The 266023-nt window shown below is 45.6% G+C and overlaps 79 protein-coding genes across 79 annotated transcripts; 29 read left to right on the top strand and 50 right to left on the bottom strand.

The window, feature by feature from the left end:
- Window positions 1-29789: 29789 nt before the first annotated feature.
- Window positions 29790-30620, bottom strand: PKS5_3 (polyketide synthase; the record flags this gene model as incomplete). Its single annotated transcript, XM_066096707.1, has 1 exon — window positions 29790-30620. The coding sequence occupies one exon, from the start codon at window positions 30618-30620 to the stop codon at window positions 29790-29792; it is 831 nt and encodes a 276-aa protein (XP_065953402.1).
- Window positions 30621-30672: 52 nt separating this feature from the next.
- PKS5_2 (polyketide synthase) lies at window positions 30673-37339 on the bottom strand (the record flags this gene model as incomplete). The annotated part of the gene is made up of 3 exons (XM_066096706.1): window positions 30673-35710; window positions 35854-37153; window positions 37285-37339. 3 exons carry the CDS (start codon window positions 37337-37339, stop codon window positions 30673-30675), a joined length of 6393 nt encoding a protein of 2130 aa, XP_065953401.1.
- A 167-nt stretch (window positions 37340-37506) lies between these two features.
- PKS5_1 (polyketide synthase) lies at window positions 37507-37791 on the bottom strand (the record flags this gene model as incomplete). Its single annotated transcript, XM_066096705.1, has 1 exon — window positions 37507-37791. The coding sequence occupies one exon, from the start codon at window positions 37789-37791 to the stop codon at window positions 37507-37509; it is 285 nt and encodes a 94-aa protein (XP_065953400.1).
- Window positions 37792-38838: 1047 nt separating this feature from the next.
- ABL1 (Tyrosine-protein kinase abl1) lies at window positions 38839-41467 on the bottom strand (the record flags this gene model as incomplete). Its single annotated transcript, XM_066096704.1, has 6 exons — window positions 40592-41467; window positions 40481-40544; window positions 40184-40417; window positions 39669-40116; window positions 39375-39437; window positions 38839-38957 (listed from the first exon to the last, which is right to left on the bottom strand). The coding sequence occupies exons 1-6, from the start codon at window positions 41410-41412 to the stop codon at window positions 38839-38841; spliced, it is 1749 nt and encodes a 582-aa protein (XP_065953399.1). The 5' UTR covers window positions 41413-41467.
- A 454-nt stretch (window positions 41468-41921) lies between these two features.
- On the top strand, window positions 41922-43348 carry ABL3 (Alpha-ionylideneethane synthase abl3; the record flags this gene model as incomplete). Its single annotated transcript, XM_003842968.2, has 3 exons — window positions 41922-41987; window positions 42037-42422; window positions 42502-43348. Coding segments are annotated over 3 exons (1299 nt in total), but the record flags the coding sequence as incomplete, so codon positions are not given.
- A 32656-nt stretch (window positions 43349-76004) lies between these two features.
- Window positions 76005-78092, top strand: ABL7 (Abscisic acid cluster transcription factor abl7; the record flags this gene model as incomplete). The annotated part of the gene is made up of 6 exons (XM_066096703.1): window positions 76005-76035; window positions 76328-76619; window positions 76684-77227; window positions 77303-77613; window positions 77692-77797; window positions 77883-78092. The coding sequence occupies 6 exons, from the start codon at window positions 76005-76007 to the stop codon at window positions 78090-78092; spliced, it is 1494 nt and encodes a 497-aa protein (XP_065953398.1).
- A 463-nt stretch (window positions 78093-78555) lies between these two features.
- IAQ61_005202 (uncharacterized protein) lies at window positions 78556-78938 on the top strand (the record flags this gene model as incomplete). Its single annotated transcript, XM_066096702.1, has 2 exons — window positions 78556-78688; window positions 78739-78938. Coding segments are annotated over 2 exons (333 nt in total), but the record flags the coding sequence as incomplete, so codon positions are not given.
- Window positions 78939-79186: 248 nt separating this feature from the next.
- On the bottom strand, window positions 79187-79718 carry IAQ61_005201 (uncharacterized protein; the record flags this gene model as incomplete). Its single annotated transcript, XM_066096701.1, has 2 exons — window positions 79187-79414; window positions 79521-79718. The coding sequence occupies 2 exons, from the start codon at window positions 79716-79718 to the stop codon at window positions 79187-79189; spliced, it is 426 nt and encodes a 141-aa protein (XP_065953396.1).
- A 284-nt stretch (window positions 79719-80002) lies between these two features.
- On the top strand, window positions 80003-81352 carry IAQ61_005200 (uncharacterized protein; the record flags this gene model as incomplete). Its single annotated transcript, XM_066096700.1, has 2 exons — window positions 80003-80070; window positions 80146-81352. 2 exons carry the CDS (start codon window positions 80003-80005, stop codon window positions 81350-81352), a joined length of 1275 nt encoding a protein of 424 aa, XP_065953395.1.
- A 2955-nt stretch (window positions 81353-84307) lies between these two features.
- On the bottom strand, window positions 84308-86176 carry IAQ61_005199 (uncharacterized protein; the record flags this gene model as incomplete). The annotated part of the gene is made up of 3 exons (XM_066096699.1): window positions 84308-84326; window positions 84447-86061; window positions 86134-86176. 3 exons carry the CDS (start codon window positions 86174-86176, stop codon window positions 84308-84310), a joined length of 1677 nt encoding a protein of 558 aa, XP_065953394.1.
- Window positions 86177-87262: 1086 nt separating this feature from the next.
- On the bottom strand, window positions 87263-89491 carry IAQ61_005198 (uncharacterized protein; the record flags this gene model as incomplete). Its single annotated transcript, XM_066096698.1, has 4 exons — window positions 88950-89491; window positions 88806-88870; window positions 88685-88717; window positions 87263-88630 (listed from the first exon to the last, which is right to left on the bottom strand). The coding sequence occupies exons 1-4, from the start codon at window positions 89293-89295 to the stop codon at window positions 87263-87265; spliced, it is 1812 nt and encodes a 603-aa protein (XP_065953393.1). The 5' UTR covers window positions 89296-89491.
- Window positions 89492-90546: 1055 nt separating this feature from the next.
- Window positions 90547-91770, top strand: IAQ61_005197 (uncharacterized protein; the record flags this gene model as incomplete). Its single annotated transcript, XM_003842976.1, has 1 exon — window positions 90547-91770. The coding sequence occupies one exon, from the start codon at window positions 90547-90549 to the stop codon at window positions 91768-91770; it is 1224 nt and encodes a 407-aa protein (XP_003843024.1).
- Window positions 91771-92414: 644 nt separating this feature from the next.
- Window positions 92415-93878, bottom strand: IAQ61_005196 (uncharacterized protein; the record flags this gene model as incomplete). Its single annotated transcript, XM_066096697.1, has 3 exons — window positions 92415-92875; window positions 92946-93520; window positions 93844-93878. The coding sequence occupies 3 exons, from the start codon at window positions 93876-93878 to the stop codon at window positions 92415-92417; spliced, it is 1071 nt and encodes a 356-aa protein (XP_065953392.1).
- Window positions 93879-99021: 5143 nt separating this feature from the next.
- On the bottom strand, window positions 99022-100280 carry IAQ61_005195 (uncharacterized protein; the record flags this gene model as incomplete). The annotated part of the gene is made up of 3 exons (XM_003842980.2): window positions 99022-99107; window positions 99158-99427; window positions 99479-100280. The coding sequence occupies 3 exons, from the start codon at window positions 100278-100280 to the stop codon at window positions 99022-99024; spliced, it is 1158 nt and encodes a 385-aa protein (XP_003843028.2).
- A 3152-nt stretch (window positions 100281-103432) lies between these two features.
- IAQ61_005194 (uncharacterized protein) lies at window positions 103433-104213 on the bottom strand (the record flags this gene model as incomplete). The annotated part of the gene is made up of 3 exons (XM_003842982.2): window positions 103433-103667; window positions 103760-103874; window positions 103955-104213. Coding segments are annotated over 3 exons (609 nt in total), but the record flags the coding sequence as incomplete, so codon positions are not given.
- Window positions 104214-104961: 748 nt separating this feature from the next.
- On the bottom strand, window positions 104962-106038 carry IAQ61_005193 (uncharacterized protein; the record flags this gene model as incomplete). The annotated part of the gene is made up of 1 exon (XM_066096696.1): window positions 104962-106038. The coding sequence occupies one exon, from the start codon at window positions 106036-106038 to the stop codon at window positions 104962-104964; it is 1077 nt and encodes a 358-aa protein (XP_065953391.1).
- A 67-nt stretch (window positions 106039-106105) lies between these two features.
- On the top strand, window positions 106106-107842 carry IAQ61_005192 (uncharacterized protein; the record flags this gene model as incomplete). The annotated part of the gene is made up of 4 exons (XM_003842984.2): window positions 106106-106314; window positions 106389-106578; window positions 106766-107503; window positions 107556-107842. Exons 1-4 carry the CDS (start codon window positions 106285-106287, stop codon window positions 107840-107842), a joined length of 1245 nt encoding a protein of 414 aa, XP_003843032.1. The 5' UTR covers window positions 106106-106284.
- Window positions 107843-109069: 1227 nt separating this feature from the next.
- Window positions 109070-110941, top strand: IAQ61_005191 (uncharacterized protein; the record flags this gene model as incomplete). The annotated part of the gene is made up of 1 exon (XM_003842985.2): window positions 109070-110941. The coding sequence occupies one exon, from the start codon at window positions 109070-109072 to the stop codon at window positions 110939-110941; it is 1872 nt and encodes a 623-aa protein (XP_003843033.2).
- Window positions 110942-114235: 3294 nt separating this feature from the next.
- On the bottom strand, window positions 114236-115267 carry IAQ61_005190 (uncharacterized protein; the record flags this gene model as incomplete). Its single annotated transcript, XM_003842986.2, has 1 exon — window positions 114236-115267. The coding sequence occupies one exon, from the start codon at window positions 115265-115267 to the stop codon at window positions 114236-114238; it is 1032 nt and encodes a 343-aa protein (XP_003843034.2).
- A 765-nt stretch (window positions 115268-116032) lies between these two features.
- On the bottom strand, window positions 116033-117519 carry IAQ61_005189 (uncharacterized protein). Its single transcript, XM_003842987.2, has 2 exons — window positions 117148-117519; window positions 116033-117037 (listed from the first exon to the last, which is right to left on the bottom strand). The coding sequence occupies exons 1-2, from the start codon at window positions 117381-117383 to the stop codon at window positions 116068-116070; spliced, it is 1206 nt and encodes a 401-aa protein (XP_003843035.1). The 5' UTR covers window positions 117384-117519; the 3' UTR covers window positions 116033-116067.
- A 443-nt stretch (window positions 117520-117962) lies between these two features.
- On the bottom strand, window positions 117963-120119 carry IAQ61_005188 (uncharacterized protein; the record flags this gene model as incomplete). Its single annotated transcript, XM_066096695.1, has 2 exons — window positions 117963-119544; window positions 119609-120119. 2 exons carry the CDS (start codon window positions 120117-120119, stop codon window positions 118238-118240), a joined length of 1818 nt encoding a protein of 605 aa, XP_065953390.1. The 3' UTR covers window positions 117963-118237.
- A 475-nt stretch (window positions 120120-120594) lies between these two features.
- On the bottom strand, window positions 120595-121017 carry IAQ61_005187 (uncharacterized protein; the record flags this gene model as incomplete). Its single annotated transcript, XM_066096694.1, has 1 exon — window positions 120595-121017. One exon carries the CDS (start codon window positions 121015-121017, stop codon window positions 120595-120597), a length of 423 nt encoding a protein of 140 aa, XP_065953389.1.
- A 295-nt stretch (window positions 121018-121312) lies between these two features.
- IAQ61_005186 (uncharacterized protein) lies at window positions 121313-121732 on the bottom strand (the record flags this gene model as incomplete). The annotated part of the gene is made up of 1 exon (XM_003842989.2): window positions 121313-121732. The coding sequence occupies one exon, from the start codon at window positions 121730-121732 to the stop codon at window positions 121313-121315; it is 420 nt and encodes a 139-aa protein (XP_003843037.2).
- A 514-nt stretch (window positions 121733-122246) lies between these two features.
- Window positions 122247-125594, top strand: IAQ61_005185 (uncharacterized protein; the record flags this gene model as incomplete). Its single annotated transcript, XM_003842990.2, has 6 exons — window positions 122247-122794; window positions 122863-122946; window positions 123002-123128; window positions 123182-123374; window positions 123430-124035; window positions 124081-125594. Coding segments are annotated over 6 exons (3072 nt in total), but the record flags the coding sequence as incomplete, so codon positions are not given.
- A 1656-nt stretch (window positions 125595-127250) lies between these two features.
- Window positions 127251-128849, top strand: IAQ61_005184 (uncharacterized protein; the record flags this gene model as incomplete). The annotated part of the gene is made up of 1 exon (XM_003842991.2): window positions 127251-128849. One exon carries the CDS (start codon window positions 127251-127253, stop codon window positions 128847-128849), a length of 1599 nt encoding a protein of 532 aa, XP_003843039.2.
- A 1060-nt stretch (window positions 128850-129909) lies between these two features.
- Window positions 129910-131157, bottom strand: IAQ61_005183 (uncharacterized protein; the record flags this gene model as incomplete). The annotated part of the gene is made up of 4 exons (XM_003842992.1): window positions 129910-130398; window positions 130463-130804; window positions 130863-131019; window positions 131096-131157. 4 exons carry the CDS (start codon window positions 131155-131157, stop codon window positions 129910-129912), a joined length of 1050 nt encoding a protein of 349 aa, XP_003843040.1.
- A 600-nt stretch (window positions 131158-131757) lies between these two features.
- On the bottom strand, window positions 131758-134966 carry PAN3 (PAB-dependent poly(A)-specific ribonuclease subunit 3; the record flags this gene model as incomplete). Its single annotated transcript, XM_066096693.1, has 7 exons — window positions 131758-133302; window positions 133415-133512; window positions 133565-133759; window positions 133809-133868; window positions 133924-134511; window positions 134707-134732; window positions 134932-134966. 7 exons carry the CDS (start codon window positions 134964-134966, stop codon window positions 131758-131760), a joined length of 2547 nt encoding a protein of 848 aa, XP_065953388.1.
- Window positions 134967-135602: 636 nt separating this feature from the next.
- Window positions 135603-136678, top strand: IAQ61_005181 (uncharacterized protein; the record flags this gene model as incomplete). Its single annotated transcript, XM_003842994.2, has 2 exons — window positions 135603-136009; window positions 136066-136678. Coding segments are annotated over 2 exons (1020 nt in total), but the record flags the coding sequence as incomplete, so codon positions are not given.
- A 382-nt stretch (window positions 136679-137060) lies between these two features.
- IAQ61_005180 (uncharacterized protein) lies at window positions 137061-138455 on the bottom strand (the record flags this gene model as incomplete). The annotated part of the gene is made up of 3 exons (XM_003842995.2): window positions 137061-138056; window positions 138115-138279; window positions 138331-138455. 3 exons carry the CDS (start codon window positions 138453-138455, stop codon window positions 137402-137404), a joined length of 945 nt encoding a protein of 314 aa, XP_003843043.2. The 3' UTR covers window positions 137061-137401.
- A 1318-nt stretch (window positions 138456-139773) lies between these two features.
- On the bottom strand, window positions 139774-139968 carry IAQ61_005179 (uncharacterized protein; the record flags this gene model as incomplete). Its single annotated transcript, XM_066096692.1, has 1 exon — window positions 139774-139968. One exon carries the CDS (start codon window positions 139966-139968, stop codon window positions 139774-139776), a length of 195 nt encoding a protein of 64 aa, XP_065953387.1.
- A 312-nt stretch (window positions 139969-140280) lies between these two features.
- IAQ61_005178 (uncharacterized protein) lies at window positions 140281-141398 on the bottom strand (the record flags this gene model as incomplete). The annotated part of the gene is made up of 2 exons (XM_003842996.1): window positions 140281-140424; window positions 140475-141398. The coding sequence occupies 2 exons, from the start codon at window positions 141396-141398 to the stop codon at window positions 140281-140283; spliced, it is 1068 nt and encodes a 355-aa protein (XP_003843044.1).
- Window positions 141399-141634: 236 nt separating this feature from the next.
- Window positions 141635-142039, top strand: IAQ61_005177 (uncharacterized protein; the record flags this gene model as incomplete). The annotated part of the gene is made up of 1 exon (XM_066096691.1): window positions 141635-142039. The coding sequence occupies one exon, from the start codon at window positions 141635-141637 to the stop codon at window positions 142037-142039; it is 405 nt and encodes a 134-aa protein (XP_065953386.1).
- A 5-nt stretch (window positions 142040-142044) lies between these two features.
- Window positions 142045-142290, bottom strand: IAQ61_005176 (uncharacterized protein; the record flags this gene model as incomplete). The annotated part of the gene is made up of 1 exon (XM_003842997.2): window positions 142045-142290. The coding sequence occupies one exon, from the start codon at window positions 142288-142290 to the stop codon at window positions 142045-142047; it is 246 nt and encodes an 81-aa protein (XP_003843045.2).
- Window positions 142291-142443: 153 nt separating this feature from the next.
- Window positions 142444-145096, bottom strand: IAQ61_005175 (uncharacterized protein; the record flags this gene model as incomplete). Its single annotated transcript, XM_003842998.2, has 3 exons — window positions 142444-144090; window positions 144145-144966; window positions 145018-145096. The coding sequence occupies 3 exons, from the start codon at window positions 145094-145096 to the stop codon at window positions 143330-143332; spliced, it is 1662 nt and encodes a 553-aa protein (XP_003843046.1). The 3' UTR covers window positions 142444-143329.
- Window positions 145097-145982: 886 nt separating this feature from the next.
- On the bottom strand, window positions 145983-147074 carry IAQ61_005174 (uncharacterized protein; the record flags this gene model as incomplete). Its single annotated transcript, XM_003842999.1, has 1 exon — window positions 145983-147074. The coding sequence occupies one exon, from the start codon at window positions 147072-147074 to the stop codon at window positions 145983-145985; it is 1092 nt and encodes a 363-aa protein (XP_003843047.1).
- An 867-nt stretch (window positions 147075-147941) lies between these two features.
- Window positions 147942-149626, bottom strand: IAQ61_005173 (uncharacterized protein; the record flags this gene model as incomplete). Its single annotated transcript, XM_066096690.1, has 2 exons — window positions 147942-148962; window positions 149043-149626. 2 exons carry the CDS (start codon window positions 149624-149626, stop codon window positions 147942-147944), a joined length of 1605 nt encoding a protein of 534 aa, XP_065953385.1.
- A 633-nt stretch (window positions 149627-150259) lies between these two features.
- Window positions 150260-151690, bottom strand: IAQ61_005172 (uncharacterized protein; the record flags this gene model as incomplete). Its single annotated transcript, XM_003843002.1, has 1 exon — window positions 150260-151690. The coding sequence occupies one exon, from the start codon at window positions 151688-151690 to the stop codon at window positions 150260-150262; it is 1431 nt and encodes a 476-aa protein (XP_003843050.1).
- Window positions 151691-152016: 326 nt separating this feature from the next.
- IAQ61_005171 (uncharacterized protein) lies at window positions 152017-153376 on the bottom strand (the record flags this gene model as incomplete). Its single annotated transcript, XM_003843003.2, has 6 exons — window positions 152017-152252; window positions 152303-152930; window positions 152986-153081; window positions 153132-153218; window positions 153273-153292; window positions 153346-153376. 6 exons carry the CDS (start codon window positions 153374-153376, stop codon window positions 152017-152019), a joined length of 1098 nt encoding a protein of 365 aa, XP_003843051.1.
- Window positions 153377-156464: 3088 nt separating this feature from the next.
- On the top strand, window positions 156465-157745 carry IAQ61_005170 (uncharacterized protein; the record flags this gene model as incomplete). Its single annotated transcript, XM_003843006.1, has 1 exon — window positions 156465-157745. One exon carries the CDS (start codon window positions 156465-156467, stop codon window positions 157743-157745), a length of 1281 nt encoding a protein of 426 aa, XP_003843054.1.
- Window positions 157746-158073: 328 nt separating this feature from the next.
- Window positions 158074-158439, top strand: IAQ61_005169 (uncharacterized protein; the record flags this gene model as incomplete). The annotated part of the gene is made up of 1 exon (XM_066096689.1): window positions 158074-158439. The coding sequence occupies one exon, from the start codon at window positions 158074-158076 to the stop codon at window positions 158437-158439; it is 366 nt and encodes a 121-aa protein (XP_065953384.1).
- Window positions 158440-158749: 310 nt separating this feature from the next.
- On the top strand, window positions 158750-160080 carry IAQ61_005168 (uncharacterized protein; the record flags this gene model as incomplete). Its single annotated transcript, XM_003843007.2, has 2 exons — window positions 158750-158948; window positions 159019-160080. The coding sequence occupies 2 exons, from the start codon at window positions 158750-158752 to the stop codon at window positions 159807-159809; spliced, it is 990 nt and encodes a 329-aa protein (XP_003843055.1). The 3' UTR covers window positions 159810-160080.
- Window positions 160081-160866: 786 nt separating this feature from the next.
- On the bottom strand, window positions 160867-162557 carry IAQ61_005167 (uncharacterized protein; the record flags this gene model as incomplete). Its single annotated transcript, XM_003843008.2, has 3 exons — window positions 160867-161755; window positions 161817-162079; window positions 162126-162557. 3 exons carry the CDS (start codon window positions 162555-162557, stop codon window positions 160867-160869), a joined length of 1584 nt encoding a protein of 527 aa, XP_003843056.2.
- Window positions 162558-163057: 500 nt separating this feature from the next.
- Window positions 163058-163345, bottom strand: IAQ61_005166 (uncharacterized protein; the record flags this gene model as incomplete). Its single annotated transcript, XM_066096688.1, has 1 exon — window positions 163058-163345. The coding sequence occupies one exon, from the start codon at window positions 163343-163345 to the stop codon at window positions 163058-163060; it is 288 nt and encodes a 95-aa protein (XP_065953383.1).
- A 1034-nt stretch (window positions 163346-164379) lies between these two features.
- IAQ61_005165 (uncharacterized protein) lies at window positions 164380-165591 on the bottom strand (the record flags this gene model as incomplete). Its single annotated transcript, XM_003843009.2, has 1 exon — window positions 164380-165591. The coding sequence occupies one exon, from the start codon at window positions 165589-165591 to the stop codon at window positions 164380-164382; it is 1212 nt and encodes a 403-aa protein (XP_003843057.2).
- A 5097-nt stretch (window positions 165592-170688) lies between these two features.
- IAQ61_005164 (uncharacterized protein) lies at window positions 170689-173145 on the bottom strand. Its single transcript, XM_003843012.2, has 2 exons — window positions 172081-173145; window positions 170689-172023 (listed from the first exon to the last, which is right to left on the bottom strand). The coding sequence occupies exons 1-2, from the start codon at window positions 172553-172555 to the stop codon at window positions 170867-170869; spliced, it is 1632 nt and encodes a 543-aa protein (XP_003843060.1). The 5' UTR covers window positions 172556-173145; the 3' UTR covers window positions 170689-170866.
- Window positions 173146-173204: 59 nt separating this feature from the next.
- IAQ61_005163 (uncharacterized protein) lies at window positions 173205-175471 on the top strand. The gene is made up of 2 exons (XM_003843014.2): window positions 173205-173459; window positions 173528-175471. The coding sequence occupies exons 1-2, from the start codon at window positions 173387-173389 to the stop codon at window positions 174343-174345; spliced, it is 891 nt and encodes a 296-aa protein (XP_003843062.1). The 5' UTR covers window positions 173205-173386; the 3' UTR covers window positions 174346-175471.
- A 556-nt stretch (window positions 175472-176027) lies between these two features.
- On the bottom strand, window positions 176028-176804 carry IAQ61_005162 (uncharacterized protein; the record flags this gene model as incomplete). Its single annotated transcript, XM_003843016.1, has 1 exon — window positions 176028-176804. The coding sequence occupies one exon, from the start codon at window positions 176802-176804 to the stop codon at window positions 176028-176030; it is 777 nt and encodes a 258-aa protein (XP_003843064.1).
- A 960-nt stretch (window positions 176805-177764) lies between these two features.
- RPS18 (40S ribosomal uS13 domain-containing protein) lies at window positions 177765-178862 on the bottom strand (the record flags this gene model as incomplete). Its single annotated transcript, XM_003843017.2, has 4 exons — window positions 177765-177997; window positions 178049-178254; window positions 178577-178601; window positions 178751-178862. 4 exons carry the CDS (start codon window positions 178860-178862, stop codon window positions 177765-177767), a joined length of 576 nt encoding a protein of 191 aa, XP_003843065.2.
- A 1193-nt stretch (window positions 178863-180055) lies between these two features.
- IAQ61_005160 (uncharacterized protein) lies at window positions 180056-181519 on the top strand (the record flags this gene model as incomplete). The annotated part of the gene is made up of 1 exon (XM_003843018.1): window positions 180056-181519. The coding sequence occupies one exon, from the start codon at window positions 180056-180058 to the stop codon at window positions 181517-181519; it is 1464 nt and encodes a 487-aa protein (XP_003843066.1).
- An 863-nt stretch (window positions 181520-182382) lies between these two features.
- IAQ61_005159 (uncharacterized protein) lies at window positions 182383-183156 on the top strand (the record flags this gene model as incomplete). Its single annotated transcript, XM_003843019.1, has 1 exon — window positions 182383-183156. One exon carries the CDS (start codon window positions 182383-182385, stop codon window positions 183154-183156), a length of 774 nt encoding a protein of 257 aa, XP_003843067.1.
- Window positions 183157-183564: 408 nt separating this feature from the next.
- On the bottom strand, window positions 183565-184929 carry IAQ61_005158 (uncharacterized protein; the record flags this gene model as incomplete). The annotated part of the gene is made up of 3 exons (XM_066096687.1): window positions 183565-184085; window positions 184154-184615; window positions 184695-184929. The coding sequence occupies 3 exons, from the start codon at window positions 184927-184929 to the stop codon at window positions 183565-183567; spliced, it is 1218 nt and encodes a 405-aa protein (XP_065953382.1).
- A 1166-nt stretch (window positions 184930-186095) lies between these two features.
- Window positions 186096-189477, bottom strand: IAQ61_005157 (uncharacterized protein; the record flags this gene model as incomplete). Its single annotated transcript, XM_066096686.1, has 3 exons — window positions 186096-187485; window positions 187572-188481; window positions 189156-189477. The coding sequence occupies 3 exons, from the start codon at window positions 189475-189477 to the stop codon at window positions 186096-186098; spliced, it is 2622 nt and encodes an 873-aa protein (XP_065953381.1).
- A 668-nt stretch (window positions 189478-190145) lies between these two features.
- IAQ61_005156 (uncharacterized protein) lies at window positions 190146-192337 on the bottom strand (the record flags this gene model as incomplete). The annotated part of the gene is made up of 4 exons (XM_066096685.1): window positions 190146-190268; window positions 190322-191587; window positions 191637-191980; window positions 192055-192337. 4 exons carry the CDS (start codon window positions 192335-192337, stop codon window positions 190146-190148), a joined length of 2016 nt encoding a protein of 671 aa, XP_065953380.1.
- A 368-nt stretch (window positions 192338-192705) lies between these two features.
- Window positions 192706-194139, top strand: IAQ61_005155 (uncharacterized protein; the record flags this gene model as incomplete). Its single annotated transcript, XM_003843022.1, has 1 exon — window positions 192706-194139. One exon carries the CDS (start codon window positions 192706-192708, stop codon window positions 194137-194139), a length of 1434 nt encoding a protein of 477 aa, XP_003843070.1.
- Window positions 194140-195050: 911 nt separating this feature from the next.
- IAQ61_005154 (uncharacterized protein) lies at window positions 195051-196468 on the bottom strand (the record flags this gene model as incomplete). Its single annotated transcript, XM_003843023.1, has 2 exons — window positions 195051-195710; window positions 195776-196468. The coding sequence occupies 2 exons, from the start codon at window positions 196466-196468 to the stop codon at window positions 195051-195053; spliced, it is 1353 nt and encodes a 450-aa protein (XP_003843071.1).
- Window positions 196469-197112: 644 nt separating this feature from the next.
- IAQ61_005153 (uncharacterized protein) lies at window positions 197113-199046 on the top strand (the record flags this gene model as incomplete). The annotated part of the gene is made up of 3 exons (XM_003843024.2): window positions 197113-197293; window positions 197363-198805; window positions 198919-199046. 3 exons carry the CDS (start codon window positions 197113-197115, stop codon window positions 199044-199046), a joined length of 1752 nt encoding a protein of 583 aa, XP_003843072.1.
- A 1079-nt stretch (window positions 199047-200125) lies between these two features.
- Window positions 200126-200416, bottom strand: IAQ61_005152 (uncharacterized protein; the record flags this gene model as incomplete). The annotated part of the gene is made up of 1 exon (XM_003843026.1): window positions 200126-200416. The coding sequence occupies one exon, from the start codon at window positions 200414-200416 to the stop codon at window positions 200126-200128; it is 291 nt and encodes a 96-aa protein (XP_003843074.1).
- Window positions 200417-201760: 1344 nt separating this feature from the next.
- Window positions 201761-203103, bottom strand: IAQ61_005151 (uncharacterized protein; the record flags this gene model as incomplete). The annotated part of the gene is made up of 3 exons (XM_003843028.2): window positions 201761-202523; window positions 202576-202781; window positions 202834-203103. The coding sequence occupies 3 exons, from the start codon at window positions 203101-203103 to the stop codon at window positions 201761-201763; spliced, it is 1239 nt and encodes a 412-aa protein (XP_003843076.2).
- Window positions 203104-203563: 460 nt separating this feature from the next.
- Window positions 203564-205840, top strand: IAQ61_005150 (uncharacterized protein). The gene is made up of 6 exons (XM_003843029.2): window positions 203564-203678; window positions 203732-203788; window positions 203842-204036; window positions 204179-204500; window positions 204561-205093; window positions 205155-205840. The coding sequence occupies exons 1-6, from the start codon at window positions 203619-203621 to the stop codon at window positions 205485-205487; spliced, it is 1500 nt and encodes a 499-aa protein (XP_003843077.2). The 5' UTR covers window positions 203564-203618; the 3' UTR covers window positions 205488-205840.
- Window positions 205841-206176: 336 nt separating this feature from the next.
- On the top strand, window positions 206177-207729 carry IAQ61_005149 (uncharacterized protein; the record flags this gene model as incomplete). The annotated part of the gene is made up of 4 exons (XM_066096684.1): window positions 206177-206259; window positions 206312-206553; window positions 206611-206767; window positions 206835-207729. The coding sequence occupies 4 exons, from the start codon at window positions 206177-206179 to the stop codon at window positions 207727-207729; spliced, it is 1377 nt and encodes a 458-aa protein (XP_065953379.1).
- A 1718-nt stretch (window positions 207730-209447) lies between these two features.
- Window positions 209448-210425, top strand: IAQ61_005148 (uncharacterized protein; the record flags this gene model as incomplete). The annotated part of the gene is made up of 1 exon (XM_003843032.1): window positions 209448-210425. One exon carries the CDS (start codon window positions 209448-209450, stop codon window positions 210423-210425), a length of 978 nt encoding a protein of 325 aa, XP_003843080.1.
- A 444-nt stretch (window positions 210426-210869) lies between these two features.
- Window positions 210870-212660, top strand: IAQ61_005147 (uncharacterized protein; the record flags this gene model as incomplete). Its single annotated transcript, XM_003843033.1, has 1 exon — window positions 210870-212660. One exon carries the CDS (start codon window positions 210870-210872, stop codon window positions 212658-212660), a length of 1791 nt encoding a protein of 596 aa, XP_003843081.1.
- A 2516-nt stretch (window positions 212661-215176) lies between these two features.
- IAQ61_005146 (uncharacterized protein) lies at window positions 215177-215401 on the top strand (the record flags this gene model as incomplete). The annotated part of the gene is made up of 1 exon (XM_066096683.1): window positions 215177-215401. The coding sequence occupies one exon, from the start codon at window positions 215177-215179 to the stop codon at window positions 215399-215401; it is 225 nt and encodes a 74-aa protein (XP_065953378.1).
- Window positions 215402-217171: 1770 nt separating this feature from the next.
- On the top strand, window positions 217172-217799 carry ISC1 (phospholipase C type enzyme; the record flags this gene model as incomplete). Its single annotated transcript, XM_003843036.1, has 2 exons — window positions 217172-217450; window positions 217503-217799. The coding sequence occupies 2 exons, from the start codon at window positions 217172-217174 to the stop codon at window positions 217797-217799; spliced, it is 576 nt and encodes a 191-aa protein (XP_003843084.1).
- A 127-nt stretch (window positions 217800-217926) lies between these two features.
- Window positions 217927-219054, bottom strand: IAQ61_005144 (uncharacterized protein; the record flags this gene model as incomplete). The annotated part of the gene is made up of 1 exon (XM_066096682.1): window positions 217927-219054. The coding sequence occupies one exon, from the start codon at window positions 219052-219054 to the stop codon at window positions 217927-217929; it is 1128 nt and encodes a 375-aa protein (XP_065953377.1).
- A 17356-nt stretch (window positions 219055-236410) lies between these two features.
- On the top strand, window positions 236411-237208 carry IAQ61_005143 (uncharacterized protein; the record flags this gene model as incomplete). The annotated part of the gene is made up of 1 exon (XM_066096681.1): window positions 236411-237208. The coding sequence occupies one exon, from the start codon at window positions 236411-236413 to the stop codon at window positions 237206-237208; it is 798 nt and encodes a 265-aa protein (XP_065953376.1).
- A 51-nt stretch (window positions 237209-237259) lies between these two features.
- IAQ61_005142 (uncharacterized protein) lies at window positions 237260-239609 on the bottom strand (the record flags this gene model as incomplete). Its single annotated transcript, XM_066096680.1, has 4 exons — window positions 237260-238456; window positions 238507-239230; window positions 239283-239441; window positions 239497-239609. The coding sequence occupies 4 exons, from the start codon at window positions 239607-239609 to the stop codon at window positions 237260-237262; spliced, it is 2193 nt and encodes a 730-aa protein (XP_065953375.1).
- Window positions 239610-240972: 1363 nt separating this feature from the next.
- On the bottom strand, window positions 240973-241293 carry IAQ61_005141 (uncharacterized protein; the record flags this gene model as incomplete). Its single annotated transcript, XM_066096679.1, has 1 exon — window positions 240973-241293. One exon carries the CDS (start codon window positions 241291-241293, stop codon window positions 240973-240975), a length of 321 nt encoding a protein of 106 aa, XP_065953374.1.
- Window positions 241294-241454: 161 nt separating this feature from the next.
- On the top strand, window positions 241455-241901 carry IAQ61_005140 (uncharacterized protein; the record flags this gene model as incomplete). Its single annotated transcript, XM_066096678.1, has 1 exon — window positions 241455-241901. The coding sequence occupies one exon, from the start codon at window positions 241455-241457 to the stop codon at window positions 241899-241901; it is 447 nt and encodes a 148-aa protein (XP_065953373.1).
- A 402-nt stretch (window positions 241902-242303) lies between these two features.
- IAQ61_005139 (uncharacterized protein) lies at window positions 242304-243213 on the top strand (the record flags this gene model as incomplete). The annotated part of the gene is made up of 2 exons (XM_066096677.1): window positions 242304-242664; window positions 243086-243213. The coding sequence occupies 2 exons, from the start codon at window positions 242304-242306 to the stop codon at window positions 243211-243213; spliced, it is 489 nt and encodes a 162-aa protein (XP_065953372.1).
- Window positions 243214-243253: 40 nt separating this feature from the next.
- IAQ61_005138 (uncharacterized protein) lies at window positions 243254-243490 on the bottom strand (the record flags this gene model as incomplete). Its single annotated transcript, XM_066096676.1, has 1 exon — window positions 243254-243490. The coding sequence occupies one exon, from the start codon at window positions 243488-243490 to the stop codon at window positions 243254-243256; it is 237 nt and encodes a 78-aa protein (XP_065953371.1).
- Window positions 243491-244291: 801 nt separating this feature from the next.
- On the bottom strand, window positions 244292-244531 carry IAQ61_005137 (uncharacterized protein; the record flags this gene model as incomplete). Its single annotated transcript, XM_003843041.2, has 1 exon — window positions 244292-244531. One exon carries the CDS (start codon window positions 244529-244531, stop codon window positions 244292-244294), a length of 240 nt encoding a protein of 79 aa, XP_003843089.2.
- A 1322-nt stretch (window positions 244532-245853) lies between these two features.
- On the bottom strand, window positions 245854-247494 carry IAQ61_005136 (uncharacterized protein; the record flags this gene model as incomplete). The annotated part of the gene is made up of 1 exon (XM_003843042.1): window positions 245854-247494. One exon carries the CDS (start codon window positions 247492-247494, stop codon window positions 245854-245856), a length of 1641 nt encoding a protein of 546 aa, XP_003843090.1.
- Window positions 247495-247713: 219 nt separating this feature from the next.
- On the bottom strand, window positions 247714-248049 carry IAQ61_005135 (uncharacterized protein; the record flags this gene model as incomplete). The annotated part of the gene is made up of 1 exon (XM_066096675.1): window positions 247714-248049. One exon carries the CDS (start codon window positions 248047-248049, stop codon window positions 247714-247716), a length of 336 nt encoding a protein of 111 aa, XP_065953370.1.
- Window positions 248050-248563: 514 nt separating this feature from the next.
- Window positions 248564-249562, top strand: IAQ61_005134 (uncharacterized protein; the record flags this gene model as incomplete). Its single annotated transcript, XM_003843043.1, has 1 exon — window positions 248564-249562. The coding sequence occupies one exon, from the start codon at window positions 248564-248566 to the stop codon at window positions 249560-249562; it is 999 nt and encodes a 332-aa protein (XP_003843091.1).
- A 123-nt stretch (window positions 249563-249685) lies between these two features.
- On the bottom strand, window positions 249686-250948 carry RPS5 (ribosomal protein S5; the record flags this gene model as incomplete). Its single annotated transcript, XM_066096674.1, has 4 exons — window positions 249686-250349; window positions 250440-250623; window positions 250755-250795; window positions 250850-250948. The coding sequence occupies 4 exons, from the start codon at window positions 250946-250948 to the stop codon at window positions 250032-250034; spliced, it is 642 nt and encodes a 213-aa protein (XP_065953369.1). The 3' UTR covers window positions 249686-250031.
- A 211-nt stretch (window positions 250949-251159) lies between these two features.
- On the bottom strand, window positions 251160-253943 carry IAQ61_005132 (uncharacterized protein; the record flags this gene model as incomplete). The annotated part of the gene is made up of 2 exons (XM_003843045.2): window positions 251160-253083; window positions 253131-253943. Coding segments are annotated over 2 exons (2334 nt in total), but the record flags the coding sequence as incomplete, so codon positions are not given.
- Window positions 253944-254336: 393 nt separating this feature from the next.
- IAQ61_005131 (uncharacterized protein) lies at window positions 254337-257279 on the bottom strand. Its single transcript, XM_003843046.2, has 2 exons — window positions 256415-257279; window positions 254337-256348 (listed from the first exon to the last, which is right to left on the bottom strand). Exons 1-2 carry the CDS (start codon window positions 256704-256706, stop codon window positions 254766-254768), a joined length of 1875 nt encoding a protein of 624 aa, XP_003843094.1. The 5' UTR covers window positions 256707-257279; the 3' UTR covers window positions 254337-254765.
- A 630-nt stretch (window positions 257280-257909) lies between these two features.
- Window positions 257910-260756, bottom strand: IAQ61_005130 (uncharacterized protein). Its single transcript, XM_066096673.1, has 3 exons — window positions 259599-260756; window positions 259347-259544; window positions 257910-259290 (listed from the first exon to the last, which is right to left on the bottom strand). Exons 1-3 carry the CDS (start codon window positions 260545-260547, stop codon window positions 258059-258061), a joined length of 2379 nt encoding a protein of 792 aa, XP_065953368.1. The 5' UTR covers window positions 260548-260756; the 3' UTR covers window positions 257910-258058.
- Between the last annotated feature and the right edge of the window lie 5267 nt (window positions 260757-266023).

Below are 266023 nucleotides of genomic sequence, written 5' to 3'. Positions count from 1 at the left end.
TAACACTAGTAAGATTATAGTATAAAGCTTATCTTACTAAAGTAAAGATAAGTACCTAAGATACTAATTATTAGTAGAAGGAGTAGACAATCCTATACACGCAAGCTAAGGTATATAATATTCCTAATATTAAAGGATAGCTTATAGTATAGGACTATCCTAAAGCTCTATTTACTAGGATCTTACTAGATTAGGGTTAAACTATGTTTTAAAGGATTATTAAAAAGTTACTAATAGGAGAGCTAACTTATAACCTTCTATAGGTCGCTAAGATCTACTTGTTACTACTCTAAGAAAATAATATAAGATTAAGCTCTAAAGGTCCTAGAGTGTTTGTAACAATAGGCGCTCTACCTTCTAATAATTAATCTAAGAAGGGGTTAGGATTATACCTATATAGTAGATCCTACTAATAGAAACCTACTAAATATAGACACGTTATTAAAGCTTAGACTAATATAGGTAATAAGCTTACTACTACTTAATAATTAGAGATTAAGAAAAAGATTACTAGGAATTAAAGGTTTAAAGAGATTAGAAAGGCTCTAAGCAAGTCCTATCCTAGTAATTAAGATAATAGTAGTAAGGCAAAAGATAAGAATGTGTTGCAGGAGGAATATCAACTGGATCACGGAGCATCTTGATCCCGATCAATCCCGATCAATCCTGGTCAATACCCCTGTATAACCCACTATCTGATCAACTGCCAGCTTACTACCAAGTGCCTAACAAAAAGCAGGAGCTCTAGTAAGGAAGGTTTACTAATTATTCACCTTCTAGTAAGGGTAGCTAAAGCTCTATATATATAAGTACGATCGTAGTAGATACAATCTAATAATCTATCTCCTAAATTATTCCTAACCTTAGTAATCTAAATTTCTATAGTTATAAGCCTAGTTCGCGCTTTACCTTATTAAAGATCGTCCTATCTATTTAAGCGTATTGTTTAACTTAGACACTAAGCTAGCAAGCTTTACTCTTTATACTATTTCTTAAGCAAAAGCTTACTTATTACTCTTCTACTATAAGTGACTAAATCCTAAAGGGGGATATCCTACTTACTAGATTAACTAACTGGCCTACCTAGTATATTTAATTTAGATACCATGCCCTAACTAAAGGGATCTAGGCAGAGGTAGACCCTAAGGCTCTAGATGCTAAAAACTACTTTAAGAATAAACCTATTAAGCCTAACATGCTAATAGATATCGCGCTATCTAATATAACAAGCGAGCAGTACAAGCTCTAAATAGCTTAGTACTAAGCCTGCTTATTAGATTAGGTATTAAAGTTATTAGTAATCTAGAACCTCTTTATATAGGTTAATAATATAGTAGATTAAGGGATCCTTACCCTAGCCTATATAAAGCTTATTAATTAAGGAAGAGTAACCCTCTAAGCACTAATCTAAGTGCTCTGCAATAACCTAGCGCTAATAGACTTAAGCGCTGCAATACTAGCGAGATTATAGTATAAAGCTTATCTTGCTAAGGCAAAGATAAGTAGCTAAGACACTAATTACTAGTAGAAGGAGTAGATAATCCTATATGCGCAAGCTAAGGTATACAACGTTCCTAATATTAAAGGATAGCTTGCAGTATAGGATTATCTTAAAGCTCTATCTACTAGGATCTTACTAGATTAGGGTTAAAACATGTTTTAAAGGATTATTAAAAAGTTAGTAATAGGAGAGCTAACTTATAACCTCCCACAGGTTACTAAGATCTATTTATTACTACTCTAAGAGAACAACATAAGATTAAGCTCTAAGGGTCCTGGAGTGTTTGTAACAATAGGAGCTCCACCTTCTAACTAACCTAAGAAGGAGTCTTTATGCCTATATAGTAGATCTTACCTATAGAAACCTCCTAAATACAAAAACGTTATTAAAGCTTAGACTAATACAAGTAACAAGCTTACTACTACTTAACAATTAGAGATTAAGAAAAAGATTAATAGGAATCCAAAATTTAAAGAGTTAAGAAAAGCTCTAATTAAGTCCTATCCTATTAATTAAGATTATAGTAGTAAGGCAATCACAATTACCTATCTAGGTAGTATCTAGGCGGTATTAATTAACCCTATGTTAATAGCGGAGAAAATAAACAGGATCTATTTAACTATAGACTTTAAAGCTCACGCTCTATTAAAGAGCACTATCTTTAACAATAGGGGTGTAGTGCACCTAGTTAATAATATAAGCTACCTAGAAGAAAGCTTGTTTAGATTAGTTAAATATAAGATAGTTAAAGTAGGAACTTAAGCTTTTCTAATCTTAGGTAGAGGCACTAGAGTAATCCCTAATACTCTTAATAGACCAAGAGGTCCAAAAACAGAAGATTTGGTGCTTACTAATATAGTATTAGTAGAAGGTTTTTATATAAATATTATATTAGAAGCTTAATTACTTAAAGCAGGAGTTTAGTTCCTTAGGCTAGATACCACCTTGCAGTTTAGATTATTAGAAAAGAGCGTTGTATTAGCCAAGTTACTGCGCAAGTTTAACTTAACTTTCCTAGAATATAAGCCCTCTACTCCTTATCTAATAATCTAAAGCATAGTGCCTAAATAACCCTAGTAATCCTAGATAACTTACCTAAGACACGATAGTAAGGAGCTTTAGCACTAATAATTAGGCTATTTAGGACCTAAGGCGCTTAAAGCTCTAGTTAAGTTAGCAATAAACGTTAGGATTAAAGGAACTCCTAGGAGCAAATACAAGCACTACGCTATTACATATGCCTAATAGGTTATATTAAGATAACTAAGGGAAAGATTACTACGTCTATACTACTAGGTATTATAGGATCTATTTAACATGCTAACAGGTATAGCTTACAAGCAATGGATCTTAGTATTAAAGTGCGACTACTTAGGAAAGCTTTATACCTATCTACTATAAGCTAAAAACCTTAATAAGATTATATAGGTGTTTAAAAATTTTAAGAGCTTAATACTTAACTAATATAAGCTTAGCATAGTTAAGATTATACAAGATAACAACATTACAACGCTCCCTTAGCGTGGCAAATCTTACTTTTAGATCTAGGTAGCTAATAATAGTATTAAAATTAAGAGCTTACCTATATATACCTATAAACCTAATAGAGGAGCAGAAAGAGTAGGGCAGGAGATTATAACAAAATTAATTAAAATAAGGATTAGTGCTAACCTACTAACAAAGCTCTAGCCTAAAATTGTTAAAGCAGCAACTTAGCTCTATAATATAAGCCTGTCCTATGCTTATAATATAATATTACCTAACAAAGTGCTAGATTGTTAGTTTACTAGATACTTTAGGTAGTGGTAACTAGAGTAGATAAGGGAGGCAACTGCTAATCTCTACCCTAATTAGAGCAGAATATACGCCTATAGCTATTAAGCTTACCCCGTTAATAGAGATTAAGTAGCTAGGCGTCACAAGAGCGTTTTTAAGGTAAACCCTTAGGGTTATATTAGATATCTAGTAGGATATAGAGCATCTAATATATATAGGATATAGATCCCCTTACTTAATTAGATTATTATAACGCGGAACGTTACCTTTAATAAGAATCTTTTCTACAAAGAGAAAGATTAAGAGTAGCTTTAATAGTTAGAGGCTTAAAAGATAGTTAACGTTATTAGCAAAGATAAGATCTATAATATAGGAGAAGCATATAAAGAGCTTAATATCTTTAATTAGCTTTGTATTATAGTAGAGCAATATAAGAAGTCTAGTAAGCAAGGAGGACTAAACCTAGTGTAGGAGCTAGGGGGTAGGGTAGAGCTAGAGGAGGTAGATAATTAGGCTAGCTAGCCTAGTAATTCACAACCCCCTAAGTAGACACCTCTAGCGTGGGTACTAAGCACAGCTAGCTTAGCACAAAGGATCTATACAAAGTCCCCTAAGCTAATAGGGCTCTAAACTCCTAAACTAACACTAGAACTAAACTTTAGTATAGGAGATAGAGGATCTATATAGGTTATAGATTAGGGTCTTACTACCTAAGATAGTAGTAATCTAACTTACTTTAACACTATAATAGGTAGCTCCTAGGAAAGACCTAGAGGGGAGAGTGCTATTAGTAGGTTACTCTATAAGAGCATAGAGATAGGTAAGGGCACCCTATCTAGCTCTTATAGGGGTGGTAAGCAGAGCTCCTACCTACCTACTTTAGGACTAGATTCTATATCTCCTGCAGATCCCTTATAAGCGGCATCTAGAGCTCCTAGAAGAAGTAGAAAACTGCAAGTTAAAGGACTACTACTAACGCATGTTAGTAAGCAAGCTTAGGGATAGGACCCTAATAAACCACTAGGAGGATCCACAAGTATAGGGATATACATAGTAATAGATCTATTAGATATAGATCTAATTAGAAATCCCTTACACAATCTTTTAGTATATCCTAAACTAAACGCTATAATCTATGCTATAATTATAGTAGTAGTAGGGAGCAAATCTCCTAAAAACCCTAAAAGGAATACGCACTAGGACGCTCTACAAAAAGAGCTAAAATAATAAAAGGATCTCTATAACTACTAAATAGGACAGTAATTTAGAGACGCAGCATATAAAGAAATTAATACTCTACTAAAAGCTAGTACCTAGGAGGAGATTAATAGGCTAACTAAAGGAGAGCATCTACTCCTACTTAAATAGGTGTTTACATACAAGCTTAATTAGGATAGTTACCTAATTAAGTGCAAAGCAAGGATAGTAGTAAGAGGAGATCTATAGCTTACTAACTTAATTTATTTAACCTACGTAGCTACCCTAGTAGCTTGAACCTTTAGGACTGTAATAGCTATTAGAGCTAAGTTTAACCTTAAGATATATTAATATAACGTTGTTAGAGCTTTCCTTAACGCCTTAAGGGATTAACACCCTATAGTTATCTATAAGCTACCTAAAGGATATTAAATACCTAGGAAGTGCGTTAAGCTTAAACAAGCTCTATATAGATTAAAAGACTTACTATTATTATAGTATAACAAGCTCTTAACTACACTTTAAGAAAATAAGCTTATTACTTCTAAAGAGAAGCTATACCTATTCTTTAATAGAGATTGCAGTATCTTATTAATATTCTATGTAGACAATATCCTATCGCTCTATTACTAAAACTACGCAAGCTAAGCTTACAAAGTTATCTAAGCTCTAAAGCAAAGATATACTATAGAAGAGAAGGGACCTGTAAGCTAGTTTCTAGGGGTAAGAGTAATCTAGGATAGAAAGAGATAGACAATAACGCTTGTTTATAATAAATACATTAACAAGATTATAAAGAAATTTAATCTAGTAGAGATAGGAAAATTCCCTACTATACTACTATTAAGTAAAGATATTAAAAAGAGTATAGGAGAAGCCACTAAAAAAGAGATTAAGGACTATTAGGAGCGCGTTAGATTAATCCTTTACACCTTAATTATAGTGCGCCCTAATATTACCTATATAGCCTCCTAGCTCTCCTAATACCTTACTAACCTATCTAAACAACACTTTAATGCGGTTAATTAAGTAATTATCTATCTATACTAAACTTAATACTAATTAATCTAATATAGGAATAGGGATCCTAATAAGCTTATAATATATAGTAATGCGTTATTTGCTAATAATATTGTTGAATTTTGGATCACTAAGGTTAGGAATAATTTAGGAGATAGATTATTAGATTATATCTACTACGATCGTACTTATATATATAGAGCTTTAGCTACCCTTACTAGAAGGTAAATAATTAGTAAACCTTCCTTACTAGAGCTCCTACTTTTTATTAGGCACTTAGTAGTAAGCTAGCAGTTAATTAGATAGTGGGTTATACAGGGGTATTAATTAGGATTAATTAGGATTAATTAGGATTAAGATACTCTATAATCTAGTTAATATCCCTCCTATAACACACCCCCTAGGTATAGGTAGATCTTTTATTATTATAGTTATGCTTATAGTTAGTAGGTAGTATAGCTAATTAGAGCGTTATATATCTAAAGGGTTAAATTAGCTTACCCTTTAGATACTAACTAGCGCGCCTTCCTTGTTTAGCCTGCGCTTGCGCATATAGATATTGTCTAGACAGAGCTCTATAACTCTATCTACCTAATTATAATCTTTTACTATAGCTTAAGTTATAAGATTATATAACCCTAAAAATCTAAACTATACTTATATCCCTACTAACCTATATCTTAGTTAAAGTTAAAACCTACTACTTACGCTTACTCTACCTACGCTGCCCTTATTACCTCCTATATAGCTAAAGCTATAGTCGCTAAAGCTACTACTACTAAAGAAGAGCGCGCTACTACTAAGCATAAGGCTATTATAGAGTATATAGTAGCTAAGCGTATAGCTACTACTACTATAGCTAAGATTATAAAGCTAAGGTAAGGCGCTCCTACTCTAGCTCCTACTACTCTAGCTCTAACTCTAGCTCCTGCTCCCCCCTAGACCCCGCCTAAGGCCCCTGCTCCTGCGCCTACTCCCTCTCTAGCTCCTAAGGAGACCCTAAGATCCTCCTACTATAGAGAGCCTAGTATTTATTATGCTAAAACTTATCTAAATTATCTACGCTTAGCGCTCTTTAATAAGTCTAATAGTAAGTGCTATAACTCTTCTAGTAGGGGGACTTAGTGCTAGTAGTGCTCCTCTAGGTATAGCTATATCCTAATATATATAATCTATATAAGAATTTTTCCTTTATAACACTTTTAGTAAGATCTTATACTAATAAACTAATAGCCCTAAGCTTGCCTAACACTTTATACTATCCTTCCTAGCAAGGAAGTAGGTAGGTAAGAGCTAAGACCTTCTTAAGAATAAGAAGCAAAGGGTCTTAGTGCTCCTTAAGGAGAGCAAGGCTAAACAGTAGGAGCTAGTAAAAGCTGCTGCTACTGCTACTAAGCTTGCGCGTAAGGCTACTTCTATAGCTAAGGGCGCCTAGAGCTCCTTATTAGAAGATAAGGACTCTAGCTCCTCTAAGGTTCCCCCTATAGATCCTAGGGTAGGGTAACCTAGGTAGCTCCCTATAGACTCTAAGGCACGCTTTACGCGCGTAATAGAGCTCCTTAGGGAAGCTACCTAGTTAATAATAGAGAGGTAGGCTATAGTTAGTTATTTTTATATTATATATTAATAGATCTTATATACTACCTTACTTTAATTAACGCTATATAATATATACTCTACTATTATATAACTTTAGGTGCTCCCTAAACCTTATAAATTATTATATAGTTAGGTTTTTAGTAAGCCTATTAGCTAGTATATTACTAGTAGGTAGGTAGGTAATATAGAAAGATCCCTTTATATACTCTTACCTAAGCTATATATTTTAAATATCTACATAGCGTAGCTTAGTAGTAATCCTTTTATTATTACCTACTACTAACCTAATAGTTTATTAATTATTATAATTAATTGTCTAGGTAGTATCTAAAGTAAGGTGTATTTTAGTTAAAAAGCGTTTTAACGCTATTACTTCTTTGCTTACTTGCTTAAGCGCAAGGAGCTCTGCCTTAGTAGTTAAAGTGGTAATAGTTAATTGTTAAGCTGCCTTCTAAATAATAGGTCCTCTAAAGAGCGTGATTAGGTATCTATATAATAATCACTAAGTATCAATATTATTAGCAAATAACGCATTACTACATATTATAAGCTTATTAGGATCCCTATTCCTATATTAGATTAATTAGTATTAAGTTTAGTATAGATAGATAATCACTTAATTAACTGCATTAAAGTGTTGTTTAGATAAGTTAGTAAGGTATTAGGAGAGCTAGGAGGCTGCATAGGTAATATTAGGGCGCACTATAATTAAGGTGTAAAGGATTAATCTAACGCGCTCCTAATAGTCCTTAATCTCCTTTTTAGTGGCTTCTCTAGTGCTCTTTTTAATATCTTTACTTAATAGTAGTATAGTAGGGAATTTTCCTATCTCTACTAGATTAAATTTCTTTGCAATCTTGTTAATGTATTTATTATAAATAAGCGTTATTATCTGTCTCTTTCTATCCTAGATTACTCTTACCCCTAGAAACTAGCTTACAGGTCCCTTCTCTTCTATAGTATATCTTTGCTTTAGAGCTTAGATAACCTTGTAAGCTTAGCTTGCGTAGTTTTAGTAATAGAGCAATAGGATATTGTCTATATAGAATATTAACAAGATACTATAATCTCTATTAAAGAATAGGCATAGCTCCTCTTTAGAAGCAATAAGCTTATTTTCTTAGAGTATAGTTAAGAGCTTGTTATACTATAATAATAGTAAGTCTTTTAATCTATATAGAGCTCGTTTAAGCTTAACGCACTTCCTAGGTATTTAATATCCTTTAGGTAGCTTGCAGATAACTATAGGGTGTTAATCCCTTAAGGCGTTAAGGAAAGCTCTAACAACGTTATATTAATATATCTTAAGGTTAAACTTAGCTCTAATAGCTATTACAGTCCTAAAGGTTTAAGCTACTAGGGTAGCTGCGTAGGTTAAATGAATTAAGTTAGTAAGCTATAGATCTCCTCTTACTACTATCCTTGCTTTGCACTTAATTAGGTAACTATCCTAATTAAGCTTGTATATAAACACCTATTTAAGTAGGAGTAGATGCTCTCCTTTAGTTAGCCTATTAATCTCCTCCTAGGTACTAGCTTTTAGCAGAGTATTAATTTCTTTATATGCTGCGTCTCTAAATTACTGTCCTATTTAGTAGTTATAGAGATCCTTCTATTATTTTAGCTCTTTTTGTAGAGCGTCCTAGTGCGTATTCCTTTTAGAGTTTTTAGGAGATTTACTCCCTATTGCTACTATAATTATAGTATAGATTATAGTATTTAGTTTAGGATATACTAAAAGATTATATAAGGGATTTCTAATTAGATCTATATCTAATAGATCTATTACTATGTATATCCCCGCACTTATAGAGCCTCCTAGTAGTTTATTAGGGTCCTATCCCTAAGCTTGCTTACTAATACGTGTTAGTAGTAGTCCTTTAACTCGCAGTTTTCTGCTTTTTCTAGGAGCTCTAGGTGCCGCTTGTAAGGGATCTGCAGGAGATACAGAATCTAGTCCTAAAGTAGGTAGGTAGGAGCTCTGCTTACCACCCCTATAAGAGCTAGATAGGGTGCCCTTACTTATCTCTGTGCTCTTATAGAGTGACCTACTAATAGCACTCTCCCCTCTAGGTCTTTCCTAGGAGCTACCTATTATAGCGTTAAAGTAAGTTAGATTACTACTATCTTAGGTAGTATAACCCTAATTTATAACCTATATAGATCCTTTATCTCCTATACTAAAGTTTAGTTCTAGTATTAGTTTAGGAGTTTAGAGCCCTATTAGCTTAGGGGACTTTGCATAGATCCTTTGTGCTAAGCTAGCTGTGCTTAGTACCCACGCTAGAGGTGTCTACTTAGGGGGTTGTGAATTACTAGGCTAGCTAGCCTAATTATCTACCTCCTCTAGCTCTACCCTACCCCCTAGCTCCTACACTAGGTTTAGTCCTCCTTGCTTACTAGACTCCTTATATTACTCTACTGCAATACAAAGCTAATTAAAGATATTAAGCTCTTTATATGCTTCTTCTATATCGTAGATCTTATCTTTGCTAATAACGTTAACTATCTTTTAAGCCTCTAACTATTAAAGCTACTCTAGATCTTTCTCTTTGTAGAAAAGATCCTTATTAAAGGTAACGTTCCGCGTTATAATAATCTAATTAAGCAAGGGGATCTATATCCTATATATATTAGATGCTCTATATCCTACTAGATATCTAATATAACCCTAAGGGTTTACCTTAAAAACCCTCTTGTAACGCCTAGCTGCTTAATCTCTATTAAGGGGGTAAGCTTAATAGCTATAGGCGTATATTCTGCTCTAATTAGGGCAGAGATTAGTAGTTACCTCCCTTATCTGCTCTAGTTGCTACCACCTAAAGTATCTAGTAAACTAACAATCTAGCACTTTATTAGGTAATATTATATTATAAGTATAGGACAGGCTTATATTATAGAGCTAAGTTACTGCTTTAATAATTTTAGGCTAGAGCTTTGTTAGTAGGTTAGCACTAATCCTTATTTTAATTAATTTCGTTATAATCTCCTGCCCTACTCTTTCTACTCCTCTATTAGGTTTATAGGTATATACAGGTGAGCTCTTAATTTTAATACTATTATTAGCTACCTAGATCTAAAAGTAAGATTTGCCAGGCTAGGGGAGCGTTGCAACGTTGTTATCTTGCATAATCTTAACTATGCTAAGCTTGTATTAGTTAAGTATTAAGCTCTTAAAATTTTTAAACACCTATATAATCTTATTAAGGTTTTTAGCTTATAGTAGATAGGTATAAAGCTTTCCTAAGTAGTCGCACTTTAATACTAAGATCTATTACTTATAAGCTATACCTGTTAGCATGTTAAATAGATCCTATAATACCTAGTAGTATAGACGTAGTAAACTTTCCCTTAGTTGTCTTAATATAACCTGTTAGGCATGTGTAATAGCGTAGTGCTCGCATTTGCTCCTAGGAGTTCCTTTAATCCTAACGTTTATAGCTAACTTAACTAGAGCTTTAAGCGCCTTAGGTCCTAAATAGCCTAATTATTAGTGCTAAAGCTCCTTACTATCGTGTCTTAGGTAAGTTATCTAGGATCGCTAGGGTTATTTAGGCACCATGCTTTAGATTATTAGATAAGGAGGAGAGGGCTTGTATTCTAGGAAAGTTAAGTTAAACTTGCGCAGTAACTTGGCTAATATAACGCTCTTTTCTAATAATCTAAACTATAAGGTAGCATCTAGCCTAAGGAACTAAACTCCTGCTTTAAGTAATTAAGCTTCTAATATAATATTTACATAAAAACCTTCTACTAATACTATATTAGTAAGCACTAAATCTTCTATTTTTAGACCTCTTAGTCTATTAAGAGTATTAGGGATTACTCTAGTGCCTCTACCTAAGATTAGAAAAGCTTAAGTTCCTACTTTAACTATCTTATATTTAACTAATCTAAACAAGCTTTCTTCTAGGTAGCTTATATTATTAACTAGGTGCACTACACCCCTGTTATTAAAGATAGTGCTCTTTAATAGAGCGTAAGCTTTAAAGTCTATAGTTAAATAGATCCTGTTTGTTTTCTCCGCTATTAACATAGGGTTAATTAGTGCCACCTAGATACTGCCTAGATAGGTGATTGTGCTTGCCTCACCACTATAATCTTGATTAATAGGATAGGACTTAATTAGAGCTTTTCTTAACTCTTTGAATTTTAGATTCCTATTAATCTTTTTCTTAATCTCTAATTGTTAAGTAGTAGTAAGCTTGTTACTTGTATTAGTCTAAGCTTTAATAACGTTTTTGCATTTAGGAGGTTTCTATAGGTAAGATCTACTATATAGGCATAAAGACTCCTTCTTAGGTTAGTTAGAAGGTGGAGCTCCTATTGTTACAAACACTCCAGGACCCTTAGAGCTTAATCTTATATTGTTCTCTTAGAGTAGTAATAAATAGATCTTAGTAACCTGTGGGAGGTTATAAGTTAGCTCTCCTATTACTAACTTTTTAATAATCCTTTAAAACATGTTTTAACCCTAATCTAGTAAGATCCTAGTAGATAGAGCTTTAAGATAATCCTATACTATAAGCTATCCTTTAATATTAGGAACGTTGTATACCTTAGCTTGTGCATATAGGATTGTCTACTCCTTCTATTAGTAATTAGCGTCTTAGCTACTTATCTTTGCCTTAGCAAGATAAGCTTTGTACTATAATCTCGCTAGTGTTGCAGCGCTTAAGTTAGTTAGCGCTAGGTTATTGCGGAGCACTTAGATAAGTGCTTAGAGGGTTACTCTTCCTTAATTAACAAGCTCTATATAGGCTAGGGTAAGGATCCCTTAATCTACTATGTTGTTAACCTATGTAAAGAGGTTCTAGATTGCTAATAACTTTAATGCCTAATCTAATAAGCGGGCTTAGTACTAAGCTATTTAGAGCTTGTACTGCTTGCTTGTTGTGTTAGATAGCGTGATATCTGTTAGCATGTTAGGCTTAATAGGTTTATTTTTAAAGTGGTTTTTAGTATCTAGAGCCTTAGGGTTTACCTCTACCTAGATCCCTTTAGTTAGGGCATGGTATCTAAATTGAATGTACCAGGTGGGCTAATTGGTTAATCTAGTGAGTAGGATATCCCCTTTTAGGATTTAGTCGCTTATAGTGGAAGAGTAATAAGTAAGCTTCTGCTTAAGAAATAGTATAAAGAGTGAAGCTTACTAGCTTAGTGTCTAAGTTAAATAATACGCTTAAATAGATAGGACGATCTTTAATAAGGTAAAGCGCGAACTAGGCTTATAACTGTTAAATTTTGGATTACTAAGGTTAGGAATGATTTAGGAGATAGATTATTAGATTGTATCTACTACGATTGTACTTATATATATAGAGCTTTAGCTACCCTTACTAGAAGGTGAATAATTAGTAAACCTTCCTTACTAGAGCTCCTGCTTTTTGTTAGGCACTTGGCTGTAAGCTAGCAGTTGATCAGATAGTGGGTTATATAGGGGTATTAATCGGGATTAATTAGGATTAATCGGGTTCAAGATGCTCTATGATCTAGTTAATATCCCTCCTGCAACAAATATTAATACTTAGCGATTATTACATAGATACCTAATCACGCTCTTTAGAGGACCTATTATTTAGAAGGCAGCTTAATAATTAACTATTACTACTTTAACTACTAAGGCAGAGCTCCTTGCGCTTAAGCAAGTAAGCAAAGAAGCAATAGCGTTAAAACACTTTTTAACTAAAATACACCTTACTTTAGATACTACCTAGATAATTAATTGTAATAATTAACAAACTATTAGGTTAGTAGTAGGCAATAACAAAAGGATTACTACTAAGCTGCGCTATGTAGATATTTAAAACATGTAGCTTAGGCAAGAGTATATAAAGGGATCTTTCTATATTACCTACCTACTAACTAGTAATATACTAGCTAATAGGCTTACTAAAAACCTAATAGCATAATAATTTATAAGGTTTAGGGAGCACCTAAAGTTATATAATAGTAGAGTATATATTATATAGCGTTAATTAAAGTAAGGTAATATATAAGATCTATTAATATATAATATAAAAATAACTAACTATAGCCTACCTCTCTATTATTAACTAGGTAGCTTCTCTAAGGAGCTCTATCACGCGCGCAAAGCGTGCCTTAGAGTCTATAGGGAGCTACCTAGGTTGCCCTATCCTAGGATCTATAGGGGGAACCTTAGAGGAGCTAGAGTCCTTATCTTCTAATAAGGAGCTCTAGGCGCCCTTAGCTATAGAAGTAGCCTTACGCGCAAGCTTAGTAGCAGTAGCAGCAGCTTTTACTAGCTCCTACTGTTTAGCCTTGCTCTCCTTAAGGAGCACTAAGACCCTTTGCTTCTTATCCTTAAGAAGGTCTTAGCTCTTACCTACCTACTTCCTTACTAGGAAGGATAGCGTAGAATATTAGGCAAGCTTAGGGCTATTAGTTAGTTTATTAGTATAAGATCTTACTAAGTATTATAAAGGAAAAATTCTTATATAGATTATATATATTAGGATATAGCTATGCCTAGAGAAGTACTACTAGTACTAAGTCCCCCTACTAGAAGAGTTATAGCACTTGCTATTAGACTTATTAAAGAGCGCTAAGCGTAGATAATTTAGACAAGTTTTAGCATAATAAATGCTAGGCTCTCTATAGTAGGAGGATCTTAGGGTCTCCTTAGGAGCTAGAGAGGGAGTAGGGGCAGGAGTAGGGGCCTTAGGCAGGGTCTAGGGGGGAGCAGGAGCTAGAGTTAGAGCTAGAGTAGTAGGAGCTAGAGCAGGAGCGCCTTGCCTTAGCTTTATAATCTTAGCTATAGTAGTAGTAGCTATACACTTAGCTACTACACACTCTATAATAGCCTTACGCTTAGTAGTAGCGCGCTCTTCTTTAGTAGTAGTAGCTTTAGTAACTATAGCTTTAGCTACGTAGGAGGTAATAAGGGTAGTGTAGGTAGAGTAAGCGTAAGTAGTAGGTTTTAACTTTAACTAAGATATAGGTTAGTAGGGATATAAGTATAGTTTAGATCTTTAGGGTTATATAATCTTATAACTTAAGCTATAGTAAAAGATTATAGTTAGGTAGATAGAGTTATAGAGCTCTGTCTAGATAATATCTACGCGCGCAAGCGCAGGCTAAATAAGGAAGGCGCGCTAGTTAGTATCTAAAGGGTAAGCTAATTTAACCCTTTAGATATACAACGCTCTAATTAGCTACACTACCTACTAACTATAAGCGCAACTATAATAACAAAAGATCTACCTACACCTAGGGGGTGTGTTACAGGAGGAATATTAACTAGATTACAGAGTATCTTGATCCTAATTAATCCTAATTAATCCTAGTTAATACCCCTATATAACCCACTATCTAATTAACTGCTAGCTTACTGCTAAGTGCCTAATAAAAAGCAGGAGCTCTAGTAAGGAAGGTTTACTAATTATTTACCTTCTAGTAAGGGTAGCTAAAGCTCTATATATATAAGTCCGATCGTAGTAGATATAATCTAATAATCTATCTCCCAAATTATTCCTAACCTTAGTGATCTAAATTTCCACAGAATGTAATTACGTATCTAGGTAGTATCTAGGGAGCACTAATTAACCCTATATTAATAGTAGAGAAAATACATAGGATCTATTTAACTATAGATTTTAAAGCTTAGGCTCTATTAAAGAGCACTATCTTTAATAATAGAGGTATAATATACCTAGTTAATAATATAAGCTACCTAGAAGAAAGCTTGTTAAAATTAGTTAAATATAAGATAGTTAAAGCAGGAACTTAAGCTTTTCTAATCTTAGGTAGAGGGACTAGAGTAATCTCTAATACTCTTAATAGACTAAGAGGTACAAAAATAGAAGATTTAGTACTTACTAACGTAGTGTTAGTTAAAGGTTTTTATATAAATATTATATTAGAAGCTTAATTACTTAAAGCAGGGGTTTAGTTCCTTAGGCTAGATACTACCTTACGCTTTAGATTAATAGAAAAGAGGGTTATATTAGCTAAGTTACTACGCAAGTTTAACTTAACCTTCCTAGAATATAAGCCCTTTACTCCTTATCTAATAATCTAAAGTATAGTGCCTAAGTAACCCTAGTAATCCTAGATAACTTACCTAAGATATAATAGTAAGGAGCTTTAGCACTAAAGATTAGGCTATTTAGGACCTAAGGCGCTTAGAGCTCTAATTAAGTTAGTAATAAATATTAGGATTAAAGGAACTCCTAGGAGTAAATATAAGCACTACGCTATTATATATACCTAATAGGCTATATTAAGAAAATAAGGGAAAGATTACTATATCTATACTACTAGGTATTATAGGATCTATTTAATATACTAATAGGTATAGTATATAAGTTATAGATCTTAGTATTAAAGTAGAACTATTTAGGAAAGCTTTATACCTATCTACTATAAGCTAAAAACCTTAATAAGATTATATAGGTGTTTAAAAATTTTAAGAGCTTAATACTTAACTAATATAGGCTTAGTATAGTTAAGATTATATAAGATAATAATATTGCAACGCTCCCTTAGTAAGGTAAATCTTCCTTTTAGATCTAGGTAGCTAATAATAGTATAAAGATTAAGAGCTTACCTATATATACCTCTAAACCTAATAGAGTAGTAGAAAGAGTAGGGTAAGAGATTATAACAAAATTAATTAAAATAAGGATTAGAGCTAACCTACTAATAAAGCTCTAGCCTAAAATTATTAAAGCAGCAACTTAGGTCTATAGTATAAGCCTATCCTATGCTTATAATATAATATTACCTAATAAAGTGCTAGATTATTAGTTTACTAGATACTTTAGGTAGTGGTAACTAGAGTAGATAAGGGAGGCAACTGCTAATCTCTGCCCTAATTAGAGCGGAATATACGCCTATAGCTATTAAGCTTACCCCCTTAATAGAGATTAAGTAGCTAGGCGTTATAAGAGGGTTTTTAAGGTAGGCCCTTAGGGTTATATTAGATATCTAGTAGGATATAGAGTATTTAATATATATAGGATATAGATCCCCTTACTTAATTAGATTATTATAACGCGGAATATTACCTTTAATAAGGATCTTTTCTATAAGGAGAAAGATCTAGAGTAGCTTTAATAGTTAGAAGCTTAAAAGATAGTTAATATTATTAGTAAAGATAAGATCTATAATATAGGAGAAGTATATAAAGAGCTTAATATCTTTAATTAGCTTTATATTACGGCAGAGTAATATAAGGAGTCTAGTAAGCAAAGAAGACTAAACCTAGCGTAGGAGCTAGGGGGTAGAGTAAAGCTAGAGGAGGTAGATAATTAGGCTAGCTAGCCTAGTGATTTACAACCCCCTAAGCAGACACCTCTAGCGTAGGTACTAAGCATAGCTAGCTTAGCACAAAGGATCTATATAAAGTCCCCTAAGCTAATAGGGCTCTAAACTCCTAAACTAATACTAGAACTAAACTTTAGTATAGGAGATAGAGGATCTATATAGGTTATAGATTAGGGTCTTACTACCTAAGATAGTAGTAATCTAACTTACTTTAACACTATAATAGGTAGCTCCTAGGAAAGACCTAGAGGGGAGAGTGCTATTAGTAGGTTACTCTATAAGAGCATAGAGATAGGTAAGGGCACCCTATCTAGCTCTTATAGGGGTGGTAAGTAGAGCTCCTACCTACCTACTTTAGGACTAGATTCTATATCTCCTGCAGATCCCTTATAAGCGGCATCTAGAGCTCCTAGAAGAAGTAGAAAACTGCAAGTTAAAGGACTACTACTAACGCATGTTAGTAAGCAAGCTTAGGGATAGGACCCTAATAAACTACTAGGAGGCTCTATAAGTATAGGGATATATATAGTAATAGATCTATTAGATATAGATCTAATTAGAAATCCCTTATATAATCTTTTAGTATATCCTAAACTAAACGCTATAATCTACGCTATAATTATAGTAGTAATAGGGAGTAAATCTCCCTAAAACCCTAAAAGGAATATATACTAGGACGCTCTATAAAAAGAGCTATAATAATAGAAGAATCTCTATAACTACTAAATAGGATAGTAATTTAGAGACGTAGCATATAAAGAAATTAATACTCTACTAAAAGCTAGTACCTAGGAGGAGATTAATAGGCTAACTAAAGGAGAGCGTCTACTCCTACTTAAATAGGTGTTTACATACAAGCTTAATTAGGATAGTTACCTAATTAAGTGCAAAGCAAGGATAGTAGTAAGAGGAGATCTATAGCTTACTAACTTAATTTATTTAACCTACGCAGCTACCCTAGTAGCTTAAACCTTTAGGACTATAATAGCTATTAGAGCTAAGTTTAACCTTAAGATATATTAATATAATATTATTAGAGCTTTCCTTAACGCCTTAAGGGATTAACACCCTATAGTTATCTGTAAGCTACCTAAAGGATATTAAATACCTAGGAAGTACGTTAAGCTTAAACAAGCTCTATATAGACTAAAAGACTTACTATTATTATAGTATAATAAGCTCTTAACTACACTCTAAGAAAATAAGCTTATTACTTCTAAAGAGGAGCTATACCTATTCTTTAACAGAGATCGCAGTATCTTGTTAATATTCTATGTGGACAATATCCTATTGCTCTATTACTAAAACTACGCAAGCTAAGCTTATAAAGTTATCTAAGCTCTAAAGCAAAGATATACTATAGAAGAAAAGGGACCTATAAGCTAGTTTCTAGGGGTAAGAGTAATCTAGGATAGAAAGAGATAGATAATAACGCTTATTTATAATAAATATATTAATAAGATTACAAAGAAATTTAATCTAGTAAAGATAGGAAAATTCCCTGCTACACTACTATTAAGTAAAGATATTAAAAAGAGCATAGGAGAAGCCACTAAAAAAGAGATTAAGGACTATTAGGAGCGCGTTAGATTAATCCTTTACACCTTAATTATAGTGCGCCCTAATATTACCTATATAGCCTCCTAGCTCTCCTAATACCTTACTAACCTATCTAAATAACACTTTAATGCAGTTAATTAAGTAATTATCTATCTATACTAAACTTAATACTAATTAATCTAATATAGGAATAGGGATCCTAATAAGCTTATAATATGTAGTAATGCGTTATTTACTAATAATATTAATACTTAGCAATTATTATATAGATACCTAATTACGCTCTTTAGAGGACCTATTATTTAGAAGGCAGCTTAATAAGTAACTATTACTACTTTAACTACTAAGGTAGAGCTCCTTACGCTTAAGCAAGTAAGCAAAGAAGCAATAGCGTTAAAACGCTTTTTAACTAAAATACACCTTACTTTAGATACTACCTAGATAATTAATTATAATAATTAATAAACTATTAGGTTAGTAGTAAGTAATAATAAAAGGATTACTACTAAGCTGCACTATATAAATATACAAAACATATAGCTAAGATAAGAGTATATAAAGGGATCTTTCTATATTACCTACCTACCTACTAGTAATATACTAGCTAATAGGCTTACTAAAAACCTAACTATATAATAATTTATAAGGTTTAGGGAGCACCTAAAGTTATATAATAGTAGAGTATATATTATATAATATTAATTAAAGTAAGGTAGTATATAAGATCTATTAATATATAATATAAGAATAACTAACTATAGCCTACCTCTTTATTATTAACTAGGTAGCTTCCCTAAGAAGCTCTATTACGCGCGTAAAGCGTGCCTTAGAGTCTATAGGGAGCTGCCTAGGTTACCCTAACCTAGGATCTATAGGGGGAACCTTAGAGGAGCTAGAGTCCTTATCTTCTAATAAGGAGCTCTAGGCGCTCTTAGCTACAGTAGTAGCCTTGCGCGCAAGCTTAGCGGCAGTAGCAGTAGCTTTTACTAGCTCCTGCTGCTTAGCCTTACTCTCCTTAAGGAGCACTAAGACCCTCTACTTCTTATCCTTAAGAAGGTGTGGAAATTTACATTACTAAGGTTAGGAATAATTTAGGAGATAGATTATTAGATTATATCTACTACGATCGTACTTATATATATAGAGCTTTAGCTACCCTTACTAGAAGGTAAATAATTAGTAAACCTTCCTTACTAGAGCTCCTGCTTTTTGTTAGGCACTTAGTAGTAAGCTAGTAGTTAATTAGATAGTAGGTTATATAGGGGTATTAATTAGGGTTAATTAGATTAAGATACTCTATAATCTAGTTAATATCCCTCCTATAACACACCCCCTAGGTATAGGTAGATCTTTTATTATTATAGTTACGCTTATAGTTAGTAGGTAGTGTAGCTAATTAGAGCGTTATATATCTAAAGGGCTAAATTAGCTTACCCTTTAGATACTAACTAGCGCGCCTTCCTTATTTAGCCTACGCTTGCGCATATAGATATTATCTAGATTAAGCTCTATAACTCTATCTACCTAACTATAATCTTTACTATAGCTTAAATTATAAGATTATATAACCCTAAAGATCTAAACTATACCTATATCCCTACTAACCTATATCTTAGTTAAAGTTAAAAACTACTACTTACGCTTACTCTACCTATACTACCCTTATTACCTCCTACGCTACTAAAGCTACTATTACTAAAGCTACTACTACTAAAGAAGAGCGCACTACTACTAAGCATAAGGCTATTACAGAGCGTGTAGTAGCTAAGCATATAGCTACTGCTACTACGGTTAAGATTGCAAAGCTAAGGAAGGGCACTCCTACTCTAGCTCCTACTACTCTAGCTCTAACTCTAGCTCCTACTCCTCCCTAGACCCTACCCTATATCCCCGCTCCTACTCCCTCTCTAGCTCCTAAGGAGACCCTAAGATCCTCCTACTATAGAGAGCCTAGTATTTGTTATGCTAAAACTTATCTAAATTGTCTGCGCTTAGCGCTCTTTAATAAGTCTAATAGCAAGTGCTATAACTCTTCTAGTAGGGGGACTTAGTGCTAGTAGTGCTCCTTTAGGTATAGCTATATCCTAATATATATAATCTATATAAGAATTTTTCCTTTATAACGCTTTTAGTAAGATCTTATACTAATAAACTAATTAATAGCCCTAAGCTTGCCTAACGCTCTACGCTATCCTTTCTAGCAAGGAAGCAGGCAGGTAAGAGCTAAGACCTTCTTAAGGATAAGAAGCAAAGGGTCTTAGTGCTCCTTAAGGAGAGCGAGGCTAAATAGCAGGAGCTAGTAAAAGCTGCTACTGCTACTGCTAAGCTTACGCGCAAGGCTGCTACTGCAGCTAAGGGCGCCTAGAGCTCCTTATTAGAAAATAAGGACTCTAGCTCCTCTAAGGTTCCCCCTATAGATCCTAGGTTAGGGTAACCTAGGCAGCTCCCTATAGACTCTAAGGCACGCTTTACGCGCGTAATAGAGCTTCTTAGGGAAGCTACCTAGTTAATAATAGAGAGGTAGGCTATAGTTAGTTATTCTTATATTATATATTAATAGATCTTATATACTACCTTACTTTAATTAATATTATATAATATATACTCTACTATTATATAACTTTAGGTGCTCCCTAAACCTTATAAATTATTATATAGTTAGGTTTTTAGTAAGCCTATTAGCTAGTATATTACTAGTAGGTAGGTAGGTAATATAGAAAGATCCCTTTATATACTCTTATCTTAGCTATATGTTTTGTATATTTATATAGTGCAGCTTAGTAGTAATCCTTTTATTATTACTTACTACTAACCTAATAGTTTATTAATTATTATAATTAATTATCTAGGTAGTATCTAAAGTAAGGTGTATTTTAGTTAAAAAGCGTTTTAACGCTATTGCTTCTTTGCTTACTTGCTTAAGCGTAAGGAGCTCTACCTTAGTAGTTAAAGTAGTAATAGTTGCTTATTAAGCTGCCTTCTAAATAATAGGTCCTCTAAAGAGCGTAATTAGGTATCTATATAATAATTGCTAAGTATTAATATTATTAGTAAATAACGTATTACTATATATTATAAGCTTATTAGGATCCCTATTCCTATATTAGATTAATTAGTATTAAGTTTAGTATAGATAGATAATTACTTAATTAACTATATTAAAGTGTTATTTAGATAGGTTAGTAAGGTATTAGGAGAGCTAGGAGGCTATATAGGTAATATTAGGGCGCACTATAATTAAGGTGTAAAGGATTAATCTAACGCGCTCCTAATAGTCCTTAATCTCTTTTTTAGTGGCTTCTCCTATACTCTTTTTAATATCTTTACTTAATAGTAGTATAGTAAGGAATTTTCCTATCTTTACTAGATTAAATTTCTTTATAATCTTATTAATATATTTATTATAAATAAGCGTTATTATCTATCTCTTTCTATCCTAGATTACTCTTACCCCTAGAAAATAGCTTATAGGTCCCTTTTCTTCTATAGTATATCTTTGCTTTAGAGCTTAGATAACTTTATAAGCTTAGCTTGCGTAGTTTTAGTAATAGAGCAATAGGATATTGTCTACATAGAATATTAACAAGATACTGCGATCTCTATTAAAGAATAGGTATAGCTCCTCTTTAGAAGTAATAAGCTTATTTTCTTAGAGTGTAGTTAAGAGCTTATTATACTATAATAATAGTAAGTCTTTTAGTCTATATAGAGCTTGTTTAAGCTTAACGTACTTCCTAGGTATTTAATATCCTTTAGGTAGCTTACAGATAACTATAGGGTGTTAATCCCTTAAGGCGTTAAGGAAAGCTCTAATAATATTATATTAATATATCTTAAGGTTAAACTTAGCTCTAATAGCTATTATAGTCCTAAAGGTTTAAGCTACTAGGGTAGCTGCGTAGGTTAAATAAATTAAGTTAGTAAGCTGTAGATCTCCTCTTACTACTATCCTTGCTTTGCACTTAATTAGGTAACTATCCTAATTAAGCTTGTATGTAAACACCTATTTAAGTAGGAGTAGACGCTCTCCTTTAGTTAGCCTATTAATCTCCTCCTAGGTACTAGCTTTTAGTAGAGTATTAATTTCTTTATATGCTACGTCTCTGAATTACTATCCTATTTAGTAGTTATAGAGATTCTTCTATTATTATAGCTCTTTTTATAGAGCGTCCTAGTATATATTCCTTTTAGGGTTTTAGGGAGATTTACTCCCTATTACTACTATAATTATAGCGTAGATTATAGCGTTTAGTTTAGGATATACTAAAAGATTATATAAGGGATTTCTAATTAGATCTATATCTAATAGATCTATTACTATATATATCCCTATACTTATAGAGCCTCCTAGTAGTTTATTAGGGTCCTATCCCTAAGCTTGCTTACTAACATGCGTTAGTAGTAGTCCTTTAACTTGCAGTTTTCTACTTCTTCTAGGAGCTCTAGATGCCGCTTATAAGGGATCTGCAGGAGATATAGAATCTAGTCCTAAAGTAGGTAGGTAGGAGCTCTACTTACCACCCCTATAAGAGCTAGATAGGGTGCCCTTACCTATCTCTATGCTCTTATAGAGTAACCTACTAATAGCACTCTCCCCTCTAGGTCTTTCCTAGGAGCTACCTATTATAGTGTTAAAGTAAGTTAGATTACTACTATCTTAGGTAGTAAGACCCTAATCTATAACCTATATAGATCCTCTATCTCCTATACTAAAGTTTAGTTCTAGTATTAGTTTAGGAGTTTAGAGCTCTATTAGCTTAGGGGACTTTATATAGATCCTTTGTGCTAAGCTAGCTATGCTTAGTACCTACGCTAGAGGTGTCTGCTTAGGGGGTTGTAAATCACTAGGCTAGCTAGCCTAATTATCTACCTCCTCTAGCTTTACTCTACCCCCTAGCTCCTACGCTAGGTTTAGTCTTCTTTGCTTACTAGACTCCTTATATTACTCTACCGCAATATAAAGCTAATTAAAGATATTAAGCTCTTTATATACTTCTCCTATATTATAGATCTTATCTTTACTAATAATATTAACTATCTTTTAAGCTTCTAACTATTAAAGCTACTCTAGATCTTTCTCCTTATAGAAAAGATCCTTATTAAAGGTAATATTCCGCGTTATAATAATCTAATTAAGTAAGGGGATCTATATCCTATATATATTAAATACTCTATATCCTACTAGATATCTAATATAACCCTAAGGGCCTACCTTAAAAACCCTCTTATAACGCCTAGCTACTTAATCTCTATTAAGGGGGTAAGCTTAATAGCTATAGGCGTATATTCCGCTCTAATTAGGGCAGAGATTAGCAGTTGCCTCCCTTATCTACTCTAGTTACCACTACCTAAAGTATCTAGTAAACTAACAATCTAGCACTTTATTAGGTAATATTATATTATAAGCATAGGATAGGCTTATACTATAGACCTAAGTTGCTGCTTTAATAATTTTAGGCTAGAGCTTTATTAGTAGGTTAGCTCTAATCCTTATTTTAATTAATTTTGTTATAATCTCTTACCCTACTCTTTCTACTACTCTATTAGGTTTAGAGGTATATATAGGTAAGCTCTTAATCTTTATACTATTATTAGCTACCTAGATCTAAAAGGAAGATTTACCTTACTAAGGGAGCGTTGCAATATTATTATCTTATATAATCTTAACTATACTAAGCCTATATTAGTTAAGTATTAAGCTCTTAAAATTTTTAAACACCTATATAATCTTATTAAGGTTTTTAGCTTATAGTAGATAGGTATAAAGCTTTCCTAAATAGTTCTACTTTAATACTAAGATCTATAACTTATATACTATACCTATTAGTATATTAAATAGATCCTATAATACCTAGTAGTATAGATATAGTAATCTTTCCCTTATTTTCTTAATATAGCCTATTAGGTATATATAATAGCGTAGTGCTTATATTTACTCCTAGGAGTTCCTTTAATCCTAATATTTATTACTAACTTAATTAGAGCTCTAAGCGCCTTAGGTCCTAAATAGCCTAATCTTTAGTGCTAAAGCTCCTTACTATTATATCTTAGGTAAGTTATCTAGGATTACTAGGGTTACTTAGGCACTATACTTTAGATTATTAGATAAGGAGTAAAGGGCTTATATTCTAGGAAGGTTAAGTTAAACTTGCGTAGTAACTTAGCTAATATAACCCTCTTTTCTATTAATCTAAAGCGTAAGGTAGTATCTAGCCTAAGGAACTAAACCCCTGCTTTAAGTAATTAAGCTTCTAATATAATATTTATATAAAAACCTTTAACTAACACTACGTTAGTAAGTACTAAATCTTCTATTTTTGTACCTCTTAGTCTATTAAGAGTATTAGAGATTACTCTAGTCCCTCTACCTAAGATTAGAAAAGCTTAAGTTCCTGCTTTAACTATCTTATATTTAACTAATTTTAACAAGCTTTCTTCTAGGTAGCTTATATTATTAACTAGGTATATTATACCTCTATTATTAAAGATAGTGCTCTTTAATAGAGCCTAAGCTTTAAAATCTATAGTTAAATAGATCCTATGTATTTTCTCTACTATTAATATAGGGTTAATTAGTGCTCCCTAGATACTACCTAGATACGTAATTACATTCTTATCTTTTGCCTTACTACTATTATCTTAATTACTAGGATAGGACTTGCTTAGAGCCTTTCTAATCTCTTTAAACCTTTAATTCCTAGTAATCTTTTTCTTAATCTCTAATTATTAAGTAGTAGTAAGCTTATTACCTATATTAGTCTAAGCTTTAATAACGTGTCTATATTTAGTAGGTTTCTATTAGTAGGATCTACTATATAGGTATAATCCTAACCCCTTCTTAGATTAATTATTAGAAGGTAGAGCGCCTATTGTTACAAACACTCTAGGACCTTTAGAGCTTAATCTTATATTATTTTCTTAGAGTAGTAACAAGTAGATCTTAGCGACCTATAGAAGGTTATAAGTTAGCTCTCCTATTAGTAACTTTTTAATAATCCTTTAAAACATAGTTTAACGCTAATCTAGTAAGATCCTAGTAAATAGAGCTTTAGGATAGTCCTATACTATAAGCTATCCTTTAATATTAGGAATATTATATACCTTAGCTTGCGTGTATAGGATTGTCTACTCCTTCTACTAATAATTAGTATCTTAGGTACTTATCTTTACTTTAGTAAGATAAGCTTTATACTATAATCTTACTAGTGTTATAGCCCTTAATTTAGTTAGCGCTAGGTTATTATAGAACACTTAGATTAGTGCTTAAAAGGTTACTTATCCTTAATTAATAAGCCCTATATAGGCTAGGGTAAGGATCTCTTAATCTACTATATTATTAACCTATATAAAAAGATTCTAGATTACTAATAACTTTAATACCTAATCTAATAAGCAAGCTTAGTACTAGGCTATTTAGAGCTTGTACTGCTTGCTTGTTGTATTAGATACTATAATACCTATTAGCATACTAGGCTTAATAGGTCTATTCTTAAAGTAGTTTTTAGTATCTAGAGTATTAGGGTCTACCTCTATCTAGATCCCTTTAGTTAGGGCATGGTATCTAAATTAAATATACTAGGTAGGCTAGTTAGTTAATCTAGTAAGCAGGATATCCCCCTTTAGGATTTAGTTACTTATAGTAGAAGAGTAATAAGTAAGCCTCTACTTAAGAAATAGTATAGAAAGATAGAACTTGCTAGCTTAGTAATTAAGTTAAGTAGTACACTTAAATAGATAGGACAATCTTTAATAAGGTAAAACGCGACCTAGGCTTATAACTATAGAAATTTAGATTACTAAGGTTAGGAATAATTTAGGAGATAGATTATTAGATTATCTCTACTAGAATTAGACTTATATATATAGAGCTTTAGCTACCCTTACTAGAAGGTGTATAATTAGTAAACCTTCCTTACTAGAGCTCCTGCTTTTATTAGGTACTTAGTAGTAAGCTAGCAGTTAATTAGATAGTGGGTTATACAGGGGTATTAATGCGGATTAATTGGCATTGATTGGGATTGATCAGATCAAGATGCTCCGTGATCCGGTTGTTATCCCTCCTGCAACACCTACTATAGGGCGCGACCCATACTATGCGACTATTATATAATATACTTATCTACTTAGTTTACTAAGGCAATCTAAGTAGACTAATTAGACTTATATATAATACTTATAATACCTAGTTACTTAGTTACTTCGTATTCTTAGTTAAACTAACTATATAAAAACTATAAGATACCCTTATAGTAGATTATATTTAACGTAAATAATAAGTATAGTAATATACTTAGTTATTTATAGAATTCCTGATTTATCTCTTACTTATTCTTAAGAACTAACCCTTATAGTCGAATACTAGCTACTTTATATTATAGCTACTTAGATCTATACACTTTAAATAACTCTAATATATGTAAATTTAGTAAAAATAAGAATAACTCTACTTAGCTATACACCTATACTAAAGTAGTAAAACCTAAGTTCTGCTATATATAGTAAAACAACTTTAAGAATAGTTCTTATAAGTTAACTTATACTATAACTATAAAGTAGCTAATATTAAAGATACTAATTATATTTATTACATAGTTACTATTACAGAATAGATATTAACTAGATTATAGAGCATCTTGATCTAATTAACTAAACTAACCCCTAATGAATATCTTTAGCTAATCCACTATCTAATCTACTACTAGCTTACCGCTAAGTGCCTAATAGAAAATAGAGCTCTAGTAAGCAATGTTTACTAATTATACACCTTCTAGTTAGGGTAGCTAAAGTTCTATTTATATAAGTCATATTATAGTAGATATAATATAATAATCCATCTCCTAAATTATTCTTAAGCTTAGTAATTACCTAATTTAATATTCTTCTGTAATAATTATTTAAAATATATCTATAACCTAAACATAACCTAGTACCTAACCTAGTATACACTAACCTATCCTATCTAGCCTACTTTAGCTAGCCTAAGCTGCCTAGCAATTAGAAGACTATAAATCTTTATACATTAGGTAAAATGTATAGATAAATTAGACTTACAGGAGTTGTACTTCCACGCTAGCTGTGCACAATATTATTATCCTCCAAGACAAGATTTAGAACGCGTTATGTAATATAGAGAACAAGAGAGAGAAGAGGGAGGGAGAGATCTTAGAACGTGTTTCTAATGTATTTATATAAATTAGATTGTATGTGTACTTCTAGAGTGGCTCGCGCTATTAAAAGTATCTCAAGAAAACGAACAGGTCGCCGAGAGCTATTTTGCTTTTTTTGTATTTCAAGCAATCGTGGTCATGCAATGCTAGCTACTCTGCTCTCACTTCCGGTTTATAGAACTTATTTCCCCAACGTAGCTCAAGACTCTTTGAGTAGACTACCCAAATTTCGCATAACATGTTTTATTAGCATTGTGCCTATGCTATTAACCAAATGGTACTTATTGATCACAAGCACTAAATCATTATATCTATTTAAGCATCTAATATGCCACAAATATAGATCTAATTAAATACACGATCAAAACAATTAAGGACCATGGCGAAAGGGAAGTTTTTACGCATTCAAAAGTTATAAACCAGTTCAACATACCACTAGATAACCTAATTTGAAGAACATTAAGGCACATAGGCTTCGCAGGTATCTAAGGGATGCAGCTAACCAAGTCTTCCCCTACAAAGAGAATTAGAGCCCTTAAAGCTATTATAAAGCTCGCCAAGAGAAGGCTACCGCATAAAGAGAATGTTAACTGCAGTTCTGCGTCTAGTTATATTGTATTGCAATCTAGGATAGGAAGACCACAGCCGCCAACGTGTTAATTTTGAGCTCAAATGTAGCTTATGATATTACATCTTCCACAATAATATACAGGAGTATCAACTCAATAAAAGAGGTATATATAAATTAAAGAAGAATTGCTCTCTGACTGGTATGGCCAATGAATCAAAACGGGCATTCTATAACTCAGTGTTAAAGAATAAGAGGCTAGATTTGCTTTTTAATATGGTAATTGGGAATGAATGACTGGTATAGCTAGTATCTACGCAGATAAAACTGCCTTACCAGCAAGTATCATGTACTAGAGCAACTAAAGGAGCATTCAATCTGGCTAGGCAGCGAAGGTAAGAGAAAAGCAACACTCAGTCTAAATTCCGCTATGATCCCTGGCTGAACGAATACCAACAACCCGTATTTTTCATAACGTCTTACTAGCTTCCTAAACTGCAGAATCACTCCTGTCGCCTACTTGAATTTCACGACCATAGGCTCTTAAGTTTTGCGACTAGGAAAGCATTATCTTAGCCAAATATTTGCTCTAGTCATCCTATAGTATTCGGACACTAATTGTAGTGTCATTCAAATCATTATTAACCACGTACCTGATGACCAAGCTGACTTAGTTCACTGCAGCGAAGGACTCCTATTAGCATATGATGGACGTCTTGTTGCTATTCTGGACAGTCTGGATCATCTCTCTTTGGATGTATACTATCTAAAGAGCCCTCTTGTTAGTACGGAACTAGTCCGAAAACAAAATAAGGTGGTACTAAGGAAGGTTCTAAACCAATTGTCAGTGCCAGGCGACTTTAACGCGCGCTTATCTTAAGGATATACCAGGAAATACTAGTTAAAAAGAAGAATCTAGTCTAGTATATAGATCGCAATGGAAGGATAATGCGTAATAATAACAAGTTAAGGAACACTACAGTACAAAACCGGTTTACAGTAGCTATATTTATCTAAAGTAGACCAAGAAGTGGTTTAGGTAGAAGAAGTAAACCTAAATAGGGTTTATTATACCATGTATTCCACAAAAGTAAACTACTTTTATTTCTACTTCTATTAATCTACTAGTATTAGTAATAACTAGTTTCCTACTAACTATTTAAGTATTTTACCCCTCCTTTCTTTAATCTTCTTTACCACCTCTATCACCACCTCTACCACCTCTACCACCTCCACTACCTCCACTACCTCCACCACCTCTATCACCACCTCTATCACCACCTCTATCACCACCTCTACCACCTCCACTACCTCCACTACCTCCACCACCTCTATCACCACCTCTATCACTACTACCTCCACTACCTCCACTACATCCACCACCTCTACTACCTCTACCACCACCTCTATTATCACCACCTCCTATTAGTAAAAATATTATGACTCATTATTATGTCATATGTGCGTATAGCGTGAAGCTAATCTTCTCTACCCTATTTAGTCTTAGTTAGGTATTATAGCGTATAATAGATATAAAACTACTTTTTATACTTAATTTAAACCACCTATAATAAAAGTAAACTACCACTTTAAACCTATTTACAGGTATACACGAGGTCAGTTTACACCTATATAGTAAACCCCTAGCGTACCATTCTACAGTAAACAATTTTTTACCGTAGTCGAATGCCTTTTTATTAGAGCGAATAGATCATACCTACTCTATGTATTCTATTAAAGTAATTTTTAATCCCTATCCTAAGTAGATGTTCCTCTATCAAATACCTTTAGGTGCTAGAAGTGTTTGCTATATAAACAACAAGACTTTCGCAAATATTTTGATAGCCTCTATATATTGCTGTTGTACTTTTCACTAAATTTGCACCATACCACATTATGTCGTTAAAACTGTGATGTCCACCCATAAATGCCACTAACTAGTTTCGAGTTTAGATGTAATACCTGGACCTTCACACATCAGTAATAATGTATATGACCTAATAGTAGCACTTGTTCTTGCACTCCTATTGCATCGAAGTATTCTTTGTAGCCAAATTCTACCTAACCCATCATAGGAAGCTAACTAAACAAGGGAAGATTTCCATAGTCTACTTTACACACAACTAGTAATTAGACTGCTTCTAGATGCAACCAGTGCAGCAAAGTCAGTAAGAGAAGGAGACTGCAGAATCTCAAAAATCGCGACTCTGGCCTTGACCTCACTGATGAGCCAGTTCCTGACCCGTACAGCCACCAACGAATCCACACCGTGATGCGTCAAAGGCATCCCAGGGTCGATATCGTTCGGGTCGATGCTGAATAACTCGCTAAGTTCTTCTGTAATCAACTCACTAACCAGCTTCCTCGCTGCAGATTCTCCAGTCGATCGACCGTTACTGACCAACTCCTGTGTCAGCTCGTTCACTCTACTGGCTGACAGCCCATTGCCACCAGTAGATGCTACACCCTCGTCACCCAGCCTCAATGTTCCAAAACGTTTGTCATCTTTGACTCCCTGGTTGTCAGGCAGGGCTTCATATCGGGGGAAACACGTTATGATCTGGCTCTTATCGCCAGTTTTCTTCAGCGGATCGATGATGCCTCCCTCGATCAGCTGCATGACATGGTTAACCGATAGACTCATGGATGTGACAGCCTTATCCACTCTCTTTAACACATCTTCTCCTTGCTCAGCTACATACCCCACATCATCAACTGGGCCAAGATTGATGGAAATCGCGGGTTCGCCATGCAAGGTTCGGTGTCGTGCCAAAGTGTCCTGAAAGGTGTTACCTGCAGCGTAGTTTGCCTGCGATACGTTGCCGGTAATCGCAGTACCAGAAGACAGCATAATAAAGTAGCGAAGGCCCGGCAAATTGTTATGCAAGTTCAGGGTTCCAGCGACCTTGGGCCGGACCGCTGTCTGCCATTGCTCGTAGCTCATGCGTTCCAGCACCGTATCCTGCCATTTTCCAGTTAGCCACCACCCGAGGACATCAAAAAATCACGATGGGTTGTTGGAAGAAGCTCACATCTAGGACCATGGCAGCCTGTAGAACCCCGCCAATAGGTGGCATATGTAAGTCCCCCAGACTTCCCACGATCTCAACCAATTCTTCTGCGCTGCTGATGTCACAGTCACGGATGACGAGTTTGCAGCCGTGCTGATCTGCAGTTTTCTGCAGTTCCAACCTGTTGGGATGCGAGCTTGCGTTGCGAGAGATTGCAAGGACATTTCTAGCGCCCTTCTCAATCATTCTCAGAGCAATAGCGTGGCCAACACCCCTTAGTCCTCCCACGATTAGATGAGTGACGTTCATATTAGCCAAGTCCAGAGAAGTTATCCGAGGAGATACGTTGACAACAGCGGTTGGTTCAATCGTAAGGACGATCTTACCCATGTGTGTCCCTGATTGCATATGCTTCATGGCCGCTCCCATATCGGAAATGTTGAAGCGTGTGATTGGACGAAGAGATCTGAGGTGGCCAGAACGGTACAACTTCATGAGGGCCACGAGCGCATTGTGGATTACCATCCCTCTCAACTCACTGTAAGCCACGAGATCCACCCCAGCCATGGTAATATTCCGTCCGAAAGGCGTCATGTCGAGACGTTTTGCTGCATGGAGATCAACCTTGCCAATCTCCACGAAACGACCGAAATCAGCCAAGCAGCCCCAGCTGGCTTTCAGAAGAGGGCCACCGAGAGAATTGAGGACGACGTCGACACCTTGTTCGCCCGTCCTGTCGATGATCTCGGAAGCGAAGCAAGCATCTCGACTCGAAAAAATGTGGTCTGCAGAAATGTTGTACGTATCCATCAGAAACTGGCGCTTGGTTTCGGTGCCGCACGTTGCAAAGATCTCAGCCCCTACGTGTTGTGCCCACATAATAGCAGCCTGCCCGACGCCGCCTGCAGCAGAGTGAATCAGAATTCGTTCCTCTTTCTGCAGTCTCGCGACATGATCAAGCCCAACATGAACCGTGAGATAGGCCACTGAGAAAGCTGCAGCCTCTTCCCATGACATCTCATCAGGAATTTTAACAATATTCGTCCACCAGGCCATGCTCGTACTGGCGAAGCTTCCACGGAATGCGCCGCAGATGCGATCGCCAATCCTTAGTCCGCTTCGCTCAGTACCAGGCCCAAGACGCTTCACGAATCCAGCGCCTTCATGTGTGAGAGTAAGGACATCTTTAACGAAGCCCAAAGCGAGCATGAGATCCTGAAAATTTAGACCGAAAGCTTTGGTCTCAATCTCGACCATGCCGAACGGAACGTCGTCGACAAGTCTGGGCACCTCCAGGAATTCAATCTTGTTCAAGAGATCACCGGATCCCTCAGGAACCTGGTATTGTAGATCTCTTTCATCGTCGTACCAAAGTCGGTGCTCGGGCATGGGCTTGATTCCGCTACAACGCATGTCCAGCTCAACGTCCGGGTAGTATCTCAGTACATGGAGCTCCGAGTTTTTGACGGCGTACTCCCAGTCCATATTGCTATTCTCTAGCGAGTAATCAAAACCTTCTTCGAAAACGTGCATGATGTGGTTGGTGGTCTCGGCATTCCACAGATCTTTAGAAACATCGAAGTCGAGATGAACGCACCGCTTGTTCATATCTTCGCGACGGAAGGTTCTCAACAGGCCGGGTGTCAAACCCCAGAGCGGCTTCTGCGAATCGATCAAGCCTCCACCACTGACCCAGAATATGCCCATGCTACTGACAAGAAGATGTCTCAGCTTCTCAAAGGTCACCTGATTCATTGAGCTCACCAGATCGTACTCCAGCTCTATGGCAACGAGGTACAATGTAGTTTCATCAGGACACACATCCTTTAGAGTCTCGTGTCGCGGAGCTGTGCCAGTCTTGGCAGCAATAGCTGTCGCAAGCTCTTTGCGCCAGGCCAATGGAGCATTCCGCCCCCATATGATAGATATGGATGATGGATAAGATGGCTCAGCAGCAGCAGTAGCAATGAGGACACTGCTGACCTGTACTTCTGGCTGCTCGCAGTTTCCGATGTTCATGTCAACGCCGCTGAACCCGCTGGATTTCAAAAATCTGTCCCAGGTTGGTACATCGGCAATTGCACTCATTTGCCTTTCAGGCTCTTCGCCCAACCACCAGCCTGGTAGCGTTCCAAAGATGAGCTCGAGATCGATACTGTGCTGGGTCCCTTCGAGAAATATTAACTTTCCCTTCGGCTTCAGAAGCTTTCTGACATTCGACAAAGTATTGGCGAGGCTGACCGTAGCATGCAAGACTTGCGAAGCGATGATCAAGTCGTAGCTGCCAGCAGTGAATCCTTGTTGAATAGGATCGATCTCAATGTTGAGTCTAGCAAAGTTCATTCGCCCTTCCCAGCTGGCGAACTTTTTTTTCGCCTCTGGGAAGAAATCAGCTGAAACATCAGTATAGTCGTAGTGTCCCAGGAGTGTTTTCGACGAATTGGTCTCGTCCATCGCGGCGAATGCTTGCAGAGCATGCAGTGTGGCGCCTCCAGTGCCAGCTCCAACCTCGAGAATCTTGGCTCCCGGCTCCTTTATCGCATAGTGTTCAAGGACCTTTCGAAGCTGCTGATAGGTATTGTTGAACTGCGGTAGCTCAGTATAATATCGTTGTAAAAGCCCATTTTCCATCATCAGCTCCAATGGCGTAATATCACCACGAATAATCTGTGTTAAGTGACGGCCAATCTTAACGAGCAGTTCTCCGCCAGCGTTCATCGCAGCGACCTTCTCCAGTATGCTTCTTTTTGCTGCTTCACTCCTGTCCAGCCATTCGTGAGCTTCTAGGGCAGCTGCATGCGCGAGTTGTCCTGTTTCCACCGATTTAACGATAGTCTGCAACCAGTGATGATATCTTTTGTGGAAGGGTTGCCATCCCTTGGATTCTTCGTGTTGAAGCTGCGCAAGACACTCAAACATCAAGTGGTACGCTGCCTCACGGAAGTCTTTCTCGTCAGAGAGTCCGGAGTCGCTCAATACAATCTGCATTGAAGCTTTTGTCTTTGCCGGCACATCGTGAAGGATGTCAGGTTCCCATCGACCTTGGGAGTGGACGCGGAACAATTTCCCTGCATTATCATCTTCTGCTTGTATCTTCTGCAGCCGCAAATTATGCATCAGTAATGGCACATCGGCTTCTTCGCTCATTTTAGCCTGCACAACAGTGCCTTTGAATGCAGCATCACGGCTGGTACAATGCAACAGTCTTACCCTCGATTGCAGCTTATTGTCATTCTGTCTGCCGAAATCCCGGGGCACGGTCAATGAGCCTATGCTCTTGGGAACCATCATAGCCCTATCTTGGGCCTCCTCTGGAAGAGAGAAGTAGCAAGTCTGGAAGATAGAGTCCAATGTAGTAGGGTGAAGGACATACTCCTCATCCTTGGCAAGAGCCTTCGGGGAGAGCATGAAGCTGGTGTCTGAGCTGGATCCTGTAATCTTGCTCCCAATTAGATTTTGGAATGCCGGGCCATGGTAAATGCCCGTTTTTCTTAAACCAGCAAACATAGCATCGGGCCGGACATGCCTTACACGGTCCGCAACTGCGACGCGTTCCACATCAGAGCTTAGAGCTCTAGTCGCTTTCAAATTCTTGGAAGAATCCTCGGCAGAGACATAGCCCGTACAGTGTCGAATCCACGCATCGCTCGGGCTAATAGAAAAAAGTTCAAATTCATACCATCCCCGGTAGTCCAGCTCTTTGTCACTGCAATCGCGCAGCGTGAAGACAACTTCAGTTCCAGACTGCCCGGAAGATATAAGGAGAGCGGTCATGAAATCGATGTCCCGTAGCCGATACGATGTGGGCTCCTCCCTAGCTCCAGAAGACAATTTGAGGCGTCGAACCGCCTCAATCGCCATCGAGATGTACCCAGCTGCTGGAAAGACGATCTTAGATTCAAGTTGGTGGTCGGCCAGCCACTCTAAGTCCTGAACCCGCAGAAAGTTGCGCCAGGTTGGAGTCAGACTGCTTGCACCTGGTACTGAACTGCCCAATAGCTCGTGAGAGGGGAATCGTCGGTATCGATTCTGCCGTGAGGCTCGAGGCTCGACCAAGTAACTAGTACTGTGATCCCAGGCGTACGTAGGAAGATCATGCACAAAGTTCAGTTCTTGTCCTTCTAGAAAGTTCACCCCAGCCAAAGACACCGGATAACCGCGGACCAACAAATCGCAGGCAACATCTTGCATGGTACTGACAGCATCGATATTACGCCTCAGGCAGCTCAAATATGGCAGCTGAGCATTGCCAAGCGTCTCCCTGACTGCGCCGGAGAGTGTGCTGTGGGCTCCGACCTCGATGAGAATGTCGACATTCATGGATTGTGTGCCAGATGAAGAGTGTCGGTCCACGTTTTTTGAACCAAAGACCATGCTCTCTAGAGCTTCCGAAAATAGTACAGGACTAACAAGATTTTTTACCCAGTGCTTTGAGTCCAACGTTTCACCATGACTGACCAACTCACCCGTAACAGGAGAGGCCACGAGAATTTTCGGGACTTTTCCTGTATCCAGGAGGACATCTAGACGGTTCTGATAGCTTTTGGCGATGGGATTCATGTGGTGAGAATGATAGGCCAAAGGAACGTTCAACTTCCTTGCGGGCACCGCATCATCTTCGAGCATCGATGCCAATTCAGTAAGTGCATCGATATCTCCTGAGAGAGTCACGCTGGAGGGGCTGTTGACGCAAGCAATCACCACCTTACCCGATGAAGTACTCTTGATGTAGCCTTGTACATCATCAACGCTTAATCTGACTGCCATCATCCCACCCTGTAATGCATCACCCGTGCAATGCGCAGCAAGGAGGAAGCCACGATAGTAAGCGACACCAAGTGCCTCTTTGAACGAAAGGATGCCCGCTGCATAAGCGGCGGCAATTTCACCACTTGAGTGACTTACAACGGCTGTCGGCATAACATTCCATGATGTGAGCAGATCAACCAAGCAGAGTTGAATAGCAACATTTGCTGGTTGACTGATTTCCGCATCGTGGATACGTGACGATGCTTCATCACGACTAAGTTCCTCTATTTGCGGTTAATGGCGCATCCTTTCGGAAGTCAGGTTTATTGGTACTCACCATAAAGAGACCAGGGCGCTTGATATATTTGCGTCAGAATGTGATCGCAGTGTCGCACTGCAGATTGAAAGACAGGGTACCGGGCTAGAAGCTCTCTTCCCATGGCATACCATTGGGCACCTTGGCCATTAAAGATGAAACCGAGGCGAGGTATTGTTGTTGCACGAATAGGCTTTCGAAGGGTCTCTTCCAATTTGTCTGCTAGCTCTTCGATGCTCGTAGCCTTTACCACGGTCGTCCAAGCAAAACGGGTCCTGCGTTCGGCTAAAGTGTACGCTAGATCAATTGCCCGAGGTTTCTGATCCCGCATTATTGAGTCCCGGATGTGCAGTGCAAGACTTTCACCCATCTCAAGCCCTCCCGCTGAATGCCGTGAGCTAATGATGTAGACATAAGAGGGTGACGCTTCAGTAGGTCCTATCTGTTGTGACTCAACCTCGTTGATCGTATTGAATTCACTCGTGTGCAATGTTTTTGCTGTTGAAACCGGAGCTGCTTCCATGATGACGTGCACATTGGTACCTCCGTAACCAAAGTTATTAACAGATGCTCGCAGAGGCGCACCTTCAGGCCATCCAATTAGTGAAAGTGGCAGTTTCAGATTCCAGTCCTGCAAAGGAATGGCTGGGTTGGACTTCTCATAGTTGAGATGTGGCGGGATTTGTTGGTGCTGTAGTACAAGTGCTGTCTTGATGATAGATGCGAGACCACTGACAGGTTCTGTATGACCGATGTTTGCCTTTATTGAACCAACATAAACACTATCGCCCGCGGCTCGGGCTGCGCCAAATGTTTTGGCAAGTGACTCCGCCTCAATCGGATCACCCGTGGGAGTGCCAGTCATATGAGCTTCGATGTAGGCTGTCTCAGACAGGCTCAGCCCCGCGCGAGAGTAGCAGTCACGTATAAGCGTCTGCTGGGCTTCTTTCGCAGGAGTTGTGATAGTGCTTGTTTTCCCGTCCTGGTTCATCGCAGATTCGCGGATAACTGAATGTATATGGTCACCATCCTTCAAAGCCAGATCGAGGCGCTTCAAAATCACGACTGCCATGCCCTCCCCACGGCCATAGCCATTGGCACGGTGATCCCAGGGTAAACATTTGCCCTGAGGGCTCAGAACGCCAAGGTTGGATAAGGCGATGTATAGGTCTGGATTCATCATGAATTGAGCCACTGCCACGATGGACATATCTGACTCTCCAGTTCGAATGGTCTGGGCAGCTAAGTGTAGGGCAGCCATACTGCCCGAACAGCCTGTGTCGGTGGTAACGCTTTGGCCTTTGAGGTCGAAAAAATGGGATATCCTGTTGGAGTACATTGCGGCTCCATTGCCTGTGAAATAAGAAGGGGGCAAAGTCTCTGGATCTTTCACTAGACGATCTGTGTAATCCCTACCAAAGGTTCCAGAAAACACGGAAGTATTCGTTCCAGCAATTTTGCCAAGAGGTATACCAGCTGGGTCGGCGTCAGCCGAAGGGCGCCATGATGTTGTATGCGGGAACAGAGCTTACCATTCTCAAGCGCTTCAAAAACTCCCTCCATTGACAGCCTCAGTTGAGGATCCATGGACTGTATATGATCAGAATGTAGTAAATATATTTGCTTCTGATGGCATAATACGCACGCTCGCTGCCTCAGCCGAGAGATTGAAGAAAGGAGCATCAAATCTTGTGACATCTCCATCTAGAAAGTATCCACCTTGAATGTGATGCTACAAGTTGAGTGACGACAGGTTAGATTGGCCTTTTTTGCTGTGGAGGAAACCCTACCCTATCTGTCCTCTGCTGATCCGGATGATACAACGATGAGGCATCAAACCGGTCCGTAGGGACCGGAGACCATGCGTCTTTGCCCTCAGAAAGAAGACCCCACAAATTTGAGGGACTAGTGGCCCCTCCCGCAAACCGACAACTCATTCCGACGATGGCTATGGGCGTTGATAGAGGCCTCTGAGTCCCCCTTTGGCCCTCATCTCCGTTTCCGCGGTTCCGAACACCATTGGCAAATTTTACCACCATTTTTGGTAGCTGTACAGGTAAAGTAGTTTCAAAAAGCTGACAAGACGTTACGATACTGAGGTGATGGATGCTAGTTAAAGAAGGTCGAAGTATGGAGAATGTCACAAGGAGCTACGTCGGGTGGCTACTTTAACAAAGTAAGTTGTATTGCATATGAGCAACTGGCCCAAATATCTAATTTCCCGATATAATGGAAGTATTAGGAAGATTTATTTAATATTCGATGCACTAGGTGGGAAGGTTGATATCGGGTCTTCAAAGCCCGTCGTCAATCTGTAAAGAAAGAGATGTTACTGGCCGCTAGTTCCTTAAAGTTAGATAGAGTAGTGAGATTTCATACTGTAGGAAATCAATACAAAATAATTTGTGCAACAGCTGCGCTAAATCTCCGCATGAACTAATCATAGGATTCACTGGACTACCAGTATTGCGATGTTACTAGCGATGCTTCTCCCAGCATTTCTCCAGATAGTTCGGGAAAATTTGAAATTGGCTCATTCACAATCCGTATTTGCTCCACAAAGGTGGGGTATCTACTTAACATTAATGCTCCGTCGCGCAACTTGGACTTCCAGTCACAGATTAGGGAACTCCGGCATAGGAATTTCAGATTGCGTTACTTACAGTTCGTAGATAGGGTGTCGTAATGAAGGAATGCTGTTCTAGCAACAATAGGCGAGCCGGCCATATACCAAGATCGACCAGGATAATCTTTCTTTGCATTTTAATTGTATTGTATAGCAATTTAGATTTTATCGCAATAAAATAGTTTCCAGAAAAGTTTCAATACAATTAGAGTTTTAATTTAACGAAACGTCACTCGTCTCTTGAAAAAAGAAATGGACTTTTCAAGACATGCTATTGTTTAGCCTTGTTGCTAATACTAAACCCGCCTTTCTTAGAGGTTTTTAAGCTTGCTCCCTTAGTAGTTCCAAGCTTCCATTCCTCTTACCGATAATTTCTTCTGTAGAAGCTATTTTCAATATACGTCATCTTCACTCTTAGTAGTTCAGTAATCTAATTCTACGGGAACACTAGATCATTCGCTCAATATTTTATGTTGAAGGTAAAACTATTGGCATACGGATGAAGTTGCTTCCGCTGGGCACATTGAGCATATGGGTCTTGAGGTGGGTACGGTATTGAGGCGGGTATCGATAGCATGGCTGTCAACATCGAAGCTATGATTACCAGGGCTGATAATACGCCTGATCAGTGTTGAAATTGCGGATGTTTCCAAAAACTTGCTCTTCAAAATGACATTGTTTGATTAACTAATCTTCTCTTATCACAGGTAGTCTTCAAGAAGCTTAACGTCTTTCACGTAGCCTACTCACATTAATACCTCTACTCATATCTAATTAACTATATTAGCATAGCTGCTACTGAAATACGGTTATGAGCATGTGAGTGGTAAAGCATTAGCTAAATCATCTAAGGTAGTAAGCTGTGGTAGAAAGCGATATTCATCTATGTAAATTCTATGTTAGAACCGCACTGCCTCAGCTGTTGGACGAAGTCACGTATTAGTAGGCCTTATTTTGCGTCGTGCTAAAATGTTTTGTCTGAACTTCTTCTCATACCTGTTACACGTGATATCATTGAGAGATCAGAGGATTTTGCTGGAGGCTTAGCAATGAGGCCGGCTTTTCAGTGTTTAGGTATTTCGTTATCGGTCTAAACATCTACGTTGAGTAAGAGTAATGACCTGCCTTTAGAGCATTACTGAATCTATAGCGTGGCTTCTGTGGCGCCTAACGCATCCTTGCTACCCTAATGCTCATCACTATCTCTATTTTCTTTTACAGCCTTTGTAGTAACGCATCTCTCCGAAGCCTCTGAGATCCGGATTAGAAGATCTGATTCTAAGAACACACCATAACTCTCCACCTCACAGGGCTTCAGAGGGCTGTGCAATTGCATATCGAACGCGCGGAAAAACTGGCAGTGCTTCTTGTTAGCAAAGTAATACCACGAATTAGTGTCAAACGAGATTACTCTTACCTCAAAAACGACCTTGTTCAGTTCCATGAAAGCGATAGTCTTGCCGGCGCACATCCATTGTCCATGACCAAAGGCAAGCTCCACATTCCGTTCCATCTCTTCGCGTCTTTCTTTGCTCAATTCCATGAACCTTCCTGGATTGTACAGATCAGCATCGGCACCAAATAAGGATTTTGAGCGTAGCAAGGATGAGCCGTTGGTGCATATGGATGTCCCTGCTGGTATGAACTGTCCATGGAAGGTTTCGCCGGGTTCAGGGACAACCTTTGGGAACAGTCCGAGCAATGGTGGACGCATGCGGATTCCCTCATAAATTACAGCCTACAGAACTAGTGAGTGACCGGAGAACACAATTCTGGGGGGGTGCTAGTCGACAAGGTTGACAGACCTGAAGGTAAGGAAGCCGTTTTGCTTCCGCTAATTGAATAGGATACGAAATACCTCTTCCCTGACAAGTTGAATCAATCTCTTGCTTGAGCTTTGCATACACCGATGGGGCTGTTATAACATGCACTAGTATCTGGCGTATTGCGCAAGCTGTACTTTCCGTCCCGGAGAGCAACAGGAACAACCCTTCAATCTCGCATTCTTGTCGGGTAAATCCTCGTTTCATAAGAGATTCCTAGAAAAGATTGATCATGTTAACTATGGATCCAAAGCTAGCTGCTTTGCGGGAAGAACATACGAGCATGTCGTGTTTTCTCTCCTCGCCCGAATCAAAACGACGATCTACATGCTGTTTCGCTGCTCTACAAAGATTTCAGTCCTGAACTCGCAAGCAATGTGGTTTACTAACCCCATAAGAGCTCCAAAGCCCTTCTTGTCTGTGTGTTTCGGTCCCAGAAACCTCAAGACAGGCCTGGAAAATAGGATATTGCGAATCCATGGGACATCAGCAGATGTTGACATTTGCGGCCAAAGCTTGCGCACCGAACCGAGGAAATTGTAATGGTCTTTCTCGTCCTGGAGGTATCCCACTTGATGGCCAAATGCCAGATGCGTAATCACATCCATAGTAAAGTAGTTCGAGATCAAGCCCAAGTCCACTAGTGGTGGATCTTGTCCCGGCAGTACAGCCAGATATCTCCTTTGAAGGATACTTATTAGCTGTTTGACTTTATCATTGATGATGACTTCGAGACCTGGTGTGTCCCTTCCGAGATATGCAGGCATGGATCGAGTCTTCGCTTTTTTATGCGCGAAAGGATCGAGGATGGTGAAAAGGTTGTCGTGGTAAGGATTGAATCTTCCAGTCAAATACCAGGTGCCTCTGCTGTATGTGCTGCCTGATGATGCGATCTTCTTGAGAATTTCGGGATCATCCGTGGTGATCTCGTTTGGCCCAATGCGGACCAAGGGGCCATGTTGTCTGTGCAGGTCCCGGTGTATCCAGTACTGTTTCCCGCTGTAGGTGGTTCGGGCAAGCCAGATGTAGGAGACCGCAGCGAAGATTGAGGGACTTGGAATATGTCGTAGTCGTATATATTGTGTGACGGCAATTTTTATCCGCCAGAAAACCAAAGAAGTAACACACACGAGACAAATCGAGCTCCAGCTCGAACCAGATAATTGTGCCAATGAGAGCAGCCTGCTCATGAAGAATGAATCGCAGTACATGATGTGACAAGTCACCGTTAATTCCTCGATGTGTCTGATTTGATATACACTGAATCTAGGTAAATGTATAGAATCATTGTTACAATAGGTGACTCTTTGGGATGAGATACCTCGCCGATCTAATCGTTGCGAGGCGGTCTTCACTCTTCTCGGCTTATCTCCATCAGCGCTAGTCTTACACTCCGTTCCCTTGTGTCTGAATTTATTTATTTGTCCGAAAACATTATTTGTCTCTGTATTAAGGAAATTATTTTAACTCAACGGAATGAAGATTATTGTTATGGGCTACGGGCAAATAGATGCACCAGTGGAACTTCCGTATTGCGCAGTCGGTTGGCGTATTGATTAGGTTACTCGCACGATCAAAGGCTCAGTTCTTGCAAAAGATATCCCGATATGCCGTGAATGCTTGGAAGATCGGCCATCATAATCTCATGCTGTTTTGTTCCAATGTCATTTTCTTACTTTAATATACCTACACCACCTGCATCTGTGTGCAACAGAACTAGATTCGAAAGCTTTTATTCATGTTGCTCTATAACTCCTTTACTGAGGGATTGAAGTTTACCAAGACAGTGAGTTTCAGCCTTTTCTGCTCAAAGTTCAAGATGATTGATGCTGCAGAAGATTCTTCTTAGGTATTACGCTTCAGCACTCATCGATGTCCCCAGAGACGACGTCATCGAGGATGCTGGCGTCAGCAAGTCGCAGGCAATGCAAAATATACGTGACCGATGGTACTATCCCCCTGATCTCGCCAATGACCTTCAGGATCTCGACATGCCGAAGGCAATGAAGCAAGAAATATTTGCCTGTGCTTGGGAGTACACTCGATGCGTAATCCCGCAGTATACAAATTGGCCACGCTATGTTGCATTTATGCGAATCATCATTATTGGGATCGTGGCGGAGTTCCGCGGCAACCTTGTAGATGTGACAGCTGGAGACGATATGATGGGCTACAACCTTAGTACTGTCCTCGATGCACTTTTCCTAGGTACAGCGGATCGGTATGAAACCCTTGAGCGTATCTAGAACTTTCCCCAACCCAATTCTGAGAGACTGATGCTAACATGGATGATTTCACAGTGAAAATATGTGCCGCGAATACCGATCGTTCTTGCTCATCACAGCGGACAAGTCGAGTGAGAGAAGAAACGGAGAGCTATTCCGTCGGTATGTCAACGCCCTTGCCCATTCGCCACGGCAGTGGTTTCGGATGCGAGACGCCGATGCACTTGCCCGCTTTACGATAGCAGCATCATTAGCCTGCAACGACCTTGACGATCTAAAATTCTCAAATATGGAGTATGAGATACTGACCGAGATCGGGGACACGCTATACGATGCTGTGGCATTCTTCAAGCACCGCTCTGAAGGCGAGACGAACAGTACTTTTGCATACATGCCTCCGGATATGCGCGTTGAAGCTTTTCACCAGGCTCGAGAGGTGCTTTGGGCGATGGATGTAGCTTTGGCGCCGAAGACCACTCTCCAGGGGGTTATAAACTTTGTACGGTTCTTTGGCGGCCCTATACATATGATGATGAGGCGATATCGCTTCGTGGAAGAGCATCTGACGATTGGGCAGGTGGAGACTGAGAAGGTCGTCGACCAAACACGCAAGAACTTCAAACTTTGGAATCGTTTAGATGCTAAAGACGCTAAAGCAGGCGACGAAAAGCGCTACAAGGATATCGTTTCTAACAACAGCGGTGAAGTCATGTTTCCGGGCTTGGTCGAGTTTTTGGAAAACGAAGATAACTGTCCAGACTGCTGCTTTCGAGAGTCGTACGGCGCTGAAACTAAGCATCAATTTGGAGGAGTTCAGATCTGCTCTGCTTGTAGGGAGGAATGGGGGAGATATATGAAGTCCTTGCCCGACCGGGCAGTAAAGGCCTTTCCAGAACTAGCATATGTTCTCTCTATACCATGATAGCAAAGCTTAATGATTGTATATATAATGGCTATATGATTATTTTCCCTCTTTATCTTGATTTTAGTATGTATTTTATAATGTTCCTTAATTCTATATAGAGCTTCCTAAAAAACTATTACAGCGATAGAACGAGAGCCTAAATAGGAGTACTACCTATTATCTCTATATCACCTTTAGTGATTACCTTATACCGGGGGTGGTGACTGCCGTCCACCATTGGCGACTCCCTCGTCCCGGGTCGTCTCGATGACGCCCGTTTTAGTGCTAGTGGATGTCTATATTTAGCCACTTTGCCTATATTTATAGATTCTTCTTTAATTTATACTTTTATTATATTAGGTTATAAGCCTAGCTTATGTACTAATATACTTAGCTTTATTTACTAGTACCTACTTGTATTAATTACTTTACTTATATCTACTTCTTTTAGAGGTATACTTTATTAATATCCTAATATTTTTATAGCTTTATACTTTAACCTATTTAATATATCACATCTAATATTACTATCTCTAACTATAGCTTAGTACTACCCCTAATACCAATTATATTTATAAAACTAGCTTTTAACTTCTATCTAGACCTATTCTTAATATTTAAGGAAGTTTTCTAAAGTACGAACTACTTAGAATAAAGGTTAGCCTAGATTATTAAATTTACATATATAGGTATTTAGCCTATTTTTACTAGAAAATAAATATAACAATTATTTCGTCCTAATATAAAAGACTAGAATAAATAGGATAATAAGGCCTTGGGTATACTACTAATATTAGTATACAATTACGTAATAATAATTATAGTAAGCTATAATACCCCTTTAGAAGCTTACAAGTATTTTACTAACTACTTTAATACGCATATAGGTACTCTATTCATTTTACTATTTTAGTCCTTTAGAAACATCTACTAGTATAATAGTAATAACTTTAAACTATATATTAATAAATTATATTTATACTAGATATCTATAGCTTAATGTTATAAAATATCTATATAACCTATTATAGTAGTAATACGTAATATATTTAACTTAGACTATATTAAGGGTTTATTTTTTCTTACTACTCTACCTTAGATACTAGATAATATTACTAATAACTTATATACTAAAGATATAACTACTTTTAAAGATAAGAAGCCTAAAATTATAGATATCTGTAAGAAGCACTTATTAGATATTAGTAACTCCTTAGCTACTTATATAGTTAGATACATAGCATTTAGATAACTAGATACTAAAGTACTGTGCCGTGGCACGGGGTGTATAGGAGAAAAACGAGGCTTAGCCTAAAAAGTTAGGCGGGTTAAATAGTATAAAGGTAAGAAGGATTAGAGGATAGAATAGTATTACTCCTAGAGACTTTACTTTAACTCTATAATATTAACTTTTCTCTTATAATCCTGTATTAAATTTATATCCTCTACTATAGGATTACTACTATTAAACCTTACCCCTTCTACTTCTCCTTATTTAAATAGGTTACTCTCCCTAATAGTTTAAATAGTAAAGCCTAAGAGGAACTTATCTTATCTTAGTAAAGGGGAGGGCCTACTAGCATATAACTAAGAGGACGTTTCTTCTAGTATAAGGGGGGCAGAGCAAAATTAGAAAATAAGTAGTGTTAATAATTAATATTATTAAGGCAAAAATAGTAGGCCTATATTAGGACGTAGCTAACGCGTGTTAGTAGGAATAGAGTAATAACACTAAGAGGCTAACTAGAAAACATCAGAAACACTAGAACAACCAGAACAACTAGAACTAGAATAACTAGAACTAGAACAACTAGAACTAGAATAACTAGAACTAGAACAACTAGAACTAGAATAACTAGAACTAGAATAACTAGAATAACTAGAACTAGAATAACTATAACTAGAATAACTAGAACTAGAACTATTAGAATAATTAGAACTACAAGAAGCATTAGCAATACTAGAAGTGCTATAACACCTAGAATATTGCTACTAATAAAAAGGCTATAGCAAAGGCTATAGGATAGTATATACTATTAGTAGAAAAATAGGGCTAGGCTAATATTACTAATATAATAAGAACCTACTAAAAATAAATATAAGTACTAGCACTATTTAGGAAGGGTATTAGGGATATAGCTACTAAGGAAGAGGAGGTAGTCTATAAAAGTAAGAGATAGAAGAGGAAGGAAGTAATATAAGTAAGTAAATACTAACTTATCTAATAATTTTAATTAATATTACTAGTTTATATACCTCCTTTAATATTTATAGAAGCCTACTACCTTAGCTAAGCCTATCCTTTTTACTAGGAATAATACCTAGAGAAAGTAATATTACCCTAGGATTAACTAAAATAGAATCCTCTAGACCCCTAAGAAAAGTCCTAGTCCTAATAAGGCCTAGGAAAACTAACTTTTAGTTCTAGGGGAGGAAGGTTATAAAGTTCTTAGATAACTATAATTACTAAGTAGAAAATAGGGGGCTAGATAAAGTAGACTAACTAAAAATTCTGCTAGACTTCTATAATACTATATGCAGAATATTTATAAAGAAGCTTAGACCCTACTAGAAGCAAGACTAGGAGGAGCTATAGGAAGCTATAAAGGAGCACTAGAGGGACTAGGATATAGCCTAAAGGATAGGTACCTAAACCTTCCTAGATACGTATATATAAGAGGCCTCTAGAAACTTCCTAGGTCTCTTAGACTACTATACTAATTTTATTATATATAGTAATGCCTGCCTAGTATCTAAATAGCTATATAAAAGCAAAGTTAGGTTCTTCTTCTTTAGGGGGTTACCCTAGGTAGATAAAGAGCTAGTCTTGCTTAGTATACTAGGAGGGCCTAATAGTAATAAGGTAGTAAGCTATAGGCTAGAGAAGATTTATACCTATATTAAATAAATCTATTAGTAAAGAGAAGGAATAAAATATATATTAGCTAGCTAAATAAAGGAAGATACTTAGTAGGTATATTAGATATTAGAGTTAGCAAAAGCTATACCTATAAAGGAGGAAATTATAAAGGTAGTAAACTGTCAGGGAGAGTAACCTATTCAAACGAGGAGAAGTGGGAGGGGCAAGGTTCAATAGTAGTGGTGCTATGGTAGAGGATATAGTTTAATGCGGGAACATAAGTAAAAAGATGATATTGTAAGGTTAAAGTAAAGTCTCTCTAAGTTTTTTTTCGCTCTCCTATCCTCTAATCCTTTATACCTTTATACTATTTAATCTACCTAACCTTTTAGGCTAAGCCTTGTTTTTCTCCTATATATCCCTTACTACGGCACAAACCTCCCCCTCCTTTAAGCTTGGCCCTATTAAGCTTAGACCTTACTCTCCTCCTTCTAGTCTGTAACCCTAGTTCCTAGCTTGTTAAGCTTTAGGTAAGGGAGTAGGAGTATCTAGGGTCTCTAATCTTAAACCTAAACTTAATAAGATAGTTCTCCTCTACGCCCTAGCTAGACTTCCTAGATAGCCTAGCCCTAGGCGCCTAGATCCCTCCACCTTCTATTCCTCCTTAATAGCTCCTAGATGCTTTTTAATAGTATCTAGAGTCTCTAATTGCTTAATCTATCTATTATACCTCTACTACTCTCCTGCCTTAGTAGGCTGTACTCCCTTTATACTAAAGTAGGATTAGTCTAGTACCCTAGCGTCCTTATCCTTACTAAATATAAGCTTCTTATTCTTAATATAGATAGCCTAATTCTTCTTTAACTCTTTTACTATCTTAACCTAACTCTTCCTAATCTATGCTCTTATCTTTTCTTTATTTAAATCTCCTATTAGGTACTTCTAGATCTCTACCTTTACTAAAGGGTTATCCTATTAAACCTAACATATAATTACCTTTAAGATCTAGGTTAGGTAGGTAGCCTAGACGTCCCTAGGAAACTGCTATTAGACTCTACTATATTTAACTAGGTGCCCTAATAGAGTCTTTAGGGCCATACTTATCTATAAGTAGGCTAGTGCGATCTCTATATATATCCCTATCTCTAGCACCTCTATTATTATTATATTATCCTATACTTTTATATACTATAGCAGAACTATACGCTATATTTAAGTAGTAGGTCTAGTAGATCTATATAGTATTACTAGGCTTATAATCCTTGCCTATCCTTTTTAGTAGATCTCCTTCTCCTATTTTACTATAGGGCACTTCTCCCTTAGCTCTTTAGGCTAGTGCACCCTATCTTCCTATACTTAGATATAGGCCCTCTTGTTCCTCCTTAATCCTCTATCTATCTAATTTACCTAATTCTTCTATACTTCTTTAAACCTAATTAGAAGCTTAGTATAGTTATCTTAGTCCTTGTTATTAAAAGAAACTAAGCCTTAGATTATCTTAAGCCCTTGTCCTAACTGCGCTGCCTTAGAAAGGTTCACGTCTATGTAATAAAAGAAGGTCTAGTCTCCTGCCTAGGCGTACTTAGTGTAGTATAGGTATAAGATTAGGTTTATAGTTTCCTAGATTATAGTATATTAGAGCTAGTATCCTATATCCCCTTACACTAGCTATTAAATAATAGAGTAGTATATAGTCCTGCACTACCCTAAATTAGCTACCTACTTTATCTCCCTTAAGTGCTATTTATATATCTTAAAGTACTTATCTACTATCCTTACTAGTTCTAGGTCTTTATAGATCTATATAAAGGTGTCTAGGGTTATACTTCCTTTTTATAAGAAGCCTTAGTAACTCTACTTAAATCTTATTACCTATTGTAGTTAAGCCTAGTTAATTATTAGTGCTATCTTCTTTAGCTAGTAGTAATAAGCTTATAGATCCTTAGAGGTGTAATCTTAGTTAAATAGCTTAGTAAAAGCTACTATAGTAACTAGGTTAGCTTATAAATTTCCCTATTCTCTAGGCTTATAGTATAGCACGTTTAGCTATCTATTACTTGCCTCTGCATTTAGAGTCTAAATGTAGAGCCCTATCTTACTAGTAATAAACTTTAAGTAGCTAAAGCATACCTAATTTAAATCCTGCACTATCCTCCCCTTAGCGTCCTAGATAGTGCTATAATTAGTAACTTTGTAGTACTATGCTTTAACTAGCTTCCTTTGCTTAGTGTTATTAAGTGCGCTACTCCTAATCCTAGTAGTAATTAATTGTAGTGCGGAGCGTTAGTTTTTACACTAATAGGGCGCTTTATTCTTAACTATAGCATACTTATCTTTAGTAATACCCTCTTCTTCTAGTATTATTATCTTAGTGTCTAGAGTCTTATTAAGTTCCTTAAGCAGTCTAGGTAAAGAGTTACGTAATTTATTTATTACCTCTATATTAGTATCCTATAGTTATAGGCCTACTACTATATATTAGCTAATAATACTAAACTCCTAGTAAACATTCTCTCCTATCCTTTTTAAGAGCTAGGCAGCGTGTCTTCCTTATGCTCTTATTATCCTTTGTATAGGCAATTCTGCTAGAGATTCTTCCTCTAAGATACAGGTGGCTAATTTAATTTCTCCTAAGGTAGTATCTAGTATATCCTCTATCCTCTTCTTGTAACTCTATAACTCCCTTGCTATACTTCCTAACCTTAATAGTCCTCTATTCTAGACTATACTCCTGTCTAGTAGTATAGTCTAGGCGCGTCTAGCGTAGGATATAGTCCTAGGTAGCTAGTTATAACCTAGATTCTTAATCTCTTATATTACCCTCTCCTCCTCTACTTTCTTTTTAGCTACTTCTCTGCTTCCTTGTAGAGAGCTAGCTAGAATATCTTTAATTTCTTTTAGCACTAGTATCCTATAGTTTGTTAATAGCTTTATACCCTCTTTCTATATCTATTTACTAGGGGGGATTATACTAAGTAGTACCCCTACCTAGTTCTTTAACTTCCTATACTATTATAGTACTAGGCGCTAAATCCTAGCGTAAGTACTATCCTCCTCTCTATAGCGTATGTTAAAGTTGCGTAGGTTACTTATACCTTTAAGTATTAGTCTAGGTAGGGTATGTAGGCCTATTATATAGTAATAAATAATTGCCCTAACACGTTATAAGAAATAGTCCTCTAGTTCCTCCTTAGCCTTTAAGATAGTATCTACCTTTCCTATTAGCTTAGCAATTATAACCTAGACCCTATGCTAGTTAGTAATATTAATAAAATTGTCTTTTAACTAGTTTTAACCCTATATTCTATAGTATACCTCTAAGTTTAGGAAGCTAGCAAGCTAGTCTAGACCTATATAATATAGGAGGTACCTTACGTCTATATATCCTTAGTGTGTCTAACCTACTTATAGGGTAAACTAGCTTAGGTATTTCTAACTAAATTTAGCGTAATTAGCGTAGATATACTATATTACTAAGCGTATTTTATTAAGCCGCTTCTTATATATATTACGCGCTTCCTTTATAAATAGGTACTATAGCCTAAAATTAGCTACACTACTATATAACTATATAAGTACTAGGCTAGACTCTATAAAGCTCCCTACTACTATTATTAATCCTAAAGTTTTATTAAAGTGCTCCCCTAGTGCTCCTATAAAGTTATCTATAATATTCCTCTATTGCGTAATAGTACTTACACGTATCTTATTAATCTAGCTACCTATAGTTATACCTCCTTTCTATAGAAGAGGGATACCTTTGTAAAGTGCCTAGGTCTGCGCGTTAAACTCTTTAGGCTAAACTAAGTCTAACCTTTTAATAGCTAAAAGACTTCTCTATTGTAATGTATGCTAATAGTCTAGTGCGAAACTTCTAGGTGTTATAGGCTATAGCTATAACCCTCTAGGTTATAGGCTTAACCTTAGGGGCTGCAGGGAACCTGTTAATATTAGGGATCCTAGTAAACTTAGCTTAACTACTAGCTATTTTCCTTTCTAGACTTCTAATAACTATTTAGGGCTTGTTATTTTATTTAAGATCTTCTAGTAGTAGCTTTATTAGATACTTGTAGCTTTGTTAGATATCTAAAGTTTTTAGTATAGCTTATTATAGTAGTAGCGGCGTAGGTAGAATATATGCAGGAACACGCGTGCCTTCCTATTGTACTTGTGCCTTCCTATTATTCTCCTACCTTTACTTTGTTCTACCTTTACTTATTTATTGCCCTTCTACCTTTACTTATTTATTATCCTTCTACCTTTACTTTCTTATTATCCTTATTGTAATTACTTATCTACGCGCAGGTAGGTAGTTAGTGTAGCTAATTAGAGCGTTGTATATCTAAAGGGTTAAATTAGCGCACCCTTTGGATACCTATTTAGGACTAGCGCGCTTCCTACCTTCCCCTACTAATCTTGCGCCCATCCTATAGCGTATATTTTTCCTAAGTTTTAACACTAAAGTATTAATACTATTAACTCTTTAATTATTAATTATCCTCCTCTTAATTACTTTTGCTAGAATCTAAGATATTAAAATATTAGTATTCTGCTTGTTCTTTATCTAGGAGCGTCCTAGGCCTAATCTTAAGAGTAGGACTACCTATATCTAGTTGCAGGATTTCCTAGTCCTAATTCTCTAATTTAGCTTCCTTATTTTCTTCTCTTCCCTCTATACCTAACTTATTAAACTACGCAGGCGGCGCTTAGAAGATGTGCCTATTTTCCTATAGTGCCCTATCCTATAACTTTATAAGTCCTTAGTCTTCCTAGTTTACCTTATCCTAGCTTCTCTAGTAGAAGATCTTTACCCTCTAGCCTAGCGTTATATGTGCGAACTTAGCTTTATCTAAATCTTTTAGCTAATACGTCCCTAACTCTAGAAAGCTCTACGCTACTAGGTATAGACCTAGCTATTTATTACTAAGTTTCCTATCTCTAGATATATCTATCTAGCGGGCCAAATCCTATAGTAGTACTAATAAGCTAGGGCTAATTTCCTCTCTTTAAATTTCCTTATAGTTGTCCTAATATTCTTTCTTCTATAAGCGCAGCCTCTTAATTCTTAATACTATATCTTTAAGAAACTAATCTCTTAGGTTAACCTAGGTGGCCCTTACTACTAGTAGCTAAGCCCTATCTATTATCTACCTAAAGGGAAGCGTCTACTATATTAGAAGAGCTAGTTTAATTAGGAGTACTAGGTTCTAACTAGTAACTAGCTAGTATGCAGAGTATCTAGTATTTTCTTAAATAGATATTTAGTTAGCTAGGAGTACTATTAGTAGATTAGAGACCTAGCTCCCCTAGAGCTTTGCAAGTGCGTTGATAATTAGTTTATGCCCTCCTTTAATTTTTCTATTAGCCTAAGGGTTATAGGCGGAGATCTAAACCCTATATATGCTATAGATAGTGGCTAAATTATAAATAACTTTTTAGAAGTTAGGCCCCCTATTAACTATAATCCTTTGCGCTATACTCTATCTATATAGGATATCTTTGTATATAAATTTAGCAATAGTTTTTAATCTATTATTTAGTAATGCTTGTGCTTTAGGCTACCTGCTTAAATAGTCCTAGGCTATTACTAGGAATTATTTCCTAGAATTATAAGGCATGTAGACTATATTAATAGCTACCATCTCCTATAGCATATAGGAGTAGGTGTTAGTAAGTATGTTAACCTTCTTCTTGCTACTTCTTTTCTAACACTTATAATATATACGTAGAGTAAGCCTTACTATCTTATATATCCTTTCCTACTAATATTGCTAAGCTATTATTAAGTAGATAGTATTTACCCTATAATAACTAATAAGGTAATATATTTCCTATATAGCAGCAATCCTAACGTCTTTATTATTAACTACTTATCTTACTACTATATTTTAAGATATCTTATAGAAGAGGAACCTATCTCTTATAAAGAAGTTTAATGCTCGTTTCTTCTATGCTCTTAACTCCTTCTATAGAACGTCTAGGATTTTAAACCTAACTAGAAACTAGGCAATTCCTTCTAATTTAGCGCTATATTTAGGATATAGTACTTTGTCCTTTATTAGATTATATAACTTAACGTTAGCAATTATATGCTTAATAAAGTCTTTAACGTTATCTTTAGTTTTATCTAGGGGTTCCTATCTATCCTCTTTTAGATATTGTAATAGAGTATCTATAACCATATTCCTCTTGCCTAGAATATGTTAAATTTTAAAGTCCCACGCTAAAATAGCAGCAAGCCACCTATTTATTACTCCCCTTAGTATTTTACTTAAGGACTAATTAAGCTAAGTAATTAAGGTTTAAGCGTCTGTCTTAATAATAAATAGTGTTCTATAGAGCTAAACTCTAAACTTTTTTAGGGCCTATAGCACTACTCTATACTCTAGCTTAGTAGAGTGCTACTTTACTTTAGACTTTAACTATATAGTACTTTTAAACTAGTATAGATGTTGCCTTCTATCTAGCCCTATTTATTCTAGGGAAGCTCCTGCACCTTCCCTACTAGCGTCCACTATAAGGTAGATAGTCCCTCTAGTCTTATAATTAATAGTTATTAGGGCTAGTGCTATAGTAATAAAATACTTAAGCTCTTTTATTACTACTCTCTATAGTTCTTCCTATATCTACCTAGTATCGCCTCGCAGGAGTATAAACAATAGCTTTGCTTAGATAGCAAAGCTAGGAACCTATATCTAGTAGTAGATATAGATCCTAATAAATATCTAGACTTCCCTTATATTTCTATATTCTAGCTATTTTATAATCTTTTCTACCTTTATATAGTTAGGGTATCTTCCTTTAAAGCTAACTTTATAGCCTACAACGCTAAGATAAGCTATACCCTAATAATATTTCTTTCCTAAAACTATACCCCCCGCTTACTTAATATCTACTAGGACTTAGTTAAGCTGCTGCACATGCTTAAGCACAAATCTCTAGACCCTAGGAAGCGCCTCTTCGCCCCTATAGTTAGTCTTAGGCCCCCCTATAGTTATATTATCTATAAATAGTATTGTATAAGGGGAATAATTGCGTAGTATTTTTATTATAATTCTCTAAAAGGCCGCTACTAAGTTTGTTACTCCTTATACTATAGTGCAGGATTGTAGCAGGCTAATAGGGGTGTGTATAGTAGTTATATCTCTACTATTTAGGTGTAGGGTAATCTAGTTGTATCCTAAAAACATATCTATTAGGGATAATATCTTACACCTAGCAAATTTCTTAGAGAATTTATCTATAGTTAGAGGTAGGTTAGCGTCCCTCTAGCTAACCTTGTTTATATAGATAGCATTCTAGACTAGATAGTGCTTCCTATCTTTCTTTACTACTAAGAAATATAGGTTCTAGTATAGGCTATTGCACCTCTTAAGTGTTCCTTAATCTAGACGCTCTTCTAATATCTAAACAAATTCTTCTTCTACTACCTTAGCTACTAGGAAACTGCGTATTTGCTATGCCTTATGCGGGATTATCTTTATTTAGTAAGGTAGGCTAACGTCTTAAGTAATACGTCTACTTTCTCTAAAGTTAAAGGCAATAGCTACTTCTCTATTAAGAATTATTTCTTAAAATAGAGTCCTTTCTACTACTAATAAGTCTAGACTAAATTTCTATTCTTGCATCCTCTTAGTAGTTAGCCTAGACCCTCTTAGAAATAATGTATATCTTTTCTTAAAAAGATAGTTAAAAGGGCTAAGGTTAACTCTTTCGCGAATACTAAGCTTTAGTAGTTAGTTTTCCTTAGCTACTATTTTCTAGTCCTCCCTTCTAAACTCTATATCCTTATCCTTCTCTTTTAGTTTGTCTACTAGTTAGATTTTCTTGCTAACTTTTTTATACTTAGTGCTTACCTTAGCAACTATTTACGCTACTTTTTGCTATGCACCTTAATTTAGCTTACACATTACTAATATTAGGTTTAGCTCTTAGATAGCCTATAGGTCTTTGCTTGCCCCTATACTATATCCTATAGTTTATACTACCTATTTTTCTAGCATCTTTTTATCTTCTAAGGTAAATAGTTATCTATATTTACTAAATCCCGCTTATAGCTCTATATAGTCTACCTCTTGCAGAAATTTTAAATATGCTATATATTCTGCTATGCAGTATTTATCTCCTAGGTATTAATTTTGTAGGATCTCTTTCCTAAGCAAGGGTCCTGCTATTAGTTTTCTAACTTGTCTTCCTCTTCTATTTTATCTCTATCTTCTAGCTTTAGATCTAAGGCTATAAAGACTGTATTCCTTTCCCTATCTAAGGATAGCACCTAGTAGGTAACCCTCCTGTAGATATTATACTAAATAGCTAGCCTAGCAGAGGTACACTATAGACCCCCTAATATAGCTAAGCAGGTTAGGTTTATAATTACCCTAAAATAAGTTAGGGTCTCTACCTCCCCTATACGTACTAGCACATTCTACGCGGTTCTAATAAATAGGTCCATCCTGCTATTAGCTGTGACTACCCCCTGCGTATACCCTAGGGTCTAGGTTAGTGTCTTAATAGGTACCTATAACGCCTGCGCAGCACTTAATCTTAAGAGATTTATTTATGCCCCTATATTAATTAGGCAGTTTACTATATTCCCCCTTATACTAGTCTAGCAGGTTAGTAGTTCTGCGTAGAGAGTTGTCTAATTTAATTCCTAGTTAGCGCAAGACTTGTCTTTCTCTTCTTATATAACTAAATCTTTTCTATACCTATCTAAGTTTTGTCTAAATTAGAGCCTTACTTAGGTATTAAGTACTTCTAGCATCGCGCGTATATTGCGCTAACCTAGCGCAGGGTCCTTTACCTCTAGCTCCTCTAATTAGTTAACATATCTAAAGGGTGAAATTAGCGCACCCTTTAGATACCTATTTAGGACTAGCGTACTTTCTAGGCCCCCTAGCTCTACTATATTTACCCTGCTAAAGTTATTATCTAGCAGGACTTAAGTCTAGGGTTCCTGTAATAACGTCTTGTTGCAGGAGGGATATCAACTAGATCACGGAGCATCTTGATCCCGATCAATCCCAATCAATCCCGATCAATACCCCTGTATAACCCACTATCTAATCAACTGCCAGCTTACTGCCAAGTGCCTAATAAAAAGCAGGAGCTCTAGTAAGGAAGGTTTACTAATTATTCACCTTCTAGTAAGGGTAGCTAAAGCTCTATATATATAAGTACGATCGTAGTAGATATAATCTAATAATCTATCTCCTAAATTATTCCTAACCTTAGTAATCTAAATTTCCACAGTTATAAGCCTAGTTCGCGCTTTACCTTATTAAAGATCGTCCTATCTATTTAAGCGTATTATTTAACTTAGACACTAAGCTAGCAAGCTTTACTCTTTATACTATTTCTTAAGCAGAAGCTTACTTATTACTCTTCTACTATAAGCGACTAAATCCTAAAGGGGGATATCCTACTTACTAGATTAACTAATTAGCCTACCTAGTACATTTAATTTAGATACTATGCCCTAACTAAAGGGATCTAGGTAGAGGTAGACCCTAAGGCTCTAGATACTAAAAACCACTTTAAGAATAAACCTATTAAGCCTAACATGCTAATAGATATCGCGCTATCTAATATAACAAGCAAGCAGTACAAACTCTAAATAGCATAGTACTAAGCTTGCTTATTAGACTAGGCATTAAAGTTATTAGTAATCTAGAACCTCTTTACATAGGTTAACAACATAGTAGATTAAGGGATCCTTACCCTAGCCTATATAGAGCTTGTTAATCAAGGAAGAGTAACCCTCTAAGCACTAATCTAAGTGCTCCGCAATAACCTAGCGCTAACTAACTTAAGCGCTGTAATACTAGCGAGATTGTAGTATAAAGCTTATCTTACTAAGGCAAAGATAAGTAGCTAAGACGCTAATTACTAGTAGAAGGAGTAGATAATCCTATATACGCAAGCTAAGGTATATAACGTTCCTAATGTTAAAGGATAGCTTATAGTACAGGATTATCTTAAAGCTCTATCTGCTAGGATCTTACTAGATTAGGGTTAAAACATGTTTTAAAGGATTATTAAAAAGTTAGTAATAGGAGAGCTAACTTATAACCTCCTACAGGTTGCTAAGATCTATTTATTACTGCTCTAAGAGAACAACATAAGATTAAGCTCTAAGGGTCCTAGAGTATTTGTAATAATAGGAGCTCCACCTTCTAACTAACCTAAGAAGGAGTCTTTATATCTATATAGTAGATCTTACTTATAGAAACCTCTTAAATATAAAAATGTTATTAAAGCTTAGATTAATACAGGTAACAAGCTTACTACTACTTAACAATTAGAGATTAAGAAAAAGATTAATAGGAATCTAAAATTTAAAGAGTTAAGAAAAACTCTAATTAAGTCCTATCCTATTAATCAAGATTATAGTGGTGAGGCAAGCACAATCACCTATCTAGGCAGTATCTAGGTGGCACTAATTAACCCTATGTTAATAGCGGAGAAAACAAACAGGATCTATTTAACTATAGACTTTAAAGCTTACGCTCTATTAAAGAGCACTATCTTTAATAATAGGGGTGCAGTGCACCTAGTTAATAATATAAGCTACCTAGAAGAAAGCTTGTTTAGATTAGTTAAATATAAGATAGTTAAAGCAGGAACTTAAGCTTTTCTAATCTTAGGCAGAGGGACTAGAGTAATCCCTAATACTCTTAATAGACCAAGAGGTCTAAAAATAGAAGATTTGGTGCTTACTAACGTAGTGTTAGTAGAAGGTTTTTATGTAAATATTATATTAGAAGCTTGATTGCTTAAAGTAGGAGTTTAGTTCCTTAGGCTAGATGCTACCTTACAGTTTAGATTATTAGAAAAGAGCGTTGTATTAGCTAAGTTACTACGCAAGTTTAACTTAACTTTCCTAGAATACAAGCCCTCTACCCCTTATTAAATAATCTAAAGTATAGTGCCTAAACAACCCTAACAATCCTAGACAACTTACCTAAGACACAATAGTGAGGAGCTTTAGCACTAACAATTAGGCTATTTAGGACCTAAGGCGCTTAAAGCTCTAGTTAAGTTAGTAATAAACGTTAGGATTAAAGGAACTCCTAGGAGCAAATGCGAGCACTACGCTATTATACATGCCTAACAGGTTATATTAAGATAACTAAGGGAAAGATCACTACGTCTATACTACTAGGTATTATAGGATCTATTTAATATGCTAACAGGTATAGCTTATAAGTAATAGATCTTAGTATTAAAGTGCGACTACTTAGGAAAGCTTTATACCTATCTACTATAAGCTAAAAACCTTAATAAGATTATATAGGTGTTTAAAAATTTTAAGAGCTTAATACTTAACTAATACAAGCTTAGCATAGTTAAGATTATGCAAGACAACGACGTTACAACGCTCCCCTAGCGTGGCAAATCTTGCTTTTAGATCTAGGCAGCTAATAATAGTATTAAAATTAAGAGCTTACCTATATATACCTATAAACCTAATAGAGGAGCAGAAAGAGTAGGGCAGGAGATTATAACGAAATTAATTAAAATAAGGATTAGTGCTAACCTACTAATAAAGCTCTAGCCTAAAATTGTTAAAGCAGCGACTTAGCTCTACAATATAAGCCTGTCCTATGCTTACAATATAATATTACCTAACAAAGTGCTAGATTGTTAGTTTACTAGATACTTTAGGTGGTGGCAACTAGAGTAGATAAGGGAGGCAACTACTAATCTCCGCCCTAATTAGAGCAGAATATACGCCTATGGCTATTAAGCTTACCCCCTTAACTAAGATTAAGTAGCTAGGCGTTACAAGAGGGTTTTTAAGGTAAACCCTTAGGGTTATATTAGATATCTAGTAGGATACAGAGCATCTAATATATATAGGATATAGATCCCCTTACTTAATTAAATTATTATAACGCAGAACATTACCTTTAATAAGGATCCTTTCTATAAAGAGAAAGATCTAGAGCAGCTTTAATAGTTAGAGGCTTAAAAGATAGTTAACGTTATTAGCAAAGATAAGATCTGTAATATAGGAGAAGCATATAAAAAGCTTAATATCTTTAATTAGCTTTGTATTGCGGCAGAGCAACATAAGGAGTCTAGTAAGCAAGGAGGACTAAACCTAGCGCAGGAGCTAGGGGGTAGGGTAGAGCTAGAGGAGGTAGATAATTAGGCTAGCTAGCCTAGTGATTCACAACCCCCTAAGCAGACACCTCTAGCGTGGGTACTAAGTATAGCTAGCTTAGCACAAAGGATCTATATAAAGTCCCCTAAGCTAATAGGGCTCTAAACTCCTAAACTAATACTAGAACTAAACTTTAGTATAGGAGACAAAGGACCTATACAGGTTATAGATTAGGGTCTTACTACCTAAGATAGTAGTAATCTAACTTACTTTAACGCCACGATAGGTAGCTCCTAGGAAAGACCTAGAGGGGAGAGTACTATTAGTAGGTCACTCTATAAGAGCACAGAGATAGGTAAGGGTACCCTATCTAGCTCTTATAGGGGTAGTAAGCAGAGCTCCTACCTACCTGCTTTAGGACTAGATTCTGTATCTCCTGCAGATCCCTTATAAGCGGTACCTAGAGCTCCTAGAAAAAGCAGAAAACTATAAGTTAAAGGACTACCACTAACGCGTATTAGTAAGCAAGCTTAGGGACAGGACCCTAATAAACTACTAGGAGGCTCCATAAGTGCAGGGATATATATAGTAATAGATCTATTAGATATAGATCTAATTAGAAATCCCTTATATAATCTTTTAGTATATCCTAAACTAAATACTACAATCCACGCTGTAATCGCAGTAGTAATAGGGAGCAAATCTCCTAAAAACCCTAAAAGGAATACGCACTAGGACGCTCTACAAAAAGAGCTAAAATAATAGAAGGATCTCTATAACCACTAAATAGGACAGTAATTTAGAGACGCAGCACATAAAGAAATTAATACTCTACTAAAAGCTAGTACCTAGGAGGAGATTAATAGGCTAACTAAAGGAGAGCGTCTACTCCTACTTAAATAGGTGTTTATATACAAGCTTAATTAGGATAGTTACCTAATTAAGTGCAAAGCAAGGATAGTAGTAAGAGGAGATCTATAGCTTACTAACTTAATTTATTTAACCTACACAGCTACCCTAGCAGCTTGAACCTTTAGGACTACAATAGCTATTAGAGCTAAGTTTAACCTTAAGATATATTAATATAATGTTGTTAGAGCTTTCCTTAACGCCTTAAGGGATTAACACCCTATAGTTATCTGCAAGCTACCTAAAGGATATTAAATACCTAGGAAGTGCGTTAAGCTTAAACAAGCTCTATATAGATTAAAAGACTTACTATTATTATAGTATAATAAGCTCTTAACTACACTCTAAGAAAATAAGCTTATTGCTTCTAAAGAGGAGCTATACCTGTTCTTTAATAGAGATCGCAGTATCTTGTTAATATTCTATGTAGATAATATCCTATCACTCTATCACTAAAACTACGCAAGCTAAGCTCACAAAGTTATCCAAGCTCTAAAGCAAAGATATACTATAGAAGAGAAGGGACCTGTAAGCTAGTTTCTAGGGGTAAGAGTAATCTAGGATAGAAAGAGATAGACAATAACGCTTATTTATAATAAATACATTAACAAGATTGCAAAGAAATTTAATCTAGTAGAGATAGGAAAATTCCCTACTACACTACTATTAAGTAAAGATATTAAAAAGAGCACTAGAGAAGCCACTAAAAAGGAGATTAAGGACTATTAGGAGCGCGTTAGATTAATCCTTTACACCTTAATTATAGTGCGCCCTAATATTGCCTATGCAGCCTCCTAGCTCTCCTAATACCTTACTAACCTATCTAAATAACACTTTGATGCGGTTAATTAAGTGATTGTCTATCTATACTAAACTTAATACTAATTAATCTAATATAGGAATAGGGATCCTAATAAGCTTATAATATATAGTAATACGTTATTTGCTAATAATATTAATACTTAGCAATTATTATATAGATACCTAATTACACTCTTTAGAGGACCTATTATTTAGAAGGTAGCTTAACAATTAACTATTACTACTTTAACTACTAAGGTAGAGCTCCTTGCGCTTAAGCAAGTAAGCAAAGAAGCAATAGCGTTAAAACACTTTTTAACTAAAATACACCTTACTTTAGATACTACCTAGATAATTAATTATAATAATTAACAAACTATTAGGTTAGTAGTAGGCAATAATAAAAGGATTACTACTAAGCTACGCTATATAGATATTTAAAATATATAGCTTAGGTAAGAGTATATAAAGGGATCTTTCTATATTACCTACCTACCTACTAGCAATATACTAGCTAATAGGCTTACTAAAAACCTAACTATATAATAATTTATAAGGTTTAGGGAGTACTTAAAGTTATATAATAGCAGAGTATATATTATATAGTGTTAATTAAAGTAAGGTAGTATATAAGATCTATTAATATATAATATAAAAATAACTAACTATAGCCTACCTCTCTATTATTAACTAGGTAGCTTTCCTAAGGAGCTCTATTACGCGCGCAAAGCGTGCCTTAGAGTCTATAGGGAGCCGCCTAGGTTGCTCTATCCTAGGATCTATAGGGGGAACCTTAGAGGAGCTAGAGTCCTTATCTTCTAATAAGGAGCTCTAGGCGCCCTTAGCTATAGAAGTAGCCTTACGCGCAAGCTTAGCGGTAGTAGTAGCAGCTTTTACTAGCTCCTGCTGTTTAGCCTTACTCTCCTTAAGGAGCACTAAGACCCTTCGCTTCTTATCCTTAAGAAGGTCTTAGCTCTTACCTACCTACTTCCTTACTAGGAAGGACAGCGTAGAGTATTAGGCAAGCTTAGGGCTATTAGTTTATTAGTATAAGATCTTGCTAAAAGCATTATAAAGGAAAAATTCTTATATAGATTATATATATTAGGATATAGCTATACCTAGAGGAGTACTACTAGTACTAAGTCCCTCTACTAGAAGAGTTATAGCACTTGCTATTAGACTTATTAAAGAGCGCTAAGCGCAGACAATTTAGACAAGTTTTAGCATAATAAATACTAGACTCTCTATAGTAGGAGGATCTTAGGGTCTCCTTAGGAGCTAGAGAGGGAATAGGTGTAGGAGCGGGGGCCTTAGGCGGGGTCTAGGGGGGAGCAGGAGCTAGAGTTAGAGCTAGAGTAGTAGGAGCTAGAGTAGGAGCGCCTTGCCTTAGCTTTATAATCTTAGCTATAGTAGTAGTAGCTACGCGCTTAGCTACTGCACACTCTATAATAGCCTTACGCTTAGTAGTAGTGCGCTCTTCTTTAGTAGTGGCAGCTTTAGTAACTATAGCTTTAGCTACGCAGGAGGTAATAAGGGCAGTGTAGGTAGAGTAAGTATAAGTAGTAGGTTTTAACTTTAACTAAGATATAGGTTAGTAGGGATATAAGTATAGTTTAGATCTTTAGGGTTATATAATCTTATAACTTAAGCTATAGTAAAAGATTATAGTTAGGTAGATAGAGTTATAGAGCTCTATCTAGATAATATCTACGCGCGTAAGCGCAGGCTAAACAAGGAAGGCGCGCTAGTTAGTATCTAAAGGGTAAGCTAATTTAACCCTTTAGATATACAACGCTCTAATTAGCTACACTACCTACTAACTACAAGCGCAACTATAATAACAAAAGATCCCCCTATACCTAGGAGGTGTGTTATAGGAGGGATATTAACTAGATTACAGAGTATCTTAATCCTAATTAATCCTAATTAATCCTAATTAATACCCCTGTATAACCCACTATCTAATTAACTGCTAGCTTACTACTAAGTGCCTAATAAAAAGCAGGAGCTCTAGTAAGGAAGGTTTACTAATTATTCACCTTCTAGTAAGGGTAGCTAAAGCTCTATATATATAAGTACAATTGTAGTAGATACAATCTAATAATCTATCTCCTAAATCATTCCTAACCTTAGTAATCCAAATTTCCACACGTCTTGATTTGTTCCTGTAGATAATCTTGCCCTAGTAGGTTAGCTACTGCAATTCCCTAGACTTCCTGTCTAAGAAAAGTAGCTATTATTTAGTTTAGGCTTAGGCGTATTATCCCCTTAAGCTCCTTATTCTTTACTTCTTTAAACTGTACTTTTCTTCTTGTTACTAGCAGGTCCTAGTTAGGCCCTAAATTCGTATAGCCTTTACCTATATTGTCTAGTAGCTAGATTATCGCGAAGGGGTCTGTATAGGCCTAAGCTAGGTATAGAATCTCTAGGGTCTCTTTAAGTTCTATCTCCTTACTTGCCCCCTCTTCTTAGTTTACTAGGTTTTGTGTTAGTCTTCCTTGCCTGCGCTTCTAGATTAATCCTATCCTTACTTCCTCTAAGACTTAGTCCCTTCGCTTTTCTTTCTCCCTTGTAGAGGCGTGGATCCTAGGTATATTCTTATCTGCTAATCTTAGAATAATATATCTTAAGTCTATATAATCTAGCGTTATTACTACTAGGTCTTCCTTATTAGGTTATAGTATTTAATAGTTTAAGAACTACTTATATTCTTTTTAAGTATCTCCTAGTTCTAATCCTTAATTCTAGGAAGATATTGCGTTAGCTCCCGCTCTTTTTACCGCTAGGTAGTCTAGTCCTTAAGTCTGCCTCTACTGCTAGCCTCTTAAATCTATTCTATTAAATAGTTCTAGCTTAACCTGTAATGCTAGCTAGCTAAGGATATCCTTAGTAACTTTATAGTATTTATACAACTTTTTCTTTATCTAGTAAAGAGCAAGGTTCTATAGTGCTAGCTTAGTAACCTGCCCTAGTCTTTTATATAATAGTCTATAGTAAAATATCCTAGTCCTTGTTTCTAGATTCTAGGAAGTGCTTACCTACCCTAGCGCTATAAGTTCTAACTAGGGGGGGTAGTCCCTTGCTAGGTAGGTTTCTAATCTATATATATTATAGGTGGGTAGTTTCTTGTTATACCCCCTGTAACTCTATAGCCCTAGCTAAGTAGTTGTTATTTGCGTAGGGCCCTAGGTTCTTAGCTAGTTTATTAGTAACCCCCTAATTACTGTAGTATTCTAACGTATTCCTTACTCTATCCTAGCGTTAGTTATATATAAAATAAAGTAGAGCTAGTTTGCTAGGCTTTTTAGTAGTAGGCCTATTACGTAGTATTCCTGTAGCCTATTAGCCTTAGCTAAACTTATCTTTATTTTTCCTAGTGCCCTAATTAACTAGTCTATTTCTAGGTTAACGTTTAGTAGTAGTTAGGTAGTAGCTTGCTCCTTTCTAACGCCTTTTGCTGCCTCTATAATATCCTCCTTTATAGGCGTAGCTTTTACTAATTCTAATATCTAATATACCTACTAAGTATCTTCCTCTATTTAGCTAGCTAATATATATTTTATTCCTTCTCTTTACTAATAGATTCTTTTAACGTAGGCATAGATCTTCTCTAGCTTATAGCTTGCTACCTTATTACTATTAGGCCCTCCTAGCATACTAAGCAAGACTAGCTCTTTATCTACCTAGGGTAACCCTCTAAAGAAGAAGAATCTAACCTTGCTTTTGTGTAGCTATTTAGATACTAGGCAGGTATTACTATATACTATAAAATTAGTATAGTAGTCTAAGAGACCTAGGAAGTTCCTAGAGGCTTCTTATATATACGTATCTAGGAAGGTTTAGGTACCTATCCTTTAGGCTATATCCTAGTCCCTCTAGTGCTCCTTTATAGCTTCCTACAGCTCCTCCTAGTCTTACTTCTAGTAAGGTCTAAGCTTCTTTATAAATATTCTGCATATAGCATTACAAAAGTCTAGTAGAATTTTTAGCTAATCTACTTTATCTAGCCCCCTATTCTCTACCTAGTAGTTATAGTTATCTAGGAACTCTATAACCTCCCTCCCCTAGAACTAAAAGTTAGTTTTCCTAGGCCTTATAGGGACAAGGACTCTTCTTAGGGGTCTAGAGGTTTCTATTTTAGTTAACCCTAGGGTAATATTACTTTCTCTAGGCATTATTCCTAGTAAAAAGGATAGGCTTAGTTAAGGTAGTAGGCTTCTATAAACGTTAAAGGAGGTATATAAACTAGTAATATTAATTAAAATTATTAGACAAGTTAGTATCTGCTTGCTTATGTTACTTCCCCCCTTTCCTATCTCTTACTTTTATAGACTGTCTCCTCTTCCTTAGTAGCTATGTCCCTAACACCCTTCCTAACTAGTGCTAGCACTTATATTTGTTTTTAGTAGATTCTTGTTACGTTAGTAACTTTAGCCTAGCCCTATTTTCCTGCTAATAGCGCACACTATCCTGTGGCCTTTACTATAGCTTTTCTATTAGTAGTAATATTCTAGGTGTTCTAGCACTTCTAGCATTACTAATACTTCTTGTAGTTCTAATTATTCTAATAGTTCTAGTTATTCTAGTTCTAGTTGTTCTAGTTCTAGTTGTTCTAGTTCTAGTTGTTCTAGTTCTAGTTATTCTAGTTGTTCTAGTTCTAGTTATTCTAGTTGTTCTAGTTCTAGTTATTCTAGTTGTTCTGGTTCTAGTTATTCTAGTTATTCTAGTTCTAGTTATTCTAGTTCTGGTTGTTCTGGTTGTTCTAGTGTTTCTGATGTTTTCTAGTTAGCCTCTTAGTGTTGTTACTCTGTTCCTACTAACGCGCGTTTGCTACGTCCTAATATAGGCCTACTATTTTTGCCTTAACAATATTAATTATTAACACCACCTATTTTTTAATTTTTTCTCTGCCCTCCTTATTCTTAGAGAAACGTCCTCTTGGTTGTATGCTGCTGGGCCCTCCCCTTTACTAAGATAAGATAAGTTCCCCTTAGGCTTCGCCATTTAAACTGTTAGGGAGAGTAACCTATTTAAACGAGGAGAAGTAGGAGGGGTAAGGTTTAATAGTAGTGGTGCTATAGTGGAGGATATAGTTTAATGCGGGAACATAAGTAAAAAGATGATATTGTAAGGTTAAAGTAAAGTCTCTCTAAGTTTTTTTTTACTCTCCTATCCTCTAATCCTTTATGCCTTTATACTATTCAATCCGCCTAACCTTTTAGGCTAAGCCTTGTTTTTCTCCTATACATCCCTTACTACGGCATAGTAGTAAAAGGCATTAGAAAGGAGTAAGCTACTACCTAGCTACTACTAAATATTAACCTAGAAATAGACTAGTTAATTAGGGTACTAAGAAAAATAAAGATAAGTTTAGCTAAGGCTAATAGGCTATAGGAATACTATATAATAGGCCTGCTACTAAAAAGACTAGTAAACTAGCTCTACTTTATTTTATATATAACTAACGCTAGGATAGAGTAAGGAATATATTAGAATACTATAGTAATTAGAGGGTTACTAATAAACTAGCTAAGAACCTAGGGCCCTATATAAATATTAACTACTTAGCTAGGGCTATAGAGTTATAGGGGGTATAATAAGAAACTACCTACCTATAATATATATAGATTAGAAACCTACCTAGCAAGGGACTACCCCCCCTAGCTAGAACCTATAGCGCTAGGGTAGGTAAGCACTTCCTAGAATCTAGAAATAAGGACTAGGATATTTTATTATAGACTATTATATAAAAGACTAGGGCAAGTTATAGAGCTAGTACTATAGAACTATACTCTTTACTAAATAAAGTAAAAGTTATATAAATACTATAAAGTTACTAAGGATATCCTTAGCTAGGTAGCGTTATAGGTTAAGCTAGAACTATTTAATAGAATAGATTTAAGAGGCTAGTAGTAGAGGTAGACTTAAGGACTAGACTACCTAGTAGTAAAAAGAGCAGGAGCTAATATAATAACTTCCTAGAATTAAGGGTTAGAACTAGCTAATACTTAAAAAGAATATAAGCAGTTCTTAAACTATTAAATACTATAACCTAATAAGGAAGACCTAGTAGTAATAACGCTAGATTATATAGACTTAAGATATATTATTCTAAGATTAGTAGATAAGAATACACCTAGGATCTATGCCTCTATAAGGGAGAAAGAAAAGTAAAGGGACTAAGTCTTAGAAGAAGTAAGGATAGGATTAATCTAGAAGTATAGGTAAGGAAGACTAACACAAAACCTAGTAAACTAAGAAGAGGGGGTAAGTAAGGAGATAGAACTTAAAGAGACCCTAGAGATTCTATATCTAGCTTAGGCCTATATAGACCCCTTTGTAATAATCTAGCTACTAGATAATATAGGTAAAGGCTATATAAATTTAGGGCCTAATTAGGACCTGCTAGTAATAAGAAGAAAAGTATAGTTTAAAGAAGTAAAGAATAAGGAGCTTAAGGGAATAATATGCCTAAGCCTAAACTAAATAGTAGCTACTTTTCTTAGGCAGGAAGTATAGGGAATTATAGTAGCTAACCTACTAGGGCAAGATTATCTATAGGAATAAATTAAGACGTTATTATAGGACCCCTAGACTTAAGTCCTAGAGGATAATAACTACTTTAGTAGGGTAAATATAGTAGAGCTAGGGGGCCTAGAAAGTGCGCTAGTCCTAAATAGGTATCTAAAGGGTGCGCTAGTTCTACCCTTTAGCTATATTAACTAATTAGAGGAGCTAGAAGTAAAGAACCCTATACTAGGTTAGCGTAATATACGCGTAATACTAGAAGTGTATACTACCTAGGTAAGGCTCTAATTTAAATAAAACTTAGATAGGTGTGGAAATTTGGATCACTAAGGTTAGGAATGATTTGGGAGATAGATTATTAGATTGTATCTACTACAATTGTACTTATATATATAGAGCTTCAGCTACCCTTACTAGAAGGTGAATAATTAGTAAACCTTCCTTACTAGAGCTCCTGCTTTTTATTAGGCACTTAGCAGTAAGCTAGTAGTTAATTAGATAGTAGGTTATATAGGGGTATTAATTAGGGTTAATTAGATTAAGATACTCTATAATCTAGTTAATATCCCTCCTATAACACACCCCCTAGGTATAGGTAGATCTTTTATTATTATAGTTATGCCTATAGTTAGTAGGTAGTATAGCTAATTAGAGTGTTGTATATCTAAAGGGTTAAATTAGCTTACCCTTTAGATACTAACTAGCGCGCCTTCCTTATTTAGCCTACGCTTGCGCGTGTAGATATTATCTAGACTAAGCTCTATAACTCTATCTACCTAACTATAATCTTTTACTATAGCTTAAATTATAAGATTATATAACCTTAAAGATCTAAACTATACTTATATCCTTACTAACCTATATCTTAGTTAAAGTTAAAAACTACTACTTATACTTACTCTACCTACGCTACCCTTATTACCTCCTATATAGCTAAAGCTACAGTTACTAAAGCTACTACTACTAAAGAAGAGCGCGCTACTACTAAGTGTAAGGCTATTATAGAGCGTGTAGTAGCTAAGCGCGCAGCTACTACTACTATAGTTAAGATTACAAAGCTAAGGAAGGTTGCTCCTACTCTAGCTCCTACTACTCTAGCTCTAACTCTAGCTCCCGCTCCTCCCTAGACCCTGCCCCCTATCCCTACTCCTACTCCTACTCCCTCTCTAGCTCCTAAGGAGACCCTAAGATCCTCCTATTATAGAGAGCCTAGTATTTATTATACTAAAACTTATCTAAATTATCTACACTCTATACTCTTTAATAAGTCTAATAGCAAGTGCTATAACTCTTCTAGTAGGGGGACTTAGTGCTAGTAGTGCTCCTCTAGGTATAGCTATATCCTAATATATATAATCTATATAAGAATTTTTCCTTTATAATACTTTAGTAAGATCTTATACTAATAAACTAATAGCCCTAAGCTTGCCTAATATTCTACGCTATTCTTCCTAGTAAGAAAGTAGGTAGGTAAGAGCTAAGACCTTCTTAAGGATAAGAAGTAGAGGGTCTTAGTGCTCCTTAAGGAGAGTAAGGCTAAGCAGTAGGAGCTAGTAAAAGCTGCTACTACTGCTGCTAAGCTTGCGCGCAAGGCTACTACTATAGCTAAGGGCGCCTAGAGCTCCTTATTAGAAGATAAGGACTCTAGCTCCTCTAAGGTTCCCCCTATAGATCCTAGGTTAGGGCAACCTAGGTAGCTCCCTATAGACTCTAAGGCACGCTTTGCGCGCGTAATAGAGCTCCTTAAGGAAGCTACCTAGTTAATAATAGAGAGGTAGGCTATAGTTAGTTATTCTTATATTATATATTAATAGATCTTATATACTACCTTACTTTAATTAATACTATATAATATATACTCTACTATTATATAACTTTAGGTGCTCCCTAAACCTTATAAATTATTAGGTAGTTAGGTTTTTAGTAAGCCTATTAGCTAGTATATTACTAGTAGGTAGGTAGGTAATATAGAAAGATCCCTTTTTATACTCTTATCTAAGCTATATGTTTTAAATATCTATATAGTATAGCTTAGTAGTAATCCTTTTATTATTACCTACTACTAACCTAATAGTTTATTAATTATTATAATTAATTGTCTAGGTAGTATCTAAAGTAAGGTGTATTTTAGTTAAAAAGTATTTTAACGCTATTACTTCTTTACTTACTTGCTTAAGCGCAAGGAGCTCTACCTTAGTAGTTAAAGTAGTAATAGTTACTTATTAAGCTACCTTCTAAATAATAGGTCCTCTAAAGAGCGTAATTAGGTATCTATGTAATAATTGCTAAGTATTAATATTATTAGCAAATAACGTATTACTATATATTATAAGCTTATTAGGATCCCTATTCCTATATTAGATTAATTAGTATTAAGTTTAGTATAGATAGATAATTACTTAATTAACTATATTAAAGTGTTATTTAGATAGGTTAGTAAGGTATTAGGAGAGCTAGGAGGCTATATAGGCAATATTAGGGCGCACTATAATTAAGGTGTAAAGGATTAATCTAACGCGCTCCTAATAGTCCTTAATCTCCTTTTTAGTGGCTTCTCTAGTGCTCTTTTTAATATCTTTACTTAATAGTAGTATAGTAGGGAATTTTCCTATCTCTACTAGATTAAATTTCTTTGCAATCTTGTTAATGTATTTATTATAAATAAGCGTTATTATCTGTCTCTTTCTATCCTAGATTACTCTTACCCCTAGAAACTAGCTTACAGGTCCCTTCTCTTCTATAGTATATCTTTGCTTTAGAGCTTAGATAACCTTGTAAGCTTAGCTTGCGTAGTTTTAGTAATAGAGCAATAGGATATTGTCTATATAGAATATTAACAAGATACTATAATCTCTATTAAAGAATAGGCATAGCTCCTCTTTAGAAGCAATAAGCTTATTTTCTTAGAGTATAGTTAAGAGCTTGTTATACTATAATAATAGTAAGTCTTTTAATCTATATAGAGCTCGTTTAAGCTTAACGCACTTCCTAGGTATTTAATATCCTTTAGGTAGCTTGCAGATAACTATAGGGTGTTAATCCCTTAAGGCGTTAAGGAAAGCTCTAACAACGTTATATTAATATATCTTAAGGTTAAACTTAGCTCTAATAGCTATTATAGTCCTAAAGGTTTAAGCTGCTAGGGTAGCTGCGTAGGTTAAATAAATTAAGTTAGTAAGCTATAGATCTCCTCTTACTACTATCCTTGCTTTGCACTTAATTAGGTAACTATCCTAATTAAGCTTGTATGTAAACACCTATTTAAGTAGGAGTAGACGCTCTCCTTTAGTTAGCCTATTAATCTCCTCCTAGGTACTAGCTTTTAGTAGAGTATTAATTTCTTTATATACTACGTCTCTAAATTGCTATCCTATTTAGTGGTTATAGAGATCCTTCTATTATTTTAGCTCTTTTTATAGAGCGTCCTAGTGCGTATTTCTTTTAGGCTTTTTAGGGGATTTACTCCCTATTACTACTATAATTATAGCGTAGATTATAGCGTTTAGTTTAGGATATACTAAAAGATTATATAAGGGATTTCTAATTAGATTTATATCTAATAGATCTATTACTATATATATCCTTGCACTTATAGAGCCTTCTAGTGGTTTATTAGGGTCCTGTCCCTAAGCTTGCTTACTAACACGCGTTAGTAGTAGTCCTTTAACTTATAGTTTTCTACTTCTTCTAGGAGCTCTAGGTGCTGCTTATAAGGGATCTGTAGGAGATACAGAATCTAGTCCTAAAGTAGGTAGGTAGGAGCTCTGCTTACTACCCCTATAAGAGCTAGATAGGGTGCCCTCTCCTATCTCTGTGCTCTTATAGAGTGACCTACTAATAGCACTCTCCCCTCTAGGTCTTTCCTAGGAGCTACCTATTGTAGCGTTAAAGTAAGTTAGATTACTACTATCTTAGGTAGTAAGACCCTAATCTATAACCTATATAGATCTTTTATCTCCTATACTAGAGTTTAGTTCTAGTATTAGTTTAGGAGTTTAGAGCTCTATTAGCTTAGGGGACTTTGTATAGATCCTTTATGCTAAGCTAGCTATACTTAGTACCTACGCTAGAGGTGTCTGCTTAGGGGGTTGTGAATTACTAGGCTAGCTAGCCTAATTATCTACCTTCTCTAGCTCTACCCTACCCCCTAGCTCCTACGCTAGGTTTAGTCCTCCTTGCTTACTAGACTCCTTATATTGCTCTACTATAATACAAAGCTAATTAAAGATATTAAGCTCTTTATATACTTCTCTTATATTATAGATCTTATCTTTACTAATAATATTAACTATCTTTTAAGCCTCTAACTATTAAAGCTACTTTAGATCTTTTTCTTTATAGAAAAGATCCTTATTAAAGGTAATATTCTGCGTTATAATAATCTAATTAAGTAAGGGGATCTATATCCTATATATATTAGATGCTCTATATCCTACTAGATATCTAATATAACCCTAAGGGTTTACCTTAAAAACCCTCTTGTAACGCCTAGCTACTTAATCTCTATTAAGGGGGTAAGCTTAATAGCTATAGGCGTATATTCCGCTCTAATTAGGGCAGAGATTAGTAGTTACCTCCCTTATCTACTCTAGTTGCCACTACCTAAAGTATCTAGTAAACTAACAATCTAGCACTTTATTAGGTAATATTATATTATAAGTATAGGACAGGCTTATATTATAGAGCTAAGTTACTACTTTAATAATTTTAGGCTAGAGCTTTGTTAGTAGGTTAGCACTAATCCTTATTTTAATTAATTTTGTTATAATCTCCTACCCTACTCTTTCTGCTCCTTTATTAGGTTTATAGGTATATATAGGTAAGCTCTTAATTTTAATACTATTATTAGCTACCTAGATCTTAAAATAAGATTTGCTACGCTAAGGGAGTGTTACAACGTTGTTGTCTTGTATAATCTTAACTATACTAAGCTTATATTAGTTAAGTATTAAGCTCTTAAAATTTTTAAACACCTATATAATCTTATTAAGGTTTTTAGCTTATAGTAGATAGGTATAAAGCTTTCCTAAGTAGTCGCACTTTAATACTAAGATCTATTACTTATAAGCTATACCTATTAGTATATTAAATAGATCCTATAATACCTAGTAGTATAGACGTAGTGATCTTTCCCTTAGTCGTCTTAATATAACCTATTAGGCATGTATAATAGCGTAGTGCTCGCATTTGCTCCTAGGAGTTCCTTTAATCCTAATATTTATTACTAACTTAACTAGAGCTTTAAGCGCCTTAGGTCCTAAATAGCCTAATTGTTAGTGCTAAAGCTCCTTACTGTTATATCTTAGGTAAGTTGTCTAGGATTATTAGGGTTATTTAGGCACTATGCTTTAGATTATTTAATAAGGGGTAGAGGGCTTGTATTCTAGGAAAGTTAAGTTAAACTTACGCAGTAACTTAGCTAATACAACGCTCTTTCCTAATAATCTAAACTATAAGGTAGTATCTAGCCTAAGGAACTAAACTCCTACTTTAAGTAATTAAGCTTCTAATATAATATTTATATAAAAACCTTCTACTAACACTACGTTAGTAAGCACTAAATCTTCTATTTTTAGACCTCTTAGTCTATTAAGAGTATTAGGGATTACTCTAGTCCCTCTACCTAAGATTAGAAAAGCTTAAGTTCCTGCTTTAACTATCTTATATTTAACTAATCTAAATAAGCTTTCTTCTAGGTAGCTTATATTATTAACTAGGTGTACTACACCCCTATTGTTAAAGATAGTGCTCTTTAATAGAGCGTAAGCTTTAAAGTCTATAGTTAAATAGATCCTGTTTGTTTTCTCTGCTATTAATATAGGGTTAATTAGTGCTGCCTAGATACTGCCTAGATAGGTAATTGCGCTTGCCTTACTACTATAATCTTAATTAATAGGATAGGATTTAATTAGAGCTTTTCTTAACTCTTTAAATTTTTAATTCCTATTAATCTTTTTCTTAATCTCTAATTATTAAGTAGTAGTAAGCTTATTACCTATATTAGTCTAAGCTTTAATAATATTTTTGTATTTAGGAGGTTTCTATAGGTAGGATCTACTATATAGGTATAAAGACTCCTTCTTAGGTTAATTAGAAGGTAGAGCTCCTATTATTGCAAACACTCTAGGACCCTTAGAGCTTAATCTTATATTATTTTCTTAGAGTAGTAACAAGTAGATCTTAGTAACCTATAGAAGGTTATAAGTTAGCTCTCCTACTAGTAACTTTTTAATAATCCTTTAAAATATAGTTTAACCCTAATCTAGTAAGATCCTAGTAAATAGAGCTTTAGGATAGTCCTATACTATAAGCTATCCTTTAATATTAGGAATATTATATACCTTAGCTCGCGTATATAGGATTGTCTACTCCTTCTACTAGTAATTAGTATCTTAGCTACTTATCTTTACCTTAGCAAGATAAGCTTTATACTATAATCTTGCTAGTGTTGCAGCGCTTAAATTAGTTAGCGCTAGGTTATTACAGAGTACTTAGATAAGTGCTTAGAAGGTTACTCTTCCTTAATTAATAAGCTCTATATAGGCTAGGGTAAGGATCCCTTAATCTACTATATTATTAACCTATATAAAAAGGTTCTAGATTACTAATAACTTTAATACCTAATCTAATAAGTAGGCTTAGTACTAAGCTATTTTAAGTTTATACTGCTTGCTTATTATATTAGATAGCGCGATATCTATTAGCATATTAGGCTTAATAGGTTTATTCTTAAAGTGATTTTTAGTATCCTAAGCCTTAGGGTCTACCTCTACCTAGATCCCTTTAGTTAGGGCATAGTATCTAAATTAAATATACTAGGTAGGCTAGTTAGTTAATCTAGTAAGTAGGATATCCCCCTTTAGGATTTAGTTACTTATAGTAGAAGAGTAATAAGTAAGCTTCTGCTTAAGAAATAGTATAAAGAAAGAGTAAAGCTTGCTAGCTTAGTATCTAAGTTAAATAATACGCTTAAATAGATAGGACAATCTTTAATAAGGTAAAGCGTGAACTAGGCTTATAACTGTAGAAATTTAGATTACTAAGGTTAGGAATAATTTAAGAGATAGATTATTAGATTATATCTACTATAATTGTACTTATATATATAGAGCTTTAGCTACCCTTACTAGAAGGTGAATAATTAGTAAACCTTCCTTACTAGAGCTCCTGCTTTTTGTTAGGCACTTGGCAGTAAGCTGGCAGTTAATCAGATAGTGGGTCATATAGGGGTATTGATTAGGGTTAATTAGATCAAGATGCTCTGTGATCCGATTAATATCCCTCCTGCAATAGTAAGCTTCTGCTTAAGAAATAGTATAAAGAAAGAGTAAAGCTTGCTAGCTTAGTATCTAAGTTAAATAATACACTTAAATAGATAGGATAATCTTTAATAAGGTAAAGCGCGAACTAGGCTTATAACTATAGAAATTTAGATTACTAAGGTTAGGAATAATTTAGGAGATAGATTATTAGATTATATCTACTACAATCGTACTTATATATATAGAGCTTTAGCTACCCTTACTAGAAGGTGAATAATTAGTAAACCTTCCTTACTAGAGCTCCTGCTTTTTATTGGGCACTTAGCAGTGAGCTGGCAGTCAATCAGATAGTGGGTCATACAGGGGTATTGATCAGGGTTGATCGGATCAAGATGCTCCGTGATCCGATTGATATCCCTCCTGCAACAGTAAGCTTCTGCTTAAGAAATAGTATAAAGAAAGAGTAAAGCTTGCTAGCTTAGTATCTAAGTTAAATAATACACTTAAATAGATAGGATAATCTTTAATAAGGTAAAGCGCGAACTAGGCTTATAACTATAGAAATTTAGATTACTAAGGTTAGGAATAATTTAGGAGATAGATTATTAGATTATATCTACTATAATCGTACTTATATATATAGAGCTTTAGCTACCCTTACTAGAAGGTGAATAATTAGTAAACCTTCCTTACTAGAGCTCCTGCTTTTTGTTAGGCACTTAGCAGTGAGCTGGCAGTCGATCAGATAGTGGGTCATACAGGGGTATTGATCAGGGTTGATCGGATCAAGATGCTCCGTGATCCGATTGATATCCCTCCTGCAACACTAACCTTAGTGATCCAAATTTCCACACTAAGCCTAAGGTCTATGTAACCTAACTCTACCCTAAGCCTATAGCCTGTGCGACCTAAACCTAACCTAAGTCTATAGCCTGTGCGAAAATTTGTGATTAGGTTTAGGTTAGGTTCAGGGTCTAACATAAGCCAACCTAACCCTAACCCAACCTATACCCATTTACCACCCTACCCTGCGCTGACACGAATCTCCACTACCTCTGCTTACGAGGATCTTCACTCAATTTGCTCGCAAAGCTGGTCTAGACGCTGATTTTGAGGCCAACTCATCCTTTAATACGAGCGAGGTCCACATCGAGTATGTGTGTATTGATCGAGACCTGTTTTAATGCCAAGTTACAATGCAATGATAGAGCTGCCACTAAATTCCTAAGTTAGTGATCACGCCTTCAACACTAACCTTTAGAGACACATCCCTTATAGCAATGTGCGGAATTGTATTTTTTGCCTCATTCTTGTATTTAATTACAGCATAATATCAGCCATTGCTGAAGTCCTATAATTATGCGGCGAGTATCGTCATATTGAGGAATAGTTATAAGGAGATTTTTAATGTATTGTGATTGGTTGAGGAGTCTGACGGAGTTCAACGCCGCTGATGAACATCCAGTTAAAGATCTGCCAAAGATAACCACAACATTGTTAGCGCCATGGTTTTATGTCCTACCTGCTTACATGTGACGTTTTGAAATTGACACATTAGATCATCCCTAGAAAATCAGTCACAGTCTGCCGACAACGGGTTCCATCTCTTATGCAAAAGATGAAGCTAGCGATCAGAAAACCCAATATTTGGAAAAATATCAACTTTAGGCCAGATCTTCGGTCGCTCTTGGAGAAATATTAACTAGGATTTTGACGTCTAATAGATTCAGTACAGCGCGGCCTGTGGTCAGCCATCGGACCGAAGCTCCCTTTGTGGTTCTGCAGGATAATCAACTCACCGTCGTTCCCTATCCACTTCCCGACGGCGCGACTGAAACAGCGAGCCCTGGCCGTAAGACCAAACCCCCTTCCTGTGGCGAGCAGAAGCGTGAAGATGTAAGCACATCAGGTTGTATGCCGGCTAGTTCCCGTATTATACTAAATATTTTCTAGCCATCCCTGCACCGTCATCTCGCCCAGTCTAGATACCCCAGAGGCCCGGCTCGATCCGGCTCTCTAACAGTACGGGGACTAGTCGGTATGCAACCGAATGTGTCTATATCCTGTTCACACTCACCTGAGCTGCAGGGTGGTTGCATGATGAGGCAGTGAAGTATTACTGAATGGGTTTTGTTGATCCCTTGGATCTGGCCTTCGCCTTGCAGGCCTTCCTATACTACACGGAACTGGTTTGTGCGCATCATGCAAATATCTGGCACTTACCTGACCCACGGTGAGTATACTCACAGTTGAGACAAAACCCTTCTACCATGGATACAACGCATGATCGACGAACAAGCTTATCATGTGACGAGTGTCGTCGCCGGAAATTGAAATGTGACCGCGTCCGCCCTCAGTGTGGGACTTGTGCTTTGTCGGAAAGCGAATGTGTCTTTCCTGGTGACAGTCGAAAACGCGGTCCCAAGAAGGGACAGTTGCAGGCATTACGGGCACGAATTAGTGAGCTGCTATGAGGGATAGTTCGACGCCTATAAACGACAGGAAACACTAATAGGCATGGTCAGGGACGTTGGAGCAACAACTCGCCGCCAAAGATGCAACCTGGAACATGACTTACGATTTCCAAGATTCGACTGCGGCGGAGCCGGATGAATTTTCACAGTGTATACAGCCCAATGTCAATGTATTTGAGCCCGAGAGCATGGAAACATTGATCTTTGGTATCGCCTCATCAACTTCCTGGCCAAAAAATGGCATGACGCCGTTAGATCCGGCCTTGGGAGCCGAATCACACGACTCTCATATATCTTCCACGTTGAGCAGTCTGTCCCTATCAGCTCTAGTACAGGCCGACTTGTGAGCCAACTATTCCCAAAGACAAATACTTACATTTGACATTCTTCTAATTGCTGCCTGACAGGGAGCAGCTATTCTTCGACCGAGTATATCAATCAGCCCCGATCATTCACAAAGCTCGGTATATAACATTGATGGAACAAGAGGATCCACTGCCCGCTTGCGTATGCTTGCGCTTGGCGATACGCACTTCCGCCGCAGCATTCTCTGCTCGATACCACGACATTGGTGAGAGGCTATACCTTGAGACGCTACAGAGCCTGGAAAGCCTAGAAAGCAACGAACACACTCTACCTTGGGGTGCCAAAAATATCCAGATTGAGCACATACAATCCTGGTTACTGCTAGCCGTCTATGAACATATGCGTATGGATAAAAGCCAGGCGTCATCCGCGACATCCCGCGCCTTGCGTCTGGTACAGAGATGCCGTCTTGGCGATCTCGACGCCTCCGATTGTCTGATTCAAGTTGGAAGCCACACTACAACTGCGACCGAAGAAGATTTTGCAGTCATGGAAGAGAAAAGAAGAACGTTCTGGCTAGCATTTTGCTTCGATCGTCTATTGAACACACGGGACGATTTGAACTGGGCGCTTCCCGAAGAAATGGTGGGTTTTCAACATGGGCATTCTTTATTTTCCCCAGGCCACTTCCAGGGGGCTTCGCTAATGTACGACCTGCAGATCCGCATGCGTGTACCGGCCTCAGAGGCGAGCTTCCAACATTCGCAAGACACGAACATGCCACTTTTATCCGAGGTCATGGGTGAAGGTAACGATGATTCACTCTCACCTTTCGCTACATGCGTGGCTTTGATGGCCCTTTACGGTTGTTGTGCGACCCATAGAAGACTGGTTTCAATTGCCGGTGGCAGTGGCAATGAGAGCACCAAGTTCTGGATGAGGCACAATTGGCTCATGAGTGCTATAGAGAAACAAAGGCGACTGCTCCAGGCTCCAGAGTCAACACCCAACATTTTCGGAGATGATCCAATGTTAGCATTCACACATTTTTTTGTCCCAACCCTAATCCTTCACCTGGTTGAGACGGCTGATCTTTGGCAATGGCATAGTGCAGAGCAAGAAGAGCTACGCTCGGTGTACAAACAGCAAGCATATATAGCGGCCAAAGACCGGACGCGAGTGGCTGAGAGTCTGTTGTGCTTTAGTGGTTTCAAAGTGAGTTGTCGAATTTCCCTGTTTCATGGGTCTCTTTGCCGAGCTGTTGATTTCGGTTTCCTAACTTTTTGTTCAAAAAAAAAAGGTCCATCCATTTTTGCCAACAGTTTTAGTCGGCTTTTTTGACTTCAGTGGGAAGAGGAGGATTGAGATGTCTGACCCAGACGCTACAAGTGAAAGCCGTCGTAATATAAGAGCAATGACAAAGGTTCTGAGCCTTTTGAGAGATATCCACCGATCGGCAAAAGAAATCCCAGACGATGTCCTTGATGGACTGGAAACAACATTGTTATAAGCCTCTATCACATAGTAATGTTTCCTAAGCGAGCGAGTTAATCTCAAGGAACAAGTATCTTAGTGGATTTACTACCTATCGGCATTCTATCGTGACATCTGTACAAATTAACGTGCACAAAGTAGCAATGATGTGGGAATACCATAGCTCACAGTCTTAGTAATAACACAAGATAAAGTATAAGCTTTATATTATCAGACAAGGTGAGTTACAATAGTGGACAAACTAAGCTTACTCGCCCATACTTTTAGTACAGATATCTAGATAGAAGTTCTATTCTTATAATTGTGACGTCTTGATTTGCGATTGTTTATGTGTGGGATAATTTAGAGACTCAGATAGAATTAACAATGCGCGGCGCGGGGGGAGATACAGTTTGAGTTTGTCAAGAGGGCTCAGTGAGGAGGTGTATGAAGGCCCTTTATCTGTTTCATGCTTTAGTTGCTAACAAGTCATCACCCAGCTCCTCGCAATTCACTACAAACAATCCTCACTCCAACGTAATCAGCACAATCACTCCAACAACAACAACATCGCCATGTCTGCCAACTCTGGAAACGTGATTGGAGGCCACAAAGCTAATCTCAATAAACCCAGTACGACTGTTGCGTTCGTTACATGCTGCAAGATACTAACAGCATTGCAGATACCCCTGAGGAGTCGAAGCAGCACTCCCGCGAGGTTCTCGAGAACGCGGAGAATGTTGGAGATGTCGAATCTGCGTCCAAGTCTGGTGGAGAGAGGAATTCCAATAATGTTACTGGCGGTCTCAAGGCGACGTTGAATAACCCGAATACGTCTGATGAGGCGAAGAGGAGCGTGGAGGAGAGGCTGAAAGATGTGTAGATGGTGTGGATTGCATGTTTTTGGAGGGAAATGCGAAGCTTTTCAGCTTTAGAGTATAGAACGTGGAGTAATGATTGTAAAATGTCCAGAAGCGTATTGAGTTCCCTCGTGTGTCGTGACTCCCTTCCGCCATCATTGGGACATTGTTTTCCAGCTCGAATATGGCTCTCTCCTGTCGCGTGAGCTGAGGTGTTGTGCGTGCAGTCTACATCCAGTACGGCCTTTCCCCGATCGATTACCACATTCCCCTAGCCTTTCCCCAGCAAACCCATGACAACCTCCACCACCCTCTTGAACCCCTCCATCTCTTCTTCGACAGTGCCGCCCATGCCTGCACTCGCAAAGCTGGCGGAATTACCTACATAGACCGGCTTCCCTGTCTTGCGCGCAAGGACTTTTGACAGCCGCGTTGCAAAATCCAGGGTTCCGCCATGGGTGAAGAGGGGTGTGCTCAGTGTATCTGTTGGTGTAGCTCTCTGCCATGAATGATTAGCTCTGACTTCCTCGTGCACTCTGCTGGCGAGTATGGTGAAAGCACGCTTTAGGAGCCTCATTGTAGGGCCAAACTAGAGGGGTACTTACATTGGGCATAGCGTACACGAATGAGCCCAGTGGGGAAGAAGACGCTGATTCAGGCGTGGCGGTGGTTAGGAAGAGCAGCAAGTTGGGGCCATTGTTGGTGAGCTGCAAGTGCAGATTGGTATGAGGTGCTTTGGGCAATGGGAAGGAAACTTCTATTGGCGCATGTGGCGCGTGGCCATTTGGCATCTCACCTGCCATGTTGAAGGTGAGGGTTTAGCTTGCCAGGGCGAGTTGAGGTGACCATGTTGGTGGTGGTGGTGGTGGGGTACCGGTAAGCTTAGAGCCGGAAATGGATCGGACTTAAGTGCGCAAGCTTCCTTCATCTGACGTTCTTGTAGACCATCACCCGTGGACTTGGTCTGAAAGGACGTTCAAATCTTGGATCTTACTAGGTACTGGAGGTTACAACTCGGCTGTGAGCAGGTCGAGCATACAAGGACGCGGCGCACTGGGTGTAGTGAACAAATTACACATTGCCCCCCATGGCAGCAAAAGAGTGGGAAGGCGAGTTCGATCCAATGGCGGATCCAGAAGAGCAAAGACATCTCTTGTCCGTCTTGGATTCATTCCGGTAGCACGAAACTCCCTGCTTCCTACACACGGGACAAGCGACTGACAGTTTTAGATCCTACCGCCGCCTAGCGCACTTTAATGGCACTCATGTGCGTCGACAGGCGTTTTACTCCTTACCACAGGAGCACTGGATGCTTTTGTCCAAACCACCCTTTTCCATCCTGGATTCGCTATCCAAGTTGGACGACTTGATCGATGGCAATGCAGAGTTGGCTGAATCCATATTCGTGGCTGGTTTCAAGGCTTTCCTTGCGCCGACGATGGATAGTGACTGGGTTGCTTCCATAGTGCCTGAAAAGTATGCACACGACGAGTACCGGATCTACTCGATTGTGATGGATCACTTGAATGTGCAGACGTCCAAGACTGACCTGGAAAAGGCAAGAAGCTGCATCCATCAATTCTACCGGGAATGGAGTGCAGAAGGCGCAATCGAGCGATCCCAGTGTTTCGAACCAGTCATCTCCGCTCTACAAGTCGAGTTTACGTCGAGAGCGGAAATGGATCCCGCCCTGGATCGTGCAGCGTTCAAGGTTCTCGCTCCTGGCGCTGGTCTGGGCCGCTTCGTCTTTGATGTATGCTGTGCTGGCTTCAGCGTCGAGGGCAACGAGATTTCCTACCACGAACTCATGGCCAGTTCCTTTCTATTGAATCACGTGCAGGGTGCCAGGGCCTTCAAGATTGCGCCCTTTGCCCTCAACGGCTCGAACCACGTGTCGCGCGCCGATCAATTCCAGACATGCCAGATACCAGACATCAACCCAAGTGACGAGTTGTCGCGAGCTCAGCAGTCCAGTGTCCCTGGTCATGAACGGATGAGCATGGCAACGGGCGACTTTTGCGTTGTCTACAAGAGCATGGAATATGCAGGTTCATTCGATGCGGTGACGACGGTCTTCTTCATTGACACGGCGCCGAACCTGATTCGCTACATTGAAACTGTGCGCAACTGCCTCAAGCCCGGCGGAGTATGGATCAACCTCGGTCCACTGCTGTGGCATCATGCAGCACGAAAGGACGACGAGGGTGACAAGAATCAGAGGCAGCACGACGGAAAGGGTGGAGCAGGCGAAGCAGGCATTGGGGACCCAGGCTCTGTCGAGCTGACCAACGAGGAAGTGATTGGACTTGTCGAACATTTTGGATTTTCAGTAGAACGGCATGATGAGAAGATGTGCGAGACGGGGTACATTAGCAATCCGCGTAGCATGTTGCAGAGCACGTATCGACCGTCGTTTTGGATAGCCAGGAAGCAGTGAAGTTCCTGAAAAGTACATTATTCCATTCGGTCCAACGTGGGAGTACCTAATGATGAGTTGGATAAGTGTATCCATCTATTTGCCTAATCGACTGCATATCCTGCATGTACATGGAGTTTGTGCATTTAGTCGATACCTACGAATACATACATGTATACATAGCTACACACATGCAGCACAAGTCACTTGTACAAGTACACACGTCGTCAGTCCAACCTAGCTGTCCAAGCACCACCCCCACTCTACCGATGCGTCATCCGGCATCACTTGCAACACCACACCCTCTACTGTAGTAGTACTGTCCCATTCCATCCCTCTTTTCTTCACACAGTTGGCATCAACCAGGCGGTCAAGGATTGCCAGAGCCGCAAGGCAGGGTACCTGCAGGCTGCAGTTGGACCGAGCCGGGGGTCGCGTGGCTTGCAGATCTAGGCAAGGGCTGGAAGGCTGGCAGTGTACATGTCATGCGTACTGTGCAGTCTGTACGCAATGTCTTGGAATTCGGGGGGGTTGGATGCCTGCGCAAGACTGTTGGGGGTTGGGGTTTTGGTGGTTGTGACTGTCATATGGCCACAGTGGGTGTGTGTGTGTGTATGTATGTAGAGTATGTACACACCATGCGCCTGAGTGACTATGCGACGGATTGATACCTTACCGGTACCGGTACAACGCCGATGCCACCAGTAGAGAGCTCCACGTCCAACTCCAAACTGAACGGTGAGTCGCGCCAACGCACCCATCACCTCGCACACCAAAAACCCGGAAGAAGAAAAAGGTGCCATGAAAGAGAGAGAGAGAGAGAGAGAGGAAGAAAGAAGCCTTGTCGGAACTCTCGCGATGACTCCCCCTTGCCACCCAAGCAGGCCCCACCTCCGCTGTCATCCCGACAATCTCCCTTGTCGTGTGATGAATGAGGCTCTGACTCACTTGCACTTTTCCACCCTGTTTCGCACCCAAATCTGGCCCAATGCCCAGGATCAAAGTCTGACTGGACCGTCTTGTCTTATGTCGTGATGGGCGTGCGTCGTCGGTCTTGGGTCTGGTAAGCGCAGGGAGGGATACGTATAAGATGGGTGCCCATGTCGTGCGAGGGAGTCGTCTTTTGCGCTTTGCGGAGCCGAGGTTTTCTTTTTGCCGTGGTGATTCAACTTTTTGGATTGGCTTGGATTGGCTGTGAAGAGGGGGTTAGAAGTTTTTCCACGTACATCTACGACGGCTAGATACGGTTGAGGGGATTCCTGTGGTGGTTGGGTACGGGGGGGAGGTATGTACTGGTACTTGAAGGTACATACAACAAGACAAGAAAAAGAAAACCACCACACATCTCCTACATACCGGTACAAGGGAAACCACGGCCAACAATGGCAAAACGACACAACCGCAAACGAACAAGAAGCCGCCCCCGCCATCGCGACAACACAGCCCTCCCACCACCACAACACATGAACACACCACCACAACACATGAACACACCACCACAACACATGAACACACCACACACGCGCACATCCACCACATCCCCATCTCCCCTCCCAACCAACTTCTCCCCCCAACACACACCCCCCACCCCCCTCACCCACCAACACCGCCACCACCACCTCCACCTCCCCACCCACCGCGAGCACGACCTCGAACGCCAGCGGCTGAGAATCTTTGGCGGGATACCGGGGGATGAGACGAGTTTGCTTGAGCCGATGTTGAGGGTGGTGATGGACCTGTTTGATGGCTGTACCGATTATGAGGATTTTTGAGGTTGGGTTTTCAAAGGGCGCAGGGATGCCATCGTAGCACTGGTACCGTTCGATAAACCAACACGCGCATTGGAAGACCATCGAGTTGATGAACCAACACTACACACCAACCACCCAACATACTCACCCGAAAAACACCCAGCCAACAATCCACACCACACCACCCAACTACCCACGAACCACCGACCTGCCCCCAACCCAACCGAACCACACAACCCCATCCCCATCCCCAGAGGCGTGGGACCCCACCCGAGCCCGGACTCGCAGCAAATCCTCTTCTGACCTTGCTCTCCCCTCCTCTCCCCTCCCCTCTCCTCCCCCCTCTACCTTGAACACGAGAAGAGAAGAGAAGAGAAGAAAACAGAAAAGAGAGAAAAGAGCCACGTCAAAAAAGGATTGGTCCACTTTCCCTCGGCCCTAGGACTCTGGGGGTTTTGGGAGTTTGGTGTTATTATCGATGATGATGATGATGATGATGATAACAACAGTGGTCATGGTGGTTGACAGCAGTGGTGGCAGCAGTAGTATCAACGATGCCGGTAGTGGGCGAGAGTACTTGCGCACACCACCATACACCCCAACCAAGACAAAAACGGATAGACAAAAACAAACACCCACCCATGTACCCAGCCGACTCTGCAAATGTACGGGATGGCCTTGACGAATGGTCACGCACATGACTCACACTCTACCCACACACTTCCCACACAGGCAACACAACATACCCAGCCCTCGCCCCAGCCCACACAAACTGCACCACCAAGCCAGCTTGATGCACGCCGCTCTCCCTTTTCACATCATGATCTGAGACCTCGGAGGGGACTCTTGTGGTGCATGAGGGGGTTGCGGTTTGAGCGTCGCTGGGCAGGTGTGTGTACGTGTGTTGGGGGTTGTACAAGGGGGCGTATTGGGGAGGGTGTGGGAGTGTGGGAGTGTGCGTCTGTGACCCATACCTACACCTATTCCTCCGTCCATCCATCCGTCTTTTATCCCACCACCACCACCACCACCACCACCACCACCACCATCTACCAACCCACATAACCCAACACAGCCCCTCCTCTTCCTCCTTCCCCACTTCCCCTCTTCTTATCTCAAGTAAATAGTAAAACTACTACAAAGAAAAACTTTAAACTTTTGAAACAAAAAATTCCAACTCAAAACTGTATTCACTATCCAAACCAACTCGTGCCCCCCACCCTCATCACTCAAAGTCTCCATTTCTGCTACAAAGGCCAAACTGTCTGAATGTTCACAAATCATAAACTAGATACTATTGTAACTCAAACCCTCACTTCCTCCCCCACCCCAACCGCCCAGCCCACCACCCACTCCCAACCCACCTCCGATTCTCCTCCTTGGCCCTCTCCACCGCCCGCGACAACTCCCTCCGATCCAGATGCAAATCCCCATGTCCGTTTGTCAACTCACCAGGCGTACTGCCGCCTGTGCGGGGCCGGCTTGGGGAGTGACTGGTGCTGTCTGAACCCGAGCCCGGTCCGGTGTCCGAGGTGGGGGATGTGGAGCGCGAGTATGGTGGGAGATTGGGGTGGGAAGAGGGGGAAGTGAGAGTTTGGCTGGGTGCAGTGGCAGACGTGTGATAAGGTGACGGGATCAGGCCTAGGATTCTTCCGGCCGCCAAACAGCAGCCGCCGACTGCGTAGCGGACGAGGGAGTCGCCCGTTAGACTGCCTGTGATGAAGACGTCGCGGGCCACTTCGAGCGAGGTTTCGGATTCAGCTTTGCTGCGCAGTGTGCGGCCTGAGATGAGTGTTGTCGATGGTGTCTCGTCAGAAGGGCTGAGGATCTCGGCGCGCAGGTCCGGGGAGAGAAAGTCGAGGGTCCCTCTGCGGCCGACGACGTAGGCCAGGCCGCCGACTTGGCGCGTGATGGACTCGCCCGATGTCAGGCGGATGGTAACTGTAGCCACGCCTGCATCGTCCGACGAGGAAACGTCGAGGATCTCGGCATTGGGTAGTCCTTCGTATACACTCCAATCACGCTGGCTGCAGAAAGGATTCGACTTCCTTCGGGCCAGAGGGGATTTGGCCGACTTGCTCTTCTTGGTAGATGCAATAGCCGCAAGCTTCATCTGTCGATAGACTGCCGCGTATTCTGGGTAGGCGGTGTGATGGCATCCTCGTAAGGGTGAAGGTCGCTGCTCTGGCGCCCATTGGAAAAGGTGTATGATTCTGCGTGTCGGGGGCGCAGAGATGATGACATCTGCGGCTGAAAAGCCAGAGCCAATGACTAGCAGAGGGTCATGTTGTGAGTCCAGCTGCGCAACTGGCCGAAGCAGTGGCGGTGGTGGGATGTTGACGTTGAAGATGCCAGATGCGAGGACGAGATGTTTGCAGCGGATGTTCAACGATCCTATAAAAAAGCCACGACCCTCTCGATGGACATTGTCGACCTTCATGTTCGTGTAGACGGCATCTTCGATGCCCACGGCCCTTGGATAGGCCTTTAGATAGTCTGCATATTCCGTCCTCGAGGGGCGCACAAAGTCGTATTCGTCTTGCTTCTTCTTCTCCGCCAAATGGTCGGCGTACGAGTAGCCAGGCAGACTCAGCTGCTCTGCATAGCTCAGGGTGCCTATATCCGCGTTTGCTGAGACGGGCTTCGCAGCCCATTGGCCACCGGCATGGGCTGCCTCACCAATAGCAACATGGGATATTGCCCGTTCGGGCTCGTAGCGCCATTCGATACACGACTTCGGGTTGATCTCAGTGTCCGCATTCGGACGTATCAGAGTATCGAGGAGTGTATTCACAGGCAGCGCTTGAGTCGAGTACCGCAGCGAAGCCAAGAAATGGGCATGCAGATCTGGCGTCAAGTGCAGCAGATTGGGGTTCTTCTCGAGTTTCGCATCGAGAATGGCATCATGGTGTCCGCCAATATAATACGGGACATGACCATGGAGAATGTAGGAGAGGATGAGCGCGGATGGTCCATTGCCTGTGATTGATAATCAGCCGCCGTCCTGTTTCCCTTCCCCCACCACCATCCCCTCTCTCTCAGGAAGCTTACCAATGATCACCGTGTCGACGCATTCCGGGAGCGAACGAGCCATGGACCGTCGTGACAGCAGTGTGCCATGAGTACTGCAGAGTATGTCTGGGAGGAGAAAGGGAGGTCAAGTTTCAAGTGTAAAGTCTGGAGCCGGGCCAGGGCACGTAAATAGTCTATTTCTTCAACATGACGGCCTCTTTTTTTCTACCCTTCCCGCGCTAAACTCGATCGAAGCGGACGGAACAAGGACCGTCTGGTGGGGTGGTCTGGCCTACGAGTCGCAGCAAAGCCATCCGGCCCGTTGTCCGGCTTTTACTCGCGAGTGGATGAGGTGAAGGGTATGGCAGACATGGCGAGTATGATTAGCAGTTTATTGTCTCGCAGAATCCTGCGTAATTGGGTGATGACTGCATGGGGGAAGCGGTAGATGGGTTACTTGAATGCTTTAAAAAGCAGTGTGGGGGGGAGAAGGTGGGGGGAAAGAAGGATGAGGTCAGCGTGTCCAGGCGCGGTGCCTGCTTAAGTCCGAGCCAAGTGCGGGGCATTTGCTTGCAGCCGCCCGAGTACAAAGTGCAATGCCATACACTATACAGTCTTGTATGGTAGAGTACAGGTACCGTAGATAATGACCGACTAGAAACAAGACTAGAAGCAGCATTGAATGCCAGATTGGAACCCATCCGCTTGCTCTCCTCGTCAAAGGCATCCTCTTCGACTAAAAGCATTCGATTGAACACTATCAAAACAACACATGGATATCGAGCTGACAAATTCAAATCCTGCATCAAGCACACAATAGGTCCCGTGACCTTGTCTTCTCTGCTGCAGCCCCAGATGGTCCCTATCGACTTGGACACCCCAGATACGCTAGTCCCTCGTCTCCTCGACTCTTCTTCTGGCTGTACATGGTACATGCAATGCAATAGGCACTGTAAACTTGGGAAGCCCGGTTCCCGACATCAGCCCGATGCATCTACCGAGGGTGCACATGCAGGGAAGCCTGGTCGTTGGTCGTATCCCCACAGGACGCGACCAGCTATGGTACCTAGCTGCCTGCCTCGGCCAACCAACCAACCACTCCCTCCCTCTAAGCATGTACATACTACCTATCCATAGCCACTACTGTACATATACAAGCCCATCCTCCTTAGTATCGGTATGTGACAGGCTTGCGATCGGCAACGGGCGATGCATCGTGCGCCTGCGATGGCTGGGAAAGATGAAGTTCCGGGGTCCGTGATCGTTGGGGGGGAGGATATGGGTCCTCCTCAGCAATCGTCGTTTGCACGCCGCCGTGCATCGTCAGGTTGTGCGCTGAGCTGTCTTGTCGTCCCAAGTAGGATGGGGTGGACTGGTAGCCGGGGTTGTATGACTCGGGCGATCCTCCATGCCCATTTCCCGACACCCTGCCATCTTGCTGTGGCCGAGAGGGAAGCTCGGGGGGCGGCGTGTCCGAACGTGTGTTTGGATCAGCAAAGGGGTTCTCTTCTGTCGCCCCTGACCGTTTCTGCGCCGGCGCTGCCTGCAAAGAGGCAGGCAGGGACGAGTATAGATTAGGATTACTATTCTGCGCCAAGTCATTAGTCCTTGTCTGAGAGGGCTGCGAGGATGCGTCTTGTGGCGTCGCAAAGGTCGATGGCTGCTGCTGCTGCTGCTGCTGAATCGGCCGTGGTGGCGGAGGCACGCCCTCGGTAGCAGCCTCCACACTGTTGTACTCGTCGTTCTGCACTGGTGGAGACGGCGATGCGCCCATGAGACGTCGGGCCTGCAGAATGGCGCGCTGGTGCTTCGAGGCAGCGAGGGAGAGTTGCTCGTTGGTCTCGATTAGGGTCAGCATGGTGTCGTCATCGGGCGCCGGGTTGTCGCAGGCAATGTAGGCCTGCACACTGCGCTGGGCCGTGGTGCAGCGCTCGGCAAACTCCTTGACCAGCTCGTTGGCCAGCAGCTCGTTGGCGGGCGTCGATTGCACGAGCTGCAACAGGAGCTTCGCAGACGTGCGCGCTTCCTCGATGCGCCCGGCCAGCTCGAGCGGCGGCGGCAGGCCCCTGGAACTGCTCGAGCCCGAACCGAAGCCGCCGTGGATTTGCTGCGACGTGGACCAGGCGGGCGCATTCAACTTCCGTGGGCCGAGTGCCAACTTGGCCGTGGCCGTCTCCATGAGTACCTTTTCCTTTTTCCACATGGCGAAAAGGGCATTGAGGTTGGTATCGTAGCCCTTGTCACGCTCCATCGAGTCGAGCGTCTCCCGCATAATCTGCGACACGCTCGGGTCGTTTCCATTGCGCAACAGATGCTTGACCGTATCGGCAAACTGCTTGTCCAGGTTCTTGGTGAAGGAGGGGCCCGGGTTGTCGGTCAGGATGCGAATGAGCATGACCGAGTTGTACTGGACATGCGGCCGGCTGTAGTTGTCCTTGGACAGGAAGACGCGAATCTGGCGGGCGGCCGAGGCAGCAGCCAGCGGACTTGCCACGGCGGCTTCGACAATGGTCGGGAGGTGTAGTACTTCTTCGCCCTGGAATGGCTGTGAGCAGAGTCCCAGGTTCCCAAGCACGCGATGGAAACATACCGTATTGGCCGCGCCTGATTCACAAAAGAGCTTCTGTTCACCCCTTGCGCATTAGCTACTGCTACTTCTACGCCATGTCTGACTTGAACAGGTGCTGGAGCGGTAGCGAAAGAGGACATACCACCCCTCTGGCAGCATTTGCCTCTGGCGTATCGGCTTCCGAGTCGATGAGGACGTCATTATGTGCTGGGTGGGTGGTTAGTAGAGGGGCCGTCGTGGTCGTCGTAGTGACGCCGTGCAGGTAAAACAAGAGCGCTAGACTGACCCGACCGCTTGCGCATCAAGCCGCTCAAGTTGAGGTGCTTCTTGAGCTCGACCATGTCTACTCCTGCAAGTACTACAAGTACTGCGACCAACTCTACCCGGTGGAAGGGAGGGGGGACCGGTTGCGCGGGGATGCGATGATTTGCAGCAGGGACAGGCGGCGTATGTATGGTACCGGTGCTGGGTACTGGACTGGACGGTCGTGGATGTCTCGAGTCTGCTGAATCAGTCGAATCCTGTGGCAAAATAAGCCTTTTGGCAAGAGTCGCGCACAAGAACGGGCGAGAACAGAACAAGTATAAAAACAATCTTGTCGTGCTGCTGGACGAGGCCCGCAACGCGGACATGTGCCTGCGCCTCTCACCGCCAAGCCGTGCCGACCTTTGTCGCGCGTCGCAACGTCAACAGCCACGTACAACAGGCCGGTCACGGTGCCGCCAGTTGCGCCGCACTTGTCGTATCCATTGCTCTTCTCCCCAAACATATATCCATCTGACGCGTCTCCCATCGGGCGGAGCCAAGTGCCGTTGAATGTTCCTCGTGCCTTGTTCCTCGTTCATGGTCATCATCCCTCTTGGCCTTGAGGAAGTGGCACCGAGGCGTAGATAGGTCTCTTAGTCACCCACCTCGCCAACCCCACCATGACCACTTGGCTAGTACCTACCAACACACATACCACAACACACACACACACACACACACACACACACAATCTCTCTCTCTCTCTTTCTCTCTTTCTCTCTTTCTCTCTCTGACACAGTCTGAACCACAAAGCAGTCCATCATGTCGCAACCCTCATGTGCTTGTGATGGCCATGTCTTTCACCAGTCAGTAGTAAAGTAGCCACGCGATGTCGCGTCCCTTGGTCCCCCCGCGCTGCATCACCTCAAGGCTGCCACAGTACCCTGCCAGTGACTGATCTTACAAGGCAGCTGACGTTTGGCCATCTCTTGGACAGACTCCAAAGTACACCCAGCCTAGAGGACGGTACTGTAACGCCGAGGAACGGTGGGTCACGCATGGACAGACGAGTTTCTTCGTGTGACCAATAGAACCTGTCCAACGGTCGAAGCATGCTACGACGAGACTTGAATAGTCTTCGCCCACCTCCACGCGCCCAAGTAGGCACGGGTTGAAGCGAATCAGGAGCTGCCGAACACTCGACCATGATACTGAAGAGAAACAGGGGCATGCTACATGTTCCGCAAGAGTCAGATGTGCAGTGCTTGACTCTTGCGGAACAAGTAGAATATTTTCTCCTTCACAGGCCATGGGATAGATGCCCACCATACGCCTTGTACTGTAGCAGGTACCGACAGTGATCGCCCGGCAAGCGATCCTAACCTCCCCACATATCATAATCCATCTCCATGGCAAGCCACACCAGGCCTTGGCCAAAACGTCAAAACGTCATATGCGACCCCGTCCATGCGCGAGACGACTTGACAGGCACGCATTAGCTCAGGTCCTCGGCGCAGGAACTATATGACCTCCACCATGACCTCTCGCCACCTCTCGCCTCGTGCAGACCTCTCACCTCCTGACCCTCTGACCGCCCAGCCAAGTACACCACCTGCTCGACATCCATATCCTTCAAAATGCCGCCTGAACCTGCAACTGCCCTGGCCGGCCGTGCCAGGCAGCGCGTCCAAGAAACCGAAGAAGATAGAATCACCCGAACGTATGCAAACTTTCCAGACTTTGAAAAAGACATGCCTAAACTCGCAAACCGCTTCTCCTTTTCGATCAAGGACAACCTGTCCTCCTACCTGGGTCGCAGGAACCCCTTCTACCAGGATGTCAACCCAGACACAGACTATGTCTGGCTCTTCGACACCACCGCCTACCAAAACCGGCTTGGACGGTGGAAGGCCGAGTTCGTTGCCGCCTACTTTGTGCAAAACAGTGGCAAGGACTTGTCCGAGGTAGTAGCATGGGTCAGCGATAAGATTGGCCTGGCCGACGACGAGGAAGCCAAGAAGACCATTGCGAAGAGGATTCAGCCACTCCTCGACTCCATCCTGCCAGCTCATGCCGTCGAGATCGACCTGCAAGGCGTCACCACACGCCTCGGTCCCAGCGGTCGCGATGGCATCAGCGCCGACGAACTCGCCATTCCAGGAAACGGCTACAAAGACGGCCAAGTCATCACCTCCAAAGCCATCAACGCCGACGCCACCCCCCTCAACATCACCTTTGCCAAGCCCAAAGGCTGGGCCATCCTCAGCGACATCGACGACACCATCAAGAAGACGCTCACCTCGTCCCCCACCGGCATCCTCACCACCACCTTTGCCGAAGAACCCGAGCCCATCGCCGGCATGCCCGACCTCTACCGCCACCTCGTCCAGAAACTAGACAACCCACCCTTTTGGTACCTCTCGGCCTCCCCCTACAATCTCTACCCTTTTCTCCGCTCCTTCCGCGACACCTACTACCCACCCGGCACCATGATCCTCCGCGACGCCAGCTGGATGAACCTCGCCGGCTTCCTCGCAAACCTCACCCAGGGCACAGAAGCCTACAAGCTCGACCGCATCGACAAGCTCCACGCCTGGTTTCCCAAGCGCAAATTCATCCTCATTGGCGACTCCACCCAGTCAGACCCAGAAGCCTATGCCGCCGCCTATCGCAAACACGAGGCCTGGATTGCTGCCATTTTCATCCGCAAGGTTGTGGGTGTCGCGGAGATGGATGAGGGGACGAAGAATGCAGGGGAGAGGTTTGTACAGGCGTTTCGTGGTGTGCCTCGGTCGGTTTGGTATGTTTTTGAGGACCCGGCGGAGCTGTATGAGAAGGTTGAGGCGTTGGTTGCGGCGTAGGGGGTGGATGGGGGAGTTTTGATGTCTTTTTTTTGCGGATAGATGATGGATGATGGATGGATGGAGAGCGTGCATATTTGTTTGCTTCTCTTTTACAGGTTTTCTGTTGAGATGATACCACGGTTGCGTAATAGTGTTTGTTTTATATAGTATATATCTTTCTTCTTCTTTTGCCCTTCTTGCTCTCCCAAACACTCTCTTCCCAAGACTCCCTCTCCCTCCCTTACCATGTTCCTCACTCCATGTCATGACCCCCTCTTAGCCCCCTTTCTAAACCCCTACTTTCTCCCCAACCTAGAACCTAGAATCTCCAAAAAGAATCCCGTTTCCCTGATTCTATACAGAGTGTGGAGATGTTTTCATCGCTGAGTTGTCCTAGCTCGGGTTGGATTGGATGCTAGCATTTGTACATTCATGCTTGTGCCTTGATATAGCAACGATAAATGGGTATCCAGCTGGCTTACGCTAGCAGTCGATGTTGATATCGATCTGATATTCCTCCCACGGGAGCCCAAATCTCCCCGGTACAAACCCCCGACAACGCCCTGCATCCCAAGACCCCGTCCGTCCAAAGCACAAAACCCAAAACCCGATAACCGCTACCCCCTATCCACCCTCCATGCCTCTCCCGTGCCCCAGCACGCTCATGTAGACGCCCCGGAACCCAATCCCGCTGTCACAACGGCCTCCCCGGGCCCGAAAACCTGGGCCCTGGGCCAATCCAACCACGCAGTCCACTCCGCCGGCACCAGCGCCTCTGCAAGAGCAAGAATCTGGCGCCCGAGGCCAGACAGAAACCAATAGTGACGACAGCGATGCACGAGGACTGCGAAATGAGCAAAAATGATGAGGGAGCCTGGTTGGCGGTCTGTCAGCAAGTGCATGTAGCGGTCTGAGACAAAGTGGATCCAGATTTTGAGCAGGGCGTCTGAGGGCGGGGCTGGGCTGCGGCTGGCGACGTCAAAGGTGAGGTCGAGGAAGTGGATGGCGTGGCCGTAGGCGTCTGTGATGTCGGCGGGGTAGACGTGGTGGATTAGGGTGGCGAATTTGCGGAGTTGGGTGAGTTCGGTGGTTGGGGGGGTTTCGGCTTCGGGCCAGTTGACGTCTCGGACATCTGGGCAGGAGGGGGAGAGTTAGATCATGATGGTGATGTGGACTTGGGGTGCTAATCCTACCGGCGGGTATGATGCGACCGAGTTCGCTTTCCTTCATTTCTTCGTAGAAGCTCGTGACCATGGGTCGTGTTCGCCGGGTTAGGACGAGGTTTGCGAGTACGCTTTCAAATGCGTGGTCTATATTGTCTCGCGCAGTGATGGAGGTAACGCATGAGTAGGGAAACAAGACGTTTGTGAATAGTAGGACAGCCTTGAAGTTTGAGCGATCAATGTCCTTGACCATGGCTTGGAACGCATTCAGGCCTGCTTCGTGGTGTTTTTCGGCAAGGATCCGATAGTCCCGCTTTTGCGGTGAACCTGGGTCCTGGAGATGGGACAGGTGTAATGCGGTGATGGCAAGAGTGGCATGTAGAAGATAGGCATGGTTGAAAGCAAGCTCAACCAACGTTGTTACAAAGACTTGTTCCGAATCACGGCTGTTTGCAAGTGTAGATGCGGTAATGGTCGTATAGTGACTGTGTGCATAGTCAATTGAAAGGTAACCATGAGTTTGATCAGGCTTGAGCCATGACGCTCCGTCACTACCGTTATTCTGAAATGACCAAATCGAACTCACTGCATTAGACGCAATTGCACTACGTTGAGCTCAACATTAAAATCGCCTGACGAGTCTGTCGATGAGCCCGGCCTCTGCGGATTTGTAGACTTATTCGTCGTTGGAGGAGTAGGCGCCAAAGTAGGCGTAGTCACTGCCATTGGTGATCCATCATTCGAGGCCTCCCTACTCGTGCAACTCTTCATAGGTCGATATTCGCACACAGTACCTTGTTTCACACAATTCGCGCAACTCGGTTGTTGTTCATCGCACTAGCAATGCCAGTCAGCCTGGGTAACCCCAACTTGGTGCCGGAATTGCCTAAATGGGGGCAACGCAGAGAGGGAGCTTCTCCTACCGTACCTTGACATGCCGACTTTTGCACGGCAAGCATCCATTCCTTGACTTTTTGTGTGATTTGCGTGTTTTTGCCCTGTCCATTATGTTGGGTGGGTAGCCCGCTGGATCATGCTTCAATGTGGAACAGCGTTCATGAGCGTGTGTTGGTGATCTTTTGGTTGGCATCATTGCGATTGCTGTCGACGTGGGAATCTACCGGTACCTAGTCGGCGCTAGTACCTAAGGGGCCCGTGCGTTGGCATACAGCAAGTAATGGGGCAGACCCAACCTCATTCTTCAACTTTACATGGCGGCGGAATTGACAATTGTCGAGTTTGGCTTCATTCGGACTATTTGTTTCTTCCTAGGCTGAGTCTTGCATGCTAGATGGGAGGTTATTGTGCGAGGTGGTTCAACGGCATGTGTACCGTCTTCTTCTTCTAGTGGCGTTGTACTGGGGTTCGGAACATAGTGCCGCGTATATTTAGCCTTCTCGTTGTTGTGCCCGTATCATCTTGCTCGGACACAGCTGTGCCTGGGGATAACAGTGATTTTCGACATCGGTCTTTGAGCTCTTTGTGTAGGATGAGGAACTTCTCAGGTTCGGGGCCAAGAGAGCCTTTGTAAAACCAAATGCGTGTGCAGACGGTTCCGATGAAGAAGAAGTACACGTTGAGGAGAGGGACAAAAATAAGGAGGATATATATGGGTAGGAGGTCTGCTGAGATGGGGCCATGAACATGTATTGGTATGGGTGAGGTCATAGCGAGTGTATGGCACGGACGGTACTCTGGAACTTGCTCTCAAAGTAAGGAAGAGGATCTCTTTTTGGGAAAGGGTAAGGTTACATCGTTAGGCTGGTTGTTCGCTGTGAAGTGCAACATCTTCAAGTGGTGGTCGTTGGCTAGCAGTGAAGCAGTAGAGATCACTGCGGAGAACGTGCAAGTCAAATCATTCCCGCAATATCTTTTCCTCCTTTTGCCCTTCCTTCAGCTCACGACTATTGAGCATTGCTGAAGCCTGGTGTACAAGGTTCGATTCCCTGTTGGCATTCTTGGTGTGCTCCAAAGATGTTGGGCTGGTGGACTAATCCATACTCAAATATCCCCTTCTGACAACTTCTACTTTATATTGCGCATGCCGAATCCTACCTAATACTCAGCAATGCAAATAAAGGTATGTTGCGTATTGAAGAAACATTGCTCCAGTCCTTGGACTTATTTTAAGGGAGATTAGTGGAATATGGTGCAGTATTCCCAATTATTCTGCCTAGAGAAGTAGAAGCTTTGTGACCAGTTGTAGGGTGCGGAAAGATATCGCGACTTGATATTGCATCTTTTGTAGATGAACACACGCTGTCTGGTGCGCCACGTTGGTCTATGGTACTACTTTGCTAGTGGTATAATTTGACTGTGTGACTTGTAAAACACTTGTCTTGTAATCCGAAATTCCCATGTTAATGTGTAAGGAGACAGAGAGGACTTGGGTGTTGTGGATATGAGCTCGTGGGCGATTTGATTTTCAGAAGAAGAGAACAGTGACGGGTGGAGTGGGAAATGACTAGCAGCAAAGGGGGAGGAAATGAATAGTCAGCAGGCGTTCAGGAAGTCCATGGCTATTCTGGCTATGTAAAAACGGGGATGTGAAAGAGGGTGGACTTGGTGTTTCCCATGCACGTACTCCTTTGGCAACACAACTCTTGATGTGGTCCGGAGAACCGTTCTAAATAAGCACTATGTTCTGTGTGGATCTACATAGTTATGTATAGAACAACAAAATCATATTGTAGGATGCTGTAGAGAACCCCTGCAGATCGGTTTACCTTCTTACTAGATACTGTATTACACCGAATGCGAGCGGACTGATGCTACACCTCACGGCCGACCGCTTGATCCTCAAAACACCAAAGAAGTCGGCTTTTCTTCGATACAATCCGATACGAAAATTCATCAAAAGTGCACACCGACGTGCAAAGGTTCTGTCAGATGTCATACCTCGAGTTGGTAACTTTCGGCGTCGGCCATGAATAGCCCGAGTGCGCGACCCCAGCGTTCCCATCATTGTGCAAGAAGCCTAATGACATGCAGCTGTCATGGATGTCTGTACAACTCTGTCAACACGTGTCAGTCGGCTCGCCTCAATGTTGGATTTTGCCCAGAGGACCTTTTCGGAGCTTTTTTACTCCCGGCTCCCGCTGTTTGTGCTAGGTAGAGTGGATTGCACGATCTGCATACACGTCAGAATCGTGCGGAGGGGGGGTTCAACATGTGGACCGACCGAGCGAGTGCGCATGGTCATGGTCATGAGAACTGAAACACCTGGTAGTGATGGGCAGCGTTGACAATCCTTCCGTCCATGGCTGGCTGAGCCCAATGAGGTGTTTGGCGTTGCAGTGTCGATCACCAACTAGTGAGGCGACATGTTGCGTGGGCCCAACAGTTCGCCCAAGTGCCTCTTCTAAGGACAGTCTATTTTTGAAATGTCAATGCACAAGCCGTGCTGGGATGCGGACGGCAGTCGTGTTGGGGTCTCGCAGTGCAATTTGAATCAGCGTGATGTACTGTGCTCATCAGGTGACAAGAGACGTCCGGACAGGCTTCCCGGGAAGTGACTGTACCATGCCCTCCCAAATCCGTGGGTGTGTGCTACGACTCGCGCCGATCACAGTGATAGGTCTCATGTGCAATATCCCATAGCGCTAGTGTCTCGATACCCAAGGTGCGAACAGTGGCAGGGTTGTGTCGTGCTCGAGAGAATCCTGGCAGGTTGTATCTGAGATGACCCTGGCAAGTACATGTCTGTGGAACTATGATCCCTTCTCCCGTACATAGCATGAGCTGACTCGCCATGCGAGGCTCTATCCAAGGGTTCTGAAAGCAAGGTATTACCGTCCTTGAGCACCTTTCACCCTTGCTTTGAGCAAGGGCGTGAATTTCGATTCGCCAGGACAACTTGGCAGGAGGAAGGCATCATGGGTGGGCAGGTCATGCATATCAACGCCATGCGCTGTACCTACTCGGTCGATGCCAGAATAGGGCGGATGATGGCAAAAGAAAGGTGAGGCGGCCACTGTGATTCGGGACTCGAGCTATCCTGTGGAGAGTGCAGAGGCGCCAGGGCTCTGACGTCTGCTCCCAGCATGAGGGAGACGACCGGCTCGTCTCCCAGGAACAGGATCCGCACAGGGGCACTTATTGGTGGAGGCTTAGAGGCTGGCGGTCGCGCCAACTTCGCTTGGAGTTGGCAGGATCCATACAAGATAGCTCATGACTTCTCCTTGTCAGCTTTGGGCCAAAAGCAAGCAATGCCTCTCTGGGCGATAGATAGGTGGCTGTATGTAGTCATGCAATTTGTCACGGCCGTGCAAGGCTTCTGAGGCTGGGGGTCGTCTGGTGTTGAAAAAGCGGGGAAGAAGAAAAGTACGACTGTGCGCCAACTGCTTCAGGGCACTCTGTGTCGTGTGAAGGGTCTGTATGTCCAATGAAGCGAGTGGCTTCTGATGAAAGCACGGCTGTTGTACGGCATGACCTGTGGTGTGCTGTGGCGTTCCCCGCAAATGTTTGTGAGATGCTGCACCTGTCCTCGCGATCTGTATGATCGTCGTTCCACTTGGAGTATCTAGCCGGCATCATGACTGATGTGCTGCAAGGGCTGAGGTACTAGGTATGTATCATGGCATGTAAATGGTGCAATGGCTTGGATGGCGTTGATTGGCGATGGATCATGGACCATGCCACTCCTGACCATGTATACATGTACAGATGTAGATCCGGTTGCCAGTTCCCGTGGCTGTGGTCAGGGCTTGATTCGTCGTGAAGCCTCGAGGCATATCTGGACTGGACAGGGGCCAGTGCTGCCGCACAGGATCGAGACCTGTGGGTCGGTATAAGTCGTCGAATAGATACAAGGGAGCCTCTGCAGTCTTCGGCGCAACAATATGTGAGGCTGGCAATAGCGTGTGTTGGCGAAGTGGAGATGGGATCTGGATTGTGGTGAGGCGACAAGGAACATGAGTGGGAAAAATTACCGGTAACCCCCTGCCAAACACGAACAAGCATCCAAGGAAAGCTGCGAATTCCACCATGATGCAGATGCAAACGCGTCCTGCGCTGATGTCGTTAACACACTACCATACTGTGGTACGCTGCTGGAGGAAAGGCTTGGGATATCGCGGCAATGTTGCCTCTACAGCGTTACCTAAGTCTATCGTACGGTAGAACCAAAAAAAAATAAAAATGCTGCCCAACCACATCGGCGCCCTACCTAACCCTAGAGTACGCCCTACCTACAACCCTACCCATTATGGTTGGCCAAACAGGCCTTTCAAGCGTGACGGGTATGCATGACAGCCATTTCACGCCCAATGTCAATACGTCCAGCTGAATTGTACTCCCTCGTAAACCACTGCAGTATCTGGGCCCAAAACTTGGTGTCACTATCCCTGCATTCAAACCTAAGTTCTACAATACCAGTCATCCGGCTCATGTTTGAAGACATTATCGTACATTCCAGCGGAAATTGGCCAACGCCTGCACCGGCCCCTTCCGACCTAGCATTATACAATCCAAAAGAAACCAAAAAGAAAAACCAAAAAAGCAAGCCAGCACTGCAATCCAGAACATGCAAACCTCACCGTGCTAGTGAAACGTGCATCCATTCTAGCAACAATCAGCTTTCCTCAGCCTCCAATAACGCGTGATACCTGCCATTAATCTCGTATAAACTTCTCCTTTTGACCCATATGCGCGTGACCCAGCCAGATAGGAAAGCCAAACGGTGGCAACAAAGGAAAATCAATGATGCAAGCTGGCGCTGCGGTAGGGTACGTCAGAAAAAAGTAGACATACGCGCCCAGGTAGTTACTTGAGATATTGGAAAACCCAAGTGCAGATAGCCACCCTCGAAAATGAATCAATGACTTTCGCCGTCTATTGGTTGAAAAGAAGAAATGCAGGAAAATGAAGCGTTGCGGAATGGACGAGTAGATTTACGAAAAAAAAGAGAAGAAAGAGAAATGGTGCGAAATTGTCATCGAGTCGTGACCCTACATTGAATGATGACGCCATAGTAGTTGATTTTGGATACCGTGGCCCGTCAGATCTGGAAGGTTTCGCTTTTTATGACTTTGGTACCATGGCTAAGAGGGGATATCCAGGTATTAGTCGAGGCCACAAAGGATTTTCAACCTTGGCTCGATGGATTTCAGCGTCTGCGTGCTGTCGAGGTAGGGCGCTGTGCGGAAGAGCCACCACCAGCTTCTTCAAGAAGGTCGAGGCAGGAAGTTAACACTGTCAGGGCATATTAGAGAGGTGGTTCCAATGGTGGTGGGGCAGCTTACTGGCGACAATCTCCTCCTCCCATACGCCCATTTGGTAGTCTACGAGGCCGTGCTTCTCCATGGCATCACAGTTTTTGACTAGCTGTGTACCCATCTTCTCAAGTGTGTCGTAATCAATAAGAGACTGTGGCGGTTGAGGGCGCTGTCCTGTGCTGATCATATCTTGCGTGGCTGTTTTCTGCTTCTGCAGCGTGGCGAGCCAGCACGTATTGAATTCCTCCCATAGCTTCAGCCGCTGCTGGTAGTGTGTCTCGTCGTCGCGCACTAGGCCTGTAGTCAATTCAGCTGCTCATCCCTTTTCATTTCATGGAGAATGCTCACCCAGTGTCTCGGCCCAATGCAAGAGCCAGTCTGACAGCCTGTACAGCTGAGACCCGGCCTCACTAAGTCGGCTGTCACGCACACACTCAAACGTCTTCTTCAGTTCTGTCTGATAGTTGTTGTAAAAGTCATCGTACTCGTTGCCGCTGCCGTGCGGCTCGTTGAAAGCTTGAGAATAGCTCCCTTGAGTAGAGGAGTGAGGGTCTGTCATTCCAGAGGCGGTGTAAGCTGGTGCGAGAGATTCTCGCCCAGCATGGGTTTGCGTTGCGGTATATGCTAGTGATGAGAATTGTGAGGGAACGCTTGAAGGCGCAGGCGCGCTCGTGGGCCCACCCTCATAGTATGGCTGCGCTGCTGGTGCGACACCAAAGCCGGTGCTCAGAACTTGTATCGCCGAGTCCCTGTTTTGCTGGTAAGGTTCCACAGGCTCATAATGTGACGACCCTGGCGCAGAGCCCTGGGTGCCAGACACACCATACATGACGTTTTGTCCGTATGGCGTATATTGTTGTGTGGGTCGCTGCGCCTGTTGTTGCTGCTCGGAAGCATAATCTTGTGCGCTGTACGAAACCCCCGAGGGCTGAATGGACGAGGCGAATTGGGAACCCTCTCCATAGGCGTAGGCGTAGCCTTGTGCGCGGCTGCCCGACGAAGGCAGGGTGGTAGGTGCAGACGCGGTTAAGGGCGCCTGTCTGAAGCGGTCGGGTGCGGTCACGCCAGGATATGAAGCCTCTGGGGCAAGTAGCCCTTGCTGCTGGTTTGCGTAACCTGAAGGGTTTTGACGGGCACGACGCTCATCCATCCCACCCAGCCTACCCTTGATTTGAAAAGTAAAGGGCGGCTCAAGTGCCCGATGCCCCAATGGGGAGACTGGCGGCGTTGCGTAATTTGCCAGCTTGTAGGCTTGCAGAGCGACAGGAGACTGGCAGCGCAAGATTCGGCAGAGGCGAGGGCTGCGGTGAGATACGTGACGTGGATTTCACGAGGAAGAGCTGCGTGTGCGGGACAGGTGTGCGAGAGAAGGGTTGGGCTGCTGCAATCGATCGTACTTGGAGCTGTATATGGACGACGTTTGGGGTATCGGGGAGAGTGCTGAAGTCCAGATGGTTTGGATATAAACGCAGCCCTAGAGTAGGCACGTCGACAACAGACCGCGCCAATGGAGCCCAATGCTCCAGAAAAGACGTAGTTGGACCAGGCCTCGGTTGATGCGCGAGCAACTTCCAGGATATCCTCGCTACAGTACGACGAGGGTGTTGGGCAAGGTAGCTGTGAATGACGAAACAGGAATCTCCCGATGTCGCAATGGCGGAGAAGAAAAGGGTGCCTGACAGACACGTAGCCACCAAAAGTGACAGTAGTTGGTCTGGTAAAACTCACGTAGAGACCCCTGTGGTTGGTGGGTGATGATGGTAAGGCGACAGTTGGGTGTGAAATGCTCGAAGGATATACCTTGCAAACAGATCCGCGTTCCCACGAGTCGGACGTCGTGGAGACCTCGAGCTAAGAGATCGTCTCAAACAGCTTAACGTTTGCGTTCCGGTAGCTTAACGGCCTAAACGGACGCTGGCGTTCGTCACGATGCACTGTCTTGTTGCGCACTGGCTGTATGAAGTATATGCAGGAGCGAAGTGAAGCGTTCGGTCCGAGGCAGAACAGGAAGTGCGAAAGAGGGCCAATTTGTAAGCCTAGGCACTAGACACAGAGGAAAAAAGAGAGGGTAGCTTTGAGGGAGAGTAAAAGATGGTCAATAAAGTGGCGCCCGTGGCAGCTTTCACAAGGAGCGGCGTCACTTTCTGAGATAGTCGGAAGAAGGCTCTACGTTGGACAGGTCCTAGGGCAGAGGCGTACCTAGTGGGGGGGGGGACCAGACGCAAGTGCTGGCGTAGCTGTATGTATGCCGAAGAAGGAGGAAGAAGAAGAAGAAGAAGAAGAAGGCGAAGAAGAGTGAGGATAATACAGAGAAGCCACATTCTGACCATTGGCAAAGCCTCGGGGCAGTGTGGGAAGCAAAAAGGAACTCGCCAACAGCGCCACGCCGGCGAACAGTCGTCAAATCCATGGAGCAGGGGGGGCGAGAGAGAGGGAGCTAGGAGGAGACATGACAGCAAAGTAGCCAGTGTCCGATTTCCGAAGTCTGTAGCTGATTGTTACAGATCTACGGAGTACTTTTGGTGGATCTACAGCGCGCATAGGCCCGGCTGCATGGCGGCGAAATTCGTACCTTGGATAGTGCGGCGACCACACCTGGTGGCCACCTGAACCCTCTCTCTCACCCAGCTGGCCTTGGCGTCGACGGCGTTCCATTGCGCCACAACTCTCTGCCTGCCCACCACCTGCCAGCATTAGCTACCTACTAGGCATGCTCCCAAAGTTGAGCTGCGGAGGCCCCCCCTCCCCCCCAGGAATCCGCGAGCAAAGGTGAACACGCCTACGAGCAGAATTGGCGCCGTCGCGGGTATGTTTCACGCGGGAGCGAGCCCTCCACGCACATGCACACGCACCCCTTTGCTGACCAGTTGTCAAATCATCAGACAATTGTCGAACCTGGGAAGCCGCAGCGTCGATGTTGCTGCTGATGATGGCGGGCGGAGGCCGGAGTCGGTGCTCTCCATGCCTGCGAGAAGAGAGAGAGAGTTCAGGAGGTACTTCGGCTCGTCAGGCCTCCTCTTCATCTCATGCCTGCAAGATCCCGCCTTGTGGGCAAGGGTTGTTTACGCGTGGCCGATCGCCCTCCTCCACTCTAAGCCTCACTCGCAGATCCTGCCAATGACCTCGGGACCTCAATCCTCAGTTCGAAAAAAGAGGGACATCGATCTGTTTGCAAAACGCAGCTTTGCGACAGGCTGAACGTCCGGCAAACTCCTCCAATCTCACCATGAATGGCCAGCCTAGCGACTTCTCGGAGCTGCATGCCGGCCGTCTTGACTGGTCCGTTTGACGAGCGACTGTCATCCATTGACGTGAAGCTTGTACCCATCGGCTTCCGCAATGTGCATCATCTAATTTAAGCTATCCACCAGAGCGCCTTTGAATGAGACCGACTCGCGGACTGCCGAACCCATTCAATCTCGTCGTCCGTCTCTCCGCGTTGACTTGCATCAGCAACGCAAATACCTTTGCTCACGTGCACAGTCAAGGTTCGACCCTGGAGACTGTTCACTGACCCCTTTGAGCATCACTGTCCTGTGTCGTGCTTAGCGTATCATCAGACATCCAATTTATTGTTGCATTCGCCGCCATTTCGGGTTTGTTCACAAACTAGGACGGGATGCGCTAAGTTTCTGGCAACAAGACCATCGATCCTCCACCCTTTTGCGGCGCCAACTACCGCGATCATCCAGCAAATTAAAGGACCACGTCGAACACGCTTCCAGAACGTTTCATTTCCTTCCAACACAACATCCATCGTATCCAAAAGCCACGTTTCCCACGCCACGTCCGTAAAGTCCGCAAGCACGCACACCATTTGTCTGTCTTACTTCGGCCAAATGCAAAGGCAAGCGCAAGGACCGCTGAGCACGATTCAGGAATTTCAACGGCAACCATCCTCCTTTCAGTGAGGTTGCAACACGGGTCCCACAACCCTGAAAATCGAAGCTAATCTCGCAGTTCCGTTTCCGCCAAAGGAACCGACAGCCCGCCATCGTGATGTGCGCTTCGTAGCGAAACGTGGATGCGATCCTTCGATCTTGATGTTATAGGGCTGAGGATTGATTGGCCTATTCGTGATGAAAATGATCCAATTGGACGACAGAGCACACGACTCAAAAAGCGATAGAATCCCATCTGCAGCTCACCGCCGAAGGTTTTGTCATGGAATGTTCCTTTTCTTTGTGTGCCCATCTCATTGCAGCAAGGTATCGGAGCAACGGCTCCGAACTTGCTCGGCCGATTTATAAGTGTACAACAAGTACTGTAGATATATTCGATTTAGGGGCATCGACGCAGGGATCAAAGCGAGTCCAAACTCAAAACCGACCTCAGTGACACGATGGCTTCAACGTGGCACTTATACCCCAAATGGAACCGCCATTTACCACCACCCTCGGTATGTGGTCGAGCAGATCCCCCGACTCCACTTCGACCGACTATCCGGGGGAAAGGCGAGGAAACAAAACAACTCCCAGCCTCCGTCGGCCCATGGCCGGCAGACACCGATGCTTGTTGAGCCTGAAACTGCGCCAACCTTGAAACAAACGCAGCAAGCCACGGCGTTTAACAAGGTTTCAATGCCAAACTTTCTTGTAAGGCTGAATCGCTGTGGACTATGTAACTGACACTACCTCGCACCAGCAATATCGTGTACCAGACTCCCACATATCCCGTTTTCCAGACGGCAGGAAATGCCGTCGAAACGTTGATCGCACCTTGTATGCGCTGATCTCACTGCTTACTGTATGTACTTGTATGACTCCTCACCCCCAGCGCTGGGTCCAGCCTAGGCCCGTGATCGCAAAGAGCGCCTGCCTGTACATAGTCTGCCCTTCCTCGCATCATATCGTATGATTCTGGGAACATTGTCTTCTTCCGGTGGAAGGGAGCCTTTCGGCCCATCCGGAGTCCTGAGACCATATACCGGTATCTTGCATATTTTTTGGGGGTCTACAGACTGTCCTGTTGGGCAGCTTTGTATACTGGAATCCCGTCGCTCGTGGCCAGTAGGCCTTGCCATGTTGGGCTGCAAACAAACTTGGAACTTGCCGCGCATCACATGGCCCGGCAGAAGCGCAGCCTACTTATAGACACTCAACCACAGTACCTTGGCATTGGCACGGTAAGTAAATGTACAGCAAGCGTTGCATCCCTCAACTCTATAGCAGGCTGGGACTAGCAGTCACGCGACGTGTCCTGTACATCTATCGTTGATGGCAAACGCATTGACAAGCCTTCTGGGGGGAGGGGTGCGCAAAACACCGTGGTTCCAGGGTACATGCATTGTGAAGGAAAGGCTAATAGATCAGCAGAGGGAAGAAGGGAAGATGATGTTGATTTAGAGTTTGGAGCTGCAGACAGGATCCTCCGTATGGGCAGTCACGATCTGCATGTATCTGCATGCATGCGCACCCCAGAAGAGTAAGTCGTGACGACGACATACACACATTCTCCCTCTCGTTTCGCGGCACAGGTCACATGTTGCGGGCCTGCGTGTCGAATAAATGTGGTCACGTAACGGTGGAATTGTCTCGTCGCCATCACGTTGCATGTTGTACAGTGCGGGTGTGATGGGTGTGGGACTTTACGTTCCTCTCACGCGCAGAAACAGAGCAACCGCATTGCGTTGCATTGTCATCATTTCGTGCCACTGGCGCAGTGTCGCTACCATGCACAACAATACACAAGGATAACATACACAACCGTGCGACCTCAACGCTTGACCCAGGTAGGCATCTTGCGCGCCTTTACGTGGCCAGCCTTCTTCCTCTCCACCTTTCTTGGGTCTCGAGTCACGCATCCAGCTGTGTGACAATTAGCAAGAGAGTCTAGATCATGCAGGCCAGACTTGTGTTGGAGATCGTCGGAAGGGTTTCAAACACGTTTGGGGTATTCGCGTGCATCAGTTTCAGGACCCTGGCGGTACCTACCGTGCCGGAAGGACAAGATAGAGGAAGAAAGCTTGGATGGTGTTGGGTTAACATGAGAGAAAGTATCAACTTACCACGTCGGACCGCAGGCTTCAATGCTGGCTCGTGGACCAGCAATGCCTTGCCTACGGCCAAGGTCAAAGCCTCAGCTTGACCCGTCAGACCACCACCCTGTACCAAGGCGAAGACATTGTACTTGTCCAGTCGCTGTGTCGCCTTGAGTGCCCAGACAGCACTCTCTCGGTGGTGTAGCCGTCCGAAGAATTGTGAGAGGGACTTGCCATTGACCAGCACCTCGCCCTCACCCTCGACTAACCAGGCCACAGCGGATGATGTCTTTCGGCGCCCAACGCCCTTGGCACGGCCCAGCTCGTCGATCACCCCAGGCTTCGGCACGATGTCGCCGGGCTGGACGGGCTTCTTGTATCGCGACATGGCCTCAAGTACCTCATCTGGCATGAGCGAGGGATGAATGCAGTTCAGTCGCCGCAGTATGTGCAGCATCTTGTGAAAGCGTTGTGTCTTGACGGGCTCGTTCGTCATGATGCGATATTGATCGACTGTCTTCCATGCCACCTTTGGCGCCTCTGCGGGGGTGATGACGGGGAGGGTAGCGAATTTGCGAAGGAGCGCAGAGAGCGAGAGATAGTCGTCGGTAAAGGTAGGCTTTGCGCTGAAGTACGACGGCGATGCTGGCACAATGCGCAGTTTTCGGAGGTCAGGCCCCTTGGGTTTCTCCTTTTTCGATCCATTCTCTTCTTCGAAATCAATTGGCGGTGCTGCCTGGAACTTCTCCTGGATTCCCGTCTCGGTGACCTCTGCCTGTCGTGCGGCCGTGGTCGATATGGGTCGTGATATCCTGGGCTGCACGCTCTGCTGAGTCCATTGGGCCACACGCTCGCATTGGGGCCTCGAACGCCCTCCGAGCACACGCACCGCCCTGTGCAGGCGCAATGACAGCTCTCTGCTTGCCATGGTGTACTACGTGTGGGCGTGTGGATGCTGTCAATGGTCCCGGATTGCTCAGATGCGGCGCGACGATTGTCCGCCTCTCACGGTGGATGGGGCTGACACGCTAACGCAGAAAAATCCGCCAAGCCCAACGGAAAAACTAAATGGCCATGCAACTTCCCCCACCTCGAACCCAAACAGCGTTTTTTTCTCTTCATCAAACACCCCTTTCCACATTGCTTGCGACTCCCCCACGAATCACTTGCAATCATGTCTTTCGGAAAGCTCTACAGCTACTCGGTATGACCTGCTCTCGTCCTTGACTTTTGCTTTTTTTCTGGCGCGTGGCTGAGTGCTGACTGTCTGGTCAAAAGGGTAACCCGCGTACCACATCTCTCCTGGCCGTTGCGAAGGAGAATGGCCTTGAGATCGAGTTTGTCGACACGGAGCCCGCAAAGGGCGTCTCTGCCGACTACCTGAAGCTCAACAAGCTCGGAAAGGTCCCCACCTTCGAGGGCGCTGACGGCTTTGTCCTCACCGAGTGCATCGCCATCGCAGTCTACTGTATGTGTACCCTTACCCCTCCATGACGTTGGGTGCTCGCATACAATATGATGTCGGATGTTATATCATTCAGTTATCCCTGTCTGAAAACTATTGTTGAAAAACTACACTCTGATTAGAATATGCGGCACTTCACTCGTCTGGATGGACTCCATCTGGTCAATGACTCAGGACTAACGCATCGCAGTGGCCTCGCAAAATGAGAAGACCAGCCTCCTCGGCAAGACCAAGCAGGACTACGCCACCATCCTGCGATGGATGTCCTTTGCCAACACTGAGGTCCTCATCCCCCTCGGTGGCTGGTTCCGCCCCCTCCTCGGCCGCGACCCTTACAACAAGAAGAACGTCGAGGACTCACAGAAGGCCGCCCTCAAGGCTGTGCATGTCCTCGAGGAGCACCTGATGACACACACCTACCTCGTTGGTGAGCGCCTAACTCTGGCCGACATCTTCGCCACCAGCATCCTCGCTCGTGGCTTCCAGTTCTTCTTCGACAAGCAGTGGCGCGATGCCAACCCCAACGTCACTCGTTGGTATGAGACCATCTACCACCAGCCCAACTACTCTGCAGTTGCTCCCAAGTTCGAGTTCATCACCGAGGCAATGAAGAACGTTGCACCCAAGAAGGAGGGCGGCGAGAAGAAGAAGGAGCAGCCCAAGGCGGCTCCCAAGCCCAAGAAGGAGGAGGCAGAAGAGGAGGAGGAAGCACCAGCAGCACCCAAGCCCAAGCACCCTCTTGAGGCTCTTCCCCGCGCCACATTCGTCCTCGACGACTGGAAGCGCAAGTACTCCAACGAGGAGACCCGCGAGGTTGCTCTTCCCTGGTTCTGGGAGAACGCCAACTTCGAAGAGTACTCTCTGTACAAGGTTGACTACAAGTACAACGACGAGTTGACCCTCACTTTCATGACCTCCAACTTGATCGGTGCGTATTCGTGAAGACGAGAATGATAGATCATGGCTAACAATGATCCCAGGTGGTTTCTTCGCCCGTCTTGAGGGTAGCCGCAAGTACCTCTTTGGTGCCTGCTCTGTGTATGGCGAGTCCAACAACTCCATCATCAAGGGTGCTTTCCTTGTTCGTGGACAGGAAGCGCTCCCTGCCTTCGATGTCGCCCCCGACTACGAGAGCTACGAGTTCACCAAGCTCGACCCCAAGAGCAAGGAGGACCAAGAGTTTGTCAACGACCAGTGGTCGTGGGACAAGCCCCTCATTGTTGATGGCAAGGAGTACCCGTGGGCCGACGGTAAGGTGTTCAAGTAGACGCCTTGCTGTATGGATTCTTGGAGGTGCTTGGTGCTTAACGATGCGGATGACTTACGACCTGGCCTGGGCATGGGTATGAAGTGATGCGAGATGAGGCTTCATGGACAGGAATGGGGCAGTCTTTCGGTAGATCAGCCCTACCTAGCACGGCCGGAAATAGAGGCTTAACAAATGCTGCACAAGACTTTCATGATACCCCAACACTATGCGTACTGCTTGCATTGATGTGATTGATGTCTTTGTTCTTTGTGCAGGGGATGTGGAAGCGCAAGGGCGCGCATGGGGAAGGGCAGTCCTGGGCCACCATGGACAGTTTGCTATAACAGATAGTTACTATCGCCTAGACAATACAAGGCCGAACAACTGCACGAACCCCGGATCGGGACTTGAGGAATGGGCGGGGACAAGGACGGCGAGGGAGGCAGGTCTGGCATGTGTTGTGGCTGGCGACGACGAACTCTTCCGATTGGACAGAAGCCTGACTGTGAACAAGGAAAGAAACAGCCCGAGCCAACCGCAAAAGCAACATTGACGGTGTTGGCTGACAGGGATTCTTCGACCTCTTGGTCCTCGAGTTTCTCTCAATTCTCGAGCCTTTCCAGTCTCCCAAGAGTCCTTTCCTCATTTTCAACGTTCGCCTCTTCCAACCCGACATAGGAGTACAGTCATCAAGCAAGAGCAAGGGAATTTCGCATCGGGTCGAGAGCTGGAGTAGAGAGCAGTTGCACCAAGACTGGAGGCACGCGCGCAACGCTACACAGGACGGAACGGCTTTCGGCGCCCTGCATTGCGCACGGAGAGGACTACGTTGAGCAAGCGTTCGCGCTGTGCGACGGCGCTGCGCAAAGAGACGAGTGTGTGCCGTGTTGCAACAGTCACTGTTTGTTGGAGGCTATTACAGAAGCCAAACCGCGCATCCGCACTCGCAGTTTGTCGTCAACCTTTGGATTCTTGCACACCTTTGCGCATTCAGCGAGTCAACACAGTAAAGCTGTGAGAGAGGCATTGCGCGTCCAGTATTGCATAAGGTTTTAGCTCGCCGCGCAATCGCAATCGGGCAGTGGAGATCGCCGCAGCAGGGCTGAGACTCGAAGACGATCTCGACCAACGTCATCAGTGGATTTGCGGGGAAGTGCAGGACGAGGCTGAAACCTACTTTTGCTCACTAGCCAGGAAAGTCAACACAGAGAGAAGAAGAAAGAGACGGACATTGCAACCTTGGGAATGAAGGAGGCCGAGGATCGCGTGATCCGGCGGTCATCCGGCCATTCTCATGAACCTGCTATCCAGGTCATATGCTTGGGTTCTGGAGGCGGACCGAGCGAAGACAATGTCACAGGTTTCCTAGTTCGGTCCACGGCAACAAAATGGTCTAAGAACTCCGTCATTGCTGTAGATGCAGGATCGCATCTTGCATCCATTACCCGCATTTTGGAGAAGAGCTTCCCTCTTGTCTCAAGCCCGGATCCACCAATATCCCCTCCCAAGAATGGAAGCGGCAAAGGTGATGGTCGACATGTTGAATCACCATCACCGAGAACGGCAGAGCTCGCACTTTCTGATGACGAGTCTGGCGGGGACACACCAATCTCCGAAAGAGAAGTCCCGCTCACCTATACGACGCTGAAGACGGGCGCCTTTGCTGGCTTGCCCTTTCCATATGCGAGCGCAAGGGCGAATGCACTGCATGTTGTTAGAGAGTGCATATCGACCTATCTCATAACACATCCTCATCTTGATCATGTATCAGGCTTCGTGATCAATACAGCTGCGTTCCACAACACGTCGAGACCAAAACGCCTAGCAGCGCTGCCCTTTACAGTCAATGCGATTAAGACGCATCTGTTCAACAACATCATATGGCCAAATCTTACAGATGAGGATGGTGGTGTCGGGCTAGTAACCTTTCAACGACTTGCTGAGGGGGGGAATATTGCTCTCGGCGAAGGTAGTAGTCGTGGGTTCATCGAAGTCTGCGATGGTCTCGGTGTCAAGGGCTACAAAGTTAGTCATGGCCATTGTATGGGCGGCTCAGGCCACATCCACCGTGGCTCCAATGCTACTCTTCCAGAAACACCAACCACACAGCACACTTCAGCCACCCTTCAACCCAACTCTGGAAAAGACGGCGAAGGCCGTTCGCTGAGCTTTTCCCTCCCAACCCAAAGCGCACCTGGAACTCCCAGCTTCAACGCCTTAGATGGAGGTCGACGAGCCAGCGCCACCACAACAGCCATCCCGGCAGATCACTGCGTAATCGACTCCACCGCATACTTCATCCGCACCGAATCCACACCCACCACGCCCAAACGCGAAGTCCTCATCTTCGGTGATGTCGAGCCAGACTCTCTCTCCCTCTCCCCGCGCACAGCCGTCATCTGGGCCGAAGCGGCGCCCAAAATCGCCGCCGGTATCCTCACAGGCATCTTCATCGAAGTCAGCTACACCAACGCCCAAGCCGACGCCGTCCTCTTCGGCCACCTCACGCCCCGCCACCTCCTCGCCGAGCTCCAGCACCTCGCCGACCTCGTCCGCAATAGTCGCAAGGAAACCGAGCGTGGCCGCGAAGAAGCCCGCAAACAGCGTAAACGCAAACGCGCAAGTCAGACGCTGGGCCTGGATGGCAGCGCCGCCTCTGTTGTCGAACCTCGTCGCGTAAAGCCGTTCCATGGAAATCTTGGCAGCAACGCAGTCGCAAAGGGTATCGATAGTCCTCTTGTGGCTACCTATCCCCGCACCGACGACGAAGCAACGGACTACGCCCCCAGCGCCGATGGAACAGGTTTCAACACCCCGAACCCCGCGAACCAGGGCCTTGCACAAAGCACGCATCCCTCCGCCGCCCCTGCGGCACTGCATTTCAGCGCCATCAGCGGAGAGCATAGCCGTGCCCTCTTGACAGCGGCATTTGACTTACCGCTCAAAGGCGTCAAGATCGTTGTTATCCATGTCAAAGATACATTTTCGGATGGGCCGTTAGTCTGCAATCAGATCTTGAGGGAGTTACAGGAGGGAGAGCGCGCGTTGCAGAGTGAGGGTAAGGGATTGGGGTGTTGTTTTGAGATTAGTCGCGCGGGCGAGAGTTATTGGTTTTGAAGGGGTTGAAGGTTGAAGGGATTATTTGGGGGAGGGGGGAGCCATTAAGGTGCGGGTTGGATTTTCTTTTGGATAGACGAGCGGGTGAGATGGGATGTATTTCTATGGGTATTTCTTATGGGTTGTACACATTGGCGTTTTTGACTCGGTAAAGGGGCGGTTGTTTTGTGGGGCTTCGGCTTTTTGTTCTGCAACTTCAGCGTTCACTGGGCTGGATATCTCAAGACTGGTTTTTGCTTTTTTTTCAGTTTGTTTGTTCATGCAATCATGGCAAGATCAGGCATGGACCGTAGGCGTGGTGCCTTTTTGATCTACTCAGCCACATGGAGTCTGTTTGGAGTCTGGTTTTACCGCATTTCACAAATCTCACACATTCCCTTACCCCTACTCCTCCCCCACAGCTTCCACATAGATTAAACCCCTTACTCTCACACTCCTCCACCATCACCATCAACCCCTCCTTCTCCGCCAAAAGTAGAAGAATCACGCTCTCTCGTCGAAAACAGCCAAGAGCTGAGTACCATGTTATCTGCAAGCAAAATCCATGGGGTTGATGGTTGACAACGTTCAATTATTGGATTGGATGTTTGAAGCCCTGCAAACGTTTAGATTTTAGGACGTAGAAGTGAATACAGGCGATGAGTATGATTCTCGGGTTTCTACCTCATTACATACTGCTATGTCGCGCTGTAGTCCGTGGGGATGGGTATTTCAAAAATAAACATGTGGAGACTTGATCATGTGTCCACGAGCTTGATACTTAGGTCTAGTTCCAGCGTATCGATAGCAAGTTATAAAAGCGTCAAGAACAAATAAAAAGTCCTTCTTTTCTTACTCCTCACACACATCATCTGTGAATCAAACTGTGGGCAGCGTGCTAGATGTCCCAAGGGCTCAAGAAAATTGATAATCGATATGATCAGTGGAACAGGGTTCTGCTCCATGTGCTGAGAAGGCCGGATCAGAATCGGAGAAAAAATAACGATGCGAGGTTGAAAGAGATGGTGGAGAGTGGAAGTGAGCAACGGGGATGTGTACGTGGCTGGGAGACTCAGGCCTGGTGCTTTAAAGGCAAAGACGAAAATCACATATTCCATGTCTGCCGTTCAATTGGTTCTGCGACATGGGCGAAATTCAATAAATGTTTGCATGAGCTTGGGAATGGATATAAGTTATATACGTACCATATCCATATCAGTAACAACATCGCATACGGTTGCAAAATTGAAACATACGGATGACCCCTCGATGTGGTGAGGAAGAGAAGCTCTGATTAGAGTATGAATACTCCCAGTATCACCCTCGAGTTCATTTTCCCTGGTCACACTGGTATCTCGTGAAACCTTTGCAGTCTGGCGATATGAGATTTTCCCTGTTGCCAAAAAAGTCACAGGACAATTTACCCATGGAGTTCTGCTCGTTTCCTGGGGGATTGCAGCGTGATGTGCCAGTTGCAGTGTCATGAGATTACGACTCTACATTCTGAGACGCAGAGTTTAAGAAACGATACGGATGTGAATGATCATGTCCTCAGTGTTACCAAAATAGCCGGACCCAAAAACGATGTGTGAGACGGTTCTGCACACGATATCATACATCAAACCGATCTTCTCATTCGTGTATGGGATATCAGTATATAGATTATCCATGATTTCCCGCTTTTCATACTCATCGTCGTACTTGGACAGCTCATGTGGGAAACTCCCTTTACTGGCCAAATTTTTTTGGGCATTCTCTCAATGGCTTGCTGTGCTTCTGTGTCACAAATATAATAGGAGATCAAACCATGTGTTTTGTTTCTCTTAGAATAGCTGCATTGCAATTGTGCTTTCTCGAGGCATATGATGAGGTATCTATGATTCCGTTCGTGGACTGTACGTGGTATAAATCGTGTTCATTTCCTCCAGACCTCCTCGCATTCCTCACAGTTCACTGATACTATGGCTCTTGTTGAAAATGACGGTGCAAAGACGCTATGGACTGGCTGTGGTTCTGCTGTTTGAAACGAGACCTGAAAATTACCCATGTGAATCGACTGGTCTGCTCACGTAAGCTTATTTCAGATTCCTGAGCTCGTGTGGTTATTTCAATGGGCTGCAATGAGCGAGATTTCAGTATGTGGCTATGGATCTTGCCGTCTTCGAATGGAATATTCGCTCCTCTCATGTCTGTGAGACATTCAGCGATTAAGCATCGCATGTGAGTTGTTCTCGTATGCGTTGCGTTGCGAAAGAACAATTACAATTCAACTGATGAACTCTGTTGTTGTGTGAGAATAATATAACGATGCTTAACTCACAACGTTATCAGTGCAGTCTTTGGTATGGCACTTGGAATTTTTGCTCTGCGTCTTGTACATATTGGATGAAATACACATGTCTGAAACTCTGAACGCAGCCCACCTTCATTGGCACATGTCCACTATTCCAGCCCCTTTGCGTTGAAAAAAAGGTCACTAAGATTGATATTTACATCACACCGAACCCTTCTAACAACAGATCTAGTCGTAGCTCTGTAAGCCACCCACATATTCACAAAAACACAGTGCCCCACACCCTACCCATAAAACAAGCAACGTTAAAAAAAATCATACCCACTTAAGGCTACAATCAAAACTCGCAATACAAACTACAACCCACACATTTCCTTGCAAAGCAAAGCAGGGTTTTCGGTTGGATTTAAATACACGACCATTCGAAGGACGGTCTGGAAGTTCTTTCACTCCTACAGATATCGGAACAGATGAATAGCTCTTGACCTCTCGACCAACTGTTGGTTGTCGTGCTTTATGGGGGTTGGGTAAGTATAGGGGATTTTCAGGCGGGTGGGGTGGGGTGGTGGTTGTGCGGACCTGGGTGGGTGAGGTTGTGTGGCGCGACGGCGTTTGTACACTGCGAGTAGGGATTTTGTTCGCTGGGCGCGTGTGCTGAGGTAGGGTATGGGGAGAGATCGTGGATTTGAGTCCGAGTTGGGAGTGTGTAGATGTCGGTTTAGTTGCAATGGGGCTTGTAGGGTCGGGATTGAGGGTAGGTATTGGATGTGTTGAACAAGGGTGATATATCTGAAGGATCCGTTCGCCTACAAACCTACTACACTCTCTCCACATATCCCAGAGCTTACACTACAGAAACCAAACCAAGCACATGTAACGCACCAGCATAGAGATGTAAAGTCCACGTATTATGGTATGTAACCCCAGCATCATCTCATTCCGTTCACCTACTTCGCACACTCTTTGCAGTTTCCAGTAACTGTAGCCACCACTACCCACCAGTCCAATACCTCTCTACTACCCTACCCAGTAACCCTCACACCATCACCTCCCCCCTCCCAAGCACCCCCACCTCCAACCCTCTTCCTCGCAACCCCAAACCCCCCACCATCCACCCTCACCCCCTCCAACACCGCCACCACATCTCGCACCCCTCGCAACCCCCCAGCTCCCTCCCCCACCCCCTCACTTCGCACAAGATCCACATCCACCTCCATACACTTGACATACCATCTCTGGCGCCCCCTCGCCCCCTTAACCCGCACCCAAACCTCGGGACAATTCCCCTCTCCAACGCCGCGCCGCTCATCTTCCAACTCATCACTGCAGGCCAACCACGCCTTGTCTTTTAAACAAGCAGCCCATGCCAACCCCAGACTCGTGAACACAGCAATGCAAAAGAGGCGCTGGGGCGTCTCGTGCAGGGCGAGGAAGATCTGTCTTGGGTTTTCGCCCGCAGGGCGCTGACCACGCTGTGTAGCGCTGGGATTTGAATCTGCGGGCGCAGCGCCCGGGTGCGGGATATCCAGGCGCACTATACTGGTACTGATTTTTTGCAGCGCCGACGGGTCTGGGAAAGGGGCGGTGGGACCTTGGGTTTGCACTTGATGCGAGGTTAGTTTGATTCGCCCGGTTGCAGTTAGATACTCGCTGCCGTCTAGGACGCCCTCTTTGCTAAATGCGTATGCGCCGTGTGTGAGTGCCCCGGTCGTGGCGCGGTTGAGGGTGGAGTATGCGCCTAGGATTGCTGGTTTGCGGAAGGAGGAGGGGGGTGGTGGTGGTGGTGGTGGTGATGGTTGTGAGGGCTGTGATGCCAATGGTGGTGTTGATGACCCAACATAATCCTCATACTCTAGCAAAAAAATGCTCTGCTCTTCTTGCCCTTTCCCTTGCCATTCACGCTGGCCCCGGACCCGCATATCCTGACGCAAGAGCGCACATGTCGGTGCGCTGTGGCTCTTTTGCAGCCGTTTGCGTGGCCGGGTGTGGGGAGTGTGTAGGGTGGCTAGGGTAGGGGGTTTGTGTAGTTTACGAAGTGGTTTGGGGGAGGACATTGTTATTGGCTTGTTTCTGCTTTGAATTGAACTTGTAGCATAGGGCGTGGAGGAGTGGGGGAGTGGATGGGAGTTTTTCTTTGGCGTTGAGAGTGGGTGTGTGATGGGGATGGGGAGGTGTTGATGTGGTGGTGGTGATGTGCCGTCTTACCCGGACATAGGTACCGGGTACCATACCGGTAGGTACCTTTACATACATAACAACCATACATACCTACCATGCGGTATCCCAGCCTTGCACATACCCACACTATAAACACAACCCCCAACCCACCACAGCCACCCACTAGCGGAAACCTAACAACAACCGCACCACCCAAGATATCCTCTACAATTACATCAGGCCTCCCTTCCCCACGAACCCAACGTTTCAAGCTTCTAATCCTGTCAGACGTTGTACTCGGGGTAGATAGCGGCAGATGGGCATTGGTAGAAGCTGCGTCATCAGATTGCGCCTCCGCCACCACGCTTAGCTAGCGTAAGCGGAGCGAGGCGTAGAGGATGTTTGGCGTGGGGGGTGGGATGTATTGTGGGGTAGAGAAGAGGATGGAGAGGAGGGGTTGGAACAGGATTGGGAGTTGGGGAGATGTGGTGATATGGATGTGGAATGATATCCCGATTCAGGGGTTCCTTCGTGAATGTACCGTAGCTGGTCATTGCTATATTGTATGAGTATACTGACTGTCAACACTAGCATGACTGCAAGCTCTACATTAATCCCCCCTGGAATTCCCAGCCTTTAAACCCTCCCACTCCTCCCAAAACATGGACATGGACAAGTACAAGGACAAGTACCTAACCTAACCCCCCCGCTTCCAAGCCACCTGCACAAACTCCTCCACATCCTGCCAGAGCACCTCTGGCCTCTCCAACGCAGCAAAATGCCCACCCTTATCATACGCCTTGAAAAAGACCATGTTCCCCGTCTTCTCCGCCCACGCCCGCGGCACCGGCGCAAGCTCAAACGGAAAATAACTGTATCCGACCGGCTTTTGGACGAATTTCGTCTCCTTGGTCTCGCGGTAGGTGTAGATGCTCGTGGGATAGCAGCCGGTCAGCCAGTACAGGGTGACATGTGCGAGGATGGTCGTGAGCGGGGGCGTAGTACTGGGATCGCTCCAGGCGAGGAATTTCTCGCCGATCCAGGCTAGGTGGGCCAAGGGGGAGGAAGAGAGTACGAGACCGATGGTGGAGGGCTTGGTGCCGTGTTCGAAAGCGTAGGCGCTGTTGAGGGTTCGAAAGTCGGTCATGCGTTGGACGCCGTGCTTTTCTTGCTCGGTGAGGGTGTCGGTGTCCGAGGCCTTTAAGGTTATGTCTCGCATGTACATGAAGTTGAGGTGCATGCCTTTGCATTCGGGGTATGTGGCGGCGAGTTCGCGGGCAACAAAGGAGCCAATGTCGCCGCCCTGGGCGAGGTAGCCGCTGGTGCTGAAACCCAGGCTGAGGAGCATCTTGTGCATGATGCGGGATGTGTCGGCCGTGTTCCAGTCTCGATCAAGGGGAGGGTCGGATGAGAGGGCATATCCGGGAAGAGATGGGGCGATGATGTGGTAGGGGAGGGTCTCTGGCGTGTACTTTTTGCGGACGAGATCCATCAGTGGGATGAATTCGAGAAAAGAGCCTGGCCAACCATGGAAGAAGGCGATGGGGATCGCTTTGGGATTAGAAGAAAATAGCGCGGCAAAATGAACATTGAACACGCCGCCATCATCGTCAGTAATCTTGGTTTTGAAATTGGGCAAGGAGTTGATATGCTCCTCTTCTTTGCGCCTGGTTCCACATTAGCAACCCTCTTCTCCATTCAAACCAGTCATCCTCATAAACAAATCACACAGCATAGTTGCTGCAACAAAATCTCCTGAAAACAGGTAAACACTTACCAGTCAAACTCCTCCTCCCACACCTTCTTCGCATCAGCAATCCACCTCCGACTAACCCCAAACCTCCCATGACTCCCATCATCCTGCAAATTCTCATACGTCTCCTTGGCCACCGGACTCAATCTCAACAGCGTCTTCATATCCTGCAACTTCTGCTCGTCAACATGCAGTTCAAATGGCGTCGGCTGCTGTGTCGCGCCCTCTGGGACTTTGCTAAACGGCTTCTGTGACGTCATGGTGGTGGTTGTTATAAGTTGCGATTTGTGTTATTGCACACCAATACTAGGGAAAAGTTGAGAACCCAAGTCTGCCTTTATACACCCCTCTTCTTGCGGAAAAGTGGCAACCCTGTGATGGCACATCGGGGCTTATAAATCGTCCACGTACCAAGAGGGGTCCACTGGATGTACGTTGAGCTAATGCACACAAGGCGACAAGTTGTTGCCAACTAACAGGTTATTGCCAACTTGGGTAGCGATCTGCGCTCGTAAGACGGCTTCTCCTCTTGCTTTAATTGCTTGATTTTTGCCTTGACATCACCGGCTACATATGCGCTTGGCTTAGCAATGCATGCATGTGTCTAGGTATCAGCAGGAGAAAGTTACGGGGATGAGGTTGCCTGGGACCGTGGCTATACCGTACCCAAGGTAAACTCGTGCCACGAAACCATCGACAAACATGCAGATTTCTCCAGCCAACTGGAAGCTCTCTGCATGAAAAATTTGCCGTTGGTGTTTATCTTTGATTTCATCAGTAAAGACACCATCCAGGCACAAGAGTCCTGCGAGTCCTGGCACCAAGATCAGCTACGAAACGACAGATTTCACAGATTGCTACGCCCTCCTCCCAGGAACAGAATACCGTATGACAACCAAAGCGCCTTAATAAAAAAAAAAGACAAAAAGTTTGCGAAATAAACATTACTGCCTTTTGCAAGCAAACCTCGCTAGGAAATATCAACTTGGGTATCAAAAAGGAAAAAAAACAAGACAAACATGCCTACATTACCCATTACCTTGCACACCTGCGACAACTAGCAAGAGTCTCTCGCCTTACATACTTTCAATCAAAACTCATCACTTGTACATACTCATACCACATGGTGAGCCTGCGTGACCATCCAAGTGCGGAAAGCTTTTGCCTTGCGACCCGTACCGACGCCAGCCTGGGCATCCAAGTGACTGGCGGCCGAAAATGCCTCGACCACATGCAGCGCGCTGACTTCGTCCTTGCTATCAAAAGGTATCATGTCGAGAAAGTGGCGTAATGTAATCGAGCCGAGCTTGACCTGCAATTGTGCAACGTAGTCAATGCTGGAGGTGTCTGGCGTGACCCTGGGGACTAGCTCCCATCCTTCTGTCCTGGTCGAACTGGATCGCGCGAGCATTTGCTCGTTATGTGCCAGGGATATGAACCCTTTGGCTACGGCTTCTTTCGTTGTCGTATGCGTCGAGCTCACTTCTAGGGCCTCTAAGAAGTCGTCAAGGGATGTGACGCCAATGAAGGTGTGTCGGTGCTTGTACTCCAGCTCTCGCTCTTCATGCGTGAGCGGCCGCGATATTTTATGGGCGGTTACAACCGCACGGTGGGGCGATCCGTTCCAAGTGCTCTGGTTGGGGTGCTCGACAGTCTCGGCTCGTCGTATGGGCGTATTGATTGGAATCTTCAATGAGATCTTGCGCCGATGTCTTTGTCTTGCACCAGTTTGGATGTTTGAATCGTGTGTGGTGTTTGCCTTGAGTTGTAATAAGCCATCATTTGTTCGAGCTCTTGCGCGCAATGGAGTTGGTGTCCGCGCAGGGATCAATGATTCGGTCGACAATTTGCGCTGATGCCGTGCCCAACGTCTTCGCACAGGCGTGGGAGTATGGTTTTCTTCCCTCTCGAATTGTGCCGCTTCAGCAAAAACGACCTGATCATACGTGGCTCCATTGGGGTGCGCATGATCCCAAGGGCTGCAACTAGTCTTGACTTGGCTACGTGGTGGACTGGCATTGCTTTCGCACAGTGTCGTATCTGACGTCGGCGACGCTGACTTGCCAAATGTCGGGGCTTGACCCACCCCAATATCGGCTCTGTTTGGCTTGCGACTTCTAGCATGATCTTCGTTACTGTCACCGTCGTCTTCCATTGCTGGCAAGCAACTGCAACAATGATCCGGAGTTGTCTCCTGTGCACATTCATGGTCGGTCCTGGCCATCCATTCCTGTGCCCCTCCCTGCGTATCAGACAACTCATCACCTTCCCAGTCGTCCAGCCTCTGAGGCGATGAAAGCTGTGCAATTTGCTTATCCTGTAAAGCTCGCTCAGGATCTTTCCGCATTACTGCAAATAGGGGGCTGTTCCTGCGATCGGGGTCAAGTCCAAGTCTCCACATGTTGGGCCTCCTGTGCTGCTCTGCTGGTATCGGAATCAGCTCTTGATTTCGTAGATTGTCTGAATGAGAGCATGCCATGCCTACCTGTAGCTGTGCGGGCGCTGTGAGCCGCGTCCTTCAGCTGCCTTTCAGGGCTGTGGCCCTCCTCGATGTCTAGAACTCTCCTTGAACGAACACGTTTGACTTTCTGATGGATTTGGGCTGGCTTGATCGGATCCAGATCTCGGGGCAATGTGTCGTCGACTGTGAAGCTTGTTGGGCAGGCGCGCTGACTGCTGTTGCGATGGCGCCGGGTCGTAGGGTCTCGATCAAGTTGCATGCGCCGCCTGAGAAATTCGTTTGCAATTGTGCAGCTCGCGACAGTTGATGGTTTCATGGGCTCCAAAAGCACCTTTGGGTTGTAAAGAGAGGTTGGACCCGGTTGTGTGCAGTGGTTGTCCGGTGTTTGTTGTGATGACGCGGAGACAGTGTGGGTGTGGCCCACATAGCAACGAACGGATCGATCTTCCGCTTCCACCAACGCGAGAACTATCAGACGATCAATATGTAACAACAAAAGTCGGTATGCGTAATGCAGCTGTATGACGAGCCACATCAGCCCAAGAGCATTTGCATGTCAAGCCGGCGGCCTAGGGACAGCACATGGGGCAAAGGTGTTCGAGTTTGTACCTATCGTGCACTCAGCACGTAATAGACAAATTAACAATACGAGGCGGCTGGGAGTGGCATGTAGGCGGAGAGGACATTTGGGAAGTGGGCGGGACGATATTGCCCGGGTCTGGAATGTGGGCGTGATCCACCCCACGTGGTGACTGGGAAGGCACGAAGCTGTGTAACGACAACAACAAAACCAGTGACAACAAAATGTGAACAGTATGGGCGGGCGGGGGAACTTCACGTGGATCGTGGATGATGGTCCAATTAGACCTGAGAGAGAGAGAGAGAGAGAGAGAGAGAGAGAGAGAGAGAGAGTGTGTGTGTGTGTGTGTGATGTGATAGTTGGGATACTCTGGCTGACTGAGTAGACAAAGTCAGGATCTTCATCACAGTCGGGATGTGGTCCAAAGACATCATCCACCTCTTGCCTTACCTCGGCCCCTTGCTACTTGGACGCTATGCGGAACAAACTGGAGTGCAGACATGCCTGATGTGAGGGTATCCATTGGGTCTTTGGGAGTGGACGCAGTGACAGGGACTGGTTGCAGTGGTTGGGTGGTGGTGGGAGTAACGCCTCCACGCCCACGCCCACGCCCACGCCCACGCCCACGCCCACGACCTGCGCCAAAACCATGACTGAAGCCTCCTCGACCACGAAGCTTCGTAGGATACCGTCTTGATTCGGCATCTTGCATTTCCACTTCTTCCATGTTCTCCTGGATCGGTTGCCCTTGCTCATCCTCTTTTGTGACATCCATGCTGTCAGCCGTTACACTTGCGTTGGACTCGCCTCTTGGTCGTCCCGCTTCGGTGGTAGCACCGTGGACTGATGACATGGTACTGCTGCGCCGCCTATGGGGAGACACAAGCATACTCGTTCTGCGATCAATCCCATCTTTGATGATGATGAAGTTGTAGTTCTTGGGGAACTGATGTTTGTCTATGCAATGCAGACGCCGCTTTTGCGGGGTGCTACAGAGGCGGTCGCAGTCTGGGACGAGGCAGGCATACTGTGAGGATTAGCCTCGAGGTTGAATGAGGGAACGTCCACGTACTCATGTACCCATGTACCACTCTTGCGTCTACCGTACCTAGCCTTGGACAGATTGCAGGGCCTGGTGGACATGGACCTCACGTGCACACGGGGAGTAGTGGGGACAAGATGGGAAGAAGGGAGTAGTGGGGACAAGGTGGGAAGAAGATCAGGAGACCTACCGTCTGCTCGCCCCTTTCTCGCTTGGTTGCGTTGATGGGGTCATGATACTCGGCAATGTGCAAGTGCAGGAAATGCTCATCTGGAAAATTCCTCTGGCATTCAGAGCACCTGTTCAAGTGGGCCTTGCGGTAGTGAACGTCATAGTCTTCAAAGGTGGAGAAATCAAGGGGCTCATGAGGAGGCAACGAGCACTTCATGACGGCGGGCTGGTGAGAGAGAGCAGAGTGTGCATCTAGGTGGGCAATTTTTATGTCGACGGATTGCTCGCGAGAATACGGTGTGCTAGTGTCGTCTGAGGATGACAACGAATCGCTGCGTGAGCGCTTGAATCCCATGATGTGCTGGCTTGACTGGGTGTGCTAGGTGTGACTGGTGGCGTAGTATGAAGAAGAGAAAAGGAGAGTACCTTTGACCAGCCAGCGACGTGGTGTAGTGTAGTGTAGGGTGGTGTGGTGTGGTGGTTGGTGTCTTGAACGGCTTGTCTCGCGGCTGCAGGCTGAATGAAATCTTTCCAATGTCTCTGGAGTTGGGATGACAGCACACAAGGAAGGACAACAACAAGACCAATAATGTGAATAACAAGAACAACGGTGCGTTGTGGATGGATTAAAAAAAACCCCCGCAACAGAGATGAGGGGGAGGGGATGGGTCTTATGGTGTGAGGTGTCTGATTGATAGCTAATGGGTAGGTACGAAACAATAGGGTACTGTACCTAGTGAGTAGGTACATAACCTACCATAAGTTGGCTGAGGTGGGGAAGCGGGCAGCTTGTTCCGACGGGATACTGCCCACGCCCAAAGCCCCGTTCGCCCCCCAGAATATTCGCCAGTCACCTTCTCTCTCTCTCTCTCTCTCTCTCTCTCTCTCCCTCTCTCTCTACTACTACTACTCTCTCTCTGGGCACCCACCATTTCTGGCCAAGCCTGACGGACGAACAACCCCGACCTTTCCTTACCGGTACCCGTACATTATCACACCCGCCCACCATCCTCACTCTCTGGCGCTGCCGCCTCACCACTCACCACTCACCACTCACCATCACCATCACCATCACCATCACCATCACCATCACCATCACCATCACCATCACCATCACCATCAACATTCAACATCAACACCATCGCCACCACGACTACCACCACCACCTGCGTCTTAGGCGCTGTTGGCTCGCTAAGACAAGATCCTCCTGCACCGCCCCCTCTCTCCCCCGTGCGCCCTGCTTGTCCTTCTCTCAGGGCACAGAATCACTTCCTCCATGGAGCACGCCAGCCACAACGCTCGCCGCCTGCTCCGTGCCTTCGTCTGACCTGCCCGCCGACCGTGGGGTCACACATGAACGTCGCCGGCCTGCACACTTGATAAGAGGCATGGCCGCCAACACCGAACAACTAGACAGGTGCGCTGACCTACGCTGACAATTGCCATGGTGGCTGTGAACAACGACAGTATGCTGATGCTTCTCAGGCGGGCGAAGAAGATTGAGCAGGAACTCTCCAAGCGCGCCGAGCATGGCTCATCCGCCGCTGAGCTGGCCCTCGTGCTGCAAGAGTAGGGCACATCCAACCGGATACACATAGGGCGCAATGAATTAACATCGTGACAGATATCGCGTCGCCTGCGAAAGCCTCATCTTCGCCAACTTCGAACACGCCACGGCCCATGAGGTCGAGCTGAAATTGTGGACCGCGCATCTGAAGGTCAACACCATCTTCAGACAGGAGCATAGGCTTGTGCGTCATCTCTACGACCGCCATGGAGGCGCCATAGGCTAACGCACTCACAGCTCAAGCGCTCAAAGGACCATGCAAAGGACCATGGAGAGGACCATGTAGTGGAGATTCGAAAGTTTCAGAAGCACTACATGCACTTCATCAAGGCTAGCCAGCGCTTCTACCGCCAGTATATACTGAACCTCGACACTCAATTTGACGGTATTCCCGAACTGCGCAAGATCGCCCAGAAATGGAAGGATGATGGTAAGATTTTCCATGTTTTCTTTTTACCACTTGAGCCTCGCTGATACCGTTCTAGCCTCCAAAACGGCCTTGCGCCAACGTATACCCGTCCATCTCAAGACTCAAGTCCATCTATCCTGCCACCAAACTCTGATCCAGCTCGGCGACTTGTCCCGCTACCGCGAAACCGAACTCGTCGACAAGGACAAAGAGCGCAACTGGGGCCCAGCCAAAGGTTACTATGGTCTGGCTGCCGAGATCTACCCCGACTCTGGACACGCGCAGAACCAGCTGGCCGTCATCTCGCGTGAGGATGGTGACCACTTCCGCTCCGTATACCACCTATATCGCTCGCTCGGTAGCAAATTACCGTATCCTCAGGCCAAGGCAAACCTCGAGCTTGAATTCAAGCGAGTGATTGCAGCTTGGGACAAGGGCCAATTGATCAGCAATCACAAGGCCGGTGACGGCAGTCCTGCTGGGCGTGCCCTTATTGCCTGGTTCATCCGATTGCATAGCAAGATCTACAAAGGCGAGGAGTTCGCCGCACATGACGAGCTGGAGGGTGAAGTACTCAGTCATCTAGCCATTGAGCTCAAGGAGCGTCCTTTGGACTCTATCCTGACCAAGATTATCCTGATCAACTTTGCCTCGGAGTACTTTGCCACTGTGCAGATGCAGGGTATGTGCGCCTCATCTTGCTCATGGTCTATGCTAACACAGACAGCAACCAACCCACCGCCAAATATTATGCGCACATATTTCTTCTACCTGCGTTTGAACGTGAAAACATTCTTCATCCTCCTCCAGGTCCTCCAGCCAGAACTTGATCGTCTTTCGGAGGGCGACGACGTCAGACAGCACGGCGAACGCGTCACCCACCTGTCGGACAAGATCACCGCCGTAGCCCGCCGTATACTTCCTGGACTTCGACTCTACAGTACCTGGTTCTCGCGATACTGGCAGGTTCTTAACGCGAACATTGCCGACACCCTGACGACCGTTGATGTGCAGGAGCTTTGGAAGGCATATGCCGCTACCCTGACGCTTCTTGCCTCGAGCTTCCCCGTCGAGGAGCTTCCTCAAGAGAGCTATATGCTCGAGGAAGATACTGAGACCATAGGCTTCCAGCCCCTGATATCGCCAGATACGATGAAGCTGTGGTATGATGGTGGAGTGATGAAGCAGAAATGGACAGACCTTGAGCGCAACCACCCCAACGTGGAAATGCTGATGCGCGTCAAGGATCTGCTTATTGATGGTTTGCTCTTGACTCAAAATGCAGAAGCGCCTCTCGATTTGGACGGATCTCGATTCATATACCGCGAGAATGGACTGCCATCTGAGCTGCTCGCGAGCCCAAACAACCGCACGGATGGGTCACCCGTGCTCCCAGTGGAGGTCGCAGATCTCCCCTTGTTCGCACCGGAAATGCCTATTTCCGAAGACCAAAAGTCGCACAGCGTGGCTGCCGGTTCCGAGTCGGCGTCGACTACTATCGCCAAAGATAACGCCATGCATCGTATGGTGGATGACCTTGTCGGAATTGATGATGGTTTGGACCCACTCCCAGAGGAAGACGAGAATTTGCCGCCCACCCCGCCAGAGCAGACGTTTGAGGATACAGCCATCGTGAATGACACCACGTATGCGCCAGCCGCCTTGTCGATCAGTGACTTGGTCAACTCCGTCAAGAATTACAAACCTCTGTCTCCGAATCCCACCTCTGCGATGCTTTCCACGCCGATGGGGCGCAGTGGATCTACATCGTCTGTTCGACAACCAGCCATTCTACCTTCGTTGCCTGACGGGCATTACAACACCGACTCCATATGGAAATTGCAGCCCTTGAATACGTCTGGTCCTTCGTCTCCGGGCGGCCTGAACCCGAACTGCGCCAGCAGTACTCATGACAGGTCGCATGTTGCTGGTCCAAGCAATAGCATGTCTGGCCACGTCCGCGGTAGTTCAGCAAACTCGCTCCTTGGCATGGAGGCTACCACGCCCACTCAGGGCAGAGCACCACGACTCATGGCTGGAAGTCTGGGTGGCGCAGCTTGGGGTAATCCAAGTGGGAGTCCGTCGAATTGGGGATCGTCGCTTTCCAACGGATACAACGGCAATCAGCAGTATGGTTATGCAAATGGACCCAACATGGCCAGCCCATCGCTCTTCAATTCGTACCAGGACAACGCGCACAGCTCCTGGGGGCGCACCCCACCCAACGGCCAGGGCGGTTGAGCAAGAGTACCGCAGCCGTAATAAGCTGCCTGCTACCCATCTCTTACCACTTTTCCCACCGTCACCCAGTATCCGCGCGCACATTTGAGCCTAGTCGCGCTTCCCATGCTTTGTCACTCACCCTCCTGCAGTGCAAGCTATCCTCACTAGATTCCCGACATGGGCATGAAATCCACCCGTCTTCTGGATGCTATGAAGAACGCGGTTCCCCGGCCGACTCGCTCACCGGGCTCTACACTCTTACACGAACGCTCCTTGTAACATGCATCAGGCTTTTTCTCTCTCATCCCCACACACGCCGCCTTCGCGACAGGAAACCCAGCAGTGTGCGGATTGTGCAGTACGGGCCCGGTTTGCGATACATGGCCCCTCTCTCACACACTTGCTGTTTTTGCCGTGGTATGCAGACTGTGGTGGATGGGAACGGGCTCGGCTATGTCCTATCCCATCTGTTTGCTTGTTTTTTGCCTTTTTGTGTTTTGGACAGTTCTACACGGCTGCTCATCATCTTGTCGATCATTTATTTGCCTTTTTTTCTTCTCCGGCTGGTGGAGGTAAGGCCCTAACTGTCTGGCGATGCAGGGGGTTGGGCTTTATCTGGGGTTGTGTGCAGACTTGGTGGGGCTTGGCAGCTACTACTACTACTACTACTACTACTACTACTAGTAGTCATTTTTGGGGGATGAAATCGAAATGTTTTGTGGATGTGGGATTGTGTGGTGTTTGATGTCTGTGATGTTTGCCTGTTTTCAAGCTTGTCATCTGGTGTGCAAGCCGGTTCATGGCGAGCAAGCAGGATTCTTTGTGGAATCTCTGTGTTCTGTAGCAAGCAGGCACTGCTTCATCAAGGTGGGTTTGTCAAGGTGGGTTAGGTGCTATGGAGCCTAATGGGTATTTTAACAGAGAGTTAGTTTTGATGTCCGAGTCAGTGGTGAATGATGATCTCTAACGCTGTCTTGTGACTATCGACAACCCCTAAAGCTTAGTTGTTACCCATCATTCATCCTGCCAGTGGTCCAAGTCTGCAACATTGCCGTGCATTTGTTGGCCTCGTCTGTGTACCGGTACATGGCGATGTATATTTTTACGATTGATTACTTCGGGTGATTGGCATGAGTGTCGTGAGAGATTGTAGGGAGCATCCACCTCTGCTTCACCCTGACAAACCAGAGTTCCTCGGGCAAATGTCATGGGACGGTACTTTGGTACTACTTGACGCCTCACGAAAACCAACTTCCAGGCGAATGCATCGGTCCACCTAGTACAGAGGCGCAATGAACTCTCTCAACGGTGAAGGCGTCGCGTGGCGGGCCAGCCGAGGATTAGCCTCACCTTTTTGCTTGGAGGCGGGGGGGGGGCGGCCGTTCCGCAAGCTTGTGAAGCTCCGACCACGCACATGCGCATCATCGGCCGTTGGATCGATCCCAGAGGCAACACGTTCACCCTTCCCTCCGGGTAACAAGATTATATCATCATCATCATCATCCTCATCCTTTTCCAACTCAAACACTCCAATCTTACACTCATCCCACTCCACCCACAGTCCTTTCCGATAGTAACCCACCCGTTCCACCCACCCCCCCCCCCCCTTGGCTTCTGGGAATACAACCACGACGCTCCACCGTATCCGATATTGAGAGCGCGGGTAGTTCAACGATGGCAGACTCGAGCGTAGACATATCGTCTCTGACCGAAGACCAACAACTGGCCCTGCAGCAATACACCGCCGTCACCGACCAAGAAGTCGACAAAGCGATTCCCCTCCTCACACGCTCCCAATGGAACGTCCAAATAGCAATCGCCCGCTTCTTCGACGGTGAACCGGCCGAAGACCCCGTCGCCGCTGCCGCTGCCGCTGCTGCACAACCCGCGCCACAAGATATCCGCCGACAGGAAACTCTGCTCAACGGCTTCTCATCCCCGCGATCCTCGTCGAGTAGCACGAGGCGGATCCGCATAGAACCTGCGCCGCGGGTGGTTCCACAGCCCGACAGTCAAGTGAGCACACAGGTCCCGTTTGTGCTAGCCATCGTCTTTGCGCCCTTTTCGCTCGTCTATTCGTTGCTTGGGAAATGGTTCCGCTTCATGGGCTGGCTGTTCCCATTTCTCCCGCGAACATGGGGCCGGGTGACTGCGAGCAATATCAACGCGCCATCGTCACGCAGCAGCGCCTCTGGTCGGCGGCCGTTGAACCCCCGCGACACGGCGGCGCGCTTCATCCGCGAGTTTGAGGAAGAGCATGGCGCACACCAACTCCCCTTCTTCGAGTCCGGCTACGCCCAGGCCTTTGACCTTGCCAAGAAGAACCTCCAATTCCTCATGGTCGTCCTCATCAGCCCAGAGCACGACGCCACCTCGTCCTTTATCCGCGACACCCTCCTCTCCCCCGACGTCGTATCCTTTATCCGCGACCCCTCCAACAACATCATCCTCTGGGCCGGCAACGTCCAGGACAGCGAAGCCTACCAAGTCTCCTCGGCCCTCTCCTGCACCAAATTCCCCTTCACCGGCCTCATCGTGCACACGCCGCAAGTCTCGAGCACGGCAATGGGCATCGCAACACGCATCGTCGGCCCCACACCCCCCTCGCAATACATTGCCAAACTCAAAGCCGCCATGCGCACCCACGCCGAACCCCTCGCCCGCGTCCGCGCCCAGCGCGCCGAACAACAAGCCTCCCGCAACCTCCGCCAACAACAAGACAGCGCATACGAGCGCTCCCTCGCCACAGACCGCGAACGCGCCCGGAAGAAGAAAGAAGAAGCCACCCGCAAAGCTGCCGCCGAAGCCGCCGCCCGCGCAAAACAAGAAGCCAAACTCCACCACGCCACCCTCGTCTCCCAATGGCGCAAATGGCGCGCCTCCCAACTTCCCCCCGAACCCCCCGCCTCGGCCCAAAACGTCGTCCGCATCAGTCTCCGCATGCCCAACGCCGACCGCGTTGTTTGTCGCTTCGACGCCGCGGCCCCTGTCGAGCAGCTGTATGCTTTTGTAGACTGCCACGGCGTCGAGCTGCAGCCCGGTGAAGTACCGCAACCTCCACCTGGGTTCTCCCGTACTTATCCGTTTCGCCTTGTCAGTCCGATGCCCAGGGAGGTGCTCGAGTTGCGGGATGGGGGCTCAGTTGGTGAGAGGCTGGGGAGGAGTGGGAATTTGATTGTCGAGTGTTTGGAGGGCGAGGATGGCGAGGATGGCGAGGAGGAGGGCGGGGCTGGGGTCGGCGAGGGGGTTGGAGAGCGTGTAGCTCGGATATGAGAGTGCACTTGTCAAATCTAACCCGTCATCTCCTTGACTTTAATCTTTGCTGAACTCTCGAGGGTTCATGGCATGTGTTGCATTGTTGGAGTGCATGTAGTTTGCAGCGTAAACTCTACTTTGCTCGACTCCGCTCGACTCCGCTCGACTCCGCTCGATTGGGTATGCAGATGTCGCATATCGGTATAGCATCTCAACCGGCGTTTTTTGTGTTTTTTTTGTTGTTTTTTTTTAGAAATCTTACACACCCTGCAAGCATCACCGTCCTTTTTCCCTTCCTCTCCTCTGTTTTCTTTTCTTTTCTTTTCTTTTCTTTTCTTTTCTTTTCTTTTCTCTTCTTTTCTTTTCTCTTCTTTTCTTTTCTTTTCTTTTCTTTTCTTTTCTTTTCTTTTCTTGTGTGTGTTTTTTTTATTTTGGAGACACCATGGGCGGGCGTTTGCAGGGTTGGGATGTGGATGGGTGGATGGGTGGATGGGATGGATAGATGGATGGGTGGATGGGATGGATAGATGGATGGGTCTATGGGATGGATGGATGGATGGATGATTGCATGTCTTTCCTGGTCTTTGATGAAAAACAGCCAACATCCAACATCGAGGATAAACTCCAAAACCACGAATCATGTGAGATTGTGTAAATACAGGCATTGATAATTGCAATCGTGAGATGGAGGGATGACATTACTACATCTGATATTTGATATGCGTCTCCTTTTTCCATATTCTAAGAACAGACGGATTTTTTTTTGTTTCGCTGGTTGCGCTGGATTGGCCATCTCTCTCTCCTTCTCCATCTGTCTGTCTGTCTGTCCAGGGACGAGGGTATCTATAACTCCGGCTGTTGAAAGGCCATTTTTCTCTTTTTGCTCCACCGAATCCTCCCCATGCATCTCCTCCACACGCGAGAAAATCCAAACTGGTTCTTCTTGCTCAGACTCCCCAGAACCCACATCCCTTGGCATGCTCGGCCAATGCTTCTTGCAGATTGTTGAAATACTTCCTGTCTATCCCCGCCCTTGTCTTCATCCTTCTTCCGCCTCCCTTCGCCAAGCTTCATACACTTAGCTAGAAGTATACGTCTGCTTGGGCTGCGGGTAGCTGGGTCCCAGCTCCTGAATACTGAGCTTAGCCAACCACTGGCCCATGTCAATCGCCTTCTCCAAGCTCTCGCCCTTGACTATGCCGGCGACGAAGCCGCCCGCAAACGCATCGCCCGCGCCGTTTGTGTCGTTGATCTTGTCTGCGCTAATGGCATGGACAGGGACTTGCTTGACCTCTGCGTCGCCGTCCGCCTTTGCGGTAACGGCAATGGTGGGGTCTATGCCCTGTGTGAAGACGACAGTGCGGGGCCGCTTCGTGTTTACCTTTGGCAGGGCGGCGATCTTCTTGGCGATGTCGACGACAGAGGTGGTGTTGTAGGCGTGGGATTCCGAAAAGGCGGCCGCTTCGGTCTCGTTGCCGATGAGGATGTCGACGTAGGGCAGGACGGAGTCGAGGGGGTCTTTGAAGAATTGGGCGATGAAGGGGGCGGAGAGGTTGAGGATGAATGGCTGGGTTTGGGGGTTAGTTTGTGTTTACTTGGTCTCTTTGGGGCATCCCATTTTCACTCCTTACCTTGTTCTTTGCAGCGGCCTCCTCGGCCAGGGCCTGGATGGCGGGTACGCAGACGGTGAAGTGGTAGCCGCCGACGTAGAAGACCTGGGCGTTTTCAACGAGCTTCCAAATGTGGTCCTGCTTCAGGTGCTCGATCTTGTAGTTGTTGGCGGCGGCGAGATCGGTGCAGAGCGAGCGGTTGTGGCCGGTGATGACAACACCGCAACGACCAGTCGGCGTCTTCTCGTCATAGAGATACTCGGCCTTGACACCGGCATCCTTCATGATCTTCTCGAGCGTCTCGCCGTACTTGTCTTTGCCGATACAGCCAATGTAGACTGTCGAGTTGGGCTCAAGAATGTACTGTTGGGGACGACATCGTCAGAACATTCCTAGTCGTGTAATAGGACAAAAGACTCACCTGTGCACCTCTGGCAGTGTTTTGCGCCGCACCGCCAGCAATGAGCTTTGCATCGAAGTTCTGGATCAGATCGTCGTACAGACCCATGTGCTTCTCTGGATCGGCCAGAATGGCATCGTTGGCTTTTAAGCCGTACTTTTGCAGGAGCTTCTCATCACTGTCCACGGTTAGCATTTGCTTACTATGGTGCTCAACGACAACAGTGCATTGCAATTGCTGCTTCTCAAACTCACCCAACACCCTGGATATCCAGCAGCGGGTTTTCAAGGCAGAGGAGTTCGTATTTTCCAGACATGTTGTAGAATGTAATGTTTTGCTGTAGAGGAGTGGTTGTGGTGGTGTGTTAGAGAGGGAGAAGATGTAGAATGTGGGGTCGACTTTTTGAGAACCGAGGGGTAGTTGGCTGACGTACACGCCAGTCGTCGCCACAAGCAGGGGATGCTATTATCATGTTTACAGTACCAAAAATGAGCAAGGCCGGTAATGCATCACGAGAAGTACCGGCTCGACAGTAAGACGGACAAAGTAATATAAAAGCGTTTAATTGCGTTGTAAATGTGTGCACCTTTCCAATCCTACTGCATATACTCTTCCATTCCCCACAACGCCTGCCTCGCCCAGGCAACAAACAACAACATGGTCGAGAGCGGATAAAGCACCACCAATCACTCCCGTCCTACAAATGACCGACAACCTCATGCTGTTGTTGTAAACATACTTGCCTTGTTCTGGGACAACCTGCTCATGCGGAACTAGGCCATCCATGTCCATCTGCATGTCCGCAAGAAGATCCTCTCATACAAACACAGTTTGGACTGCCTGTACAAGATATCAATGCTCTGTCCCTACGACTTAGTCCTTGCCACTAGTCGAGCGGACTGGAGTTGAGGGATTCCTATTTGCCCGAACTACGTCCTGCTCTAATCAAATCCTGAAAGGACGATTCCAGGCCCCGCTTCACTTCGCGATAGCTGACTATGAGCACATTTTGCTCGTCCCTGCTGATGAGCGCAATCTTCTCGTCTGTTCCTGCATCGAGTTTGTTGAGACAATCGAGCACGTGTGCGAGATCGGTAACAGGGTGACCGTTGGCATCCACTTGATGGAAGACATAATCACGAAAAAGCTTGAGGTAGTATCGCTCTCCAGTTTCTGCCCAAACAGAGGAGGCGCCTGAGGCAGTACTGCCGGGCACATGTTGTGAGGCATCGAGCTCGGGGCGCTCGTTGATCATGTTTAACTTGATGAGTAAGCGCACAAGTCTCGACGACTCCAGTTCACGGCCGAGCGTGTTTGTCAACGTATCATGAGCATGGAGCTCGCTGTCGAAGACGGACGCAAATTGATCAGCGATTCCGGCCAGAAATGTATCAATATCTTTAACCATCGGAGTCGGTGTGGATGGTGACGACGGCGTTCCTTGCACTGGCTGAGGACTCAACAACCATTGGATGCACTCTTTCAATCGGGCTGTGTAACTTCTCGTCACATACTCCATGGACTTTTGCATCTGCAAATGTGCTGACGCATTGTTGTTTGCGATGCAGAGGATTAGGCGACCCAGTTGGACAAAGTCGTCTGCTTGCAATTCGGCCATGGGCCTCGCATTGTCGAATTGAACAATATCCATGATGCTACACGCGTTGAGCCTGATCCGGTTTTTGGCTGTGAGTAGGATCTTCGAAGGTGTGATTAGCCTCGCTGCCAGGCCAGAGCCGTGAATGGCTTTCAGGGCGGATGCAATTTGCACGAGGTAGCCCCAAAGTGTCTGTTCTGGTACGTGAGACGAGGTGGGCTGCCTTCCATGGAATCGCTGAATTGGCTTGAAATGTTCATCTGCAAGCGATTTGGAGTTTGGGTGGTAATCAGTGACCAAGATAAGGGAGCTATCGCCAAAAGCTCTTGTAGTAAAAGCCTCATGGATAGTGACGACACCGCCATTGAGCACTCGCTTCCAAGGTTGGGCTGAGCGAATGGCCGTCTCACTAGTGAGTCGAAAGTTTTCGAGTCGACGCAAGGCGTAGGTTTTACCATCTTTGCTAGAGACGGCTTTGTATATCCAACTAGCATAGCCGAACGGCGCAGTGTTCTTTTGCGGCGACGTGTCCAAGCAGAAGAGTGAATGAAACTGCTCAATGACAGGCAACGTGGTATTGGGAATCGTCTGGCGCGCAACTTCGGCTCTCTTTTGCAGATCCTCCCGGACAGAATCTGGAATGAAAAAATCATGTGCAGTACGTTGGTAGGCCAGAAGACCGGTGGGCTGAGGGCCGACCGGCCAGTACAAGTGGTAGGCAGGAGTCTGAAATGCGTTGGCATTCTGGTAGTACGTTGCTTCTTGTGCATAGGGGTTAATTGGGCCGGCTTGATGGCTCGCACTGGTGATGTTGGATAGATTGTTCGACGTATTGAAGGGATCGTAGCCGCCGGTCGGATCTCCCTGTGGCGAGTGTGAGCTTCCATGCAAAGTCACGGCAAGACCCAATACAATGAACATCCAGTCTTGAACACATGACAGCATTCGATCTGCAGAAGAGAAAGTGATGACGCACCATTTGGCCTTCAAATGACTGTGGCACAAACTCTTGGAAGTCTTGGGCGTGCCATTCCATAGCAGGCTCCTTTGTGTGCATGTGGGGAGTGCTGACGGCTGACCAAATAAGCTTGATTGACGCAGTGGTGACGATGGCGTCGGGACTCACCAGAGCGTTGCGATTTGGGTGTAAAGACGGCGGCATTGGCGGCCTTGGGTGAGATGGCAGCGCTGCGAGCAGATGGAGTCACTGAGCCATTGGTGGCTGGTTGCAAGGGAGTAAAGGACGGAGAGTCGACATTGAAACGCTTCTTAGCATTCTCACTCTGGTTTGACTTGTTCTGGTCGTGGATGTAGGGACAGGCTATGCACGGTCACCACAGCATTCAAAAGGTGCAGCCATTCGCACTTACTGTTTTCATACCGACAGTGTCCGTAGATGGTGACATTGCGACAAAAGGTGTTTTTCGCTTCTGTAAAAGGAACATTAGACTTGAGAGCAACAGCCATGCACACAGCGGATCATACCGCGACCCTTGGGCCGAGGAGACACTACTCCTCGTCGCGAATCACCCGAAGGACCCCCAAAAGTTGTTGCCATGAATCGCGTCTGGCTCGTGGACGAGGTACTGCTGGTTATGCTCGGCTGACGGCGCTGCTTGGACGGGGTAGAGGGCGAGGGTGATGGCGCGGGCAACTGCAAGGGCACAGCAGTGTGCGCAGATTTGGGGCGGTGAGCGGTGGGCGGCTTGGAGTCGAGGCCTGTGTCATCTGAAGAAGCCCTTCTCCTTCTATTCCATTTAGTGGTCGTCTTGTTCGGCTTGGTCCTTCGATGGTCTCGCGCCGCCGGCTTTGGGGGAGTGCTATCCGCGGCGCGCGCCTGGGGTGCAGGTGGCAGCGAGTCGCGCGATGAGGACGACGTCAACTCGGAACTGGAATTGGAATTGGCCGTCGAGGAGGCTGAGCGGGCAATTGCAGTGGCATGTGGTTGTTTCTGGGGCTGGGAAGAAGAGGCAGGGCGGGCTGCTGTTGAAGCGCCTTTGTCTGCCAACACGGGCTCAATGGTGGGCAACCGAATAGTACTATTGCTGGCGCACGACGTCGGAGGGGAGATGTCTGGCTGCACGTTAGAGAGGGAGCCCATGAGCGGCGTACGACTGTATGCGGCGGCCGACGGCGCATCCCACTGTCGACAGTTGGTGGAGGGCCTTGGGGTGGCCATGTGTGCCCGCCCCGAGAATAGCGGGAAGGCTTAGGAGGAATAGCGGGACTCTGACTTTTGGACTCTGGCTGGAGACGGAGAGCACCTACATAGCAGTATATGGGCGATGATATAGCTAGGTGTTAGAGACGTCGAGTAAATTACAATCCACCCCCTGCAGTGCCTGCTTCCTGTAACATCAACTGCGGCTCCATGGGCAGGCACAGTCCAAAGACTAAAGGGGGGGTAAGGAAAGGGAAAGTAAGGGCAAAAGGAAGAGAGGAGCGCTGTTGGATACTCTGGAGCTTGCAAATGGGGAGACCCGTCACGGTTACCCGGCAGCCTTGCGATGATTGCATCCATTGCCCATGAAATGTTTGAGACGTTTGGACTGCTTAGTCACGAGTTCCCCCCTCCCCCATTTCCCTATTGAGTTTAGCCCATTCCACCACTCCTCCTTCATTCACCCCTTCCACCCTGCCCTTTCATCCACCAACACGTCTCTCTGCAACATTGCTCTATCCACACACATACACATGGTTGACCGTACAAGTTTGAGAAAAAAATCTAAAAGAAAATAAACAGGTACACGTACCAACCGTATCGAAGCAGCATCATAACTACTGTAGTCTCGGTGAAAGACATACCGTACCCGCAATCGACACCTACGTAGATTGTCTCCACAACAGTCTTTCTCACTAAACGAATAGAGGCAGCCTTGCAAAAGATTACTTGCTTCACGAGCCATGATTGATCGTGGTGATATCATTACGAAAAAGACTTGGAATGTCTCCCCTCTTGTGGGCTGTCATATACTCTCGCGAAACACGTGTGCAATGCCTCACATTTTGTGTCGTGCGCCCAGCCATGAATAAGTCTACTTTCCTACCATCACCACAAAGAACTGCGTGTCGAGACAGTCATGGTTGATGCCATCTCCGTCATGAATCCATTTTGTCCTCGCATTGCCTAGTGAAGTCCAGCATCGCAATTGCTTCACCCAGGAACTGGGAAGCTCTTCACCGGTGATTGCACCAGACTTGACCAAATCCTCTTCTTGTCTTTCCTCGTACTAGACATCGTCTTTCTCAAAACCCTCCGTCTCAGCACATCCTATTCAGTCTTGTCCCCAGCCATGCAGGCAGATATTACCCTCTCACCCGCAAACTTTCTCGGTGACAACGACGGGCTAGTCCACAGCTTCATGGAAGCACCGCCCCAGGAACACATCCTACATATCCGGTATCAGCTTGCGCCCTGCACAGTGTCATCCCGCAGCCCAGTCCCCCTATTTGAGCCCTTCCACCTCCTCCACTGCGGTCACATCGTCTACATCGACGGAAAAGACCGCCGCTGCGGCCAAAACTGTCGCAACATTTCTCTCTCCTACAGTCTCTCTGCTTCAAACATATCGTATATGCCCCCAACCCCTCTCATTCCACTCTACCAAACACTAAAATTACTGGCAGTACTGATCCTGTTCTTTCAACCAACTATATGCACGAGAACAACCTGTACTGCGAAGTCTGCAGCGGTATCCCATTCGACCGCTACCTTCTCATGTATTCGTCACCCACATTCAATCTACCCAGCAATAACCCCACATTGCGCCGTTCCCTTGCTCTTACACCCCCACTCCTACACTCCTGCACCAGTCTTTCAAACGAAGACATCAACGCATCAATTGCGCCGCTATCATTCGGCCAGACAGTACCAGGTGCAACCACGCACACATTGCTCTGCGGACATGAAATCAGCGGCTATGCGACCAGGCCTTGTGCAGTGAACTGTATGGACTGGAAGATGTGTCGAGGCAACATTGTGGGATGGGGCAGTCTGCGCGATACCGCTGCGTTCTTGTGTCAGGAGTGTATTGGGAGGGCGGAATTAGTGCATTCAAGGTTTATCAAGTCGGATGTTGAGATGGCTGCGAGGATGGCTGAGGAGATGGCGGTGAGGGATCTGGTTGATGCGGGGGAAGCGGCTGCAAAGGAAGTGGCTGTGTGGGAAATAGTTGAACACGGAGGGGAATTTAGTCAACAGAGTTTGATTGATCGTAGCCAGCAAGAAAGAAAAGGCTAGACGTTTGTACGAAAGAGTAGTGCAAATCGTTGGCGTTGGCGCTGAGTCGGGAAGGGCGTGGAATAAAATCAAGGGCATGGGCATGAGTGGGTTGACAGTGGCATGTGGACTGGTATCTACGGTGAGAAGGAGATGTAGTAATGCATGAACCCTATTCCCAAAGTTATCATATAGCGAAACACCGCTGGCGAGATGGCCTATATACAACAGTGAACACCAGCCCTCCCAAGCTTCAACTCCAGCTCCAACTATTGCAAGCACAGAATCGCGGCGAAGGGAGGGGGATAGGATAAGAAAGAGACTATCTGGGAACGAGGGGCTCTATACTTCTCAAGCGTACAAAAAGACTGTGAATTTGGAGTATGCGAGGGACTGCGCTCATAAATTTTATTACTTTAAATAACGTATGTATGGTTGGATATAACCCCATCTCGCTCTCCTTCCGTCTCCATCTCCTCCTCCCTCTCCCTCTCCCTCTCCCTCTCCGTCCGATACCAAAAAACCGGACCAAAAACACAAAAACCCACATGCCAACCCTCCCCCAAAAACGCCTTGTTGATTACCTGTAGATGACAAAATCTGCCAATTCACTCCATTATATCCCAAAACCCCCATAGCACAGCGTCAAAATCTGCATACGCTGATAGCACAAAAGAAACAACCACAACCACAACCGCAACACACGAAAACCCCGCCTGTGAGCGAGAAAGAAGCAAACCGCCATCACAATCCCCCCAGCTCAATCTGCGTCCTCCTCTCCTCTCTACTCATATTCCGCGAATGGTTGCTCCTAGCACCCACACTAGACGGTCTCACAGCCGACCGACCCCTCTCCTGCCACCGCTCCCACGCCTGGTGTTCGCCCAGACTATCCGGCCTGGTATCCGCGCGGCCCCGACTCGTAACATCCGTGTACACGAGGTCGGGCGTGCCAACGAGCTCCTGACTCATTTCCCTGCGCTCCTGCTCGGCGTCGACGGGGAGGGCGATTTGGTAGGTGGATTTGGCGTTGAGGCTGGGTGTGGAGTCGCGCTGGGTGAGTAGCATCTTCATCTGGTGGGTTACGCCCTCGTCTTCTGTGTAGGCGTAGGCGGTCGTGTCTGGGGGGTGTTGGGGGGAGAGTGTGGGGTTGGGGAAGAGGGTGGGGTTGTAGCCTGGGTAGAAGGTTGGTTCGGACCAGGTTGGGCGGGGTGGGCGTGGGCGTCGTGATATCAGGATTTGGTGGGTGCGCCAGAGGAAGAGGGAGCCGTAGACTATGGTTGCCGTGGCACCGAGGACTGAGCCCGCGATGGAGGCGTTGGACCAGCGGTAGGCGCGTGTTGCGAAGAGGTTGTAGACGATGGATACGAGTCCGAGGGCGGAGGATGCGCCAGTGGGTCTGCGCGTTGGTGGTTAGTGTTTGGTGTGGAAGGTAAGATGGGGGTGGTGGATCGTACAGGAAGACGCTGTAGGCTTGGAAAGACGCATCGCGACAGGCGAAGCAGAGCAGCGCGGTAAAAGAGTAGCCTGCTGTGAGCAAAGCGACGACAAAGACTGATAGCACAGCCGAACTGAACTTTAATTGCGCATCTTTGGCATAGAGGCCTGGGAGCAAGAGGAAACTAGACAGCATTAGCTTCACTCTCCTTCGGCCGTCAGAACGCCCAACTCACCCTGCCACAATCATCCATGACGCAGCGAGCGCAACCAAGCGCCAATACCATCTTGCTGGCTCGTGATTTCCATGGTATTCTTGTCTGCTCTCGTTGATGTTGATGTACGGGTTAGCTGAGCGCATTGAGTCGATGGTTGGCGCCGCCCGCTGTGGGGTTGCGTGCCTTGCTCGCGACTCAGGGGCCTGGCGGAGGCACCGACAACTCTGGCGCAGGGACGAGCGTGAACAAACAAGTCGTCATGCAGCGCAAGAGCTGTACAAGGGCAAAGCGACTGCGTACGTAGAGCGTGGTCGGTCTGGATGAAGACGTCACGTCTGCTTTGACTCGGTCGATGAGGCTCTCCAGGACCTGGCTGCTGGATTCAGCCTGGCGAGATGCAGATCGCTTCGGTAGGTGGAGTAGATGCCGCCGAGGCTGGTGGTGCGCCGGGACGGTGCGTGACGGTTTGAGCGCTGTTGCAGTTGCGTTGGTGGCCGCCGTTGTCCAACGGTTGGAAGTGGTTGGAATCGCAACAATGGTTTCTGGCTTTTGGACAGCAATAGAACGGACAGTGGCCTTCGGGGAGTGAGCGGAGCGGTGGAATAGAAGCGCCTGTGTCCTCGTACACCTAGGAAGCGCAGGGCGCCTGCATATGGCCTCTGGCTCAGCCACTGAGCAACCTGCTGAGGGGAGCTTTGCAGCCCCTGGCTGTCTGTACTCTGCCCGTTGACGAAAACCGTCACCCGCAACCGTTTTCTCGAGAGCCTTGCATGGATTTTCCGTGCACACGCCGGGCTGAGCTCGCCCTGGAGGGTGTAGATCGCGTCATAGCCTTTGGTCCAGCACCCCGCCAACACGGGATGGAGTGGACTTGGTCGTGGAAATCGACCCTTTGCCTGCTTCACACCCTCGAATCAACCGTGGTAAGCGGCAAACTCATCTCGTCGCCATGTAGCCAAGGCTCTTGTCTGATGTGTTTTACACGCTTGCTCACCCGCGCCACATCCCACAGCGGAACCGCTCTTAATGTGAGCCATCGTCTCTGCCTCTCTTGCGATTCAAGCCCTTCTCACCCTTCGGGCCTGGTGTATTCCTCACCTACTCGGCCAAATTCGCAAGTACGGTGACAATCTACCTCAACGATATCAATGACATCGGCGCTCTGATGCAGACTGCTCGAGCTCTAATTAACGTGCGGTGTTGTGAACGGACGAGCCAAGTCAGGGAGTGGGCACTCATCCATGGTCCAGTGTGGCGGAGGGGAAGGATGCAGAAATGCGCCTTGAAAGGCGCGTCATCCGTGGCACATGACAATTCTTTCCTGGGCTCCAAATTCAGCACCTATGTTCCGGCAAGGACCCATACAACTTGACTGCACGAGTATGGCCTCGGGCGATTTTACGTGGCATTGTACCTGCATACGGGATTGGATTGCCTCATTTTGCCTGGTGGTTGACTCCGCTATAGATTCATGTCTGATAGATTCTCGGATATCTGCAAATGTAGTGGCGCAGTGGCAGCAGAGTACCCCAGCCAGAAGATCGGGGCACTTGGCCATGATGTCTGTATTGCATCGTCAACTTTGCTAACCACAACTGAGATCGCTGTGCCTATTTCGTGTTGAGTGAGAGCCTTCAAGGGTGCGTCGGCAGACATGATTCATAGACTCTGCGGCTGAAGTACGGTTGTCCATGGGCCTGGTCTGGCAATGCGGGGCAACGTTTCACAATCTTTCGCAAGGTGCCTGAGAAATTCTGACAGACAGCATGTATCTCGGGCGGGCCGAAAGAGTCATCATCCATGAAATTGAATCTGACTCCCAATTCCAATCTTGCAAATACACAACGAACTTCGACAGCGCTGTTCAGGTCTACATTGAGATTGTGGGCCTATTTGCTCATCGTTTTAAGGAATACGACTTTTAATTAGCACCATGTGCGAATATGTAGACTTTCCAGAAGATCAGTCTCAGACCTTGACTGCAAACTGCTTCAGATATTCGTAATGCTCGACATTCTCCGCAACCGTATCACGGATGACCTTCGCAGCTTCTTCGCCATATTTCTCGGTCCATTCCTGAAACAGCTCCTCGTCGCTTTTTGGGGTCTTCTTCTACTTGTCGTCAGCAAACGGGCGTGATTGCATCTTCTCTCAACACTTACATGCGTCCTGGCTCTCAGTCTGTCACTGTCGAGTGCGTCCTCGTGGAAGCCTTTCCATTTCTCAAAAGCCTTCTTTGCATTCGCCTGGTCTTCCTCGGTATCCCAGATGAGCATTTCTGGCTCGTACTTTATACCGGTGCTTTTGCAGAATGCCTCGATAATCCCAGAGGGGTTGTCCAACAAGTCATCAGCATCAATGACACAAATCTCCACGCCGCCAGAGTGACCGTTCGTCTCAGCCTGGCCATTGACCTCAGTCTGGCCCGCGATTTTGGGACCAATTTGACCAGCACTACGAAGGTAGTCAAAGAAGACACGAAGCTCTGCATAGCCAGCCTCATCGGGACGGAAGTTGTAGAATCCCGTCATTTTGTCCAGGGGCGGAATAGTGCAACGGTAGTAGCTGGGGATACTGTTCCTGGGATGACGGATCAAGAACGTGAAATGGTAAGTCGCGAGAAGATCGGCAGGGATGACGGTCGGGTTCCCAGGCTCAGCTTTAGTGTTATAAGGGTATGGAGGACCCTCTCTGGGTTCATTTGTCTGGACAGGAGAGAGAGCGGTGGTATCAGTTCCTACGCCGCGCTTATAGTTGGAAAGAGATGGAGCGACTGTTGCCGGCTTGTTGTTCGGCGGTATCCAGTACTGTGCCATATCCTTGATAAAGGCACGTTTGCCTTCGGAGTTCTCCCTCGCGATCCTGTCAAAGATGGTCCGGTATGTGCTCTCAGAGTACCCGCTCTGTTTCCTCGCCTCGGGGTCGTTTTCATAGCGTTCTGCTAGTCGTTCTGGTCCAAAGTAATATGCGTCGCCAAAGGGCTCGTGTACGCACTGCAGGGTCTTGCAGCGGGTCATGAAGACGCGCTCAAAGGCGGTCGAGCATGCCCTCGGATGAGTAGCCACAAAGATTGGCTTGCTCGTCATTGTGGTGTGTGTTGACTGGGGTGAACCGGGGGTGGGGAAGGAGAATCTGTATTCCAAGTATTCTCTCCGCAACAATCCGGTGAAGTGAAAACAAGTCCAGGTTTGTCTCAAACTGAACGAGCAGACTGTCTGGAGTATTCAGACGGGCCCTAGCAGAGATTTATAGATCTCAGAACCCAGGAACGACTGCAGATCGCCAGCCAATCCACATTTATCGTTGAGGATTTCCAAATGGCATGACGGATAGGGATCATACTAGTGGACCCATAACGAAGGCTGTTGCGGCAGCCAATTCGGTGTGGACCGGCCCAGTTCAGGATCCGGCGAACGCGGCTGGCAGCGCAGATATGCAAGTTGTTTGCCCTGGCATGTCTCGGCGTCCGGAAAATGAGCTGGTTCCACGCAAGCGCGATCCTACTGCTGCAATCATCGTTGTTGTTGCAAGACGGCGTGGAGGAAATGATGTCACCACGAACATGGCAGACAAGAAGTTGCCCCTCAGTCGACGAGCGCTAGATGGAACAAGGTTAGGCCGGCGATTATCCGGCGGATCATCGCTTGGGGAACTCCCAAGATTCCTTTTCATCAAGCCTCGTTCACCTTCACTCGGCAGATTATTCGCGCATTCCTGGGCCACCTAGGCCTTTCAAATGGCGGATTGTAGAGCACGACATCGGGTGGCTTTGTTGAGCAATATGCCGGCTTCCTGCACAACCTGTTTGACAATGTTTGTGGCCTTCCAATCACTTGTCAACCTTGGGGGCCTACCGCCCATCACGTGATCTGAAGTATATGCATGTGGATGGCCATCTCGTCTCAACTTGAGGGTGCTTTCGGCCATTTCCTCGTCACGGCCAAACGGGCGGATTGCAGCTTGTTTGTGATTCTTCATGTTGGGAAGACAAGTATGGTCGATGTGTAACAGCCAGAGGACTGGTAGAATGTTATCAGTGCCAGCAATTATGTGATTCTATTATGTCTGCTGATTTGGATCAATCAACAAGGTACAACAGAGAGAAGATGATCGAATCAAAAGAAACCCCGTCTAAGCTACGTACTGTACTGTATAAATCGGTACTGTGCAACGATCCAAGTTTGTAAAACAAAGACCTCTAGAAGATGACCCTCGTCCAACATGTCAAAAAGTTAATCCCAATCACGTGATAATCCAGGTAGCCTGCCACATTCCTTAAGCCCGACCAGCCTTTCATTCATCAGTTTTCAAGAAAGATCAATACAAAACTCTTAGACCTCACAGCCAAAAACCATAAAACCGAGCTCTCACATCTCAGAAAACCAACCCATACAAATCCCAATCTAGACAAACCCCCTCTCCACACCAAATCACCCCCACATATCTCCTCCCCCCAAACCACAGCCACACCTACAAAAACACACTGTCACAGTCTACCAACCACCTCCCCCCACTCCACCAGCGTTTTCCACAACAAAGCAACGCACATACCACAACTCGCATCCACCATATCCTGCGTCATCATCATCACTTTCATGTGCTCGCAAATCGTGCAACTGGTACTCTAATGGGGCTAATCCTAGTGTGCGGAAATGCTAGGTTAGGATGACAGGACGCTAGTTCACATGTCACATAAGCTTTTGAGGACGTTGGAATGGGGGGGATGTGAATTTTTTTTTGCAAAGATGTGGAGACTTTTGGGGGGGTTGCTAGTTGGTTCTTACGTAGTGTGTCGTCGTCATTTCGTCGTTTGCGTTTGGGGAAGGAGGTATCTCATCTGTGTACTTGCGGTCGGTGTTTGATGGATTTCACGAGTGATTAAGAGTTTAAAGGTACTTGTTGTGTTGCTCCAAATTGATCACCGGCACGATTTCGAAAGATGAGTGTTGCAACATAAAACACATATTTACATTTCATCTAAATCGTTCAAGCGGTATCCATGCTCCCCGCAGTACCCTCATGCCTTCTGCTCCACCCTATGCGTATGCGTATGCACATCTGAATTCTCCATCTCAACCGTCGCCGCCTTCTCGCCCGAGGTATCTAGGATCTCAGACATGCCGCCCGTACCGCGGGTCAGGGCAGCACCCTTGCGTCCAATAACATGCCACGGCAGGTTGAACATCTCGTCAAGACTCTCGAGACTCTTTCCAGTCGTCTCGGGGAGGAAGAAGTAGACCCACATGAGACCGATGGTGGTGACGCAGGAGAAGAACATCATGGTGCCGCCCGTAGTCATGGAGATGAACATGAGAGGCACAGCCTTGCTGTTGCCGTATTGGTTGACAAAGTGGAAGGTCATGGCGATGGAACCACCCAGCGCGCGGAGGCGCAGCGGGTAGATTTCAGAGTTGATGAGGTATTGGATCGAGTTCCAACCGAGGGCCCAACCGAAACCGGAGAAGTAGATCATGACGATGGCACCCATGGCTGCATGCTTTTGGCTGGAGGTCTGGGGTACGCTCTTGTCCGCGATGTTGTTGTCGACGAGCAGGAAGATGGCCATGTAGAGCATGGATAGGAGTTGGATTGTGATACCGGTGGAGAGAGCGCGCTTACGCCCGAAGAAGTCGATGAGGAAGAAGGCGCAGAGCATACTGCTGACAAACTTGACAACACCGAAGATCGCAGTGGCGTACAGCTTCTCGTTCTGACCTGTCGTGCCCATCATTGCGAAATACTGGGGCGCGTAAATGGTGATTGAATTGGCACCAGACCCTGTCGGATAAAAGTTAGCTTTACTCGTAATACTGAGAATGGATAAAAACTTACACTGTGATAGCAGCTGCGACATGATGGACAGTTGGATACGGTAAAGGTTTGCCTTGCTGGTGAAGAGCTCTTTGACTGGGCCGAGCCAGCTGATGCCCATTGTGGCTTCCCTTTCACGGTTCATTTGGTCGTTGATGTCGATGATCTCCGAGGTGACATAGGGATGATCGCCAGGAAGGTTACGAAGCTGAGACAGGCCTGCAAGGGCCTCCTCGTGGCGACCGACCTTGATGAGCCAACGTGGACTCTCTTTAGCGAAGAAAGAGAGGGTGAGGATAACACCAGCAAACATCAAGTGCATGCTGTTTGGGATGAGCCACTGTGCATCTGTAGGCTCAATGTGAAGAGACGCTCCCCATGTGGCGAAGTATGCAAGCATAATACCAATGTAAACGGAACCAGAGAAAGCGCAGACGCAAAGACCTCGGATAGCCCTGGGAGCGGTCTCGGCAAGGTAGGTGGGTGCTACGACGGTCGTCTGTCCAATACCCACACCGGCAATGAATCTACCCACGTAGATCTGGCCAATGCTACCGGTCTTTGCGGCGGTGAGAAAGATCACGATCCCGGTGATCCAGACAACACAGAGCTGGCGAGTGGCCCAAAGACGACCGATTCGGTCGGTAATGAAGAAGGCAATAAGAGCTCCCAAGATGGAGCCCATTTGTACCATGGATGTGATGTTGGACAACAGTTCAGCGATTTCGTGCTTTGATTTGTCGTCATCGTTGAGGCCGAATTTGTTTCTAAAGGGCTCGAGTTCGGAAGTAGTACCAATGAGACCTTCATCAATACCACGGGCTGCACCCATGAGACCAAAGACTGCATATTGTTAGATATCCAGATGTTCTATTGCACCGAGCAGATACTTACCGAAGACACCAAACCAGAGACGCCAGTTAAGACTCTCTTTGGGGGTTTCCTTCAAGTTCTCGCGCCATGGGTTCCACATCTTGCCTGATTACCAAGGGTAAATGTACAGAAAACTGTGGGTGCCTATCAATCTACTGAGCCAAAGACTTGGGTCAAGGAAGGTAGAGAACTGCTCAATGACTGGTAGACAGCGGGGACTTCTTATAATGTTATGCTGACCCTGTACACGCACAGATTTGCGGGGTGGGTGCACAGACGGGCTGTCACACATTCCTCCTGTACTCCATTCCAACCCCAGGATAGCGTCCACTCAACTCCACACTCTTTAGGACCAAGTGGAACCATGTGGTCTACGCGATGAGAGATCCTGGAGACCAGTAACACTCCATCTTGATCTCCCCAGCAGGAAATTTCCGCCGCCATCGGTCAAACCCGGGAAGATTGGCTTGTCTAGAAACAGCAGTTAGTCTACTGATTGCAGGAAGACATTTGTATAGGTTCAGCCGTGTCAGACCAGGCTACAGACATCCGTAGGTAGTAGGGTTACAATGCCCAGACGGCGGCGCAATGCTTGGCACGCTTGGGTGGAGAAAGCTTCCTTGCTCAAGCCGCCAGAAGAGCTTAGCATCGGATCGTGCCAACCAGTCAAGACTCCTGCATGCGAATCTTGTGCCGTTGAACCCACCCCGCATCCATCTAGCGACCCCAGTTCATGTACCATTGCAGGTTGTGCCACGAGTTTTGCAAAACTTTCGCGGAGATGCACGGTTACCCGCTAAAACTACGGGCTGGGGCCCGGAGAAAAGCCGCCCAATTGTATTCGCTTGTATTGGTTGTAAGGGGTATTGGGTGCGAGTAAGGCCAATTTTCTGCACGACACTAAGGAGACTTTCCACTTGCCCGGAGACTGATTGCCCGAGAAGGAGACCGTGGCGTATCAGATGGGTCGATTTTGAATTGCCTCTTCACAGGCGAGCCATTGCCGGAGGCGTTAAGGTCACGAGGGTTGCGGCTCCAACACGTTCTGCTTCCTTGTTGAGCGCCTGGACTTCAGCCTCCACTAACGGTATGCCTTCCTTGAGTCTTTTTTCTTTCTGGAGGTCCTCGATCTCTCCTGGGAAGTAAATTCGATCAACACCATCCATCTTGTCGGAAGCAACCACTCGAGAGTACAGGTAGTCCATCCTCTGCTTGAACTCTTGGATGCTCAGGAAAAGATCTGGCTTGATAGCGAGGAGAAAGTGACCCACGTCCGCGGCCTTGGTAGGGTCGTAAGGATTCGTTACATGACCTGCGAATGCGCTACCTGATAGCACACCCGAGAAGACATCCATAAAAATGGCTAGTGCTGAGCCTTTCGGCCCACCCATTGGGAGCATAAGGCCTTCGAGCGCCTTGGCTGGATCGTCTGTATGTTTGCCCTCGGCGTCCAATGCCCAGCCCTGGGGAATCTTCTCTCCTCTTCGCAAAGCTTTGTACACCTTGCCGCGCGCGGCGACTGAAGGCGCGAAGTCGAGGACAAAAGGTCGGCCGTTCTTTCCGGCCGGGGCCCCGCATGCAATGGGCGACACACCCATGAGCTTGGACTTGCCTCCCCACACGGGCAAAGCAGGGGAGGAATTAGTAAATACCAAGCTCATCATGTCCTCATCGATGGCTTGTTGAACGAGCCAAGCAGACATGCCAAAGTGGTTCGAATGTTTGCAGGAGACCATGCCAATGCCAAACTCTTTTGCCATCTTTATCGCAGCAGTCATGCCCATATGCCCTGCCAAGAAACCGAATGCATTCTTGCCATCCACCTGCGCCACAACAGGCGTAACTTGTTGCAGCGTTGGGGATGCTCGTGGGTCCAATACACCTGCTCTTATACGTGCTATGTAGCTAGGGATCCTGTTCATACCGTGCGTATCCACGCCTCGGAGGTCGGCTTCGACCAGGCATCTGGCAACGATGACTGCATTAGTTTGCGGTACTCCGTTTCTAATCAGAACATTGAGGACAAAACTCCTGGCATCAGATGCGCTAACGTGCTGCATATGTCGCGTTGTGCTCATTTTGGTAGGTGGCAGAAGCGAGCAGGTGTATGGGGTGCCTGAGCAGAATGAAGCGAATGACTGAGAATCAGAAATGGAACAAGAAAATACGGAGTACGTTCTCCTGTAATTGAAACAATGGTTCAAAGGAGTGGCTCGACTTGATCGACCCAAAGGTGTAACCTTTGTCAAGCTGTCTTCTAGGGGTGAAAAAGACAGCACAGCGAAGGCTCGCACGCAAGCCTAACCGAAAGGGGCAAGCGTACCCGCCTTCGTTCCCCGACCACCTCTTGCAGTAGTGTGTAGACAGATGTCAGATAAGGTAACAGTAATACGAGTAAGCAGTATAAAAAAAGATTCCGATAAACTTACCAAATATTGGGAGGATGTTCTCGATGCTGACGGGCCGCATCGACGTTAGCAAGTGACATGGACTTACCGGTACATGTACCTATGTACCATCCACATTAGTACTTGGCGTGCATGAGAGCCGACGACCTACCGGTACGGTACATATTCGGATGCTCCTCTGAAGGATCCTAACATCAACCATTACATCCTTATAACAGACCCCACACCATTAGGATAGTGACCATGGTTACTAACTTCAATAGCACCGAAGCCGCACCAGGGTACAAGTTCTCAAATACAGCCGACTACCGGTACGAGGAGAAGAAATCTATTGAATGTCAAGCCCGCAACGTCTGTTGATGTAACACCCAAACCCTTCAGGCAATCATGCTCCTCGGATCCTATCACATCATATTGAGAAGTTGCGACTCTTTTCAATCCAAGACTGAGCACATAGCTCTCAAGTCTCTCAAATGCGCAAAAGATTTGCCCCATCAACACATTAAGCTCCCAGATCATCCAAATTTTCAAAGTCTCCTACATCAATCTCTGCCTCTTTGCGCCCATCCCCTCCCTGTCTTCGTCACCTTCATCATTCTCAAGTTCCTTCAGAATCATGTCTTCCATCCCATCACTGTCTTCATCACTACTGCTACTCCAACCTGCATTCGCCTCCACCTGTCCCTCTTCCGCACGTTCTGCTTCCCGTTCTGCCTCACGTCTCGCCTCCTGCGCCGCCTTCGCCCGGTAGCAGATTCCCTTTTTTCCATGCTCATGGTACCGATCACACCAAGCCCCCTCCGTACTCTCCTCAATCTTCAACGTAATCTTACGCCTCAGCATCCTCAAACTCGTCTTCATAACATCATCCTTCAGCTCCTGATTCCAGACAAAACCGCGATGCGTACTGTTAGCAAACATGTGCGCCGCCTTGTCGCCCGCTAGAGTAATAGCATCCGACCAAAGACGTCGTGCGCCGCAGTCTGAAGGCGTGTGCGTGTAGAGTTCGCCTAGGAGCGTGGAGTCAAAGGAAAGTACATCTGGATCCAGTCTTGGGTCTTGGACCGAGAGATTGTAGTCGGGCGGGTTGCGCTCAAACTCCATGGGGTCGTCCGGGATACGGCCTTCGTTGCGCGCGTTCAGGTAGCGAGTCAGTCGTTTCTCGAGTACGTGGTTGGGACGCCAGAGTCCTGAGGAGTTTGCGCGTGCGTCGCGGCGGCGTTGGGTGTGCAAGGCGCGAATCCAGGTGTCGGTGACTAGGTCGCAGATGTCGAAGAGCTTCAGGTTGTGGGCAGTGAGGTACAGGTGCATCAGTTGTGTCCCTGTGTACGGTGTCACTGAGTTCTTGTCATTGTGGAGTTCTGGTAACTCGGCAAGGGTCTCCGGTGATGATTTGACGTGGGTCATGATTTCGAGGACCTTCGGTTCGATTTGAAGGTTGTGGATTTCATGGATAACAGGACTTGCGGATGTGGGACTGGATGAGACCTGAACGTCTGGAGCGGCCTGAGGTGTTGCTTTCGGCACTGGTGATGGCCTGGAAGAACGACCACGCTTTCTGCGAGAGGGTTTGGTAACCTGAAAGACTTGGACATTATGTGCTGATGGTATAATAAGTATGGACACCTCATCGTTTACAGTGGACACTTACGCTTGAAGCTCTTCCCTCGCTTCTGCTCCGGCTCTGCTGCCTGGGGAACATCACTTCCATAGTCAAAGTCCTCATGGCGTAATTTCTTGACTACCCTGCCGCTGCGACGGGCGCCCGTGTCGATATTCTCGCTAGGTACCCTATCATCCGACTCATGCTCTCCATCAACGTCATCGCCTTGAAGCAACGGTGCTGAGGGCTCTCCATCCGCTTTCTCGTTATCCTTACTGGAATTGCGCTCATGACGAGCCTGGGTATTCGATGATGTGCGCCCAGCGCTTGAGCCAGCACGCGTTGCACTAAAGTTTAACTTGAGCTTCTGTGCCGACGAAGACGCTGGTGCCGTAGCTACACGGGCAGTATGATTGGGTCCAGGTGTATCTGAAGCAGAGAGTCGAGTAGTAGCATTGGATCTGGATCTAGTAGTCTGCGAAGTTGTCGTTGTAGCTTTAGGGGCAGGTGTAGCAGACAGTTTCTTCGAACCACCACGTCCGCCTCCTCGTCCCCGAGCCGTACCACCGCCGCGGCCACGGCCACGGCCGCGACCCGTATTCACCATTTTTATGGGCATGGTTCTTATGGTTATAAGGTCCGCGAGCGCGTTGTGGGCGCTGCGATCACTCACTTGGTTCAATTTGGTTGAAAGGGTCGATGGTCCTTGTGTGGAGCTGCGGGTGAGTGAGAGATTCAGCAGGGAGGTAGGAATGAGAAATGGCAAGACAGAAGGGCGGTCTGGTGCATTTCAGGTGGGAAGATTGCTTGGTGTTGGTGAAGAGGAAAGCTGGGGCCTGGTGAAGTGGGTTGTATAGCGCACGGTGAAAGTGAAGGTGATTCGCAGCTAGACAATGCCAGTCGTTTGCGCGTTCGTAACAGTAGTTGAGAGACAGGCCAGAATATAGAATATTATAATATATAGAATAGCTTATTACACGTCATCAGGCGAGCGATGTAGTAGATTATAAAAGTTAGAGTGATTTTGTGAGTAATGTGAGTAATATAAAATGACTCTTCCCATATCAAGGTCTGACGGCATGCTGCTATCTCAGCCTTTCCATGAATATCTATATGTTACAAGAATCCAAGCGTATTCCAAAGCAAATTTGCCATACTGATAGAATTCTCGCATCGTGATAACAATGAGCACCATATCAGTGACAAAGCAGCACCCCAACTTCTAACAAGCCGCCGACCTCTCCAATCCCCCTCATTCAGACCGCCCAACATAATGGCAAGCAGCCACCCGATCCAACGGCTCCATGAGATCCAGCAAATGCATCCCCCACCCAAAACTCTGCTCGCACCACTCCTCATCCGAGGCCGTCGCAAGCGCACAAAACACAGCCTTCAACACCCCAGAATCCCTCACGTTCTTCACCGCCTTCCAGTTCGCATCATGACCGTCATCGAACTGGTCAAGCAAGTGCTCTTGTCCGCTGAAGAAAATGTTGTGCACAACGGCGTCGAGCCTGGGAAGGAGTTGCCACAACTCCATCGCTGAGATGCGTGTATCTGGGTCGAAGTCTAGACAGCGCATCATGAAATAGTTCAAGAGTCTGCTGTAGATTACTGCGCCGTGGCGGCAGGGACGGTCGATGCGGATGGGCGATGGGATGTGGAAGGCGGTGAAGAAGCACATCTCCTGGTATTGAAGCTCGTACGGGGTGTTAGGTGGGATACGCTTGCCACTCATGTGGAACCAGAGGGCGGCCGATGAATTAGGCTCCTCTATTGAGCGGACAGGTGCCTTGCCATGAGCCATCTCGTGGAGAATGCAGCCGAGAGCCCAGATGTCTGCCTCCGGTCCGAATCGATGCTCCCACTCAGGAGCCTGGTAACCGCGCGTTCCAAGATGGCCGTTTGGAATAGTGCGGAGAGGGAGATAGGAGGCAGTGCCAAAGTCGGCGATCTTTGGATGCGGGTACCGTACTCCCTGACGTGGAGTTGTCAGCAATATGTTGGCTGATTTGATGTCTCCGTGGATGAATCCTTGACGGTGCATGTAGTGTAACCCGTTCGTGACATGCGTGAAGATGTGCCAGATGAAAGTCTCTTCGAGTGTGGGTGCTGGCAGGTCGTTCACATAGTCGACCAGGTCGCCCATTGGACAGTATTCGAAGACGAGCTGCATGGCGCCATTATCATCTGTGTCCCTCATCATCGTATGGTACCTTACGATGTTTTCATGGGGTCCGAGCATCTCCAAAATCACAACTTCGTTGGGGGGTGCTGGATCGTCATGCCAAATTGTCTTGACGGCCACATGCGTACCCTGTTCAGAGTCACGGCAGAGGTGCACCTCACCATTCCCACCTCTCCCCACGTTTCGAATGGCTATATACCGCTCTAAGGAAGGGCTCCTGCGATTGGACACCTTCTCAGCGCTATTCGCCGACTGTTCGAAACCATCGGATTGGCCATCCGCATAGTGATGTATCGTAAATACCTGGGGATTGCTCGCCTTCCCTTTTCGCTTGAGGGGGCGAGGTCGATCCCTACAGGAGGGTGCTTGTGATGGGATCGAGTCTTGCTTGAGAGCTGTTGGAGCATCGTTCGTCTGGACTTGGCCGCGTACGGCAATATTTATTTTGTTACATCCCGTCCGGAAAGCGCATCGAAGTCTTTTTATTACGCTCATTTTCAAGTCAAAATCGTTATACAATCAAAGTTGTACTTTGCCGGAAAACGGCAGAAAGCGGAGAAAAAGAGATGCCAATTGAGGTATTTGGTTGTAACTAGGCAGAGAGCTGCGGGATAGCGTTTGTGTAACGGTGACTGGGCGGCAGAGGCCACCCACCCGCCTCTCTCAAAACAACTAGCTAGTGTGTTGGGATAGTTGTGTAGTTGGCAGTTGCTCACGTGAGTTTGGAGTTGGTCATAGAGTGGTCGGGCAGTCTGTTGTCGCAGTGATTGCGGAGAACCTTGGTAGTAGGGGAAAAAGCTTGATTTATCCAATCCTGTCGTCTACTTTTGCATAATTTTCTCAAGCTCTGCTGCTATCGCGCTGCCTACTTCGCTTGTTGAGTTGCTGCCACCAATGTCCTTCGTTCGGATACCTTTGTCAATGACAATCTTCGTTGCCTCATCTATCTTAAGCGCGATTTCAGGCAAGCACAGCGAGTACTTGAACATCATGCTGACAGACAGAACAGTCGCGATTGGATTGACGATTCCTTGACCCGCAATGTCGGGCGCAGAGCCTGGAGATAATTACTACTCAGATCTCGCAGTAGACGGAGGGGTGGCTTACCATGAATAGGTTCGTATATGCCATTCAGCTTGGTCTTGCCGTCTGGGATTCCGCCCAAACTAGCACTAGGGAGTAAACCAAGACTGCCAGGAATGACACTCGCCTCGTCGCTGATAATGTCACCAAACAAGTTGCTCGTGACAACAACACCGTTCAGCGCTCTTGGGTTTTTGATCATGAGCATAGCGGCCGAGTCAATGAGATGAGTGCCGGACTTCAGGTGAGGGAATTCATCCTTCATGACGCGCTCAAACGTTTTCCGCCACAGTCTCGATGTTGCAAGGACGTTGGCCTTGTCCAAGCTCCATACGGGTACTGGTGGGTTCTCGGCTGATGCGAGGGTGCCTGCCAATCGCACAACACGCTCCACCTCGGCCACAGTGTAGGGCTCAGTATCCATTGCATAGCCATCGCCTTTGTCCTCTATGCGGTCGCCGAAGTATATGCCACCAGTCAACTCGCGGATGATGTTGAAGTTTACGCCACGAACGTTATCGGCTTTCAGCGGCGAAGCGTCGACGAGCGAGTCCGAGGCAAAGAAGCATGGTCGAAGATTCCCAAAAGTGCCTAGCTCTTTGCGTAGTTTCAAGATGCCTTGTTCAGGACGCACCGCGCCAGTTCCCCATTTCTATGCGAATGTCAGCTTGCGAGGACGCTTACACAACTTCTGAAGTTTGACATACCGGTCCGCCCACCGCTCCAAGGATGATGGCATCTGCAGATTTGGCGGCAGCCAGTGTTTCATCTATGAGAGGGTTGTTGTGTGCGTCGATGGAGCACTGCAGGTTGTCAGATGTCTATTTTGTACTGGAGAGTTTGCTGTGCTTACACCTCCAAACAGATGCTCCTGCAAGTTGAAGGAGTTGTCTGTGTGCTTCTCAATCACCTTGAGGACTTTGACGGCCTCGGCAACGACCTAGAGTCATTTGATCAATTACACACGCAAAAGAAGTTGCATGGAGATCAGTACCTCGGGTCCAACACCATCACCTGTGTCTTGTTAGCTTCAGTCCTGTAATCAAGTGCAATTCACCTCTTCTTACCGGCAAGAACGACAATATTGTGGGAAGGCATGGCGATAGAAGATGACTGTGTGTTTGCGCGATTGCTGCGTTCACAAGTTCCATTATAAAGGTCGAAAAGCTACCCCACGCATCGTCCCAGCCCCGCTACAGGCCGTAGACGCGCCGACTTCGGCCTCCGAGTACCATTCATCAACTTTGAATCGAGCCGACTGTCATCTTTGCGAACCGGAAATGGACGAGTTGATTATCCAAGCCATTGGGAAGCTCGACTTGTGCAGTCGCTGCTGGAAAAGCGCAGTCTTGCGAAACTGGAGCGCAGTCGAGTATGACGTCACCGGATCATCTCATCTGGACGCTCTACGCGCAAAGAGCAAAACACGACCGAGAAGCACCAAAGAAAAGCCTTGATGCGCAAAAACAGTTACCGAATAATATTTAAATCACAGCACAAAACACCGCGGATACCTACGGATGTCGCAAGTGTACAGAGGAAACATTGCCATTCCAAAATGCCGTGCTTATTGGCTTTCAGTGGTACGACTACACTCGAAAAGGACATATAGGCCATGTACTATGCACCCAGTAGCACCGAAACCCACTATTTGCTAAGGATCCAATCAATTCCTGCCACCTGGTTCATGTTCCAGTATCATGGTCCCAATCAGATTTCTCGGACAACACACAGCAAAGGTCTTGGATATCTCTCGGCCTCTCTGGAGAACCCTGACGTTGATCTCGTCTATCCAGATCTACCAGCGTTTAGGCCACACTTTGTATGAACTAAGTCGATGCAGCTTCCATGCTAGGAGCTTGAGTAAGATGTAAAAGATGAGTCGCTTCAGCATGCATATCAACGATCATGTCTTCTCATATACGCCTCTAGTCCTCGCGACTGAGAGTCGCGGCCTCAACCTCAACGACTGATAGCTTCACTCAACAACCGAACCGGCCATTAATGAAGCTAGTACTACACCGCTGGCGATGACAAAGATTACGTGAGTACAGCGCCATCTCTCTAGGGCTGATTGACCGGCTCATCATATCAACCCGTCTAGCATCCTCTGTCAACACGTACACTAGTGTAGATCCTCCATGACTAGTACTGACCGCTTGTGTGAGCTGTAGATCAACTTCTACCTGTACAGTTGGAGTTGGTATTCGGGATCACAAATCAGCACACTGGCAAGTATAGCCGGACACCTCTTTGTGTTCTGACACTTGGCTGTACAGCCAGCCTACGGGATGTTTTCCCTAACACACGCAACACCAGATCTCACAAACTGTTCACTAGTAATCAATTCACCCTATCGTTTACCACTATTCTAGCAGATACCGTCCATCTACGTTTCACGACCCGTGTAACCATTTCGTACATTTACAACAAGCATGTTCTATCACGCTCTATCACCGTCACATAGTGGCACACAATGTACAATACCCCAGTATCATCAGTCAAATCCCAAATACATAAGTGCACGAACATCGGGTTCACCTTCCATCACATGTGCAAGTAGAGAAAGCGCCTGAATTTTAAATTAACGACGACAACAACAAGAGCAAATATGAGTCTCATTCTACTCACTCTCCTCGCCCTCCTCCTCAGCACACAAATTTCTGCAACTTTCAACATGGCCCTCGCACCATCCCCCGAATCTAACGACATAAACTTATGGTCCCGAAACCGCTACCTAGACGTTCAAGACCCTGTACTCATCCCCCCCTGCCCACTCCAATTCCTACACACAGCAACACTAACAACCCCTTTCCCCCCATAGCCCCCCCAGCCCTGCCTCCGCCGCAACGCAATCGTAGAAATCCCATCGGACGGGAAATCCCTGGCCCCCCCTCTCAACTCCCTCCCCATCATCCCCAGCACCAGCACCAGCACCACTGCCACCGCGCCAAGAACAGCTGTCAGCACCGCATTATTCACCGAAAAAACGGGCGACCCGACATTCTTCTCCTCGGCGGTCACGAGCGCGGCAAATGGGAGTGTGGCGGCGCAGACGCGTGGTGCGGAGACGGCAACGCATTCGCATCCCCATTCCCATTCAGGAAGCGCGGTGGGGACGGGGCAACGGGGGATGGGGATGGGTGGAGAGACGGGGGGTGCGCTGAGGGAGGCGGTGGAGATGGTAGTTGTGTTGTTGGTTGGGGTTGCATTTGCTGTTAGTTTGTTGTTGTAGAATGCGAGTTTGTGCTTTGGGCTGGATGGGGTGGGATGGTATGTCGCTTTGCTCGGCGATTTTTATGTTTTTCTTAATCTAAAAGGTGGTGTTGATGGTGTATGATGCATACTGAAAGGCCTGTGGCTCTGATGTCTTGACTCCCTTGTCTTGGTCTATATGTAAAGCTTGTGTGTCAATTAGGCCATCTGATCCTCAGTGGAAAATGTGCGAAGGCTTATGGTTTAGTTGTCAAGACGCTCGTGAGATGTACATCCTTGAGATATGGATTTGAGTGGAGATTTCTTTTCATTACGAACAAGGGGAAAGAGAATGAATACATAGTATGTACTAAAGATATTACCGTACCTAAAAAAAATTGCTCACCATCTGGCAGACATGGGGTCGAAGACTAATGGATGCAGACAACAAGTAGATATAGTGGTGAATGGAAATATAAGGTATATAAAACTCAACTTCTGTTCTATGATACGCCCGTTTTATAGACTCTCCTTACAGGATGTACCCACGGGAAAGAGAGTATACCGGTATCGTGTCATTCTTGGAGGGGAAAACGTGTGGTAGGTGTCTAACTGACCATAGTGCTTACCGTACGAGGTGCAATGATTGCTCCGTTCTCACAAACAAAGAATGTCGACGTAATATCAGTTGCAAACAATCGAACATCTATGCCCCAGATCAACCTTGACGCAGGATTGAAAAGTCGTGATTCCGTTGTCGTGATGGTGCGGTCCACATACCGGTACTGGCAGATGTGCTGGGCGGAAATGGCCTCCGATTGGCTCAGTCATCAAACGGCTTTGATCAGCAGAACAACACCACGTCTCCGGGGCCTTTTCCTCATACACCAACACGACCTATCGCCTTCAAATCAAGCCACTATGTTCTGGCCATATCCATGAGATGAGAGAACACGCCCTCCTTGGGGAGCCATACACATCATCAATTACCATGTCGGATGAGGACGAACCGTTGATCATCGCCCCGGGCGGCGATTTCATCCTCGATGTCGCCCAGGAAGAGGAAGGACCGCGTTTCTCATACCGCGTAGATTCAAAAGTCCTGCAAGAAAAGTCAAGATACTTTGAGAACCTGCTCAGCGACCGCTTCAGCGAGGGACAGCATTTGACTGCGGCCCTGGAAGCCTTGAGAATGGGTGGGCACGCGACCATGGCAGATGTCCCAGTAGAGAAGCTACCACATGTGTCTGTGGTCAACGTGGGCAGAACAGGAATCACCAAGACTACCTCGCTTATAAGACTAGTCGCAGACTTTTTATGCGCTTTACACGGTCTGAATCTCGACGCAGCGAAACTGCCCATTGCCAATTTAGCCAACCTCGCCGTTGTAGCCGACCGTTTCGATGCGGTGGCATGCTTGTCCAAATTTGTGCACAAACGATACAACTTGGCCCTACTCGATGCAAAACCGAAAGGCAAATCGGCCCCGTTGACAGAGGAGAAAGTACGTCAGAAGTTGTTTATTGGCCTTTACTTTGATATGCCCATGTGGGTGGCAAAGTACTCGAAGCATCTCGTAATACGAGACTCGGTGCAGTGGCGGCCAGAGACGGAGGAGGATCACGCCAAGGCGCTGTGGTGGGACATACCAAATGGGATCGAGGAGGAAATGATCCAGCGACGAGAGTACATCTTAGAGACGATCAATTCTCTCCAGGCGCATTTTCTCAAGCTTTACACTACCGGAGAGCGACAATGCAAACTTGGCTACGACACCTCGATCCAATGCGACTCCTTTCAACTCGGTGAGATGGTCCGCTTCTTCCACAAAATTGACACCGTGCGCCTGCAAGGTAAAATCTACGACAACGCCGAGCCAGTATATTACCTCGGTGACATCGAGCGTCTCCTAACCTCATTCCGGCAATGCTCAAATTACCAGGTCGACATGAATCACGCGCACTGCGGTCTGCGATCACGACTCATCCCACTGCTTGACCTAATTCAGCATCATTTGAGTCTGGAGACTGGAACTCTGGACATTGGCATCTGTGCTGAGTGTTGGCACAACGAGAGAGACAGGTACGCGTGGTCTCTGGCGAAGAGACCGGTGATGTGGGTGCACACTAGGTCTATATTCTCTGGTCAGACTGCAGGTCATGCGCGCAAAGGAAATCCTCAGCAAAAGCCGAGTGACTGTCTCGGTCGACATGTTGCGGTAAGAGACATGTATATGGCGGTGGACAGGCACTGGAGGGCAAATTCGTTTTAGGAAGATGGTAGTCATCACGAAGAGCTGTCAGCATCTTCTAGATCGAGGTAAGCCCGTCTCTCTGATGACGCTCTCACAGCCGCAATACGAATATTTAGGCCACGATAATGTGGCCGCCACGTGTTTAGCCTCAACCGTATGAGTTTGCTATTGGGTACGCAATGGTCATATGTATCCTAGAGGCTCGTTCAGATTCACTGACAATGGCTTTCCAACGTCATTCTCGCTCCTCAGTCAAATAATCACATCTTAGAAGGACAGCCGAATCAGCCTCATGTGTGCCTAACCAGCACTTATCTTGGCCGTTGCAGAAGCTAGTAACTCTACCATGGCCCAACCTCTGGATGAGATAACCTGCTGGAAGAATGCCACCTGTTATGCGCATGCGTTGATTGTTCTCCAAGAGGGTGGGATGGCTCTTCGCTTGCATTGGACGCAGCGCAAGCGAATACTAACAGTATACGGTACGGACGTGCCGCTAAATCATGTACTCTGCCTAAAGGTTGTGTTCTATGCGACCCCGCGCATAGGCTATGAAGGGCACGAGTTGCGCCCCATTGGTCTGACACGTTGGTTCGGGCCAAGGTTGGAGATGAGGCTGTGTCAGGACCTGTTACTCAGACAGTGCTTCACAAACTGGGCTGCGGCACGAAGGGACAGTCTCGCTTGTTTGAACTTACAGCCTGCCGAATAAGGTCCCTAGCAATGTTTTACAAAGGCTTTCCTAAGGCAGACCTCCTAATTATATTCACATCGCTGGCCATATCCGCGTTTGGTCAAGGACTACCGGTATCATGAAATGTAACGAACCATGGAACCAGCACAGCGCCTTCCGCTATCACGCATAGCAGCCTTCCTAGTCAAACTCCCAACCAGTCATTTCCGATGTTGGTATCTGACTCTAAGGTACAAATGACTGGCGTGCGCACCTACCCGTGCCTGAGATACCTACCTATGTAGTTGATATTCTGCAAACAGCTGCTTCTTCACTGACCCCATTCACAATGTTCGGCAGTCTTAAGAGAGCTTTGTCAAAGCGAAAGTCAAACCCCAATAACGATCCAACGTCCGGTAATTCGAAACACATGACGCCAAACTTACCGGTCAGCAATCAAGCTGCTGGGTCGCGTACTGGCGGCCTGGCACCACCGACATCTGATAATCAGCCTTCTTCTTCACCGGCGACTCGTAGACCGGACCCTAGTATGTAAAGCGCGCAGGTCTCAATTTGCTACTATTTCACCAGTTTCTTCATCTACTAACGGCTCATAAGATCGCTCAACGATGAACGCCTTTAGCTCCTCTACCGAAGCACCACCTGCCTATACCCCCCGTTCAGCCTCGCCAATGAACGCCCCTCGTTCCGCCTCAATAGCAACCTCAAATGACCAGGACCCTTACGCCTTTCTCAAATCCTTCGACACTGTTTTCCTAATCGACGACTCAGGTTCCATGGCCGGCCGCTCGTGGAAAGAAACCGCGGCAGCCCTCGAAATGATAACGCCCATCTGCACGGCCCGTGACGCCGACGGAATCGACATCTACTTCCTCAACCACCCAGACTCAATTATGCACTCCCACATCACCTATACCTCCACCATCATTGAAATCTTCCAAACCGTGCGCCCCCGCGGCGCCACACCCACCGGCCAACGCCTCAACAAGATCCTAAAACCCTACCTCCAGCGCTACGAACGGGATCCAGAAAACACCAAGCCCGTCAACATCATCGTCATCACCGACGGCGAACCCAGCGACGACGTCGAATCCCCCATCATCCAAGCAGCAAAGAAACTCGACCGCCTCGACGCCCCCGCCTGGCAGCTTGGTATCCAGTTCTTCCAAGTCGGCAAGGAGCCCGGCGCCCGCGAACACCTGAAGCAGCTCGACGATGGGCTCAGGGAAGTTGCAGGCACAGACGAGTTGCGGGATATCGTCGATACGGTGCCGTTTACGGGCGAGGATAATGCGCAGCTTACGGGTGCGGGTATCTTGAAGGCGGTGCTGGGCGCGGTCAATCGTCGGCTGGATCGCAGTTCTAATGAGTTGCATAGGATGGTGTGAGAGAGGTCGGGGGCAAGGGGGAGGAGGAGTTTGTTTGCTGCGTCTAGTCTTGGACATGACACAGAGTTTGTGCGCTCTGTGGTAGGTAGGGAACCGAAGGTATGGATTGTGCGACGATTACCCGTCTAATCCTGTCGGGCAGTGGACAGTCTTATTTCTTTATTTCCCCTAATAACGAAACCCCGGGATTTCTTTTCGATGTGATGTTGTTTCGTATCCAGTATTCAGTATGAATATTGGTATTGTTATTAATTGAGTTTTGACATAATCTTTCCGAGCGCAAACCCCTATTCCCTCTCTTACCTCACTAATATTTTACACACCAACACCTATAATACACATAACACATCTACCCCCACACCTCCAAATTACACCCAAACATCCATTCCCCATGCAAACCCCCTTGCCCCGTCTCAAGACTCCAACAACCGCGAGATAATATATACATCCACATCTCCCTTCCACACAGACCATTTTACTTCAGCTTTCCCGCTACACTACACCGAGTCTACACAATCACCCCCCTCTTCACCACGCTCCCCCCTCTTTCCCAACCCACAGCTATTAAAACTGCAACCCCAAGGTTTCGCACAATGCACTGGCCCGTTGTGTCACATGTTGTGCTACATCGTTTGTATGTGGCAGTGTGGAGGGGTGTGCGAGGGAGGGTAGGGTGTTGGTGGCTTAGGGGGGTGGGTTGGTATTGGGTTTTTACCTAGGGCGCTGGGCTTGGGTTGGGGTTGGAGTTGGAGTTTTGTGGTGGGAGGCTGCTGGTGGGTGAGGGGGAATGGGAGATGGGATTAGCGGTGGGGAGGAAGTGTAGAATGTCAAGGCATATCGAGGATTGTGGTTGCACTGTGTAAGTATTTTTTAAATCCCATGATATCAACACAGATGAATGTGAACACACCCAGCCAGGAAAAATTCTAGTACACAAGACATTTTGAACTTGTATTAAATTCATCCAAAAATCTCACTATTCTCCTGTTCCCTGTGTATGATTCACCTCTTCAAGAAGTTCCACACCCGGAACGCCTCATCTCACATTAGAAAAGGTCTACTCAACCTCATACGCCGCCTCCCTCATAAACGAACTCTTCCCCCTAATCACCCTCCCATACCTCAACAAAACCAATGGAATGCAACTCAACCCCAGCGCGACAAATCCCAAAAGACTACTCGCCCACTGAAACCCAAGACTCCGATACATACTCTGCGTCGCCAACGGCAGCAACGCAGCCATCAAGTTTTCGAGAAACGCAATGCCTGCGATGGCACTAGCTGCGTACTTTGCATACGCATCGAGCACATACGTCGTCACCGCAGCAGTGCAAGTAAACATACCAAAGCCCACAAACGCAAGCGCGATACTCGGCACTATCCACGGTATATCAGTATACGACGTCCATGCAAAGTAAAAGAATCCGCCTGCAAGCCCGATAAACGATGCTGGGATACTAAGGTAGAGTCGTGCTTCTGGGATAGGACGGCCTGGCATCTCCGTGTTGCGTTTCGCAGACGCAAAGTACAAATGGTCCTGGCACAGTGATGCAACCAGGCCAATGACTTCGCCGATAACGATGGCGGCTTGGACTAGGCCTGTGGCGAAGAAGTCCCAGCTGTAGAGGGCGGAGTAGACTTGCACAATGGATTGGGTGAACATGAAGGCGATGCCGATGCAGAATGCAGACCAGAGGCCGAAGGCGAGGACTACGCCTTCTGTACATAGCATATGTGATGGTCGGATTAGAGTTTCTCGGAGGATGTCTCGGAGGCGAAGATGCTGTTTCTCGGCTTCGGCATAGACGCGTGGTGCGTTGGGGTCTTGAAGCTTGCGTAGTTTCCGAGCGCGGCGTGTGAGGATTACGTCAGGTCGGACTTCAGGGAGGGAGGGGAGGAGGATTGGGATGAGCGCGACGTAAAAGATAATCTGGGAGATGAAAACCCTTGGATAGTTTGTGAGGGAGATAGTTCCGTTAAAAGTGATTACGGGAGAGGTAGACGTACCATCGCCATGTGGTAGTATATTGGACAACAAGACTGCCAAATACGGGACCCATGCTGAGTCCTGCGAGAAGACACCATATGTACAAGCTCGTCCCGAAGCTTTTGGCCCTTCCGCCCAACCAGATGTCGCTGACTATTCCAGAGGTGATATTCGCCAATACACCAGAACATGAGCCGGTAATGATTCGCGTCACGACCAATGTAGCGAAGTTATCAGCAAGAGCTTGAGGAATAATGAACAAGATTAGTACTGCATAGATCACCTATTTCCATAAGCGAATAGTCTAGATAGCATGCAAGAGTATGTACCATATAACTCCACCGTACTCCAAAGTTCTCCATCAACGGTAGACCCAGTAGAGGTGCAGCTGCACCGCCCAAATTCCAGCTCAACACTGGCCAGTAGGAATGTGGAAAGTCCTGGTCGCTCACATGAAAGCTGTGGTTGATTTGCTCAGCTGCGGAAGTCATCATTGTCCCGTTGATTTGCACGACAAAGGTCATGAAGCAGGCGAGAATTGTGACTCTCCATTTCTTCAACAATGCCCAGTTGAATGGGTTTTCGGGATCTTTTGGACCATTCCAAGTAACGCAATCATTGGTACCATTGGATGGCTCTTCTTTGGTTCTCCCCATATTATCGCCGGGTATCTGCGTGGAGGGAGGGAGAGCCTTGTTACTCTGCTGGCCCTCTAGGCTCAGAGTCACCGAAGATCGCGGCGTTGTCGTCGATTGTGCCATTTCACACAGCCATTCGCGCTGGAATCCAGTTCTTACAAGATTCAATCCTCGAAACAAGTAGCGATCCAGAATCCAATGGCGAGCAACGAACGTTATATATTTGTGAAATACTCCCTCAGGGCATGGCACTGAACATCTCGTTTGTAAGCTAGCCCTTCCCCATGCACCTTTTCCTTGGAGACTGTGCGCTGTGCAGATGACTACCGCTCAGTAACCACACCGATACAAACACCCGAAACACGGCCAGAAAGAGTTGTAATTTCCCTTACCGAACGACCTGGAGTATACTGCACTGTTGGCAAACAAGCTTCGTGATGGCTAAGCATTTTACAAAGGATGCGCCCAAGAAAACCCCTCACCAGTTCGCACGCCCCATGATGCAGATGACGTGCACAGGTGCGACAGATACATGATGGCATCTGTAAGGTTTGCATTCTAGCTTTGGGCACTGGGCGGGTATGTGACATGATTCGTACTAATGGAGTTTATAACAATGTTGACTAAAGGTTTGCTGGGTGGAGTTTGTTCATAACGTAAGAGAAAGTAGGAGAGACATTGCTAGAAAGAGCTAGACTTGAAGTGGACATGCTTTTGTCCAGCGCCAACTTCGCCACATCCAACACCACGCTCTGTTTTTTATTGTTCAATCTCCTTTGTTTCGGTGAATGTAGGTCCCAGCAGCAGTTGTAAGCCGTTCTTATAATTAGCTCATCCTGCGTTCTGGTAAATTGCATCCAACGACTTGTTTGGCAGCACAGCAATCTCGAAAGCTGCGACAGTGTGCCCATGATTCACGTTGCGTTACCGGTAACATGAGCATATATACACATTCCCTGCATCTTGGAGACAGCGAACCCTCTGTGCCAATGATAGCGACCGTAACTCGATGTTGACCTAACATAAATATTCTACTTAGATAAACGCATAAGAGTGGGAGAAAGAGTGTGTGTATGTATCCTTCTTTGCCAATCTGCTGCTGTTAATCAGTCTTCATCATGTTCAGTTTGTCCAATTTGTGGCAGTGAAATGACGGGTCGTCGCTGTAACTTTTTGAGGAATCAGAGTCGCGGCTTTAAGTCTAGTTTCGCTGTGGTACGATGACACTTTGTTATATGTATATTTGGACAATGTGTATACATAGACATTGTGCACTATGACTTTGCTTGGAATGATTTGAGAAGTCCTTTGTTGTCACAGGCATACATGTGTTACACTAACTCTGCTCTCGCTTTGGTTAGTGACAACCCCCAAACCTCTCCCTCAGTCGTAAACACTCGACACCAAGTCTAAAACCTAGGCCCAACAAGATGGCAGTATGATGTCATCTCCAATCTTCACGTCACTTTACAGATTGCAAAAAGCAGAACTCTTCGTGTAAAATCAAAAATGCTTGCTTTGATTGAGCGAGTGAATGCCTCCCGCCCGTATATGCACCATATGTATATGCCTTTTCCATACCAAATCGCACCGTGGTCATAAGATATTCATCTATGCATGAGTGATGTGGAAAAAAGAAAAAACCCGCCCGAACGCTACAATCCATAAAACCCCCTACATGCTTGAACAGCAATCCCATGCAAACTGCTCACGATAGGATAATCATAATCAAGGCCGAATTGAAAGAAGAAGAGGTAACCAGGGCGCATCCAGCAGCCACTTGACCATGTCAACGAATGTAGTTTCAAGAAGAGGGCCAGCGTTCAGAAAACATGATGAACGAATGAAGTGAATGTAAAAGAAGATGGGCGTGAAGAAGAGGAGTATGTAGCAAAAGAAGAAGATGGAATATGGAAAGGAACCTGGCAGGTTTTACAAGCCGAGCTTAAGCGCCAAACATGTCGCACTCCATGAGCTTGAGAGGGTAATCGCTGCCGCCCTCGACAACACCGCAGGAAACGTCCCACTTGAGCTCAAAGTCATCGCTCTCGGGCTTGTTCTTTTTGGCATTGGGTGCGCATTTTGCGTCGACGGTGTAGTACGAGGTCTCCATTGGGGGAGCAGTGTTCCAGTCGCAAGCATCGAAACGCTTGTATAGAGTGCGGCGATGGAGTCGGCGGGCCTTGTGCTCAACTTCGTTGCGCTTGGTGGGAGCTGTGTCGCAAGAGCAGCGAACTGCTAGAGAAGGCTCCTCGCGACGGCATTCACAACGAGAGCCATCGACTTCGTAGCGGCGGACTCCTTCGGCGACTTCGGGGTGAGGGCGGCGAGACCAGTGAGTTGCATCTTGTCCACTTGGGCCTTGGTTGTTCTCATAAGCTGGTGCATCTGTTGGCGCGGGAGCGTAGATGGTCTTCACAACGGTTGTGGTCACAACAGGATTCTCAGCTTGAATCGGGGTGGGAACGGCGGGAGGGCCAGCAGGAGGACTAGCAGGAGGGGAGACTGGCACGTCTTCCTTTGGCGTCTGTGGCTCAGGAGACGAGTCATCAGGGTATTCCGGCGCTGCGCTGGACTGGGCAGGCTCGCTGGGAGTCGATGGAGTACTGCCTTTGATCTCGATTTTGGCACAGTTTTCAAAGGATTCATGCTCGCGATTGAGCCAGTTCCATCCAAAGAGGTAATCACCTTCGGGCATGCCCTTGGGCACAATGAAATCGAAGGTTTGAGCCTCTGGAGATCCGTCGGCGGTTGCATGTGGACAGGCACCGTGGTAAGATGCGGCCAGCTTCCAGGTCTTTCCCTTGTCGGCGGAGAAGCCAATCTGGCATGAACCTCCAAAATGGGTGGATCCAGGCGCAGCCGGGTCATAATCGAAATCGGTAAGCTGAAAGTACGCCTCCTGACCAGAAGTCCAAGTTGCGGTAGCATCCTCCACATCAAACTTGTCAAGGTGACCGCGGCATGGACCAGGAGAGGGCCGAGAAGGACCACCGTCAGGTCCGCAGCAGCCTAGCGGGAAATTGAACTCTGGGTCGAGCTCAGTTTCTTGCTTGTTGACTGAAGGAGCAGCACCCAGAGGGGCTGGATAGAACAAGCTCATATGGGCCTGCGCAGCGCCTGCCAGGGCGAGCATTGATAGAGCGTTCATGTACATTGTGTTGATAAGTGTGTCTTCTACTTTTGAAATGCAGAGTGATTGCTGGCTTTTGGTTGTAGGCAGAATTGCAAAAGAAAGTGGTTCTGATAGAAAGAAGAACTTGGATGATGAGGCGTGATCCGAGGAAGCGATGTTAAGTATCCGACGAAGTCAAGGGACGCTGTGCAGGAATCCAGCCCGTGAATACTGTGTCCGTGAACAGTGTTCCGCACTCAAAGGAGTTGTGGGTTTTGGAAGTGACGTAGGATACACGACCCAGCGAGCTGAAAGAAGAAAAACGGCCCTGCGCTTTTGTACAAAAAAAGAGTGATGGTGGAAGGAATGTCGACAAAGACTGGCTTGTCACGAGAGAATGTGTGCCACCGGAAGTGATGCCTTCTTCCCTAATGAGCGGCATCCTACCTTTATAATATACACAAGCGACTTAACCAAGGCACCACCGCCCCCCCCCCCCACCATGCTTGTCTACCTTCCCGGATCAGTAGATTCATAGTGAGCGCCTGGGAGCCGTTGTGCGACCCGCATCTTAGTCCAGACTTCCGAAGGTCTAGGGAAGTGGAGCTGAGCGGTCCACTCCTGACCAACTGACAGCCAATCTGAGTAAGATCAGCTGGTGAAGGTCTCGGCACGGACTTGCATGTGCGTTTCGAAACAGCGAGACGCGGGTGTTGGTGGCGATGGAAGCAACTCTGTCCAGGAGTGCTGTGGTTGTCTTGAGGGTGTAGTCGACACTGGAGAGGCTCAGGGCGTGTTTCAACCCTTGCCTAGTTGGGTTAGCGTAGGCGGCTGTCCCTGCCAAGCATGCTGGGAACCTGACGGTCTCGTGAATGACAAACGAAATCTTCTCCACCAACTCGACAATTTGACGGAAATTAAGCACGTAACAAACTCACTGTTCGTACCAGCAGACTGGAGATTTTCGCAGGCATTCTTTCATTCACAGTGAAACTCCTTGGGTCCATGTACATACTTCACGAGGATCATGGAGGATGGATTGCACAATCGATGCGGTGGCCTTACTCGCATATCTCCTTCCGGATAGGCTTCGACATCCAGCTCCGTGTCCTTGCATACTACGCCCTTCCAGGTTATAGTCCGAAGACTCCACACCATATTTGCCTCCTGGGCCTTCGGGCAGCGAGTTCCGTGAAGCCAGTTTACGATGGGTGGAAAGGATTCGCATCGCATGCTGGGCGCCCTACGAGTCATATACGTGAGACATTCATACAGTAAAGGTCCAGCTCTTACTTAGATTGGCGCCAGTGAGGAGATATGTCAGTTGCTGCAGGTCTTTAACCTGGGAATTACCTTGCCTATGAAGGCACTTTTCTGAGCGACCGGGTAATGTTGGTTTGCGCTTAGAGTACATATGATATGGCTGCTGCCACATATACACAAGGGTGGCCTGAAAATCCTGCCTGCGACCCAGGCTCAGCGTCTCCTGCGCGGCGTCGGCGAAGCACCAAACTGGCAAGTAGATGTATCTCTCAGATCCTTTTGTCGCGGACCCGGCAACAGCTGACGAACGTGTTTGCCACTTCACAAAAAGACTGCCAGATCGAATGCGCAGGTCTGAAGGTAGTAGTGCGATCTGGAAACATATCCGAATTGAGATGCTTCATGTGTTCTTTTTTTCTGGTGGCTTGGAGACTGCGGTCGCCTGATCTGTGGATATGTCTCGTATGCCTTGTTTTCCACACAGCTCCATGCAATGCACTGACAGCTACGAGCCATCACACCCGCCAGGCACAGGCCAGAAGTCCCCGATCATTCGACATTGACAAACAGTGAAATACTATAATTCCATTGGTCGCAGCAAATTCCACATCTTCATCTTGCGAAAACATCCTAGGCCGGAAACCTTCATCTCCCTTCCGCACCAGCCACAGCCACAGCCTCCAGCTGCGCAACCCCAAAATCACAATGAAGCGCAACGTCGCAAGATGCAGCTTGATCATCGAGGAGCGCAACTAAGCTGGGTAGACCTCATTTTCACTAGAGCTTGCATCGGCCTTCGAAAAGCCCAGATCCTTACAGAAATGACTTTCTATTCCGGTTATGTAGGATTCCGCGTCTGCATTGTAATCTCGGATATCACATCCCCATATCGGCCATTGATGTACAAAGTAATGGGGAATTTGGGGGCCTGACCTGACAAGTAATACGTATCAACATGTCCAATGCAGTAAAATGGAACCTATTTGGAAGATTTGGGTATGTTGGTCATCCGCTCGAAATCCTTCCCGGTGGTGCATAACTTCTCTTTTCCTTGGAATTTGTACGAATGTAGAGAGGGTTGTGCTGTTTAAGAGCCTCAAAGCATCCATCTATTGTGTTGCCGCCAACAGCAACGATCGCTAGCACGTGTAGGTTGCTTTCGGCTTGTGATTGGGAGGGAAACAAAGACAGCATAAGAGCTGTGTAAAGAGCTTGTTGGAATTGCATTGTCGTAGCGAGGAGATATCTTGGTATGTAGGGTACAGTATGATGGAGCTGGGTTTGTTGATGTAATTTCCTACAAAGGGGAATATATAGTGTGTCAAGTAGCGAGAAAGGGGCATATGCGGCCGCATGATGAGTTTTACATTTTTCATGTCAACTCGGTATGAAGATGTCAATCGGCGGTAAGACGTTGCTCTGCTGGTAGAATATTAACTCGCTGGTAAGCTGTTGCTCTGGTAGTAAAGTATCAACCTAGTGTCAACACACCAATTCCAGAGCAAAGTATCAGCTCCACAATACACAGTAAGCATTTGGATTGTTGGTAAGCACCATCCTAACCTACACACCCACCACCACCCCAGCCCAACCAGCCGCCCTTATTGTTCCACAACGATCACCACCTGCATTATCGATCAGGAATTCCCTTCTGTGGACCCCTCACACCAGCCATCACGGGCCGCCAGAACAGAGAAAAACCGCACACACGGATCCCCCTTGAGTAACAGCCGCTCCCTTCCAACTCCCTGACAAATTCGAGGTCCAAGACAGGTACATCATCCTTCTTCTAACAGTTGTGTCTTTTCCTCCCGCATATCGACACCGTTCCTGTAATCTCAGCGTCAAATTACATCCATGGAGTGCGTGCTGTTGGTGCGGCATAATGAATAAACTTCTGCATGTTTACCTATTTCCTGCAAATTACTGTGTGTGGACTGAAAGCTGGTACTACAGTATGGCGTGCGCGTGATTAGGGCTGTTATTCCATCTGAATAGCATCACGAGCAGCTGTAGGTACCATACCACACCACAGTCTACCATGGCGTTGCGAGTTCGATACAAACATGATAGTGCGACTGGCTGCACGGTCGAACTTGCCAATATCAAGTATCGGCACAGTATAGTACAATACAAATCACGCAGTCCTTGGTACCGGTACCACCATTCCCCATTAACAGCACCCTGCATACTGTACCAAACCTCCCAGGGCGTCGGTGCCACTGCAACCGGTTACACAGTCACACAGGCATCCCGAACCCAGGGATACATGATACGTGAGCTGCGCGGTTCATTATGGATAGCCGCATATTCACCCCTATTTGAAGTAAAGAACCAAGCGAGACACTGAGACGCTGACGTTAGACGTCTGAGTAGCTATCTCTACAAACGCCCCGGTTACGCACACGCAGTGGGAACGTTATAGCAATCCTGCAGCGGAAATGGCATGTTTGAGTGACCAGAGCTTGGGCTACCTACCTACCTACCTACCTACAGCCTACACCACCCTTAGCAGACGATGAAAAACCACCTCCTTTCGTAACCCCCAACATACCATACCCCGTCCCATACGCTACATACTCTTTACCATATCAACCATTTCCGCCGTCCATCATCTCATATCTGCACCTACACCTACTTCCACTACGGTAAAAAATTGTTTACTGTAGAATGGTACGCTAGGGGTTTACTATATAGGTGTAAACTGACCTCGTGTATACCTGTAAATAGGTTTAAAGTGGTAGTTTACTTTTATTATAGGTGGTTTAAATTAAGTATAAAAAGTAGTTTTATATCTATTATACGCTATAATACCTAACTAAGACTAAATAGGGTAGAGAAGATTAGCTTCACGCTATACGCATATATGACATAATAATGAGTCATAATATTTTTACTAATAGGATGTGGTGATAATAGAGGTGGTGATAGAGGTGGTGATAATAGAGGTGGTGGTAGAGGTAGTAGAGGTGGTGGATGTAGTGGAGGTAGTGGAGGTAGTGGAGGTAGTGGTGGTAGAGGTGGTGATAGAGGTGGTGGAGGTGGTGGAGGTGGTGGAGGTGGTGGAGGTGGTAGAGGTGGTGATAGAGGTGGTGATAGAGGTGGTGATAGAGGTGGTGGAGGTAGTGGAGGTGGTGGAGGTAGTGGAGGTAGTGGAGGTAGTGGAGGTGGTGGAGGTGATAGAGGTGGTGGTAGAGGTGGTGGTAGAGGTGGTGAAGAAGATCAAAGAAAGGAGGGGTAAAATACTTAAATAGTTAGTAGGAAACTAGGTATTACTAATACTAGTAGATTAATAGAAGTAGAAATAAAAGTAGTTTACTTTTATAGAATACATGGTATAATAAACCCTATTTAGGTTTACTTCTTCTACCTAAACCACTTCTTGGTCTACTTTAGATAAATATGGCTACTGTAAACCGGTTTTGTACTGTAGTGTTCTCACAAACCAAACCCCCACAGCTCCCCTCCTCTCGCACCTCACACACCCTCTCCCCACTCATCACTCCCAAGCTGCCTAAACACAAAACTCTGCTGTACTGCATCCGTATTATCCCAGTATCCCAGTACACCACCATCGCCCCAAACCCCAAACCTCCATCCCCCAGCAAACCTCACCAGCACTCTACACATACAGCAAGAATAGCCAAGTTGATACCCAACACCACACATTACCAAACACAGCAATTAGTTATAAGTGCAAAAGATTGGTTGGCTTGATAATGGGTTAGCTTGGGTACCATAGTGAGTGCTGCGAGGAAGTAGGGAAGGCGTGGATAGTGTAGGTGGTGTAGGGGCTGATTTTGTGTTTGTTTGGGGGTGGGTAGGTGAATGAATGTATTGATGTTGATGTTCACACGTAGAATTGTGTATGTGTATTAGGATTCGTATATAAATGTATATATATATATGTACGTACATGCAGACACATCCATATACACCTTGAACAAGCAAACAACCAAGACTGCCAAAAGATACATGATACATTCTAGCCTAGCCTACAGAAGATTCAATCAAAATATCAATCTAAGCCCTCAAGAATCATGCTCCTAATCACTCAAGCCCAAAAGTCACCAGCCAACCACCTGTTCAGCATGGTCAAGCTGGCCTCGGGCTGGTCATATGGCACCATGTGACCACCTGCATGGATCTTGAGGAAAGTAAAGTTTCCACTCGACTTGACCTGGCCAACCGCCTCGCCCTTGCCGTCAATCTTAAAGTCCTCCATCTCCGCCTTGTTGTAGTCCTTCTGGCCGGGCCACTCGAGTGCCTCGGTCCAGGCCTTGTTACCGAGCCAGTTGCAAATGTAGTCTGCATCTCCAGCGTAGATGAGGACGGGGATCTCGGCGAGGAGACCGGGGACGATGCGGTGAAAGGGTTTCATCCAGTCTCCCTGAAGCAGGAAGTTGCGGTTGATGTCGAAGTTGCACGACTCGTACGACGAAATCTCAGCGCCAACTGCCTTCATGACTTCCTTCTTGTTAAGGTAAGCTTGTATCCAGTCCAACTCGTCGTAGCAGAGAGAGTTGCTGCCGCATGGCTTGCGGATGTCGTAGACGTTTTGGCCGGTGCGCTGGTAGGGACCGATCATAGCGTTGTTGCAGTAGATGGAGGCAGGGACACAGGACCAAACCGACTCGCTGTTGTAGCAGTTCTCAATCAAGCTGGCGCAGCGAGGGTATGCGTTGTCCATGGCTTTGCATTGGCTCTCGTCAAGGACGGCAGGCCAGCCGCCTTCACCGCAGGCCATGGGGCGGTAGTATTCGTATTGGGTGAGGCCATCAGTCAGACCGTTACCGATGAGGACGGACTGGAGGTTGATGTTGCGCTTCTTGTGGGAGAGAATTTCAGACGCGAAGACGGGAATGTAGTGGCCAGCGTAGGACTCGCCAGAGATGTGGAAGCTCTGCTCGGCGTACTCGGGGAATTGCTTGAAGAAGAGGGTGAGGAGGGCGTAGATGTCTTTGCCGGCGGCGACGGTGTTGCTAACCTGGCCGCTCGAGTAAGAGTATCCGACGTTGACGGGCTGGTCGAGGAAGATGACCGAGGCGTTGCTGTTCCACGAGTAGGGGTTGTGCTTGATCTTGCCGTCCTTGGTGATGGAAGCCGGGCCGAGCTCCATGAACAGGCCGGTCAGTGACGAGCAGCCGGGTCCGCCATTCAGCCAAAGCACGACAGGGTCATTCTTGGGGTCGTTGCGAGACTCGAAGAACCCTTGGTGGTGTTAGTATTAGGTCGATGGAAGATGATGGGAGCCACTCGGGTACTCACAGTAGAAGAGGTGCTTGTCCTCCTCCTCGTCATCGAGGTAGCCACTGTACTGCTTGACCTTGTCGACGCCGAGAACGCTGGGGTCGACCTTCTTGGTCCTCATGCTGTAGTTCTCGAGCTTGCCGTCGATCTCGCGCTCCTTGTCGCCGTTCTTGTTCTCGACCCAGACATTTTGGATGTCGGCGCCCTTGATGATGTGGTCCCACTCGCTGTCGTGCTTGCGAGTGTGTGGCTTGGGCTCGGAGAAGAAGGCAGCCTTCTCAAAGGATTCGGGGAACATCATGGCGACCTCATCCCAGACAGCGCGGGCCTCGCCGGTGAGCGTCTTGAGGCTCTCCTCGAGTTTGTGGAGGGGCTTGGACCAGGCGCCCTCCTTGAGCTCGCTGAACGAGTCGGGGAACTTGAGGACCTGCTGCTGGGGGCCCACAGAGGCGGATACTGCTCCCACGAGCAGCGCCGAGGTAGCGACCTTCATGGTGGCGGATGCTGAGCTGCCGGCGCTCTAGCTAGCGGTGAGGGTGTGGTGGGAAGGTGTTTGGGATGGAAGGTCTCTTTCGGTGTGACCAAGGAGACAAAGAGATGTGATATGGTGGTAATGAAGGGGAAGGGGGATGAGAGAAGATGATGGTGGAGTGGAGGAGAAGAGATGGGATGGATGGATGGATGGATGGATGGATGGGGGGGTTAGCTAGGTTAGCTCTGGGGAAGCTCTTGTCGAGGAGTGAGTGTGTGTGGACGAGGCGCGGCGTGGCCAGGCAACGGAACATGACGCAGCTTATCAGAGTCCACGGGTGGCTGGTTAGTCCGAGCGCCGTGTCACGAGGCCGCCCTTAGCGTTTCATCATAGCGTGAAGGCGTGAAGTATGAAGCGACAACTGTCTGTCGAACGCGCGCGTCCGTCGAATGCATCCATCCATCATTCATGGCTGCAGCCTCGCCTCCCTCTGCAAGGAGTGGGGGCAGCATTCATTCTTCGGCTGATGGTTGACATGTGTAATGTGTGTGTGTACTACTAGAGTACAAGTAGGTAGAGGACATGTGTGGCTGTGTGGCTGTGTGAGTGTCTCTGTTCCTGGGTTTGGCTGTGAAGGTGGAAGCGTGAAGCAGAGCTGGATCCTGCACCCATCCGAACTAGGACTAGCGTATCCAGACTCATAGTGAGCATGTCCCGTCCGCCGTAGGTCATTCACCCACCCCGCCAAAAATGGTAAACGTTAGCCAAGTTTTATATACTCACGCAGTTGCACTCACTGGCAACAACACCACGCTTTCTCAGTGAACCCAATCCATACATACGCTCATCACAATGCCCGTCAACGTATTCCAGCCCTCGAATCAGATAAAACTCACCAATGTCTCGTTGGTGCGCATCAAAAAAGGTTCGTTCGTCATCGCAAATCAACCCTCAGCGACCGATGCACAGCTAACCTCCGACTACAACAAACAGGCAAGAAGCGATTCGAAATTGCCTGCTACAAGAACAAAGTCCTCGAATGGCGCAACAAGATCGAAAAAGATCTCTCCAACGTCCTGCAAATCGAAAACGTCTTCCTCAACGTCTCCAAAGGCCAAGTCGCTCCCAAGGCCGATCTTGAAAAAGCCTTCCCCAAGAAGACGGTCGAGGAGATCATAATAGACATATTGGAGAACGGAGAGCTGCAGGTCGGCGAAAAGGAGCGCAATGCAGAACTCGAGCGCACCAAGAACGAGGTCATCGACATCGTAGCAGGCAAATTGGTCGACCCGAAGACGAAGCGAGTATACACCACCGGTATGATAGAAAAGGCGCTTGATGGGCTGAGTAGCCAAGCCGCAGCGCAGCAGAGCGACCATGCCGAGGCGGGAGACGACAAGGCCAAAGCAAAGGACTTGCCAAAGTGGACCGGTATCGTGACCACCAAGTCTGCAAAATCACAAGCCCTCTTCGCAATGAAGGCTCTCATCGCACACCAGCCCATACCGGTCGCGCGCATGCAAATGAAGCTGCGCATCACATGTCCCACCTCGGTCCTCAAGCAGGCAATCAAGAACGCACCCAAGACACCCGCGGGCACAGACGAAAAGACCTCATCAGGCACAGTCAAGGATGCAATTCTCGGTTTCATGGAGAACATCGAGAGTCAGGACACCATAGGCGCTGAATGGGAAGCCGTGGGCCTCGTCGAGCCTGGCGCATTCAAGGGCCTGAATGAAATCATCGAAAGCCAGACAAAAGGAAGAGGCAACGTCGAGGTTTTGGAAATGGCAGTCGGTGCAGACGATTGAGCAGTCACACGTCCCTCGAGCTGGTGTCGCTGCTGCACACCCTCCCTCACGTGGGGTGTTGCAACGTGTGCGAGCCATATTTGAGCTTATACCTACGCACCCACGCATTCTCTCGAGAAACATCGTGTCGGGATCTAAAACGTGGGCATGCGTACCGCACGCTTGTGCCTCCCAGTCGCTGGTCACGCTCATCCTACCATTGGGTCTTCCTCTCTCCTTGAGCTTCCGTTCCCAATCAAAGCAGCCGCGTCGGGAACACGTCGTACCCTGTGTACCTCCCCAACACAACGGTATGGAACCAAGCGAGCAATGCGAAATCGCTCCACGGAATCACCAGGCCCAGCCAGAGAGCTCCAGTGTAGTACAACTCCAACCCACATGCCTCATGTGGGTGTACGTAGATGTAAATTCGATATACCCATGTCTTTTTCGTTCTCTTCATGTCACTGACGCATTGCTTCATTTATGTCATTCCTGCATTGATTCCTCCTTGTCACTCCTCTACTCGTTCCCTAACACATCCCCATTTCTCATTTCACCAACTCATCCCGTTCTCTCCACCACACTACCACGTATACATACAGTACATACCACCCCACCCCGCCCCATCCATTCCATCACATCACATCACCATACACAACCCACCAGGCTTTCACTCACAACTGGTTCCACGATACACCCCCACTACCCATCCGCTAAAACAGCTACCCACTACCCACTCCCCACGCACCACGCTCACAACCCCCACACCTCCCCACTGCCGCACCGGCAGCCACTCATCGTGCACCAGCTGTTTTGGCTAGTTTTTGTGCTTTTTTGAGGGGACTTGGGGGGGGGGGAGGATGTCGGTGGTGGGTGGTGAGTTGGTGCGTCGTGGGTCGTGCATATGTTCGTGTGTTGTGGGATTTGGGATTTGGAGTCGGGTATGGGCAGTGGCCGTGGCCGTGGGCGTGGCATTTGCGCTCGTTTTATACATGGGATGGATTTCTGCCGGATTACCTTCTTAGCTTGTTTTGTGACGGCGGAGGTAAAGATGGGAGAGTGAGGTTATAACTGCATATAGGGAGGATGATAGGGTTCAAGTCTCGATGGTGTAATACGGTTTGCTGTCAATGTAGTATAGAAGAATACAATCTCATTCTCATTCTCACTTCCAAAGTTGTATTTTTTTTAAAGAAAGGACGGCGGTATGTTTTTACCGGCTTATTTTTGTACACAATTCATAATAGATGACAAATTCATCCATAAGAATACCTCAAGTCCCCATCTCAATGCGTACAAGAAAACCAACATGCCGTGAAGCAGTAGCGTAAGGGCGTACATATCCTGCAAAGACCTCATGCTCGTGCTCATACTCATACTCATGCCGAAGCGTACGGGATCCCGAGAAAACGCCGTGGGATAAGAAAAACATAGATGTGGAAAAAAGTACCAACGCTGTTGAGAAGGTGAGAACAAAAGAGAATCTGGTAAAGCTTTGGGGAAAAACAGGATGGGAAGAAAAGGAGAAGAGAAGGTACAACATGAGAAATATAAAGAAAACGCCAACCCCCAATAAACACCAAGACATAAACCCAACACCCCATCGCCAACCCAACCCAACACCAGAAACGAAAATAAAACGAACAAATATCCCCCCAAATATCCAACATAGCAACCTAAATCCCGCCCAACCCCCCGCCTCAATCCCACCACCGCCTCGCCCCCACCCTCCCATTCAAACACAAAATCGCCAAAACCTCAGCCGCACACGTCCTAATGCCCCAAATCCGCTGTACCGGCTCCGCAATCGACATCCAGTCCAAGCCCCTCAAGTCCCAGAGATCGAGGACGACTTTGACGAGAAAGGGCGAGTACATTGGGTAGCGGGGGTCTTGGTAGAGGAAGACTGAGGAGGCGGCGTGGTGGGGGGTTTGTTGTTTATGATGTTGTTTATGATGATGGGGTTGGACGGGGTTGTTGTTGTAGTGGTAGTGGTAGTGGGATGGTTGGGCAAAGGTTAGGGGGTGGGGTCGTTCGCGTTCGCGTTCGCGTTCACGTCTGCGTTCACGTTTGCGTTTGGGTTCGACTGGTAGCGAGGGCGAGGGTTCAGGGGAGGGCGAGGGAGAGACATCTGTGCAGAGTCCCATGTTTGATTCCGACTCTGGCGCCGAGTGTGTGGGTGAACCGGCGACGGAAGACGGGGATGACGAAGCCGCGCTCAAGTCATCGAAAAGAATCGATTCGGCGCTCATCTTGGTATGCAGTGGTACCAGCACGCTGGTAGATTGAATGGTCTCCCGTTCAATGACCGCTGCTTCGCCAGGCAAAGATTTCATGGCAAGCGATCCCGTGGATTTCGAAAACGGCGTCTCCTCAAGGGCCGTGATGCTGATGCGAGAAGATGGCGAGTCGAAGGATTGAGATCGGATATGCACTTTTGGTGACGGCGTACGCGGAGGTATCGTCATTGTCGCCATTATGGAAAGATTGATGAGGAGAGGAGGGGCAATTGGTAGAGTTTATGAACAAAGGAAATGTAGGGAGGCTTCGCGACGGTCAAAAAGGACAAGGAAGCAGACGAAGAGACTTATATGGAGATGAGGATAAAGTAGATGCTGCCTCTTCGCTGGCCCTGCATGTCAGGGCAGCTCCCATGCCACAATTGGTGTTCCTATGGGAGGAAATTGGAGGGAGATACGAGCTCGTTGTTCGGAGCGAGATGCATATCGCGGGGGAAGGGGATTGCTGCAAGTGGACAGAAGGATCCATGTTGCAGATGCCGGGCCTCATCAGAGGCTAATACGGCAACAAGCGTGGGACAGCGCACTTGAGAACTTGGCAAGGATGCCTGCGTGGGAGTTAATGATCAAGTACTCTACCTAGATCAAAGGCAACGGGCGTCTAATCGACAAGGATGAGGATGCACTAATAGCTGTAATCGACTGTACAATTGCCATATTCACGACTCCTCGACAGTGGCGCTTTGAGAGCACACGTAGAACGAGTCTGTCACCGTTAGCGGACCGTCCCGAGTGACTTCCGGAAGTCACAAGACATCAGAAGCATCGCAGTGCATGGTGCCCATCAGCGTGGTGTGACGTGGAGCGCAGTTTGTGGCCGCATGTGCAACCAGGCCTGCCATTCGCCAATCACAAGTCGAGCTCCAACCGACGAGCGTAGAAAAAGACAGACACTTGACAGGAGAGAATAGAATGCGGACCGAAATTGGAACAATTCGAAATTTGAATGTGTGATTTTTGGTACAGGCTGTATTTGCCAACCCTAACCGTAGACTCTCATCGCGTATCCCATGTCGTGCATTGCCGCATGAAGTGTATGCGTGAAAGCCATTGAAAGCCGTTCGAGAAACACCGTAATGCACCACCCATTTCGTTGAAGGCGTTCCAGCCCCAGCTGCCCAGCGCAAGCGAAAACCTTTAACCCTTCTTCTTGGACACACCGACAGTTCGGCCGCGGCGACCAGTGGTCTTGGAGTGCTGACCACGGACACGGAGGCCCCAGTAGTGACGGAGACCACGGTGAGCGCGGATCTTCTTCAAGCGCTCGAGATCGTCACGGAGCTTGGAGGCGACACCGTTGGCAAGGATCTGGCTGTTCTTGCCATCGACGATATCACGCTGCCTGTTGAGGAACCAGGCGGGGATCTTGTCTGCGAATTGTCAGTACGCGCAAAGGTCAGGGAGAAGTGGTAGTGGCGTACACTGCAGAGGGTTCTGGATAATAGTAACGAGACGCTCAAGCTCTTCGGAGGTGAGGTCACCAGCGCGCTTGCTGAGATCGACATCGGCCTTCTTGCAGACCAAGTTGGAGTATCGGCGACCGACACCCGTTATCTTGGTCAAGGCGTACATGACCTTCTGCTTGCCATCGACGTTCGTGTTCAACAAACGGATGATGTATTGGAAGCTATGCAGAGTCAGCATTGCCTCCTCCAGAGTAATTCAAACACTGCTTCAACGTGCGGCCACTCGAGAGTTCCCGCCACTCGCACCCCACCCTAAACCTCATCCTGATAGCATGCTTTCCATGTTTCCTCATCGGTCCTCCCTCCAAGTCTACTTTGCATGTCTTTTCCTGTGCGTCGCTTTTGAGCCCACGCGTCCATCCCCAGCATGCTATCGAATTGCGGAGGCGAGTGGTGGCGTCGTGTGACTGGGAACAAATCGAATGCGACGCGACACGAGAGTACGATAATGGCTTTTATTCTGCCTTGGGCGGGTGTACATACTTCGACTTCTCTCCGGAGACGAGCGCTATACTGATGTCAGCATCTCTGCGGTTGAAAGTGCGGCTATGGTGAATATTGCGATATCTCTTAGCAGGCCAGAAGCAGAGCTCCCAATGCTGTAAGACAATAATCGCAATATTGGTCGTGGCTCGAAGAAGGGACAGGGCTACTCACACATGATGGCGGCTTGTCGATGTGTTGTTGTCGTTGCTTCAGTGGACCGTATCGAGCGAATTTCGAAGGGCTCGCTAAGCGTGCGTCTGTTCGGCACCATCTGGAGAATCATTTATCCGCAATACGCTAAGCCCAAAGAGTGGGTCCCCTTGTCGTCCATCCGTCGCTCTTGGATCTCCAACGTCAACATCACTAACAACGTCAACGTCTTCATGGCATATGCTGCCTTGGCTCGCCTCTTTTGGTTACTCTTGAAATTCCAAGTGCGCAACAACAGTATGATAGAGGAGGCTGTGCCTGCTGCCACTCGTGATATTGATCTGCATGTCATAATATTGGTGTAGCGTTTACAACCCACACTCACATCGTTCGGGCACATACGCTCACGATCATCGAAGCGTTATGACATAGCGGGGGCCCAGGAAACCTGCCCAAAGACTGTCAGCGCTGCTGCCTGCGGAATTGGGCTGCACAGCTCAGCCGCACTAGAAAGCCACCAAACCACCAAAACTCCTACAAGCTCAGCGGCATCTCTGAGGCAAGGTGCCTCTACTATTCGGATAGTAATACTTGTGTGAATATTGTGTGATCAAGAGGAACTAAATGAGAATAGCTGCAGATTTTTCCTAATTTTTTGTTCAGCCGTACGTTTTACCTAACTTTTCTTATATCTTCGTCGACTAATTGATGCTCTTCTAGCGTTAGTCCAAAGCTTTTCGGTCGTCAGGCACCATGAAAGTATACACAAGTGACAATTTTATCATACCTCTCAACTGTTCTTCTCAATCCTTCATTCTAATACTATTGCATCTCCACATATTCGTCCAAAGAAGAGTTACTGGGTGTTGTGGCGGAGCTTACGCATGACTGCGCCACACACACCTCAACAACTAATGCTTTGATGCCTGCCGTGGCCTTTCTCGATGCCTGAAAAGAGGCGGGAGTTTATTCATCAGAACTGGAACGGCTGTAGTCCTACTATCCTCGATATATATACCGCCCAATGCACTCTACCTGATAGGCATAACTGGCGAGAGCACCCCGGACAGCCTATCATCAGCAAAGGGCCACATCAAACAGAAGAGCACAATTCGTGGCTGATAAATTCTATCCCCTACTACGTTCAATGACCAGGCGCAGTCTCTATCATTTTCACATAAGCGACTCCCACTGCACTAGCAACTCTTGCACGCCCAAGCATCCTATGCATCCCATTCAGACGTGCGACCGGACACCCCAGTCACGGAATCTGGCATTCACCCCGTTGTATTAATGCGCAGATCGTGATATCTGAATCGATTCGGGATGGATCCTGCCTCGATGGCTTCGCGATGGGATCAGCCCCAGGAGACCCTGTCCGCTAACAGACTGGCTCGACAAGATACCACATCATCTGTGGAGAGCAGCGATCTATACAAACCACTCCCTTCTGGTCGTTGGCTGCTTGAGTTTCATGCAAGTTGTCCAAAGTGCCACCATTATCATAGTGGAGCGAAATTGAAAATTGACAATCACGATGATAAAAGCAAAGCTAGTCCCGTTCTATGCGAGAACTGCAAGGATCCATGGATGCTATTTGGAGGCCGTAATTCAACGCAGCTATCACTTCTATCCGTTATGAGCACTGTTCCTGATCCCGTGGAAAGAGAAGTTCACCGACTACTCGTAGCAATGGTTCGGCCTGTGACAGCTGTCGCAACATCACATCTGGCGCGAAACCCGGGGACTACAGCGGACGATGTTGCGCCTGAGGGTTCTTCAGCTCTAGGTTCACATGAGACAACTTCACTGCCTCCGAATACGAACCGGGATATTTTTCAGGGCCTCAGTGTATCCAAACAGCAAAAGCGAACTACACTAAGGCCTAAGATCATTACTAGAAGTGTATCTGGACTCAATAGTGCTGACACTGGGCAACATCCCTTCTTCAACTTTCGGAAGAAACTTGTAACACGGTTTCCCATCTTGAGCAGAGTGGCATCCATTGCGGCCGACCGGCCTCTCACGAGCACAAGAAGGGTCAATGATAGAGCACAAGACACTCAGCATATCTCCATGAACAGGTGTCCCGTATCCAATCGGAACAGCGCGACCACAGAACATGTCTCATCAATTGGATCTCGACCTGGAACAGTTGATGCAGCCACACCACCTCTGAGTCCCGAGGCGCAAAAATTTATGACAGAAATAAAAGACAACCCCATCAGCTCGATGAACCAGGAAGATCGTATACGATGGGCACGAAAAAAGCTCACGGCGTTTCGACTTCGGCGTGCCAGTGCAGCTCTCTTGGAGGAGCCATCTTTTATCGACAGGGTGTCCCTGGCAAGCTCAGATGACTTGCTTCATATGCCGGTCTCCCAGCTCGATCGTCCAGGGTCGATAGGTCATCTGCTTGGAAGTCATTCCGGTCACTTTGATGGATTGTACTTTACCGATTCAATTCCTCCTACACATCGAGACTCTATGAGCGAGCGAACATCTGAGGTCACCACTGCTGCCGGGGACGGTCTTTTCGGCCCACGCATTCCGTTCCAAGGTCTGTTATCCCACGAACGTCAAAGCTCTGGGTCATCACGCCGATTTTCCGTGCAAAGTGCACCACGCACATGGCAGCAAATTCAGAATATTAGAACGGAAGCTCGCTATTCGCAAGATATATCTTCCGCAGCGGCTATCAGAGACGTCCCCGGGGCCCGAGCGCGAATCATACATCGATTGTCAGGAGGCGCCGCACTGCGTACCTCGAATGAGGATCCTGGATTATAAGTCTCCATCCATGGGAAGATTTACATATGCGAGATCAGAATGATGACAAGAAAATATCCCGTCGCTGCAACTATCGCCGTCAATTGTTTGCAACGCCTGACGAAGAATGATGCCCTGGCCCCTCGGATGAATATTGGAAACCCAAAAATATCTTCCGGAAGTTTGATCCTGTCGTTTGCATCTTCCTTTGTCCATCACCACTATTTCTCACTTGTATTCCTGCTTGTTTTTTTGCAGTTTCCACAATCGTTCACTTCACTTATTTCCTATGCATTACTTCATACTCTAGGTCAACATGGTCGGCGTATACGATTACAGACGTTCTTTAAGCGTATCATGATTAAACGCAATTCTCTCCTTGGACGGGAAGCATGGCTTTCATGAGTAACTTTCGCTGTCTACCATCCCTATATACTTCTCTTCTTAGCAATGGATACCCTCGCATCATACACGTATGACTCTATCCCAGTTCTTCCAATCGTTCCAGGATAAAAATGCACAACACTCGAACTCTGTTGGCAACATCTCAGCTCTGGGTACACTTTCACAAAGACAGCCTCTGGACCTGGGAGTGACTTCCATGTTGTCAAAGCTTCCTCGGCAGCTACTGAATGAAAGTCGACAACATTGTGGAGCTACATGTGATATGGGAGTCTCTCGCAGACTGGGCACGGTCGCTGACTGCGGTTCGAAACGCCCTCTTTTCACTGGGAAGTTGAACTACCCTGCGATATATCAGTTGTTCCTCTCCCCTAGGAGACTGGTCCATCTGTCAAGTCGAGATAGCTTGCATCTCAGGGCATTCAACTCTGAGCTGTAAGTTCTAATCTCACCTCAATAACGACCATATCCCAGCAACAAACATGCGCGAACCATTTGACTCCACCCCACTGTCCGACGCGGAGGAGTTCGAAACTTCTCTAGAGACCGTCGAATGTGCCATCTGCTGCGATTTATTCAATCACGAGCACCGACCGATCATGGTCCAAACTTGTGGACATGTCTTCGGTGCACAATGTCTTGTCCAGTGGGTTGACAGTGGCAACGCCAACCAACACCAATGTCCAATCTGCCGCGGGAGCCTATCTGGTCGAAATGCCATCATAGCTGAAGACGGCAGCTTATTCAACTTGAATCTGCCTGACGTCCCCATGGAGGAAGTTAACAATAGCATAGGCCCAGTCTTTGCAGCTCCACCCAACAATAACACGCCTGTCGTCCCAGCCTCTACCATAGACCTTCCCCCACGACAGGCTGAACAAAACCCAATTCCAGCACACAGCCGTCATACACAACCATTGACACAGCGCCTACGATCTGCCCTCTCCAACCCAATCGCCTCCATCCGCCAGAACTACCAAGACATCCGCACAGCAGTCCATAACCGTCCAGACCACTCCGCTTCAATCATCTCGCTGTTGATGCCCCATCGCAGAGCACACTCTCGCACTGCTGCTCGTGCTCGTCACCACAATGCCAATCGCGTACGTGCTGGGGCCGACCAGAGACTCGATAACTCTGGGGTACATGGTCCGGGACTGCCATGGGGCGTGTATCTGGCTGCTCGTCCGGTGCTTGTTCGAGCACCTGCTTATGATGAGGGTTGGCGGAATGCCCGCGCTTTTCGTGGTTTGTAACCTAGGGCTTAGAATTGCAGATGAAGTCAGGGCGAGGGATGTTGGTAGGGGCGAGCGAAGGGCATATGAGGATGTGAAGGCGAGAAACTACTTTGGGAGGAAATCATGGGGAAATTTTCATGACGGTCATTATACCGATTACTACTGTATGGGCTGATGAGCAACGAGGTTATGAATCTAGATTTCGGAATTGAATAGCTCAGAATACTAGGGATATACAGGTGTAGTAGACTCTTCAAAGCATCTTCATATGCGATGATCAATCTATCAAAACGTTATAGAAATTTACCTAGTCGATACAACGCCAAGTGAGCCGAATTACTCATCCACTGTCCCAAAACCAAAACCAAAAAAACTACTAGGCCCATATACATCCCACGTCAACTCGCGAGGCCTAAGCCCAGACGCTCACCAATCATCAATCATGTCATTCGCCTCCTCGCTCTCATCATCCATAACCTTCCTCGCCGCCTCACTCCCGCTGACCGGCAACATCTCGAGCCCACCCTTCCGCGCCTCCTCCGGCACCTCCTCGGGATCCAGCAACCCAACCTGGAACAAAACACTAGCCTGATCCCAATACACACGCTCACACCACACCTTACCCGCGCGAAACGCGACAATGCTGACCAGGACGATTTCGACTTTTTGGTTAGTCGGGGCAACGCCGGGCAGGATCCACGGCATCGGACAGGTGTGCTTGAATTGGAGGTAGAGTTCGTCGACGATGCGGTCGGTGCCGATGGTGCGGGAGACGAGGCGCATGTGTGTGGTGGGTGGTGCGTGTTTGAGGAAGAAGTCTTTGTAGAAGCGGTGGAGGTCTGGGCGGCCGTGGGCGCCGGTTAGAGTTGGGGTGAAGTTGAGAAAGGGGGTTGGGGATTTGACGTAGGTGTCTAAGAGTTTGTCGACGTTTTTGCCGCGGTATCGTTCTGGAGTGTGGTGTTAGTTGTGGGTGGTGGGGGATTGGGAAGGGGGATGCATGGTCATCGGGACGTACGTTCTTCGTTTTCTTCCCAGACGCGCTCGAGGTCGACTTCGGCGCTGAAGCCGCGGCGGACGGTGCTGAGGCTGCGGCTCCACGCTATGGCGTCGGCGACGGCGTCGTATGCGTCGAGATCGTGTTCCGCGAAGCCGGCGTCTACATCTTCGTACGTGTAACACGGGTAGACGATCTTGTCCTGGAGTCCTCCTGCACCTATGCCAGGTGTGACGCGCTTGCGTACTGTCTTGCGCTTCCCTTGTATACCGAGGACTTCTGGCCTGCGTGTAACGCCTACTACTTCCTCATGGCCTTTTGTACCCTCTGCAAGGTGGACCAGTACGCGAAAAGACGAGGTGAAGCGATGCCGTGTATCTGGGATGGAAGAGGGGTAGTATGCGACAAGCGAACATAGTTTTGATGTCGCTGTTTTTGGCTCTGAGTAGACATCTAGACATACGGCTGCTGCGTCGCCAAAGGCTGCAGTGGGCTGATTAGCTGCTGTTGCGAATACAATGCGCACTCATCTATTGCGCTGAAGTATGAGAGGGTTGTATACCTACGATCGCATAGCGCTCGCCAATGCCCATTCCATCGCCCAGTTTATACAGCGTATTCACGTATTGCTTTCCGCCTTTGCCAAATGGAATGTATTTGACAATGAAACCCTCGTCGCGCCATGCCTTCATGGTTTCGAGGTCAAACTCGTCGTCCTCTGCTGTGATGTACAAGACAGGCGTGCTGCTTCGGAACGATAGCCAACCATTGCGATCGGCAAGATATTGTGTGGCCATTGATTCAGAGTGAAGTTACGGCTGCGATGATGCGATGTTCTGGTGGCTTGCCGTGAATGAATCCTCTATTAAGCGCCTTGGTGGTGGTGGTGGTGGTGGAGGAGGACAGAGATGGCAAGTATGAAGGCAGCAAGCCAGCACGGGTGGATGAAAGCATGACCACTAAAGCCATGGGGCATATCGGCACGTCCCTGGTATGTGGGCTCACAGGAGCTGAATCCTGCTCCAAGGTTGGTCGCAAGAGGGATTGGTGGAGTCGTGCTGCCGTGCTTCAGACCACAGATGACGTAGGTCGTCTGATGCATGGCTAGGAGCTGGCCCAGGTGTTGTCAGGGGTGTGCCCCCACAACACCAACCTACTACAGTCCCTTGACCAAGGAAGGAAATACTATTTACGATTGACCATGTATGCTAATAGTATAGTACAATCTCAAGCCTATATATCATAAGAGATTTTTCTTCTTCTGCAAACGCACTACAAGAGTAAAAGCAGAATGTACACCGTACTGAACATTGGGCACAGCACATCTGCCAATGCTTCTTCGTATGTGTGCTCCTGCGTAAAAACATCTCGAATGAATCTAGCTCACGGGATGAAATCTTCATATGTCGGTACAAGGTTCAGCACCGTTTGGTTATAATTTCCTGTTCCTTGCTGCTTTGACGAATGAACGAGTGCATTGGAATGGGATTTCAGGGCTGGGGTTGTGAAAGAGCGGATCCCTCGCGTGTTGCGGGAGGAATTCGCAAGGCTAGGTCTGGGGGGGTATGGGATCTATGCGTGTGTGTTGTAGCGGGGCTTCACGGTAGTGTGAGACAACGAGGAGAAGGAGAAGGAGGATGAGGAGAAGGAAGAATAACCCCATTCCATCCTCCCCATATCTCAACCACAAAACACAGCAAAACATGAACACACAATCTTCTCGCATACCCTGGATATCAAATAGTTTACCCAAAGCAAGCTCGCCATACCACCATCAACCCACGCCACGCCACGCGATCCCAATGTAATAATAGTCACACAACAGCAACAGCAACGACAGCAACAGCGAATGACCTCCTTCCCTTCCACCGTACAAGCCGCTGAAGCGCGCTCCGAATAGCCTCCTAACTCCAGCCGTCCGCCCAAACAAACAAAACAAAACGAACAACGTATAACGATCTCCTCAAAGCCCATTCCACCTCTTCAAATCGTCCGTGTGTATACCCCAGCCCGCTGGATCCCTATTACTGCGATCCCGATCTATGCGCTTATGCTCGAACCACGCACGCTCGCGATCTTGCGGACTCACGGAAAGGCCTAGATGTACAGCGGATTGTTCGTGTTGGTCTTTGGGGGGTAGGAAGGCGCTGGTGTGGGGGGCGCGGAGGGGATTTATGGTTTGTGGGGCTGGGGCAGGTATTGGGTGGGTTAGGTGTAGGTCCCGCATGTATGTCTCTAGGTGCTTGATGTCTGATGGGAGGGGTGGGGAGGAAGAGTGGGAGGGTGGGTATTGTGTTTTGGTAGGGGGGGTAGATGTGAAGGCGCGTGGTGATGGAGCGGCCGGTGGTTCTTTTGAGATGTTGGGAGCGGACTTGTGGCTATATGGGGACGTTCTGAAGAGGGTGGTGGGTTGGGCCATATGTGTTGGTTCCGCTACAAATTCGTTCTTGGAAAGCAATGAACTACCTCGGAAGTCCAATGGAGAATGTTCCTCTTTCGCTCGCTGTGCTAGGCGTTGTTGCGTGGCCTCCTTTTCGCTTCTGCAGTGCCTGGCCCACGAATCTTCTGCCACTTGCTTAGGCGGCGTTGCTTTTGGTGATTGTAAGTTTCGACGCAGCCGATCGAGCGTCTGGACGAGTAAAGCACAATCTTTGCACTTTTCACCGTCCGTGGGTAGCGGGACAGGACTGGATAGTTCGGCAAGATCACTCGCATTGGTCATGTATGTGTGCTGGACATTTGGCGTTGCTTGTCCGCAGACTGTAACGGGCCCACTCACGACAGTAACAGAGTGCCTGGGTTCGTCGCGATGTCGCTGCCATTCCCGGACCCTGTCATCTGTCGTCATGGATCTCTTGAAATTTGAAAATAGCGACGGACCAGCATGGGGCTCGAAATCGATGGTATCATGCTGACCAAAACTTGTAGGCATAGTCTCTGCTCTTGCAAGGGGTCTTAGGACGGGTGTTGCAATCGTACTCTTCAAACCTGGGGCGCGTAGAAGTGGCTTCGCATTCTCGGTACTTCTCCTCCGTGGTGAACATACCCTTCTTTGATCCCCATTGTAATCTGTGATCTTCCCACGGATAATGTCAAACATTGCTTCGCCTTTCGGCGCGGTGGTCAAGTTCTCATACCCTCTCGACGTGATGAGGATGTCATCTTCAATGCGAACCCCACCCACTGGCATGTATCGCTCCAAGACCTCTACGTTAATGAACTTGGCGTGTTCGGGCAATGGGAGGTAAAATTGCTTAAGTGCATAATCCGAAAAATAAATACCAGGCTCGACAGTCACGACCATTCCCGCTTCAAGTTGGCTACTTTGTGGATCTGTGGGTGCGTGGCAAGTGCTTGGTTCATATACTGGAATATGGAAACCTTGCGGGTATAGTGAAGGGGCCTATGCGTAGTTAGTTACGGGTTTCCACAGGAATACCAAGCTCTTACCTGCTGGGTGACAATCTTCCCTCTCCTGACGCTCATTAGATCAGCTTGGCCAACATCGTGCACCTCCAAACCTATGTGATGTCCAAGGCCATGGGGGAAAAACGCTCTACTAGTCCCCGCTTTGTAAATTTCTTCTCTGGTTCCATTGTGGAAGATGCCGAGCTGCAGGAGGCCATCAATTGCTATCTGATGTGCGCGAATATGCAGATCAAGATATCTCACGCCTGGAGCTAGCCGCTCAATACAAGCCTCCTGCATCCGCTCAACGAGCTTATAGATGTTTTCAGCTTCTTGTGTAGGCCAAGACGGTGCAAGAGGGAATGTGCGTGTTATATCACTAGCATAGAGCTCATACTCACATCCTGCATCCAGACACATCAGCTGGCGGTCTTCAAAGTCCTCATTGTTTGCATCGTAGTGTAGGGTGCCCGCATTAGGCCCTGAAGCGGCAATGGGATCATATGCTTGCTCCTTTGCTTGCATCGAAATGCACATGTCCACAAAGAGACCCTCGACTTGAGCTTCGTTCTTGAACTTCAAGATGTTGGCTAGAACCCCTCTGTGCGCCTGGGAGCTGATGTCGTTTGCCTTTCGGATGAGCTGTATTTCGTGGTCATCCTTGATCATGCGACACATGTCCATAGCGGGCATGAGGGCTGTTGTGTCCATACAAGACACCCGCACAGGAGAGCTCGGAATTTGCGATGGGTGGAGAGCATAAATCTTGGCGCCCTGGTTCCTTGGATGGTCTGCCCAGGTCTTGAGATAGGTTGGCAATTGATCGATGAAATATGCTGCGTGGATATCATATCTGGCCAGTGCCTCTACTGGGTTGGAGCCACGGCCATTCCAGATGACGCGCTTTGGGTCGATGCGTGGGATGAATAGAGTCAAAGTGTCTCGTCGGAGGTCGTAGGTCAGGTGACAGTCAGGCTCGTTGCATCTTCAACTCATCAGCACGATACTGTCATGCAACTCATCCAACGCACCCGCTCAGATAGTAGAAGTAGCGCAATTGTCGAAATGGCGCAGGCATGTCGCTGTCCTCGTTGTTCTTGGCCGCCTGGCCGGGTAGACAGATCAAGCCCCTATCCTCACCCAGCTTTTCCTGGACTTTGCGCGCATGTTGTTTAGCTGCCTCTCATTAGCTTTGCGCATTTCATTCAGCTGGCCTCATCCATCGCTCGCACCTGGGTACTTCTCGAGAGGACTGTCAGCCTCCAGATGGAGCCAGTACTCCTTGTCCTCCCATTCCAGGCGCTGGGCCAGACCAGACACATCAAAACCATTCATCCTGCAGCTTCTACCTATGCACCCTCCAAATTTACGGATTGCGACGCTGGGACATTGCATCGAGGAGGAGTGCGGCGTGTCGTGTTATGTGTGTTCACGATGATCCGCTCACCGGTCACCGGCCGCCTGAATCCGTGCCCCGCTGTGATTCGTTTGATGCCTCTCGTTCCGGTCAAGAAAAGCCACTACCGGTAACGAGAATGGCGAGCATCAACCAAGAGGGTTGGCCCGCGCAATCATCTAAAAAAGGGCCTTGCTGACACCAAAGCTCCCTCCTTACTGCATCGAACATCGGCGGTTCGTTGGATCGACATGGTACTCGACCCCGCATTTGCCCACGTCCGGACAGGAGCCTGCTGCAAGTCTCCAAGTAGGTACCGTTTCAACATGTCCGTACGCTCACTAGCAGCTTGCCACAGGTGCTCCTTGGACCAAGCGACATGCACCAGGACCCGTGTCACGTAGGATGCCACAGTGCAAAGGCGTGTTAGTGGCGGTGGTGGCCAAGGTTGATAGGCCACAGCTTGACCGGTGTATCCACTAATCGCGGTTGCAACACCATGGATATGTTGTGAGATCCCCCTGACCAAGACCGACCACATACACGGCCCCAGACATCTTACACCGGCAGAGCTGATGAGATGTTCATCTCTTTTTCACCCATCACATGATGGCAGCAACCCTCTTGCTCATCGTCTGGGCTAGGCTTGAAATCAAAACCCCATTCATGGACTGAGTTCTGATGAAATCGCAGGCAGTAGGTAGGTCTTGATCCCCTCCAAGAAAAACATCTCAATCAACAACTATTTTCTTTTGGCGCACCATCTTTTCAAGGACGGCAGCGTACATGTGCCGGATCCCTTTTTTGTAGACTTAGGCGCACAAGCCTGACAGGTAGCTGTGGATTACTCCACGGGCGTAATGACACATCATTACAAGTTTCATGAACAATTATTATGTATCCATTCATAGCTATCACAGATACATCTCGTGATTACGACATTGAAAAAATCTACGCAGGCTTCTGAGCAGCCGAGAGTAGCTAAAGGAAGAAGGTACTGCGTCACGAGAATGATTTCCCACACATACGATTATTTCAGCAGAAGCCCGCCCTGTTGCGTGCCCATATCAACGCCACGCCATAATAATCGCTCAAATGCAAGCGAGGACGATACGCCGCCATTCTCAATAGAGTAGGCATGCAAGAAACCATAGTCCTTCTCACAGTCAAAGCCGTAAACCCACTCAAAAGGGCCTAGAGAGGTTGTCCTCACATGCGAACGCGAAGAAGATATCGTAGACGAACTTGCGCAACATCATAAGCGATGTACTCGTTGTACATAAGGTAAGCATCTTTGACCTTTGTAGGACCCGGAGGTGTCGTTACATCTGGCTGAAAGCATAGTTAGCTTATCAAGTCGAGAAGAATATAGTGCCCCTCCTTACCATCTTACACCCGGAGAGCGCCGGATTCACACAGCCTGCATCTTTCCACTTGCTTGGGCCTGTTTGACCCTTGCCCCACGTACTCACAGAACCTTTCGCCTTGGCCTCCTCGCCAGCAGAGTACGATGCCTGGGTCAATTCGTACATTGGCCTGCCCAACTCGGCTTCACACAAAAGCAACAGTGCTGTGCCCCCAGAGTTGTAAGCGCAGCAGTAGTTGGCCGACTTGGACGACATGTCTGCAAGATAGATACCCTTGCCAAACATGTAGCCTGAGACGGGCGCCTCGGGCGGAGCAATACGGAGACCTTGACCGAGAATACCGCCAAAATTCGTGACTCGAGATCCATGCCAGAGCAGACGGCGATCGCTATCCATCTTCGAATATGGGCTCTTATCGAAGCGTTCAAACTCGCCGTTGCGTTCAATACGGAAAATGTCCTGAACGGCATAGGTCATGTGATGTGTCGATCCCTTGGAATTGTTCAAGTAAGCGTCGAGCTCAGTGAATTCCTCACTCTTGGGGTCAAGTGCTGTCATCTCATTCATGTTAAGGCCGCGGAACTGCTTGTCGAGTTGATGGACGCCACTATCATCCTTCAGCTGACTCTTGAGCATCGCTGCAGCCTCCTTCATGTCTGACAGACTCTCGAGTAATTCAATCTCCTTCTTGAGAGAGGCGGAGTCGCGAATAACAGGTGGTCGATTGCGACCGAAAGCATGAGGAATTACAGAGAAGTATTGATTAGAAAGACGCTCCACCTCGTTTCGTGACTCGGTATCAGTGTTGTCCAGCAGTGTGGATAGGTCTTTGAGTGCCTGAAACCCCCGAGCAATGGTGCCTTTGCTCAACTTGCCGAGTGGAAGTTTGTTTGCATCATAGTTGAGGGCAGCCATCGTGGCGTCAAAATACTGTAGATTGAAGATCAACTTCATGAGATCCTGAGTGGGAGCGTCGAGTGTACACTCGGCAGCTTTGACTTCAGCTTTGACCTCCCCATTGGCACCATCACTGCCAGCATTATGGTCGTCCTCGTCGTCATTATCCGAGTCTGGATTGTAAGATCGCTCGACATATGAGTACTTGCCCGCCTTGGGATTCTCGCCTCGATCTTCCCATTTGAGACCTGACTTATCTTTGAATTTCTTCTGAAATTGCTGAAGCGCATCGCCTACGCCACCGCTACCGAGCATGGCACTTTGGCCACGCTCGCCAACTCTGCCCCATCGCGTCCATGTCTTGAAGTCGGAGCCGTTGGTCAATGTCTGTCACTGTCAGAGCTCATTCCATGTGCATTCATGCACCCATACATGCCTGAACCTTGTAAAACTTGTTGTTGTTTGCAGAAGAATTAGTCTGATTCAGAGAAGCATCCCAAATAGTTCCATTGTCGTCGATATAGACTTGATAATTGGCTAGTGGGCAAAACTCGTCGATAGAAATGGCGATCTTCTTCGATTTTGCGTTCTGGCCGTCGCCTATTTTGGCCTCTTCAGCAATTTTGGGCTTTTTGGATTGAGAAGTAGTCTGTTGGGTTGCAGACGAGGGATCAGATGAGGCGGCACGTTTGTTGGATCCATTAGCCTGATTCTGGGCAGGAGCAGGCGCCGGACTGGATGAAGTGTCTAGACGATGTTGTGTCTCGTCGACCTTTGAATCTGCCAGACCAAGGTCAGTTTGGGAGGACTCCTGTACTGCTAGGCGAATCGCTGCATGAGAATCTTCTGCTCACCTGTAGATTCGCACTCCTCTAGCCATGAAAGCGAGACAATTGGGATATGGTGAGCCCTAGCCGCTTTGACCTTGACCGAGTTGCTCTCAAAATCTTTGTCAGTGGCAATGAGGAGGGTTGTATCAGCAGTGACGCTTGGAGCCACCGTCGCTCCCAGTGTCTTGATGCGTGCCTGGACTGCTGCTTGCGTAGTTCCTGCGAACTTGCCTGATGTTGCAATGATGCATTCATCCAAGATTTGAGCAACCTGGACAGCTTTCTGGGTAGCTCTGCGAGGAGCCATTGGCGTGATTTGATGCTGAGAAATTGGAATACAGCTCGGATCAAGGCCAGAGACGGGCTATTTGAATCATCGGTTGCACAGGTCCGCGCGTAGTCGAAATGATGGGAGGCCTGGATGATCGGCAGGTACAGCCAGGCATCAGCCCCCAATGCGGTTAGCGCCGTCTTTCTGCCTACAGGTACGGAACACAACGTCACGTTTCTGCACGTCTGTGTGGGTATGGTTTGGGGAGAACTGACCATAAATAAGTGCCGTCTTCACTTTCTCTCTCTCTCTCTCTCTCTCTCTCTCTCTCTCTCTCTCTCAAGTATTTCAATCAATTCTCAGTTCGCCTTCAGTAGCTGTCTTGATCGGCACTCACTTCATCCATGGCGACGTTGCTCACCCTCCCCTTGGAGCTGCTCGTTGCGGTGTCCACCCACTTGTCGACCCCGGATCTGGGTTCCCTACGTCTCACCTGCAAGCTAGCCGAGACCTCTCTCTACGAATGGTTCTCTGGGGAATTCTTTTCCAAGAAACAATTCATGCTCACACATCCAAGCTTGCAGGCACTCGTAGATATCTCCAAGCATCCTGGCTTCTGCAAAACATTGCAGCATGTCATCATCGCCACCAACGTCTACAATCCTGACCCACGGCCTTTCCGAGACAAGAAATCAGCAGATCTTTATACTCAAGGCTATATGGCTCAAAAGACTCTCATGGCGACTGGCATAGACCGTGATATGCTCACTGAGGCCTTCCAAAATCTAGTCAACTTGCACACCGTTGGCATCCGTGACTACCATGCCACGAGCCGACTTAGAGACGGCCAGTCAGCAAGTTGGGCTTCATGGGGAGCTACGACCGTCTGGAAGGACACGGGTGTGCACATGTCCTTTGCAAATCGAAACACCTACAGACCCGAGAACAATAGTCCCTTTCTCACGCGTGTATTCCCAACGGTGAACTACGCCTTAGGCATGGCTGGGCGCACTCCCCCCAGTCTAGAAGTCATTCTCCGGAAAGAACTGTTACCAGACAGCACCTTCGACGTACCAGACTTTCTCCTTCCAACCATAGAACATGTACTGCGAGGCTATGCAAGCCTGCTCCTCAGCGTCAGCCTCGCGGCTGAGAATCCGCACACGCAATTCAGGCAGAACACTGTCGAAAATCACCACGGTCGTTCGCTCCGTCGATTCCTAGGCTACACACCAAATCTAACCCATCTCCGTCTGAATTTCCACATTGACGAAACCGAGGACAACGCAAATTTTCTTGTCTGGCTAGGCCAAAGTGCGCCCATGCCAACACCCGAGTCTAACAACTACCTCTCCCCACATCCCATATCCCTCCCCCTCCTCACCACCCTCGATCTCGGCAAAGTCAGGATTCTTGACGACAACCTCGTCGCCATTGTGACCAAATTCGCATCCACACTCGGTAGCTTAAACCTCTGGAAAGTGGGCCTCTACTCCGACTCCAACCCGGGACTTCCACAGGGCAACAAGCCTAACTTCTGGGCCGAGCTATTGCTGCGAATCATCGATATACCGCAACTCGATCTCGAACACATAAAGTTGGGATTGGTGCGGCAAGACTACCTGGATCGGGTATCCATGCGAGTTGGCTTCCAGTCTGAGGAAGATGGGCATACAACTGTGCTGGAAAAGGTCGAGTACAAGGGTAAAGACTGGAAGACTTTTTTGCGAGGTCTGATGGTTAATCTGGTGCGGCCATACCAATATCCTGTGAGAGATGAGCTTGCGAGTGAGGCGGATTCTGAGAATGAGGATGACTTTGCGGCCGGCCATTTTTGATTAGGATGAAGAAGAAGACGAGGACGAGTAGACCAACGATGGCACGTCGTCATGAAATCAAGTCAAATGCAAATACCACTTGTATACTCTGCCAAAACCCTCCACCTCATTCCTTCCCACCTCGTAGCCTTCAGATTCTACTTCCACACACCCAACAACCCAAAAATCCAGAGCAATCCACTCCCATCACATCTCATCCAACACTATTCCGAAGCGTGGGAGCAGAGATACAATAAATCAGTAGATCGGTAAATGAATGGAGGATGTGTTAGCATGCACGATTGGATAGGCAGTGAGGAAGGAGGGCGGGTATGAGAGGTATGAGAGGTATGAGAGGTATGAGAGGTATGAGAGGTATGAGAGGTATGAGAGGTATGAGAGGTATGGGGGAGAAATACACAACGAGAAACAGTCAAAGGCAGAAAGATAAGCGTATAAGAATAAAAACAATAACCATAAAAAACAACAAAGAGCTCAAGATACACATCCTCATTGCTTATCGCCTATACCTGTCGCCTATACCCACTGCTCTTGTGCAACAGGAGAACATATGCAAACACACACAAGAGCATACACAAGATTATAAATACGCGTGTATACATGACTACGCAAAGATGCCAAACCTAACCTAACCTAACCTAAATAAACCTGTCCTGTCCTGCCCCTTCCCTCTCTACAAACCTCTTTCCCTACCCACCTACCTCCTATCTCCTACCCAAGCCCACAAGCCCCTATCCCAGACCAAAGTCATACGCTCATGAGGCCAATAAACCAACAGCTTAAGTATCACACGTCGTATACCAGAACATCGTGGGGAGAACATTCCCATCATTGAACAATGAGCACACGCAAGTGTGCAAGAAAAAAAAAAGAAAACGCAGCTATATAAAAAATTTGCTCCTTCGTACCATTTATTCCCTGCCCCCAACTCTCCTCTCGTAATCATCGGCCAACCGGCCGGCATCTACAATCTCGACGCCCTTGCCCAGACCCACCATATCGGCATTCTCCCACCACCTCTGGCCGTGGGCAAGCGCGTGTTCGCCCTTAGCCCCCGCACCGCCCACACTGCTCTCGTCATCAGTGTCCACCAAGCCGCCCAAGCCCGTGCCATCGGCGCCGACGACGACAATCGTCTGGCCAACCCACCGTTTGATATCCTCAATGTTCTTGCCGTGGTCCCCGCTCAGCGCGTCAACGACATAGACCAGGTCCGGGGCAATGTGGCGCAGCATGTGGACGAAGCCCGTGGGCGTGGCAAACGGCATGACCATGGAGGGGTGCTCGACGAGGCGCAGAGCCTGGGTGTGAAGCGTGTTCCAGAGCAAGGTGTCTGAGCTGCGGGCGGAGAGGGCGGGGGTGTAGACAACGTCGTCGGGTCTAGGGTCGAGGGATTGGAGTTCTTCGCCTGGGGTACGGGCGGGGGTGGAGATGGCGCTGTAGGAGGAGCCGAGCGGGGAGGCATTGTTGTTGGCGCGGGATTGGGGGCGCGAGCGGAGCGACGGAGTGTAGACGAGGACAAAGAGCTTGGTCTTTTGGAAGTCGGTGTCGGGGAGGTGGGAGAGGATGGTCTGGGCGGGCGTCAGTATGGAATAGAATGGGAGGGGAGAGAGCAGAGGCGACAAGGAGGACTTACAGCGTTCTCGGAGCGGTAGGCGCCGTGGTGGTCGTCGTCTTCGCGGTCCATCAGGCTCTCTGCGGACACGACGAGGACGACAGTGCGCCGCTTGCCCGTGTACTGGGGTCCATTCTTGATGCTGGCTGCGAAGCTCTTGGTCTGCCTGTCTACGGCTGCAGCACTGTCTCGTGACTGCGCCTCGACGCTGCGGCGCAAGGTAGCCTCCTCAGACCACCGGGTGTGGTCGCCAAAGGCCTCGTCCTTGTCTTCCTCACGGATCGAGGCCAGAGCTGCACCAGCTGCAGCACCAGCCGCCGCCAGTCCCGCCGCCGTCTTCTTGCTCACCGAGTCGAATAGCTGCTGGGGGCTCGGGGTGCGGCGAATCACGCCCTGTGCGCGGCCGAGGAAGCTATTGTCGTCGTCGCGGTCGTCGTGGGCGATGCCCTGCGACAGCCCTGTGACATTGCGCTGCACCTCGCCCACAGGCGCCTTGCCGTGTCTCTTCTCCTGGGCCGAGTCCTCGCCATAGCTCAAGTCGTCATCGGAGCTGTAGTTGTCCTGGCTGTCTTCTCTGGCGCTCCACACCCACGCAGCAAGGCCGGCAGTCGCAACGGTGACGGTGAGAATGAGCGGTACGTAGAAGCCGAGGGCAGAGCGGCTCTTGTGGGACGACTGGCGCCTGTCGTAGCGGTCGTAGTTGAAGCCCGACATGTCTCACTCAGTGCATGGTTGGAATGATGGGATTTTGGGGGTGATTGTGGTGGTGGGTGCTTGTTGTTGTTGTTGTTGTGGTGGTGGTGGTGGCGGTGTTTATCGTGCCTGAAGGCTGGTAAAAGCTGGGCTAGCAGCTAGTACCGAGCTCTCTCTCTCTCTCTCTCTCTCTCTCTCTCTCTCTACCGAGTCTCCGTCTCTCTCCCCTTGTTGTTGCTTGTCATGCGTGTGGCTGGGGGGAAACACACACCAGTGCTAGCCTGAGCCAGTGCTGGGAACAGAGCAGGGAAGGGAAGGGCTTGCCGTGCCTGGCCCAAATAAGGTAACCGGTACACGAGTCATGCTTTGGAATTTTGTTGCTGGCCGCGGCGGGGTGACTCTTTCACACCCCACAACCCCCATCCCATTCACAAGGCCTTGTCTAATCGAGGCTAACAACCTCCGTCTCTGCAGCAAAGATAGAGAATTACCCGCAAATACACAGAGACACACGGATACGGGAACGAAACTGCCATCACTATAATACAGTCAAGATAATACCACCACAATTGCGTCATCCCTCGACACAGCAGCAACGCGGCGCACTGCGCATTGCACTGGGTAATATATCCACCACCTCGCACATACACCTATCACCTCATACAATGCCACATGCCACCTCTCTGCCCGCCGCGGGCTTCCAGGCCCTGATTCTCTGTGGTCCAGGTGCCTCCTTTAGCACATTTACCTCCACCCCCAAGGAGATACCAAAAGCCCTGCTGCCCATTGCGAACCGGCCCATGGTCTGGTATCCACTGGAATGGTGCTATCGCATGGGGGTCACAAGTACACGATTCCCTTTCTTTCTTCTTGTTTCTCTTTTCCTCCACTACACACAGTACTAACATGCACAAGACATCACCGTGGTCACTCCCCCCGAGTCTCTCGACGCAATCAAGACGGGCATGTCCCAGAACCCACATCTCACCACCCTTCCTTCACCGCGGCCAGATATTCTCGCCCCCAAAGATCTTACTCACGAGACGAGTACGGGTGACCTCTTCCGACTACCCGAAGTACAAAGCGCAATCAAGGGCGACTTCATCGTGCTGCCTTGCGATCTCGTCTGCGAACTGGATGGCACAGCCCTGGCAGATGCTTGGATGGTGGAGCAGGGAGGACTCGCAGGCGCAAGCGGTGGACTGGACGCCTATGGCAACAAGGTGGCATCGGGGGCTGGTGGAGAGAGATTGGGACGACGAGGAGGCCTGGGTGTATGGTATCAGACTAAAGGCGAGGATTCCAAGAAAGGCGCAGAAACAGACTTCATCGCAACCACACCCCTGCCAGCACCCATTGTACCCGCACCCACCGACTCCATACGACGACACATTTCCAATCTGGTCTATTCTGTCCCCACCGACACACTCAACGACATCACGGAAGAAAACAAGACCTTCCCGCTCCGCCACTCTCTCATCCGCAAACACGCCCGCATAAAGATGCTCACCACCCACCGCGACGCCCACATTTACTTCTTCCCCTACTGGGTCATGGAGATGATCAAAAAGAACGAGAAATTCGAGTCGATAAGCGAAGAAGTCCTCGGCTGGTGGGCAAAAGCAGGCTGGCAAGACGGTCTGGGCGATAAGCTCGGTCTGCGTTCCATCCTCTACGGCGAAGACGACGAGTCAGACATGGGCTCGCAGTTCATCGAGGAAGAAATTGACGTTTCCAAATTCAGCACAACCTACTCTCACCAAGCCAGCCAGTCCTCCATCCCACCAGCCGCGCCCTCACTCGCATCAAGAGTCACGCGCTCTTCCATCATCCCAGACGCAGCCAAATCATTATCGTCTTCTGAAACAAACCTCACCATTCCTCCCATTCTAGCCTACATCCACCCCTCCACCCCCGTCGCCCCCCTCATTCGCCGTGTAGACGACTCCCACCTCCTCCTCACCACCTCCCTACGCCTCGCCAAACTCCCCTCCATCGAAGAAGTCGGCCGCGACGCCGCCTCCCCCTTTGCCCACGCCCACAAAATCGCCCACAAGGAATCCATACCCAAGCGATGCCGCGTCGAGGCCGAAAACTCACTCCTCGCAGACAATGTGATTGTCGAGGAGAAGACGAATATCAAGGAGAGCGTGATTGGCAATAATTGCAAGATTGGAGAGGGAGCCAGGTTGCTGAGGTGCTTGCTCATGGATGGCGTCGAGGTCGGGGCAAATGCGCAGCTGACGGATTGTATCCTGGGAAGACGGTGTCGGGTTGAGGGCGGGGCGGCCAAGGGAGAGGAGAGGACGGTGTTGAAGGATTGTGAAGTGCAGGATGGCCAGGTTGTCGAGTGGGGCAGTAAGTTTCTTGTCTCTTTATTTTCTTTACTTTTTTTTGCTTTTACCCCCCGTTTTGGTCTTTTCTTCTTTTCTTGTTGCATATACACAATACTGACAATCCTCCTCCCTCAGCCGAAGCCAAGAACGAAAAATTCATGCGCTTCGATGTCGGCGAAGATGCAGATGAGGCCGGAGACTTTGCAGACGACGAGGCTGGAGATGGAGTCGTTGCTGGCGAGCAGGAGGGTTTGGCGCTGTGAGTGAGATGAGAATGGGAGTGGGATTGAGATGGAGATGGAGATGAGATGTGCAGTTTGACCAGAGTTTCACCAGCGGAGGGAGGATATATTTTCTTTCTTGGATTTGTGGATGGAAGTGTAAGTGCTATGCTAATTCGTCCATCTCCATCTCCATATAGCCCTTTTGTTACTTGCACCAGGCATGTAGGATTCATGATACATGATACATGATACATGATTTGGATTTCTATTTCAATGACTATCCACCCCCTCCCCCTCCTCCAATCAGGGTCCTGGTCCTAGGATCTAAAACATCATCCATCCATCCATCCATCCATCCATCCATCCATCCATCCATATACCACCTCATACTCATCCTCATCTCTGCCAACCTGCAAACTTAGGCATAGGGGTTCGATGTTTTTTTTGTCCGGCGTTATGTTTGCCTGGGATGGCTTTGCAGGTTTCCTTTTCTTTTCCTTTTCTGGTTCTTCACACCCCACACAACCACAAACATCCAAACCTTGCGGCCTCCACTTCGCCACCACATTCAGGGGATAAACGTGCATCATATGAAGCATGCATTTTCCCAGCAGTTTTTTTTTCCTTGGAATAGTGCGGAGAGCAGAAGTTGCTCGAGAAGTGCGTTTGGTTGGACTTCGCGCTCGTCTTGGCTCGCATGATCCCAAGATATGCTGGTGGGGCGCTGGGTAGGTGGAATTTGAGAGCGTGGAGATGCAGATTGGGTGATAGTGGGCAAGGAGATACATATAGGGTGATAACGGGGCTGGAGATGGATCCATGGGGTTGGAGGGTAATTGTATGGGGCGTTTTGTTGTTTGATGTGGTGTTTGGAGTCTTGCTAGGAAATTGGGATTGGTTGAGTGGGATAGGGGGATAGGAATGAGAGGATGAGGATGGGGATTGGGAGGAGTGCTAGGTGGGATCCTACCACGGATGTGAATTCACAACCATCCCAGCTCAGCGGCTGAACCGGTAATCTCCTCTTCCTCTCTTTCTTTCCCTACCCCCTCTCCCTAAACCAATCTAAACCAACTCCAGCACAAACTCATCACGTCGCCACTGTCCTAGCCACAGCATTACCCACCACGCACCTCGCAACGAGCCCACCTCGCAAGCGCAGTCACCCGATCTTGATGTTGATTTTGGTTCTGGTGGTGCTGGTGTTGGTATAGCGTTTGTCTTTTCTGGCGATCTTGCGGGTCGTGCCGGCCTTGGGTTTCCTGGCCATTTTGCGAGTCCTGGCGGTCCTGCGGGTCCTGGAACATCCTGTTTATGAAGGCGAGGGCGGCGAGGATGGGGGTGACGAAGATGGAGAAGAGGAAGGTGAGGAGTTTGATGAGGTAGTAGAGGAAGGGGTAGGCTATCATTTTTCTTTTGGTGTTGTTGTTGTTGTTGTTGTTGGGTTGGTTGGAGAATTGGTTTTGTTTATGATGGATGACGTTAGAGGGTTGCTATACGGTGTTGTTGTTGTGGTTGTTGTGTGGTTTATCTGTCGTTATTGTTGTGCTGTAGAGTATAGCGATAGGTATAATTCCCAGAATCCAGTCCAAACTCATTCGAAGCAGTCCTCGATGTCAGCAATATACCCACCTCACCAATTCATAAAAATGCCCTGAAAACAAAGTACGTAGGCTAAAAGAACCCAAAACTCAAACAGCGCGGGCAACCCTCAAATAAACCCCTGCCAACCATTCCACCCTCACTCCCGGATCTTCGGAACCCAAAAGCAACGACCCATGCCTCTAATCCCCGTAACGCACGGAACTCCCAAGCATTAGTAAGAAAGAAAAGAAAGAAACGCCATGCACACGCTGCATGCCAACCCACTTTCTGCAGTGCAGTGCAAGCGCAAGGCACGTCGAACGTCAACCTATATCCCCACCCAATTGCATCATGGGGGAATCACGCCTCTGCGTAGCTATAGGTAAATGGGTATCTTTTGGATACCGACGCGCGCATGGCTGGACACCTTAGCAGCACATAATGTAGGTACTACTACCTATCTAGACTCAGCTTTCAGGGCTGTCCGGAAGACGGCGGATGTTGTGGTGCACGATGGGCCGTGCGGTGTAGTCGGAAAGTATTAAGCGGGAGTAGCATTTCCCAGCCAAAAGATGTCATGGTCGGGCGAGGGGACCACCGTGCGCTCGGTGGTGGACTGGGAGATCGACGATCTGGGGTGGGCTCGGCGAGTATATTCAGTACGGTGAGTACTGTCGTGGGGATTGGACTGGGAGCTTGCTATTGGCTTTGGCCATGTCTTCCATGGGCGGCTGTTTTCTTGCAAGGCAGATGCGTTGTTTGGTGCCGCTTGAAACGTCAGATGTTGTCGCCGGGAGACGGGTGAAGTATGCAAGGATGAAGGTTGAATGGGTTGGCCGATGTGAGTCGTGTTAGGGTTTGGCCAATGGGAGGGCCGGTGGGGTCCAGGGGTTTGCGCGGTGGCTGATTGGTTGGGTGATGGAGTGATCACGTGCACCCATCTACACATGATTGATCGCTTCGGGTGATAGACAGACCGTCTATGCAGTTTGTGAAAGCTGTTTTTGTCTTGGGCCTGGCCTCATCAACACGGCTCTTGAACCTGACTGCAGTACACGCTCAACTGCGAATGCTCCAGAGGGCTATCTATCGCTCGCATCTCAGCATCATCTAGATACGTCTGCAATATACACTACTAGTCTTACATCTCACAGCGCCTTAACCACGCCTCACTCTTCAGCATCCACACTCGAATCCTGCACAAGGCTGACACGACCGCGCTTATGACTGGTCCTACCTCCCGGCCCAAGATCCGCCTCATCAGCAGCCCTCTTCCGTCCCGTCGTTGGCGAAACTGCAGAAAGATCTCCACGATTCTTCACCATGTACATTTCCACGACTTCCCTCAACCGCGAGCTACTCACCTTTCGGCAGCCCAGCCACCTAATGTCAACCACTGGGATCTTGGCCCGCTCAAATAGTTTTGGCAGTTCCCTTGTCAATATCTCGATGTGGGACTTGTCGAACTCCTCGCTCTTGAGCGCGAAGCCCAGATGCAGGAATCGTGAGTATTGCAGTCTATCGGTTTCATCTTCGGCAGGGCGCTCGTGCTTTGGTTTGAGTTTGCGTAACCGAATGTGGCGATCGCTTCCTGATAGACGTCGCCAAAAGGCGGGTGGTTCATCTCGTTCTCTCTGCATCCTCTGGTGTATATCGAGTGTGGTGAAATAAGGTCGCGTTAACTCACCAGCCAGCTCTTTCAAGTGCTTGATAAGGGAATTGGTAAATGAGTTGGGGCCCGGCTGACATGTCGTCTGGCCAATGTGTGAGGCGGCTAGCATTTCAAAGGTACGCCCTACTTCGGCGACGTTGCGCAGCATATCGCTTGCATAGCAGCAGTCCATGATGAGAAACACGTCGGCTTGGACAGTCTCAATGAATGGCTTTTCGGACCGTGTCCAACTCACGTTTTGGTAGGTGCCCAGGTTGTCACTGCAGACTTCATCAGTGCATCGATATCTGGACACTACCGGCCCCTACTTACGGACAGATTTCCAAAGCCTTTGTCTTTTCGTCGTAGACACCATGGCCTGCATAGTAAACTATGAGCAGGCCATCCACGCTGTCTTTGTCGAAAACCCACGAAGCGATCTCCTTGTCAAGTTGATGCTGCGATTTCTTGGGTCCCAGTTGAACTTCCCTCACATCGAATAGGAATACGTCTTTGAAGATGCTCGCAAGGGCATCGACCTAAAACATCGCGATGAGCTGGAGACTGCAAAATCGTAATGAGACCGCCCACCTCTGGCCGTACGTTCAGTTGGTCTATACTGTCCTCCCATTTGACCATCAACACATGGACATCGCGATATCCGTCTGGAAGATCCATGTGTTTGGCGATGGCATGATCCCACCATTTCTGGAGCTTTGTCTCATGCTGTTCATCATTCGATTGACCACAAGCAACAATGCTGGAGCCCGGTGGGGTAAGCGGAAGGCCAGTTTGAACCTGTAGCCCTCCAACAGCTTGCATCGTCTCAGGTTCGGCCGTCAGGAGTGGAGTTGGAGGCATATTTGCTGCGAACGACTGTTCGGCGATGATCGAATGGAATGCTGTGACCGATTGCTATACATTATTGGCATGTTGCGCATGGTGGGAAAAGGGCTGCCTCAGTTCGCATTTCCGGTGAGTGTGTTTGCGGGTAGGTTACAGATGAAGGCTCACTCACCAAGCCACTCATCTGCGTGTCAGCGGATCTACGCCCACATTTGGTGAGGGAGCAAGGCACACAAGAACATGTATCCCCCCGCGGAGCTCGTTTCGCATGATTGTATGCCTTGCGCAGCCTGCTCGAGCAACCTATCGCCGTTTCTCGTAGCCAATAGGATATCGCAATGTGAAGGCAAACTTCTCCACTTTGTAAGCAAATTTCTGCCTTGAGTGAGACGAACAGTCATTCGCTGCTCATGTGGGACCTTCGCAGAGTCGAAAGCATTCATATCTGCAGTCGAGCCAGACCTCAACCATAAAGAACCTCGATTCAGCCTGGAAATCCAGGCACAGCCTCCGCCCTTCATCTGCTAGCCATGGCCGAGACAGTGCAAGCAGAGGCCCAATACGATGCATCTGATGACGAGCTTCAACCGGTAAGGCATACTCTACGAAGAGGAATAGCGGCGCACAGACTCACTCTCAGTAGGCGGAGTCGATACCCATCGACCGCGCTGGTGTCGTAGAGAGTGATGTGATGGCGGAAGTAAGCCAACCCAACTCACATCAAAATATGCTCAATGCTGATTGGATACATAGCTTCCCTACAAGCATGAACTTGACAGGAAAATACAAATCACCGAGGACATTTCTGATAAAAAACAAGCGGTACAACTGCAAGTAGCACACCGACGGAAAAGTCCAAAAACTGGGAAGGCGGAATACCAGCTGAGAAAAATCGGTGATGTGACAGGCAAATTGTATTCCAATGGCAAGTGGTACAGAGAGAAGGATGTGAGGCGACTCTAAGCCTTGTCGTCCTATCAACGATGCGGGGCTTGACCGGTTAATCAGGACGGAGTATTTAGATGACCACTTAATGCCATAACGCTGAGGGGGTATCTCTTGCATTGTAAATCAAAGCAATTGAATGCAGTCGTCTAATTCATCTGTATCCAGCATGAGTACCACACCAATTTCACCACCTGAAAAGGACCCACAGATATTCAGCCAGGCAACCTCTTCTTCCCACGCATCTTCTTCTACCTACTATTCACGGATATCTGTCAATTCTCTTAAGCAAGCGATTTTGCATCTTCTACCACCGAGGCCAAGACACAAGTTGAACGATGAGGAACAGCAGGCTCATGCAGATTCCGATACGAATTCTGCACACCAGTCAATTGCTGAATCTGATGAAAGTAGTGATACCGAGATATTTAGTCCGTGTCCCAAGGATGGTACAAGAGTTCGTACTCGTAAGTGATGTCATCGTAAGACCAGGAAACCGGGAAACTCAATTAATCCACAAAATGTAGTGGAAGCATGTCCCAAAGGCTACCCCCAATTAGCTGCCTTCAAAGCTAGTGAACAAAATTTCATGCTATATCGCAGCTTCAGCTGCGTTCATGCACGTCTACTTTTGCGGCTCCAGGCATCGATCCAAGCTCTGGAATCCGAACTGGACAGTCTCGATCGACTGCACAATGAAACTGCAGAAGGAAGATCCAGACTCGCTTCGTGGGACAATGATGTTGGTGCTTGCGAAGACGAGAAAGCCCAGGGGCTACGCACTCGTGAGACCATACTGGAAGAACTCAGGATCAAGGTGAACCAGTACGATGAGCTTCTCATCAAGGCGAGAGAACTTGTTGGCTTCCAGCGACCTTCGTCGAGAGACTATGGCAACGTTTGCAGGTTTTTCCGCAAGGTTGGTCCGGTGGTGGAAGAAGACGAGGAGTATCTCACGTGGAGAGAAGACATCATAACGCTTCGACACGGCCGAGAATGGGCAGGTTTCGACGGACTCGTGGAGGAACTCCTCCATAAATTCGATGGTCCTCTGATTCGAGTAAGATACCTGCATACCCCCCTTAACATCGATAACACAATTCATTAACACATTATCCCAGTTCTTCTTCTGCACGCCTGCCCAACTCCGCAAATCAACCGACAAAGATATATATTACTACTCGCCAACCCGCGTGTCCAAGCTCGTCAACGCTTTCATCACAATCGTCATCTTTGCGCTCCTCGCCGCCCCTGTGCTGAGCATGTACCATCTATCCACGCTAAAGACACACGAGGCGATTTTCTCCGCGATAGGCGTGTTGATGGTCTTCACGCTGCTATTTGCGGCGGCCATGGCGGCGCTGACGAAGGCGCGGAGGCATGAATTGTTTGCAGCGAGTGCGGCGTACTGTGCTGTGCTTGTGGTATTTATAGGAAGCACTGGGTTTAATTGAGTGTATTGAGACTTTTGAGCCAAGGCTTCTGGGTATAGAGGCTATGGGTAGGTGTCAGTGTGTCAATTTGTTCGATTTCTGCGTTGGGAAGCTTGTAAGTCTATCTTACGTTCTTGTAAGAAGCTGGGTAGGTTGGGGATATTTCCAGGGCATGATGAGGTGTATTTATGATATATATTCGCCTGGAGTGGAGCATGTTGTCTCTGTCTTCCAATTGCGATATATTGGCCATGTTCCAGCACAGACGAACCACGATCCTCCTAACCCAATGCTCCTTCTTCTGACGAAGTCATGTCAGACATGGCTTAGCTAACCAACTCATCAATTCATTACGTCATAAATCTTGATCCTTGTTTTTTTAATATTTCTGGTCCGCTTCTACACGAAAAATAACAAAGCGACTGCCTTCTAGGTCAGCCTTGAAGGTCCGCTCGTGCCGCGAATTTCAACGTAGAAAGACACCGTCATGTCTGCATAATACTGATTTTTGTGTTCAAGTCGTCTGACTGCCTGCATACAAGTGTGGAAAATCCCTCCCGCATATGGATTTCAAGGTGGCACCATTCTTCCGCACAACCTCTGCTTACCTTCAGCCTGATCACACTGCCATCAAAAGTATGAACGTGGACAGTCAAACGTTTTTCGAGCATTAAATATATGTTGAATCAACGACAAAAAATCTTCTCGACATGCGGCTTCTACATACCTCCAAGTTGTGCCTGGAAGAGTTTGTGGTGAGTCCACCACGTTACGCGATCCTATCTCACACGTGGTGAGCAGTCATCTCTAGTCTTAGGTACATTTTCTGGCTAATTGTCGATAAGGGCGGAAGAAGAAGCCCTCTTCAAGGATGTGGAAAACAATACTGCCCAGCTGTGTAAAAAGAACGGGAACAGTCTACAACGAGACCGAACAAGGAACAGTAAAAGAAGGCCAACACAAGAACAGAACAGCAATAGCAGCCCAATGTGTTCAGATTCACAACGCTACAACAAACTACTAGGATTCTGCAAACTGGCCGAATCCAATGGCTATGAGTATTGTTGGATGGACACGTGTTGTATCGGTGAGTCGGCCAGTCCAGCTTACCTTCAACTTCGTCGGTGTTAATCTATTACTGTAGACAAATCCTCTTCAGCCGAACTTTCTGAGGCCATTAACTCGATGTTTGCATACTACAGAAACTCACATATCTGCTATGTTTATCTCGACATAGAGACCTCTGGTGACAGCGTTACCTCGGAGGAGCTGCGAAGTAGTCGGTGGATCAAACGCGGATGGTAAGATCATTCAATTGGAGCCTTCTGAGTAGTGAACCCTCACTGAAAGAAACTTCCTTCTATCTAGGACATTACAAGAACTTATCGCTCCGAAAAATGTATGCTTCTTCGACAGACACTGGAAATTCTGCGGTAGCCGTGCTTCTCTGGCGCCAGTGCTCACCCAGATAACGCATATCGACTTGAGGTTGTTGCACAATGTGTACTCTCTCGGGGTTTATAGTATCGCCACAAAAATGTCGTGGGCATCCGGGAGGGAAACGACCCGCCCCGAAGACATTGCATATTGCCTTTTTGGTATTTTTGAAGTTCATCTCCCCCCATTATACGGCGAGGGTCAAGATGCAGCCTTCAAACGTTTGCAAGAAGAGATCATCAAGAATTCCATGGACCTCTCATTTCTTGCATGGGATGCAGATTTGACGTCCTTGCTTAGGCCAAGGAGTGGGCTGGCTAGGAGTCCAGAAAGCTTTCGTAATTCTGGTGTGGCCAGCTACGTTCCACTCGGAAGAAGCCACCCTTTCCACATGACAAACAAGGGTCTCTGTTTGACTTTACCCCTTATTGACGTGAACATTACAGAACCAACTGACGCATCGCAAACATTTTCAGAATATATTATGGTACTACCAGGCTCGATCTTAACAAATATTGATGAACCTCCAAAAATTAATGTGAGAGTACGGATTTGGCAGGACAATTGGGAGAACATTTACTATCGTTGTCCAGGGCTTGTAAACAGGCCGGAGATTGTTGAGCCCTCGTCACAGCAGCTGTCGGAAGCACAGACTAAGAAGTTCTATCTTGCTGTTCGAGACCTGCCTCCTGATATGTTGAAGCGCTATTTTCCCTCGTCACAGCAGCTGTCGGAAGCACAGACTAAGAAGTCCTATCTTGCTGTTCGAGACCTGCCTCCTGATATGTTGAAGCGCTATTTTCCGGGGCGGACCTCTTTGATGTGAAAAGATCAGTCGTCTCGAGTATTTGGACTGTTCCAAAATCCATTCTCTTTTACCAAGTCTCTTCATCGTCTTAATTGTAATTTACAACTACGAATCTTTACAATCATTACCAACTATGCAACAGAACGTCTAGTAGAAAATTCAATTCAGACAGCAATATATATGTCGGCTCATCACGCCCATCCCGCTTAATACCCTTCCCACCTTGCTCGAAATAATTCCCAAATTTCGCATTGAATATTGAACTTGAATGTACTTTACTATCCACCGCTCTCACCCCCCTAGGCTACAGTTCATCTCATCCCAGTCGTGGTGAACACATAGACTACGCAGACTCAACTGGGAAGTTTTGATAGATGAATTCTATGCTGCGGTTTTGGCTAAGGAAGAGGATAAAGTATTATTACACTTCTCTTCACTGATTAAAAACAGAACGTGATTTTGAGTATTTTCGTGAAAGATGGAGGGTTTGGGCGGATCTAAGGTGGAGATTCGGGGAGATGGATGTTAAAGTGAGGGGCAGGAAGGTCTCTGAGACGGGGGCTAGCATGTGCGGGATTGGGCTGGGTGATTGGGGAGAGTATGACGTGGGTATGATGGCTTAGATTGTAGGTACTTTTGTATTCGGACTCGAGAGGGAGTTGTGTGGAGCCTCGATTTCAGAGATGAATGTGTCGGAGACAGCTTTTACAGCCTTGAGCAATATGTTATATGCCACATAGTGTATAATAGCGTATTGTGATGTGTGTATTATGATGTGTGGATAAAATAGTAAGCTTAAAGCATGATAGCCTAGTGTTGTGTTGATAGATGTTTAGGTAGGATAAGAAATAAAAAGCTGCCCTAACTAGAACATTACTCCTAAGAAAGTAAATATGAATGTATAAGACGTGCTCTTTACAACCTTACAATATGCTTTATACATTGTACGTTGCTTGATAGCTCATCGTATTATATTGTTAGAATGTCAAAAACAAAGAGAAATTCTAAGCTACCTTTTGTTATGACCTAATCCCACAACCAGTTTTGTCCGAAGATACTGAGATTAAGTGACAGGGCAGCGGATGGGTCACGGTCACGGACATGCTTTGTCGCTTGGTTGCTTAGTGTGCTCAGTTGCTTAGTTGCTCAGTGTGCTCAGCGCCACTGAGCACACTGATCAACAACATTTCACCACAAGTATATAGCCATAGGCAATGAGCTATAGGAGCTCATTGTGTTCAATCTAAATAGCGAGCTTAGCAATACACTTGGTTGTCACCTATTCTTTTCCTCTGCTACTTTATCCCTGAGAACCAACCTTGCGTTCTGACACCAGTCGTTTTGTATCACGACCACTTAGATCCTCGCACCTTTACTATAATGTTAGTCCCTATACAATAGAAGTGAACTTGTAAGACATGCTCCTTACAACCTTACCCGATAAGCTATACACACTCTGCATTGCATAATAGCTTACCGAATTGTATTGTCGAGCGTTGTATTGTCGACGAGTCCAAAAGCCACCTTCACCACGTAATTAGTCCCAAGAAAGTGGAGGTGACGGCGATTTGAGCAGCGCTGCCTACACAGCAACACTATATAAACTGCCACCACATCTTCTACTCCTCCTTTCTTTTATTCTCCACCAATAGTAGCAGCAGCAGCGGACACATATTTGTTTGCAGCAAGACAGTACTAACACTTACGTGACAGACTCCTACCAAATCGCCGAAACCATGACCGGAAATTCCTCCTCCTCCAACGCCTCTCGCTCAAAGAAATGGAGGGAGCGGACTCGACGCCTCGAAAACGATTCGCAAATACGGATCAATAACATCATCGGAACTACTATAGGGTGGGAACGATCATACGATGGCAAAGTATTGATCGGGGAAAGCTCAGTGGTGGGCAAGATGAACGATGCGGCGCACCTCAAAGACATCAAAGGCCTCATGGAGGCAGACCTCGCGGCTGTGTACTGGTGCGACGGCGGCGAAAAGAGGGGGTCCAAGGAGACGGGGTTCAAAGATGCGTTGGGTGCAGGCGTAGTGTGGATGGAGGAGAGGGTGTGGAGGGAGAAGGCATATCCGTTGGGCAAGGACACGGGAGATTCCATGGATGCGGAGGTGTTCGGACTTGCGGCCGCATTGCGGCTTGCGCAGGATACGGCGGATGAAAAGCCGTGGTTGAGGGTCGTTCGGATCTTCTCAGATGGTCGGCGGGTGCTGGAGGGACTGCGCGACGGATACATCAGGTCCCTCGGACCGGCTGTCTCGTCACCCTGGGCACTCACGCAGGTTTACAATGTCACGAGAGCACTTGTACGTCGTGGCATTACTGTCGAGCTTGTCTGGGTGAAGGGACATGCAGGGTCTGAGGGGAACTATCGCGCTGATCTGGCGGCGAGGAATGGATGGAGCATGGAGGCGAGACAGGTGGAGGAGAAGGGGTGGGTGAAGATGAGTAAAGTCCCAGCACAGGTGGCGCAGATGGGCAGCGATGCCAGGGAAGAGTGGTATTGGAGGGTGAACAAGGCGGGGCTGCGTGATGGGAAGGAAAAGAGTGATGATGATCAGCGTGGAAGAAATATGGGCGCGCCATCTCTTCTTTCTTCTGACCCGGTTCCCCATGGGAACGGGGATGACGAGGATGACGAGGATGACGAGGATGGCAACGGGTCCATCGACATGGACATATCCGACGAAGACGAGTAGCCTTGGGGGTCTTGAGCAGTATTCGAGCAGCCCTCGAGACAGTATTGCAGCAGTGAAGCACTCAGGCTATGTTGTGGACGTCGGATATCGAGATGGAGATGGACTGTCGTTTGGAGCAGCTTGAGACTCAGACAGCATGTAGTAATATAGTAAATGTAGTTGTATCCATATTAGGCCTAGCGTGACATGACATTGATCGACATGGATGGATTGATAAGCAGCGATTAACCCTCCTAGTCGCTCGCTTCTTCCCGGTGACACTAACCACAATAGGCTTGAGTCTAGGCTTTATCGGGTCATGGATAACGTCACCTTGGACCCTGATGAGAACGAACTTTCTTTTGAAAACATTCACTCCCCCTCCACCGTCTCTGCCTCTTGTCTACTCCCCACCACTCCACCCCCGCCCCAGTGACGGCCTTAGCCAGGCAGCCACCCGCCGCCATGGCCTACCCGTTGACCATGCCGCCGCGCTTCCAGATTGAACTCGATCGGACAGATCCTGATGTTCCCTTCCGCGCCTCCCAGACCCACATTCACCACACTTGGGCCCGCACCTTTCACTCCCGCCCCGAGCTCTACATCCGCCCACAGTCCCTTGCGGAGATACAGAAAGTAGTGACGCTCGCCCGGCGGATGCGGCGGCGTGTCGTGACGGTGGGATGTGGACATTCACCTTCAGACCTGACCTGCACCTCGGCATGGTTGGTCAATCTCGATGACTTCAAGGAAGTCGTGAATGTGGACAAGACGCGTAAGACTATGACTGTCCAGGCGGGGATTCGCATGCACAATCTCAACCTCCAGGCGAAAGAGCATGGCTTTACAATGCCAAATCTGGGCTCCATCGATGTCCAATCCCTCGCTGGCGCTATTGGCACTGCAACACACGGGAGTTCAATGAGCCACGGGCTGCTGTCCGATAACGTCCAATCGCTGCGCATTGTGCTTGCCAATGGCCAGGCTGTTCGCTGTTCCGCCGAGGAGTCTCCCGATCTCTTTCGCGCCGCCCTCGTCTCTCTCGGCGCCCTGGGCATCGTCGTCGAGATTGAATTCCAAATGGTAGAGGCCAGCGATATTGAGTGGACTCAAACTATCCGCCCGATTGAGGACATCTTCGCCGCCTGGAACAAAGATCTGTGGACAAGTCACGAGTTCGTCCGAGTATGGTGGCTACCGTATATGCGACGCGCCGTCGTTTGGCGGGCAAATAAAACCTCGAAACCCCATCGCAAACCGGATAACAACTGGTTCGGCGGAAGTGTCGGATATCACACATATCATATTCTACTTTGGGTGTCGCAATATGTTCCTAGGATACTACCGTGGGTAGAGTGGTTCGTCTTCGGTATGCAATATGGATTTACTCCCGGCACAGCCATCTCTGGTGTCGGCGAACAACGCACCGAACTGCTCATGAATTGCCTTTACTCTCAATTTGTCGACGAATGGAGTATTCCCCTTGCCGACGGACCCGAAGCACTCACCCGCCTCACCGACTGGCTGCATGGTGATGAAACGTCCTCGGGTCTACCTTTCAGCACCAAGAACCTCTACGTCCACTCCCCTATCGAGGTTCGCGTCGCAAACACGGTTAACAGAGAGCCAAGACCCTTTCTTGACACAAGCTTCCCAGACACACCAAGTCTCTACCTTAACGCCACCCTCTACCGTCCTTATGGCCAAGACCCAGTTTGCCGCGAAAGATACTACGAGGCCTTTGAACACCTAATGAAATCCTACAACGGCCGGCCCCACTGGGCGAAGAACTTCGAGCATGTAGACTACAAATACCTCTCCTCTGTGTACGGCGACGACCTCGCCGCATACAACAAGGTCCGCAGCGACGTTGATCCTGAAGGCATGTTCCTGGGTGCTTGGCACCGCCGCACAATCCTCCCCGGCCGGACAGAGTGTCCTGTTCTCCCGCTCGAGGAGAAAGAAGTCGTTAGACGAGAACGCAGGGGCGGGGGTGTCGATTGGATCGGCGAGCAAGCGCGATGGTGGGACGGTGGCGCCGATGTATTTGAGACGAAAGGGGCTGAGACATCGGAGGCTGCGACAAGTGTTGCGGTCAGCGAGAGTCATAGTGAGAGCGGTGAGAGCTTTGACGTCGTGGATGGGACGAAGAGTGTGTTGTTGGAGGGGAGGGATGGGGAGCGCGTGGAGAGGAGGGTCAAGGAGGGGAGTGAGAGTTTTGTGCTTACGGGTGAGAGTGTGTTTGGGAAGATGTAGTGGGGACAATCTAGATTTGCTGGTGGAAATTGTTGGAGATGATGGGAATGTAGTCTTGGATGTCGGTTAGATGCAATGTAAGACCTACAAGGCTTTTAGTATAAGTACTATTATTAGTCGCTAGTGAAGAGGGGAATGAATACCACTTCTGCTCCTGCTCCTACGACGCGCATACAAACAACAAATATAGCGACAGAATACTGGTACCTCATTGTCTTGCTCCTTTTCTTTTTCCACGCCAATAGTAAACCTCGTGCTGGGTAAGCATATGCAAACACTTGTATTGCTGTGCCGGTGTTGTTTAGGGACGCCTTTTCACCTTTTGATACACTCTGATAGCGAGACTTTACAACCATGACAGGGTGTGATAAGACGGATCGTTTCGTGAAGCATGCTCGTGAATACATTGACTAAGTAGATAGGCATAAGGCACTCTGAAGTCCGAAACGGGCATGAAATAAATCCTGCTTGCCAGAATAATGCATGAATGATAGGTGCTTTCTGATGGGATGCGGTATCTTTGATCACCGAGATTACTAATTATGGGGAGAGTTTGGATTTCCAGGTTTTGGTCAAAATGTACATGTCGATGTCAACGCCGGTGCATTACGGAACAAACAAGATCTCTCGGACGCTTTTGATCACGTCGTACGAACCATTTTGTACTAATATCATTTCGTACTGATGTTAGGAGTGATCGATGTAATGTGGTTTACGGCTTAAATCGCGATTTAGGTAGCGCAGGGTTCCTGTTATACATGAAAGGAATTTGCGTTCCTGCTAGCCAATGTACTAGTCGCGATTCTCTAGGTACTGAATGACTTATTGGGGCTGTGATTACTGAAATCGATCGACAGAATGCTGGTTTGTGACTATATGCTGAAGGAAAGATGAGAGAGCTTTCAGGATGTTTGTGTGCGCGATCCAGATTGAAACGTGTGATGGATGTGTATGGACAGAGTTAATGAGCCTGGAGTTGATCTCAATTTGGCTTTAATCCAGCCTCAGTCGCCAGACTGAGAAGTAAACCACTGTTGCTTTCGTATAGCCTCCGTCGCAATTCGATATCTACGAGTAAGCTCCCTTTAATCGAAAGGACTCCCATGAAGGAATCTTCATGTGACTGGCTACGAAACACTCTACGCAGGATGCAGATAATTTGGAACAGCAAGCTCGAACAGCTGATCGTGCGGAATCTTCATATCAAGGAGCAGCCGCTCAATGTATTCGCCAAGACTGTGGAATTCTCAGCCCTTGATACTTGAACGAGCAAAGATTCTATGACTTCAAAGACTGGGTTCCCAATAGGGTTACATGTTAGAGGCACCCGACCATTTGAGCTTAGTGATAGCTTCTGCTTTGAGACGTTTCCTGGCACCTTGAATCTTCCTATGCTTGACGCGATTTTGATATCCTTGCAAGATTCCAAGGTTTAATCAGCGATAATCCTCTCCTTGGGCGTTTCTTACAATAGCTGACGCGAGATATTGTGCCACCTACAACATCTATACCCGATTGGCAGCTTTCAGGCAGTCCTTTCCTTTCCAGGACCTCATTACCGCTCAAAACAGGAAAAGCTATTCATTTCACACGTTCAGCAACCACAGCAGCCGTTAAGATAAAATGTGGATATTCATCAGTGAGCCATATTCTGATGCCAATATCCTCGCTTGCTCCCGCCACGATGAATATCCACTACCCCGCATTTGCGGATGCGATCTAGTGATACAAGCACGTGAAAGTGTGCTTTACACAGTTTGGTCTTCCCAAAGATGCGGATCCGTGTCGTCCTTGGCTTACCTACGCATTGCAGGAGCATCCCGACTGCTGCATATGGTAGATGCATACCATGCCTACGTCGGACACAACCAACATGATGCTGGCATATCAATACCATGATGTGATAACTCATAACCGCATCAAATCTGCAAAGCTCCCGGGCGCATGTTTGACATGAATCAACACTTGATTTACTAAAACAGAATTCTTGTTGAATTGCACAGTCTGGCCTTTTGACGCATGGGCCAAGTTACCAAGGTTGTTCAGATAGGCAGCCATAGGATTGGTTTGATAGCAAGATTACGAAGTGATGTGCCCATCGAGACCCTGGTGATGTAAGACTCTGTGCTAGGGTGCATCAGCCGAATCTACAGTACAGGGCGTAGATGGTGGCAGTAGCTAGAAGATGCAGGACCGTGCATGTTGTGGACCGCCGTGCGGAGTTCAAATGGAGAGCCGGCCAGAAGCATTAGAACTTGACTTCCCCGCTACAAGAACTCGACGACTCATTTCCTCTCTGCCCATCTTTCACAAATTCCCACTGGGCGTCACATTGCTAAGTGATCACATACATCACGATCGGCATCACGTGACTGGAGTTTCACTCGGAACCGCTCTCGTGAATCAGATCCGTAGCCAGGACAAGGCTATCAGACGCCGAGCATTAAGCTACTCGCAAGCATTAAAGGGGACCTCCGAGATACTTTCAATCTTATTGCTTCATCACGCATTCCACTATGACTATTATTACGCGCTCTCTCGAATCAATGGTACTGCAAGCACATCGTGCAAAAGGTGTCCGCTACCCTACAGCATCGCAGAAAGACTGCTTCAAGACGTGGTACTCATATGCTCTCCGCCAAGGCGAGGTGCGGAAAGTTAGTCCTGCGATCCTACAAGAACATGGCAAACATTTGCGCGACATCAACGAGGCTTCGCCGGGCGGGAGAACCTATTTATAATAAGGTCAGTTACGAGATATGCTTTCGTTCCTTAGGACTGACTCTGAAAGTGGGGTTTCTGAGAGCGTGTGAGAATTCGCAGTTCGTACATGCGACTGGACTGTAGTGTTTGGTGTGTTCAAATATTGTAGTAGCAATACGACGATATCTCTTGTTGAAGCCAAAATTTGCGGCTCTAATTATTACTTGGTTCTTGCTTTATATTTTTTTTAGCATAATTGCGTGGGCTCCTGTCGTGCTGCTAGCAAAGTCAGTCCGTTAATCGTTTGTAATATGGCAAACACTAGGTTTCCCTTAGGGCATGGAATTTCTTTAGGAACGATGCAGGATTGCCGTTTCGTGGGCGGTAATCCCATCGTCACAAACTTGTAATATTTTGGTTGGCGATGACACAGTCTGTACATTGAAGGTACCTTTGTGTCCACTTCGGAAGATAGGCACGATTTCGATCGACATAATGTATACAGGGAGAGTAGGAAGGAATGATTGTCCGCTTGAGGGTTGTTCCTAATGACGAAGGAGGTGCCCGAAGTCGACGGCTGGCGGGATGTTACGCGGGGTTCTGTTGAACGAGCCAAAATTGATTCAAGAAGATCCTTTGCTTCTCAGGATCAACTGCCACGCAATATACCTTAAGTGGTGGTCCCTTCTCCTCGAGGCAGAATACCAAAGCCTGGGTGAGGTGGTTATCAAAGTAGAGGCAATTCCACGATAGTCCATCTAAGGCATTGAGAGAGATAAGACCGATGATGTGCATGAACAATACGATAGTTTGAGAGACTCCGTACGAACCAGGAAAAGAAGTTCGGACGAGAATAAGATTGAACAGACGGGGAGACTACTCAATATAGAGAAGTTCATGTTGATAAGATGATAGCTTGTAGGAGCACGACGAGCTGCGTGGTATTACGATTTTACGGAAGGCTTGAAGATGAAATGAATAAGCGTGAATGGCTTATTGCTAGACAAAGGTGCGAGACATATTTTGCAGGCTGTTTTAGCCCTGGTATCAGGGTGCTCAGGCCTAGGCGAAGTAGACTTGCAATTTCAAGCAAAGTATAACCCGTGACTTTTCCCCATGCGTTTTTTTAGTACCCAGTAAAGAGCAGATACAATCTCTAGTTAAGTACTTTGAAACTATAATGAAATGGGTAATTAGTTTAACTCAGCACGTGAGCGGCTGCAAACAGTTGCCCACGGTAGGTACTTCGTGAGTGTGGCTTCGGGGATACTTCAACCCGACTTTTAGTGAACGCGATCTGGGGAAATGGATATGCGCAATTTTTTTTATACATGGACCAAGGAAAGCTCACCTATGTTGCACATGGTATGCACGTGTACTGCGAATAGTGATGAGAGTGTAAACTCAGATATTTTGCCTTCGGTCTGACTAATTGCGGGCTGGGTGAAGCTATTCCATATGAAGACTAGTCTGAATTTCCTGATTGAGCAGCTAACACCGCCAAGATCGTCTGCAACCTCGACCTTAGCTCCATCTACACCAGTCTGAGCTGAATGTTTGCGGTTGATGGCGTGAATACCCACCGCATTGGTCCGAGGCACGTCATTTCAACCAAGGTAGCTACGAAGAAACTAATAGCAGGGTATGGCGGCTGCCATTTCAAATCACTCTGTAATCACAAGGCCGGGGGCCGTGGCTAGGTATATAACATTGATCGAACGGCCATTGTTTGATACTCCAGACATCTTTGACATCTTCAACTCGTTCAACTTCTACAAACCCTCAATCCACCACAACAATCTGCAAATATGGCTCTCTCCTTCCGCCAAATGACTGGTGCTCCCAACAGCACTGCATCCCCATCCGACTCCGCACTCATCATCATTGACGCACAAAACGAGTATGCGTCAGGGCACCTTGCTGTCACAAATGCTCCTGAGAGCAGGAAGTCCATCGCCAGCTTGCTCGAGAAGTACCGCGCAGCCAACGGAAAGATCATCCACGTGTTACACAGAGTGCCAGAGGGTACCCCAGTCTTCACACCCGGAACTGAGCTTGCGCAAGAGTTCAAGGAATTGACCGCAAAGGTGAGGGATAGCAATATTCTTCTTGAAGTTTTCAATTACTCACAATTCACAGGACGGCGAGCCAGAGATCTGGAAGCAGCACCCAGGATCTTTCGCAGGTACCAACCTCCAAGAGACATTGCAGAAGTGGGGTATCAAGAAGGTTGTCCTGACCGGTTACATGGCACATGTCTGCGTTTCCACAACAGCACGCCAGGCAGCCCAAGAGGGTTACGAGGTTATCATCGTTGAGGATGGCATCGGTGACCGTGACATTCCTGGTATGACCGGCGCAGAGGTCACCAAGGCTGTACTCAACGAGTTGGCAGATGCCTTCGGCACGGTCCTTCAGAGCAAGGATATCAAATAAAGTACTGAGAAGCATAGAATATGAATCCGTATAACTGTACCAGCACAGCATTCTCCACGCTCGTGAACCTGATTGGATACTGCAACCTTGGGGGTAATGGCACTACCTGAATTCCTCAAACCCTGGTTTACCTCTCCGCATTCTGCCGTTTACTCCATTGGGCCAATGCCCAAATACCTTTGACAACAACATCCTCTCCCTCATCGCCCTTGAGGGTCATTCCCTTCTTTTCCAAATGATATCTCCGCAGATCCTCATAAACGGTCACCAATATCTCCTTGAAATGATTAGTTGGCCGGCCCTGCCATCCTAGCCTCCCGATTCTTGTGCAGCACCGATCCACAACCAGGTTCATAACCTCGTGTCTTTTAATCGGCCATGGAGACGGAGGGGAGCTATGCGCAATACTTTGCGAAAGTAGTACAGTGTACAAGTACAGCAAAGGAAAGTGTTGCTCATTTTTCAGTCGTGAAGCTTCGATAATGGGTTCCCATCGAATCTCTGTTTCGGTCAACCCAATACACGCGTTCGCTCTCCAGATCAGGTGGTTTGCTTGAGGATTCGTTGTCAGCCATTTCGGTAGCGTGGTCGAAGCGCTTGACATCAAACGCGCGAGGCGAACGAGAGGAATGGCAAGTCCGATTGCAGTATTGGGCTGCCTACGAGAGTCCCGGGTTCCAACGACGAGGTTGTAAGAGTCTATCATAGCATTTTGCATACGATTTTGCGAGATACTCACTTCACGACCGGTTTGCAAGAGTGCTGGTATGATGGCACCCTCCAGGATTTGCGTAACAGTGAAATTTCCATCAGGAGTTTGCTGCCAGAGCATTTGGAGGCGGTTCCATATGTGCCTCATGAAAGCATGGAGGCGATCTAGCGGCTGCTCGGTGAGTGCTGCCCATATCGATGACACGGTGAAGGGAGGCTCTGGAGACTCCTTTTTGACGACGACGACAAAGCGACATGTCGGGCATGCTCTATTGTTACCTTTACCATTATTAAACCATTTCTCAATGCAAGCGTGTCCAAATATGTGCTTGCACGGCAGGGCGGCTGGGTGATGAGTTGTGCCGAAGGCGTCGCCACAGATTGCACAATCTTCAACTGGTAAGAGTAGGTAGTTGAGGGAATTTTCCATCGTAGTGGGTTGTGTGGTAAGATTATCAATATCTGAATAGGAAGTAAAATCATTTTGTAGTAATGAGAGGCCATGTCTGTGACTGTGAAGTTGTTGGATATGAACGTTTGTCATGAGTGATCAAGCATTATGTGAAGATTTAACGCTGCGGAGTCGGTTTGTAGACTCACTGCTTGACGAAACCACCTGGTAAGTGCCATTTTTTGTTTGCTGTGCCTCAAAATAAAGCTACAAGCAAATTCCACTGAAGTTTTCAACAGTACGTTGCATGTCTGACATGCATCGTCCACATGGTAATCGGCCATGACGATAGGGATAAGACGTATTCTTGTGAGTTTATTTCAAGCTTGTAATATCATTCGATCGCATCTAGGGCGTGCAGCAAACTATTGGTATGATGTTCTAAATGTCAGACAACGTGAAAAGTTTTGTTTCGGTACAGGTGTTCACTCTGCGTCTGGTTTGTCTTTGACTCGTAAGATTCTTCAATGGTTGAGAAGACATCCCACATTTACATACAAGCACTGAAACAAGTCTTTCATAGACACAAAAGACGAGCATGACACGCGGGATGTGAGACACCATACAGCAGACGCTGTGATGGAGGCTCAGGATTGATTGATTGATTGATTGATGTTATTTAACGTCTATATAAAACCTCCTATAGGGTATAAAGACAGGTTAAGCTCTAGGCTTCTAGTGGTGAATCACATGCCTAAGTGACCTAGTTAGGGGGGTTACGCGCTCGCGGCTGTTATATTTAGCCCTTCTGCTAGTTAAAGAGACTTAGTAAGGGTGTGTGCTTACTAAAGTAAAAGATAAATTATATTTATAGGTAGTAAAAGCTGCCTTTTCTTATATCTTTTAATACTAAGGAAAAGTAAGGAATAGTAGGGAATAAGAGTGTAGATTTATAGAGAAAAGGAGAGGTAATAAGTATATATATGTGTTATTATTACCTTATATAGGTATTCTTATAGAACCTAGTAACTTAAAGTAATACCTTAAAGTCCTCTAGGTTCTTAAGTATACCTTAGAGGTATTAGGTCCCTCCTACCCTTAGGTAGGAGGGTATATTAGGCGTTGTGGCTATCTATAAAAGATAGCTAATGCCTTAGTTTTCTAGTATAGTATAATATACTTAGGTGTCTTTAGCTAGCTATATAAGTAGTTTAGCTTAGTATTTAGGTAGTTAAACTTTTTATAATACTATTTAAAGTTGCTATATCTAGATTAGATAGCAAGAAGTGTAGTAAGCGTTAGTTAGGTTAGGTCTAGGTATAGTAATAAGGTTATTATACTATACTTGTACTCCTACTAGTTATACTAGGTAGATAGCTTAGCCTTCTTTATATCCTAACTATCCTATCTTGCCTAGTTAAGTATTTTCTTAGCTATTAACCTTATACCTAACGCTGTGGCCTACCTAGCTATACTAGTAGGTAGAGTTAGGTTTTAGGCTTCTATATTAGCAAGGGAGTCTACTTTCTTATTTCTAATAATACCTTTATATCCTAGTAACTAGTAGACTTTAATATTGTATATTTCTATTATAGCATAGCAGGCTAGGAAGGCCTACTAGAAGCTTATTAGGGCGTTACCTTATAGGCCCTAGATTACTAAAGTGCTATCTATATATATCTAGGCTCTAGTAAATTAGATCCCTATTTATATAGCGCACTAGAGGGCCTAAAGGGCGCCTACTACTTCTATATTAAAGACGTATAAGTCTAGGTATAATATCCTACTACTATAGGTAATTATTAACTATACCTAGTATATAGTAAAGCTATAGGTAATAACTCTATTACTCTTTATATACTACTCTAACCTATTAGAGAAGATAGTAAGCTCTAATAAGTTATATTTCTACTACTACTTATTAAAGCGTTCTATAGACTCCTTCTTAGTAAGACTATCTATAGGGTCTATTCTATAGCCTAGTAAGAAGTGTAGTAGCGCTAGTGTAGGTTATTTTATTTTACTTAGGACTATCCTAAGCCTTTAGACCTTTAATTAGGGTATCTACCTAGTGCTAGTATTCTATCCTTATTATATAATAGGGCGCTAGATTTACTATATAAGGGGGTAGTCTTAATCTATAGTCTAAAGGTGCAAGGCAAAGCAGAGCTTTACTTCCTCTAGGGCTATTAGTGTGAAGGGCTTGGGCTTATGCCTAAGCCTGGGTCTAACACAAGACGGACCAAGTCTAACACTACTACTAAGCGAACACATTGCACACCTATAAAAAGGCGCTAAGGGCTTACCTCTCTATTAAGATACTAAATACTATTATTAACACTTATTATATTCTCCCTTAAGGCTAGTCTATAATATTTTAGTATCTTCTTCTAAATATACTATAATAGTAATAAGAGATAGATGCGCTAGATATTTAGAATAACTAGGTGCAACCTAATATAGTAGAAAGGCTAATATAATAGGTCTATAGATTAATAGAATAATAGGCTTAAGACTCTGCTATAATAGCTATACTATATTAATAGAACAAGGAAATACGCAATTAGATTCTATCCTAACCCTCCTCTAAGCCTGCTAGGTTTAATAATATACTACCTCTGCCCTCTCCTACCTTATATTATAAACCCTTCCTAGTTAGCTTACTATATAATAGCACTAAGGTAAACTTCTCCTCCTAGTAAATAACTATAGAGTTTAAACTACGTGCAGATAAGGTCTTTATTAGGGATAAGGAGGCAAGGTTTATATATATTTAGTCCTAGTTATTACCTATAGTCTAGCGTGCTATAGCACTATACTTTAAGGATAGTGTATATAAGTGTTAGGATATAAGCAGGTTTCTTAACTACCTAGTGTTCTATTATAGTAACTATTATAGGCAGGAGCGCGCCTAAGTTACATTAGAACACTTATATTAGGGCTAAAATTAGCTTTTTATAGAGTTCTTTATAAATTTTATATAGCTCCTTATATAGTTAGGAGGTTTATACTAGGATAATAAATAGAAGCTTTTATAACTTTAGCAATCTCTTAATAGTTATATACACTTAGTTTCCCTTAATAGGGGAGTCTTTAGGATAAACTATAACGCAGCTATAGAGGAATATAAGATAATTATAGTAGATATTAAAATAGCCTCTCTAGAACTAGGCTTTCTTTAGGCTAGTAAGTCTAAGGAACCCTAGTAGAAGTCTAACTTAGATTAGGACAGCGACACAAATATAGTAGAAGTAGTAGCCTTATTAAGTGCACCTACTAAACTACTAATATTACGCCCTAACTAGATCCTATAGGACCTGTTTAATATATAGAAACTAGCAAGGGTCTACACCTAGTATAGATAGGGCGGTTATTTTATACGTGCATGCCCTAATACCCTATTACTATAACTAGTAGGTGTTAAGACAGTTATAGTATTAGTAAGCAGCCCTAATTTAGGAAACTAGCTGCCCCTAACTTTAGGCTAAGTTAGGGGTATAAGGAGGATACTATAATAGAGGAATTATTAATAGTAGAGGCTATTAAGTATCCCCTAGATATTAAGGCTAGGTTAAATAATCCTCCTTTCTTTATTCCCCTCCTCCTAGGTAGAGTAGAGAATGTGCAAGTAATAGTTAATTTAGGGTACTAGTGTTTTAGTGTAGTTAAGGAAAAGTTAGCAAGATAGATTAGTAGGAACTTTATTAATATTCCCCTGCGACCCTTATAATATACCTAGGGAATTACTAAGGGTACAAGAATTTTATAGTTAGTAGTATTAGACTATAATTTAGATAGTTAGTAGTCTTAGCTTTTAGCTTATATAGTACCTAGTCTCTCCTATTAACTAATACTAGGTAGACTATAGCTATGCAGAGAGGGCGTTATTATAGATATTCTACAAGGCAAATTAATAATTAGGAAGGCGGGAAATATAGTAGTATAAGAGAGCGGGAGACGCCTATATCCTACCTGTATCTTTATTATCTTAGGTTTAGTTATAGCAGGGTTACTAAATTAAGGACCCTAATAGGAAGATATATAGGTATAAATTTTTATAATAAATATACTAGATATTTTATAGGTAATATATAACTTGTGCCTAACAAAATATCTAGGAAGTGTTAATAAGGGAAGTCCTATTAATATACACACTATCTATATTACTAATAGCATAGTTCCCTATAACCCTAAGTATAAAACTAGAAAGATAAAGTTGCTACTAGAACTATAAGAGTTTAAGGACCTGTTTAACAAAGAGTTAGTAAGTAGTTTGCTGCCCTATTAAGGTAGTATAGAGTACTATATTTAGTTAATAACTCTCCTAGATAGAACCTAGCCTAACCCCTTATAGGGTCCCCTATACCCTATATCTTATAATTAATTGCTAGAACTAAGAATATAACTTACTAGATTAATAGATAAGGGCTAGATCTAAGCAAGCTCTTCTATAGCTAGAGCTCTAGTATTACTAGTAAAGAAGCTATTAGGTAGTTAGCGCCTTTGTATAGATTACTAGATGCTTAATAGCATAATAATATTAGACTAATACCTACTACTACTTATTAAGGAAACTTTACGCACACTATCTAGCGTAAATTAGTTTATAAAAGTAGATATTTGCGCTACCTTTTATAAAGTTAGAATAGTAGAAGGTTATAAGTCCTTAATAGCTTTCTATACCTAGTTTAGGTTATATAAATAGTTAGTATATCTATTTAGTCTTAGTAGTATACTATCTACTTTCTAACAATATATTAATACCACGCTTGCAGAGTTACTTAGATTATATATAATAGCCTACCTTAATAATATCTTAATTTATTTAAGAGGAGACTAGTTTAACTATATAGAAAAAGTAAAGTATATACTTACGCTATTAAAAGAAGTAGGACTACACCTAGACTTAGAGAAGTGTGCGTTTAGTGTTAAGGAGGTACGCTACCTAGGCTATATTATTAGAGTAGGCAAATTACTTAGACCTAACCCTAAAAAGCTTAGGGTAGTATAGGAATAGGAACCCCCTAGGAATATAAGAGAGGTAAGGAGTTTTCTAGGTTTTACTAACTTCTACTACAATTTTATTGCAAAGTTTTCTAAAGTAGCAGCGCCTTTAAACTAACTAACTAGGAAGGATACCCTATTCTAATAGGGAGAGGAAGAATAGAGTATATTTAATACACTAAAAAAGGCATTTATATCTAGACTAGTACTAATATAATAGGACCTAGCTAAAGAAATATTATTAGAAGCAGACTATTTAGGATACGCTCTTAGGGGTTGCTTATTGCAAAAAGTTAGGGGCGTCTAGCGCCTAGTTACTTACTACTCTATAGCACTAACACTAAAGAGATAAAACTATACTATATATAATAAGGAATTGCTAGCTATTATTAAGTGTCTTAAAAGCTAGTTAGTAGAGTTATAGAGCGTTTATAAACTATTTATAATATTTATAGACTATAAAAACCTAGAGTACTTTACTAGCCTTTAAAGCTTAAGTAAGTAATAGTACTACTAGGTAGAGGAACTTTTAAAATATTAGTATATCCTATAGTATAGACCTAGCTATCTTATAGGATAACCTAATACCTTAAGTAGGCAACTATAAGACTTAAACTTCTCTAAAGCAACACTATAGTTAGTAATGCGCCCTAAATTAATTTAGGTTACAGTGTTAGAAGCAGAGGAGGCGTCTAAGTTACTAAAGGGCGCTAGCCTTTTTACTAACCTGTATATATAGACACTATAGGACAAAGCAGTATTAGAAGATAAGATATACTAAGTGCGTCTTAATACAGTTTAGAAAGGCGCTAGGTCTTTCCTAGTTCCTACTAACACAAAGCAATAGATTAGGGACTATACAATTAGCGCACACGGCACTTTGCTTTAGAGGGGCGTTATTTAGTTACTAATATAGGAACCCCTTATAACTACTATTATATAGTAAGTATATAAATTAGGTTTAGTAGGATATCTAGGAAAGAACACAATATTTTAAATACTACGCCACAACTATTATTAGGATAGAATATTAGGAGACGTTGCGTAGTATATTTAGAACTGCTATTATTATAGTACTTATATCTCCTAGAAGCGCTAATAGGGTCTATTATAACCTATACTAGTTATATTATAATACTAGTCCTAAATATCTATAGATTTTATAGTTAACCTACCTATAAAAGATAATAGTAAACCTTAGTTCCTATTAGTTATTACTAATAGATTATCTAAATATGTTTAGCTTAAAGTAATAGTCTCTATAGTAGCTAATTATTATACAAGGATCTTCTAGGATAACTAGTAGTAGTTCTAGGGCTTCTTATCCTCTATTATTACTAACTAAGGCTTAGACTAGTTAGGATCCTTCTAGATAATATTATACTAGATAATAAAGATAAACTAGTTACTGTCTACTGCATACCACCCCTAGATAGATAGCGGGATAGAGTAGGTAAACTAAGAGGTGCAGGTAGTGCTGCGCATAATAGTATGCTTTAAGCAGACTAACTAGCCTAACTACCTACTAGCCTGCTAACTTGCACTTAATAATAGGGACTCTAGTATAACTAGTGTTAGCCTAAATCTACTTTTAAATAGGTATACTATAGACACGCTATAAAAGATAATATTACTACTAGTAAAGCCTAAGAATCCTTATAGAGAGGCTATAATATTCTTATCACACCTATAGAGGGGTGTAGAGCTAGCGTAAGCTACTATTATATTCTAATAGTAATAATAATAGGAAGCAATAAACTAGTCTTAACGCCTAGCTAAAAAGTTCCTAAAAGGTAATATAGTTTAGTTTATAATACGTAATATAAAGATAAACTAACTAAGTAAAAAGTTTAACTAGCTATAGGTTAAGTATAAAGTAATAGAAGTCCCTACTCTACTTATAGTAATATTAGACTTACCTAGGAACTTGTATAAGACTATATATATAGATCTACTAAAGAGAGCTACTAATAACCTACTACTAAGCTAGAAGCTTTAGGACTTATAACTAGGCCTAATAGTTACTCTAGAAAATAAAGACGCAATACTAGATAAATAGGAAGTAGAAGAGATCCTTTATATAAAGAATATAAGAGGAAAAGGGAAGCGTTAAGTCCTAGTAAAATAGAAGGGGTATGTTAATCTAACATAGCACCTACTAGAGGTAGTGCAGGATACTAAGGCTCTAGATAGGTTTAAGGAAAAGTATAGGGATATTGCGTATAATAATAGCCTAATACGTATAAAAGCTAGGAAGTAAGGGTAGAAGAAAACTAGAATAATAACTTAGACCTTTATTATAATTAAGAAGTAGAAAGGTATTAGAGATATCTTTTATTTATCCTTACAACACTCTAAGCAAGTGCCCTGCTACTAAAGTTTTATAAGGTAGCTAATAATTAGGTAGTAGTATCTATACTATTACTATCTATAACTAACCCTCCCCTAGCCCCCCCTAAACTATTATTTATATTATCCTAACGCCTCTATATCTCTTAGTAATAGTAGTAACACTTACGCACAGCGTGGGTAGAGGAGGACTTAGTTAACAAGTATAAGTAATAGTAGTAGTAGTAGCAGGAGGAGAGTAGTACTTTAACAGTTTACTAACGTATAGCACTCTAGGCCTAAAGAAAGCAAATATTAGAATATATAAAGGGAATAAAGGGAAATTAATACTAATAATAAGAGTCTTAATGCTATAAGTAGTGCACTTAGTAGCGCTCTTAAGCCTATTAATATAAAGGTTAGTTTAGGCCTAGGTCTTATTTATACGCTAGTTAATACACTAGAAGGTAATACTAGTAGTAGCAGTAAGCTATATAATATTATTATTACTATAACTACTATATAAAGGCGTAATAGTAGACTAAAGTAGAAACGCTAGAGTACTAGTAGTAGATAGAATAATAGCACTAAGCTAATACTAATTATAGGCGCGCGAGTAGGCAGTAGGGGTAAGTAGGGTAATAGTATTATTAGTCTAAGCCCTTAATATAAGATCCTTAAAATAATAGTAGAGCTAGTAGAACTATAGCATAAACTAGTAATAGGTACCTTTAGTAGGTTTCCTTATAAAGGTGCTAAGGGTCCCTTTCTTTATAATATAGAGGCAATCCTCCTAGTAACTATAATAAAACTAAAGCTAGTTATAAAGGGCTTAGCAAACGTTAGGATTATTAGTAAGGATAGCTTCTAATTAAGTATAGGTCTTATAGCTATAATAGCAGGACTTGCATAAGCGCCCTAGATATAGTTAGAACTTGCTATAAAGAAAATAAAAATTAAGGGGAACTTACTACTACCTTCCTAATAGTTACACTTACTAAAGAGATAAAGCTAGTTAATATACTAATTATAGGGAAGCAGCTTTATAAAACTACTATTATATTCCTTATTATCTAAGTTACTAGAAATAATAAAGCTACTAAGTAACTATATTTAGGGAGATATGTGCTAAGCAAAAAGTTAGTGCAGGAAATATAGGGAGAACATTAAAAGTACGCACCTTATCTTAGTAGGCCTAGCGTAGGGTCTAACTACCTTATAGTAGATCCCTACTACTAGTACTAGTAGTAGTAGATAGGGATATAATAAGGGCTAGATAGGCGGGATTTAATAGAGAAAGAGTAGAGAGAAGGGCTAATTAGTAGGGAAAATCTATTATATAACAAAGTAAGTTTAGGAAATTTATAGTAGGGTAGGATAGCTATATTAGAACTTTTATAGTAGGGTGCTAAAATAAGCGTATAGACGCTACGCGCGCGTACTGCTTAATATATAGGCCTGTTACAAATTAGGAAGGAATATAAAGATATAATAACAAAACTAAAAAATATAGTAATAAAGCCTAATATAGATTATAGAGGACAAAGATATAACCCTAAACCCCTAGAAAGACAATTTTATAATAGTTTATAGGGGAAGGTTAGGGGTATATAAAGGGCTTAGGCTTATGCCTAAGCCTAGGTCTAACACAAGATAGACTAAGTCTAACACTACTACTAAGCGAACACACTAGACACCTATAAAAAGGCGTAGAGGGCTTACCTCTCCTTTAAGATACTAAATACTATTATCAACGCTCGTTGCATTCTCCCTTAAGGCCAGTCCATAACACTTACTACCTAAGATAGTAGTAATCTAACTTACTTTAATGCCACAATAGGTAGCTCCTAGGAAAGACCTAGAGGGGAGAGTGCTATTAGTAGGTTACTCTATAAGAGCACGGAGATAGGTAAGGGCACCCTATCTAGCTCTTATAGGGGTGGTAAGCAGAGCTCCTACCTACCTACTTTAGGACTAGATTCTGTATCTCCTGCAGATCCCTTATAAGCGGCACCTAGAGCTTCTAGAAGAAGTAGAAAACTACAAGTTAAAGGACTACCACTAACGCGTATTAGTAAGCAAGCTTAGGGATAGGACCCTAATAAACTACTAGGAGGCTCTACAAGTATAGGGATATATATAGTAATAGATCTATTAGATATAGATCTAATTAGAAATCTCTTATATAATCTTTTAGTATATCCTAAACTAAACGCTATAATCTACGCTATAATTATAGTAGTAATAGGGAGCAAATCTCCTAAAAACCCTAAAAGAAATACGCACTAGGACGCTCTACAAAAAGAGCTAAAATAATAGAAGGATCTCTATAACCACTAAATAGAATAGTAATTTAGAGACGTAGTATATAAAGAAATTAATACTCTACTAAAAGCTAGTACCTAGGAGGAGATTAATAGGCTAACTAAGGGAGAGCATCTACTCCTACTTAAATAGGTGTTTACATACAAGCTTAATTAGGATAGTTACCTAATTAAGTATAAAGTAAGGATAGTAGTAAGAGGAGATCTATAGCTTACTAACTTAATTTATTTAACCTACGCAGCTACCCTAGTAGCTTAAACCTTTAGGACTATAATAGCTATTAGAGCTAAGTTTAACCTTAAGATATATTAATATAACGTTATTAGAGCTTTCCTTAACGCCTTAAGGGATTAACACCCTATAGTTATCTGCAAGCTACCTAAAGGATATTAAACACCTAGGAAGTGTGTTAAGCTTAAACGAGCTCTATATAGACTAAAAGACTTACTATTATTATAGTATAATAAGCTCTTAACTACACTCTAAGAAAATAAGCTTATTACTTCTAAAGAGGAGCTATACCTATTCTTTAATAGAGATTGTAGTATCTTGTTAATATTCTATATAGACAATATCCTATCGCTCTATTACTAAAACTACGCAAGCTAAGCTTATAAAGTTATCTAAGCTCTAAAGCAAAGATATACTATAGAAGAAAAGGGACCTGTAAGCTAGTCTCTAGGGGTAAGAGTAATCTAGGATAGAAAGAGATAGATAATAACGCTTGTTTATAATAAATATATTAACAAGATTATAAAGAAATTTAATCTAGTAGAGATAGGAAAATTCCCTACTACACTACTATTAAGTAAAGATATTAAAAAGAGCATAGGAGAAGCCGCTAAAAAGAAGATTAAGGACTATTAGGAGCGCGTTAAATCAATCCTTTACACGTTAATTATAGTGCGCCCTAATATTACCTATATAGCCTCCTAGCTCTCCTAATACCTTACTAACCTATCTAAACAATACTTTAATATAGTTAATTAAGTAATTGTCTATCTATACTAAACTTAATACTAATTAATCTAATATAGGAATAGGGATCCTAATAAGCTTATAATATATAGTAATACGTTATTTGCTAATAATATTAATACTTAGCAATTATTATATAGATACCTAATTACGCTCTTTAGAGGACCTATTATTTAGAAGGCAGCTTAATAAGTAACTATTACTACTTTAACTACTAAGGTAGAGCTCCTTGCGCTTAAGCAAGTAAGTAAAGAAGTAATAATATTAAAACGCTTTTTAACTAAAATACACCTTACTTTAGATACTACCTAGATAATTAATTATAATAATTAATAAACTATTAGGTTAGTAGTAGGTAATAATAAAAGGATCACTACTAAGCTACGCTATATAGATATTTAAAATATATAGCTAAGATAAGAGTATACAAAGGGATCTTTCTCTATTACGTATCTACCTACTAGTAATATACTAGCTAATAGGCTTACTAAAAACCTAACTATATAATAATTTATAAGGTTTAGGGAGCACCTAAAGTTATATAATAGTAGAGTATATATTATATAATATTAATTAAAGTAAGGTAGTATATAAGATCTATTAATATATAATATAAGAATAACTAACTATAGCCTACCTCTCTATTATTAACTAGGTAGCTTCCCTAAGGAGCTCTATTACGCGCAAGAAGCGTGCCTTAAAGTCTATAGGGAGCTGCCTAGGTTGCCCTAACCTAGGATCTATAAGGGGAACCTTAGAGGAGCTAGAGTCCTTATTTTCTAATAAGGAGCTCTAGGCGCCCTTAGCTGCAGTAGCAGCCTTGTGTGTAAGCTTAGCGGCAGTAGCAGCGGCTTTTACTAGCTCCTGCTACTTAGCCTTACTCTCCTTAAGGAGTACTAAGACCCTCTGCTTCTTATCCTTAAGAAGGTCTTAGCTTTTACTTACTTACTTCCTTACTAGGAAGGATAGCGTAGAATATTAGGCAAGCTTAGGGCTATTAGTTTATTAGTATAGATCTTACTAAGTATTATAAAGGAAAAATTCTTATATAGATTATATATATTAGGATATAGCTATACCTAAAGGAGCACTACTAGCACTAAGTCCCCTTACTAGAAGAGTTATAGCACTTACTATTAGACTTATTAAAGAGCGTAGAGCGTAAATAATTTAGATAAGTTTTAGTATAATAAATACTAGGCTCTCTATAATAGGAGGATCTTAGGGTCTCCTTAGGAGCTAAAGAGGGAGTAGGAGCAGGGATATTAGGCAGGGTCTAGGGAGGAGCAGGAGCTAGAGTTAGAGTTAGAGCTAGAGTAGTAAGAGCTAAGGCAGGAGCGCCCTTCCTTAGCTTCTTAATCTTAACTATAGTAGTAGTAGCTACGCGCTTAGCTACTACGCGCTCTATAACATCCTTATGCTTAGTAGTAGCGCACTCTTCTTTAGTAGTAGTAGCTTTAGTAACTATAGCTTTAGCTATACAGGAGGTAATAAGGGTAGCGCAGGTAGAGTAAGTATAAGTAGTAGTTTTTAACTTTAACTAAGATATAGGTTAGTAGGGATATAAGTATAGTTTAGACCTTTAGGGTTATATAATCTTATAATTTAAGCTATAGTAAAGATTATAGTTAGGTAGATAAAGTTATAGAGCTTAGTCTAGATAATATCTACGCGTGTAAGCGTAGGCTAAATAAGGAAGGCGCGCTAGTTAGTATCTAAAGGGTAAGCTAATTTAACCCTTTAGATATATAACGCTCTAATTAGCTACACTACCTACTAACTATAAGCGTAACTATAATAATAAAAGATCTACCTATACCTAGGGGGTGTGTTATAGGAGGGATATTAACTAGATTATAGAGTATCTTAATCTAATTAATCCTAATTAATACCCCTATGTAACCTACTATCTAATTAACTGCTAGCTTACTACTAAGTGCCTAATAAAAAGCAGGAGCTCTAGTAAGGAAGGTTTACTAATTATTTACCTTCTAGTAAGGGTAGCTAAAGCTCTATATATATAAGTACGATCGTAGTAGATATAATCTAATAATCTATCTCCTAAATTATTCCTAACCTTAGTGATCTAGATTTCCACACTAGCTAAGTGCTATCTACTAGTAGAGCTATTAGGTAAACCTCTAGCTCCCTTATAGTATATATAGGTAAGTAATTTCCCCTCTACCTAGTAAGGTAAATTATCTCTAGCTTTTCTAGTATAAAGGACACCTTATTTACTATACCCTATTTATTAATTAAGTTAAGGTCCTTTACTAGTAGGTAGATATTCTTATCTAGTAAGTAAGTGTCCCTATAGATATAGACGTTATTAGTATAGCTAAACCTTCTAGTTTAGTCCTAGTTAAGAAGTTTAGCTAGGTATAGTATATATAGCACTAGGGAAAGTAGTAATCCCTATAGTATCCTATAGTTAATATAATACTTAGGGGTAGTAACCTATCTAAGCCTAACCTATATCTTTCTATTAGAGAGGAAGTTATTAATAAATCCTAGTACTCCTATAGGCTATCCTTGCTCTACTATTCGCCTAAGCAGTCTATTCTTTAGAAGTGCGTTAAAGGCGCCTTATATATCTATAGTTACTATAGTAGCTTATCTACTATTAGCCTATACTCGCTCTACGTTATATATAAATAAGGTTACTAGGTCTATAGTAGATTACTTTAGGAGGGCTCTACTATACTATAGGCTAAGTATATTATACTATATAGTAATTAAGGTAATACGCTTTACTACTATCTATTCTAGCCTTTTTCCTAGGTATAAGAGAAGGGCTATAGGTCTCTATAATCTTAGGGAGGTCTTATCCTTTTTCCCTACCTTAGGGATTATAGTAACCTTAGCTATCTTCTAGGTAGCTAGAAAGTATTATATAGTAAGGTAGGCCTAAAAGATTATCTAAAGATATATTCTAATATAAGCCTAGCAGGTCTTAAGTAGCCTAGTAGTAATATAGTTAGTCTGTAAGGATATACTTATTACTCTAATAGTATATTACTCTACCTCTTTAATTAAGATAAATATATCCTATAGTAGGATAGGTATTATAGAGGAGGGGGATATAGTTAGGTATAGGAGGTTGTTAGTAGAGTTAAACCTTCCTAGCACACTCTATTAGAGGGCTTTAGCCTTTACTAGTAGCTCTATTATAAGCTCCCCTTTAATAAGAAGTAGCATATCTTATTAGTTAGGGGTAAGTTTATACTATCTAACTAGCTTATATAGCGCTTTATTATCTATAATATTATTAATCTAGTCCTTCTAGTACTCCCTTTTTACTCTCCTAACTATTAATAGAAAGGGCCTAGTAGTATCTAAAGGGGGTTATATTAATAGGGCCTATTCTAAAAAATATTTCTAATAGGCTTTATAATAGTCTTCTATTTACTAGGGTGCTACTTACGCGGCCTCCCTATCTAGTTTCCTAGAGACTTTAAGTGCGTCTTATATAGCTATTATTAAAGCCTTAATATAGCTATTTACTACTACTAGTATTTAGGCGTCTAAGGGGTTAGGGGCACCTCTTATATTTAGTTTAACTAGCCTGCTAAACTATATTAGGTTCTTTTTAGAGAGGTAGTAGTAGTATTATAGTTAGGTACCCTACCCTCTAGCTAGTATAAAAGTAACTATTATAGAGTAGTTAGAGCTATAGTGTAGGTTATTATAGATAGTAGTAGCTATAAAGGGGATATTAGAGAAAGTTAGGTCTAGGATATACCTAGCCCTATAGGTTAGCTAGCTAGGTTCTCCTATATACCTTATATTATTAAGGTTAGCCTACTAGGTAAGTTTAGTGCTACTATATACTAAGATTATACTAGGTTTAAATATTTTATAGTAGGCGTTAAAGTCCCCTTCTACTATATATAGTATAGGTAGGTTAATTTAAGTAATATATACTAAAGCTAGAAGTATATTTAGTTACTAGTATATATTAGTAATAGAGTATCTATTAACCTTTACCTAGAGGATATTCTAACTAATATATAGGTAGATAATAGTTACCTTAAGGTTAGCGCCCTTCTAGATATATATTAGGACCCTTAGGTAGTTTACCTCCTAGGCTACTAGGGAGTTACTAGTCTAGTCTATAACTAGCGCTATAAGTGTAAAGGTAGGGTAATTCTAGGTATAACTATCTATTACTATATAGGGTTCTTATATATATATAATATTTATATAGTATTAGTAGGATTATTCTAGTATAGTAATATAGGTAGGGGCTCCTTTACTAATATTAGCCTAGTAGATTTATAGGTCCTACCTAGGGTTTATATATAGGTAATTTCTGCTAGCGTCTATATCTTAGTATTCTACTATTAACTAGTTCCTTTACTTATTTCTATATCTACCTAGTTATTAGTAGAGTCTATTAGGTTAGGCTCTATATTCCTAGGTTAGACTAACTAGGTAGATAGGAGGCGTAGGCTTATACTACTAGTATTAGCAGCTACCCTCTATAGTCTCCTTATATTTAGTAGTTATTTATCTAATAAGGTAGTATAGCCTCTAGTTACTACTATCCTCTTATTTTACTTTAGTAGGGGGGTAGTAGGTCTAGCAGGTGCTATTTATAAGGCTAGTATATCTATATATTCTATTACCCTAGCTAGGGCTACCTATGCGCTAGATATCTTATTATTTATTAGTATAGGGACTACTAGGGCTTACTAGTATACTTTATATCCTACTTGCTAAATTACCTTAAGTTAGCTTTTAGGAAGGTAAATAATATAGTTACCTACTTTCTAAGGTATAGTAGTATACCTCTTATATATTAATTAGAATAGGCTATTATAGTTTATATACTTAAGGTAAGACTAGTATTCTATACTATATAGGCCTATATACTTAGATAGTTCTATACTATAATTATAGTAGTAGGGTAGCCTATTATAGCAGGATTAGGTGTAGTATCCCTAGTACCCTAGGTTATAGAGCTAAATAGTAAGTCCCTTCTTAATCTCCTTAGTATAGCTCAATATACTAAAGAGGTAGAAAGGCCTAACCTACTTAGTAAATAATATAATCTAGGTAGTAAGTCTATTAGGCTATACCCTATACTTTAAGGGTTAGTAGCTAACTAGGTAGTAGCGTGTTTAGGAGAAGGCTTCTACCTTTACTAACTCTATTATTATAGCGATTTTAGCGCCCTATATATTTCTATAGGAGCTTATAACACCTTAGAGGGTATAGTTTACTTACTTAATAGGTAGTCTAGTATCTTTAGTATTAATAGCACGTATTATAAGTTCCCTATTAACTTAATTTATTAGGTAGTTTCTAATTTTATTATTAGTAGGTATAAGAGCCTAGCTAGTATTTATCTAAGTTACCTTAGGTATATCTTCTAGGGCTACTCTATCTACTACCTTATAGATAGCTTATTAGACTATAATTAAGGCTAGCTACCTTAGCCTTAAGTTACGTAGTATAGTAATAAGGATTCTATTATTTATAAGGGGTGCTTATTATTACTAAGGTATTACCTAGTTTAGTCTAGTTCTACCCCTAGCTAGCTTATCTAGGTTTTTTAGGGTTTAGGCTATATCTACCTAGGTATATTAGGCGTGTTAGGTAAAGTTTTTAGAGCTACTTAGTAGTAGTATATCTAGCTAGGTAGGTTTAATAGAGGTAGTAAGTGCTTAGATAACCCTCTACTAAAGCTCCTTTATAATATTAGCCTTTATAGGAGAGGTAAATCTAGATATATAGTTATTAATAGCCTAGGCTAGTATAGTAATAATATTATAGTGTATTTAGGTAGCCTAAAGTGCTACCTAAACTTACTAGTTAATAGTATTTTTTACTATAGTTATAGGTATTATAACTTTACTAAAGTATAGAGGGATAGTAGTCTAGTCTATACTAGGTTACTATATCCTTCTATAGGCGCGTAGATTATAGTAGCCTAGTAACTAAGGGTTATTAGGTCGCGTTATAGTATTCTAGGTGCTAGGTAGCCTCTTAGGTGTTATATTAGCTATTACTTTAACGCCTACGCTTGCGCGGGCAGGAGAATAGCTAAGGTAGCTAAAGTAGGAAGTAGTAGTTAATTTGTAATAAAAATTAGGTACTTATTAAAGGGTACTATAAAATCAAAAAGTTGGTGTTTGGTGAGCGATGATGGAGGCTCAGGAGCCGCTGTGATTAAGGGTGCTCTGACGTCATCGTCTCAAGCACCATCACGTGCCGTGGGCCATGACCACCTATGAGCGATCTAACCCACCCACGGGTATCGCTTTAGATAAGTACAACGGAAAGTCTTGTTCTTCGATATCCCATACCAGCTTAGCGGACGGTTAAAGAAACGTGCACAACTTGCTCGGCTTCTTTTTGGATTGACACAGACCTCGTACAAGACTAGCGACCTGGCAGCGTTAACAAATTCAAACCACTGTTTTACTAACAAACCCTCAGCTAGCAGGGAGATTCGGATTGACAGCTGATCATCATGAACTACCTATTTCTTCTTAGCTTAAGTTATGACATTTCGCACCTTTATGAAGATACTCTACGTGCACCTGCTGGATAACCCTCACTTATCCCTTTGATACACGGCATCAGCATATGAACGAGACTTTTGTCTTTAGTTTCTATTTACATTAATTTCCATTGAGTGTTCCGCTTGTAAGCTTGCCAGTAACAAGAGACCATTTCGTCTGCACTCGAGTGGAAATCATCCAGTCGGTAAAAAGCAACCCCTGCGATTTCCATACCGGCACTTTTCGATTGTCTTGAAGAAGTACGTAACGAGATACAAAAAGGAGAATGGTCCCAAGTCTGAACATAGCTATCTGCCAACCTGTGACCAAAAGCCCCAAAGCAATCTGCCCAGAAACTTGACAATATGCTGAACAACATCTCCTTCGCTGTTGCGACGGCTCTCGTAGTCCTTATTTCAAAAGCAGAGGCAGCAGAATGCTCACGTGCTGGTCTTCTCGCTGCAATTTCATCTTATATTTCCGCTCAGACCTCTGGTAAACCCTCAAACCTTCCGCTGTCAAGCAACTTTACCTATCAGCAAGGCAACAAAGTCTCCGACATCTCCAAGGGTCTTCTCGCAACACCATATGCCATTGATTTGAACCGATCAACCACCGATACCGTAGCATGTGCCAGCTACACAATGTGGATCAGCACTTCGGGCAGTAAACCCTACGTTGTGAGCACGCAGCTTCGCCACGCAAACAACGACACGAGTGCAATCAGCATGATCGACACTGTCGCTGCGACAACCGGTGATCTCTTTTTCGACGCGAAAAAGACGCTCGGCTATATCCAAAAGGAGGACTGGACCACGATCCCTGCAGGAAGGCGCCCAAGTCGTGAGCTGCTCAAGAAGATCGGTGACGCTTATCTCGACATGTGGACAGACGCGAAAGCCGCAGACACCATCCCTTGGGGTACCGAGTGCGAGCGTGTTGAAGGAAGTTCATACACAAGTCCGTGTGGCAAGACATTGCCACATGGCGGGAGTGCCAAGAACAACGGTATGCGAAGGTATGTGATCGATGAGGAGATGGGTAGTGTCGATGTGCTGTGTCAATTTGACAGTTTGGGTGCATGGCCCGATAGCCACGAGATCAGGGTCGTAGATGGGAAGGTGAAGTATGTCCATACTGTGACTGCAATGAAGACTGGCTAGCAACTGTCGAAAATCGGATTGCCTTTCCATCAATTCTGTGTCGCGGATTTTTCAAAGTAAACCTTGAAAGTGTCGTGAAACACCCTCGATCTCCCACATCGACATTCCTAGATCACTGTTGTTTTCTGGAGGCGTTTGCGCTGGTTGTTGTTGTTCTGTTACTGCTGCAGCTCCGAAGACGTCATAAAGATCCATGAGGTCGTTGGTAATGTCAAATACATCAGGCAGATTCTGCGCATTATCACCCAGCATAGGTGTTATGACAGATACCAAGGGCTCGAAATTTGAGCCTTGATTCGGCTTCAGCAGCGGCTGTCCAGCAATATAATCGGCTTCCCGATGCGCAGCTTTTTGACTTCGGCGGCCAGCTTCCGCACGCTGGCTTAGAGATTTCACTATGGGCAGTAGCCCTCGAATGCTTTTCCATAGTCTCCGGCTGGCATCGCTATGACGGGCAAATCCTTTGACAAGCTCCACGGCCGAAGCAAAGGAATCTCTGCAAGACTCAGCGAAGAGATTCGGCGAGTGGCACACAGCGAGAAGCACAACAGCCAGCGCGCTGAGCAAATAGTAATGGTAAATGCTCTGCTCGCGTACATATATGTCGCTTGTGTTGCTAAGATGCACAAGTACCAGTATTGTGTCCTTGGCGATGTCAACCACGAGCTGAGCTTTCTGAGTGTTGGCTCTGATGTTGTCTGACGTGAGGACATGGTGTCGGTGTATCAGCGTCCGCATATAATTACCGCGTAGGTAGAGAATAGTACGCAACCGTCGTAACTGGCGTGGTTGACTACGTGAGGCAAGGCCAAGCCGTGGATGAACGAAATGCAGTTCCTCTGGGATGGAAAGTAGCCAATTTTGAGTCGTGAAATCGAGATAGTCCTCGGTCTCCTTCGGCATTATGTGGGATCCGTACGAAGGAAGAGCGTCCCAAACTCTCGAGCATATTCTTGCAAAAGATACCATACACTTGAGATAGGGAAATTCTCTTCCGGGCTCTGGCAGCTGTGGATCTATATCCCGGTCGTGGAGAGCAAAAGACAGACTAGTACCGAAACTCCATCGTCGGTCCAGCTCATAGACCACCCAAAAGACTTGTACAGCGAGGCTGCGAGAGCGTTCGTCTTTGAAGCTCTCCATTAGACTTTGCTTTCGATGAAGCCCCAGTTCGAGGCATTGTCGTGCCGCGCAGCCTATGGCGCGCCATGCAAAGAGCTCTTCGGATGTGTGACAAAAATACAGACTCTATCCACAGTTTTAGAGTCAAGCATTAATGGGGTTTGATAACAACGTACCAGCATGCTCATAATTTGAACATCTTTGAACACTAACTCTAAGCTGTTAGCCATAGTTCCAACGTCTGCCTTGACGGATGCCACAAGCCTGTCGGAGACTTCATTTTTGCCAAATGTCTCGCAGATTAGAGCAGTTGCAATGGCCAGCCTAAGGACATGCGCATCCCGCGGATCAAAATTTTGAGATTCCTTTATCGGTCGATGAGGATTTTTGATAAAGTCTAGAATCTGCGGGACTTTTGAGACGAGAGCCTCCATCTCGATGATGGGGTGTACACAAGCTATCTCATCTTCATATATGCCAAGCAGACGAATCGTCTCCTCTACTGAGATACTTGTCATCAAATCTCTATCCGAACATATTGACAGAGGTCTGATTTCGTTAGACGGTTCTGTTGATGGCTCTCGTGAAGACTCAACCGATGACGAATTGGTTGAAAGCGATTCACGAGGTGCGATACCCATACGCGTAAGGGATGTTTCGGCAACATTGAAGCTGAATGCAGAGCTTGTAGGACCAATGAATTTTGGTTGTACAGGCTCCTTTGGTCGAGTTGTGGTTACAAGTTTTGCTGGGCTTGCCGATAGACCCAATGAGGCCCGATCTTCAGGATTGATTGGTGCTCGCGTTTGCGTTTCGACCAGGGACGCAACTACTGCTGTCAGAGTGGACACTTGCTCTCGCAAGCGTGTCATATCATGGCTCAATTGCCTGAGGTAAGAACTAGGAGAGAGTTAGCCATTGTTCATTCGAGTTTGCTTGATTGAAAACTTGCTCGTCGACTTTGGTCCTGTGTTTATCTTTGTCCTTGTCCTTGGCTGACTGAATCGCCGAGGGAACAACAATGCAAGGAGTCTTCATTGTTGTACATCGCTGACAAGTCGTATCGTCCTCCTTTCGGATACACTTGACCTTGGTTCTTTTGCACTCGTTGCTAACATCCCGTTAGTTCTTCGCCCGAAGCCTCATGGTTTCGGTGCATGAATTACCAGGCAGTAGCCGTGTACTTCGCTCGCTTGCGACGATTCTCCTCGACTTCTTGGGCAGGTCGCTTGTGCGAGGAGTTGGAAGCGACGCTTCCATTTGCACTCGGCTCATCCATATCGCGCACGTTACCTACGTCTGTTGATTGTGTGTGACGTGAGACTCTGTCGACATTCGGGGATCAAGTTCAGCCCGAGGTACGCTAAACCAAGCGCAACGCAAGGCAGCACTAAGTTTGCCACTAATAGAAGATTCGAACAACTAGTAAGCCATGTGGCCATAACGCATCTGGCAATATTCCTGACAGAAGCGGGTGCAGGTACACAGTGCAATCTAGGTACCTGGCATCTATTCAAGTGTTCAGTGGATGAGCCGAGGAAAAAGCAGCGAAGAAGCGGGGGCGTTACAGTGATACCTATGGTATGAATCGATTGCAACAGTAATACAATTTCCCAGTCTTCTTTGCAATTCAACTTAATCGAATAAATTCGGATAATCTAATGGAGGCTGCGTTTCCTACACACAAGAGTCATGTTCATTGCCATATGATTCATCGTGGACAGAAGTGGGGCGCACAGCTATGGTAGGCAAACCTGATATGGCCTAGTGGCAAAGCATACGGAACCAAAGCACCTGAAACTCTCCTCGTCACTACAACAGTCTAGACAGCCATTTTGTTCGCGTACACGAAGTTTTTGCGCGGTACCGCAGATTCTTAGTCTACCTCAGGCCCATTACATATTAAAATGTAACACAGTTATGCACTGATCATGCAAACTGGCTTTTGCAATGCTCTTGCCTGTGGCTTTACACATATCTGGTAGACTACCGCTCTGTCTTCTTCGTGGAACCAATCACCAGAAACCTCATGGATCTGGTACTCCTTGGAGTATATCTGTACATTCATAGTGAATCATGATGCAGACCAGAAGGTGTGGCCGAATCAAGGTAGACTATGCGCAGCAGCTTGCATGCAAGCACACTACCATACCAACGTCTTGAATCTTACCGCAGAAAATTCCTCGGATTCTGGTCGGCACCCTTGGAATCCCAGTTTTTTTTTTCTGATTTGCGTGGGATAGTTCAAACAAAGGTCTAGATGACGGAATCCGAAATCACTAGTCTACATGTCTTTATCGCGAGTCCCACTTTTCATTTACCCCTCAGTCACCTGGGATAAAACGCGAAGTTTAATAGCCTAGATCACCACCAGATCACTTTATTACACGCTTAGGCACAAGCCAGATGGTATGACTATTGTTGGTGCCGAAGAATGGGAGCGGACCGCCTTGCCGGCGAACCAGCCTATTGGTATCTACAGTACATTGTGCGGCGTATGGGAATAGCACTCGAGAACGAAGCAACGCTGGTTTTGTCACCATCAAATGTATCTGGACGTCTTTCTCATATTTTGTGATTTCAAGGTGTCTTGTGTGTGCATTGAAAATGAGCCGTTACTTTTGTACTCTAAGATCAATCTCTCAGGTCTCTAAAGTATCTAAATCCTTCTTTGAAAGCCATACACTTGAAATAGTCCAAAGAATACATATTCCGGTACAAAAAGGCACCAAAGGGCTATTGACCCAGATTCTCACCTCTGCATCAGCGTTCCCGTCATACAGGTAGACCATAGGATCGGTGGCTACCACATATTCTGATGAGCTTTCTCTGGGATATTGTTTTGAAGCTAGAATCAGGCAGAATCTGGTAACGCATTCACATTCACATGCCCATTGGCCGTGATGCCAGTTTGATGCCTTGGAGCTTTGCTGATGCGCACGTGTCCCCATGGCAGCCTGCATAGAACTAGCACGCTAATACAATATTCACGGAGAAAGACTTTTTACAAGAGTATATAAGCCTCTTGATTCTTTGCTCTTATCAATCCCTCTTACTCCATAACACATCCATTATACAATACACTTCTCTCACCACACACTTATAACAAAAGATTATATCTACAATGAGCATCACCACCAACTCTGAAACATTCGGCAGCCTGCCCTTTGACCACTTCAAGGGCAGCGAGGAACCCTGCCCAATCTGCTATGAGCGTACCAGTGGAGCTATCATCTCCACAACCTGTGGACATGTCTTCCATTTAGGCTGTCTGAACACCTGGTTCGACCAGCAAGACGAGTGCTGCAGGGACTGCACTTGTCCCTACTGCAGGACCACTGTTTTTGGTACGAGCCTGCCGCTTTTTCATCACTATCAGCATCATTGTGATTTGACTAACAGTCACATAGAGGCCTCCTTGTTTCTTGAAGATATTACAGACTATCACGTAAGAGAGAGGTCGAATCTTGAGTTATGGTGGAATGTCGAACCACCCCAAGTCACCGATACGGTTGTGTCTGAGCCATCTCGCTCAGAGGCGGGACGAGAACATGAGGGCATGTCAACATAGCCTTGTCATACTGTCATATTATATCTAACTCCCAAGCAGCACAAAGCAGTATGGCGTAGTGAGAGGGTCTGGTGATCGAGCTGTGGGTGACTGAGTGGGGCATGCCAGTCGTGCTTTGGTGTGATTTTCTGCTAGCTCTCTCTACGGTACCGTATTGGTGTTGCATTTACAGTTTTTTTGAACTCATGTGCCTTCTTGCTACACTGTGAAGTTAATGAAACGTGATGATACTTCTCTGTGGTCCCAATGCACACTTGTCTCATACAATTTGTTGTTTGTCTTGCCTCTTGCACAATACAGACCCTTCGCCTTTGAAATTAATCTTGATAAATTTACGTTGAAATCATACACTTACCATACAAAGGCTCAACACTCAACTTTCACATCACACAGCAAAAAGAGATGCCAGAACAATACTTTGACCCTGTCGGCCTCACAGAGCCCAACACCACACCCTACACCCTCACCGTCTATAATCCTCCACGCACATCATCGCGATGGCTTCCATCATTTCTGAGGAGCCGATCTATCACCAGTGAAAAGTCTAGCTCAGCATACATGACGCTCCTCGACGAGACCGACCCCAATCCTGACTGCTCTAAGCCGGAACACCTTCGCGACCTACCCACAAAAACTATCACTATTAAGGCCTTCTTGTTTGCACCAGAGTTGCGTTGCATGCACCTGCAACAGGGCGCTACCGTGTGCAACCAAGGCTGCTACTTCCGCGAGAGGGGCGGCGATGAAAGCACTCGATGGCGATGTGAGCGGGCCGACTGTGAGGGGCATATGTATTGTGGGCTTGTTCTGAAGGATGATAATGGTAAGGCTTGTTTTGGAGAGAAGGGTAAGCGCATGGTGTGTCTCGATCGTTCTGTGGATGGGCAATAACGAACGACGACCGTATTGTACATCATGGAGACCGACCGGAACGGCCACCGCAAGTATTCAAAGTTCTGCTCGGTAAATTATTGTATGCCCTAGAAATCCTCCTCTCATAGTCGAACTAAATGGAGCAGTTGCTCACAGTACTCTGTCAGCGAATGGGCAAATTAGAGCACGTTAGCAAATGGGAAATTATGATATTGGTACTATTTTGGGACACTACAATGAAAGGGTATTTCGATAATACATGATTAATGTGTACGATCGTCTTGTCAAATGTGGATTTAATCAGTACACAGCGCCTATCTACGAGAAGAATACAGCGGCAGCTGCACCCATTCCCGCCAATGCAGATACCATGGTCACCATGGGTGCAGCAGCCCCAGACAAGGCTATGCCCGGCAGGGAAGCAGACGAACTACCGTAAGCAAAACTTGTCACGATAGAGTCAATAATGACAGGAAATTCTAACCTAGATACAGATCCCGATGCGGGTCTTGCGCAGCCAGATGATGATAGTCGGTGAGCAGTGTTGGCAGTAGACGTTCCGACAGCGCGCTGAGCTTTTCGGTTCGAGCAGTGAATATCAGAAGGAAACTGTTCATGAAGTGCTGCGAATCTTCGCTTAGGGTCACGGCCTGGTCTGTATTCCCGTCGCTACGTTTGGTGAAAAGGATCTCAGAGTCGGGTAATGATACACGCATAATTGCTTCAGTTGCTTCGTGGAGTTGACTGTAGGTGGCGGGGAACCCAGATGATTTTTTTGTTCAAGTATTAGGCAATGCTATATGGAGGCGTTTAACAAACGACTTTATCTGAACAGTGCTGTGAGGCGGACGAGTGTAGAAGAATGTGGGCCCCGTAGTAGACTTATCGGAGTATACAGTCAGGGTCACAATCATCCCAAAGATCCAATTGACCAAATCCCTGACCTCGCAGCTTATCCTACTACGCCCTCCCTATGGTTCTACCTAGTACTAGGAACTATCATAACTAACCATAGCAACTCTAATATGTATTTTCATCTCCTGACATTGCCGGCCTTCGCGACTGTACAACTGACACAACAAGCAAATTGCACAATCGAGAACCAGTGAAGCGGCTATGGGCACAAGAAGGGCCTGTTCCAAAGACAGACGATTCGCAGACATAATTCAACACAAGCGGGCTACAGTCTGTCGAAGTGACAGAGAGAAATGGTATCCCATTAGTTTGTTGGTGTTCGAATTCGGCCACTCGTGGTGTGATATCTCAACCACCCCGCGCCGCGACTTAAGCAATCCAACAACCGAACAATGATATCACTACTTTTGTGTACTGTTGCGTAGCCTCTCTCAAAGTACTTGGGATAATTTTAGTGTTCTCACGCCCCATATTCGATCACAGTATACCAAGACACTTTCTGCTCGACCTTGCAATTTGCCACCGACTTCCTCAGTGCAGCTTCAACTCTGGAATCGATCCTTCATTCCTTTCCCGCATTGCTTAAAATATTTCTCTCCCGTTCAGTTATCCTTGCAGCTGTTCTGGGTACCACGGGGTGCCCCACTCGCGAAATTGTAGTCATCATCGTCGTTGTCTCTCGCTCGCATGAGGTCCGTCGACCATCCCTGGAATGGTTTCTTGAGAGCTGCTTTAAGCGACTTGATACCAAACGCATGGTGTTGATTTTTTTGTCGTGTATTTTCTGCCATAGGCGTGTATGATGAGCGGTAATCAGAGGCTGAGGGAGATTGGGTGGTCATGTTGATGTAGAGGATGGAGTCTGATGTGTAACTTGATGAGTGTGCGAAGGGCACCTGTATATTTGGATGAGGAAGGAATTCAAGGTAATTGCCTCTTCTTTTTTCATGTATAGGTCTCTGTTGACAAGAGTCCGTCATACATAGCAATGCTTGACACGAATAGCTCAATGCCGAGCTATCGCCGAAAACAAGCATTGATCTTCATGTGATTTTTCTTTTGAGAAGCGTGTCCTGTCAATAAAAATTAAGAGATATCATTGATTGGATGCTGTCAGTATTTGATCCCTTTAATTTATTGGTTATGCATCCATGACATGCATATGATGCATGAGAATTCGGCGATCAATCGGACTGATATCGCACGTTACGTTACCGACCATCCAGGTTGAACGCGCGCATCAGAATTTATCAACCCAAACCTTATGATGAGGTATATTCTACAAGTAAGCGAGACACAGACAATCTGCTTCTGTCTTACCGAGGTACAACAAACTTGTCTCAGCTAATGGTATTGCCTTTGACCTTCAACACTGCTACGAACGAACGGATGGTCGCAGTTCGAGTGAATATATAAATGCAATTTGATCTACTATACTGTCTACTCCCTTGCAACAAGGATCCTACTTATATAATTCTCTCCTGCAGCTCGTCCAGAATCAACGACTAATAGTAGTCGTGCTGAGACTTGATGAGATCCCGCCTAGTCCAGAACAATATCAATACTTGATATCCACCATTGAAATCAGCCAGCTGGTAGCACATGCTTCAACGCAATCGCTTCCAGTCTGATTCGTTTGTACGAGATTCTGTGCATCTACGTTAAACTCACAAATGTGCACAGTGGTAAATCATTGTTCGACACTGGAAATCATACATTATTTTGCAAAAGGGCAGACAACAACTGCCCATTGCGGCCAAACTGACTGACACTGTGTATAACTTGTACCCAAACTTTCTCTCTCTTATGCTGCTATCGCAACAAATGTCAATCTACTAGAACCCCACCACCATTACCCATATCGAGAACCAACAAAACACCCTTCAATATTTAATTAAAGTTCCCCCACCCCGCTGGGACAAAACGAACCCAAACGCTACAGCACAGCAAAACCCAACAGAGTTGGATTCATCGTGATGTAGAGTCGCTTTTGGGGTTGCTGGCAAGGACTTGTGAGAACAACATAGCCGATTACCTGAGTATTAGAAAACAATTTTTTGATTTGATACCAGCTTCTGTTTTAACAAGATTTATAATAGCTTCATCTTCCCAGCTCCAAATTCAATTTACCAGCACAAAACATGCTATCTCTCCATATCCACCATCAAATATCCCCAGTATACCCCCGCCCCCCCGCCTTGAACGTCCCATGAAACCCAAATCCCATCGGACCCCTCATCTCCGCGCGACCTAACTCCTTCAAATCCCTCGCCCTTAGCGCGAGCAGATAACTCCTCTCCTCGAACCCATCCAACACTACCGTCAACAGCACACCATCGTCTTCCTGTATCCCCTCGGGATCGGCGACGAAGATCGGTTCGCCGGGCGTATGGCCTTCTTCTTCCCAGAAGATGCTCGTTTGAGACACATTGTCGAACTTGACGATGCCGTCCATGAAACTCGACTTGAGGCGGTCCGTACAGCCGTAGGTAAAGCGGTGGCGTCTGGTGAGGTAAGAGGGGTTGATGGTTGGGAGTTCCATTGATATGGCTTTTGGTGCTTGGAAGATGATTTCTGCGGTGCGAGGGACTTTAGTTTCCATGCCGTGATCTACGCAGGGGAGGCGGAATTGGGCTTGCATGGGTAGACTTGATGATCTATTATCGCCCTGAAAATCTGGATCGGCGACGGAGGAAACGATGCTGTCGTAGTAGAAGCGTTTTACAACGTCGTTGTTTTCAAACATGCTCAGTTCAGTGATGATGTCTGTTTTGGTGGGATCGGTGGGCGAGGGTTCTTCCCAGGCATTCACGCTGTGGAAGCAGAAGAAGGGTTTACTCGAGTATGTTGCTACCAGGCCTTTGGAGTGGGTGCGGTCGATGACGTACCATGTCGCTTTGAAGTTGGGATCGAAGGGTGCGATTGCTTCGGCGATGTTTTTGTGATAAAGAATGGGGATGCCCAAGGCAGTAATGTGGCTGCTCCAAGTGCAGAGGATGACATAATTCTCGGACAGGAACAACGAGTGAATATATGTGGGTGTGCCGGTGAAAGTAGCAAGAATGTCGGTGTTTCCAGTCTCCAGTGAGGATCTGAAGATCCGATATGTACAATTGGCGCCAAAATCGAGATTGAAGTTGAAGACATCGCCGGTGATCGGGTCCGACTTGGCGTGTGCGGCTGAGAAGGCACCTTTCAGATCAGGGTGGAGTATACTCTGATAGACAAGGCCAAGTGGTTGCAACGTCTCAGGGTCTATCTTCTTGAGCTGTGAGGAGTCTGTCTTGGCGTGTAGAGTTACTATCCCATTGGTGTGACCATTGACCATTGATTTCTGGAACCCGCCGCCAGGCATGTTGATAGACAGAGTAACACCGACATTTTTGGTGTCCCGTGAAGATGTGAACATGGATGATACTTTCTTGAAGTAAGACTCGCAAGGGTCGCGTTGCGGGCCAAATGTAGTGCAATCGACCTTTCCAGTCTTGCGAACAGTCTCAAGGTACTCATCCACCGTACGCCGTGAACGATACTGCACTTTAGCAGGGCCATTCGCGTCTGGAAAGTCAATTTGGAAACGATGAATCCCACTGAAGCCATCAAACCAATGCTTTGCACTCCACGTCTTGCCGTCAATTGTCTTTGCTTTGTAGCCTAGCGGTCCTGTTCGGTACAATACACCTGCTGCATAGTACGGTATCTCGCCCTTGACGGTAAGTTCGACAGGCTCATGCTCTTCGTAGCTGGTGTCGAAGCCAGACGTGTTGGGCCAGGGTTCCTTGGAGGCTTCCTTTGTTGCAACCATAATGACGAACAAGGATTGAGCTGTGTGAATTGGAGATGAACGGTAAATAGGTAATTACGTGGTAAGAATGGTTGGGTGTTTGGAAAAGGGAAGGAACTGAGATTGAATGCGAATACGTCAGAGCGGTGTGTAGTCAAGGGCGCATGTGTAAATCCAATGTGACTGCTCTGCCCAAACACCTAAATATATTACAATCCACAGACTTGATAGGAATACACTTCAGTAGACGGAAACCAACCGCTCAAACGTCCTGGACGCGAAGAGACCAGGTCGCGCATTGCTCTCAATTGAGATCGCGTCACGAAACTGGTGGCGGCACCTCTTCTCTGGACCTCGCTTGCCCATGTCTAGCATGGTAAGTAGTCGTTCATTGACTACGGTAGTGCCGGTGCTATGGCCATGAACACTTTTTGTGCCACCATTAGGCTTTGAGGATACCATCACATCTACGATTGGTTCGGGGACCTTGTATGCATTGTTAAGCAAAGGCAGACGCTTGAGATGACCGTCAAAGAGCGTTGTCAGGTGCTCACCACAGCGACTGAAAGATGCCATAACTTTGAAGTCGGCCACTTCCACGGTGCATTCCCCGCACTACCACGGTCTTGTTACTCTCGAGAGGTACCGATGGAGGATTCCTTTCCTTTGACTGGTGCTGGAATGGCGTCTGAGTAGTATGGATGGATCAAGATGCATTGCTGGCAGCAGACTATGTCGCATAAACGATCATGAGTTGCTTGACAAACGTGAATAAAACGTGAACACGCATCAGACGGTGAAGAAAGTGACTGCCGCTAAGCCCGATGGAGGCTAGGCGTACAGCTCATCGATGTTGCATCATCCATTTCAATGCCCGCTCCAACAGTTCTGCCGTCTTGCGTGTTCAACTTTGGTTCCTCCCACCCCAAACACAGCACTCTTGTGTCTAGGACTGGCAGGAAATCTTTCTCGCTGTACTCCCATACGCAATTTGCTCTCAAGTTTGTATATCTATCACCCACAAACCCCACCATCAGCCGTTTCCAACCACAACCCCCTCCCGCTGGCTAGGACAACCACACATACTACCATGGGAGCGCTCTTCTCTCTCCCCATCATGCTGCTCAACTCTCTCCTACCATTCACCAAACCTGGAACACCTCTCACACAAGACCTCATCCACACAGCCATTCTCTGCGGTACACTGTACTTCGCCCCGCAAATAGCAGAACGGTACAATGCACAGCAAAGACGCAGCCAGCCAACAGACACACCAGCACACAGCACTGAGCGAACACAAGTCGAAAATGATACCACGGCCCCAGAAGGAGCACCACTAGACGAGGGCCTTGCACGGCGCCACGCCGACCACGACCACGACCACGACAACAACGCCGCACCCACACCTCCCAACCAGCCCAACCACCAACCCAACATCGAAGACGACGACCACGCCCCCGGCCCCGCAAACCCAAACCCAAACCACCCCCGCCCCACCCCCGCAAACCGCACCATCGGCGCCAAAAAAGCAAAATCCCTCGCCCGCAAAGACCAAAGACGCGCATACCACGAATTCCACAGACAAGAAGCCGAACTCCGCCGTCTGCAAGAATCCGAGGGCGCCGAGGAACGCGAGGCCTCGCTCCAGGCTGAACGCACACGCCGCGTGGCAATCGAGGAGGCGATTCGCGAGAAGGAGAGGGAGGAGCGCGAACGGCTGAAGAGGGAGCGGGAGATTGAGGCTGCCGAGGAGGTCGAGAGACGGGAGCGGGTTGTCAAGTTTGTGGGTGAGGAGGTGAGGAGGCGTGGGGGTGTGGATTTGGTGGATGTTGCGTACACAGAGGGCAAGGATAGGTTGTGGGCTGAGAGGCTGGTCAGGGCCAGTGGGCTGATGGCGGCTTTGCAAAGAGAGGGCGATGGACATGTCATGATTACGGCGAGGGGGTGGCTGGTTAGGATCGATGTCGAGTTGATGGAGCAAGTGTACAAGGATGCAGAGGTTCTTGGGAATGGCAAGGAAGGCAAGGTCTCCTTTGAGCAGTTCGGAGGCGTGCTGGAGCGAGCTGTGTTGGCGAGGGCGAAAGCCTAGATGGACCTGATTTGTTGTTTTCAAAGCATCTTTGACCAATGCGCGACGATACCCTAGATATAGTCCATGACAGATTTTGGCGTCTTTGTAAATCCATCAATAGCAGTAGGTTCAAGCAGGAAATCTCAAGCTCAACGTTGTAGCATGTCATTCACTATCATTCTCGGTTGCTACGACCGCATACATGGCATACATGGCATACATGAGCCACGACTCGCACATGTCTATCACCCACATAAAACATGGGATATCCTTCTTCATCATCACCATAGAGCAAGTCTTTTGTGGTATCGAAATTGTCCATTTTTGTCATGCAACCATGAAAGAGCTGGTTGTTCGCCTAGAGAACCCATGCCATGCTGAAGATCCTCGGTCCTGCCTGGCCATTCAAAACCAGACCAAGAAGCCGTGAGAAAAACTCCTCCCAGACACCATGCAGCTCCACCACACACATAAAATTCGCACGCCCTTATCGGTTGGACTTGGCGACACGCTCCAGCTCATCCTTCTTTTTGATGGCGTAGGAGTTGCTGCTTCCCTTGGCAGCGTTGATCAGCTCCTCAGCAAGGCACTCGGCGATGCTCTTGACGTTGCGGAACGAGGCCTCACGGGCACCAATGGTGAGGAGGGCAATGGCCTGGTTGACGCGGCGGAGGGGAGACACATCGACGGCCTGGCGACGGACGGTACCAGCGGAACCGATACGGGTAGAGTCTTCACGGGGACCGCAGTTGACAATGGCGTCGACGGCGACTTGGATGGGGTTCTGGTCGGTCATGATGTGGATCTGAGCTTATTAGCCAAATCCTTCGTCTGTCATCCCCTCGATCTGGAGTCTTTCCAGACCAAGATATGGGCGATTGGAAGGTCTACATACGATCTCGAAAGCGTGAGCGACAATGCGCACAGCCATGAGCTTCTTTCCGTTGTTGCGGCCGTTCATCATGAGCGAGTTGGTGAGACGCTCAATGATGGGGCACTGAGCCTTCCTGAATCTCTTGACGGCATAACGGCCAGCCGAGTGTGAGATGTAGACAGGTGTGCGGATCTGAATGTAATCGCTGCGGCTTCAGTTAGCCGAAGGTCTCGCAGCGCAATACAAGCAGGATATCCCCAGTGTGCAATTTGCTAGCCGGCTCTCATTCGCGGAGAGCGTGAAGGGGAAAGGGATGCATCGTGCGGGTAAACGTACGTCAATGAGATGTCGCGGACTTCGACCTCCTCGTAGGACCACTGCAAAAAGTGTTAGACAATGTGCGTGCCTCTGAAGTTTCGCGTTGGTCTTGCCTTGTTGAACAGCTTGACGCTGCCAATCTCGTCGGTGACATCCTTGGGCAGGATGGCGTAGCCGGAAGGGTTCTCGACATCGACTTCTCCGTCAGACATGATTGCGAGTGGCGGTGGTTAGTTGAGGGAGATGGACGTCGGAATTCGAAGTTGTCGGCTGCGGAGGTCAAATTCGTGATGCGTTGAAAGCAAGTGCGATGCGCTACTCGCTTACCAGCCAATAGCGCCAGTGCGAGGCTTGGCACGCTTCCACCCCAAAATGGCCCTTACCCACCCTTGTGCAGTACAGAACAGCATGCGCACATTATCATGTACAATTCACTCACCTACCACAGTAAACACCTCCATGGTTGTATAAATCTCCAAAGAGATCATCACGAAAGATCATATACATGGCATCATATTGTATACAACCATAACTCTGTTCAATTACCAAAAAAATACTTATCCTAAAAACATAAGACAGAGCACAACCGTGGTATATGGCCAAGCCGACTGTCCAATTCAAAACAACCAAGAAAAATATCCCAACTCAATGAATCAAACGCTGCAAAACGCAGACAAGACGCCTTGCAATGCCGCTGAACAAAACCAATTCCCACTTCAAGAGTCTGACAGCTCTGATAGCCCTGGCGAAGATTCGCACTGATCCCATAAACATTAGCACATCTTCTTCCAGGGACATGTGCTAACTCCTCGACACCCGTTCAACTTCATTTTCGTACCCGTGAGACAGGCGCACTGATGTCTCTCCGATCTTTGACACCCTGTACCATCAATTTCATCGGCGTTCCCTGCCCGGCAGCCATGCTTCTAGCACGACCTCGTCGCTCGCGGATGGCCTGCAATGCGGCCTCTCGGTCGATCGGTAGCTTGTTGAGTGAGAGCTCGCCAAGCACGGGTGTAGAAGCGTCTGCTGCTGCGTGAGCTACAGTGGAAGGTGTCATGGGGCCCCGGCCAGGCTTGAAGGCTGGAGTCGCGGGTGAAAAGTGGAGCGGAATCGTAGTTGTGGTGGTGATTGTTCGAGTGAGATAGGGGGTGGCTGGCCCAGATGGCTCCTGAGGCGGGGATGGTGGCGTTGGCGGCGATTCGTCCTCGTCTTCGCTGTCATCGATGGCATCCTCGTGAATGCTGATATCAATAGTCTTGCTCTCCCTACGCTCGCTACGGACAAATCCTACTCGTGACTGTGGCCTTGACACTAGTGTAGACTCAACATCAGCAACAGTGTTGGACACATGTCTCGACTCTATCAGGGGTGATGGCTGTAATGTCGTAGTAGCGCAAGCAGGGGCAGCTGCCTTCACGGGTGAGGGGACAGAGCGAAAGGTACCTGTAGAGGGCGAGAATGCAAGCACGGTGTCTGATGCGACAGGGGGCGTGTGCACATGAACAGCACTTTCATGGTCCATGTCCTGTTTCGACTGCAATGACTCCTCCAAAGGTGGTGTAAATGGACGTTCAGGCTGCATGGTCTCATGCTTGGCTACCGCATCTTCCATCTGATCGTCTTCGTGATTACTGGGTGGAGGTGTGAATGCCGGGACAGATGTCTTGATACGTTCCATTTCCGTGGCATAGGTGTTGTCATGAACGTATTGTCTGCTTTGCCTTTCAGCAATACGGCAAGAGCAGCACTCAAACTGGCACTCCATCTTCATGAAGTCTATCTGCTCTTGGGCACGTTCGCGTAGCCGTCGTTCAGCAGTCAACTCTTGCTGCAGGAATCGCAGTTCGACGGCCCCCTTCTTAGGAGACACGTTTTCCTTGTCATCTTCATCTTTCCGACACTTGCGCTGTTTGCGTGGTGAACGTATGGGAGAGTCAAACTCATCGTTCTCGTCTGCGGCAACAGCAGGAAGAGCGATACGGCCTTCTGCAGCGACTCGCATGACTTCCTCTTCCTGCAAGCTGGTCTTGAGCGCATCCCGCTCCTCCTCCACAACCTTCAACTGCTGCTGTAGCGACTGTATTTGCTCGTCCGATCGAGCACGAACACTCTCCACCTCTACTTGGAGGCCGTATACCTGGTTTTGGTATTTTGCAGCCTCCTCTGTCTTGAAGCGAACATCCGATTCGGTGCGTTGTAATTTGCGTTCTAGCACTTGAATTTCCGCCTGTAATGTTGGGATCTTACCCGACACCTTCAAGTTATCTTTGGTGAGTTCATGAGTCTGTTTTCTATACTTAATGTACTTCTCCTCATAGATCTGGCGGTGTCTCTCGCTGCGGTCCTGCGATAGTCAGTACTTTATGCGGTAATGCTCCTTCCATAACCTACCAGTTTTATGTTGAGAGTTCGATACTTGTCATCCATGTCACTCAATCTTTGGGTTAGGGTGGCAATCTTCTCCCGGCTAGACATGTACTCTCTCTCGTAATTGGACTTTGTAACGCCAACCTCAAGTGCGGCCTTTGCTTTCTCCAAGTCACCCTTCAGCTGTTCGATATAAACATCTTTGCGGTCGATCAGCATCTGGTATCTCGTTTCTGCCTTGTCCCCTTTTGCCTTTTCTTTTGCAAGCGCTTCCTTGTATCGTTTGGCCGCTTCCTTTGGGTCCTTAACCTCGAGGTTCTCGAACATGACAGCAAGCCCTGAGACTGAGATCTCCGAATTGGTGCGTTGGTGTCTGCGCTTGATGCTTTCGACGGAGGCATCCGAGCCGGTGCGTTGATGTTGGTTACGCAATGGAGAGGGCGATCGCATGTTGGGTGCAGACTGGGAAGGGGACATGACTGGAGATTCGCCGCCGTGTCGCGGTGATCGTGGTGGTGTGCCTACGCGCACTGGGCTCGCCGGAAACACAGGCATGTCCCGTGAGAAGGGCGGCTTGACGGGTGAAGAGGGCGGATCCATTTGGACCGGGGATTCGTTGAGGCGCGCCAACTTGGCGGTATTATGAGTGTATTTGAGGTATCCAAAGGGTAAGTATGCTGTAGGCTGAGACGCTTTTCTGTAGCTGATGCGGTCAATGGTAGTTGTGCTTGGTAAAGAAGTTGCAGTGATGTTGTGGAACGAGCTCGGACGTTCGGACGATAAACAAACCCACGCGACACCACCTCCCCTGCCATAACAACGCGCACGGACCAGCTTGCCTGGACTTTGTTAAAAAACACCTCACTGCTTGTGAAGTCACACATCGTCACCCATAAAGTTTAATCTAGCAGCTATAGAATACTGCCCAATGGACTATCGATGTTTACGACTGCGCATGGTGAACGTTGCTACCAAGGACCGACTCTAACAATACTTGCGCTCCTAATCAAGGGTCTCGAATGCACCTGTGATGAACTGCTCGAATTGGAAATCCCAGGTGGAGTTCAATAGCTGGGTTTGCATCTATACTCATCATCTTGTCATCAAGCGAATAATGCCAACTTCTAATCAGTAAAGCAGGCGAATCACAAAGTGCTAGCTACAGTACTTGTAATAAGAAGGTCCCTAGCTTGTACAATGATATACGTTTGAACGTTCAGCAAACATATGTATATATATATATATATATATATAAATCAAAAATAATCAACGATGCATTACAAACTGTTCACATATTCAGCCTTGCACGCCCTGTGACATCCAAGCAACCAAACACGCATGCTAAATAATGAATACTGTACAGTCGACAACATGTTAAGATAACGCCGGGGCATTCTCTTGCCGCTGTGAGACCGCTTGACGACGACTTGGTGTATATGACCAGAATATGATGCATCCAGAGAAGATCCAGGAAGGAAGAGATCCATGTTGAAGAGCAGTATGCTTCAGATATTGCCAAAAAAAATCCGCTTCTCCGTAGACGCCATGAGTAGTACTCCCTTTTTTAACCCGAAGTTTTCCTCATGATATTATACCGTAGTATTGTGAGAAAGGCGCAAAACATCATTTCAATCTCGAAAATAAAAGGCTCCCATGCAATCAAGCCTCCCAGGCCGGCGGTCTTCCACGGCCCATCGTCCCATAACTCGGCTCTTCTTCCTCGAGCAAACTTTCCATAATAGATCCAACATCCGTATTCGTAACTGTCATCGCGTCTTCCCGGTCCAATCTCTTCCTCATCCGATACACCTGCACAGTCACATAGATAACCAGCGCCGAACCAATGAAAAACGCCACAACAGACAAAAACACATTGACAGGAATGGGATTACCGTTGAACGCCGTCTTGGTCAGAGCGTCGATGCCCGTCTGCGACAAGTTGATGAGGCCGGAGAAGCAGATGATGGTGCCGTAGACGCGGCCAAAGGTGGCAAAGCCAAAGACTTTGGTCGCGTAGTCGGACATGGCGGAGTAGTATAGCGGTCGGAGGAAGACGAAGAGCAGGACGTTGACGTAGCCGGCCCAGAGCGCGGAAATGGAGCCCACGACGCCGACGGCGGTGATGAGGATGACGAGGATGAGGAGCACGCCCGGCGTGCTCACGTTGTCTAGAAGTGCGCCGAGAAAGGGCGTGGCTATGACACCGGCAAGGGGCAGTGCCCAGTCAAAGACGTCATTGACTTTGGCGGCGAGCTCGGCGGATCCGAGCATATATGTGTACTGCTCCCGTATCGTAGCGATGAAGTAGTTCATGCGTACCATCTGGACGACAGTGAGAAGAGTAAGGAGTATGAACCAGGGTGTGAGCATCTGGTCCTTTGCGGATTTGTTGTGCAGTGCGCCCCAGACGCCCGAGGTTTCGAGCTTGTGTTCCTGCTTCTCCTCGCGCATCTTGCGCGTGGCTTCGTCGCCGACGAGGTCGTCGAGTTTGCTGATGCGCTCGCGTCGCCGCAGGCTACGGGCTTTTCTGACGCGCCACATTTCGTCTTCTGGGAGATCGTCATCTGAGGAGTGGATGTCTTGCATGGGGTCTTCCGCTTTTTGAATCTTCATCTCCAATTGCGGCGCTGTTTTGTAGGCCTCGCTTGGGAGGAAGGTGAGTTGGGCGATGGTGATGGCGATGGGAACGATTAGATAAACGAGAAAGAAAGTCTGCGGCTTAAAAGTCCCATCGGTTGCGTCGTAGGCCATCTTGTAGAAGAGAAACACAGCCGCTGATGCATCGAAGGCGCCAGTGACGAGGGCGACGATAGTGCCACTTATCTTGGGAAAGGCATTAGCTATTTGGAACGAGGGCAGGAAGACAAATGTGCCGCCCAGCGCAAGGAAGAAATTTCCAATCGTATATCCATCAAAGGCCTCAACCTGAAAGGCCAGGCTCATTAGAAGACTGCCCATGGCAAGGAAGAAGGAGCCAAGAAACATGCAGAGCCTTGGCCCATAGCGGTCGAGCAGAGTACCAACAGGGAGAGCAGATACATTTGCAGTAGTAGACGCCAGCGAGAAGAAGAAGTTTAATCGAAGGGCTTGGTCGAAGCAGACTTCCACGTCTGCGTCCAGCTCTTCGGGTGTGCAGAGATCTCGGAAGACACCCTCTTTGATTAGAATAGGCTTTAGAGCTGCGAATCCAAAAACAATGCCGCTAGCGAACCAACAAGCCAAAATAATTGCAACGACCTGTGCTGGGGTTGCATGTTAGTGGTCCATTCGATCGATCCTTTCTCGACGGACAATCACAGAAGACTTACCAATACGTTTGGAAGTTGGCACCTTGTACGGCGTCAACCCCCCATACTCCTCTCCAGTGACTGGCGCCTCCGGCCTCGGAAGCACATCATAACTGATGATCCTCTTGACGGTCTTGCCCTGGCCTGGTGCTGCCTGCAATCCTGCTCCTGAGATTGCACTCTCGAGAGAATAGCGACGCTCCGTGGCTTCCTGTCGGCTAATCTGGCGATCGACCGGCGGCAGAAACAAGTCTACCAACGCCTCATCACGATCTGTGCCTTCCTGCTGCGTGACATGCTGAATCAATGACATGAGCGGCGCGCAATGGAATCCCGTCTCTTGTTGAACAAGGCCAGGATCCAATCAAGCAGGCAAACAAGTAGCCAGGCAAAGTGACGAAAGACTCGAATGAATTGGGGGGGGAGGGGGAATATGGACAATCAAGGAAGTTGGAAGAAGAACAGGAGCTTTATGTTTCGGTCGGGCGATGGAAACTGCTAGCAAGAAAAAGTGGGCGCGAGCGAAGGGAACGGAGGAAATTTGACGCGTTGCGACTTGCAAGTACCGTACAGTACCGGTAGGTACGTTAGTTGGGGAAGCAGCTGGCACGAGGCCCAGAAGGCCCGTCTGGATTTTTGGCTGCAAGCTTCCCTCTCGAGTCACATGGCTGGCTGATGAGTATTGAGTATGCATGGGCGACAGAGATTCCCATACCAAGGGATTCCAAACGCGATGCTACTCCAACTACGAACAGCGGTAAACGGTAAAAGCAGATGCAGCGATGCTCGTTGCAGGCTGCTGCGGGGGCAATTGATTGGCTGGCTTGTTTCGCTAGTCATCCGCGACGATCCTTCCATGGCTGAACTGAATGTCTCCTCCTTCTCCTCCTCCCTCCTCTCCATCTCCTCCCTCCTCTCCACCTCCTCCCTCCTCTCCACCTCCTACTCCTCCCTCCTCTCCACCTCTGTGCCATCTGTCCCCCATCACGAAAACACAAAACACCTCGAGACAGGCTGTAGATGAAGAGGCCACCGAGTAGTGTTGGATGACGATGCCCTGTTTGCATGTCATGGCTTCTTCCCACATTTCAATTGGCGTCGGACGTGCCTGTGTCAAACCCAAGACCAGATGCCAACAGCAAGGTCCGTTGTACAAGTGATACGAGGACAGCGTCTGTGGTTACCAGCAAGAGCAGTGTGCATCGGCCTGTACTCACTGGCTGTGCTCAAGCCCAGGAGCACACAGTATCTAGTCATGGTGCAACTTGCGAACTGGCTTTACCAACAGTAGAATCTATAGCCTAAACTGCCCCGCTATTTCAATGTTGAGGTGGTCGACCCTTTCCGATGGCCCGTCATGGCAGACACCAAAAGAGTTGCAGAACAGCAAATAGATATCCTCTATGGATGTCGATCTGGCCGAGCCATGGTAGATGGCATAGATCCTCAGTCAATCCCAGATCAATGCAGACTTGCTGCCCCGGTGATGCGATGCAGTACCCCCATCCCTCCCCCCCACCTTTCCCAACGAATCGCCAATCGCATCACCGAACCAACACGGCATGGAGCAATCAGCTTCCACAGAACTATACCGGTAGTGCAATGCCGCCGACATCACTCCAGCCGAACACGCCACGGTATACGGGACTAATCGGATGAGCCATCTCATCCACCTCCTAGGAACCCTCGCGCTTGATTGCGTGTTCGTTCAGTGGTTGAAGCTTCGATCTTCACTGCACACAACAAAACTTGCACCTGATTTCCATCCGTGTCGCTTTCCATCGGCTCGACACGCACACGCCATTGCGCACGTTTGACTGTCCACTCAACTTCTGCATCCTCGCCTGTCCGCAGGTTGGCATTGTTATGGTGAATCGTCCTGCCGACCCATAGCCACTCAGGGGAAAGACGTGCACCTCCAGATTTGCGGATGCCCATCGTCCCGCTCTCCACATTCATGGCAATCTCTACTGGAGCGCCGTCTAACAGAACTGCGCACTCAGTATCAAGCCTGACTCGTACACGGCGCTCACTGCTTCCAGGGCGTGTTGAGCTGGCCGACTGGGATGCGGTACCGCCGCCTGGTCGCAGATAAGCGAAACCGAATGGTTGATTGGCCGACAGCCCGAGTTTGGATGCAATCACAGTAAACAGCGAAGTCATACGCGCGAGACTCGAGTCGTAGAAGCTAGCGCAGAGGTCAATTCCAGAGCGTTGCCTTGAATCCTGAGCGGTACATGGAAAATGTATCTTCGCAAACTCCGTAGCTGATGTTTCGAGAATCAAGGTGTGGTTTTGCGCGGCATCATCCGTAAAAGGGCGTGCATACGTGACAAAGCCTGGTCCTGTGATGCTCTTTGGCTTCGATAACGGCGATACCGCTGCTGATGCTGTTGGGCCTCCATGGGCGGAATCAGGTTCCGATTTTCCAGAGGATTCGTCTGTACTAAAGGAAATACCTGACTGTCGAATATCCTCAAGGCGAATCAGAATCTCTGACTGCTGGCGCTTCAGGTGATACGAAATCTCGTGCAGGATAAGACGTTGCTCGAGGCCTTTGAGGTGAAAGTAACGTGCATCTCTTAGGAGACGGGAACGGTGTTCTTCGTTTCGAATCTCTAGATCATAGCCTTGAAGGAGCTGCAGCAGCTCCCTGAATACCTCGCCATTCCTATTGGGCACTGAAGGCGGGGAGATGGAGGGTGGGCGAAGCAGAGCACTGCGGTCTAGTCCTGGGAACGCTTCTGCTGGCGTTGAAAAGAATTGAGCAAAGCCCCAAGAGAAGTAGTTGGGGCTATCGCCTGGTGCTGAAAATAAATCCCTCGGGACTTGGAACGGCGTTCCGCCGATGCTGACGAAGATATCGGTCTTGAACAGTTGTTTCGTCAGTTGCGGCACTTGGATTGTCAGTCCATGACAGATCATTTATGATTTCCTATCGCTGCCAACTCACAAGAATAAAATTGCGCATCTGCATACAGTTTCACAAAGTGTTCACCATTCTTCGGCGTGACGTGGTAGCCTTGTAAATGCAGTGCAATGTCACGGAACGTATCAGGATCACGGTCGATATACAGAGTCTTCACATCACCGGCGCGGCCACCATTCTCCTGTAATTGATGGCCAAAGAAGTGAGAGAAGTAGGACGGAGCTCTAGCAGTCTCAGTAATCATCACACCTTGACAAAAGAGGGTTTCATGCTTACCATCCGAAGACAATGAGGCTCCGGATAATCTGAAGAGCTTTGAGCCAATTTGAATTGGGAAAACTTTGCCAGCTGGAAGTACATCCACTCCCTCCGAATTGGCCACCTTCCGAGCTTCGGCGGTGTCGCTGGTTATTCCTCGTGAACCGGTGCCTTTACTTTGTTCTTTCCTTCCTTCAGCCTGGGTTTCTTCCGGCTGCACTGATCGCGACGTAGGCTCGTTGGTGCTTGTGGTGGTGCTTGTGGCCGCGCCTCGAACCGCGTGCGGAGGTCGAGTATTGGGCGTCGCAGCTACAGCTGATGAGGCTGTGGACGCGTCCGACGGGTTTCGCGATATATGCTGACGTTTGTTTGAGCCCTCTGCGAGGTGATTCGCATTCTGTGCAGCAGAGAGATCAGGCTCCGAGTTCCCCTTCCTCTTCACGCCGGCCTGGACGTGGGGTCTCGTCTGTGACAACTGAGGTGGCAGAGGCGGCGTAAACGGGTTCTGCGACGGCGTGGCCGTCAACGTCGAAGTCGCGCTGTGAAGTTGCTGAAATCGGTGGTAGTCGGTCGCTTCAGCAGAAACTGGGACTGGAATGGTAAAGTCATTGGACGGAAGAGGCTGCTGTTGGAATTCTTGCACAAGTTCTCCTTGAGGCTCATACTGGTTCGAGAAATCGTTGAATTCGAGCGCGTTATTCCAGCCCCAATTCAGCGCGGCAGCAGGATTGTACCCAAAGTTTGCATAAGGCGGAGCTACACGTTGCTGGGCATCAAAGTCTCCATAGCTTAGTGCAGGATCTTGAACACCCGCTTGGGCGATCACGGTGGAATGGTCTGGCACATTTGTACTGCCTCCGGTCATGTAGGATCCATATTGTTGTCGTTGTGGTTGTCGTGGCGGCGCACCCGCGTGATCCGAGGTTAGAAAACCAAACTCTAGTGGCTTCGCGTCGCGATCTGACATGTAGACTAGATGTAACGAGGGGCTAGCCTTCCCGTCTCAGGCCACTGAATGAGAGCTTACACTGGTGGGCTGGGGTTGCTGATGGAAAGCTGAGCAAAGGTTGTGCACCTGGAGCTTGTAGGAGGACGTATGGCGGGCTACTACGGTAGGTATATTTCCACCCTAGTCCGGCTGTTGATCTGTGGGTCCCAGCAACAAGAGGCATTTTTACCAGCTACGTAGTACAAAGTGCTTGAATCTGAGCATCTTCTAGTCATGTATACATCCTAACGTACCATACCGGTATAGCAAAAAGAAATTTACCACGAGTTACACTCCTGCACTACGGTAAGAAATTGTTTACTGTAGAATAGTACGCTAGGGGTTTACTATATAGGTGTAAACTAACCTTATGTATACCTATAAATACGTTTAAAGTAGTAGTTTACTTTTTTATAGTATAAATATAGTATAGTTTACTATAGACCTATTAGTAGAGTAAATAAAGTAGTTTATAATAGACCTATTAGTAAAGTATATAAAGTAGTTTATAAAAGATAAAATATAAGTATTAGGTATAGTAATAATAGTATTAGATTTTTTTTAGCATCCTTATATAAACTACTAGTACGTTATCGCCTATCCTATCCCTAGGCCTAACCTGCCTAATTAATAGCCTATACCTGCCTAATTAACAGGCCTAAAACTACCTAATTATTAGCCTATACCTGTATAATAATTAGCCTATACCTATATAATTATAAGGCTAACTACTATATACCTTACTATGGAAATTTAGATTACTAAGGTTAGGAATAATTTAGGAGATAGATTATTAGATTGTATCTACTACGATTAGACTTATATATATAGAGCTTTAGCTACCCTTACTAGAAGGTGAATAATTAGTAAACCTTCCTTACTAGAGCTCCTGCTTTTTATTAGGCACTTAGCAGTAAGCTAGTAGTTAATTAGATAGTAGGTTATATAGGGGTATTAACTAGGATTAATTAGGATTAATTAAGATTAAGATACTCTATAATCTAGTTAATATCCCTCCTATAACACACCCCCTAGGTGTAGGTAGATCTTTTATTATTATAGTTACGCTTATAGTTAGTAAGTAGTATAGCTAATTAGAGTGTTATATATCTAAAGGGTTAAATTAGCTTACCTTTTAGATACTAACTAGTACGCCTTCCTTATTTAGCCTACGCTTATACGCGTAGATATTATCTAGATAGAGCTCTATAACTCTATCTACCTAACTATAATCTTTTACTATAGCTTAAGTTATAAGATTATATAACCCTAAAGATCTAAACTATACTTATATCCTTACTAACCTATATCTTAGTTAAAGTTAAAACCTACTACTTATACTTACTCTACTTACACTACCCTTATTACCTCTTATATAGCTAAAGCTATAGTTACTAAAGCTACTACTACTAAAGAAGAGCGCGCTACTACTAAGCGTAAAGCTATTATAAAGTGTATAGTAGCTAAGTATATAGCTACTACTACTATAGCTAAGATTATAAAGCTAAGGTAAGGCGCTCCTACTCTAGCTCCTACTACTCTAGCTCTAACTCTAGCTCCCGCTCCCCCCTAGACCCTACCTAAGGCCCCTACTCCTACGCCTACTCCCTCTCTAGCTCCTAAGGAGACCCTAAGATCCTCCTACTATAGAGAGCCTAGTATTTATTATACTAAAACTTGTCTAAATTATCTACGCTTAGCGCTCTTTAATAAGTCTAATAGTAAGTGCTATAACTCTTCTAGTAGGGGGACTTAGTACTAGTAGTACTCCTCTAGATATAGCTATATCCTAATATATATAATCTATATAAGAATTTTTCCTTTATAATACTTTTAGTAAGATCTTATACTAATAAACTAATTAATAGCCCTAAGCTTGCCTAATACTCTACGCTATCCTTCCTAGTAAGGAAGTAGGTAGGTAAGAGCTAAGACCTTCTTAAGGATAAGAAGTAGAGGGTCTTAGTGCTCCTTAAGGAGAGTAAGGCTAAATAGTAGGAGCTAGTAAAAGCTGCTACTACTGCTACTAAGCTTGCGCGCAAGGCTACTTCTATAGCTAAGGGCGCCTAGAGCTCCTTATTAGAAAATAAGGACTCTAGCTCCTTTAAGGTTCCCCCTATAGATCCTAGGGTAGGGCAACCTAGGTAGCTCCCTATAGACTCTAAGGCACGCTTTGCGCGTGTAATAGAGCTCCTTAGGGAAGCTACCTAGTTAATAATAGAGAGGTAGGCTATAGTTAGTTATTTTTATATTATATATTAATAAATCTTATATACTACCTTACTTTAATTAACGCTATATAATATATACTCTACTATTATATAACTTTAGGTGCTCCCTAAACCTTATAAATTATTATGCTATTAGGTTTTTAGTAAGCCTATTAGCTAGTATATTACTAGTAGGTAGGTAGGTAATATAGAAAGATCCCTTTATATACTCTTACCTAAGCCACATGTTTTAAATATCTATATAGCATAGCTTAGTAGTAATCCTTTTATTATTACCTACTACTAACCTAATAGTTTATTAATTATTATAATTAATTATCTAGGTAGTATCTAAAGTAAGGTGTATTTTAGTTAAAAAATATTTTAACGCTATTGCTTCTTTGCTTACTTGCTTAAGCGCAAGGAGCTCTACCTTAGTAATTAAAGTAGTAATAGTTAATTATTAAGCTGCCTTCTAAATAATAGGTCCTCTAAAGAGCGTAATTAGGTATCTATATAATAATTGCTAAGTATTAATATTATTAGTAAATAACGCATTACTATATATTATAAGCTTATTAGGATCTCTATTCCTATATTAGATTAATTAGTATTAAGTTTAGTATAGATAGATAATTACTTAATTAACTATATTAAAGTGTTATTTAGATAGGTTAGTAAGGTATTAGGAGAGCTAGGAGGCTATATAGGCAATATTAGGGCGCCCTATAATTAAGGTGTAAAGGATTAATCTAACGCGCTCCTAATAGTCCTTAATCTCTTTTTTAGTAGCTTCTCCTATGCTCTTTTTAATATCTTTACTTAATAGTAGTGTAGTAGGGAATTTTCCTATCTCTGCTAGATTAAATTTCTTTATAATCTTGTTAATATATTTATTATAAATAAGCGTTATTATCTATCTCTTTCTATCCTAGATTACTCTTACCCCTAGAAACTAGCTTACAGGTCCCTTTTCTTCTATAGTATATCTTTGCTTTAGAGCTTAGATAACTTTGTAAGCTTAGCTTGCGTAGTTTTAGTAATAGAGCGATAGGATATTATCTACATAGAATATTAATAAGATACTGCGATCTCTATTAAAGAACAGGCATAGCTCCTCTTTAGAAGTAATAAGCTTATTTTCTAAGAGTGTAGTTAAAAGCTTGTTATACTATAATAATAGTAAGTCTTTTAATCTATATAGAGCTTGTTTAAGCTTAACGCACTTCCTAGGTATTTAATATCCTTTAGGTAGCTCGCAGATAACTATAGGGTGTTAATCCCTTAAGGTGTTAAGGAAAGCTCTAACAACGTTATATTAATATATCTTAAGGTTAAACTTGGCTCTAATAGCTATTGTAGTCCTAAAGGTTTAAGCTGCTAGGGTAGCTGCGTAGGTTAAATAAATTAAGTTAGTAAGCTATAGATCTCCTCTTACTACTATCCTTGCTTTGCACTTAATTAGGTAACTATCCTAATTAAGCTTGTATGTAAACACCTATTTAAGTGGGAGTAGACGCTCTCCTTTAGTTAGCCTATTAATCTCCTCCTAGGTACTAGCTTTTAGTAGAGTATTAATTTCTTTATATACTATGTCTCTAAATTACTATCCTATTTAGTAGTTATAGAGATCCTTCTATTATTTTAGCTCTTTTTATAGAGCGTCCTAGTGCGTATTTCTTTTAGGGTTTTTAGGGGGTTTGCTCCCTATTACTACTGCAATTATAGCGTAGATTATAGCGTTTAGTTTAGGATATACTAAAAGATTATATAAGGGATTTCTAATTAGATCTATATCTAATAGATCTATTACTATATATATCCCTATACTTGTAGAGCCTCCTAGTAGTTTATTAGGGTCCTATCCCTAAGCTTGCTTACTAATACGCGTTAGTGGTAGTCCTTTAACTTGTAGTTTTCTACTTTTTCTAGGAGCTCTAGGTGCTGCTTGTGAGGGATCTGCAGGAGATACAGAATCTAGTCCTAAAGCGGGTAGGTAGGAGCTCTGCTTACTACCCCTATAAGGGCTAGATAGGGTGCCCTTACCTATCTCTGTGCTCTTATAGAGTAACCTACTAATAGCACTCTCCCCTCTAGGTCTTTCCTAGGAGCTACCTATTGTGGCGTTAAAGTAAGTTAGATTACTACTATCTTAGGTAGTAAGACCCTAATCTATAACCTATATAGATCCTTTATCTCCTATACTAAAGTTTAGTTCTAGTGTTAGTTTAGGAGTTTAGAGCCCTATTAGCTTAGGGGACTTTGCATAGATCCTTTGTGCTAAGCTAGCCATGCTTAGTACCTACGCTAGAGGTGTCTGCTTAGGGGGTTGTGAATTACTAGGCTAGCTAGCCTAATTATCTACCTCCTCTAGCTCTACTCTACCCCCTAGCTCCTACGCTAGGTTTAGTCCTCCTTGCTTACTAGACTCCTTATGTTGCTCTACCGCAATACAAAGCTAATTAAAGATATTAAGCTCTTTATATGCTTCTCCTATATTATAGATCTTATCTTTACTAATAACGTTAACTATCTTTTAAGCCTCTAACTATTAAAGCTACTCTAGATCTTTCTCTTTATAGAAAAGATCCTTATTAAAGGTAATATTCTGTGTTATAATAATCTAATTAAGCAAGGGGATCTATATCCTATATATGTTAGATGCTCTATATCCTACTAGATATCTAATATAACCCTAAGGGTTCACCTTAAAAACCCTCTTGTAACGCCTAGCTACTTAATCTTGGTTAAGGGGGTAAGCTTAACAGCTATAGGCGTATATTCCGCTCTAATTAGGGCAGAGATTAGTAGTTGCCTCCCTTATCTACTCTAGTTGCTACTACCTAAAGTATCTATTAAACTAACAATCTAGCACTTTGTTAGGTAATATTATATTATAAGTATAGGACAGGCTTATATTATAGAGCTAAGTCGCTGCTTTAATAATTTTAGGCTAGAGCTTTGTTAGTAGGTTAGCACTAATCCTTATTTTAATTAATTTCGTTATAATCTCCTGCCCTACTCTTTCTACTCCTCTATTAGGTTTATAGGTATATACGGGTGAGCTCTTAATTTTAATACTATTATTAGCTGCCTAGATCTAAAAGCAAGATTTGCCACGCTAAGGGAGTGTTGCAATATTATTATCTTGCATAATCTTAACTATACTAAGCTTATATTAGTTAAGTATTAAGCTCTTAAAATTTTTAAACACCTGTATAATCTTATTAAGATTTTTAGCTTGT

The sequence above is a fragment of the Plenodomus lingam genome (assembly GCF_022343315.1).
Source record: "Plenodomus lingam strain CAN1 chromosome Unknown contig_21, whole genome shotgun sequence".
NCBI lineage: Eukaryota > Fungi > Ascomycota > Dothideomycetes > Pleosporales > Leptosphaeriaceae > Plenodomus > Plenodomus lingam.
Note: the sequence above shows the minus strand (reverse complement) of the source record. Positions and strands in the feature narration are given on the sequence as shown.

Bases quoted from the DNA above. Each gene is read 5' to 3' on its own strand.
- IAQ61_005189 (XM_003842987.2), bottom strand. From the start codon at position 117,383: ATGACGTCACAGAAGCCGTTTAGCAAAGTCCCAGAGGGCGCGACACAG. The intron at 117,038-117,147 runs GTAAGTGTTTAC...ATGTGGAACCAG, and splicing joins TGGGAGGAGGAGTTTGACTG to GCGCAAAGAAGAGGAGCATA.
- IAQ61_005164 (XM_003843012.2), bottom strand. From the start codon at position 172,555: ATGAAGGTCGCTACCTCGGCGCTGCTCGTGGGAGCAGTATCCGCCTCT. The intron at 172,024-172,080 runs GTGAGTACCCGA...AACACCACCAAG, and splicing joins GGACAAGCACCTCTTCTACT to GGTTCTTCGAGTCTCGCAAC.
- IAQ61_005163 (XM_003843014.2), top strand. From the start codon at position 173,387: ATGCCCGTCAACGTATTCCAGCCCTCGAATCAGATAAAACTCACCAAT. The intron at 173,460-173,527 runs GTTCGTTCGTCA...TACAACAAACAG, and splicing joins GTTGGTGCGCATCAAAAAAG to GCAAGAAGCGATTCGAAATT.
- IAQ61_005150 (XM_003843029.2), top strand. From the start codon at position 203,619: ATGGCCGAGACAGTGCAAGCAGAGGCCCAATACGATGCATCTGATGAC. The intron at 203,789-203,841 runs GTAAGCCAACCC...TTGGATACATAG, and splicing joins AGAGTGATGTGATGGCGGAA to CTTCCCTACAAGCATGAACT. The intron at 205,094-205,154 runs GTAAGATACCTG...ACATTATCCCAG, and splicing joins TCGATGGTCCTCTGATTCGA to TTCTTCTTCTGCACGCCTGC.
- IAQ61_005131 (XM_003843046.2), bottom strand. From the start codon at position 256,706: ATGTCATTGATTCAGCATGTCACGCAGCAGGAAGGCACAGATCGTGAT. The intron at 256,349-256,414 runs GTAAGTCTTCTG...ATGCAACCCCAG, and splicing joins GCCAACTTCCAAACGTATTG to CACAGGTCGTTGCAATTATT.
- IAQ61_005130 (XM_066096673.1), bottom strand. From the start codon at position 260,547: ATGTCAGATCGCGACGCGAAGCCACTAGAGTTTGGTTTTCTAACCTCG. The intron at 259,545-259,598 runs GTAAGCATGAAA...AGACTGCTAGAG, and splicing joins AGCCTCATTGTCTTCGGATG to CTCCGTCCTACTTCTCTCAC. The intron at 259,291-259,346 runs GTGAGTTGGCAG...TGACAATCCAAG, and splicing joins AGATGCGCAATTTTATTCTT to TGCCGCAACTGACGAAACAA.